The sequence below is a fragment of the Oryctolagus cuniculus genome, chromosome 18 (genome assembly GCF_964237555.1).
Source record: "Oryctolagus cuniculus chromosome 18, mOryCun1.1, whole genome shotgun sequence".
In the NCBI taxonomy this organism is placed as follows: Eukaryota; Metazoa; Chordata; class Mammalia; order Lagomorpha; family Leporidae; genus Oryctolagus; species Oryctolagus cuniculus.
Genome location: NC_091449.1, coordinates 21,469,294 through 21,731,684, shown reverse-complemented (window position 1 = coordinate 21,731,684; position 262,391 = coordinate 21,469,294). Strand labels below are relative to the sequence as shown.

Here is a 262,391-nt window from a genome sequence, read left to right as displayed (position 1 = left end):
TAATAATATCTTGGAGATCGTTTTATGTACTAATTTGTTTTTAATTTAAAAGCCACATAAATAAATAAAGGGTGCCGTGATAATTAGTTAACTGTTTATGAAAAATATTACTTTGGTTTCCTTCCCCATACTATGCACTAATATAAATTCCAAGTAGCGGATTAAAGTGTATTTTTTTAGTAACAAATGAAGGTCTCAGAAATACTGGAAGGCAGTGTGGGTGATGGCCCTCGGATGGCAGAGGCTGGGGCAGGAGCAATCCTGGCAGGCCTGACATAAATGTGGGAACTACAAAATCCAAGACCCCTGACTTGGGTGTGTACCAGCCACGTGGGGCCCCAGGGCATCTTGGGCTGAGTCCCCTGGAAGCAGAGGGCGGGACAGGAGCTTGAGGCTGGTGCTCCCAGGAGACCCCTGTAGAAAGCGAGGAGGCCGACCCACGGCTCAGCTACGGCTGAGGCCACAGCCAGTCCCACAGGTGATTCTGGAGCTGGGACATCCTTCAGAGTTGCCTCCGAGTGGAGGCCAGAGTTGGGTCTTTGGGCAGCACCACCCAGGGGAGGTATAACCTTGGAAGAGGGCTTCCATGCCATTGCCAAGGTCATCCCCAGTGGAGAACACAGCGGTAATCCTAGCCCTGGATCTGGGGCAGCACCGCGGTGTCCACTGTAAGGGGAAAGGCCCCTTGCCCGGGGCTCCTGGCTGCATGCACTCTCCAAGTGCTTTTACAGATCTGAGGCTAGTGGGTGGGCCCAGCCTCTAGGGAGATCACCTCTTCTGGAGCCCTGGGACTGGGAGCAATGGGTGGGCCCCACCCCCACCCTCTGGGTTCTGGGAGCCTGAGTTCCCTGGCAGAGCTGCCTATGGGAGTGATATCAAAGAAGGTGGTCCCAGAAATCTGGCCGAGGGGAGGGTTCAGGGTCAAAGGTGGGCTCTGGGGAGGGGGCTTAGCTTTGTTGGAGAACAGGCGGTGATGATGGGTTGGGGGTGGGGCAGGACTGAACAAGGTGGTTCTGCAGTACACAACCTGCACCTCTCCAGGCTAAGCAGGGAGCTTGGTGCCTGGAGACCTGCAGGGTCCCACAGCCCCACCCTCACTACCTCAGCCACTGCTGGTTTGGAACAAATTGTCCAGAGAGAGAGATGTAGCGACAGCTAGGGAGTCATAGGTCCGTCGGAGGCAGCTGGAAGTACAGTATTACCCCCTACACACACATACCCCTGGCCCCACTCTACAGATGAGTTGACTGAGGCCAAGGAGTATCCTGGGAGCCCAGAGATGCCGTGGTGAAAAACAGCACCCCTGGGTGCCCTGCAGGCCATTGCAGGACAGGGCATGGCTGCTCAGGGAGGGACATGACCCCTCCCGAACCTCAGATCCAGCAGGAGCAGGAGCAGGTGGGCCTTGCGCTGTGGCCATTGCAGTCTCTGGCCAGGGCTGGGCCTGAGAGAGGAGCTCAGGAGGAGTCGCTGTGGGTCTGGTTGCCAGGATACGGCACGGCCATGCCGAAGCATCCTTGGAAAACCCCTTTCTCTGAAACACCCCCGACCAGAGTCGGAGCGGAAGGGCCAAGTCTCATTATGGGCTGAGCAGACGGTTCTTAACAAATTGTCCTCGGCAGGCCCAACAGACAGGGACGTGTGGGCAGCTCAGCGGCAGGAGAGCTGGGGAGGGGCCGGGCACCTGGAGCTGGGTGGGGGAGGGGCGTGCACACCCCTTGGATCAGCAGCAAGTCGAAGGCCCTCACGGTTCTCCCACCACTACCCCTCCAGACATTGTGCCCCCACCCTGACCAGGCACCCCTTCCCCAGCACCCCTCGGAGCTCCTGGGGAGCCAGGTGCTGGGAGCCAGCATTATGGATTACTCCCCAAAGCAGGAAGGACAACTAACAACGGAGAGCGAAGCTCTGTTTACACCGTATTGATTCTGGCCTTGCAGAGACTGGGAGGCCGTGAGAACTACACCTGCTCAGGGCAGGTGGTCCCAGGGCCCACGCAACCTCTCCTTCAGACACTGTGCCTCCCTCTCCCCGCCCTGAGCTGCAAGCATGGCCATGCAGGCGGTCATGGCTGGTGCATTTGGGGTTCAAGTCCAGGTCCCAGGCACAAAGGGTTCCATGGAGCACTCGGGAACTACAGGAGAGGGTTTTCCGGGTGTGGGAGAGAACAGCTCGTTGCATGCAGTTCAGGACGGTGTGAGCGAGCTGCCCAGGGTGCCCAGGGCATGGTCCTGCTGTCTGGCAGGAGGACAAGGGGGGATGGCACCAGCCATGAGCCCCTGGATTCTGGTCATGGCTGCTCCCCTGGTCTGCCCCCAGGAGAAGAGCTGAGGTGCAAGGGCTGTGGGATCACATCCCAGTCATGCTCTGCGCAGCCTGGGGCAGTGGGTCTAGCAGGGAGTCTTGGTGAGGTGGGGCATTGTGGGAGGTGGGAGTGGGGGAGGACTTCCTATGTTCCAGTCTACTTCAGGGCCTCGCTCAGGAACTGGGACAGGCCACTGCCCGGGCAGGAGGGTCAGAGCTTTGGGTGGGGGTGGGCAGGAGCTGGAGGCAGGCCCCCAGATTCAGCGGAGGCATCCCACTGTCGGGGACGTCTTGACTTTGGTCCGCTTTTGTTGGGCTGGGCCGGTCATGTGCTCTGGAGTCCTAAGGGAAGGACTTGTGTCCACGCTGAGGCCAGTGGTCGTTAGCGGTCTAGAAGTAGCCTCCTGGCAGTGCATGGCCCTCCCCCATCCTGGAGATGTGTTCTCACCGGGGAGCCTGGGGCACCTGCCTGCCACCTTCTCCGTGCAGCCCCCGGGGCAGGATAGAGAGGATCATATAAGCATGAGTTGCCTGCGAGTGCAGTCCAAGGGTGACGGGCTGGCTGGGGGCCTGGAGCCCTCTTCCCTGTCCATGGGGAGCCCTGCCAGCAGCACCCACAGAAGAAGAGACACCCGAAGCCTCTCCTTCAGACCAACCAGCCCAAGGATGAAAGGGTGGCCATCTGGGTGCTACCTCTTGGGAACACCTGTGGGGTCGGTGTCACCCCAAGGCTGTGCGGGAAATGGGCTAACACAGCGAAAGTGCTGCTCCCCTTGAGTGTAGAACAAAGTCGGCAGGGACAGGACAGGTTTCTGCAAGCCTGGGCCAGGACGCGACACAGACGCTCCCCAGTGACTGCGAAGGGACCCCACGCCCCGCCTGTCTCAGCGGTCCTGAGCCAGGCACAGTTTACACTGCCCAGCGCCTCTGCAGGGAGTCCTTGGGGACCAGCAGAGCAGCAGTCAGGGCTGACCCCTCAGCTCAGCGCTGAAGGCAGTTAGCAAGGAGCTTGGCTGTGGTCACACCCTTGGACTGCAGTGTGGCGGTCACGGTGCACAGCTGCCATTGTTCCTGCACTCACAGGAATGAGGGAAAATTGCTCCTTAAAACCACCACGCTGGGGCCAGTGCTGAGGCGCAGCAGGTTAAGCCACTGCCTACAACGCCGGCATCCCTTGTGAGTGTCGGTCCGAGGCCCGACTCATCCAGTTCCCTGCTCATGTTCCCAGGAAAGCAGCGGAAGATGGCGCAAGTCCTTGGGCCCCTGCACCCACGTGGGAGACCCGGAGGAAGCTCCTGGCTTCAGCCTGGCCCAGCCCTAGCCATTGCGGTCATTTGGGGAGTAAACCGGCAGATAGAAGATTCTCTCTCTCTCTCTCTCTCTCTGTAACTCTGCCTTTCATATAAAATAAATCTTTAAAAAGAAAAACCGCCACTCTTCTGGGAGACTGGAGCTGAGGAAGAAAGATGATCCTCCTAGGATCTCTGCCGTTCTTCTCAGGGATCTGCTTTTGCTTCTGCCCCCGCTGAGTCTGGGCGTGCGTGCGTGCGTGCGCGTGTGCACGTGTGTGCGCACACAGGAACTGACAGTTGTGGGCTTGGAGCCAGCTGTGGGAGTGAAAGTGGGCCCTGCCAGGGGCACCTGTCTCTGTGATGGACAGCAGCTGGGAGCCCAGGCCTGCTGTGGAGGACAGGGGTGCCCACGGAGCAGCCCCCACCCCCACCCTGCAGAGGCCAGCAGCCGTCTCTTTCCTTGGCTTCTCTGGAGCGGCTGGGGTGGTGGGCTGCACTGAGCAAGCCACAGAGGCCCGAGAAGCTGCCGGGGGTGAGAACGGAGCAGTGGCTGCGGCTGGGCCGGATGCGTCCCAAGAACGCAACCAGCGTGCCTCTGCCGGGCTCGGAGCTGCAGCAGTGCCTGGAGAGGTAACAGACTTGGCACTGCCTGTGAAATATGGTCTCGCTCGTAAGGGGAATCTGGGTTGTGTTGGTTAGGTTTTAATACGGCCGTGTTGGACTTTTAAATGCTGTTAGCAAAGTAATGCATGAGGCCGGCGCCACAGCTCAGTAGGCTAATCCTCCGCCTTGCGGCGCCAGCACACCAGGTTCTAGTACCGGTCGGGGAGCCGGATTCTGTCCCGGTTGCCCCTCTTCCAGGCCAGCTCTCTGCTGTGGCCCAAGAAGGCAGTGGAGGATGGCCCAAGTGCTTGGGCCCTGCACCCCATGGGAGACCAGCAGAAGCACCTGGCTCCTGCCATCGGATCAGTGCAGTGTGCTGGCCATAGTGCGCCGGCCGCGGAGGCCACTGGAGGGTGAACCAACGGCAAAGGAAGACCTTTCTCTCTGTCTCTCTCTCTCGCTGTCCACTCTGCCTGTCAAAAAGAAAAAAAAAAAAGTAATGCAAGGACACAGTTCCCCCAAATCAGACATCAGCCAAGGACCTGGAACAGGAACTCGAGTGCGCTCCCCCACTCACCAGTCTAGCTCCCGGAGACAATGCCTTTTTGGACTCCCGAGGGTCAGGCAAGCTGAGGCTCCCGAATGTCTCACCTCCCAACCTGTGCTCTGTGCGTGCTCCTCTGCCTGGGCCCCCACTCCCGGCAGTGCCCGAGGCTGTTCTTGCAGGGCTGGGCCCCATCATCCGGGGAAGAACCTGCTGGTATTCTAGCCGGGAGTGCGGAGTGTGTGTGACGTGGGCGGGGCGTGTGCTGTTTGGGTGTGGGGGATGGGGCATGAGGGAGGACATCCCATACCCGGCCTGGGGAAGAGGCATAGGAGGGCTCACTCTCAACTCCCCCGCCCCGTCGTGTCTGATGCCCCAAAGTCAACTCTGCCTCAATTTCCCAGCAAGATGAGCGCCAGCCCCTCGTCTCCTGCAGCCAGGGGACAGGCTCTGGGCCTGGGAAGCTACTGATAGATAGCTTTCCTGAGTTTCCATAGTTCAGTATATTGCAGTAACAAACTTTACGGGATTGCACAGGAGACAGACAATACCAAAAGCAAGGATTTGCCTGTGGGACATCTCAGAAAAGTACCATGAAGGATCAGAATCTACTGTGTGATAAAAATGCTACAAATGCCATTGAGTTGCTGTCAGCAAAAATTGCCTCGTTTGTTTAAAAAAAAAAAAAAAAAACTCCAAATGCTGGCATTGTCCAGGAAAATGTAGCAGGTTGCTTTATAACCGTCGCCAAGTTGAACGGCTGAGACTTGTTCACTGAAACATTGTGGTTTGCGTGATTGGGTTACCTCCCCGCATTTATATGAAAAATTAACACACAAATGAAAACGGAAAAGCTGCCAATACCTGTTTGCATCCTCTAGTTTTCCACTCACAAGCATATGCAACGTACCTTTTGACCACATGGGAAAAACATATCTAACATTCAGAGCCACCAATAGCAAGAATAGACTTTTTTTAAAAAGCAAACATTTCCTACTTTTTTTTTCCAAAAAGAGATTTTATCAGATCCAGTTTTATAGCACTGCAAACTTGGCAGCTGACTTTTAAAAACAAATATTTATTTTTAGTGAGAGAGAAAGAGAGAGAGAGAGAGAGAGAGAGAGAGATCTTTCACCTACTGGTTTACTCCTCAAATGCCCACAACAGCCAGGGGCTGAGCCAGGCCAAAGTCAGGAGCCTGGTACTCAATCCTGGTCTCCTACATGGGTGGCAGGGGCCATCACCTGCTTCCTCCCAAAATGTGCGTTAACAGGAAGTAGAATCCCACATGGGGTGCTGGAGTCCCAAGCAGTATCTAAGCCACCGCAGCAAACCCACTCCCACAGTGTCCTAAGCACGTCCTCCCTGGCGGCGGCTGCCAGCTACATGTCTTTTGGCATAGTTGTTATGCAATTGGCATGGATAGCATGTAGGTTGGTGTCTTCCAAAAGGCCACAGAGGCAAAGCACCAAAAGTTGTACTCTGCAAGCACAGATCTGTTTTGAAGTCCCAAGCAATTTCTCTCACCACACTTGGAAGGGGAGCTGGATTTCTGATGGTGTCCAGTTTCAACAGGTGCCACCGTGTCAGGCCTGTAACAGTGGGATTTCTTCGCCCTGCCAGCAGAGGGCGCATTCTTGCGGGCACCTTGTGTGGCCAGTTGCTTCCTGGATGCCTCATCATTGGGCCGGTCTGATTTGGAGGGGCTCTGGTTTAGCCACCTCCTTTCTTACTCCCTTTCTCTTGACGCTGGAGTTCTGTGAGCTGGAGGCTGGTGTTAGAGTGACAGTGGCAGCTAAGGAGTGGAAAGATCTGTTGACAGCACTTTAACTAGTTCTTTGGTTTTTAAAAAAACTTGGTAAAATATGCATAACATAACATGTATCATCTTAATCCTTTTAAAGTGTCCAATTTGATGACATTAAGTACCTGCACGATGTTGGGTGACCGTCACAGCTCTTTCCACCACCAACAGAAACTGTACCCATTCAGCAATAAACATCCCATAATAGCCTACCGCTCTCAGCTTCTGCTTTCAGTCTCTATGGATTTGCCTATTCTAAATATTTCATTTAAACGGAATCATGCAATGTTTACCTATTTTACTTAGCATAAGGTGTTTAAGGTTCATCCATGCATTGCCTGTAGCAGGATTTCAGTCCATTCCATGGAATGGACATACTGCACGCTGTCCATATCTATTCATCTGTTGATGGACCCTTGGGTTGTTTGTGCCTTTTTGGCAATTATGAAAAAGGCTTTTGTAAATATTGGTGCGCCTGTATCTGTTTGGTCCCTCTGTTGAAAGATTTGGGGCATACGCCCAGGAGTGGATCATGTGATAATTCTGTGTACAGCTTTCTGAAGAATTGCCAAACTGTCCAGATGTGAGCTTTGCCAATTTACATTCCTACTAGTAATACACGAAGGGGTCAGTTCCTCCCTATTTCCATCAGTGTTGGTTATTTCCCACTTAAAAGAATAATTATAGCGGTGGGCATTTGGCCTGCTAGGGCAACAGTTTACATGCCCACATCTTAACAATATTAAACCTTCCAGTCTATCAACAAGTGATGTCTCTCCATTTATTTAAGATCTTCTTTAGTTTCTTGTAGCAAAGTTCTGTAGTGTTTCAATGTACAAATCTTTTGTCTCCTTGGTCAAATTTATTCCTAAGTATTTTCTTCTTTTCTTATGTTACTGTAAATAGAATTGTTTTCTTGGTGTCATTTTTAGATTCTTCATTGCAACTCTACAGAAATAATGGTGTCCACCTCCTTTTTATAGCTTGCAACGTTGCTAAATTCATTCATTAGCTCTAACAATTCTGTGTGGGCTTCTTAGGGTATTCTCTGCATAATCATGCATTTGTGAATAGAAATCATTTTGCTTCTTTCTTTCCAATTTTAATGTCTTTTATTCTTTTTCTTATGGCACTGCTCTGGCTAGGACTTCCATACTATTGAATAGAAGTTCAGCAGGAGTGCTGAAAGCAGGCCTCCTTGGCCTTGGCCTTAGGGGCAAAGCATTGCATCTTTCACCACTGGGTAGGATGTCAGCTCTCTGTTTCTAGTATAAGCGTATGGCCTTTACTGTGGTGAAGAAATTCTCTTCTGTTTTTAGTTTATTAAATGTTTTTATCATAGAAGAGTATAGAGTTGAGTTTTGTCAAGTGTTTTTTTTTTTCCTACATCATTTGGGATTATTATGTGTTTTTTAAACCTTCATTAGTGGTATAGTTTTTTGTTTCTTTTTTTTAACAGAGAGAGAAAGGGAGAAAGAAAGAGATAGAAAGAGATCTTCCATCTGCTGATTCACTCCCTAAAATGGTGGTGGCTGGAATTGGGTTAGTCTGAAGCCAGGAGCCAGGAGATTCTTCTGGGTCTCCCCTGTGGGAGCTGGGGCCCAAGGACTTGGGCCATCTTCTGCTGCTTTCCCAAGCCACAGCAGAGAGCTGCATCAGAAGCTGAGCAGCTGGGACTCAAACCCATGTCCATATGGGATGCCGGAGTCACAGGTGGAGTCTTAACCTTCTATACCATGGCACCAGCTCCCATTAGCATGACAAATTATACTGATTGATTTTTTTGTATGTTGAACTACATATTTTTAAAAAGATTTATTTATTTTATTTGAAAGAGTTACACAGAGGGAGGAGAGGGAGAGGGAGAGGGAGAGGGAGAGAGAGAGAGAGAGAGGTCTTCCATCTGCTGGCCCACTCCCCAATTGGCCACAATGGCTGGAGCTGTGCCAATCTGCAGCTGGGAGCCAGGAGCTTATTCCAGGTCTCCTACGCAGGTGCAGGAGCCCAAATACTTGGGCCATCTTCCACTGCTTTCCCAGGCCATAGCAGAGAGCTGGATTGGAAGAGGAGCAGCCAGGACTTGAACCAGCACCCATATGGGATGCTGGCACTGCAGGCGACAGCTTTACCTGCTAGCCACAGCGCCAGTCCATGTTGAACTATTTTTACATTCTGTGAATAAATTCTTCTTGATTGTGACACTGAATCCTTTTCTTGTGCTGTGGAATTCAGTTTGCTAGTATTTGGTTGAGAATTTTTCCATCTATATTTGTTTTTCAATGGCCTGAGTTGGGCCAGGCCAAAGCCAAGAGCCAGGAGCCTCATCCGGGGCTCCCAAATACTGGGCCATCTTCTGCTGCTTTTTCCAGGCCATTAGCAGGGAGCGGGATCAGAAGTGGAGCAGCCAGGACACAAACTGGAGGCCATATGGGACACCAAAGTCATAGGAGTCATAGGCGGTGGCTTTACCCACTGCTCCACACCAGCCTCTCTATCTATCTATCATCTATCTATCTATCTATCTATCTATCTATCTATCTTTTAAAGATGTATTTATTTATTTGAAATGCAGAGTTACAGAGAGGCAGAGGCAGAGAGAGAGAGAGAGAGAGGTCTTCCTTCCGCTGGTTCATGCCCCAAATGGCAGCAATGGCCAGAGCTGTGCCGATCCAAAGCCAGGAGCCAGGAACTTCCTCTGGGTCTCCCACGTGGGTGCAGGGGCCCAAGGACTTGGGCCATCTTCTACTGCTTTCCCAGGCCATAGCAGAGAGCTGGATGGGAAGTGGAGCAGCCAGGACTGGAACTGGTGCCCGTATGGGATGCCAGAACTCCAGGCGGCAGCTTTACTTGCTATGCCATGGTGCTGGCCCCCGCATCTATATTGTAAGGAATATTGGTCAGCAGTTTCCTTGTGGTTCTTTATTTGGCTTTGCTGTCAGTGCAGTACTACATCTGTAGAAAGACTTAAGACATGCTCCTTCCCTTTCGAGTTTTGACGAGTTTAAGAAATAGTGATGATAATTTTAAATGATTGATGAAACTTATTAGTGATGCTTTCTAGTCCTGGGCTTTTCTTTGTTAAGAGATTTTTTTTTTAATGTTGATTTATGTGAGAGGTAGAGAAACAGAGAGGAACAAGCAGAGACTGAGACAGATACAGAGACAAAGACAGACAGAGCTCCCATTCATTGGGTCACTCCCCAAATGCCCATAACGGTTGGAGTTGGGCCCTGGCTAAAATCAGCAGCCAGGAACACTCTCCAAGTCTCCCATGTGCGTGGCAGAAACCCAATCATTTGAGCCACACCGCTGCCTCCCAGAGTCTGGATAAGCAGGAAGCTGGAGTCAGGAGCCAGGGTCGGGGATTGAACCCATGTGCTACTGCCCGGGGCATGGGCATCTTTTTTTTTTTTTTTTTTTTTTTTTTTGGCAGGGAGAGTGGACAGTGAGAGAGAGAGACAGAGAGAAAGGTCTTCCTTTTGCCGTTGGTTCACCCTCCAATGGCTGCCATGGCCAGCGCGCTGCCCTGATCCGATGGCAGGAGCCAGGTGCTTCTCCTGGTCTCCCATGGGGTGCAGGGCCCAAGCACTTGGGCCATCCTCCACTGCACTCCCGGGCCAGAGCAGAGAGCTGGCCTGGAAGAGGGGCAACCGGGACAGAATCCGGCACCCCGACCGGGACTAGAACCCCGTGTGCCGGCGCCGCTAGGTGGAGGATTAGCCTATTGAGCCGCGGCACCGGCCAAATGGGCATCTTAACTAGTGAGCGAAACGCCTGCTCCTGTTGAGAGAATGTTCTATGACTTCTTCAGTCTCCCCCTATTGAGATTCTGTTTCTTTTTGAGTCAGCTGTGGTGGATCGTATGCTTCTAGGAATTTGCTTATGTTATCGTCTTAGTTCAGGTTGCTGTAACTAAAAGGCTGTAGACTGGGCAGATTAAACAACGAATATTCGTTTCTTACAATCCTGCAGGCTGGAAAGCCCAAAATCAAGATGCCAGCAGATCTGGCGTCTGGCCAGGGCCCACTTCCTGGTTGGTGCAGGGCCTCCTTCTCCCTGTGTCCTCGCCCTTTCTGGGGGCCCCAGTCCCATTCAGGAGGTGGCCACCCTTGCAGCCGAATCACCTGCTGATGGCCCAGCTTCCTAGTACCTCGCCCTGGGGGGAGGGGCTCAGTCCCTAACAATCGAGTACAGTATCCTCGTATAGCATTTTTATTTCTGTAAAATCTGTAGTCACGTGCCCACTTTTATTTCTGATTTCAGTAACTTGAGTCTTCTCTCCTCCTGCTTAGTCAGTATGGCTAGTTTTGTCATTCTTTTCCAAGAACCAACTTCTGATTTCATTGACTTTTCTCTATTGGTTTCTGTTCTCTATTTTATTTCTTTTCCCTTTAGCCTCTATTATTTTATTATTTTACTCTTTCTACTTACCTTGGGTTTAGTTTGCTCTCTCTCTCTCTCTCTCTCTCTCTCTCTCTCTTTTTTTAATGTCCCTTGATGTCTGTGGTTAGGCTATTGGTTTAAGATATTTCTTCCTTTTTGATATATGTGTCTGTTTAAGCTTTGGTGTGTTGTATTTTCACTTTCACTAATCTCAAGATATTCCCTAATTTCCCTTGGGATTTATCGTTTGACCCCATTAGTGGTATAAGAATCTGTGGTTTGGGGTCGGTGCTGTGGTGCAGCGGGTTAAATCCCTGGCCTACAGTGCTGGCACCCCATATGGGTGCTGGTTCAAGTCCCAGCTGCTCCACTTACAATCCAGTTCCTTGCTAACGTACCTGGGAAAGCAACAGAAGCTGGCCCAAGTCTTTGGGCCCCCGCACTAGTGTGGGAGAACTGGAAGAAGCTCCTGGCTCCTGGCTTTTGATTGGCCCAGCTCCTGCCGTTGTGGCCATTTGGGGAGTGAATCAATGGGTCGAAGATTTCTCTCTGTCTCTACCTCTCTCTGTAACTCTGTCTTTCAAATAAATAGAAAATTTTAAAAAGTTTAAAAAAAAGAATCTGTGGTTTAATTTTCACATACTTGTGGGTTTTCATTCTGTTGATTTCTGTGTGATTTCAATCTTTTGAAACTTATTGACTTGTTTTGTGGTCTTTGTGTGATCTATCCAGGGGAGTGGCCAATGTGTACTTGAGGAAAACGGAAGAATGTTCATTATGCCGTTGTTGAGTGGAGTGTTCTATCCATGACTCTTAAGTCTAATTGCTTTGTAGAGTTGTCCAAGTCCTCTATTTACTTTGTAATCTTCTGATTTGTTATTCTACCCATTATCTAAAGTGCGTTGTTGAAGTCTCACATTTTTGGTGTAGCATTATTTTTCCCTTCAATTCCATCAATTTTTACTTCAAATATCTTGGGTCTCTGTTGTTAGTTTCCTATATGTTCATAATGGTTGAACTTCTTCCTTTACTGAATCTCTTATACAGTTAGAAGTATAACTTCTAAAAACAAATATGCATCTATCTATCATCTATCTATATCATCAACTTACCTATTGTCTCTCTTTTGGTGAACCATTTTGATTACCTCTCCTTTTCTGGATGTATCTTTAATTATTCTTAGTGGTTACCTTGGGGAGTATATTTAACATTTAAAACTTAAAGCAGGCCGGCGCCGTGGCACACTAGGCTAATCCTCTGCCTTGCGGCACCGGCACACCGGGTTCTAGTCCCATTCGGGGCGCCGGATTCTGTCCTGGTTGCCCCTCTTCCAGGCCAGCTCTCTGCTGTGGCCAGGGAGTGCAGTGGAGGATGGCCCAAGTGCTTGGGCCCTGCACCCCATGGGAGACCAGAAGTACCTGGCTCCTGGCTTCGGATCAGCGCGATGTGCCGGCTGCAGCGCGCCAGCCGCGGCGGCCACTGGAGGGTGAACCAACGGCAAAAGGAAGACCTTTCTCTCTGTCTCTCTCTCTCTCACTGTCCACTCTGCCTGTCAAAAAAAAAAAAAAAACACCTTAGTTTAGTTTCTTTTTTAAAAAAAAGATTTATTTATTTATTTGAAAGTCAGAGTTACACAGAGAGGAGAGGCGGAGAGAGAGAGAGGGAGAGAGAGAGAAAGTCTTCCATCCACTGGTCCACTCCCCAGTTGGCTGCAATGGTTGGAGCTGCGCCAATCTGAAGTCAGGAGCCAGGAGCTTTTTCCGGGCCTCCCATGTGGGTGCAGGGGCCCAAGGACTTGGGCCATCTTCTGCTGCTTTCCCAGGCCATAGCAGAGAGCTGGATTGGAAGTGGAGTGGCCGGGACTGGAACTGGCAACCATATGGGATGCTTGCACTGTAGGCGGCGGCTTTACTTGCTACACCACAGCACCAGCCCCCCAATTTAGTTTCAATAAAATGCAAACGCTCTGCTTCTATATATATATATCTCATCTCTACATTATTACTGTTGCAAATTTCACTTTTGTACACCATTGCCCATTAACAAAGATTTACAATTACTATTTTGTACATTTGTCTTTTAAATAATATAAGAAAAAGGAGAAGGTACAAAGCAAATCAAAATAATATTGACTTTTATATTTACCTATTGAGTACCTATGCAGTTGACTTTTTCAAGTATTTCTTATAATGACTTCAGGTTACTGTCTAGTGTACCTTTATTTCAACCTGAAGGATTCCCTTTAGCATTTCCAGGGAAGGTCTATCGGTAGTGATCTCTTCTAGCTTTTGCTTACTTGAAAATATCTTAAATTCTCCCTCACTATTGAAAGATAGTTTTCCCAGATATAGAATTTTTTAGTTTGGCTTTCTTTCTTTCAAGGCTTTAATATCTTATCCCAATACCTTTTGGCCAGTTAAGTGTTTCACTCTTTTAAAAAAAATTTAGTTATTTACTTGAGAGGCAGGTTACAGACACAGAGAGGGAGAGACAGAGAGAGGTCTTCCATCCAATGGTTCAATCCCTAAATGGCCACAATGGCCAGAGCTGCACTGATCCAACGCCAGGAGCCAGGAGCTTCTTCCTGGTCTCCCATGCGGGTGCAGGGGCCCAAGGACTTGGGCCATCCTTCACTGCTTTCCCAGGCCACAGCAGAGAGCTGGATCGGAAGAGGAGCAGCAGGGACACAACTGGTGCCCATATGGAGTGCTGGTACCACAGGAAGAGGCTTAGCCCACTGTGCCACAGCACCGGCCCCTACTTTAGTGCTGTGTCCATGGTTTTCTTTAGCTCATTGCACATATTTAAGGTGGATGATCTGTCTTTGACTAATAATTGTGTCTGGTATTCCTCAGGGATGGTGTTGTGAACTGTTCCCCTGTGAGCGGGTTATGCTTTCTTGCTTCTTTGTGAGTTGTGTAATGTTTCGTTGAGGCGTGGACACTCTGGGTAGCTGGAGCTCTAACTGTTCTAGCCCTCAGGGATTGCTGACTTTCGTTTGTTGAGTTCTTGGTTCATACATTTGTGACTTTTCTAGATCTTTCTTCAAAGTATGTGTTCCTCATTGCGTGTGGTCATTGTCCCTTTGCTTCCAAAGTCAATAGATGACAAAGACTCCCTTAAATATTTGGCTACCGAAATGGGGGGAGGGGGAGGGAATAGAGGTGGGAAGTACTGTCCCTTTAAATCCCTTCACAGAGTAAAATCTACTTTAACCCATGGAAGACAATGGCCAGCCTGCAGGCCAGCTCCTCAGTGATCAAAAGGAGTGATGTGCAATCAAAACACACAACATTGATTTTTGGAGGACAAGGTCCTTTTCCCACCTTGGCACCAGCAAGGCCAACAAGGAACACAGATCCCCCCAGCTGCCTGCCCGGAAGCTGGTGGGTGGGGCTGGTAGCCACTAGGCAAGTCGGAAAGTGTATCAGAATGTATCAGCCCCGGATACTGCAAGTGTCCAGCTAGGTTGTAGAGTCCTAACACAGCTCATTCAGTTCCTGTTGCTCAGTCATTGGATAGAAGGACGGATTCCTGCGGCTTCCAATTCTGCCACCTTCGGCGACGTCACCAAATCGCCCTGTCTAAGCCTCACTCCTTGCACCAGCTCGCAGAACCCAGCCCCTCTACTGCCGACCAGGGTTCCGTGGTTGACGGGCTGATACTTCTGCCTCCCTCTGAGGCATCTCAGGGGGCCCTTTCTCTGCTCTGCTCTCTCGGACAGCCTCCTGCCACAGTGTTCAGCCTTCCAAAATTTACCCTCGTCTCGCCTGCCTGTTATCTTTCCATCTGTCTTTGTCCTTACTGGTTTATAGCTTTTTTTAGTAAAAGATTTATTTATTTGAAAGCAGAGTTATAGAGAGGCTGAGGCAGAGAGAATGAGATCTTCCATCGCTGCTTCTCCCCCCAAATGGCTGCAATGGCCAGTGCTGGGCCAATTCAAAGTCAGGAGCCTGGAGCTTCTTCCACATGGGTGCAGGGGTCCAAGGATTTGGGCCGTCTTTTGCTGCTTTCTCAGGCACATAAGCAGGAAGCTGGATCAGAAGTAGAGCAGCCGGGGCTTGAACTGGTCTTCCATGTGGGTGCAGGGGCCCAAGGACTTGGGCCATCTTCTACTACTCTCCCAGGCCACAGCAGAGAGCTGGATTGGAAGAGGAGCAGCTGGGACTAGAACCGGCGCACATATGGGATGCCGGCGCCACAGGCGGAGGATTAACCCACTGCCAGGGCACGGGCCCCATGTTCTACTCCTTTCTAATGCCTCATTTCAGCGCAAGGCAGCCCTGTCCCCACTGACTGATCGGCTATCACACTCAGGAAGAAAGAGGGCGGAGCCAGGAGTTTGCGAGGTTTGTGCTAACCTGGGTAGCCAAGTTACGGCTCGAAGGTCACCTGGGCTGCATTTAGGTGAAGATGAGGCAGAGCAAGACACCGTGGGCTCTGCAGAATTGCAGGGCAGCCTGCTATTGTAGCTCTGTTCTAAGGGCAACACCTTGACTTGAATGTGTGACTAACAGGTGCCTCCGAGGCCGGGAGGGTGCAGGAGGAGTGGGTGAGCCTCTCCTTCATCTAATTGCGAACGGGTGTCAATAACTCTCCCAGGCCGAGGGAAGGAGCCTCTTTCTTTCGTTCCTTGGTGGTTAATATTGAGTTTCAGCCCAGCTCATGATCACAGCTGCTGTCAAAGAACCTACAGGAAAATCCATTTTTATTGAAGCTGAAAAGGTCAGTTTTCTTGGGTGTCTCCATGGTGAAAATAATAAATGCGGTACATTCATACCCTCACGGTATTTAGGCGCTCCAACTGGAATTGACCCTTGGGAAAAGGCGCCGGAGATTTTAATTATGTTTCCTGTCTTTCCCGACCACGGTGGCTGCAGGAGAGACTGGTGGCTGGCCATTTCCCTGCCTGGGTCACTAGTTAGCTAGGTGGTCAGAGAATGGTAACCCCCCCCCCAGGTGGCATCTGGTTTAGCCTGGGGGAGCTCCCAGGGGACTCAGTGGCTCAGAAGACAGCAAATCATGGATGTGGCCTCGAATGTGGCCTAACAGTTGTGTGGCTTCTTTTCCATCCTTGGTCTGAATTTCCAAGCAGAAGGCTAGGTCCCTGCCTCTGTCTCCCCAGCTCGCACCTGCAGGCAGAGCCTCACTTCTGGGAGAGCTAGAGGAGCCGAGGCAAAGCTTTTAGGCATTGCCAGCCTCTGGTGCCTCCCACGGGGGCAGCCCAGCAGCCCCAGGGCAGGGCCACTGGACGGACAAGCACATCTCTGCTGGGGTTGCCCGCTGATGTACTCAGAGCTGGCAGAGCGAGGGGTGGTCCAGGAGCCAGAGGAAGAGATGCTGAGAGGGCAGGGCGAGTCCCCGTTCCGAGAGCAGCAGGGTAGGGGTGCGGGGAGAGAAACCAGGGCCAGCCTGGCCTCTGTGTCTGTGCTCATTCTTCATTAATGCAAGAGATGGATGGGGTCATTTCTCCAGCTGTCTTTGGATGTTGGTATTTAGTCTGTATTTTTATTATTATAGCAGAATACCTGAGGCCTGAGAATTTATAAAAAATAGAAGTCTCTTGGGACTGGTGCTGTGGCATAGTGGGTAAAGCCGCTGCCTGCAGTGCCTGCATTCCATATGGGTGCCCATTCGAATCCTGGGTGCTCCACTTCTGATCCAGTGCTCTGCTATGGCCTGGGAAAGCAGTAGAAGATGGCCCAACTGCTTGGGCCCCTGCACCCACATGGGAGACCTGGAAGAAGCTCTTGGCTCCTGGCTTCAGATCCGCACAACTCTGGCTGTTGCAGTCATTTGGGGAGTGAACCAGTGGATGGAAGACCTCTCTCTCTCTCTCTCTCTCTCTCTGCCTCTCTGTAACTCTTTCAAATCAATCAATCAATCTTTTTTTTTTTAAAGTCTTTACAGGCTGGGAAGCCCAAGTGTGTAGGGCTGGAATCCACCTGGTATTTGATGAAGGCTTTCCAATATTTCCAATATTTTTAAGATAGAATTTTAATAGATTTTTAACGTTTATTTTTCATCTACTTGAAGGGCAGAAAGAGAGAAAAAGAGAGTGAACCATCTGCTGGTTCACTCTCTGAATGCCAGGTGTGGCGAGGCTGAAGCCAGGAGCCAGGAATTCCATTCAGTCTCTTACATGGATGGCAGAGACCAAGGTACTTGAGCCTCCCAGGACTCATTAGCAGGGAGCTGGATCAGAACTGAAGTAGCAGGATTTAAACTGGGACTCTGACATGGGCCACCTGTCAGTGCATCATGTCACCAGTGGGCCACACGCCTCCCCGGTGAAGGGGTCCTTGCTGTGTCAGCATCAGAACATGGCAGAGGGCACCCCATGGCAGGTCAGAGCAAGTGTGTGTGTGGTTCAAGTCCCTCTGTTCTTATAAGGACGGTAATGTCACTCCTGGGCCCCACCCTCGCCACCTCAGCGAATCCCAGTTACCTCCCAAAGGCTCCACCTGCAAATGCCATCAACACGGAGTTAGGTTTGCGACATGTGACCTTTTCTTTTTTTTAAAGATTTATTCAAGGGCAGAGTTACACAGAGAGAGAAGGAGAGGCAGAGAGAGAGAGAGGTCTTCCATCCCCTGGTTCACTCCCCAGTCGGCCGCAATAGCCAGAGCTGCACCAATCTGAAGCCAGAAGTCAGGAGCCAGGAGCTTCTTCCAGGTCTCTCACGTGGGTGCAGGGGCCCAAGCAGTTGAGCCATCTTCTACTGCTTTCCCGGGCCATTGCAGAGCACTGGATTGGAAGTGGGGCAGCTGGGACTTGAACCGGCATCCATATGGGATGTGGGCACTGCAGGTGGCAGCTTTACCTGCTACACCACAGCGCTGGCCCCTATGCACGACATTTTGGAGAATACCTGCAGAGCGCACCACGGTTCTTCTTCGCAGTAGACAGGGACCCCTTCAACCTGCGCACTGAGATCTGTCTTCAGTTCAGCAAAGTTGTCTTCTCCCGTATTTTTGAATGTAACACCCCTTATCCTCACCGGGTTTCCAACAACTTCTCTCCTACTAACTTTTCTTGTCTTTGTGTGTGTGTGTGTGCGTGTGGTGTGTGTGCGTATTCTGAAAAAGCGTCTCAAACTTCCGGCTTTGTTGTGTCACAGTTTGTTGTCATGTTTTTTCTGCTCTTGGTTTTCAGAGTCACAGTTTTTAATTAATTTATTTATTATTATTTATTTGACAGATAGAGTTAAACAGTGAGAGAGAGAGACAGAGAGAAAGGTCTTCCTTCCGTTGGTCCACCCCCCAAATGGCTGCTATGGCCAGAGCTGCGCCGATCCAAAGCCAGGAGCCAGGCTCTTTCTCCTGGTCTCCCAAGTGGGTTCAGGGGCCCAAGCACTGCCCTCCTGGGCCACAGCAGAGAGCTGGACTGAAAGAGGAGCAACTGGGACCAGAACCCGATGCCCGTATGGGATGCCGGCGTCGCAGGCGGACGATTAACCAAGTGAGCCACGGCGGCAGCCCCTTTTATTTTTTTTTAATGCATTTTTTGAGAGGCAGAGAAAGACAGACAGACAGACAGGTGTAGCCCCCCGCTGCTTGTCCACTCCCCAAATACCCGCGACTGCTTGGTCTGGCCAGGGTTGATGCTGGGGTCTGGGAGCTCAGTCCAGGCCTCCCACATGGGCGCGAAGAACCCGATTACTTGAGCCATCACCACTGCCTGTCAGGGTGCATGTCAGCAGGAAGCTGGAGTTGGGAGCTGGAGCTGGAACTTGAACCCAGGTACTTGGATGTGGGACAAGGGCATCTAACCGCTTGATCAAACACCTAATTGAAATCAATATTTCTGTCTTGAACAAACCCTACAGCTGTTTCTGAGTAAATATTTTTAGAGCTCTGTTTTCCCTCCTTCCTCAATAATAAGCTGTCCCTTAGTGTACACAGGAGACTGGGTCCAGGATCCCCTTATATGAAGAGAGGCAGCATTCACACACGGTCTGCACACATCCGCAAGTATACTTTCAGTCACCTCTCCTTGCTCACAATACGTGATACAATGTGAACAGCTGTTCGCTTGCATTGTTTAGGGAATAATTACAAGAGAAAGTCTGTACACATTCAGTGCAAATGAAACTCATTCCCGAATATTTTCTGACAGTCGCTCGGTCAACTCCATGGATGCAGAACCTGGGAAGAGGATTTGGGATCTATTCCTCTGCCTGAGTTCGCAGCCAAGTCATAGCCAAATTATAGCAGTAGGACTTCTTGATCTCCCCCACACACCACCCCTTCTTCTCATTACAGGAAGGGAGCTCGGAGGCCGCGGCTTTTCACCACCACTGTCATTTCCACACTATTTTCCATGAGCTGGTTCACCCACCCCCCACAATGGCTGCAACTGCTGGGGTGGGGGGAAGGCTGAAGCCAGGAGCCAGGAGCTTCTTGCAGGTCTTCCATATGGGTACAGGGGCCCAAGCACTTGGGCTACCTTTTGTTGCTTCCTCAGGCGCATTAGCAGGAAGCTAGACTGGAAGTGGAGGAGCTGGGATTGGAACCAGCTCTCCTATGGGATGCTGGCATCTCAGGGGGCAGCTTAACCCATTGCACCACAACATTGGCCCTGCCCTGAATACTTTTTATACACACACCTGTTGCCTAAGGATTTGATGAACAACTTTTCCCAGTGAAACCTTAATAAGGGCCAAAAATAGCTTGTATGTGTGATCAGGTTGATGGCGCGTCGCTAGGGAAGCCGGAGCTGGGGAGCAGCTCAGCCTCTTCACCTGATGGTGGCAAAGTCTCAGCGCCCGCCTCCGTTTCTGCAGCTTAAATCAATTAAGACAGGCAGTCCCTGTGTGGGCCTCAGAACGGCGATCAGTCACTCCACTGAAAACTGCCCCTCTTCCCGTGATAGCTCTCCTTCCTAGGTTAAATTGCTCTGCTATGGCTAAGCCACCTTCTGTATTTATAGTGATAGAAACAGCAAGTCTCCAAAATACAAAAGGCCTAAGATGGGATTAGCCTCTTACTTCACATTCAAGGCCCCGAGTGCTTTTACGGGCATAAGCGCTTCCCAGGTGGAAGGGAGACCTTGTGCTATTTTTATCCTTTAAAACGCATCCCAAGCTTTTCCAGGGACACTACAGAAAATGCATGTGTTTGCGTGGCTGTATAGAGAGTCACGTGTCGCATAACAACCTTGCTGTCTGTCGTGAACTGCATAGGTGCAATGGTGGTCCCCTAAAATTGTAAGGGAAATAGGGGGTCGGTGTTGTGGCACAGCAGGTTACGTCGCTGCCTTCAACACCAGCATCCCACATCAGAGCGCTGGTTGAGTTCCGGCTGCTCCACTTCTGGTCCAGCTCCCTGCTAATGCTCCTGGGAACGCGGTGGAAGTTGGTCCAAGTTCCTGGGCTCCTGGTCAAAACCTTGCTTTTGTGGCCATTTGGGGTGTGAACCAGCAGAAGGAAGATTCTCTCTCTCTCTCTCTCTCTCTCTGTGCACATTTGTCTGTTTCTTCCTCCTGCTGTGGCTCTGCCTTTCAAATACATAAATATATCTTTTTAAAAAAATTATAAGAGATCTGAAAAATTTCCCATCACCTAGTGATGTCGTCTCCATCGAGATGTCCCAGCACCTCACAATACACCATCTGTGTGGCGATGCTCATGTAAACAAGCCTGCTGGGCTGCCAGCGTGCACAGCTTAGCACAGACAGAATGTACTACTCGATCGCGAACGTAAGCGATGGTGCCGGTTGGTGTCTTCACTCGATGTTGACCATGATTTTTGAGTATACGCCTTCTTTGCAAATCCAGTTGATTGGCAAACACCGTTCCAAAGACCAAGGCAGCAGCCTCAGTCTTGTGTTGCTGGGGCTCCTCAGCGCGCTTAGAGACACACAGAGTGAGTGCCCTGTGCCAGCCTGGTACCCCCGGATGTTCACGCAACGATGACAAAAATCTCTCTCTTTTTTAAAGATTTATTTATTTATTTGAGAGGCAGAGTTACAGAGAGAGGGAGAGACAGAGTGAGAGAAGTCTTTCATCCACTGGTTCTCTCCTCAAATGGCCGCAACGGCTGGAGCTGGGCCAACCCAAGACCAGGAGCCAGGAGATTTTTCCAGGTCTCCCATGTGGACGCAGGGCCCTGTGCACTTGGATCATCTTCCACTGCTTTTCCAGGCCATTAACAGGGAACTGGATCAGAAGTGGAGCAGCCAGGACTCAAACTAGTGCCCGTATGAGATGCCAGCACTGCAGATGGAGGCTTAGCCTTCTATACCACAGCACGGGCCCCGACAAAAATCTCTTAATGATGCAATTCTCAGAGAGTCTCCCGCCATTCAACAGCACGTGACTGCAAATGTACATGCGCAGCCGCACGTGCCCAGAAGGGCACACTATTATTGTGTAGCCTGACCTTGCTCACTGAGATTCAGGATTGCCCCATGGGATCCGTCATCTGGGGGTCTTCTCTATGGAGACTCTGAGCCGGGGAAGGCAACCTTGCAGCCCAGAGCTCCTCTGTAAGGACAGGGAAGCTTGGGCATCACCCAGCGTCACTGCTGCCCAGTGTCTGACCCTCAGCTGTGTGCTCTCAGTACCTCAATGTTCCGTGGCTGATGGACAGGCAAGGAGGGCCGCAGGGAGGAGGTGCCACTGTGGGCCCAGGGATCTCAGTGCAGGCTGCAGCTCTGACCAGCAGCCACACAACCTCTTTGTGCTTTGGTTTCTTGGCCTGTGAAATGGGTTCACAACACTGCTCCAGTGTTAAGAGGGCATGCATGGGGAGAGGTGCCGTGCAGAGGGACTGGTTCTGTTGGTTGGGCCCATGAGCTGCGTGCCCATGCAGGACTGTCACTCTCAGCACTGCCCTCCTGAACACCCCTGGGTCCTGTCAATTTGGCTTCGGTGCCCAGCTGTTTACACTGCAGCTGGCAGATTCTACCCACTCAATCGACCCCTAGGCTCCAGCCCCCCTCTGCCCCTGCCAGGCGGGAGGAGGGAACGGCAAGCAGACTTCAACAGACTCAGCTGCACAAGGAAGAGTCTGGCCACCCCATAATGACCCTGTCACTACAGGCTCTGACGTCAGTGAAAGCCCATGTGGGCCCTTAGGAAGGGAGCAGGACCCTGGTGCCAACAATCAATCCTCGCCCCGCTGAGGCTGGCCCAGCGTGCCCCGGGGGACATCCTGCGCCCACGGGGCACTCTCTCCAGCCGTTAGCACAGCGGCATCGGGCTGGGCAGGAACAGAAGGTCTGCTCGGCCCTGTGTCCCCATCGCCACCTTCTAATCTGGGTCAAGAAGAGAGGTGTGCTCACATCAGGGAATACAGGTCACGTGTATGCACACAGGGTAATGGACTTCCGATAGCTTGTGGGAAATGGAGTTAAAATAAGTTTCTTCTGGTGCAAAAATGCTGAAATGCACGTATGGCTTTTTTCTGTCATTCACATTTTCTGTGAACTTATGAACTCTTCCGATACCTTTCGGCACACACACAGATGGGCCTCTGCACATGGACGGAAGTGCACAGCTGTGCACTCACATATATGAACACAAAGAGACCACGCATGCACGCACGCAGAGCTCTCCTGTCTGCAGGGCCCTGAGCCCGCCTTTGGGCCTGGCTGGTGCTCCCGCCCTCTGTCTCTGGTGGGTCCAGGAGGCAGCGCGGCTCTGTTCTCACCATGCACCTTCTTGGTCACTCAGCTCCACCTGCCGTGCCCGTGCTATTTCCCTTTGTTCCCCTCCGTCAGGAGACCTCAGAAACCTGGGCCCTAGGGCAGATGCTGTGATGCAGTGAGTGAAGCTGCCTGCATCCCACACCAGAGTGCCTGAGTTCAAGGCCCAGCTCCTCCACTTCTGATTCGTTTTGTTGCTAATGCATGCTGGGAGGCAGCAGCCATGGCTCAAGTGTTTGGGTCCCCACCACTCACGATGGGAGACCCTGATGGAGTCCCAGACTCCTGGTTTTGGCCTGGCCCAGACCAGGCTATTGTAGGCATTTGAGGAGTGAACCAGCAGATGGAAGATCTCTTTCTCTCTCCCCCCCAACCCCTTCTTGCTGTTTGCTTTTCAAGTAGATGAAATAAATTTTAAAATAAATTTTTAAAGGAAGAAACCTGAGGTGCCCAAGGGTAGGAGCTGTGTGCATTGCTGATCAGGATTTGGTTCAGAATCTGTAGTTGCTGTGTCGGCTCTACATTCCAGGGTGTCAGACTTTATGAAAACATAACCAAACAAAAACAACTCAGTGTCTGCTCCAGACAGGTCCTCGGGTAAGCATGTGCGCGCACACACACACACACATACACTCTTACACAAATTCTGCATCCACACGTGAGTGTGCATTCACACAGGGAGATGCACCCATGCAGACATGTGTGCACATGTTCATGCAGATGTGAGCCCACCGTATGCATTTCACACACATGATCACTCAAACACAGGTGCATGCATGTTATGTACACACAAGCATGTATGCATGTATGCACAATATATGTGCCTGTACAGGGACATGCACACACGTGAACGCATGCATATCTCTATCTCTGCCAAAGTGGCTTGCCCTCTTCTGCAACCTCGTTCTGGGATGGGGTCCTGTGCTGGTGACCTGGTGACACTTGGTTGGCTGATCTCCAAGAGAAGGGAAGCAGAGACACTGAATCCACCCTCAGACTCCCTCCCTGCCGCCGCCACCCACCAGGCACCGAGTCACCTCCAGAATCCTCAGAAAAGAGCATGGACACCCGGCATGCCTGTCGCCCTCTCCCAGACCTATGCACCATGCTGAGCGTCATTGGCCCGTCCCCTCTCTGCTCCAGCGAGTGTGTGCCTGCTCCCGCTCCTGTGCATCCCTCAATGCTGTCTAGCATGGCCCCTTCTTTGAGCTCCCCACACCAGGCACAAGCTGGGGTCCCCTCCTCTGCTGTCCCTGAGCTAACAGCTGCACCTCCGTGCCTGTCCTTGTCACACCTGTCGTGCATGGAGGCTCCATTGTCTCTGACTTGTCGGTCTGGTTGCTGTTGGAGGGCACAGACTACGTCCCCCTCACCTGGATGTACCAGGAGCCTGGATCATAGTGGCCCTCAATAAGTATCTGTTGGCGGGACGAGGGGACAAGTGAACATGCCAGGGGGCTGAGCTGAAGTCAGAGCTGTTGTGTCTGCAGCCGGCGCCCTGGGCCTGTTGGAGAAGGCTGCTCCTGGCGTCAGCTGTGTCCCCAGAGGGAGGGATCTGCAGAGGGAGTTCAGCAAGGGAGATGCCACCTCCCGGCTCCATTAATCAGGAAACGCCCGCCCTCCCGCGGAAGCGCCACTCTCTGAGCAGAAGGGGGACATCAAATCCGATGTTCTGGATTCAAATCTGCATGGATCTCAGCTCATTGAATGGGAACTTTGTATTATCATCCAGCTGTGGCTGAGATGAGATTTCAAGCCACACAGAGCTGGGGAACAGCGCCCTGGTGGGGGAGGCCTGGCGACAGCGGGAGGGGGCATGTCCCCACGGCGGCGGGGTGGGGGGGGTCCAGCAGGAAGATGTCACGTCTCCCTGTCTGTCTCCGTAAGCGGAACCTGTGCTGGGTGGGCTCCCGCAGATGGCGAATCTCACCCCACTTCTGTCATTTGGTCTTATCCTGTACGCCCTGCTGAAACCGGGCTCCCCAACCCCCACTGAGGTCAACTCATTCCGATCTGGGCATGAGGCTTTGGCCTTTCAAAGGCACTTCTGATATTTTTGGTTCTAAGTTTCCAGGTTTATCATTAAAGCAAATTATCAGCGAACAATGCTCTGCTCCCCAAAATAAGACAAGAAGACGGCAGGAGCATATTGGAAGTTATAAATAACGTCCTTTCTCCCTGCTACTTATTTGCGGCGCTCTATAAATCTTAAGGTGTGCAAATTTCATCATTACTAATGTTCTTGAAAATGTAATACAACTTTTCTCATTAAAGGAGCCAGCCAATCAAAATGCGCCCCTCGCAGACCCTCCGCCCTAGACCTGCAGTATTTGCATTGCAGAACAACTGTAATTTTATTCATGGGTTGGCATAGCCTCGGCCCATCAGTAATTAAACAAGGAACAGCTGTCACTCTGCAGCATCCCAGGCAGACTAGATGGAATAATGAGCCTCTATCCATGGCTTGGGAGTAGGGGGCTGGCATGGATGGGAGGCTGGCACGGGGGGGGGGTGCTGGTGCAGGCAGGGGCTGGCATGGACGTGGCATCGCTAGGTGCGGGCTCAGTGCTCTCCCCTGCTCACCCGTCCCAGACTCTCCTGGATTCTGCTGAAAGAGGGGGCAGACGCTGCACGGCCAGAGGAGGAGGGATTCTGGAGGGGGTGGGGAGGTTGGCTTCGGGGTTGGGGGTAATTCCAGCTTCTGCCTTGTGTCGTCCTGCGCTCTTTGAAATTTGTTGACAAATGGGCAGATATTCCTGTTGAGATTCACGAGAGCTGGGGAGATGGCTAAAGAGGAAGAAGACACAGGAGCCACGCTGGGCACCTCCCACCTGGGACCAGAGCCTCAAGTGAGCCAGGTAGGGGCTTGGGCACATAGATCCAAACAAGGCAGAGGTGTGGCCGCTGGTGTCCCCTAGCAGGTGCATGTCCACCCCCTCCCAACTCCCCAGCTCCTTTCTTTTGGGCCGTGCTATGTGGGGAGGATCAACACAGCATTGATGTGGGCACAAAAACGGGCCCCAGCTAAGTGCAGTCATTCGTGTTAGGTGCACACAGCGGGAGCCCTGATGAGCAGGCAAGGGGGTGCTGCCAGCCCCAAAAGCGTCGGGGGAGGGCCTCCTCCTGGGCTGCGAGGTCTCCTCATGGCCTCTTCTGTCTCCTGACAAGCAGTCCCTGCTCCCCGGTGCTCCCAGTGGCAGCCACGGGCACTATTGGTTGAGTGGCTTCTCTGGACCAAGTGCTGGGCTTGGTCCTGTACGCAGGTGCTCTAAGTGCATCAAACAGACAAACCCATGGGAACTCCTCCTCTCTGCCTTCATGGTCAGGGAAGCCGAGGGTGGCGGAAGTCATCCAGTAGAACTCTTTTGGTCACAGTAACCAAAGCCCAGGCTCAAACAGGCTTAAGCCAAAGTGGGTCATGTATCAAAAAAATCAGGGGTGCCTGAGCTCCAGGCACTCGAATGATAACACCAGGGCCTTCTCTCTTCCGTGATTCTCTGCTACCCTCTGCTCCCTGTTGGCACCATTCTCCAGCTCTGTGTGCACGCAAGATGGCAGCCAACGACTCCAGGCCCTCGCCCACCCGGGAGTCAATCCAATCGGAACAGCATGAGCCATTTCATTGGTCCTGTGTTTATCCCTGAGCCAATCACCATGGCTGGGGAGTGCACTGCTCTGATTGGCCCATCCCAAGCCAAAAGAAGAATGGGATGAACAGAAGGTGAATGGGCTGGCGCCGCGGCTCACTAGGCTAATCCTCCGCCTTGCGGCGCCGGCAAAACGGGTTCTAGTCCCGGTCGGGGCGCCGGATTCTGTCCCAGTTGCCCCTCTTCCAGGCCAGCTCTCTGCTGTGGCCAGGGAGTGCAGTGTAGGATGGCCCAAGTGCTTGGGCCCTGCACCCCATGGGAGACCAGGAGAAGTACCTGGCTCCTGCCATCGGATCAGCGCGGTGCGCCGGCCGCGGTGGCCATTGGAGGGTGAACCAATGGCAAAAGGAAGACCTTTCTCTCTGTCTCTCTCTCTCTCACTGTCCACTCTGGCTGTCAAAAAAAAAAAAAAAAAAAAAAAAAGAAGGTGAATGACTCCTTGCTGGTGGCAAATCGCAGACGTCTACTGCAAAGGCCAGAGCAGAGCCAGGGTCTGGGCAGGCTCCAGAAGCCCCTTGCCCCTTCCCCATTCCCTCACTGTGCTCTAGGGTCCCTGGGCTTGCATGGCTGCCCCCAGATCTCTATAACACATCCCTTAGAAGGGCCACCTTCAGTGGGCACCAGACCTTGGGGAAGCCTATATCAGTCAACATCACCCTGCTTGAGATTTGGGGGAGGTAGAGGCTGCTAGAGGCCAGGGCAGGGTGCCCTGGGCTCAGGCCCTGGAGCTGGGGCCCAGGGGAGCCCAACCAAGTTGCCTCTGCAGTTACATAAGTTAAATATACAGGACGCAATTATTTTTGGAAATATACCAATAAAATTGTCTCTGATTATTTTAGTCACAATACAAATAGCCTCAATTAGAGCAGAAATAGGGCACGGGTTGATGGCTCCCATGAACCTCAGCTCTGAGGCGGAAAAGCCTGCAGCTCCCTCCAGGCCCAGGCATGAATCCTGCAGTGAAACGGCCCCAAATCCGGTGCGGAGGCAGCAGCTGGGAGGAGCGAGGACGGGAGCTCCCCGGGCTGTTTGTGCAAGGCCTTGGTTCCGACAGCTGGGCCCAGGCCTGTTGGAAGTGGGGAGGTTTCCAGGCCTACAGGCAGGATGGACGAGGGGTCCACAGTCCCTCGCTGTCACCCGTTTGTGTGTCTGTCCCTCCATAGTGGAGGAGTGACCTGAGACACCAGGGCTTGGGTGAGCCCCACTCTGGACAAGATCTCTCTCTCTCTCTCTCTCTCTCTCTCTCTCTCTCTCTCTGTCTCACCCTCTTTCTCTGTAACTCTGACTTTAAAATAAATGCATTAAAAAAAAACTTTTCACCTGCCAAGAAAGGCAGTCCCTGTTGGAAAGCCTGGAATCCAGCCAACTCCCCAGTTACAAATGGGGAAACTGAGGCATTAGGAGGAAGCACAGTCCAGGCAGGTCACATGGAAAAAGGAGTGGCAGACAGGGGGTACCCAGGATTCTGCCTTCCAGGTCAAGAAGCCTTGGGAAAGAGTCAGGATAGAGATACGGCAGCCACGCTGTGGCCAAGAGGCCAGGCCCTCCCAGTCCTCCTGCCCTGCCCTGCCCTGCCCTGCCCTACCCACCCCTCCACTCCCTTTCTCTTCTGGGCATCTGCAAGGTGCTGAGACCCCTGAAAGCCCACCCAGGCCCTTCTGATCTTGGACTTCCCAGCCTGCAGAACTGTGGTCATGAGCCACTCAGTCTACAGTATCTTGTCATAGTTGTCCCAACACGTGAAAACAGGCCCCAACCCTGGGCCATGGCCATTCTGTGCTGCGTGGGGTGTGGGGTACCCACAGGAGTCTCTTTTCTCTCCATCACAGTGTTGGAACACGTGGCTGGGGACCCCATCTTGGACCACCGATGGGGGGGGGCACAGCACCGTGACCCAGCACAGCACCGGTGCTTGTGGTGGCCCTGTGACTCTGCAAGGAGCACTGACTACTCCGTGGCTGTGGGGCTGGGGCGGGCACACAGCGGTGGGTGATCTGTGAGTGAGGTCCCGAGGCCAGCACACCTGCTCGCTGATGGACGTGAGCTCTCTTCTGTCAAACGTCAACGAAAATGCTGGGAGACTCTTTAAAAACTAGAATCCCAGTCAAAACGCAGGCTCCTCCTGCTCCGTGTTATGCTTACAGAGAGTGTGACTTTATTCCCTCTGCGAAGGAGGCCTTTTCAATGTCACTTTGTGCTCAGCTCTTCGCCTGCGTGGGGAAAACAATGGATCTTTCCCTGTCTTCTGTCAGGCCACCTTTGCAGGTGTTCTTGGGGCTGTAATTGTTTTGAGATGAATTCTCTCGGATTTTCTAGGAAAATATAAACATCTTCTCTGCCAAGGATGATAATGCTGTCCCTGCCTTTCTAACCTTCATGCTGTTTTTCTCTGTGTTTGTTCCTAGTCTTCCTGTGTTAGCCCTTGTGGGATGCAGAAGTCACCTGCAGCTTATTGGTGAGGTTGTGAAGATGGGCCCCAGGAGTCGGACGAGACACCTGCCACGGAGGCCCCCGCCGGGCCCACGGCCCCCGTCTTCGGCACACTCAGGAGATTTTCCTGTTCTTCTCAGATTCCCCGCGTGCCCCCTCTTGAGGGGCTCTGATCCCTGGGTGCTGAGGAGCTGACCACAGGCAGGAAACTATCGCCTGACTTAAGGTCCTACCAATGGCGTCATTGACCCTCCGCCCAGCACGCACTGGATGAGCTGCCATTGTCTGTCCCACCCAGGGCAGCAACGGGGGTGGGGGGTGGAGGTGCAGAGGAGACCGTATGAGCACGAGGCAGCACACAGGGCAGCAAGATCAGCAGGTGCACATAGGGTCGGGACTGGGGGATGGGGTGGGCCTTGGCCGCAGCGGGGAGAAGGAATTCCGAGCAGCAGGTTGGGAATTCCTGGGCCAGGCCAGGCAAACAGCAGCCCAGTGCTGGGGTCCTGCCAGGGCGGGGCTTGAGGCTGGTGACGGATGGGGATTTGGTCCAGGAGGCCCAAGACACAGGATGAGAGTTTCATCGGTAGGGTCTGTGGCTGAGGGTGAGGGGTAGGGTGGGTGGGGGGGCGGCGGTGCTGATGTTCCGGGGTGGAAGGCAGGGAGTTAGAACGGAGGACGCCCTGGGCCAGTCACCCACTACCCCTAGGGGCACGGCATCTTGATTCACCCAGGTAACAGTTGGACGCAAAGCTGATTTGATTCCTCTCCACCCAGGGGAAAGGAGAAGATGGACAACCCACTCCCCAGCCCGCCCCCGTCCCTGTCTGGGCTTTGGCTGTGTCCCAGCCTCCAGGTCAAAGACACACACCAAGGACAAGGTTCGACTCAGATGAAGCGTCACTGTGGAGTTGCATCACGTACTAGCGGCGCTGGCAGAACATTGTGCAATGTCTGATTCGGAGGGGAGAAAGTTCAGGTGGCCTGGGTTGCAGGATGCACCCAGCTCCGCCAGCCCTTCCCCCTCTCGGGAAGCTCTCCGGGGACCTGCCCTGGCCTGGCAGCTGTGCCTGTGCCACAGACCCACCTGGCCAAGTGGATGTTCTCTCTTGGGAACCAGAGATAGTGGAGCCGGGGGCCCTGTTTGCAGCATGGAAGGGCATGGAAGTCCCTGGAACTCCAGCCCCCAGGCCTTCAGCCCCCCACCCCGATTTTGTTCAGCTCACTTCAGTTCAGGAGCCACCTGCATAGTGTACAGTGGTTGGAAGTGGCCCAGCACCCACTTCCGCTTCCTGGGGTGCTGTGGGAATCACTGTCCCCATGTTCTCTGCCCATGTGCTATAGGTGGAACTGCACCCTAGTGGTTGATGTAGGGCCCGTGCCCATCAGAACACCTCTTTCCTGTGGCCACAGCACTTGGCCCTGGGCTGGGCACACAGTCTCCATTACAACTGACATCAGGGGCCGGCGCCGCGGCTCACTAGGCTAATCCTCCGCCTTGCGGCGCCAGCACACCGGGTTCTAGTCCTGGTCGGGGCGTCGGATTCTGTCCCGGTTGCCCCTCTTCCAGGCCAGCTCTCTGCTGTGGCCAGGGAGTGCAGTGTAGGATGGCCCAGGTGCTTGGGCCCTGCACCCCATGGGAGACCAGGAGAAGTACTTGGCTCCTGCCATCGGATCAGCGCAGCGTGCCGGCCGCAGCGGCCATTGGAGGGTGAACCAACGGCAAAGGAAGACCTTTCTCTCTGTCTCTCTCTCTCACTGTCCACTCTGCCTGTCAAAAAAAAAAAAAAAAAAAAAAAAACAACAAAACAAAACAAAACAAAAAACACCAAAACCAAAAACCAAAACCAAAAACAAACAAACAAAAAAACAACTGACATCAGGACTCTGGTCTGAGAAATTTGGAAGAAGCACCTGCCACCTCGCCACCCAGCACAGTCAGCCAGAGCCCAGAGACTAGGGCTCAACCCTCAACCCAGCCCTGCCTGACACCAGCCTGGCCTGCCAGGGCCTGCGTAGCCCAGAGTGGGCTGAGTGTTCTGCCCCTCGTGGCCCAAAGGGCGGCCCCGTGAACAGTAGCCTTCTGGTAAACGCCTCTTCTGGCTTAAGTTATTCTGAAAAGGCTGCCTTGGATTACGTGGGTGCAGACAGGGAGCCGTAGCTCTAGGGTAGCCCTGGAACTGGCCACGGGCACAGGGCTCTGGAGGCGTGGAGACAGGAGACTGGATCTCCTGATGCAGGGACAGGGGTGGGACCTAGGTGTAGGAGGCTCAGAGCAGGGTGCCTTGAGCTGGGTCTTGGCGGCCTTCGGGTGGGTGAGTGGGGGCATATCAATGTGGGAACCCAAGGGATCCCCTGGGCAGGAGGAAGTAGTGGATTCTGAGTCCCGAGACCCGGCCAGCGCAGAGGCAGGCACGGTCTGGCCGGCGGGCTGGGACATCACCTGCCGTATGATTTACTCCGGTTGGGGGACCATGGATTCAGGGTTTCTGACAAGTGCGCTGCTCTGTGGCTTGACGGAGGGGCACATTAAGTCCAGAAGTCCCCATTCGGCGCTGAGGGATCGTGTTCTCTCTGCCTGGTCAGTTCCGCAGCCGAGGTACTTTTGTCCCCTGAAGGGAGTTGGGATGGATTAGAATTAACCAGGAAGTGCGCTGATTGCTATTTTAAAGCCTCGCTCTGCTACCTGGCCTGACAGCGTAACTACCTGCCTGTGATTTATCTCTGGCAGGTTATGAGCGATGGCGGGGTTCAGGGTGATCCTGGAGTGTACCCAGCGCCTCGGCTCCTCTCCAGTTGCTCACGCCTTCCGGGCGGCCTGGCCTGAGACAGGTTTGGAAGGAAAAGGACGTTTTAGAATCTCGCCCTTCTGCGGCCAGCCCCGGGGGTGGGGGCATTGCTCAGCAAACTCCTGGCCTGGCTACTTGTAAGTCATCCCAAGGCTGAGGCTCATGGGCCCACTGCTGAGTTCAACCTCTGCTTGCTTTGTACCACATGGTCGCTGGGCTCCTGCTGTGTGTCCAGCAGGGCTCCGGGGATGCATCAATGGACAAGGCAGGAGCTGGAAGGGAGGGTGTCTGTAGACACATCAGGCAATAGATGAAAAAGGCCACTTCAGCAACACACACACACACACACACACACACAGGCCTTTCCCAGGCTGAAGCCAGAAGCCTGGAACTCAGTCTGGTGTCCCATGTGGGTGGCAGGGACCCGGGTCCTTGAGTCATTACCTACTATCTTCCGGGGTGCACGTTAGCTGGAACCTGGAATTGAGAGCAGAGCTGGGGCTCAAATCAAGGCATTCTGATGTGGAATGAGGTGTCCCAAGGGGCGCTGTAACCCCTGTGCCAAATACCGGCCCCTGCTTGGGATTTCTGATGAACCTCTACTGGCATTGGCGCTTGCACATCCAAGTGGCTTCTCATTACATAGCAAGAGTTTCATGACACCCATAAAGGCAGAAGAGTGACCCTGGGCTGCTTCTGCCTCCCAGGGGCAGGAGGGTGGGCTGAGGCCCTGGTGGACCTGGGCATCGCGTCAGGCCACCCCTGGGGGCAGCTGTGTAGTTCTGTCGGAGGGTGAGGGGGACTGACTCACAGGAGTACACGGCGTCTCTGCAGCTGAAACTCGGGCAGCTCCGGGGCCTGACGCCAGAGGGCCCCAGAGTCGGACTCGCCCTTGCCAGCCTGGCTCTGCTGCACTGCTGGGTGGCTGGGTCAAGTCACCGTCGGCTGCTGGGAGGGAAAGGAAAGAACCACCGGTAGCTTTCTGGCTCTGGAGACAGCATGGCTGTTGTACCATCTGTCAAGTTGAAGTGTAAGTTAGAGGGGACAAAATCAGGACCAGGTTGGGACGTTGCACGCAGTGCAGCAGCCCAGGTTCCTGCTCAGCCTGCCTGCCCCTGCCTCTTCTTCTCACCTATCTTTAAGGAGGAAAAAAATGTACTGTGTGGCAGCAGCTGACTCCTCCCCTAGCTTTAGGGGTGGGACTTGACTCAGATCTGGCCAATGAGAAGACCTCTTTCCCTTGATTGATTCAGTAATAGGCACATGACCCAAGCCAACCAATCAGAGTCCTCCCTGGGTCTTTGGAAGGATTAGGTGCTCTCTTCCCTTTAGGATTACAAGTTGGTACGCGAAGTAACTTTGGAAGTGATATGTGGCTATCTGAGTGGTCATAGGAAGTCAGAGAATTAAGCCGACAAAATAAGAAAGCAGAGCCGGGGTGGGGGTGGGGAGGCAGTGGGGAACGACCCCTGGATCCAGCTATACCTAAAACAAGACCTTCCTTTGGACTTCTCCTCGCTTTTCACCCAACAAATGCTCTCTGAGGGCTTAGTAAAATGCCCAGTGCTTTCTCGGGCACTGTGGAAATTACAGGAGTGACAGTAGACACAGCTGAGCATCTCGGGAGCTCGCAGCCTGATCAAGAGAGCATTTCCCCCAGCAACGAATCCAACGGGACTTCGTCAGTTGGATCTTTGCAAGGAACGTGAAGGACACAGCAGATGGTGTCCGTGAGTGCAGTTTGATGAGCAATGCAGGGACAATCGACGCGTGCACATTTTGTCTATCGATCCACGGAGGGCACGGTGTTAAGAACTGATTTGGTAAAAACAGCTCTGTGGGAAAGAAGGGACAGGCAGCTCTGGTGTGCAGCTTTCTGGCAACCGGAGCTGAAACAGAAGAAACAAGGCTTGGAGAATCTGCGACTCGTTGGTTTGTCCCCTGCGTAGCTTCTTGTGAATGACAATTTTCCCAGCTGCATTTTTTTAAGGATTTATTTATTTATTTAAAAAGAGAGATGGAGAGGGAAAGAGCTTTTCCAGCCTCATCTTCACTCTCCAAATGGCTACAACAGAGGGGGCTGGGCCAGGCTGAAGCCAGGAGCTTTATCCAGGTCTCCCAGATGGGTGGCAGAGGCCCAGATACTTGGGCCATCTTCCTCCGCTTTCCCAGGTGCACTAGCAGGGAGCTGGATCAGAGGAAGAGCTTCTGGGACTCGAACTGGTTCTGATATGGGATGCCGGCTTCCCAAGTGGTTTCCCCTGCTGTGCCACAGTGCTGGCCCCTCCGGGCCATATTCGTGACAAAAACAACTTGGGAGATAGTTTTTAGATATTTATCTTTTTAACAATAAAGATAATATAGGCGCACTAACAAGCATTTGGGAAACAGAGAATTACATGTTATAATCCCACAACCTTAATACAACCATTGATAAAAATATCACTCTGCAAACACAGTGACAGTCTTCACTGGGATCCGTGAGCATGGGTGACGTGTCCGTTATTCGATTCTCAGCTCACCAAGAGCCTCAGCCTGGCCTCGGGGCGAGGATGAGATGGGAAAGAGAAACCTGACTCAGGCAGACCACGTTGGAATTCGGTCCTCTTCACCGAAGAGCTGTATGATCTTGGGCAAGTTACCCAGTGTCTCTGAGTCTCGGTTTCTTTATCTATAAATGGAGGAGGTAATGGTTCCCATTTCCTTGTGTGTTACGAGATTGAGATGAGAGGGAGCTGAGCAAATACTGTTCCTCTCCTCACCCTCCCACCTCAGCCACTGCCTGAGCACCCTCGACCCTTGACCTGGCTGGTCCTCATGGCCCGAATCCTCCAGTGACCCAGCACAGCTGGCCCGATTCTGAACCATCAGTGGCACACTGGCAGGAGGCACCGCTTCCGCATAGAAAAGTCCCCGTGGCTTGAAATGGGGCCGTGTAGCACGTGTGCTCTCTCTGTGCACCTGACGATGGGCTTCACATCAATGCCAGTGTCTGCAGACCACGCCTCTGTTTCCTCCTGGGTCCTCTCCTCCTGATGTTACTCAGCCGCACAGCGTCTGAAGATGCCTGGTCACCATGTGTCCACATCCATTGTCTGCAGAGAGCTGGACTGCTGCTTGAATAAATGATTTGCATACAGCCAAGGTGGGATAAGATCCCCAGGAAAGCCGGGGGCTTCCCAAGCCCCATGCCACAGCTTGTTCAGGCCATCCATTCCCAGGCACGCCGGCTGCTTCTCAAGTACTTGGACACTCGGCGCTGTCCCACGCTGTGACACATGGGATGCCAGGCTCTCTGAGATGTGGACACACAGCTCCTGCTCTCAGCTCATACTCAGAGTCCCAGAGCCAGGGCTGCAGGCGGGGTCAGGGCATCCCCTCTGCCCCACAGGGGGAACCTGCTTGCCAGAGGTCACACTTTGAGTCAGGGGGTGGAGCCAGACCTTGAACCCAGGCCTCCTGCTTCCCAGGGAGTATTGGTCTTTGGGGGAGGCGTTGGCAGAGGCCAGGAGGGTGGGTGTGCCCGATGCGGGGGTCTCAGGTGCTCCATCCCAGCCCCTCTGCATTCTGAGACCTTCCTCCGCCATGGATCTGATGCCGGCAGGAAGGAAGAGTGAAGCCCACGCTCTGGGCACGGCTGATAGAATGGGTTAACAGGGGTCCCCAGAAGATGCATCTGCCTGGAGCTTCGAGTGTGACTTTGTTTGGAATTAGAGTCTTTGCAGGTGTAATGAGTTAAGTGCAGGACCTCGCCATGAAGGTCATGCTGGATTAGGGTGGGATTAAATCCAGCGATGAGTGTTCTTATAGGTGACAGAAAAGTAGGGGACACTGGCACGGGAAGGAGGGATGCCCAGGGACAGGCAGCAAGCAAGCTCCAGAGGCTCGGCGAGCAATGCGGAACAGCCCCTCTCCATGTCTCCAAAAGGAACTGGCACTGCTGACCTCTCGCCTCCTAACCTCCAAAACTGGGAGAGGATGAGCATTTGCTGTTTAAGCCCCCAGCATGTGGTGCTTGGTCACAGTGGCCCTAGGAAGTCAGCGCACCTGGGGCAGGGGTCTCGGCCAGGGATGCTCGGCCCCCTCCTGTGGGTCTCAGTCAAGTGCAGCACGGCGGGGCCTCAGATCCTCCTGTGGGAGGTGGGATGGAGACCACGCACATCCTGCCTGTCACTCAAGCTTTCAGTCACTATCAGGGGAAGTCAGAGACACAAAGCCGGATTTTAGTTCAAGGCGGTGGAGACAGATCTCATCCAGTCACTACTGCAGTGGGAGAAAGAGACTTGGAGAGAGACTTGAACTGGACTCTGATCCAGGCAGAGGTGCTGTCTTTTAAAGGGAGAATGGGGCGGGTGGAACCCGGAGGGTCTGAGCAGAGCTAGGGAAGGGAAATGGGGCTCAGCCCTCAGCAAAGTTGGGCTCCTATTATCCCAGTGGGACTGGGAGGCGGCGGCTCTGTACTCAGGAGTTGGTTGGAATAAAGAACGTATTGTTTATGTATGTGACAGCCTTGAGCATCCGCAGGCAAGAAACTAAGGTGCTTATCATCCCAAGGACGTGGCCTTGAGCTCGGGGAAACCGCACTAGGGTTTGTTCAAGTGTGGCGGATGGGAGTGCTCGCGCTGAGTCTGCAGGGCGCACAGGCCAAGGCTGAAGCCTGGCGGAGAAGGGAGTTCAGAGCAGGCTATGAGTCCCAGGGGTGATCTTGGTCCAGGCGAGCCTGCTCGGGGCAGGGAGGCAGAGGCAGGGCTGGGGCAGGCCTGCCTGCAGCTTTGTGCTGGTGGGGAAGGCAGACAGCTCCCTGGAGAGTGAGGGGTGATGGGACAGGACAGGGGATGGTGAGCCTTCAGGGCAGGTTCATGTAGCAGACAGGAGGCGCAGCAGGGCGGTGGGGGGTGGTAGGGAAGGGAAGGGAGAAAGCATCCGCTCTCTTAGTCAAAGGATCACTGGGCAGAAGCCAAGAGAGCCCTGCTGAAGGGTCTAGTAATAACCTAGGGTGGATAAAGAGGGAGCGGGTCCAAGGCAGTGGGCCCAGGATGGAGAGGGGAGGGAGGCCAGAGCACTGGCCTAGTCAGGTGACAGATGGGATATGCCTGGGAAAATGAGGTGGCACCCAGATTTCTGGTGTGGATGTGAAATGGGTTGCCTGTATTTTAAAATTATTAATTATTTAAATATTAATATCTGGAGGGTGCTTGCCATCTGTGTAGATAAGAATTCTAAATATCAGCTCAAATATAACAGGCAACAGTTTAGTATATATTTAGTGAGTGAGTGAGATACACGGGAAAGCGAGGGCTTTATGAAAGAGAGAAGTGGTCTAGAAAAGAGAGCAGGGGAGTCCCTACAAGGCAAAGGGTAGGCCAGGAGCCCCGTGCCCAAAGTCCACAGGCTGGAGCCACTGGAGCAAAGCATGCGATTAGGAGTAACCACAGGTAGGGTAGCCTGCAGGCAGAAACGCAGGGTGAGAGGCAGCCAGAACAAGGTGGGGGGGGGGGGCGGGCAGCGAGCTCCACTCTTTATTCACTACCAACAGGGGAGTGGTTTTTACTTAGTCTAATCAACAGGTGGGCATATACAGGCGAGATCACTCACGAACAGGGCAGGGGCGTGGTTTCCCAGCTCATGAATCTGATTAATTTAATCCTATGTGCCTGCCCATATCAGAAGGCCAGCTGGCTGCACGGTCACAGGGCTGGGGGGTGGGTGACCAATAGTGCCTGTTTAAGACTCTGCCTGGTGATACCTGTGAGGGGCCGTTGGGTGAAATAGAAGAGGAGCCAAGGGAAGAACCGGACCCAGACACCAACCTGCTGGAGTCGCCTGCATCTGACCAGGGGTGGGAGGATGCAGGCTCTGCCTCTGAGCCCTGGGAGGGCCCCGGAGGGGAGGGCTGGGCTGAGTCTCAGCAGCGGGGGGACTGGACGGGGGGCCGGAGGAGAGGCAGGCAGTGCGGAGGCCAAGTAAGAAAGGGTCTCCACAGCAGAGGGGGCACCCTCCGCCCTAAGGTGGCAGGAGGCCAGCAGGACAAAGCAGAGAGCTGCCCAGGAGATCCTGAGGGACGAGGAGCCCGGGGCCAAGTGCAGCTCCTCCTGTCCCTGCCTTCCAGCCCCAGGGAGGACATAGCCCAGGGGTGAGGTGAAAGAAGCTTTTTCTTGACAAAAAGCATTGTGTATGTATTTATCACAGAGAGAGACCGAGGGCTCTCATTCCAAATGCCCCCAACTGCCAGAGATGAGCTGGGCCGGAGCTGGGAGCCAGGAAGGCCATCTGGGTCTCCCACGCAGGTGGGCAGGAACCCAGCCACTGGTGCCTTCCCCTGATGCCCCCCGGGGTCTGTGCGAGCAGGAAACAAACCCAGGCACTCCTTATGGAACGAGAGTATCTTCACTGCTGGGCCAAACGCCCCGAACACCGGCTCCCTAAGGACGATGCTGGGGCGAACTTCGCCCCCTCCACCCCCCAGGATGCCCCTGTTCCTCTGGCTTTCAAACGGAGCCTCACAGTTCTGGTTGCTTTCGCCTCTCCTCCTTAGCAAGGGAGAAAGCAGATGTCCCCTGCTGTTCCCTTCACCCTCGAGGGCAGTTCCATTGCGGTTTTCAGGGGCACGGCACGTGAGCTCGCACTGAGAAGTGTGCGCGCCGTAAGCGTTCCACTCTATGCATTTCACACACTGAAGACACCCGGGTGGCCACCCAGATGAGTTAAAGCCACCACGACCTGCCACCAGGGGCCACTCGTGCCCGCCTCTGACCACTGCTCACCACCGGGAGCCGTTGTTCTGATGTCTAACAGCTGCAATTACTTTTTCCAGCATTCTTTTCTAAAAATTACTTATTGGAGAGACAGGAAGAGAGGAAGAACTCCCACCTGCTGGTTCACTCCCCAAATGTTCTATCCCACAGTTGGGCCCGGGCCAGGCCAAAGCCAGGTGTCCCATGTGGGTGGCAGGGAGCCATGACCGCTGCCTCCCAGGGTCTGCACTAGCAGGAAGCCGGAGTAGGAGCCAGGACTGGGAATTGAACCCAAGCACTCTGCTACGGGACGCGGCGTCCTCACTGCTGGCCCAATGCCTGCCCCTGAAACCACACAACCCGTGCTCTGGCGTCCGGCATTTCGCTTCCCTGCCGGTCTGGCGTGGATCCCAGTCTACGGAAACCCCGCCCTGTGTGTCCAGTCTACACTGATGGGCATTTGGGTGGTTTCCCGCTGTGGGCTCCCTGGAGCCATGCAGCTCTGAGCCATCTTGCCCAAGTCTACGTTTGCATTCCTGCTGGGTGTTTATCAGGCAGTGACCCGGGGCACGGGCGAGCACTCTCGTTCAAGGTTGCAAACAAATGCTTTCCTTTCCAGATTCCTCGAGTCCTGTGAAGGCTGAGACCGGCTTTGGAGTGAGTGGCGAAGGAACGGAGCGGCTGAGGGGCGGGGACAGGAGGCTGGAGCGGAGAGAAGGGATAGGGACGCAAACAGGGGACCGGCCATGAAGTTGGTCAGAAGAGAGGGAGCCTGCCTGGCACCCCCCTCCCCGCCTTCCCTCCTCGGCCACCAGACCCCACAACCCCTGTGGACAGCAGTGGCCATGACTCTGTCTCAAAGCTTTCTTGGTGCTGGCTTCTAGGAGATTCAACCACGGAGTTTTCAAAAGTCCCAGTGTTCCATCTCCAATGCTAGGAATTCTGAAAAATCCTGATTCAGTCAGGGAGCAGTGGTCCCTGGGATCCCAGTTGGATCCACCACCCCAGCCCCCACCCCCAGCGGCAAGGCTCTCAAGCGCAAACAGTAACTTGGATTTAGCCAAGGTATTCTGTCGAGGATCCCATCGGCAGGATGGCAGGCAGCTCTCAGAACCTGCTGAGACCCCGGCTGGGGAAGAAACCCAGAAAAGGAACTCAGTCAAGGCCGACCACCCCCTGGGTACTAGCTCTGCCTCGCAACCTGCCCCTGTCTCTGACTCTGCTTCTGCTACAGCCCCCGTGAGGCTGGTGCTGGGTGGGTTAGGTCTGTACTCCAAAGAAAAAGGGTGTTGGGGTGCTGGGGAGCCAGAGCATGCCCCAGGGACCCTGGCAGAGTGGGAGAGGGTGTGACACTCCCAGCTGGCCCCTGTTCTGGAAGGTGCTCATCCGGGCAGGATGGGTGCCCCTGGGTGGACCACGGTTACCTGTCTCACCTTCTCTCCAGTGGCGCAGATTTGCAGCCAGTGTTGCCTTGATCCCCTGAAACACAGGGCCCAAGTGGGCTGTGGGCAGGCTGGCAACTGGCCCAATGCGGTTCTCCTCAGGGTCCAGCAATTATCAGAACCCAGCACTTGAGTTCTGGGCCAGGTCTCAGACCGGTCGAGGAGAGGGACCGAGTCAGGACCTGGAACAGCTCTACTCACCAATAACACGACCCCTACCTGCTGTGCCCCTCGTGCTGTGCTGGCCTGCCCTGGCTGGGGGTGACAGTCCCTCAGAGAGCCCCGCAACCCCCAGAGGGAGGCACATCAGGTCCCTAGAGCCCCCCACCCCCAGGGGGAGGCACATCAGGCCCCTAGGAGTCCCCAGCAAGCCCCCCAGAATCCGCAGTGTCTGGGACAGACTGGCTTGTTGGGCAGGGCCTGCACTGTGGCAGCTTCTCTTCCCCTCCCCCACAGCTGGCTGTGCCACTCCCCTGGTTCCCTGCCCCCTCCCCTTCCTTCAGGGCTCAGGTGCTGGGCTCAAATCTGAATCCATGGAAACCACGGAGGAGGCTGGAAACCAGGCAGGAGGAGTGGGGCTGTGGGAAGCCCGGAGAGGGGGAGGGGGCCAGTCCCTTCCTGGATGAGTAAAAGCCTAAAATACCATTCTCTCTCCGGGCAGGCTGCCACCCCACCAAAGGATTAGTCCCCATTTGTCTCCAGGGCTGTGAACATGAGTTGGAAGGAGGTCTGTGAGTCCAGGAGGAGCTGGCAGGGCCCAGGCTGGGGAGCACGGGTTAGGGCAGGGGGACAGGAAGGTTTGGGGGACTGAAGATCAGGGTCGCGGCTGTGTGGTGGGGGTGGGGGTCAGTCGTGGAGAGAGGTGGTGTTTGGGAGGCACCCGGGCTCTGGAGTCTGTCAGCCGGGGTCCCCCCTCCATCGGGCTCCCACTGTCCGCTGGGTACGAGCCCTGGAGAACCCTTTGATCCTAATAAACAAGGGCCAGACCTTCCCCTTGAAGCACAAACTGACCAGCCTTCTGTCCATCTGGGTCCGGGAGCAGAGCTGGACACGTGACCCTGGGGCCAGGAGCTGGGAGACAGGCAGAGTGTGGGAGGGAACCAGAGGCAGCTCCTATGGATTCCGGAGCCCACAGGGTACAAGTGAGATCCACAGTGTGTGTGCAAAGGGAGCTCTTGGGGCTGAGATGTTTTCTTGTTTTGCAGTTGTTTTGTTGCTTTCTAACTATGCAAATGCATGAATCTATTCTCCTTAAAAAAATCAGTCCATCATCCAGTGACATTTCAGCCCCCTCCAAGCTCCCTCACAGCACCCTTCCTCTACCTCCAAAGACAACTATTTTGGTTTATTTTCTTCCAGGCCTTTCCAGGGCTTTCACACACAGGAACACGTGTCCACGAGGACTCAGAGAACGGTCTCTTGTTTGAAGGGTTTTGGCAACACGAGCTATGTCACACAGTCTGCACCCATTAGCTGCTTGCCCACAGTGAGCTGCTGAGCTGCCTCCACACTGTCACCTGTGGGTCTAGAATGTTCTTTTGAACTTGTCTCATGGTGCTCAGGCATGTCAGTGGACAAGAGTTCAGTTCACGTGGCTTCCAATTTCTCACTTTCGCAAACAAAGCTGTGGCAAATGTCCTGGTCTCTGTCACCCTGAGCTTGTGTGGCAGAGTTTGCTAGGATAGATAAGGAGAATTGCAAATGTGATGACAAGGTCTGAAGACTCAGTTTTCAGTTTTTAAAAAAATTTATTATTATGTGAAAGGCAGAGAGCAAAACAGACACAGAGAGATCTTCCGTTCTCTGCTTCACTCCCCCAAAAGCCTGCCACAGTTGGGACTGGTTCAGGCCAAAGCCAGAGGCCTGGAATCTGATCAGGGGCTCCCCACAGGGGTGACAGGGACCCAACTGCTTGCGCTGTCACCTGCTACCTCCCAGAATGCACACCAGGAGGAAGCTGGAGTCAGGCGTGGAGCTGGGACTGAAACCCAGGCACTTTGATTTGAGTTGCGCATTTCCCGTGCGGCATTGTGGCTCCTGTGCCCAATGTGCACCCCTCTTTTGTTTTGGTTTTAGTGGTTTTTTTCCAAAGTGCCCTCCAAAGGAGCTGTTGCAATTTATTTCCCTAAGGCCACACAATGTTTGTTATCAGCAAGATTTCACGCCTGTCTGGCCAGAGGGGCCGGGGCCTTCCTCCTCCATGGACCAAGGGGAGGGCAGAAGGTGTGGCAGCTGAGGGCTTTGGCATGCAGGGCCCTGCCTTGGGGAAGGGAGGGAATCAGCCAGGTAATGAGCTCGGGATTGATGCCCAGAGCCCCTGCTTCGCTTGGGAGGGGCAGGCAGCCCACAGGGCTGGCTCAGTAATGTGTATGATTCAAGGCATGAGGCAGGCTGTTTCCTTAGGTGGCTGCCCAGACAATGAGCCCCAAACCTGGCCACAGCCACAGGAAGCCGGAGTGTGGGTTAGAAACCCAGGTGTCTGGCCATGTGGGAGACCTGGACGGAGTTCCAGGCTTCTGGCTTTGGCCTGTGTTAGCCCCTGCCGTTGGGGGGTGAGCCAGTAGACTGGAGAACTCTCATTCTGAATCCTGCTCTATCACTCTGCCTTTCAAATAAAGAACATAAATCTGAAAGAGAGAGAGAGAGAGAGAGAGAGAGAGAGAGAGAGATCCATGTGTCTGGGTCATACTCAAGCCCACCACATCAGGATCTCCAGGGTGGGGGTGAGTGGCTGCACACATCTCCCCCCCTCCCCAGCCACACCCATGGGCTTGTCCCTCTGCTGTGTGGACCCTGCCCAGGGAAAAAACGAGCCCCACATCTTCACATAAGAAGTGTCCCCAGTGCCAGAGGGAGCAGGAACAAAGTCTCTGCCCTTGGTGCTGCTTCCAAATCTAAAAATGGTTTTCTGGGCCGTGGACTCCGCAGCCTGGAGTTCGAGGAGCACCCGCAGAGATCCGGCGAGCTCTGCTCAGCCCAGCCTCTCCCTTCAAGCAGAGGGGGCACTCGGTGGGAAGTCAGGTCCCTTCTGCTCCCAGACCCCTAGGACAAAAGGCCTCACTGCCCACCTCGCCCGGAGAGGGAGGCTGAGAGAGGCCCCGTGCTGGGCGGACAGCTGGCCCTGCGGGCGGATTTGCTGTCTGGCGGCCGAGATGAGACACCTCTTTGGAGGAGCCGCCTGTGCAAAAGCGCCTGCCTCTGGCGCTACCACTGTGAGATGATTTTTCAGTCCAGTTTTCCCTCAAGCTCTAAATGCAGAGTGTGATATTGATCTTTGAGATCTGGAAATAAAGTTGTGATTTTTTCCCAAAGGCTGTTTGACCTGCGCGTCCAGAAAGGATGTGGGAGACAACAAGAGTGCCGTCGGCTCATCACGCTACCAGCGAGCCTGGCATCCGACTCAGAGACAGGGGTACTGTCAGAATGAGGCCTGGCTGTGGCGGCTTCCTGGGCAATCTGCTCATCTCCTTCCGAGATACTGAGTCTGTAATGGGCCGGCGCTCGGAAGTGAGGGCAGATGGTCAGCGTCGGCAGCCTGAGCCCTGGCCTTGGGCAGTGTCTTCCACGAGACGAGCCGGGGTGCCTTTGTTCTATGCTCAGCTGTTTAGTCGAGCTAACTGGGGTATGAGCTCCCTGCTGATTATCACCTCTAAGTTCCCCATCCAGGCCACAATGCTCTCCTCTCTGCTCTGTGCACCCGACACTGGTGACAGCGCAGGTGCAGTTACCCAGCTCATGGACACGTGACAGGAGGGTCCATAGACAAAATGACTCAGTTTTAACTGGTTCCAGCCTCGTCTGCATTAAAGTGGCTCTCGTGTCCCCTTTCAAGTCTCTATGAGTTATTCCTGGAGGGGATGTGTGTCCCTGGAGGGTTCTTACAGAAGTTCAAGGGGTCCTCCATCTTCTGTTCTTCCCCTACCAGGAGTAACACTTCTACCGATGTCCACGGGGGAGTGCTGCCTGCTGGGGTCTCCAAAGAAGCCCCTCCACACAGCACCCAAAGAGAACTAGGGCCCCTGCAGCCTCTTCTGCACCAGCGCCAACAGGTGCTCCAGGTGGGTGAGAGGCAAAGGCCACACTTTGTCCCCAGAGCCCTGCAGCCGTGCACTTCCTGGAGCTCCTTGTGCAAAGAGCCCCTGCAGCCTCTCCCAGCTTCCTCTCCAGGGCAGTGGTCCCAGGGTCTCCTCCTTCTACCCCGTGTGTCAGTTACGACTGTGCTGTCACAGTCATGATGTCATGGCTCAAAACTGCCAGCGACTCAGCTCAGGACTGTGGCACCAGCTCAGATGCTGACAACTCTACTCATTCCACAATGGGCTGGAGGGGTGGGGATTGAGGCTGGCCTCGCCTGTGTGTGGGCTACTTGGCAGGTGAGGTGTCTCATCCCTGGTCAGCCATCCAGGGCATCATCCCACGGTGGAGGTGGCAAGGCTCCCAAGAACGGCAAGAGGGGAAGCCTGGTGGGTGAGCACTCCCCAAGGCCTCTGCTTTGGCTGAAGTCTCATGATCATGTCTCAAAGTCGGTCGCATGGCCGCCCCCACTCCAGGGCTGGTGCGACAGACACCACTTCTGGGTGACAGGGGCTGTAGCATCATGGTACACAGGCATAGAAGAAGAATCTGAGGTCAGGGTTTCAAACTCCTGCAATTCTGCCAGCAGAAATTCACACCTGCCAGCAACGCCCTGCAGGCTGAAGCCCCAGGCTGGGCTGGAGACCCTGTGCACAGCAGCCCTCTCTCCACAGCCTTCCCTACACACTCCCAGGGGCCTGCATCCCTTCGGCATCTCCGTGTCTGACGGCACTGCAGCCCCTGTGGTGGGACAGCCCCAGGCCCCAGCCTTGAAGGGGCTGAGCACTGGCTGCCTTCACTTGGGGTCACAGAAGCACCCATTGGGGGTAAGGTTGTAGTGCAGGTGGACAGAACTGGAGCAACTTCATAGGGCGTTCACTCACCTTCACATCACAGGAATAAGGGTGCTGGTCCTTTCTCTTTTTTAAAAATGTTTATTTTATTTATTTGAAAGGCAGAGCAACAAATAGCGAGTGAGAGAGAGACAGAAAGAGATCTTGTATCCATTGGTTCACTCTCCAAATGTCCGCAACAGTCGGGGCTGAGCTAAGCCACAGCCAGGAGCCAGGAACTCCATGCACGTCTCCCATGTGGGTGGCAGGGACTCAAACACCCAAGCCACCTTCTGCTTTCCCAGAAGCATTAGCAGGGAGCTGGATCAGAAGCGGAGCAGCGGGGACTTGAGTTGGTGCTCCAGTACGGGGTGCTGGCATTGCAGGTGTCGGCTAAACCTGCCGCCCCATGGTGCTGGCCCCAGTCCTTACCAGTCGCCTCCACTTCTCACATGACCACTGAAATAAGTATTGGTTCCATCATGAGCCAGGGGCTGAGCCAAGTGTCTCCTGGGACTGCCTCATCAAACCTCCTTAACCATCCTGGGTGGGACATATCAACGGCTTGAACCAATAAGCCCCAAGATGATCCATTACTGGGTGTCGTCATGTGTGTCTACCAGCACCTTAGCTCCTTCTGTTTGGAAAACTAAACTTGGTGAGATTGGGGCCGCTGGTGTGGTGCACTGGGTTAAGATTTATTGAGATTTACTTGAGATGCCAGCATCCTGTATGAGCCAAGTCCTGACTGCTCCACTTCTGATCCAGCTCCTTGCTAATGCGCCTGCGAAAGCAGCAGAAGGTGCCCTGAGCGCTTGGGCCCCTGTCACCCACATGCGAGACCTGGATGGAGTTCCTGGCTCCTGGCTTCAGCCTGGCCCAGCCCCGGCCATTGCAGTCATTTGGGGAGTGAACCAGTGAATGGAAGACCTCTCTCTGCAATTCTGCCTTTCAAATAAATACACAAATCTTCACAACAAAACAAAACTAGTGAGATGCTACATACTACCTTTCCCACCTCCCCACCCCCCAGCAGAAGCCAAAAGGGATAAGACAGTAGGGAGTGGCCAGGAGGCTTGGGATCTGCAGTTGGCTGCACTGCTCATCAAAGACTTTGGCCTTGCAGGAAGTGGCCAGGAGGCTGGGTCATTCCGAGCTTACGCTCGGGGCAGAGCTGGTGGCAAGGGTCTGGGAAGCAGTGGCGGCTACCAGGCCTCCTAGGGGGTGGCCTGGTGCTGTGCTCTGTCACCTGCTTCCAGGCTCCTGCCTGTTTTCTGACCCTGTGTCTCCTTCCACTGTGTCACATCCCTCTTCTGCAAGAGGTAGCTGGCCTCGGGGCTGTTTGCCATAGAAAACTGTGATGAGCGTGGGGGCCCAGAATGGGACGAGGATGTGGGCAAACACTCAGGTAGCCAGGGGCCTTGGAGATGGAATGGAGCAGCCAAAAGAGGGACAAGGAGGAAGGGTGGACAGGCAGGTGGGGGGAGGGGAGGCCAGAAGCAGTGGCAGTAGAAAAAGAGGGAGTAGGCATTGGTGACCCAGTTTTTTTTTTTTTAGATTTATTTATTTATTTGAAAGAGAGAAGAGAGAGGAGACAAAGAGAGAGAGAGAGCGAGCGAGCGTCCATCTGCTTGATTCACTCCTTGAAATGGCAGCAACAGCTGGAGCAGGTCCAAGCCAAAGCCAGGAGCCTGGAGCTCCATCTGGGTCTCCCACATGAGCGGCAGGGGCCCAAGCATAGGGCCATCTCTACTGTCTTCCCAGATGCATTAGTAGGGAGCTGGATGGGAAGTGGAGCAGCCAGGGCTCTCGAACCAGTGCCCGGATAGGAGAGGCTGGTAGTGCAGGTGGCAGCTTAGCCCACTGTGCCACAATGCTGGCCTCGGGTGACCCAGTCTTGATGATGGCATGGACAGAGGAGAGGAGGCTGCTGGGGACACAGCCTGTGGGTGCTTTCCTGAGAGGCTGAAAGTGCCCTTCTTAAATGGCACCCTGACAGGAGTCCTTGAAAGGGGCAGCTGTGGCCGCCAGTAGCGACCACCATCCTATCAGAGTTGCTCAGGGGCTTGGGGCAGAGGGACAGTCGGTGTCCCCAGGGAACTTCCCTCCAGGACACAAGCTACAGACCCCAGTCCCCCTGCTCTGGGACTTCTGAAATTAGGAACTGCATTCCTCTTTATCAAGATCTGGGAATGGGGTAACAAAGCCACACCCATGAAGAGCCTGGCACAGCGTGGCCGAAGCAATAAAGGCGAAAGCAATAAAAGATGGTGCTGCCAGCCATTCTGCACTGACGCGGCTCATAAGAGATAAAAGTAACAATCACCTGCCCAACCTGGCCGGCCCGCGGCAAACATGCGTGGAAGAAACCCATTCCAGGACTTTATTTCCTATATAGAATGTTGATAATTGGACGTATGCATAAGTCTCGCTGGAGGAAAACAGCTTGCGATTTCAAGATGAGAAAAGAGTCTTCCAAACAGCGAAACCCAATATATCCCGCATCTTCACACACACAAAGATGTTTCCCTCGATGTTGCGAAGATGCTGTTGGGATGGTTTGCCTTTCTGAAGCCACCATTCCACTTCTCATCTTGAGCCGCTGCGTAGACTCTGGCAAGGGGCTCAGCAGGGACCACTTCATCTGAGGCAGCGACAGGGAAGGGGCCTAGGAACCTCGCTGGGAGAGCGAGGATCTGGGGAGGATGCGGTGCGGGGGCTCTGCTGGGCGGCTGTGGGTGACAGCCAGGGCGAGGCCCCGGAGGAAGGAGCAGGCCATGCTGGCCCAGGACTGGAAGAGCTGTGGCTGCTGCTGCTGACATTGTAGGGGCCGGAGGCTGGGATCCGCCAGCAGCACCATGGGGAGACAGGCTCCGGGCTTGGAATACACCACCCTGCCCCCATGTCACCTCCGCACGCCCCCCCCCCCCCCGAGTCTTTCTCTTGGATCCATTTGGAGTTGGTTTTCGAGTCCACTCTCAGCAAGCAATCACACAAAACCCAGACGCCCTCGTGCACGGGGCTTCAGCACCTGAGGCTGATGTCCTCAGGCAGCCGGTATAGATCTGGCTCTTTGCAGTCCGCTCGCCAACCCTGCCAAGCTCCTGCCTGAGACGTGGACTCGGACCCCACCGCCTCCCTGCTCAGAATCCCGAAGCAACACTGCACCAGCAGGGAGGGCCTGGCAGCCCGCAGCCCTGCTCCACCGCTCTCCCACATGGTGGCTCCTCGGGGATTTGTGTGGGCTCCTCCTCCTCCTCTGCCCCAGACCAGAGTCCCCAGGGCAGAGACTGGACCCCGTAGCTCTCAGGGCATGGCCGGTTGCCGAGGGGCATGTGGGCCCCAGCTCAGCAGCCAGGGGCAGAGCCACCTCCAGTGTGGTCCCACCATCTTCCTGCAAACCAGAGCAGAAGAAGGACAAGGCTCATGCCACGGCTCTCCCAGGGGACACCCATGCAAAGTAGCTTCAACATGGGCGTCTGGCTGGGCGGCCCCTGTGGACAGTCAGCCAGCTGCCAGCAGTGTCTATGGACTGCAGGGGAGTGGTGACTGGGGTGGGGGTGGGGACAGAGCAGGGAAACCCAGCAGCAGCCACCAGGCCCCAGGGACAAGGGAGGGGTCTTCCCGGCAAAGGACAAAGCTCCTTTTACAGGGGCTAGGCTGTGGGGGTAGGGGCACCTGTAGAGCTGAGGATGCTCCGGCTGTGGCCCACAGACACCCCCTGCCACCTGTAGGCTGCACAAGAGGAGATGGTTTCGGCCAGAGGCTCATGTCCTGGGAGGAGACGCTGCGGCGCGCTGCCTGGCGCTCTCCCTCCACTGATTTACACACTCCCACTCCGACGCGTGAAAAATCAATCTTCCCCCGACTGCCTCCTGGCTCCAGCAGCGTCCGGGTCTGCCCTGCATGAGTAACTACAGTCCCCCCCCTCCCCCGACCGGAGCTGCTTCTCTGGAGCCCCCACTGGGGCCTCTGATGAGGAGGGAGAGGAGGAGGGGGAGGAGAGAGTGAGGCTGGCCCTGCTGGACCCTGTGATGGGGAGGAGGAGGGTGGGTGTGGCCCTGCTGATAGGGGTGGGGGTGGCGGCGGCCAAGTTTCTGAAATTGCTGGCCTGGCAGGTCCTGCCCAGAGGCCTGGTGTCCAGACAGGGCTGGGTGGGCAGGAGTTGTGGGCAGCACCACTCTGCCAGTTACTGCCCACAGACACGGCTCCACTCAGTTGCTGGGTGGCCCTCCTCTATCGTTTTGTAAACGTTTGGGATAATTAATATGAGTGAGATATTAATAAGCACCCAGAGCTGGCAGCTGGATGAGTTTTGACTTATCTTTGTCAAGAGCAATGCGGGAGGGTGGCGATCAGCTGGAGGTTGGGTCTGCCTGCTGAAGGCAGCACGCCCCACGCAGAGCTCCCCCTCAGTCCCTTCCGGGGGGGGTAGTCTTCCTTGCAGGCAGAGCCGCTGCCCCCCGGGGGCCAAGTTCTGCAGGACTGGAGGGGCCAGTGGGGTCTGTGCCTCTGGAAGCCGCCGAGAGGTGGACAGACCCTCTCTTGGGGCTTGCCCGAGAAGCACCCATGGGTAGTGGGGAAGAGGGGAAGCCTGGGGGGGGTCTCCTCTTTCATCTGCTCTCCTCTGCCTTAGGTGGGTCGGGGGTGGGAAGGGCTGTGTGGGGGTACCACCTATCCTGACAGCTCTGGTGTCCCCAGCCGTGCCTCAGCTCACAGCTTCTGCAGCAGTGACCGTGAAATCCCAAAGCAGGTGGCTCAGGAGCTCCAAGAGCCATGCCATGTGCCCTTCATCCCCACTGCTCCACTTGCCCTGCATAAAGAGACCACTCCCCTCTCTGGTTTTGGGGGACAAACAACAGCTCCTTCCCAGCCTGAAGACACCCCCCCCCGACTCGTACAGGCCAGCAACAGCGACCCACATCCTCGTCTTGACAAAGAAACAGGAAGCATACACTACCCCCTCGCCCGCACTTCCAGTCTGGGACAGCCAGGAATCCGTGGGCATCTATGGAGCCCTGTCACCCTTGGGTGACTCAGGACCCTGCCAGCCCCGGGCCCTCCTCTCCCTTCAAGGAGGCAGCCTGGGCGACTCCCCAGGGGTGTGACTGCGGGAGCCCGTCTCCTGGGTGAGATCAGGCACATGACCTACTGCTTTGGCCTCAGTTTCCTCATCTGTAAAATGGCATTAGGACAGTGCCTACCTCGGGTGGCGGTGAGGTTTCTGTGGGCTAACACCAGCAAAAGCTTTGGGCCAGCACCTGCAAGTGTTTGAGACCTGCTTCCTGATCCCTTGCCTTCTCCTGACCACGCTGCCCCCAACACCAGTGCCCCCGGCAGCTTCTTCCTCCTGAACCCCTCTTTCTGTGTCCACTGTCCCCTATCTCTGCTCCCTGCAGATCCTTCTCCAGTCTGCAGTTGAGGGAGTTGAACAGGCCTCACCAGACCTGCCTCCTGCCCCCTGCTCAAGGTCCTGTAGAGTCTCACCCTCGCTTACCTCTGCGGCTGCCCGCCTCTCCCTCCACAATGTCTCCGTTCCTCCACTGCCCTGGTCTCCGCTGGGACCTTTTCTTTCTTACGCAACAGCTGTTATCTCTGCCTGGACCCCGACCTGGGACAGGGGCTCTCCCTCCTTCTCTGCCCGGGGCGGGGCCAAAGGGGGAGGGGCAAACGAATGCAGCCCCGCCCCGGCCCCGCCCCTACAATGGAACCTGGCGGGGCTCAGCTGACGCCGCATTTCACGTGACGTTCGTGCCCAGTGAACATGGCGGCCTCCGCCGGGTGAGTGCTACTCCTCTCCTGGCTCTCGTTCCCCGGCGCCGAGAGCGGCCTCGGTTCTCCCGCCTGGACGATGGGGGGAAGCCCGGGCCAGGCCGGGCTCGCGGAGTGGCCGCGGGCAGCGCGCTTCTCCCGGAGGGCGTAGCATGCGAGCGCGGGGCGGCGAGCTACGCGCTCCGGGTCACGGCCAGCGCTGGAGCCCGCAGCTTCTCTGCTGCCCGCGGACCTGTGGCAGCCCCGCGGTGTGTGGCCGAGGCGGGGCTCGGGTCGACACGCGTGTTCACTTTCGGGCGCCAGGTTTCCGCCCAGCTGCTTCCCGGAGGAGGTGGTGTTTGAGACGCGCTGGTCCAGCGGGGCACTTCTTCCCTTCTTTCAGGGTCCACTCCTTCCCCGACCACCTGTGGCACTTTTTTGTAGGCCTTCTCACTCCTGATCGACTAGAGAGTTTGTTTACTTGTGCTTGTTGATCGTTTTCTACCACTTGGGATGCAAGGGCAGGGGCTTTCTCTTGCACGGTAGATGCTCTGTCATTCTGCAGCCCCAGAGGCAGGGTGGGTGGTTCTAGTGGGAGGAAGTGTGGGTGGATGGGCTCGCCCAGGCGTCCGAAGGAATGTCCCGGAGGGTAGACACATCTGAGCAAAGGTGAAGAGACAAAGGTTGAGAGCTGTGAGGATTCGGAGGATTCCGGGCTTAGAGGAGCGCCCATTCCTGGGCTGCAGGGCGTGGTGGTGGCCCAGGTCTCCTCTCCAGACTTCGTCCTTCTGGACTGCAAGGGTTTTAATCAGCTTGGGTCTGCTTTGTATTTATGCTTATTTATTTTTTAAAGATTTGTTTATTTGAGAGGCAGAGTGACTGACAGAGAGAGGGAAAAACAGAGAGAAAGGTCTTTCATCTTCTGGTTCACTCCCCAAACGGCTGCAATGGCTGGAGCTCGGCCAGGCCAAAGCCAGGAGCCAGGAGCTTCTTCTGGGTGTCTCTTGCGGGTGCAGGGGTTCAAGCACTTGGGCCATCTTTGACTGCTTTCCCAGGCCACAGCAGAGAGCTGGATTGGAAAAGAGCTCACTCCCCTGGGCTGTGTGTGAGCTGGGTGGTGCAGGGAGCTGGGAAGGGTATAGGGAAGGGGAGAACGGTGCCACAGGTGCCAGGTGGGGAGCTGAGATCAGCGTGGAGGAGCTGGTATACAGCGTGCACCTGCCATTTGGGGCAGTAGGGAGAATGGCAACAGAAAGCTGCTCAGTTGGCCCTCAAGGTGGGAGAGCTGAGAACACACACATCAAACATTGAGTGTGCACCGGCTGTTATTCCAGGACAAGCACTGGGCTTGCCTGCCCGTAGGTGCTCACAGGCCCCTGGGGCAGACAAGCACGTGGGCTTGTCACCCACCTGTCTGCCTCTGTTCCTGGTGTGTGCCAAGGAAGGGCGTGGGCTCCGAGCTCAGTGGGGTGCGTGTGAGGGCTTTACCCCCTCGATGACCTTTGTGCTACTTCTTAAGCCATGAGACACCCTTTAGGAAGAGAACTGTGCATATGAAGTCCCAAATGGGAAGAAGGAACTAAACCTAGCGTAAGACCTTGTCTTGGCTGACACCGTGGCTCACTAGGCTAATCCTCCGCCTTGCGGTGCCGGCACACCGGGTTCTAGTCCCGGTCGGGGCGCCGGATTCTGTCCTGGTTGCCCCTCTTCCAGGCCAGCTCTCTGCTGTGGCCCAGGAAGGCAGTGGAGGATGGCCCAAGTGCTTGGGCCCTGCACCCCATGGGAGACCAGGAGAAGCACCTGGCTCCTGCCTTCAGATCAGCTGTGCGCCGGCCGCAGCGCGCCGGCGGCGGCGGCCATTGGAGGGTGAATCAACGGCAAAGGAAGACCTTTCTCTCTGTCTCTCTCACTGTCCGCTCTGCCTGCCTGCCAAAAACAAAACCAAACAGACAAACAAAAAAAACCCTTGCCTTACAGAATAGCGTAAGCTGGTGTCCAGCTATGGGTCTGCTCCCTCTCTCTTCTGGGCCAGCCAGGCCGTCACAGGTGGCAGGGGCTGCATTTGGGATGAGGACTCCAAGCTGGTCCGAGGCTTGCTCCTCCTTGAAGGTGTGGAGGCCCGAGCTGGTGACTGGAGGGGAGTGAGCCTGGATCTGGCCACATCCTGAGAGGAGGGCTCTCTTTGGGCCATGGTGCAGAGTGGGTGAGGCGCGGGAATGGTGACAAATGTCTTGGAGACGTGTGCTACTGGCAGGGATACCGGACAGCTGCGGGAAGCGCCGTCCGTGGCGGGATGGGAGCATCTGCAGTACAGCCCCGCTGCTTCCTGAAGGGGAGAGATCCGAGTGTGTCTCCTCCCAGCTGCACTCGCAGGACAGACTCTCAGGCATTGTGAGGGTCACACTATCAGGTCATGGGCACAGGCTCCTTGGGACTTGGGCTTGGTTGTCTGTAGGTCATAGCCTGGGGCAGGGAGGCCTGTGAGACATCCAGGTCATGTAGGATATGCCCCATACGATCTGGGGAGCAGTGGAAGCCCTAACTGGCTTCTCAGTTAGAAACTCAAGGTGCCCTTCTGGGGAGCAGTTCAGGTTGATCCTGCTCTGGAAAGGGGCTTCCGGCTTGAGACAGAGGGGCCCCCAGGCCCCAGAGGGTGTGCTGTGCGGTCAGCCTCCTCCCATGCCCCCATCACGGGCGCCTGGCGAGGCGGAGCCCGGCCTCCTCCTTGAGCTTGGCTTTGTGAGACCTCTCTGCTCCAGCCAGACCTGCCTGCCTCTGTTCCCCGCGTGGCGTTGTGGTTATTCTCTCTTCCCTTAGCCCGCTCACCTGCTGGCTGTGGCGTGCCCTCGTCCTCTAACATGATCACACGATGTTCACGGATGTGCAGGGCCAGCTCAGGCACTTCTGCTGCCTTGGGAAAGGCATCCTGCCCAGGATGCCAGAGAACCCTAGTCTTTTCCGCATCTGCCCGTGGTAGCAGGGCCAGAGGTCGCTCCCTTTCCTGCCTCTTCCAGCGTCTTCCAGCGTCCTTGGGTCTCAGGGACCGGTTCAGTTTGTGTCTGCATGGCCAGCCTGTGGCTGCCCTGTGACTGGAGCTTGGTGCTGCATGAATGAAAGGGGATTTACTCTAGATTAGTCCAGCTCCTTGTCCTACTTGCCTGGGAGATGCAGCGGTTGAGGAAAGGGGTTGTGGTGGGAAGTGGGGCCAGAGTTCAGAGGTGTAGATAAAGAAATGTCTTTAGTTGTTTCTCCAGGGGGGCTCCCAGGAAGCTGTCGCAGAGCCAGCTAGAAGTAGCAGGTGGGGCGCCCCAGGTGTGCACCTGTTGGGTCACACAGCCTGTTGCAGTCAGCCCCTCCTGGAGGAGCCACGTTCAGGGTCAAAAGCCCGTCCCCACCCAGATGTGAACCTTGAGCTCCCGGGCAGAGGCCTCCGGAACAGGTCTGTGGTGGCCCCTGAGTGCCCCTTTGCCCTCCCTGGCTCTTCTCCCCTGGTCCTGATTCCACTCAGCCCTATCTTGGTCCCTCCCTTTGTCCCCTCCTCTCTACCCCCTCAGGAGGGAGGGGCACAGTGTGGGAGGTGTTGATCAGCTACTTTGAGGCCTTCTCCAGCCAGACTGACCCCGTTGGGCTTGCTGATGGTGAGGCAGCCCCGGTGGACTGCCCACACCTGGCCCTGTGCTGGAGGCTGAGGGTGGAGTTGCAGGCCGGTCCTGGCTGGCCTCACCCATTGGGAGCTGAGCAGCATGGCCCTGGCAGGCAGTGGTTCATGTTCTAGTGCACGGAGCTTGTCCTGGTCTGCAGGCATCCCAGATCTTAACCACTGAGCCCCACACTCACTCCAGCATAATGTTTAAAATGCATGAAATAAATATAGAGGATTACCAGAAGAACCAATTATATGGAAATATAGTCATCAAAATATTAATTAAATTTGTGATTGAGCCGTATGTGCTTCTTTATTAATGCATTAAGGAATAAAAGCTGCCTGCATGTCTAACAACCACCTTCATTTTGAAGTAAAAATGAGCGCAGTGGTGTTTTGAGATACTCGCCAGCAATGACGTGATGTGGAGACGCCCGAGGTTTCTGTGGGTGAGAAATTTCATGCATGTTGCTGGTACTGAGTGGTTAGTTGCATTAGTGGGTAATTGAAGGACACGTACATTTGAGTCAGATGTTAGAAAAAATCAATGAGCAGCTTTTTTTTCCATCCAGTGAGCCGAGCCTCTGCAGTCTAGGCGTGACCTCCGGGGCTCTGTAGGCCATAGGTAAGGACACTGCAGCTGGCTGTGGAGAGGTGCTCAGGGCTGCTGTTGGGGCACACACAGGCTGTGTGGGACAGGGGTGGGGACAGGGCAGTGCCATCACACCCTCCCTGCGGGCTGGCTCCCTCTGGTTTTGGCTCTGGGCTGCCTCCTGGGCCCTGATGGTTGTTGGCCAGGGAGAGCTAACCTGCGGAGACCGAAGGCTTCTTCTGTGGGTCGCTTTGAGTCCTGCAGCCTTTGGCTCCTGCTGTTCTTGTGTATCCCCACATGCTTGCAGACATGTGTGCCTGCTTTACCCTGGCACTTGGGCATGGTGTGGCTTTTGCCTTTGAAATAAAAAAAAAAAAAAAAAAAAAGCCGGTGCCACGGCTCACTAGGCTAATCCTCCGCCTTGTGGCACCGGCACACCGGGTTCTAGTCCCGGTCAGGGTGCCGGATTCTGTCCCGGTTGCCCCTCTTCCAGGCCAGCTCTCTGCTGTGGCCCGGGAGTGCAGTGGAGGATGGCCCAAGTGCTTGGGCCCTGCACCCCATGGGAGACCAAGAGAAGCACCTGGCTCCTGCCATCGGATCAGCGCGGTGCGCCAGCCGCAGCGGCCATTGGAGGGTGAACCAACGGCAAAGGAAGACCTTTCTCTTTGTCTCTCTCTCTCACTGTCCATTCTGCCTGTCAAAAAAAAAAAAAAAAAAAAAAAAAATTCTAGGCGCCCGTTAAGCAAAGTTCCAGCAGAGATGAGTTGGAAATGTTTTATGGGTGCTGCTTTTGCTGACTTTGCAGAGGAAGTCACCCGTGTTGGCCCTGGGCCCGACAGTCTCTCTCGGGGTGCGGTGTATGCAGTGAGAAATCAAAGGGCACGTCTCCGCCCACCTGGATTCTGGGGGTGTCGCGCAGTGAGTAATGGCTGCGGTGTAACTCCCTGCCTGCAGCTCGGGCTGAGCGGCAGGCCGCTGTTGGGCCTGCAGCCCAGGACAGACAGGAGATAAGTAGTTCATGTCCAGTGCCCAGGGAAATTGTTCCAGAACCCCCCTCACATTAAGTCCCTGCTAGAAAATGACATATGGTACACACATAGACCTGTGCACATACTTGTGTATGCCTTAATTGTTTATATCTGTTTGAGAGACAGAAACGGACAGGCACACAGAATGGTGAGACAGACAGAACTCCCATCTGCCAGTTCACTCCCCAGATGCCCACAACGGCCAGGAATTGGCTGCGCTAAAGCTGGGAACCTGGTATTCAATCCAGGTGTCACACATGGGCGGCAGGAACCGAACAACTTGAACCATGACCTGCTGTCTTCCAGGGTCTGCGTTGGAGGGAGCTGGAACTGGGCCGAGCTGGAGCTGGAAATCAAATGCAGACACTAGGATGTGGGACGCAGGCATCTTGACTGGTGTCTTCACAGCCAGGCTGGACACTCCCCTTCTCCTGTGTTTTTAAATTACTTATTTATTTGAAAGTCAGAACTACAGAGAGAAAGGGAGAGAGAAAGGGGGAGAGAGAGAGAGAGAGAGAGAGAGTGAGTCCATTTGCTGGTTCACTTTGCGGATGGCCATGGCAGCCAAGGCTAGGCCAGGAGCCAGGAGCTTTATCCGGGTCTCCCATGTGGGAGGCAGGGGCTCAAACAATTGGGCTATCATATTCTGCAGGGAGCTGGATCGGAATTGGAGCAGCCAGGTCTCAAACTAGCACCCATGTGAGATGCTGGCTTTGCAGGTGGTGGCTTTACCTGCTAAGGCCGCAACATCGCCCCCCACCCCCCTCTAAATCTCTCTAGAGAGCTTACAATGTGTGATGCAGTGCCTGTGCCCTGTCTGTGATTATTATACCCTATTGTGTAGGGAAAGATGACAAGGAAAAAGCCTGTACACGTTCAGTACAGATGCGTTCTTTGTTTGTTTGTTTGTTTTCCCCATGGCTGAGTCTATGGATGTAGAACCTGGGTGTAAGGTCTCCTTCACAGTCGCAGCTGACTGCTCAGGGAGAAGGTGGCTTGTCAAGTTTACAGTCTTGCCGGTGCCGCGGCTCACTAGGCTAATCCTCCGCCTTGCGGCGCCGGCAAAACGGGTTCTAGTCCCAGGCGGGGCGCCGGATTCTGTCCCCGTTGCCCCTCTTCCAGGTCAGCTCTCTGCTGTGGCCCAGGAGTGCAGTGGAGGATGGCCCAAGTGTTTGGGCCCTGCACCCCATGGGAGACCGGGATAAGTACCCGGCTCCTGCCATCGGATCAGCGCGGTGCACTGGCCGCAGCGCGCCAGCCGCAGCGGCCATTGGAGGGTGAACCAACGGCAAAGGAAGACCTTTCTCTCTGTCTCTCTCTCTCTCTCACTGTCCACTCTGCCTGTCAAAAAAAAAAAAAAAAAAGTTTACAGTCTTGATGCGTTCCTCCGGACAGGGGACCGGCCCTTCTGAGAGCCCTGCATGTGGGGGCGTGGCTTCAGGCTGGGTGGAGGCTGCACCTGTGGGTAAGGATGAGGGTGATTGCAGATGATGGAGTTGGGGCTGGGCCCCACAGCCTGTGGACAGGACGGAGGAGGTCTGGGGTTGGGCATTTCGGCCAGGGGTGCTGCTGGGGGACAGGCTGAGGCCCCCTGTAGCAGTGCCCGGGTGTCATGCCCCTGTGCTGTTGGGGAACCTGGAGATACAGTCCCCTCAGTGAGAGGAAAGGGTGGGGGAGACCATGGGACCCTGGGGCAGGAGTGCTGGCAGCTACACTTTCACTTCCTGCGAGCAGGACCAGCTGGGAGGCTGTCGCGTTTAAGCGCCGTCACTCAGTTTCCTTGCTGGGAGCTGAGTGAGGCAGAATGGCAGCCCTCGCTCAGGAGCAGCAGAGGTGGGGTGTTCCTGACCCCTCTGCCCTTCCTGGCCAGGCGAGGGCCCAGGGTCCTCTTCCTGCCCCGCTGGTGCTGATGTGGCTGGGAAGCGTGTGGCTGCCTGTGTCAGCTGTGACTTGGTCCACTCAGCAGATATTTCCAGAGTGCCTGTCGCGTGGTAAGCAGGATGCTAGGCGTGGGGACACAGCAGTGATCAGAGCAGACCCAGATCTCAATCCCTTGGTGTCTGTGTTGGTGCAGGTGGGTGGACAGCCAGCAAGCACAAGGTGTCACAGCGGCCACTCTGTCCTGAGGTGGACCAGGCGGTTCAGCCTGGCCGGAGCCCACAGTCTGCTGAGGCTGGCAGGAGAGCCAAGTGCAGGGGCGCCCCACCCCACGGAGCTCTGGGCAAGGGAAAGAAGAGGAGGGAGGCAGCCAGGAACCCAGTGAGGACAAGATAAACCCTAAAAGACAAAGGAAAAACTTGGCTTGGCTGGAGCTGTGGCCCTGGGTGGAGAGAGGCTGCGGCCATTTCCTGTTCCATTCCATGGCCCTGCTAGGGAGGGAGCCAGGGGAGAGGACTCTGCCCTTGACTCTCTTCCTAACCCCATCTCATGTGCCTCCACGTGACAAAGACCCCACGGAAGCCAGCACTGGCTGAACAGGGCTTGTGGGTGGGTTGGGCTCTGGGCAGAGCCTGGTGGGTGTGGGTCTGGAAGACAAGAGGAGGGCAGGGTGGGGGGGAGAGATGCCACCTGCTCCCGTGTCCCTGGTCTGAGAGTCAGGGCCATTGGGGTTCCACAGCACTCCCAGGAAGGTCCTGTCTGCCCTACTTGCACAGCTGCCCAGGTAGAGCCCTCTGTGTGCACCAGCTGCTGGTTGTCCCTGCCCTCCACCTGCTGCCCCTGGCTGGAGAGCCTGTGACGGGGGGCGGGGGGGGGGAGGCTCCCTCCTCCTCCTCCTCCTCCTCCTCCTCCTCCTCTACCCTGTGGGCCCCGCCCTCTACTCACACGCACTTTGGCTTCCAACTCTAGCTATATTGCCCTCCTTCCCTCCATTCATTCCACATCTGCTTTGCCCTTGTCCTCAGGGAGCTTCCATTTTACCTGGGGGGACAGAGAGACTGGGAGAAAACAGGGGACGAGGTTGAGCCTGGGCGGGAGCAAAAGCTGCTCTCAGGGGAGGGTGGCGTTTCTGCAGAGGTGTGCAGGGGCGCCTGTGTGAAGGGCCTTCCTCGCAGGGAACAGCAGCAGCAAAGCCTGCAGGTTCTTGGTGGGAGGGGAAGATGGAGAGTGACTGTGTTGCAGTGGAGGAAGCCAGGGCGCAAAGCGGAGGGTCCTGGACCCCTCATCGCCTTGTAGCTGGGAGTGTTTGTTCCAAGGGCACCACGGAGCTGGTGAGAGGTTGGGTGGTGAGTGCCTTCTGGAATGTGCATACATTTTTTTTTGGATTTATTTTATTTATTTGAAAGGTAGAGTTACAGAGAGAGAGAGAGAGACAGAGAGGTCTTCCATCTGTTGGTTCACTCCCCAAATGGCTGCACCGGCCAGAGCTGAGCCGATCTGAAGCCAGGAGCCTAGAGTTTCTTCTGGGTCTCCCATGTGGGTGTGAGGGTCCGAGCACTTGGGCCATCTTCCACTGCTTTCCCAGGTGCATTAGCAGGGAGCTACTGCAAGGCACCCATATGGAGCGCTGGAGCTGCAGGTGGCAGCTTGCCCTGCTAGGCCCTTGGGGATGTGCATAATTTATAGGGCCCTTCTGGGGTGGGTGCAGACCAGGCTGTGGGGAAATTGGGACCAAGAGGGCAGCAGGGAGTTCCTTGCTGTTGTTCAGGCAGGACATGGGGCTGAACCACTCTGGGCGGTGGCCCTGGGGATGGGAAGAAGGGATCCAGTTCTGGTGTCGGGAGGTGTCCGGAGGCTCCAGTGTGGCGATCAAGCCAGGCGGGGGTGACCGATGATGGTGCACTTGGTGTTGGGCAGAGAGCACAATCCCCAGTGTCCTGGGTGCGAGAGGCAGGTGAGGACTAGCAGTGGGGTCCCCATGGCCTGATGGGGTGGGGAGGGGACACAGTGTGTGGAGATCTAAGTGGGGTGGGCTGAGCAGAGCATGTGGGGGGTGGGGGCTGTGTGGCTCTTGATAGACAGAAATGTTTGCTGCTGGGTGGGGTGTGTGTGTCAAGGGCAGTGTTTTCCTGGGTTTCACCACGTATTTAAGACCGCTGGGCTGGGCTGCGGGTACTGAGGATGGTCCTGAGCAAGTCTGCCACAGGTGTGGGGGTGGGGCAGGCATGCCGTGGCCGGGGAGAAGCCTCAGGGGAGCAGCTGCCTGGAGGGGTCCAGATGGGGAGTTTGGGGAGTGGGTGCTGGGGAAGCCCGCGTGGAGGAGAGGGGCGGGCAGCATTTCCTGCTCTGCAGGGCCGGCAGGATGAGGCTCTGCACCGTCCCTGGCTGGCCTTCACCATGGAACAGGCACTCAGGGATGGCGGACAAGCCCCCTGAGGTCCCCAGGAGGCCCAGGGAGGGCCGTGTCTGGGTCACAGGCAGCTTTGCTGCATGCTGGTTGGGGGAGGGCAGACACGTGTGGGGCACTGACTGTACCCTGTGGGCCTGTGTCTTTGCAGACCTAACTTCTGGCTGGGGAACGAGACCCTGAAGGTGCCACTGGCGCTCTTTGCCCTGAACCGGCGGCGCCTGTGTGAGCGGCTGCGGAAGAACACGGCTGTGCAGGCGGGCTCTGTGGTGGTGCTGCAGGGCGGCGAGGAGACCCAGCGCTACTGCACCGACACCGGGCTGCTCTTCCGCCAGGTGAGCCCCGCTCCGCCCAACCAGGGCCTGCACTGTGCCTCCTGGGGCCTGCCTTCTCCAGCTGCTGCCTGCTGGGTGTCAGCTGGAGAGGCCCGCTGGAGGCAGTGCAGGCCCCGAGAGCCCAGGCAGCCCACAGGCTAGGGGGGAGGGGTCAGTGCCCTCATAGCCATGGCTGCAGGCAGAGCTGGCACCGGTCAGGCTCAGCGCTCTGAGGTCCAAGTACAGAGAGATGATGGCCCTGGGGGAGCAAGCAGGCAAGGCTTCATGGAGGAAGCACCATTTGGTGTGGGCCCCGAAAGTTGGGGTGAATTCGATAGGTAGGGGGACAGTGTGCACAGGTGGGCAAGCTGAAGGTGGGGTGGGCAGCTTTCCACAGCCAGGGAGCAGCAGAGGGGTCAGGTCCAAGTGGGGAGGGCTGAGTTCTGTCTGCAGGGAGGAGGATGGGGTATGTGCACGTGTGTATGTGTGTGTGCGTGTTGTATGTGTGACTGTGTGTATGTATGTATGTGTATATGTGTATATATGTGTGTGAGTATGCACGTGTGTGTGTTGTATGTGTGAGTGTGTGAATATGTGTATGTGTATATATGTGTGTACATGTGTGAGAGTGTGTGTGTGAAAGTGTAAGTGTGTGTGAGTGTGTGTGTGTGTGTGTGAGTGAGTGACAGGGCGGTTCATCTGAGCAGGAGTCCACTCAGCCCATGCTGACCCTGTGACCTACACTGGGCCTCAGTTTCCTCTCCTGGGGAGTGGTGCGTGGGCTCCCTGACGTTCTGCAAGTGACAGGACTCCAGCCTGGAGTGGTGGTGGTGGCCTGGGCTGGGAATCAGCAGCAGCCCCCAGTCTCCGGAAACAGGAACAAAGACCCCTCCCCCCTGCCCTGAGGAATAAGGATGCTTGTCCAGGACACCCGGGAGGCCCTGAGCTGGACCCACTCCTGCTAGGTCTAGCATCACACCCACTTCACAGATGAGGAAACCGAGGTGCAGGAGGGAAATGACTTGCTAAGTGGTGGAGCCGGGATTAGAACCCCATCTTCTGACTTCAAGATCAGTGTTCTGTTCTTCTCACTGCCGTGCCCAGATCTGGGGCCGATGGGAACTCTAGGAACTCCCTGGAGACAGGTGGAGCGCAGGCAGCATGACCGTGTTGTGTCCAGGTCAGGGTGGGGGTGGGGGAATGAGGAGGGGAGCTGAGCCTGGAGAGAGGGCAGCAGGCGTGGCCTCCCCAGCCGGGCACAGATGGGCTGCGACGCTCGAGGCCAAGAGCAAGTGCACAGGGTTTTTCCTGACAGCAGCTCCTGCCCAAGGGTCCCGTACTTCTGTCCCATCTTCGTGGCTGCGCATGCCTGCAGAGCCCTGGCTGCTAGACACACGCAGGTCCAAGTAAGGTTTTTCTGTCACTTCTTGAGGTTCACATATTCTGTGATTTAAAAACCAATTTCCTAAATTCGGCTGTTGGCGCCCCTGCTGATGATATGCAAGGTTAATTTTGGACGAGATCCTCCTCCACCTCGTACCTTTCTATCATTGCTTTAGCTCAGTGTTTATCGCCAAACACTGCAGTCAGCTGCCCTGGGGGTGGGAGAGGGAAGTGAGACCTCCTGAATGGAGGCTGTGCCTTAGTGCAGGCATCCGGCCGGGCTGCAGGAAACACGGGCTGGGGCTGAGCCAGAGCTGCGGTGCTGCTGGGTGTGTGTCCCCAGGGGTCCTGGGGTAGGGGGTCTCTCAGGGGTCTGGCCGAGGAGGTGGGGCTCAGGCGTGCTGGGGCGTAGGTGTAGAGACGCCCTCAGACTGCTGGAAGCTGGACGGGAGGAGCCGCCAGGATGTCCGGATGAGGTGGGGAGCATGCGGCTGGAGCAGGGAGCTGGGTGCTGAGTGCAAGGGCTGCGGGAGGCTGTGGGAAGATGGTGTCCTGTCTGCTAGCGCCCCTCCATGTGCTGCGGGTTTCTGCCCTGCTCCCTGGGTGACCAGACCCCGGTTTCCCCTTGCAGGAGTCTTTCTTTCACTGGGCTTTCGGCGTCACCGAGCCAGGCTGCTATGGCATCATTGATGTTGACAGCGGGAAGTCAACCCTGTTTGTGCCCAGGCTTCCTGCCAGCCACGCCACCTGGATGGGCAAGTAAGGAGCAGTCCGGGCCTGGTCCCTGTGGATCTGAACATGGGCTGGCGGGGCTGGGGAGGGAGTCCAGGGCCCATGGTGAGGGGGACAGAGTAGCAGGAGGGAGGGCTGGTGGTCAGGCCCGTTGGTGGCTGCTCTGAGCCAGAGGCTGGCACCATGCTTGGGAAGGGGCAGCAGAACCGAAGCTGCAGGCTGGTGGGCAGTGTTGGCTTGGAGGTGGGCTTCCTAATCTCAAAATTCTGAATTTCTAGCTTTGGGAAATGCCTGAGGCTTTGGCCCTAGCGGTGCTCACTCCAGCATGGCCTCCGTGGGTGGGGGTGAGGGTGGCACGTGCTGGTTTGGGTCGGGGGAGGAACCGTCTCTGAGGCCCACCCCTGATGGGCAGGGGATGACTTGACGCCTGCCTCTGGCCTCTCTTGGGTCCTCTGTGAGGCCCTGGGGCTGTGCCAGGGAGCAGAGGTCTGGCCGTGGCACCTGGCTGCTCCAGGGCCCCTGTGGAGCCCCTGCTGCCTGCTCACAGGCGCTGAGGCGGAAGCTGTACTTAACCAGGACGTGCGAGGTGATCCGAGGGTCCCGCGAAGCGCTCACTGCCTCCCAGCCTGTCATTTCCGCCTGGAGAGCGATTATTCTGGGCTAATGTATAAATTGCAGCCTTCGCTGCCTGGCGCCCCAGAACGCTCATTACCAGGTAAACTGACATGGCTGCGGCTGATTCGAGTGGCAAGGCGCCTGGCTGCCGCAGTGCTGGGCTCCTTGTGGAGGGCAGGCCCACGCGGGGCTGCCCCACTTCCTCTACCTCATGCCCCATCTCCTCCCTGGCCCCTAGTGCAAGCCTCCCTTGTGGGCCCTGCCATGCAGCTCTTCTGCTGCCTTGTGGCGAGAGGTGCGGGCCCACACACTGGTGACAGTGGTGCTTCGAGGCCACCTGGCAGGATCCCGGCCTGGCCCTGGGCCTTGAACTTGCCTGCAGAGACTCCGCCGGTAGCCGAAGTGGCAGAAGAGAAGCAGGCTGTGTTACTCCCGGGGATGTTTCCCTGGCCTGGCCCTTGGGAGGGAGGGCAGGGAGTGGACACGCCCGATCCAGCTGGGTGTGGTGGCCTTGGCTGAGAATGGGCAGCAGCCCCCAGGGCCCTCCCCTGACCGCCGCCTTCCCATCCTGATGGTTACTGTCCACCTGATTCCATCCCTGGAGAGTCCCGACCTCTGCCCCATTACAAAGGGAGTCAGGCGCAGTGTGGTGATGGGACCTGTGCTTGTCCTGTGGCCTGGTGGCCTTGTGTACTTGTCCCCGGAGCTCCAGTTCCTTCCCTGTGAACAGACAGTGACACTGCTTGTGGGACCCCACTGGCTGCCATTTCCCTGGTGGTCCCTGTGGGGACGGTTGTTACACTTGTGACACCAGGGGAGGCTGTGATGATGTCAGGGGGATGATTGATGAGTCCAGAAATGGCCCCAGCCAGCAGTGTTTCTTGTGGAATGTCTTCTCGCTCCTGTGTGACCCCGGTCATGACAGGTTTGATGCACGGATGACTAAGAGGGCAGACCACAAGGTGCACTCTGCCGTGGGGCACTTGCCCTGGGGACCACACCATGAGGAAGCCCAGAGTCCCCCACGTGGAGAGTCCTGGCTGACTGCCAGCCCTGCCTGTGCACATGAGCCTTCCCAGCGTGGAGTGGAGATTGCCCATTGGGGCCCTGGGAGTTTCCAACCTTCAGAGTCCATTCCCATGATCAGTGGGTTTCCACCGAGTGCCTGGGTTTTGTGCTACCCAATCCCTGACTTCTGGAGCTGGCCTCTGGAAGACAATTCTCCCAGAATCCTCTCTCCACCTGAGGGTAGAGCTGATGTAAGGGGAGCTGTGGCCTCGGCCCTTTCCACAGGGGGCACATCTCAGGAGTAGCATCTTGGGGCCCCTGCGTGGCCAGAGCCCCAGTTCTGTCTGACCTGGCTGCCCTCTCAGTCATCCCCACCCCCGCCGTGGCCCTTCCTCCCAGCTCAGATGCCACGGAGACGTCCCATTGCTTCGAGAGCTGGTGCGGCGGTCAGGGCACTGGCCCCACCTGAGATGCGGGGATGGGCAGTGATGGAAAGACAGCTTCAGGGAGGTCTGGTCAGGGCCCCACCTGAAGTTTCTGCTCCTGGGGTGGGGGGCTCTGAGTGTGCCTCCTGCCTGTCTACTGCTGACCCTTACATGGGTCAGGCGTGGACAGCCTATATAGGCTGTGATGGAGAGCCTGGGTCCTGCCCCAGAGACCCCGCCGTCCAGCGGCTGAATCTGCGTGCATCTCACTGTGCCTCCTGCAGCCTCCATCTGGGGAGCCAAATGGCACTTGACTTGAGGGTTTAAAACCCCAGGATCTGATTGGTCAGGGAACAGCTGTTAGCAGTTGGCTTTTCAGGAGTGTAATCTCCAATAATACAAGAATAATGTCCTGCGCCTTGGCTGCAGCTGGGTTTCCGAGTGGCTGTTAACAGTTTGCCTGTGCTCAGGCCCTGCTGTGCTGAGCCAGCTCCTTGTCTAGCGTGGACAGAGGGCCCTGGGTGACCTTGAGGGTTGCAGGTGGGTGTTCCTGGTGGAAGAGGCTCCGTGTGCAGACAGGGCAGCCTTGGTCCCAAGGGGGATTCTGGCCCCACAGCTTTGAGGTGGATCCTATGTCCTGCAGCTCAGGGTCCTACGGCAGCCACCCCCAGCAGGCTTTTCTCTTCTCTGCTCTGGGCTGACCGTGTCCAAACTCCTCTGTCCCCCAGCCCCTGGAGAGAAGGCACGGTTGTCAGAGGGCAGTAGAGAAGGGTGGGTTGGGTCTGGGGAGTGGCCGGATCTGCTTGCATGTGGCTGCTTGCAGACACTCTTAATCAATAGAGCGCCGGGAGCCAGGCTGATGGGATTACCTGGCCTTTGTGATCAAAACCCGGCAGACTGAGCGTTTGACCTTCAGCTCCTCGGCTTCCTTTGCAGTCTCTATCTGATGGCTTTTGAAAATCCTCCAGGCAGATCCTGCCATTCAGAGTTGCCCTGGGAAACCGCACCCCCGTCTGCAGGCTCTGTCGCTTCCTGGGTCAAGTGTCCGCCTTGCTGTTGGGGTGCAGATGCGCAGGGGCCATGGGTAGTCTGGTGCCAGCCTGTTCTTCTCCCCTGGCCTTTTTTTTGGGGGGGAATCCTCTAACTTGTTTTTATTTGGCATCTTTGCTCATAAAAGCATGGTGCTTTTTGGATAAGTGAGCGTTTCCCATCATTTTCCATCAGAATCAGACTTGGCTAATGGCGGCTTTGGCTGTGGTATCTGGAGGCCTCTGAGTAGGCAGAAAATTGCCTCTGTGACTCAGTGCCCTGGGCAGCTTCAGAGCCCACAGAGGGTGAGCGGCTTTGGGCCAGTTTGGGGACCTCCTGTGCTTCGCAGCTTGGCCTGGCCCACGGGAGGAGCTGCTCGGCCTGCCTGGGGGCCTGTGTGGCAGCAATGAACCTTTCTAGGGCTCTGGGACCGCTCCTTTTGGTCTGGGAGCTGCTGTGGGGTGCACACGTGTATAGTGGATTCATGTGTATGTGTGTGTGTGTGAGATGTGTGTGTGTGTGTGCAGTGATCGTGGTACACGTGTGTTTGTGGTGTGGGGCATGTGTTCTTGTTCATGGCACTGTCCCCTCCCCATATACCTTGCATCACAAGGACCAAGACTTCCTCGGCCTCCCTGGCCTGTGGTCTCCCCTGGCTCCCTCTTTGATTGGGGTGGGGTGTGGGGCCCTCCGAGGGGCACAGACCTGCCTGGGAAAGGGTGTCTCATCCTGGCAGTCTGCCCCAGACACCTGGGCACCAAGGCATTGCGGAGTCCCCAGCCGGGTGCGGCCCGCTGCCAGGGCTGCCGTGGCCTCCTCCTCCCACAGTGCCGTGGCCCTCCCGCTGCTTGGCTGCTCTGGGGCGCCCTCCCTGTCTGGGAGAGCCATGCTTTTCCCTGTGACGACCTGATGAGATCTTGAGATGGTTGCCAACCTGCACTCGAGCCCGCGGCCTCCTCCCGTGTGCTGCGCTGCCCGGAATGAAAGGCAGTGGCATTGTCTGCAGCCGAAGGCAGCTCTGGCCCTGGATGCGGACGGCGCCTGCTGTAATTTGGCCCTATTACTTATTCATTAACCGCGGGCAGGTGGTCAGCTGGCCGCTGAGACCTGCTCTTTGGAATTTCATTTTCTAGAGGGCTCCTTTGCGTCTGCCCTGCGTGCCATTAATTTAACGTCTCCTTCCTGCCAAGGCCCACGCCGGGTGTTGGCGCTCACTGCAGAGTGAGCGGGTGTCAGCTCTGAGCCACGGACCCAGCCGCTGGCAGAGCAGGTCCACACGGCCCACGGTCCCTGGAGGATGAGAGCTCCCTTGAGCAGGGAACGCCTCTCCTTCAAATTCTCCCTTGCACTTGGCAGGCGAATATCCTGGCCCTGGAGCTCCCGGGCCGTGGGGCCTGGTGAGAGCTGCCCAGGACGGTCCCCAGGCTCCAGGTAGGATAGGGTGCAGGCCTGCCCTGTGGCCGTCTCTGGCCCTGGGCAGCCTGGCCACGTGGTGACTTCATCAGCCAGCTGTGCAGGGCACAAGGGGGCTTGCCACTCTGTTTCCCATCAGCTCCCAGATCTCAGCTGTCGGGCCTCTGAAGGCTGTACGATGTGGCACTCTGGCTTCCATATTCCTTAGGGTGACACTTAAGTGAGGTCTACCGTAGTTGGCCTCAAAACATGAAAAATAAGTACCATTCGAACTCTTCGTCCAAGAACAGAACCCACAGAGCCAGGGAGGATGCGCGCAGCTCTTCGGGTCTCATCTGTGGCCTGTAGCTAGGGAGGCATGTCTCGGTCCCAGAGGCCCGGCTTGCACTCCGGCTGGACCGGGTCAGCTGGCTTCGATGAGCAGGGCAAGTGGTGTTTGGTGGGCTGGCACCTGTGCTCACTTCCTCCCAACACTGGGGCAGCAGAGAGCGCGTGGAGCCGTCCCCAGGCCTCCAGTCCCCTAAGTCTCTGATGAGGCTTCAGTGCAGGGAGGGCAGGAGGGGCAGAGACACCATTCCTGGTGGCCTCCCGTGGCAAGGCGGGAGGTGTCAGTCCCCCGCAGGAAGGGGGTGAGAAGGTGAGATGCTCCCACTGATGCCCCTCTGTAGGGAGGCCCTGAGGCTGGCCTCAAAAGCAGGGCCTTTGTACTTCTTGAGAGTCTATGGGAGTTTGCATTCCATACCTATCACAGCTGGAGGTGACGAGGTGGTGGGGCCAGAGGCGGCACTGGGGACTGACCGAGGCGTTGGGGCTGCAGCCGGGTACTCAGATGGACGTGGTGGACGTGCCCAGCAGCGCGTTTGCTGACAGCCCTGCCCCTTGTTTCCGTCCTGACCCTTTTCTGCTTTGTGCGTTTATACCCAGCTACAGGGTCAACTGGGCACTGCTCAGTAGCTGCGGCTGTGCGTGCTGCCTTTGAGCTGGCTGCACATGGGCCAGCCCCACAGCTGAGGCCTCCAGGGCCCAGGCAAGGTTCTTGTCATCAGTTCATGTCCCGGAGCTGCTTGAGGCCGTGCTCCCGGAGGTGTCCGACCTTGGCCGGCTCATCGGAGTCCTGTCCAACATGGCAGCCTGTGTGACTATAGTGAGCACTTGTCATTCATGGCAGGAGCTTGATACCGGCCAAGCACTGCAGAGGCCGAAAGGGAGAAGCAGCGGGGCCGTCCTGGTGGCAGTGACCAGGATCTCCTCGCACTGAACTCTGCTCTCTGCGCGTAGCTCTGAGCCGCACTGCCAGTCTCCGTCACCTCTCCCGCCACCCCATCTGCCCCTGGGCCTGGGGCTGTGCTTCTGCCACCTTAGTGGGCAGAGAGGGACATGGCAGAGGACCAGAGAGAGCCAGGCATTCCGTTTCCTGGGCAGTGCTGCTGGTCTTCTGTGTCACAGTGGCCGAGAGTAGCACGCAGGACACTTATGCAGGGACTCGCCCATCAAGGTGGTCACCTCTGAGTCGCAAGGTGTCGTCCTGCCCTGCTGGATCTGCACCTCCCTCCCCCGGCAGCCCTCTCCCACCCCCTCACCCCTCTTGGGCCCAGGAAGCACAACCCAGATCCATCTGCTGTTTTCCGACTGAGTCTTCCTTCGCTGAGATCACAGCCCGTGTGGGCATGTGGCGAGGATGGGCTGCATCCCCCCGTGATGACGTGCCAGGTTGGGGTGGCATGTGCATGCGTCATTGGACTTGGCTGGCGATGGCCCCCCATGAAATTCACTGTCCTCTGCATGTAGGCTCTGTCTCCCACAGCGGCACTGACTCATCTGCCCACCGAGAGCGTGGGGGGGGCCTGCCCACAGCAGCCACAGCCAGGGGCCCATCACGGGACGGGCAAGGGCCGGCCATCCTTGTCCGCGCCAGGTCTTCTCGCCAGCGAGGAGCGAGCAGTTTTCTCATCACACTGTCAGACCGATGCTGACTTCTTCAGGCTGCTAATACGTTAGCTTTCCTTTGACGAGGCTCTGTCCTGGCCTGGGAGGCAGCTTGGTTCTTGCTCCGAAGGGCGGGCTCTCCCTGGAGAGGAGGAAATGACCAGGGCGCTGTCTGCAGCTGCTGGCTGCAGGTGGCCAGGGTCACAGAGGAGTGAAAGTGAGCTGGGGGGTGGGGGGTAGGTGCTGAGGCAGGTGAGGCTCAGGCGGCACTGCGGCTCAGGACTCTGTCTTTGAGTCTGTGCTGGGCAGACCCACTCCGTGCCAGTGTTTGGATGGGCAGCGTCCTGGGGCTTCACGGCCTGGGTTTGGCGGGCAGGAAGGTGGCTGTGCCGGGCCATTGCCAAGCCCTGACCATGGCATATCCCTGTGTTTGCCTTTGAGGATCCATTCCAAGGAGCACTTCAAAGAGAAATACTCCGTGGACGACGTCCAGTACTCAGACGAGGTGAGTAGCTGACGCCTCTTCTCTCCCAGCTGCTCGGGGCTTCCCAGAGCCTCCTCCCCTTGCCACAGCCTGGCTGGACTTCAGGGACAGCAGCACCCAGCCACCAGCTGCTTCTGGTGGGTGGGAAACGCACAGCCTCAGAGGAAGTCACTTCTCTGCTTGCACAGCGCCCGTGACTTAGTGGAGGGAAGTGTGTGGTGACCTGGCTTGTGGCCACTGAGATGCGCTGGGGAGGAGGCTCGGAGGCCGGTCTGCAGCAGGGGCCCTGGTGTGACCTAAGTCACGCCCTGGCCTGTGCCTGGGTCTTCACACATCAGGAGCCCTCCCCTCAGGCAGAGCTGTCAGCAGAGCTCCAGGCCGTGCAGGTCTGTGCGATAGAGTGCAGTAGGAGGCCCGCTGTCCTGAATCCATTTCCCACGTGGCTGTCCTGTGGGTGTCATGTGGTCTGGGGTTGTGAGTGACTCTCCTCCTGGGGTTTTGAATCTGTCCTGAGTCCAAGCAGGTGAAAGGGGCTGCACTGATAGGGTGGGGCTCGGCAGAGGTTAGAGCGCGCCCAGGAGCCCTGTAGTGTAAGTGACCCAAGTGACAAGGTCCCTAACGCTGCAGCTCCTCTGTGCCTGGGCACCATCACAAGCCCACATTCTGTGCACATCATGCTGGGTGGAATGTGGAACCCGCAGGAGTCAGGGCCTGATACTGGAGGTCCAGCCCTGGCCTGGCAAAGTTCAGTGGACGGGGCACCCATAGCCGAATGTCGCATGTCCCCAGGCAGGTCAAGTGTGTGCACACTCGAGCCAGGGAGGTAGTGAGGTAGTGGCCAGTGGAACCACCAGCTGGGGGCCAAGCCAGTCCCCTTTCCCCTCCCACTTTGCAGGACTCAGCCTATGTCAGGGTGCCAGTACCAGGTGAGAGGCAGGCTCCCATTGACCCTGGCCGGACACGCGGCTCTGTGAGCGATGGTCTGTCCTGGCATCAGGGACCTGGGCCAGCCTGCTCCAGGCAGGCAGCTCACCTTGACCAAGGCAGACACAAGGCTGTGCTGTTCCGGGATGCCATTTCCACCGCGCCCCATCCTTCAGGGCCAGCACCTGCTCAGGTAATCCCTTGCTGACTCTGGTCCACACCGGTGCCCTTCCCCTGAATGCAGTAGACGTTGTGGACACTGGCTGGGTTCTGACCTGTTCCTTTCTGTCTGGCATTTGTCTCAAAGACCTGCTGCAGTTCCTTCCTCTCTGCCCAGGCACAGGGACATGTGGGGCATCAGAGGAGGGTGAGACCAGGGCTGACCTTGGCAGGCCAGGCACAGGAGGGAGTGCGTGGGAGAGCAGCCACTGCCCCAGGACGCCTCGTGAAGGGGCACCCTCGCACCTACGGGCCCGTTTCTCCAATGCCTCTTTCCTGTTTGGATCCTGGAGGGGCCTCTGTGTTGGGAGTTTGGTACCAAGCATTTAAGACTCAGCATCCAGCAGTCTGTTAGTACCCTGTGTTGGGCATAGGATTTGCAGTGGACTGAACACTCACTCGCAGGCCTACATGAGGCCACCGGTCCCTTGGCCTTATTTCTGAGTACGAGAGAGAAAGGGACCTGCTTGCTCTTGATTTTGACTTTGTTTCTGACACTTGCAAGGTATATGAGTATGCATGGATTTCCAAATTTTTTCTGCTGTAAATTAAACTTTTTTTTTTTTTAAAAAAAGATTTATTCATTTATTTGAAAGGCAGAGTGAGAGAGAGGGAGGGAAAGTGCGAGGGGCGGGGGCAACAGGGAAGAGAGATGTTTCATCTGCTGGTTCACTCCCTAAATGGCCACAACAACTGTGGCCGTGCCAGACTGAAGCCAGGAACCAGGAACTCCATTCAGGTCTCCACATGGGTGCAGGGGCCCAAGCATTCAGGTCATCTTCCGCTGCTTTCCCAGGCACATTAGCAGGAAGCTGGATTGGAAATAGAGCAGCTGGGCCTCAATCCAGCACTCATGTGGGATGCCAGTGTCGCAGGTGGAGGCTTAACCTGCTGTACCCCAACACTGGCTTCTCAAAATAAACTTTTTTTAAAATTTATTTGACAGGTAGAGTTATAGACAGTAAGAGAGAGAGAGAGAGACAGAGAGAAAGGTCTTCCATTGGTTCACTCCCCAAATGCCTGCTGTGGCCGGTGCTGCGCCGATCTGAAGCCAGGAGCCAGTTGCCTCCTCCTGGTCTCCCATGGGGTGCAGGGCCCAAGCACTTGGGCCATCCTCCACTGCACTCCCGGGCCACAGCAGAGAGCTGGCCTGGAAGAGGGGCAACTGGGACAGAATCCGGCACCCTGACCGGGACTAGAACCCGGTGTGCCGGCACCGCAGGCAGAGGATTAGCCTAGTGAGCCGTGGCGCCGGCCCGAAATAAACTTTTAATACTAGTTTTCACTGTGTCACTCTGAAGTGCCTTTGTGTCTCCCGCCTCCTTAAACTGCTTCTTGGTGTTGTTTCCCCCTGGGGTTTGGCCCTCCAGGGCTCCTGCCAGCAAGGGGTCCTGCCTCAAGGACTTAGCTGATGGATGAGTCAGGGTCCTTCTGGCCGCTCTCTGGTATTTTGGTTACAGAAGTTACAGAGTTACAGAAGGCAGAGGCAGAGCGGGAGAGATCTGCTGGTTTACTCCCCAAATGGCTGCAATGGTCAGAGCTGGGCTGATCTGACGCCAGGAACCAGGAGCTTCCTCCAGGTCTCCTGTGCACGTGCAGGGGCCCAAGGACTTGGGCCATCTTTCACTACTTTCCCAGGCCATAGCAGAGAGCTGGATTGGAAGTGGGGCAGCCGGGACTCAAACTGGTGCCCATAAGGGATGCCGGTGCTGCAGGCGGGGGCTTTACCTGTACGCCACAGCGCTGGCCCCATTTTTGGTTTTGGATCTAGGGAAGACGCAGCTCTGTTGAGACTGATCTCTGGGGGTGGGGGGTGGGAAGGGGAACTGGGCTGGATATGGCGAAATAGAGGCATCTTCAGTGTGAAGGGCGGCCTTGGTGATGGCAGGGAGTGACAGCCCCTGGCAGGGCACCCGCTCTGCAGGACTGCCGGCCCCCGGTCTGCCAGGCGCTCCGACCGTGGAAGACTGGCTGCGCATCCAGATCAGGACGTTTTCTGGTATCTCCATTTCCAGAACACACTCAGAATTTCAAAGGCCTTGCCGGCTGCCCGTGTGCGCTGCCTGCGGTTTTCCGAGACCGCTCGGGAGCGTGAGTTGTTTTCCAGAGCTTTCTTGCTCGCAGGGGGATGCCCGGCCCTCGGCAGCCTTGTGGGTTTCCTCAACCACGCTGGCCAGGACGCGAGTGTGCCTCTGTCTTTGGATCCGCACCCTGTGAAGAGTGGCCCTGGTTCAGGGGGCGTGGCCAGACTCTGATGGTCCCCAGGGGTGTAGCCACACCACCCAGGCCCAGGCCTCTGATGCTTCCTGCTGGCGCCCACCTAGCCTGACCTGCCCGATGGGCCCAGCTGCCTGGGAAGTCGATGCTGCCCATGTTTGTGGGAGTGGAGGGGTCCCTGTTGGCCAGGCTCTGTGGAAGCGCCATGATAGCGCCATGCAGTGTGGGGGTGGGGTGGGGTGGGGGTGGGGGAGGACTGCGTTTGTGCCAGCGACACACAGCCCCGTTGTGTTCCCTTAGTTTTGAGGCACAGGACCGGGGTGTGCTGAGAGCACAGTGCTGCTGGGTCTTCATGGGAAGGGCGGACGGAGCTGCCAGGCCAGGCAGGGTTCTGCCGCCTCGGAGGTGATGGGGCCCACTCAGGCCATCGTGATCCATCAAAGACGTTGCCCTGCCAGGACTCGCAGCCGCAATCGGCCTGTGTATCAGGTGGCGCGGCGAGGGCCGCCTGCCCCTCCATTATTCCTAAGCAGCACGTCGGAGAGTCGTTGCGGGGAGAAAACCATCAGCTCGCACATTTGTTATCCTGCTCCTCTCTCCCAAGGACAATAGCAGATACAATCCCCAAGTGCCTTTTCACTCTCTGATTCTGCAGCCGTAATTGACGAGCCGTTCCATGCTGATGAATGCAGACCTTCGTGTCTGCGAAACAACACACCCAGGGCCCCCACCGGCGGCTCTGTTTCCCTTAACGGGCCGCCCCCTCCTGCAGGAGGGGCTGAGGGAGAGGCGGGGACTCAGCTGAGCCTTTCTTGGGTGCAGCGCTCAGCCTGTGGGACCGGCTCTGGACCCGCATCCCCGCAGCAGCCACTGAGCGCTGGCTGTTGCACAGCTTGACCTGCTGTGTGGCTTTTGACGTGGCAGTCCAGGTCAGATTTGACCAGTGTGTGTGTGTGTGTGTGTGTGTATGTATAACATTTTTTTAAAAAGATTTATTTATTTATTTGAAAGGCAGGGGGAGAGAGAGAGAGAGGTGTCTTCCATCACTGGTTCACTCCCCAAATGACCACACTAGCCAGAGCTGGCAGATCTGTAGTCAGGAGCCAGGAGCTTCTTCTGGGACTCCCATGTGGGTTCAGGAGCCCAACGACTTGGGCCATCTTCCACTGCTTTCCCAGGCCATCAGCAGGGAACTGGATTGGAAGTGGAGCAGCTGGGACTCGAACTGGTGCTCATATGAGATGCCGGCACTGCAGGCAGTGGTTTTACCAACTACACCACAGCACCGGCCCTGGAAATAACATTTTTTTTAAGAAATTTAATTTTAAGGAAATCAGAAAGTACTTTATGCAGTTTGTGGAAACATGGAATTAAAAGATAGGTTTATTTTGATGCCCCCAATTTTGGAAATGCATATGGAGTTTCTTCATAATACACATTTCTATAAATCTATGAATTTATGTATTTGAGAGGCAGAGAGAAAGTGAGAGACTGCATGCTCCCATCCACTGGTTCACTTCCCATATGCCTGCGATGGCCAGGATCGGGTCCAGCTGAGGCTGGGAGCTCAGAACCCAGTGCAGGTCTCTCCTTGGGTGGCAGAGACGCAGCTGCTGGAGCCATCGCCGCTGCCTCCCCGGGTCCGCGTTAGTAGAAAGCTGGAGTCAGGAGCTGGAGCTGGGAGCCAAACGCAAGCACTCGCATACGGGACACAGGCATCTTAGCCCCCAGGCCCAGCACACGCCCCTCCCAGAACTTGTTGAAAACCTCTCGTGGATCCTGATGTACCAGGATGTTCCTCACAGCATCGTCAACAGTAAGCAATCATTAGAATGAAGTGGCCAGTACAGGAACGCCTGAACACGTTCTCCTGTGCCGGTTAAGAGAGAGGATTGTGCAGCCAGAGGTTCACATCCGGGCTTTTGCCATATTTTCAGTGTGAACCTGGTGGAGTCCGCCGACCCGTAAGCCTTCCTGTTCTGTGATGTGGGTATTCAGCGCAGCATCGTCACGGGTGGATTGGGGACGATGTGTGTACGACACCCGGCACAGGCCGGGATCGGAGATGCGGTGGACAGTTTCTGTCCCCAGTGGTAGTGGCTGCTCAGATTTGTGTTTGAAGAATATTTAATGACAGGAAACAAGTGAAGCATGTAATTCCTATGATCCAAATGTCATTACAGATTTCTGTTTTTATGTGCAGAGATAAAAAGTCTCTGGAGATGGGACTGCAGGTGCATTTTATTTTTATGGTTTTTGGTTTATTCCAGCTTTTCTCTTGAAGCGTCTCTGTATTTTTTTTATTTTAAAAAAAGGTTTATATGCAAACGTCAAAACTTATCAAAATGTTCACTTCAAACGTGCAGTGCAGAGTGTGTTAGTGGTAGCCCAGTCAAGCTGTTAAGACCACACCACGTCTTTTCTCACTCTGCTCCTGTGGTGTCAGAGAGAGAGAGAGAGAATCAGAGTTTAGGGTCGGGGCATGGCGAGGAGACTGTTCCCTGCCCTGGGGGTGGGGGTGTGTGTGGTCTGAGACAGTGGGGTCTGCAGGAGCTGATGGATGGGGGTGGGCAGAGGAAGAAATTGCTCCCAGCAGGGTGGTCGGCTCGCAGGTGTCAAGGCTAATGTGGTGCTTTGCAGGAGGATTGATGAGTGCCGGTGTGGCAGGGCAGAGGGAGGGAGCGAACCTGCCCAGGGGCCTGGGCCTTTCCGTCCTGAGTACAAATGGACAGAGTGGCTAAGACGGGGGAGCTGGGGTTGGGGCCTGGGGGCATGATGCTCGGGCAGGGAGGGCGGCGTCAGCTGGCCTAAGAGGCTGGGGGTTCCCGTCTGTCAGGAAGGGCTTGGCAGGGCCGCAGAGGCAGAGGCCGCTGTTGGAGCCCGGGATCTGCCTGGTGATCTGGAGGCAGGCCGAGTGGCGGGAGGCGTGCCGGGTTGAGTGTGACTCCCTCTGCTCTGTAAGCCTCAGCTCCCTCATCTGTAGTAAATGGAACAGGCCATTCCAAGGACCCGCTGGGCAGATGGGCACCATTGCTGTGGGTGACGGAGGGCGGGCATGGCCTTCGGAGTTCAGGGTTGCTCTCAAGCGGGTTTTCCTATGTGCCCTTTCAGATCGCCAGCATCCTGACATCACGGAACCCTTCCGTCCTCCTCACTTTGGTAAGTGGCTGTGGGCGGGGGGCTGGGCAGGGTTGGCACTGGGGTGGGGGGAGGTTTGGGGAAACCACCTGCCCCTGCCCAGGCTGCAGCTGTACTGGAAGCGAGAGGAATGGTCAGCAGTGATGAGTGGCCACTCCTCCTTGCCGCGTCCAGGGCTGGGTCCTTGTGTGACGAGGTCATGGCAGACAAGACCCCACATCCACTCCAGGGGTTAAAGCTCTGCTTGGAAGATGGGTCTGCATCAGGCTGAGCTGGTTTGCTCCCGCCCCCTTGTCTCCTGTGTGGTGCTAGAATTTGAAAGACACACCCCTGTTGTGTGCCTGCGTGTAGCTGGGCTGTACGGGTTGCAGGGCGGCTTCCTGGCGCTGCGGTGGGCTCAGGGCCGGGGCTCATCTCCGTGAAGCAGCATGCCTGTTGCCCTTCTTTGACCTTGAGAGTTTCGTGTGTGGAGTGTATCCACTATCCTGCTTCTCTCCTCTGTGGATTGATTTCACAGCAATAGTTCTTGTGTGTGTTTTCCCGAGCACTGCTTCTGTCCTATGGCTGTGGTAGATGCTGCGGTCAGAGATGGACCCGTGAGCTCTGTTTGAGTGTGCATTAGATGCTGATCTGCAGTTCTAGAGACAGAAGAAGCGCTGATTTACCACGCCTTGCCTCCCTGGGGTGTTGGTCTCCATTCCATTCCTGTCTGAGTTCCGCTTGGACTCTCCACACAGGAAAAGGGTGGGAGCTTGAGGCCAGCTGTCAGCAATCCTGCCCAAACCGGCTCCACCCCAGTTCCAGGAAGGGCTGGCTTTGACCCCAGTCGTCCCTTGGCACCTGCAAGTGGTTAGTTCCAGAGACCCCCATGGATGCCACTGACCTTGGATGCTCAGGTCCTCTCTGTGAAATGGCGTTGTACCTGCCTGTAACCTCCTGTGTACTTGAAATCACCTCCTGTGTACTTGAAATCACCTGCAGGTTACTTAGGATGCCCAGTGCCACGTAAATGCTACGTAGAAGGTTGTCACACTGTATTGCTTTGAGAATAGTGGCCAGGAACAAAGGGACATGGTCAGCACGGATACGGTTTTTGTCCTGAATGCTTTGCATCTGCAGTTGGTTGAATCGAGGAGCCCGCAGTATGGGGGCTGCTGTTAGTCCAGGGTGTGCGTGTGACGGAGATCACTGGCTGGAGCAGAGCCGTGGTGGCAGTGGCCCACTTCCTGTCTAGTCCCCACCAGTGCCTGAAGGACTTGGCTGGTGTCAGCAAAGTGTCGCCAGATGAGGCCTTGTGCACCTGAGACACTGTGGGGTTTGGTGCCCCCATTTCCTCTCCCTTTCAAGCTGTAGCAGGCTTGTCCCTGTCCTTGTCCTTGTGATTGTTTCAGAATCACCTGGCTGGGAACGGTGGGAGGGACAGTTGTGCCAGGCTGGTGTGGGGGCTGCTTGTTCTTACCCGTCCTGAGCCTGGTTGCAAGAGACAGGCCCTCCTGTGCAGGCTGAGGGACCCCCCATCCCCGCCGTGGCTCCTGAGTGACATGTCTGTGTTCTAACGTCCCCCTCTCTCCCCAGCGCGGCGTCAACACGGACAGCGGCAGCGTGTGCAGGGAGGCCTCCTTCGAGGGCATCAGCAAGTGAGTCCCGGGGCCCCTGGGGACAGTCTTCCTCTGTCGTGTAGCAGCTCGCGTCTCTCCACGGGATGCGAAATACGCAGACAGGAGGATTCTACAGGAGAGTGCGAGGACGTGTTTAGAAAAATGATTTTTTCTTTTTTTTTTCTCCCAGATTTATTTATTTATTTGAAAGGCAGAGGGATGGAGAGGGAGGGAGAGACACAGAGAGAGAAAATGGTCTTCCATTCTCTGGTTCACTCCCTAAATGGTTACAACAGCCAGGACTGAGCCAGGCTGAAGCCAGGAGCTCTGAAGTCCATCAGGATCTCCCATGGGATGGCAGGGGCCCAAGGACTTGGACCGTCTTCCGCTGCCTTCCCAGGCACATTAGCAGGGAGCTGGGTTGGAAGTGCAGCAGCCAGGGTTGGAACCAGCACTCCCAAAAGGGGTGCCAGCATGACAAGCAGCAGCTTAACCTGCCACGCCACAGTGCTGGCCCCTGGAAGAGTAACCTAAAGAGCAGCGTTTCCTGCTTCTCTTCACTTCCGCCCGCTGGCTCCCGAGAGTGCTGCCTGCCGGTGTGCGCGTGACCCCTGGGCTGGCCGGAGACTGGCTCTGGGCAACTTGGGCCTGCGTTGCCGGAATGATGCTGCAGCAGAAGATCCCTCAAGGGGAGACCCCTGCTCCCCCAGTGTGGATGGGGTGGGCGCAGGGGACAGCCTTGGGCCCCAGCCCCTCCCCTGCCACGCCTTCTCCACGATTGCGGCGTCCTCTGTTGTCCTTTGCTGCATGGGGCAGTGACGGAGGAGGAAGTGCTTGATAATTATGTATGAGCTGAGCCAGGGGACTCTGCGCGTGTGATGCAGGGGTGATTAGGGAGGATTACGAGCTCATCACTATGCATCAGCCCGCCCCCCAGCAGGGAGAGCCATGGGGCAGGCGGGCCACTGTCAGCTTGGCGTCTTTTCATTGCACAGATCCCCATGTCCCCTCGGGAGATCCCCCAAGCGATCAGCCCGGCTCGTTGAAATGCTGGCCGTGGAGCCGCCGTCTCTCCCCAGGTCCTGGGAGGGATGTGGGCCCAGCGGCTGCTGCCTGGGCCAGGCCTCCCCGTGTAGCCCAGCCCTGCAGCTGCCGGCTGGCGCTCACCCATCTTGACCGCCACCACAGGATGTCTCTGCGGCCTCTGCTTGGGTCTCTGCCTTGTGGCCCCCTTGCTGACCTGCTCTGTGACCTTGGCAGTTCACTTGCCTTCTGAGTGCACACATCAGACCCTGCTTGGACCTGTTGTGGGGACAAGGAGGCTGTGCTCACCCAGAGCCTGGGTGCTGCGTAGACCAGTACCCGGAAGCCAACCCCATTCAAGTTCCGTTGGCATGCTGGCCTCAGTCTCCCCGTCTGTGCAGTGGGCCAGGTATACTTGAGGATTGCTGATGCCTGGCTGTCAGCGAGCTGTGGGCTTCTCAGCTATGGGGTCTCTGCTCGTCCCCTCCGGGGGTCTCTGCCACAGGGAATACTGAGCTGCCCCCAGGTCTGGGCCCTGTGGGTGGTATGGTGGGTGTGGTTCTGGATGAGAGCTCAATGGCCCTGAAGCAGGGCTGCTGGCTGCCCTATCCAGGTTCCCCAGAGAGGCAGATGGGGACCCCGTCACTGTAGTGTTGGTGGCAAGGAGCAGAGGCCTGGTCCTGCCCCCCTGGAGGACTTCCTGCCATGATCTGGCCTCTGCTCTAGCAAGCAGGTCCCAGCCCCTTGCTCCGCTGAGTCCCTGTGACCCCTGCCAAGAGCCCACAGGAAGGAGCCCGCTGTGCATCCCCCACCCCCACCCACTCGGCTCTGGAGACTGCAGAGAGCCAGGGGCCTGCACGCTGTGGCACCATCTCTCCAGGAGCTTCCCAACCTACAACCCATTGCAGATAGGCCTTGATGAGGGGCGCTTGCCAGGCCCCTCGCCTCGGGAGCTGGGCCGAGGACCGCCCTCCATGTCCAGTGCTGGGTGGCCCTGTTGCTGGCCGAGGCCTCTGACTTGGCTGACATGCTGCAGATGAGAGCTTTGCCTCCGTCTCTCTATTGTGGGGTCCCCTGCCCAGCTCGTGCTCCCTCCCCTCCTCGGTCCCCCCTCGAGGCCCCGTCCCCTTCCTGTCCTCGCACTGTGCCCCCTTTCCACCTTCAGGGGTTCCTCCTCCTGCCTGCCGCCGCCCCGACCTGGGCCCGGGCTCTGCCTCATGTTGCCCCCAGCTGCTCCTTGCGGAAGGCCATGTCTGTGTTCCTGGGATCCAGGTGCAGCTCAAATCCTTGCCTCCCACCCACCCTTCCGGGCTGGCAGCACCTCTGCCCTCCACCTCCTGGCTCCCAGCCGGGCGGGGAGAGGCCTTGTCCTCGAGGGCCACTGCGGCTCGGTGACTGTGCTCGCCCTCCTGCCGAGTGCGTCCCCGGCTGTTGGCTGGAGACAATAATAGCCTGTTTTCTAAGCAAGATGAATCTTGCTGTCGTCCTACTTTCCAGTGCTCGACTCTTCTGTCCCCGGGTGCCTCTCGCTGCCCTGACGAAGCTCCTTACTCCCGGAGCTGTTATTTTTGACCCTTTAAAAGGTCTCTGAGATCCCGCCCGTCTTGGATCTTTGACTGACCTCCCACTTCAACAGAAGTTCATGTTTGGCCTCTGGGTTAGCTCAGGGCGGGGGGCGTCCCAGCCCTGCTTAATCCCTTGGCCTATGGGGAGGAGGGGCTTGTGGTAGAACAGTGGCCTCACCTGGTCACCCATCCCGGACACTTTGGGCCCCGTTCCAGCTGGCCATTTGGCCTGTGACCTTCTCTCTAAACATCATTCCTTGGGTTGTCTCCCTCAAGGGCCATCCCATGTGGGCTCAGCCTTGGCCTCTGACCTCCCTCAGCCTCCCCAGTTCAGGGCCAGACCACCTTCTGCCTACAGCAGGGAGTGCCTGAATCTTGCAGCTGTGGGGCTGCAGGATAGGGACAAAGGGAAGGGGGGGTGTGTGTGTGTGCAGAGATGGGCTGGTGTTGTAGACACATAGGTTGCCTAGGGCCACCGGACTCACCAAGGAGTGAGGCTTAGTGTGGTTGTGTTGGGGAAAAGGGAGCAGGCAGGGGCAGTCTGTGGAAGCCTTGTGCTGAGCGTGGGGCCTGGCTCAGGCTGTGATTGGCATGTGCAAGCCCCGGGAAGAGGGTGGGAGGAGGAAGTCTCACTGCGGGCTTTGGTGGGAGGGTGGGTTACAAGGCGGGGAGCAGGTGCTCATTGTCAGGCCCTGAGAAGCACGAGTCAGGGTGCTGGGCAGGGGCCCGGGGCAGCTGAGGTGGGCAGGGGAGAGGGCAGGCTCTGAGGCTGCCTGGAGCACTCTGCTCCTGCAGGCTGGGAGCAAAGTCAGACATGGCCGGTCTTTTTGCATCTGCAAAAGTAGATTGTAGGACACATTTTCCCCAGACAGGATGATTAACTGTGAATAGGAAGAGCTGGCCACGGGTGGCCACGTGGCCTGACCGGAGGCCCCCTGTCTGTCAAGGATGCAGTGCTGAAAGGGGTGCCCTCCTGGCATGGGACAGGCAGCATCTGTGCCTGGGAGCCCTGGACGGGGACAGTGAGTCGCAGAGGACTCTCTTTCATGCCATTGTCTGCGGGAGAAAGAAGGTCGATATTTTACATCAGCCGGCTATTCAGGAAAAGCATATTTCTTATCTTTTGGCATTGACTTAAATTGCCTTGCATAGTTGAAGACAATTGGTTACAAATTAATTCCATTTAAATAAGCAGTTAAATATGAAATGCTGAATCTGGGGGTTGTTAATGCAGGAATATTAATATTCAAAGATGGGAATTTTAAAGCCCAAGAAGTAGAGGGACATTATTAAAACTTGACAGTTACAGCAAAATGACAATTTGTGGTTTGGGGACCGTGGCTTTCTGGTTACTGTTAGCTTACATATCGAGTTAATATTTAGGATTGACTTTGTAATTGGCCCCTGGAAATCTGCATGAGGGGAGGGACCCTGAAGAGCTGAGAGCCTGACCCAGCCCCCTTGCTGGGGGGCAGAGCTGGGGGTTGGGTACTGCCTCTGTTTATCATGTAAGAAACTCCATGGGGGAAGGCAGAGGCCGGGGGGCAGGGGGTTGGGACCACACTGCTCACTCTTTTTTTAATTGATTTGAAAGGCAGAGCGTGGTGGGGGGGGATTGGTTCACTCCCCAAATGACTAACAGCCAGGTCTGTGCCAGGCCAGTGCAAGCACTTGGGCCTAAGTCCAAGCACTTGGGCCATCCTCCACTGCTTTCCCAAGTACATTAGCAGGGAGCTGGACTGGAAGCAGAACAGCCAGGACCTGAACCAGCACTCCAGAATGGATGCCAGCATCAAAATGGTGGCTTAGCCCACTGTGCCGCCACACCGGTCCTACAGTGCTCTCTCACTCTTTTTTTGCCTGCCTCTCATTTAGGGCCCACCAGGAAATTGTTCTCTGCTTCCAGCATAGCCTCCTACCCTCACAGGCCCTGGTGGGATTTTGTTGTTATTTTTACACAATTAATACATGTTTATTATAGAATACACCAGCCAACGTAGAAGCAACAACACCCAAATTTCACTTACCCAAATCACCCACATTTCACAATACCCAGAATCAAGGCTTTCCACTGTCTTGGAGCCTTCTGTGTGTATCTGTGTGTCTGAGCGTGTTCTTGATCTGAGTGTGTATTTGCATTGGTCTGCACATGCCCGTGTCTCTCTGAGTGTGGATCTTTGTGTATGTCTGAATCTATGCCTCTCTGAACGTGTGTGGGCCTCTGTGTGTACATCTGCAATTGTGTGCCTGTGTGGGGTGCATGTACGGAAGCCCCCTCTTAGCCTCAGTTTCACTGCCTGCAGTTTGCAGCTACCCACGGTCAGTGCTACAGTTTGCATGGGATATGGTTCCTGAACTCTTGCAGAAAATGAAATCCCAAAGTCACACACTGAAGGCGTGAAGAGTGGAAACTTATTGCAGTTATGGTATCAGGAAGGTGGGGCTGGAAGGAGGTCCTGAGGCCACCGGGGGCGTGTGCGCAGAATGTCTCTGTGCAGGGTTGGCTGTGAAAGCCAGGTCGGGCTCTGCATGCTGGCTTGCCCATTCCTCTGCACACACACTGCACTCCACCATTGCCTTGCTCTGCTCTCATCTGACCGGTGAACCAACCAACGGAGGCTTGCCTGATCTTGGACTGTGAACCTCCAAAATTGTGAACCAAAATGACCTTTCTTCCTGAATAGCTTCCTTTAGGTAGTTGTTATAGTACTGAAAAGCCATGGTCTGAAAGCGTCAATGGAAAATTCCAGAAATAAACAATGCGTACATTTTCAATTTGCAGGCCATTCTGACTAGCGTGATGAAATCTGTGGTCCCACCCCTCCCTGCCCAGGGTGTGAATCAGCCCTTTGTCCCCCACGACCACCTGCCAGTCACTTAGCCGTCTCAACTACTGTGCTGTTGCAGTTTTTGGGTGCCAGTGACCCTTAGTCTGCTTACTGATCCTAAGAGCAGCGAAGCACCAGGACACGCATCATGGGAGGACAGGTTGATTCTGTGGCAGTGCTGCAGGGCACAGAGGAAAAGACTCTAGTGGGGTTGCTGGGCCGCTGGGTCCACCTGTGAGTTTCTCAGTGTCTGTGCTGAGTCACTTCCCTGCTACCTGTGTACATTCCCACATTGTGTAAGGCGAAGCTCTGCTGCTGTGTCTGTCGAGTAGATAGGCCGTTGCTCTTCCTAAGGTCGCAGTGACATTTGGCAAAATGGGAGGCTGCATCTGTTGTCGTCTTGATTTATGTTGTCTGCTGCTCTGTGCTTCACCCTAGACCACACTGCTGCGTGGAGTCTCCTGGGTGTTTTACAAGCAGGGCTTTGATTTCTGTCGCATCGTGTTTGACATTGAATCAAGTAGTCCTGTTGGTGTAGTTAGGAATCCCGAAAGTCTCAGAGAGCTGGAATCTTCTGTGTTCTTGTCCCTGCCCTCGTTCGGCTGACTTAGCCAGGAGCATGGCTGCCGGCTTCACGTGATGGTACTAGACAGTTGTTGTCAGATGCCGGAAATGAGGTGGCCATAGGGAGTCCCTTGCGTGTGTGCCTGTCCTGATCTGACGTGGATGAGCGCTGGTATGCAGGGGGTGGGAGGCCTACCAAGGCCTCTCTGCTGAGGCCCACCCTGTGCTGGGCTATGTCTTTCCTTCACTACTTGAGCTCTGGGTCACACGTAGCTCTCTCCTACCAGGGATGTACCCTGACCCAACCTTTTTGTCTTCTGGGGTCACCTTTTCAAGTATGTCATCGTATCTAAGAATAGCTGTTGGCTTTGTGGATTTTTCTTTCTTTCTTTTCTTTTCTTTTTTTTTTTTTTTTGAAGATTTATTTATTTATTTGAAAGGCAGAGTTACAGAGAGGCAGAGAGAGAGAGAGAGAGAGAGAGAGAGAGAGAGAGGTCTTCCATCTGCTGATTCACTCCCCAGATGGCCACAACAGCTGGAGCTGTGCCAATCTGAAGCCAGGAGCTTCCTCCAGGTCTCTCATGTGGGTGCAGGGGCCCAAGGACTTGGGCCATCTTCTGCTTTCCCAGGCCATAGCAGAGAGAGAGATCAGAAGTGGAGCAGCTGGTACTTGGACGAGCGCCCTATGGGATGCCAGCATTGCAGACAGTGGCTTTACCTGCTGCACCACAGCACAGGCCTCGTGGATTTTTCTTAATGTTTGCTTTTTATTTCATTGATTTCTGCCCTTTTACTTTTCCTCCTAATTTTTGTAGGTTTTATTTATTTTTCCTCCATCTTCTTGAGGAAGAAGAAAGTGGCATTCTTGGGATGGCAGCCAGACTGTTGATTTCAGTGTTCTTTCCTACTAGATCAGGTTGAGAGCTAGACATTTTCCTCTAATCTCTGCTTTGGCTTCATTTTGTAGGTAATGTTTCTTTTTCTAAGTTCGTTGTGATTTTTATATTTGGACAGTGGGTCTGCACAGAAGCCTGTTACTTAGTTTCGAAACAGTCTGCTTTTGTAGCTCCTGTTACTGATTGCTAGTTTAATTCTGTTGTGATCAGTGGACAGTCTCTGAATCTGAACACACTGGAATGTGTTGAAACATAAGCGTAGGCTCATTACGTTGCCGGTTTCCTGTACGGTTGAGGAGGGTATACACTCTGCACACGTTGGCTGTCACATTCTGTCTGTCATTTGAGTCAGAGTGGTTACTTGTATTGTTCATATCTTCCACATCTTTCCTGATTTCTGTTTGCTTGTCCTTAGCACTGCAAGAGAGAGGTATGTGCAGATCTCAGACTCTGCGTGTGGTTATCTGTTTCTCTCTGTTCTGTCAATTTTAAGAAATCAGCTTTATTTGACATAAAATTTATATACAGCGAAATTCCTTGTATGTATAGTTCAGTACTTTTTAACAATTGTTTTATTGGGATGTCCTGCACACACCTTACAATTCGCCCGTTTAAAACATGCAGTTAATTGAGTAGTTTCTGTGTATTTACAGAGTGGTGCAGCTGTCACTGCCATCAGTTCTAGGAGACTGGTACTCATTTACACTCGGTCTGCATTCCCCTGATCCCTGCAACTAGCAATCCAGCTGCCGTCTCTGGATTTGTGTGCTCTGACAGTTTATGTAAGTGGAGTCATTCAAGAGGTGGTCTCTTGTCTGGCTTCTTTTACTTAGCATGTTTCTTTCTTTTTTTTTTTTTTTTAAGATTATTTTATTTATTTGAAAGGCAGAGGGAAAAGAAGAGAGAGGGAGAAAGAGACACACACACACACACGCACACACACAGAGAGAGAGAGAGATCGATCTTCTGTCCATTGGTTCACTTCCCAAACGGTTGCAGCAGCCAGGGCTGAGTCAGGCTGAAGCCATGGGCCTTGAACTCCATCTGGGTCTCCCACATGGGTGGCAGGGACCCAAGCATTTGAGCCATTTTCTGGTGCTTTGCCAGGCGCATTAGCTGGGAGCTGGATTGGAAGTGGAGCATCCAGGACTCTAACTGGAGCTCATATGGGCTGCCGATGTCTCGGCTTAACCCCACTGCACCACTGTGCTGGCCCCTACCATGGTGGGTTGTTATTTTTTAAAGATTTTATTTACTTATTTGAGAGGTAGAGTTACAGTCAGAGAGAGGAAGAGACAGAGAGAAAGGTCTTTCATCCAGTGTTTTACTCCCCAAATGGCTGCAACAGGCAGAGCTGGGCAGACTCAAAGCCAGGAGCCAGGGGCTTCTTCCGGGTCTCCCATGTGGGTGCAGGGGCCCAAGGACTTGGGCCATCTACTACTGCTTTCCCAGGCCACAGCAGAGAGCTGGATTGGAAGAGGAGTAGCTGGGACACAAAACAGTACCCATATGGGATGCCAGCACCTTAGGCAGAGGGCTAGTCTACTATGCCAATGCACCGACTCCACTTTTTTTTTTTTTTTAAGATGTATTTATTTATTTGAAATGCAGAGTGACAGAGAGAGGAAGAGACAGAAAGAGAGAGGTCTTCCATATATTGATTCACTCCTGAAATGGCTGCAACAGCTGGGGCTGGACCAGGCCAAAGCCAGGAACCAGGAACTCCATCTGAGTCTCTCCCATGGGTGGCAAGAATCCAAGTGCTTGGGCCGTCATCGGCTGTCCTCCCAGGCACATTACTAGGAAGCTGGACTGGAAGCAGGGAAGCTGGGACTTGAACTGGTACTCTGAAATGGAACACTGGCATCCCCACTGACACCTGCCGTGTCTCAGTGCCAACCCCCTTAGCATGTTTTCAGAGTTCATCCAGGTTATAGCATGAATCAGTGCTTGGCTCATTTTTTTATGGCTGAAATATTCTTTTCTATGTCTATATACCTCATTTTAGTGGGCCCTTCATCAACTGATTGACATTTGAGTTGCTTCCTCCTTTTGGCAGTTACAAATGTTGCTGCTACAAACATTAATGTAGATGTCTTTGTGTGGACAGTTGCTTTCAGTTCTCTTGGGTACACACCTGGGAGTGGAATCCCTGGGTCATGTGGTAACTCTTTAACCTTTTTGAAGAACTGCTAAACTATTCTCAAAAAGTTGCATCTGTACACATTGCCTACAGGTCTAATTCCTCTACATCATCCCCAATACTTGTTATTATCTGCCTGTTTTATTACAGCTATCCAAGTGGCTGTGAAGTAATATCTCATTGTGGTTTTTCTGCTGAAGTCTGATGTTGAGCATCTTTCCCTGTGCTGTTTGGCCAGTGATTATCTTCTTTGGAGAAGTTTCTAGTCAGATCATTTGCCCATTTCCTAATTGGGTTATTAGCCTTTTTATTCTTCAGTTACTAGGTTACATATTTCAGGTACTAGATTTCCGTGACTTACAAAAATTTTCTCCATGTGTGAGTTGTCTTTTTACCTTCTTGATACAGAAAAATCTTTATTTTATTTATTTTTTATTTGAAAGGCAGAGTTACAGAGAGAGAGGGAAAGAGAGAGACTTTCCATCTGCTGGTTCACTCCCCAAATGGCTGCAATGGCCTGAGCTGGGCCAGGCTGAAGCCAGGAGCCAGGAGCTTCTTCCAGGTCTCCCACATGGGTGCAGAGGCCCAAGCACCTAGGCCGTTCTCTGCTGCTTTCCCAGGTGCATTAGCGGGGAGCTGGATCAGAAGTGGAGCAGCTGGGACTCAAACCGGTGCCCATATGGGATGCAGGCACTGAAGGCAGAGGCCTGACCTTCTATACCACAGCACCAGCCCAAGTCTTTAATTTTGATGAAATCTGGCTTACATATTTTTCTTTCATTGCTTGTCTTTAGGTGTCATAGCTAAGAAATCATTGCCTAATCCAAGGCCATAAATATTTATTTTAAAATTTTTATTTATTTGAAAGACAAAGATTTATTGATTTAGTTGAACGAGAGAGCTATCTTCCTTCCACTGGTTCACTCCCCAGATGCCTGCAACAGCCAGGAATGGGCCAGGCTGAAGTCAGGAGCCAGGAACTCAATCCTGGGTCTCTCACATGGGCGCAGGGACCCAAGTACTTGAGCCATCACCTGCTGCCTCCCAGGAGGCGCATTTACAGGAAGCCGAATCAGAAGCAGAGCTGAGACCTGAGCCCATGTACCCATGTATTTTCTTGTGTGATTGCCTTTACTAGCACCCTTTCCCTTCAGGTGGGTGCAGATTAGTTCGCAGAGCCCTTCCTCTCAGTCTGAAGGAGTCCCTGTAGCATTTCTGAGCGTAGGTGTGCTAACAGTGAATTCTCTCAGATTTTACTTATCCACAGCGTTTTAGTTCTCTTTCACTTCTGAAGCATAGCTATACTTCATGTAGAATTCGTGGTCGACCTTATTTTTTACTTCCAGTTTGACTGTGTCCTCCCATTGCATGCTGGTCTCCATTTATTTTTTTTTTCTTTTTTCTTTCTTTTTTTTTTTTTTTTTTTTTTTGACAGGCAGAGTGGATAGTGAGAGAGAGAGACAGAGAGAAAGATCTTCCTTTGCCGTTGGTTCACTCTCAAATGGCCGCCGCGGCCGGTGCGCTGCAGCCGGTGCATCGCGCCTATCCGAAGGCAAGAGCCAGGTGCTTCTCCTGGTCTCCCATGGGGTGCAGGGCCCAAGCACTTGGGCCATCCTCCACTGTACTCCCGGGCCACAGCAGAGAGCTGGCCTGGAAGAGGGGCAACTGGGACAGAATCCGGTGCCCCGCCCGGAACTAGAACCCGGTGTGCCGGCGCTGCAAGGCGGAGGATTAGCCTACTGAGCCTTGGCGCCGGCCTACTGGTCTCCATTTCTGATGAGAAGTCAGCTGTTAATCTTACCGAGGCTCCTTGGCATGTGATGAGTTGTCTTTCTTTTTCTGCTTTTCAAGAGACTCTGTCTCCTGCTTGGAGTTGATTGATTTTTATGTATATGTAGATTAATGATTTTCATCAAATTGGCAATGTTCTGCCCCTTTCTCTCTCTCCTGTCTCTTTGGTACTCCTATTATACCTACGTTGGTATACCTGTCAGAGGGGCTGATGCTGCAGCCCAGCAGTTTGCTGTCCAGCTGGCTGCACCTGTCCTGCTGGCTTCCCCTGGCCAGAAACGTGGTCATGCAGGTGTTCCGACAGGTGTGGTGTCCTGGTGTACTTGGTTTTGTTATGTTACCTCCCTTCTTCCCTTGTTGCGGCCAGAGGACCTTCCCCACTACGCAGCCGGCTTCTGGTCCTGGGCTGTCGGGTCTCCTGAGGGAGGCGAGCAGCACCTTCTGCAGGTCAGGGAGTGGGGGGTGAACGCTTGGGGCCCTCCCGTGGTTCTGCTGTGTGTGTTTGAGTGAGGTGTTTCTTACCGAGGTGGGATAGGCTGGCGAACTGATGTCTTATTCTCTGTCTACAGGTTCAATGTCAACAACACCATTCTTCACCCAGAGATCGTTGAGTGGTGAGTATAGCCTATGGCCACCCAGGCTGTTCGTGGTGCTCAGCTCATTGGGGGGAGGGACTCCCCACTATTCCCACCCAGCCCATCCTAGCATGCCCCAGGAAGACCGTCCACAAGACTTTCCCCCTCAGCCTCTTCTCTTTTGTTTGATTTTTGTTATTGGTTGGTTTTTTCCCCCAAAGAACATGAATTACTCAAATATCAGTTACAGTTCTCTTGCAATTTTCTTGAATCTTTTTAATCAGATGGAAGGTGGATAATGACAAGGGTAAAAGTAAACATCCCACCTGGTCCCCTGGCCAGAAAAGCGGTCTTGCAGGTGTCCCGACAGGTGTGGCATCCTGGTGTACTTGCTTTTGTTGTTGTTGTTGTTACCTCCCTTTTTCCCTTGTTGAGGCTGGAGGGCCTTACCTACTACACAGCCAGCTTCTGTTTGGTAGCTGCAGGGTCAGCCTAACAGGTTGGCTGTGGCCTCTGTGTGCCCTGGACGTGGCCTCCAGCTGCGATGTGGCACCGGTTTTCTTCCCAAGCCATCAAGTTGCTCCTTGATTTCCAGCTGCGCTTCCTGTGGACGTTGAAGAGAGGCAAGGCCCCTTGCCACCGCATGGCAGATGTGCAGACTTCTCCCGCCTGACCCTAAATCCACATGGTCACGTGTCCCCATCCAGCCGGGAGATCCAACTCCCCCAGTCTCAGAGCTTAGGAACGCTGGGACCAAAGGATGAGCGGGAATTGACCAAAGGCAGGGGTGGGGAAAAGGCAAGGGTCGTCCAGTCTGAGGGACCACCCCTCCCTGGAGACAAGGGAAAGGGTGGCCTTGCCTGGCCGCTGCGGAGCCAGGGAAGTGAAGTCTGAGTGCGGTCAGGGGAGGGCAGTGGCTCGGCCAGCCCTGTTTGTCCTGAGAGAACTGGGTCTCCCTTTAGCAGGAAACCCTTGAAAGGTATAAGCAAAAGAAGGGTAAAGATCAAGTTTGCATTTTCAAAACTCATCTGGCCTCAGACTGGAGACTCAGCTGTAGGCGAGTGTGGGAGCGGGTTGCTGTTTGGGAGGCTGCGGCGGGGTCCAGGTGGCGAGGCAGGGGCGGCGGCGTGACGGGTTTGAGAGGTAAAGCTGCAGTCAGGAGAGAAGCCGGGAGGAACCGTCTGGGTTTTTGTCCTGAGCAGCTGGGTGGTGCGGGGCTGACTGGGAGGGGCAGACGCCCTGGCAGATCAGGGGCTTGTTGGGGGTGTGTGGAATTTGAGGCAGGTGCCTGTGGGCGAGAAGGCCGGGCCAGAGGTGGAGATCTGAGGATTGCCAACAGATGTGGGTGCCAACCCTCGGGGCTCCCAGCCCTGGCCCAGCAGCCAGCTCCATTTTGACTTCAAATTCATGACTGCCTCTTCTTGTTTTGCTAAAGTACCAAACGCTGGCCCCTACTGCACCCTCTCTCCCCCAGTCAGCGGAACAGAAAATCCCAGATGTGCAGAATGGCCCACGTCCACCTGGGCTGCTTCACACGTGACTTCCCGTCAGGGCCTCTTGTGGTCTGGGTGTTTTGGAGACCACGGCTGAGTTGTGAGCCCCAGCCTCTCCTGAGAGGGAAGCCATTAGATCATCACTTTGGGAAAGTGCACTTGAATCCCAGTGACATTTCCGAGGTGCCAAGGCGGATTCTGCGTTCATCAGGACACCTGCCGACTTTATTAAAGCGAGCAGCAGAAAGGACTTATCTGGCATTTGATGGCAGTAGGACTACTGTGGAAATGTCACATCGTCCTCACTGCCTCGGGGGTGTGTTTTAATAGCCTGAGATTCCAGCGGAGGATCCGTCACAGTCATGACTGGCGCCCTCTCCAGGTGGCGGAAGGAAGTGCCCAGGGTAGATCTGTGGTGGCAGGTCCCTCACGTCCAGGGGTGGGTGGGCTTTTTCAGGACGTTAAATTCCAGCCCAGGATTGGGTGTTTGGGCCCCCGAGTCCTGAGCGCTTTCACCACCCTCCCTCCCCGGGGCCTCATAGAGGGACGTTGCTGCTGGGAGTAGCGGACACCAGGTGTGAGGCCCCGTGGGGATTCTGGCTGCAGCCCGGCCTCCCCTTGGAAGTCACTGATCTTTCCTGAGCCTCAGCTGCTTCCTCCTGACGATGGAGACGCAGATATGTCCGGCTCGCTGTGTGGACGGGAAGGCGTGCCCACCCTCTCTGCAGTAGTTCGGGTGTGGTTTGAATTTGCTCCCTGAGGGTTCCTGTGTTGGAGGCTCGGTCCTCTGTGTGGTGGTGCTGGGAGGTGTTGGGGCCTGATGGGAAGTCATAAGTCATGGGGACGCTGTCCTTGGAAGGAATCGGTGGAGTTCTCATGGGATTCTGCTTAGTTCTCGCGAGAGCGTTGTTAGGAAACAGCCTGGTGCTGGCTTCCTGTGCTCCAGGTGACGTCTCGCTCCTGCACATGGGCTCCCACTGTTGTGAGTCTCTCTGCTGGAAGGCCCTCTCCAGGGCCACACTGTGCTCTTGGCGCTCCAAAACGGGTGCTAAGTGACCCTATTGGGTATCTGTCACAGCAGTGGGAAGCACACCGATGGGCTCGGTTTCCTTCTCTGCAAAATGGGCAGACGACTCAAGGGTGCAATGAGAGCGGAGTTGAGTGCCAACCCAGCTTGGTGGTGCTGCCGGTTGCCTGCTGCTGAGCCCTTGACACGTGCCACCTTGTTTAAGGAGGTGCTTCATTTGTGTTCTGTTAGCTAGGTGCTGTAGTTAGCCCCATGCTACAGATGAGGAGACTGAGGCACAGGGAGCTTATGACCTGGGCAGTGCCCTTGAAGGAGAGGCCTGCCTGACGCACCCAGGAGCTTGGAGACCCCAGCCTGGGTGTCATGCTGAGGCCGGGGTGGGGAGCAAGGGGTGTGCAGCTTCCTTGGCACACGCACACCCAGCTGGCGGCTGGCGGCCCGGCGGAGGACGTGCGCTTCCGACCAGGAGGCAGCGAGCAGACTCCACCGGCGCGGGCAGCTTTGCTTTCTGATTTTTGTTTGGGCGTCATTCATTTCCTTTGTGTGACTGTTTTATTGTTTTCCATTCTCTCAAGCAGCGCCTTTTTGATTTCCTGTAAATTCCTCTATAATCATACTCTTCCCCGCAAACATGAGATCATAACCGATCGTTTCTTCTCTTGCGCCGGGTATCGTCGTGTGAATGTGAAGGTCAAAAGTTGAAACTTAATAAGAACAGGCGTCTGACTTCCATCATTTAGGCTGCGGCTCTACTTTCCTGTTTGGCAGATGATTAAATTGATCCGAAGGTAGAGTAGGGAATAAAAGGCGATGCTTTCATACCGTCTAATAGCGCGGTGCCTTGGGTTCTGGCTAAGTACCTCTGGAAGCATCACGGAAGAGCAAGTGTGTCGGCAACTGCCACGCGCCTCTCTGGGTTTTAAGTGAGACTGTGTCAAACTGAGTCATCCGCCGGTTATAGAACTGTTAATTACGCATGCATTAACCAAGCCGCGGGTAACGTGTCTATTTCTGCTCCCCTGTTTCTGTGTGCACAGGAGACAGGAAGCATGGATGGCTTAGGGGCAGAAGCCGGGAGCCTGGGTCCTGGGCAGCACGGCCCAAACTGGAGCAGGCATGTGCATGGCGATCGGGGTTCTCCCTGTGTCCGTGCAGAGTGTTCTGGTGGGGTTGCCCATCTCTGTCTCCTAAGGAGTTGGCATTTTACCTAGTGTTCATGAGAAAGCCACGTGGGCAGCGGGAACTTGAGTTCCTCTGCACCAGAGGGCAGGAGCTGGAATGTGGGCGTGTCAGACGCAGAGGGAAGGCCCGGCCGGGCCCTGGTGTGGGTGTGGAGGTGGACACTCAGCTCGCGGCTGGCCTAAGCCATTGGTTTGCCTCGTGGCTCTGGGCCTTTGAGAGGACTTGGTGATAGGACCTCCTGTGCGTGTGTGATCCTAACCCGCACATTGCTTCTGTCTTTCTTGTCGTTCTGGGATTTTATCACTGGGTCCCAGGGTCCCTGTGATATTGAACTCCCCACTCCCGGGCCCAGCCGTCTCCCAGTAAGGGAGGATCCTCGGCCCCTCCTGTGAGTTGTGTTCTGCGCAATGGCGCTTTAGGGTATAGACGCTGACTTTGGAAACCCTTCATTCTGCCTGGTTGTTGTGTTAATCAGCAGAGCGTTCAGACTTCAGCTAATTGATATCTTAATCCTGGGTTTAATGTCCAGAGGCAGTTTTGTGACCCATGAATATTTAAGTGGAAAACAAGAAGATTGCACTCATAACTCTGTGCCCAGTCCAGCTTTTGTCATTTCCAGCCAGTGGCAGGGGACTCTGGCCTGAGTGGGGTGGAAGCCTCAGCTGCGTCAACCTCCCCACACTCATGTTGCCGCCTTTCTGTCAGAGTAGCCACACCTGGTGTGGCGATGCTCACGGGTCCAGCCCCGAGCCTGGGGTCTCTGCGTGAGGCCGGGCTGTGCCCATGTTCTCCTGGCTCACGGCAGGCGCATCCTCATTCTGGCCAAAGAGCTGAATTGCCTTTTGCCCCGTCCTGTTCAGTCCTGAGCCACGGCCCCTGTTGCTTCCTGGAGGAGGCGGCTTTGTCCTCTGGTGGCACTGTCCAGCCTGTCCAGCAGTCTCCCCACACAGCCTCTAGCTGAGCGTGAGCCTCCCTCAGTGCAGGGGCCCGGCGTCCACAGAGGCTGCAGGAGAGACGGCCTCGTCTGATTGGGTGTGGCGAGTTCCTCCCGAGACGGGGAGAAGCCGTGCAGGGTGCTGGAGAGTCTTGTTTTCTGCAGTGATCTCAGGAGCAGCGTCTGGTGCTTGTGTCTTGGAGATAACCGGGCCAGGCGAGGGCGTGTCCTTCTCCACCTGCTGCCCAGGCCAGACTTCAGGTCCAGAGCGCCCGATGGATTGTTGGTTAAACGGACGCTCAGCAGACGTCTACTTAAGCTTGGATTCAACTGGGCCAGGCCAAAGCCCAGCCAGCCACTGCCTTGGTGGGGTAATTTGCCCTGGTTCTCTCTCTCTCTTTTTTTTAATATGACTTAAAAAAAAAATCCATCCTGGATTAATCAGCTAGAAGCCCAGTTCATCACCTTCCCCAAAGTAAAATCAGAAAGGGGATAGGTCCCTGGGCCTCCATGGGTGAAAATGATGATTGGAAATGTCATCAGAGGGAATGTGGCTGGGGTCCGGGGCTCCTCTCTCCCTGGGCCCGTGACAGCCCCTTCCCGCTCATCTCAGGGAGGGTGCTCAGGCTGCTGGGAGTCGGCAGAGCAGGGTGCCTGTGAGTGTGGGCCCCTGGGGGCCCGAGTCCTGGGCTGCCTCTTCCACTGTGGGAGCAACGCTGCTCCGTGCTATGGAGGCCTGGGGAGGCCACTCCCCCACCTCGGCAGCACCACAGGCTGAGCAGCATCCCTCGTCGACCTGGTGGCTGGGGCTGGCTGGGGCTGGGCCGGGCTGGGCTGGGCTGGGCCGGGGCTGGCTGGGGCTGGGCCAGGGCTGGGCTGGGCTGGGCTGCCTGGGGCTGGGGCTGGGCTGGGCCGGGCTGGGCCGGCCTGGAGGAGTCTGCTTTTGCTCCTGAAATGAGGCTATTGGTGGTGCTGTTGGACATGAGATGTCTTCCAACTCTGGGGCGATGCCCAGGGAGTATTGGCTTGCCAGGCGCGGTCCCTGGAGGGCGGGGGCCCATTGCCACTTTTTCTTGTAGAAGGGACTTAAATTGCCAGTGGGATTGCTGTGTGAGGGTTCACAGAGACGCTCCTGGGACACAGAGAAGGGGTTTAGTGGGGGGGCTGGGGGCTGGCGGGAGGTGTGTTCTCCATGGGAACTGGAGGCTGCGTGCCGAGGTGAAAGGGCAGGAGTAGTTTCCAGGCTGCGGAGGGAAGCGGGGGCAGGGGCAGGGGGGCTGGGAGTCTGGGGGCAGTTTTATCTTCCTCCCGAGGACACCTGGAGGCCACTAAAAGGCCCTGGTGAGGGGAGGCCTGCTTGGTGTTTCCTAGAGCTGTGAGTGACGGAGCAACCATGGAAGAGCAGGCGGGGCTGGGGCTGGGCCGGGGCCGGGGCCGGGGCCGGGGGGCTGGGCCGGGCTGGAGAGGGACGAGTCTGGTCTGAGAGGCAGAGGAGGTTGCATGGCGGCCCCAGGCCACAGGCGGGACGTGGAAGGCGATGGACGGAGGAGAAGGAGGTATCCTGGGTGATGCCCGGGTCCTTGTCCTCAGAGCGCTATGGAGAGGGATGAGAGTTCTCTTACCCTGGGCCCCAGGCAGGTGACATGGAGCTCACTGGGCCATCTCTCTGCCTGGAGCACCCTCAGAGCTGCCAAGGCCTGAACCCCATGCGTGGGTGGGCACAGGGAATCTAACCAGTGGGAAGAATGGTGGCTGAGGCCGTGGGCCGGGGTCCCAGGTGGAGGGAGACACCTGCCGAGGAGAAAGTGTGGGTGGCGTCAGGTCAGAGGCCTGGGGCTGGGTGCAGCAGCCTGGTTCCACCTGTGCTGTCACTCAGGGCGGCACAGCCTTTGAGTCTAGAGAGGCCGACTCGTCGTGGAGGGTGGCAGTGGGGACGAGGCCCAGGTGGCTGCTACTTGCTCCTGCAGGGGAGTTTGGACCTCAGGAGCCCGAGTTGTACATTTGAGCCCTGCCGTGGCTCAGACCTCACCCTCCAGGGAACAGGGACCAGCGTTCGGTGCTGGGCGGCAATGGTGACAGATAGCTGGCGGTCCCAGCTGTGTGGCGTCATGGAGACGGTATGAGTCAGTGGCTGGCTGCACCCGTGAAGTCCCTGAGGGCCCGCTGCCTCTGAAGGCCTGCATCCTTGCCTGCCTGGCCGAGGACAGACGGAGGATGAGCCATACCCTCGGGGCCGAGAGGTGGCAGCTGATCTGCCACCAGGCTGCTTGTGGGTGTTCCCTTTGCAGAGGGAAAGTGGGCAGGTGGGAGCCTGGTGAGGGAGGGCCCCGCCCTTAGTAAAGGGAAGCGGGGCTGACCCTGGAGGGGAAGCCCTGAGGGCCTCCCTCTGCAGAGTGGGCACCTCGTGTTCAGGGGTCAGCTGGGGCTGCTCCGCCTTGCTCTCCAGGTCTCAGCGTTACAGGCTCCCGTCCCCACTCGAGCCAGCGCCCCTCCTGGCACCCCCTCCTGGGGCAGCCGTTCTGCCACCTTGCCTCTGTGTCTCTTTCCCGAGTCTCACGATGAAGCACGCGTCCCTTCACTCCACTCTGCCCGGTGTCTGGTGCACGCGATGTGAATGAGCGGGCATTTGCCGTTATGGGCACCAGCGCTTCATGAAGGCTCTCGAAGCAACAGGTGCGTGCGGTTCAAACAGTCCCCTGGGACAGAACGCTCCCGGGAGCCAGATCAGAGTCACACGCCCTCCCGCCCACGCTTCCCAGCCCCACCGCCGCGTTTCTGGTTCTTCATACACTGGATCCCACTTTACCTGCTTGCGCAGTCAGCGTTCTGCACCGTCTTGCTTTCCCACGGGTAAACTGAGGCTGCGAGGCAGGCACAGCCACCGCCCCTTCCACAGCTCATCCCTCCCACTGCCTTCACCTCTGGACTTTCCTCACTGTTTCCTGTCAGGGTTCCTAACATTTCCACCATGTTTATGTGGTCAGTAAATCTGACATATTTGGGGGTGGGGGTTAATTTAATTTTTAAAAAAATATTTATTTGAAAGGCAGAGTTAGACATGAAGAGATAGAGAGAGAGAGATTGTCCATCTGCTGGTTTGCTCCCCAAATGGCTGCAATGGTAGTGACTGAGCCAAGCTGAAGCCAGGAGCCAGGAACTTCATCCGGGTCTCCCACATGGGTGGCAGGGGCCCAGGTACTTGGGCCATTTTTCACTGCTTTCTCAGGTGCATCAGCAGGGAGATGGATCAGAAGTGGAGCAATCAGGACTAGAACTGGTACTCATATGGGAAGCCAGTGTCACAGGTAGCAGCTTCCCCACCCTGCACCAAAATATTGGCCCAACTTAATTCTAAAAGGTTGGGGGTGGGGGGCAGCACTGTGGTGTAGCAGGTAAAGCCGTGCCTACATTGCTGGCATCCCATATGGTTTTTTATTATTATTATTTTTTTTTTTGACAGAGTGGACAGTGAAAGAGAGAGACAGAGAGAAAGGTCTTCCTTTGCCGTTGGTTCACCCTCCAATGGCCGCCGTGGCCAGCGCGCTGCGGCCGGCGCGCTGCGCTGATCCGAAGGCAGGAGTCAGGTGCTTTTCCTGGTCTCCCATGGGGTGCAGAGCCCAAGCACTTGGGCCATCCTCCACTGTACTCCCTGGCCACAGCAGAGAGCTGGCCTGGAAGAGGGGCAACCGGGACAGAATCCGGTGCCCCGATCGGGACTAGAACCTGGTGTGCCGGCGCCGCAAGGTGGAGGATTAGCCTAGTGAGCTGCAGCGCCGGCCCATCCCATATGGTTTGAGTCCCGGTTGCTCCACTTCCAATCTAGCTCTCTACTGTGGTCTGGGAAAGCAATAGAAAATGGCCCAAGTCCTTGGACCCCTGCATCTGTGTGGGAGACCTGGAAGAAGCTCCTGGCTTCAGATCAACCCAGCAGCTCTGGCCATTGCAGCCATTTGGGGAGTGAACAGTGGGTGGAAGACTTCTCTCTCTCACACACATATACTCTCTCTCTCTCTGCCTCTCTATAACTCTGCCTTTCAAATAAATAAATAAATCTTTAAAAAAAAAAAAAAAAAGAAACAGGTTTCTGTTTCTGTAGCTGTGACCATGGTCTCTGCAGAGCTAAGAGAGGTAACCTGGTGGCAGTTGCTTCTCTTTGGAGTTCGATGTCACGGTTTCAGGGGCTCCCTCCAAGGGAAGCTCCTAGCACCAAGAGCCTATAGATATTTTTTTTAAAGAATTACCATCAGTTGTAGAAAATAAATCCATATTTTAGTTTATTCTCTGCTTGAAGTGTGGTATTCTTTTTGTTTTTAATTTAAAAAACTCATTAAAACAAAGACAACGCATGTGCATTGTTGGAAGTTAGAAAATACACAGTAGCAGAAATATCCCCAGTGCTTAGAGCATCCTTGATGTGTCCAGTATGGCTCCCCAGTCTTAGCTGCGTGTGATACTGGGCTTCTCCCTCAATGCTGACTCACTGAGAAACCTGAGCCAGTTACCACGCAGCTCATCCTGCCTTCTGCATTTGTACATGTCTTTGTTCCTTTGGGTGGCGCTTAGCCCATTCTTCTTCTATCCCCACATTCTATCTTCTTTTCTGTTTTATTTTTTTTAAGATTTATTTATTTATTTGAAAGGCAGAATTATAGAGAGGGATAAATCTCCTATCCATTGGTTCACTCCTCAGGTGGCCACAACGGCCAGAGCTGTGCAAGATGGTAGTTGTACTTGGACCATCATCTGTAGCCTTACCAGGTGTGTTAACAGGAAGCTGGATTGGAAACAGAGCATCTGGGACTCAAACTGGCGCTCTGACGTGGGCTGCAGGTGTTACAGGCAATAGCTTAACCTGCTGTACCACAACACCAGCCCCTGAACTTTAGTTTGATTATACTTTTGGACCAACTCCACTTTTTAGAAAGTATCCCATTATCTCATCCTCTCTTTGATTTGTGCGCGCGCTCTCTCTCTCTCTCTTTCTCTCTCTGCCTGGGGTACATCCTTAAGGACTTTCTCCATTTAAGGCCTGTTTTTCCTTTCTTTTATTCATAGGTTGCCTCAGTATGTATTTTTATATTTACATGGAATGCAAAGAAAAGAAGTCTGTGGCTGAGCAGCCATGCAGCCTTTGACGTTACTTTAGCCAAGTCTTAGTTTTCCCATCTGTTAAATAGCTATGATAATTCTCTTTCCAGATTGGGTTCCTGGGGAAGCTGAGCCCCAGAGATAAGTGAGCAGGATGTATCCCAAAGCATCCTCTTGGGGTCAGTGCATGGGATGGAGTGAGGGAGCAGGCTTGGGCTCTGATGCAGCCACGAGGGCAGCTCAGCTGATCCTAGTGGGAGCTCTAGAGCTGGACTGGCCCCAGGGACGTCCCCAGTTGATGCAGGGGAGCTGGGTCTTTGTTCCTTCCGTCAGGTCTTGGAGGCCAGTACAGGGGTGTGGCCATGGGGAGTGCAGTTGCCCAGAGGACTGGCTGGCTGCCCGCACTTCCAGCAGCAGGTGGGACAAGGGCTTTAGTCCTGCAGGCGGCTGTTTGGGCAGTGCAGCCAGCATCCACTGCCACGTACAGGACCTGCGCAGAACAGGCACCAGTAAATGGCAATTGGAGGAGAAGGGAGGCCGTGTGTGGTTCCTGAGATTTGTCTGTTTAGCTTTGTGGGCCTGATATTTGGAAATATGGTCAGGCCTCTATGTTCATAGGTTCTATACATGTTGATGCAGCCAACAGCAGGGGAAAATAGTAACAATTCCAGAAAGTTCCAAAGAGCACCACTGGAATTTGCCATGTGCCCAGCCCTGCCGTGAATCCATGTGGGTGAAGTGCTGTTCTGTGGGTGTGCCCTGCCGAGGGCCTCCTAGCCGTCACAGAGCCTACGTCACCCTCTAGGACTCATTGGCTGAGGGTCTACCTCAGGCTTCCTTGGTGTAGGATGTACTTAGACCTAAGAGGGTTGCATCTGCCCTGAAGGTGGACCCGCTGTTCCCTGAACCATACACTATAACAACTATTTACATGGCATTTGTATTCTGTCAGGTACTGTAAATAATCCAGAGATGACTTAAAGCATACAGGAGAATCTCCGTAGGTGATATGCAAATACTACGCCAGTTTATTTTATTCACTCTCCAATTGGCCACAACATCCAAGTCTGAGCCAGGAGCCCAGAACTCCATGCAGGTCTCCCATGCGGGTGGCAGGGGCCCAAGCACTTAGGCCATCTTCCCCTGCCTCCCCAGGTGCATTAGCGGGGAGCTGGATCGGAAGCCAGAGCAGCTAGCACTCAAACCTGTGCCCCAATATGGGGTGCCGGCATCGCAGGCGGCAACTTAACCCACTGTGCCACAACGCTGCCCCTGTGCCATTTCACAGAGGTACAAGAGCATCTATGGATTGTGGTGTCCATGGGCGGTGGGAAGCAGGGAGCCTACAAGGGACGGCCGAGAGCTGTCTGGCTTCAGTGGGCTCTGTGTTCGCTCTGTTTCCATAACAGACCCTTGTGTAGCACTGGCCATGTGCTAGGAGCTGCCCTCGGCACTCTGAGATGCCAGGTCTCGGTTCTCACAGCAATCCTGATGCGGAAAATACTGGTACTGTCTCCAGTTTACAGATGAGGAACCCGAGGCACCAAGTAAGGTTCCCAGCCACACAGCTGGGAAGGGGTGGGGCTGAGACGGGAGCCCGGGGTCTGTCCCTGAGGCCTGCCCTTGGCGCCTCTGCACACTGCCATCTTTTTTTTTTTTTTGAAAGGCAGAGTGGACAGTGAGAGAGAGAGACAGAGAGAAAGGTCTTCCTTTGCCGTTGGTTCACCCTCCAATGGCCGCCGCGGCTGGTGTGCTGCAGCTGGCGCACCGCGCTGATCCGATGGCAGGAGCCAGGTACTTATCCTGGTCTCCCATGGGGTGCAGGGCCCAAGCACTTGGGCCATCCTCCACCGCACTCCCTGGCCACAGCAGAGAGCTGGCCTGGAAGAGGGGCAACCTGGACAGAATCCGGTGCCCCGACCGGGACTAGAACCCGGTGTGCCGGCGCCACAAGGCGGAGGATTAGCCTAGTGAGCCGCGGCACTGGCGCACACTGCCATCTAAATGCCCTAAGCCTGGAGTTGGTCGTCTGAAACGGACAGAGGAAGAAGATCATTGACTTCGCCCCACGGTGTGCATCTGGCCTGGGGATGAGACTGAGCGCAAGACAGAGCTTGTTGTGAGGACGCTGGGCACCCCCTGGAGGCCGGCTGCTGGAGGCACAGGGTGATGACCCTTCCATTCCCTGGGGGCACAGGGCAAGAGAGGCCCTGCCCCAGTCTCCACCCCACTGGCATCTCAAGGGGGTCCTGGCCCTGCTTCCCCCACCCCACATACACCTGCGTCTCTTTCCCTGCTGCTCCGCCCCTCTTGTCAGCCCTGTGATGCTGAATTACTGAAAAGGCTGAGCCAGTCATGACGCAGGTCATCCTACCTTCCGGATTTGTGCGTGTGTTTGTTCCGGGTCAAGCTCCTCTTGTCGGCCCTTGGTCTCGGCGTCTCTCTGTAGACCAGCTCCTGCCACACCTAGGCCTGTGCACCTGACTCCTTCCTGCCCCATCTCAGGCACGGGCCTGTCATGTGATGTCCCATGAGTCAGGGTGGGACGGGGCGGGAGGTCAAGAAGTCTCTTTAGTGGACATGGCAGGGTGAGGTCCTGAGAGGCAGCACTTGAGATGAAGGTGCAGCACGCTGGCCACGTGGATTTGATTCCCCTTTTGTGGATGAGGAAGCAGAGGCTCGGGGACACAGGGGGTGTGTGGCTCCCATGGCCGGGCTGCTTCTACCACCCGCAGCGGCTTCCCGAGCCTGCTGGCCGGGGCTGGTCTTAGGGCGGGATGGGCAGCTGCTGAGCTCCTGCGCCCAGGGCTTTCCTATGGATGCCTGAGACTTGGGGGCCCTCCTCCCGGCCTGTGCAGCCACTGGCAGGCTCAGACAGTGCCCTGCCCGGGCTGTGCGGGGTATGCTGGGCCCCGAGCGCTCCCCGGAGGGGTCCGCACTGACTTGGCACTCTGTCTCTCTCCTCTCTGCAGCCGAGTGTTTAAGACCGACATGGAGCTGGAGGTCCTGCGCTACACCAACAGGATCTCGAGCGAGGCCCACCGGGAGGTGAGCTGGCCGCCCGCTTGGTTGGGTGGGCGGCACTGACGTGTGTGCGCCGGCTGGGAGTCCCTGAGGGCTGCTGGAGAGGGAGGGAGTTTGCGTGGTGATGGCTGCCTTTGGTATTCCCTGGTGGATGCTGAGGCCCTGCCCAGTCCCCACCCCACATGGGAGTAGTGGACACCAGTCAGGGGGTCCTGCAGCGTAACGTCCTGCCTGCTTCCTGGCGTTCGGCAGTTTAGAGTCTTGGCGTTAACTGTGGTCCAAGCACACTTACTACTGCCCATGTTCCCTGAGAGCATCTTCACTGGTCGTCTTCTAAACTTCGCCACGAGACTCGAGGAACGGGACCCAGAGAGGCCGTGTGTGTGTCTTGAGAGACAGTCAGGGTGGCTGGGAGGGCACAGTGCCCACCACGGGCCAGTCACAGGCTCGCGTTAGGAAACAGGGCAGGGTGACCGGTGGGCAGCATAATCTCCTGTCCAGGGCAGTTGGAGAGGGAGGGAGCTCCCATCTGCTGCTTTACTTCCCGAATGCCTCGCAATGGCCAGGACTGGGCCGTGGCCAAAGCTGGGAGTCAGGGACACAATCCAGTCTCCCACGTGGCAGGCAGGAACCCAAATACTTGAGCTGTCACCACTGCCTCCCAGGGTCTGCATTAGCAGGAAGCTGGAGTCAGGAGTGGGTCTGCAGCCCAGGTTCTCCTGTGTGGGTTGCAGGCGTCTTAAGCTGTGTCTTAGCTGCTGATCTGAATGGCTGCCCCAATTTTCTCTGTTTTATGGATGGGAAGCAAAGGAAAACACTTAGTGTTAGTCATCATGGCTTTCCTGGGATTAAGTATTCACCGCACACACCATAGTTAAATCTTTGCTGTCCTCGGCCCGCGTGCCGCCACTGCGCCATAGCTCGGCACTCAGCGTTTGTCTGCTTCCAAATGCAAGTGCTCCGTGGTGGTTTCAATAAAGCAGAGTGGCTCTGGGAGCCTTAAAAAGTTCCAATTTGTCACATCCTCGCGTCCCTGTGTGTGCCACTCGCTCCTTCTCTTCTTTCCTTTTTGTGAAGAAAGGGGTTCGTTTGAAGAAGCCCTGCATTATTTATAAGGCCGTGTTACTTATCTGCTTAACACAAATGTCTTTGCTTAATATCCATCCTCTAGGTAATGAAGGCGGTGAAAGTGGGAATGAAAGAATATGAGATGGAAAGGTAAGCTGTGTCTCTCTGGGTAAAGATGAAAATGCAGAAAGCAGTGATGTCCGTTCGCTGAGCGAGTAACGGATGATGGTGCCACGGCGATGGCGCAGATCACGTGGGGGTGACAAGTGGACTTCGGGACGGCGGGTGGGCGGGACTGATCTGCCGGTGGCCGCCGCCGGGGCCCTGGCTGAGTGTTGGATGGTGATGGTCGCTGGTTACTTTTCAGCGTGGTCTAGTGCCCCATCATTCCACTCTTGGACTTCGTTTCTGCAATTTGCAGGAAACTTGACCAAATAAATAGCGGCTATTGTAAGCGTGAACGCTGCCGGTAGAGCAGCTTGCCATTTTTATGTGTAAACAGCGCCATTATGGCTGCTGTGCTTGGACCGCTGGGTCAGGGATGCTTAAGTGGCTCGTAAAGTGCTGTGGAGGGCTCCGCTAGCCTTCAGCTCCCATTAGGCCTGCAGGGAGCTGCACGCCTAGGGTGCTTCCTGGGACTGCTCAGCCTCGGCACACTGCTGCCAGGGGGCCAGGGAGCCCTGGGGTCAGACCCAGCCCACCCCATGGCTCCCTTCCCACCCACCATCCGGGGTCTCCTGGCAGCGGCTGTGCTGTAGGCAAGCCTGGGCAGGGGACCTCAAAAAGAGGCTTCTCTGTACCTCACCTTGGACTGGCCTTTGCTACCTGGCCTTGTAAGAGCTTGGCTGCTGCCGCAGAGCCCAAGTTCACTCTCTCCTGTACTCAGGGCCTGCCCTGGGCTAAGCCCCAGCTCTGGGAGTACGGGGACAGGGAAACTGATTGCCTGTTGCACCCCCAGCCCCTCTGGCCTGTCCGCATTGTCAGCGTGGGGTACAGGGCCACAAGGCAGGTGGGATCGGCAATGGGCAGTGAGGACAATCTTTCCCTGTTGCTGTGGCTCGGGGATGGCTGTGTTTATCCAGATCCAAGCCTGAAAGGAGTCAGGAGTGAACCTCTATGCTGGTGCCCTCGTCTTAGCCTGGGGGTCAGAAGTCGAAACAGCCCTACCTGCTGCTGTGTCATCCCAGGCAGGGCATGGAGCAAGGGCCACCAGACACCTGCCTCCATCCCATGAGCCCAGGGGGCAGGGGAGCGGGTGCTGAGCTGTGCACCCTGCAGCAGAACAGCGCCTGTGGTCTGGGATGCCCACATCCCTCCCCCCTGCCCTCCACACCCTGAGGGTGTGAAGTGGGACAAGCACTGTGGGGCTACCTCCAGGATGTGGGTGGGCAGTGGGGCCCTCAGATTGGCACTGCCCTAGAAACTGTTGACTCATGGTGACCCATGGCGGATGCCTCAAATAAAAATAACCAAGAAATTGGAGCAGGAGGAGCTTATCCCGGCGTGGAGCCCTACTGTCCGCTGCAGGCTGGCAGCCTGCACCTGAGAGGGGCCTGAGCCACCCACACCTGGCGGCCCAGGGCCTGGAGCCTGGAGCCTGGAGCCTGGAGGGCGACCCTGCTGTAGCGGGTGCACGGCACGGAGCTGTGCGGGGCCTGGGATGCTTCCCCCAGCTCTCAGCCCCCTCCCCTGGTAATGGAAGGGTTCCTACCCCCCTTTCTTTCTCTGGGAAATTTCAGGTGGAGTAGAATAGTATAATGAACCCTCAAGTCCCCATCAGAGTTGCGGTTTAATTTTGTTCTTTTGTTTTGCTGGAATACTTTAAAACAACCTCAGACAGCATGTCATTTCACCAGTAAACATTTTGATAGGTGTCTCAGTTGATGAAGGTTTTTTTTTTTTTTTTCCTTCCCGTGGTCACCACATCTCTATCACATCAAATTTTCCAGGTTTATGGTACCCCGGGCCCTCCATATCTGTGGATCTCACTCCTGCAGATCCAACCCACCATGGATTGGAAATATTCCAATTAAAAAAGTCATGTCTGCACCACACATGGACAGACTTTTTTTCTTGTCATCATTCCCTACACAATACAGTGTGACATCTGTTTGCACAGTGTTCACGTTGTGTTGGGTATTGCAAGCGATCTAGAGATGAGTTAAAGTGTACAGGAGATTATACACAGGTTTTATGCAAATATTATAGAAGGGACTTGGATATCCTTGGATCTTATTATCCTAGGGGTCCCGGAGCCGCAAGTCCTTTCTGAAGAACAGCTGTGATTCTGTACTGTTACCAACATCTAGTCCATATTGCTGGGAAGCTATCTTATTAGAACTGCTTTGTTGGAGCTGGGCTCCGAGCAACGTGTCCGTGTTGCATTTGGCTGATGTTTGGAGGAGTATCTTGCCAGGCTCAGCTCTGGGGAGAGCTTCCCTTGGTCTACAGACTGCTCAACCTTCTACCTGCACCACCAACCCTAGACAGGCCCATTACTGCCTCCTCTGTGCACCAGGTGGGCTGAAGCTGGGAGTCTCAGCCGAGTGCTAGGGAGCTCATGGCCAGGAGCAGCCCTGCGGAGGGTGCCGCATGGTGTGGATTCAGCAGGACGGGCCAGGTGTGTTCACCGCTGTGCACCTGCTGTGTGCTGCGCCTGTCTGTGGCTGCTCACAAGGAGGGCAATGCCTGTGTCTCAGGCCAGTGGGAAGCCTTGTGACATCTGGGTATCTGAGAGCTTAGGGCAGGGATAGATGGGTATGGGGCTGTGGACCACTCGGTAGAAAAGTGGATGCAGAGATGACAAAAGAGAGATGGAATCTGTTCCAGGAGGACAGACAGGGTTAGGGGTGTCACCCCCTGAAGGTGGTGGCAAGACAGTTGTCCAGGCATGTCATCCCGCCTCAGGGTGTCCCGCAGCCCCTGGGGCACCTGCAGCCATGAGGCCGGCTGACTGTTCTCTCTGCCTTGCGCAGGATTCTCTGTCACTGCCAGGGTTGCTTTGTGGCCTGTCTTGTTGCCTAGAAGGCCATGTCTCATTATCTGCATAGTGTCTTGGTGCCGGGAACTCTGCCTGGGGCTGTTAGATGGATGGATGGGAGAGGAAAGGTCCTGGGCTGTTTTCCTGCATCCCCTACACCACTGAGGACTTCTGAATTTTAGTAACTCCACGGTGGGGAGAAGAATCTGCCAGAGCCCTGGTTGGTGGCTCAGGAGGCAAGGCCCTGTGAACCCCTGGCTGGCTGCCCGGCAAGGCCACGTGGACCGCTGACTCCCAGGGCTGAAGGTGAGCAATTGCACCAGGCCCGTCCAGCGACCCTGAAACCTGCTGGCCCTTGTCCCGGGAGCCGGGCCAGCCCCAGCTTCCCGCAGGGACCCCACGCGAGGAGGGTAGGATGTCCTGTGTGTCAGGGCTGGAAGCCGGGAGAGCTGCTGGCCAGGAGCTCCAGTGCCAAGCCTCATCTTTTTGTTTTGTTATCAAGGATGTGTCATAAAATCTTGAGGGCAATGTTTAAAAAAAAGGAAGCAAGCGGATGGCGTTTACGAAGGCACTGCTTCCTCCGTGCTGTGCCCATGGGCAAGGTTTCAGAGGAAGTGAAAATCGTCTTCCGCCGCTGAGGTGTAGTAGGTTGTGTCAAAGCAAGGAGACATTGATGTAGGGGTAGATGGGGCCCAGGCAGCGGCCCACTGCTGGCCCGAGCAGGCAGGCTGTTTTACCGCCTCATATTATTTAACACAAGTGGTGTAGCCAGCCTGTAGCAGGCTGGCACGGGCTGGCAGCCGAATCAATTACCTGCGAACACTAATTTAGAGCATGCCCAATTGGCTGTGTAAGCAGGGCCCGGTTCACATTTGCCACAAGGAGATTAATAACTTGATGCTTTTGACAGCCTGGGACCGGAATTGGAATTGCAGCCTCTTTTTCTCCTGGCTGTGGGTGGGGGCATTTTGAGCCCTTTGATGACAGCTTCTCTGGGGCTCGTGGGAGTCATTTGAATGGCAGAGGTTCTGTGGGGCCGGTGCAGCTGGTGAAGCCGCCACCTGGGATGCCACGTTCAAGTCCCGGCTGCTCCACTTCCAATCCAGTCCAGCTTCCTACTAATGTATTCAGCGAAGCAGTGGAAGTTGGCCCAAGTGTTTGGGCCCCTGCACCCACGTGGGAGACCCAGATGGAGTTTGAGGTTCTTGACTCTAGCCTGGCCCATCCTGACCAGTGTAGTCATTTAGGGAATGAACCAGTGGATGGAAGATACTCTCTCTCTCTCCCTTTCTGTCTCTCACTCTTCCTTTCAAATAAATAAAATAAATGTTTAAAAAGTAACTAGAGGTAAGGGAGGGACGGGTGGTGGTGTCCTCCCCTAGCTGGGCCTCTTCTGTCTTCGCTGGGCCCAGATTCGAGTTGGGTTAGCAAGACACAGCTTGAGGGTCACACACATACCACACATGCACACACCCCTACACACCACACACTCACACCCACACCCCTATGTACCATATACGCACACCCCTACACACCATACGCCACACGTGTACCACATACCAGTACATACCACATAACCCTACACACCAGACATGGCACCCATCACACACACCACACATCCCCCTGTTACATGCGTCATACCCACCGCACATATGCACACCTGCCCACCACACACATGCCCGCACTGCACACACACGCCACCATGCACATGTACTCCATCCAGCCGGGGGTGCTGGGTCAGGGCATTGCCCTGGGAGCAGGCTGTCCAGCCCTGGCTGGTCTCGTTAAGCAGGCCTCTGTCTTTCTCTTTTTCTGCTTTTCTGGACTGGCGACTTCTGCCGCAGTGATGATGATCAGGGTAGAGTCCGTGGACAGCCCCACACTGCTGCTGAGCCTCGGAGCATGGGTCAGGCAATGAGCACGGGCAGGCTCAGCGGACCCCTGCGCATGTCCCCTGCGCTTGGCGGTGCCCCCTTCCCACAGACGCGGCTTCTCCACCAGGGTTGCGGGGGCTGCATTCCAACTCCCAGGGCCAGGAGCCGCCTCTGACTGGTGCCCTGAGGCTGGCGCTGGACTGTCCCTGCTGGCGTGTGCGGCCTTGCCTGTCTCTGGCCAGCGTCAGGAGCCCTCTCAGGTCACGCCCACGTCTCGATGGTGATGAGATCACCAGGAAGTCCGTGTTTCCTTCCTTCCGAGAGGTTCAGGAGATGCCTGGTTTCCAGTTCCTTGGGCATTGGTCTGACCCGGTCCAGTCCCAGCCTGGGCAAGCCTGGACGTTAGCAACAGCCCTGGAGAGTGCTCCGGTCTGGGGCACAGGTGTGATCCCTCCCATCCTACCATGGGCCTGGTCCCTTCTCCAGGGCAGTGCCTCACCCTGCCTAGCAGATGCAGCCTCCAGCCACCGGCCATGGTGAGGGACGAGAGTGGTGACCCAACCTGTTCATAAAGGACAGCCAGCTGAGATCAGCCTGGGTGTGTGGGCTCCTCCTCGGCCCTGGCGGCTGCTGTGGGTTCCTGCCAGTACTGCCCTGGCTGATGGGCACAGGCCTCTGCCATCTATTTGGTGTACCCCAGGAAGACAGCATGGCCCGCAGCCAAGCCAGCCACACCCTCTTGGAGCAGAGTTTACCTCCTCCTGCGCCACCCTGTACTGGCAGGGCAGGTCCCATGTGCCCACCTGCCCTGCTCTGTCCAATTCACCTGACATCAGGGAAGGGGCCCCTTGTGGATCTCTGTGGCTTGACCATGGAGTGCTTATTTGCCTCTGAGAGGAGCTGAGTAATGGGCAGATTTAGGAAGGACTTCCTGCAAACACATAGCCTGGTCAATGCAGGCCTATCAAAGCTTTGGGGACCAACACCAGCTGAAATGGGCCCTGTTTTGTTTGTTTTTTAAAAGATTTATTTATTTATTTGAAAGGCAGAATTACAGAGAGACAGAGGCAGAGAGAGAGAGAGAGAGAGAGAGAGGTCTGCCATCTGCTGGTTCACTCCCCAGATGATGCAAAAACGAAGCTGTGCCAGTCAAGAGCCAGAAGCTTCCTCCAGGTCTCCCATGTGGGTGCAGGGGTCCAAGGACTTGGGCCATCCTCCACTGCTTTCCCAGGCTGTAGCAGAGAGCTGGATCAGAAGTGGAACAGCCAGGACTTGAACCGGCGCCCATATGGGATACTGGCACTGCTAGTGGCAGCTTTGCCTGCTATGCCACAGTGCCGGCCCTGGTCCCTGTCTTTCCCAGTGCCAGTGGCCTGGCCCCTCGAGGGTCACTTTAAGTTATGTGGTGCCGGTGGGCATCTTGATGGAGTTGTCTCTAGTCTGTCACCACCAAACCCATGCTCGGTGTTGGGTTCAGATAATTATTTATCGTAGGGGTGAGGAAGTAGTGTTTTCTTCCTGGCTGATGAGATTTTATCAGGCAAGGGAGCCCAGTTTATCAGCTGTCTTCTTGGCATCTCCCTTGGCCTCTTGCATGTGTGCGTGTGCGTGTGTGTGCGTGTGCATGTATGTGTTGGGCAGGTAATAACCTTTTAATTTTTTAAAGGTTTATTTATTTGTTTATTTCTTTGAAAGGCAAAGTTACAGGGGGCGTGGGGAGAGAGAGAAAGAAAGATCTTCCATTCACTGGTTCATTCCCCAAATGGCTGCAACAGCTGGAGCTGGGCTGATCTGAAGCCAGGAGCTAGGAGCTTCTTCTGGGTCTCCCACATGACTGCAGGGGCCCAAGCACTTGGACCGTCCTCTGTTGCTTTCCCAGGCCACAGCAGAGAGCTGGATTGGAAGTGGAGCAGCTAGGACTTGAACCGACGCCCATATGGGATGCTGGTGCTGCAGGCAGTGGCTTTACTTGCTGCGCTACAGCACTGGCTCCTGACTTTTTTATTTTAAGTTGGTTTTAGCTCGTGGAAAACTGGAGACTTCCCGTACACGCTGTACCCGCTTTTCCCTGCTGTTAACATCACGGTAGACCGTCGCTTACAGCCCTGAACGCCGCCGCCAGCATCGTCTATGTCCCTGGGTTCTCCCAGGTGCCCCAGCTCGTGCCCAGAGGAGACCAAATTGCATTGGGATGTCCCATCTCTCTTGATGCCCCGCAACTCCCTCGAACTTCCCTTGCTTTCCGTGGTCCTGACGTCACGAGGAGCCCCGTCAGCTCGGTTGAGGTGTGCCTTTCAGTTGTCGTTTTCTCGTGGTCAGACCTGGGTCACAGGGGGAGGTTCCATCAGGTGAAACCCGGGTCCGTGCCGTCGGCACGTCCCAGCCCCGCTGGTGTCGGCCTCGCTCACCTGGCTGGACCCCCTTTCCCTGCTGCGCAGCCCACGCATGGGGGGGGGAGCCAGGCAGGAGCCCCTGCCCGCATGCATTATTCATGACGCACTCATTGTTTATCCAGCCATTTACTCATATTTACTCCGAGCTGTATAGACTCGCGGGTATTTATTTTATACTTTGGGTTATAATCCAGTATTGCATTATTTATCTCGTTGCCCAAGTCACTGCAGCTTTGGGCATGGAGGGTGCTCTCACTGGGCCCCTGTGTCCCTCTGAGACGTCCCCTTCATTCTTTTTTTTGCACTTTCCCGGACATTCTGGCCCTGCAGGGTGCTCTAGGCTTGTCTTGTATGTTCCCTGTGCCGACCCTAGGGTCAACCGTTTGTCCAGGGAGCCCTGGTACCTTTTGTCAAAGAACAGTATTGGAAGCCATGCCTGGGCCGTGAGTTTTCTGTGGATGAATTTGAAGCCTGGATTCCCGGTGCAGTGCAGGTGTGTGACGTCACAGCGCACATGCTGCTTTGCCATGGTGCATAGCTGAAAATAGGCAGTACAGCGTGGTGGTCAGCGCGTGGGCTCTAGGGCTGGTGTCCTTGAGTGGGTCCCAGCTCAGCCACTTCGCAGCTGTGTGACCGTGGGCACACTGATAACATTGCCTCAGTTTCTTCTTCTGGAGAAAGGATTGCTGTCAGCGTTGGGTGGGAAGGTCAGGAGGTTTGACAAATGAATAACATAGGCGTAGTATACAGAGCAGGATTGACATCGGCTGAATGTCAGAATGAGGTTCGTTGTGTTGTTACTCTTTTGCTGCCATTTTATAGGAGATAAGGGGCGGCATTGTGGTGCCGCGGGTGAAGCTGGTGCTTGAGACACCCCATCCTAACTGGGAGTGCTCGGTCCAGCCACTCTGCACTTCTGATTCAGTTCCCTGCTAACGTGGTGGCGGATGCTGACCCAAATGGCTGGGTCCCTGCCACCCTTGTCAGAGTCCTGGATGGAGTCGCTGGCTCCTGGCTTCAGCCTGGGCCAGCCCTGCCTTTTGAGGGATTTGGGGAGTGAGCCAGTGGATGGAAGATTGCTCTTTCTCTCTCCCTCTCTCTGTGACTCTTTCTTTAAATAAATAAATGAATTTATTTTTTAAAAAATAGTAGGTTGAAAGCTATATAATACACATTTTAAACTTTCAGCCACATTTTGAGGGCAGTGTTTTTGAGATCGTGTTTTGGGAAACTCCCCACATTTTTCTGTTTTCTGGAACAATGCAGAAAGCGTCACACCCAGCTGCTCCTGAGAGTATGAAGTCCTTTGCTATCCAAATGTGTCTCTGAGGAGAATTTCTTTGCTAACTCTTCGGGTTTTCTCATGGGGTTGCTTTATTCTGACTTTGTTGCTCTTAGAGTCCATGTACTATGTTTCTCTGGAAAGTTTTTATTTTCAACAGAGATTTTTTTTTTTAAAGATTTATTTATTTGAAAGACAGAGTTACAGAGAGAGGCAGAGACAGAGAGAGAGAGGTCTTCCATCTGCTGGTTCACTCCCCAGATGGCCACAATGCCCAGAGCTGCGCTGATCCGAAGCCAGGAGCCAGGAGCTTCTTCAGGGTCTCCTACAAGGGTGCAGGGGCCCAAGGACTTGGGCCATCTTCTACTGCTTTCCCAGGCCACAGCAGAGAGCTGGATCGGAAGAGGAGCAGCCGGGACTAGAACCGGCACCCAAATGGGATGCTGGCACTGCAGGCCAGGGCGTTAATCCGCTGAGCTACAGCGCCAGCCCCTTCATCAGAGATTTTAAATTGGAACCAAGACACCCAATTTTAGTCTCTTAAAATTTTAAAAACATCCCCTGCATGTCCGCAGCCTCATTTCCCTCACCCCTCACATTGTGTATTCATATGTTTTTTCTATTGATTACCGTGGCCAGATTTTATGTTTTATTGGGCTTTTCATAAAATCAGTTCTTAAATTTATTTTTCAGCTCCACCATTTGTCTCCCTCATTGATTTCCAATTTTATTATTAATTCCCCTCTCTCTTCCCACAACGTGTTTCAAACCTCCATCTTCTAATTTGTCTCCTTGAATCCTTAGTTCATTTTCATTTTTTCTTTAGTAATAAATGTGCTTGGGTTCATCTATTTTTCAGTACTACCTTGGCCATGTGCTGGTACGTTTGATTGATTTGTCTTTTGACCCAAGAAAGGAGCTACGTGTGCTTGTTTTCTTTTTAATTTTTTTTATATTTATATTTTATTTTATTTAATGAACATAAATTTCCAAAGTACAGCTTATGGATTACAATAGCTTTCCCCCCTCCCTGTGTGCTTGTTTTCATCTCCAGTGGATGTCGTTGGGTTTTCCCTGGTTGACTTTATGTTATTAGTTACTGGTTTTGTCATCATTGCAGTTAGAAAACGCAGCCTGTGTGCATTTGTTTTTTTAATTTTGAGGTTTATCTTTATGGCCTATTGAAAAATATTTGGCCGTGTGTTTTATAGAATACTGGAAGGTATGTCGTTCTTATTTAGAGCATATGATTGGATAGACATTAGTCATGTTTTTGTCTCACCCCAGGCATCGACCTCCTCCCTTATTTTTGTATATTTGCTCTAAGAGTGATAGAAATAGTTTTATGAATTCTCCTCCGAGATTCTTTTTCTTTATCTTATTAGTTTGAGAGACAGACATAAATATGGAGAAAAATAACCCACCCACTGGTTTGCTCTCCAAATGCCTGTAACAGCTAAGGCTGGGCCAGGCTGAAGCAGTCAGGAACTTCATCTGGGTCTCCCACGTCGGTAGCAGGGACCCAACTACTTGAGCCATCCCTGTCTTCCTGGTGTATGTTATCAGGAAGGTGAAATCAAGAGAGGGGTCAGTACTTGAACCCAGGCACCTCTTTGAGATTCTGTCTTCCTGTGTGTGTGTGTGTGTGTGTGTGTAAGCTTTACTTATTTGAAAGGCAGAATGACAGAGAGAGATCGATCTACATGCTGGCTCATTCCCCTAATTGTTGCAACAGCTAGGGCTGGGCCAGGCTGAAGCCAGGAGCCAGGAACTCCATCTGGGTCTCCCATGCCAGTGGCAGGGGCTCAAGTACTTGGACCATTTTCCGCTGCCTTCCAAGATACGCCAGCAGGGAGCTGGATCAAAAGCAGAGCAGCCGAGACTCAAACTGCTGCTCCAGAATGGGATGCTGGTGGCTTAACCTGCTGTGCCACAACACTGGCCCTTCCCTTGCGGCTTTTAAGGTTTCTTCTGCCTTTGGAAAGCTGGGAAAGTGTCATTTGTTCTCTTTTATATGCATGTCATTTTTATTATAGAACTACCTTTGTGTTCAGAAATATATATTTCTATTTCCTACCTGTTAGTAAAAAGTTGAAAAGTATCAGCATTTCACTTAAAAAACCTAGACATTTACCATAGTTTAAACAAATGATTTGAAAGACTGAGAGAGAGAGAGAGAGATTGGAAGGCAGGAGAGACAACAGAGAGACCTCCACTCCTTGGCTCACTCCCCAAACGCCCGCGCTGCTGGAGCCAGGCCAGGCCAAAGCCAGGAGCCAAGAGTCTACCGTATGTCCCATGTGGGTGGCAGGAGCCCAAGTGCTTGGGCCATCCCTGCAGCCTCACAAGCACATTGGCAGGAAGCTGGATTGGAAATGGAGGCAGGAAATTCTAGGCACTCAGCGTGGATACAGGCATCCCAAGTAGTGGGTTCCCCTGCTGTGCCACAGCCCCCGCCCCTATTATTTTACTTTTTGATCTCCTTTTACCTTCCCTTCCAGTTTTTCATACATAACTCCTTTCCTGCACCACAGCGCCGGCCTCTTATAATCATTTTAATCACGGTGTTTAGACTGCTGCATCAGCCCGTTTTGTGCCGTATTGTCCATTTCCTCGTACACTTGTTCTGTGCGTTTAAATTCAGTCATTGGAGCACCTCACTTGTGGGAGAGTTCATTTATTGTCTCCCACGTGACTGGTGGCTTCAGTGAGTCTTGAATTTTTGTTTCATGAAACTATCGCTCCCGCGGTTGCTGGAGATCTTAGGCGAATCTTCCTCTTTCTCCTCTCCTAAGAGCTTTGAATTTGCCTGCCCCGATGCCTGTGGGATCCTCTATCCTTGAGAGAGGCGGTATTTCCCGAGACACTGTCAGGGCCGTTCTGAGCCTGGGCTCTGCCTGAGAACTCAGAGCCTGCCAGGTGGCTGGGAGGACCCCTGGTCCCCAGTCCTCGGAAGGGGCTCATGCCGGGGCCATGGTTTCGCCCAGTTCTGCAGCCGGTTGGCATCACGGCTGCACACAGAGAGCCCAGCAGCTCACGTGGCAAGACTCTGGCCATGTGTGCTCTGGCTTAGGCCGACAAAAGGTGCACCAAGGAGCAGTATACACAGTGTGGCCGCAGAACGAGGGACAGCTGGGCCACCAGCCAGGCAGCTCTGTCCCTGGGCCAGCGTCAGGGACTGCCCACACACCCCAAACAGGAGTGTCCCACCCGCTGTGTTTCCTGCCTGTCACCCCGCTGGCCCCTCCCCAGGGGCAAGCACACCTCCCATGAGGTCATATTCTCAAGAGACCTGTGGTGTAATTGGTTTTGTGTCACCCTGGACAGACTCCACTGGGCAGCTCCCTGTGGCTTCCTTCTCAGTTATGGAAGGAAACCTGGCGGCCCACGGGGTCGGAGGCATGCCGGTAGGCCTGGGGAGTGTAGGACCTGCGTCTTTAGCCTGTCTTCACTGCAGGGCCTACCTCGGCCTTCCCGTCCTGCCTGTAGTGGCTCTCCCGGGGTGCCCTGGGCTGCCGTCTTTCTCGCCATTCCTATGTCTGCGCCCAGGGCGCAGTTCTCAAGCTGGTCCTGCCTCCCTGTGGCTCGCCACAGCCCTCACACCTCAGTTGCAGCTCCTTGCATTTTGTGGCTTGGTCCCCTTTCCCACTTGGGTTCATGCCCCGTTGGTGGCTGCGACTGTGCCCCTCAGATGTGCTGTCCTCGTGGGGGTCAGAGGCATCTTCTTGACTGTGGCCTGACCCCTGGAGTTGGCTTTGCTGCACCCCCCGAACTGGCCTTTCTGCTGTGCCCCCGTGAGAGTGGACTGCAGCTCCCGTGGGCCTCCAGAGGCCTCTGTTGGGTCAGGGTATTGGGTGGGGGAAAGAGTAAGGGGTGCCCATGGTACCCCATCTCTCACTCCCCAGAAGGAATTTTCTAGCAAGGCAAAAACCAGAGCTTGGAAATTGTGGCCTCCAGCCTGGACCCAGTGCACAGGTGGTATCAGTTTGGCCCCTACAGTGGGGTGTTTTGTCTGTTTCGGTTAATTTGACTCAGTGATTAAAAATGAGGAATTTGGAGCCAGTGTCGTGGTGCAGTGGGTTAAGTCGCCACACTTGCGGTGCAGGAAGCCCACATCGGAGCTCTGGTTCAAGTCCTGGCTGCTCCACTCCCAATCCAGCTCCTTGCTGATACATCTGGGGTGGCGGCATATGATGGCCAGAGTACTTGGTCCCCGCACCCCTGTGGGAGACCCGGATGGAGTTCCAGGCTCCTGGCTTCAGCCTGACCCAGCCCTGATGGTTGCGGTTGTTTGGGGAGTGACGGAAGATCCATCTCTGTTGGCGCACGAATTCTTGCTCGCTCACTGTCTCCCTACCTCTCATCTCTCTCTCTGTTGTTCTGCCTTTCAAGTAAATGAAAATAAATAAGCCTTTTTAAAAATCAGGGTTCTTTTTGCTTTCTGTTGTCTGTTTTTTACTTTTCCTGGAAAATCAAAACAGCTGGCAACTTGGGCAGAAATCCCCATGGAGCAGCAGCCCGGGGGCTCGCTCTGCAGACCCCACCCCTCCCTGTCGCCTCCCCCAGCACTGAGATTGACCCTTGTCATCACTCTTGTGCCATTGGTTCTCTCCCAGCTGAGAAAGATTTCTCCTATCGGTGTCTCTATCAAAGGAGGGAAAGATAAAAGAGAGTCGCACGTTTCAAGGAAAATGGCAGCGCTCTGGGGAAAAGGCTGCTTTTCATGTTTTGCGTATAAAGACTTGGCCAGCTGCACTCCTGCCGGGGCCCTCAGGCCCCCGAGCTGGTCCTGGCCTCCACAGGCCAGGCCTGCGTTCCTCACCAGCCCTGGAGGGGCACCCAGCAGGCACGGGGCCGGGTTGGGGTTGGCGGGAGGCCCAGAGCCCCAGCTGGTGGGGTGGGGGGTCGCCCCGCTTGGCTCTATCCGTCAGAGAGGGCCACGCCTGGTCTGGGGCACGGTGCACGAGGAATGACCCCGTGGCCGCGGCTTTGGCTCCCGGAGCTGGCAGCAGCTGTGATCACACTGCGAGGTTTGGTGCTAGCTTTCAGACAATTCTCCTGCAGACCTATCACATGCTGCTGCACAAAGGCACTCCCTACGGGAGCAATTATTTTGGGCCGTGAGTTTTTTCCCTCTTAGCTCTGGATCCTGTAGATGTCGTGAAGGGTTTAATCCATGAACTCTGATCGGCATTTCCACATCTGCCAGCAGGCACGTCTGCTCTTGAAACCCAGAGGAAGTGTAGGATCACTCTACCAAGGAGAGCGCCCCGCTTGGAGGCCCCTGGAGCAGGCTCTACATCCCCCGGCAGCACAGGCCTTTTGTGTCGGCACGGACCTCCCGGGCCGGGCTCAGGCGGTGTGTTTTCCTCCCTTGGTCCCGGGGCTGGGAAGGCGGAGGTGTGGGCTGTGGAGCATCCTCCAGTGGTCATCCATGGGTAGTGCCGGCCCTGATCTCAGCCTCCCTGCACGGCTGCCCAAAAGCAGGGTGAAAAAGGGTGCAGGGCTGGGGTAGGCAGCCAGGAGGGCGCCGGCCCAGCTCTGCACGTTTAGCCGCTAGTCTTACAGCCTTCAGGCTGAATACAGGACTCAAACATGGACGCCAGGGGAGCCAGGCTGCCGACAGCTTGAGCAGTGTTGATGATGGTGGCAGCTAGCGTGATCCTGTCCTGTCTGCCATGTCAAGGATCCAGCACCTGCCGGAACCCAGCAGCGGGACAGCCAGCACGGGTCAGGGTCATTACTGTGCTCTCAGGCTCAGCCAGCTGCCTGCATGTGAATCCCCCCAGGCTTTTAAGAAGCCCAGGCTGCAGAGGCAGAGCCCCGAGGTCCATGCCTCTTGGATCCTGCATTTGTGCTAATGTGCACCCCCCTGGGGTCACTCTCCATGAGTGTGGGTGTGGATGTAGGTGTGTGTGTGCGCACCTGCACCCACATGTTCTGGCACCTGCCCATGGATGTACTTGGTTTTTCCCCCCTAAAGGATTCTTTTTTTTTTCCTCCAAAGATTCATTTATTTGAAAGGCAGAGTTACAGAGAGAGAGAGAGGAAGACAAAGAGAGATCTTCACTCCTCACATGGCCAAAGCCAAGAGCCTGGAACTCCATCAGGGGCCCAAACACTGGGCCATCTTCTGCTGTCCTCGCAGGTGCATTAGTAGGCAGCTGGATCAGAAGCAGAGCAGCCAGGACTCAAACTGGTGGCACTGTGATATGGGATGCCTGTGGCTTAACCTGAGGCGCCACGACACCAGCCCTTGTGAACACACTTGGGACAGCTCTGTACGCTCCCTTCCTTTGTTACTGGTGCCTGCCGACCTCTGGGTCTGGGCTGTTCTCAGGTCACACTTTCAGAAGCAGCCCCGTGGCCTGCTCGGGTGCTCTCATAGAAGCCTCAGCTAGGACCAGCGGCACTGGGGTACCTGCAGCCCAGGATGATGGGGCTTGTTGCTGGAGGGCCCCGATGGTCCACCTCAACCCCCGCCACCATGGCAGCGGGGTGGCTGGTGGGGGCTGAGCTTGTCTGGGCTCTGCTTGTGCTGCTTGGCTCCCTTGCTACTCATCAGGCAAGTGCAGGGGCCTCTGACACATTCCTGGAGCCCGCAGATGGCTGTGGGCGTGGCAGCCGGAGGCCCATCTGAAGGCTGAGGTCCCAGGCCTGTGTGTGTGTAGGTGGGAGAAAGCCTTGGCACCTGGGGCAGCAAAAGCTGACGACCGCTAGATGCTTCCCTGCCCAGGTGCTCACCGTGAGCATACCCTTTCTGGGTGTGGGGTTCAGAGTGCTCCCAGCAGCAGGGCTGGGGAGGAGGTTCCTATCAGCTGCACAGTCAGTGTGCAAACAGGCTGCCTGCTCACTCCCACCAGACTCAGCCAGCTGGTGTGAGCCTTGGAGGCCTTCATTGACACTGCTGAGTGACAGGAAGGGCTTGGCCATGGCATGGGCACCTGGTGCTGGCAGAAGCTGGACAGGTGTTACTGTCCCATAGGTGGACAGGCCCCGGAGAGAGCATCCAGGTGCCCAGCTGAGCCTGGGGCTGGCAGCCAGTGCAGCCCAGCCTGTGAGAATGCAGTGGGCACTTGTCCTCCTAGCTTGGGCGATTCAGAACAAGCTTTAAGCAGCCTGTGTGTTTTCAGCCCGAGCTGGAGTCTTTGAATCATTTATCTTGGCAGCTCTTCTTAAAGCCGGAGAAAGGTGGAAATTCATCTAGGTGCTGCGAAAGGAGCCCCGGAGAAAAAAAGTGTGTGGTGGCTGCCGTGATGGGTGGCGTGCCTGCAGATAGTGCTGGTGGCTCGGAGATCAAACAGCTGAGAAATGGTTTCCCAGGAAGAACCCGGGCAATTCTAAGTAGGTAATGAGTAGTGACTTTCTTTTGATTTACGGCAAGACTTAGCAATCAATCTATAATGCTTTGAAGAGGAGAGAACTGAATCTCTAACAGGCTGCAGAGTCAGAATGATGTGGGCCAGCAGCCCTTCCTTGGGGGCAGGGGGTGGGGGGTGCAGTTGCCACTTGCTGCCCTGTCACAAGAACCCAGGCCCCTCCTGGTAGGCGGCAGACTGAGGCTGGAGCTAGCTGGGGCCACAGGCTCCTCATGGCTTGTCCTTCATTCGGACTTCAGGTGGTTTGTGGCTGCCTGCAGCCTCCCGAGTAGGCCTGGGGACCTCTCTGTCACCCCCCAGCCTGGGGCCTGACAAAAGACCAGGGGCCAGGGCGCTTAGACAGCTGACACCGCTGGAGGCTGGAGTTCAAGATCAAGGTGCCAGCAGGCTGGTTTTCTTCTGGGGCCCTGCTCCATGGCTTGTGGACTGCCGAGTCCTCTGAGCGTGGCTCCTCCAAGCACAGCCCTCCCTGGCTGTCCTGTGAGTCCAGATCTCTTGTAATGCTGGGTTAGGCCCCACGCTGACGCGGCCTTAACTGTGCTGCGCTCATTTGAGGGCACAGGAAACACCTTTGCTCTGGAGAAGCCAGGCCTGGCTCACACCTGTAGACCAGCAGCACCTGCTTTCTGAAAGGCTGGGGCTGGACCTGGGCTGGCACGGCCACCAACGTGCAGAGGGAAAGACGGCAGGCAGGGAGAGGGGGTGACCTGTGAGAGGAGCAGAGCAGGGCCAGGAGCCCCACACTCGCCACGTGGGAAGGGCGCTGTGGTGGGGCCTGGCAGGTAAGAGAGGAGTGGATGGCCGGGCCAGGCCCCGGTGAGCTGGCGAGCGGCTGGAGTAGCCCAGACCGTGGCTCAGGGAGGCAGGCCTGTGGGGAGGCTGCTGTAGGGGGCCAGGCTGGGGCCCTGGACAAGGGAGGAGAGGGGCTTGGAGGTGGCACGGGGGAGCACCCCTCCCTCCAGCACTGGATGTCAGGGGCACAGGGAGGAGAGAAATGGCCGTGAGTCCTGGGTTCTGACCTGGCCTCCCATGCTGTTGGGCGCACTGCTGTGTAGACCGAGTTGTGCCTGGCTGGCATCCGTGCACGGCCGGTGCCCCCCAGCGGAGGTCGGTCCGCACAGCCCAGGGGCTGCGTGCTGTCTGCTGACTTCTTTGTCTCCTGCCTCAAGTCAGCTTGTTTCCTGCTGTACGCAGAGGCGCTGCCCTGGGGCTCTGCTTTTATGAGGCCCATGAATTTGGGCGGAAAAGAGATCCCCAGGGCCCTGGCTCTGCACTTTCAGCTGGGGCCTGGCTGTATTTCCTGTCCTGTCCTTGAAAGTGTGTGTGTGTGTCTGTGTGTGTTGTGCAGTCATTACTCATGCTGTTCCCACCAGAGGACACGTGTGTGCCTGTATGTGTGCGTGTGTGTGTGGTATGCACAGTCATTACACATCCTGTGCCCACCTGAGGACGCGTGTGTGCCTGTGTGTGTGTGTGTTGTGCACAGTCATTCCATGTGCCCTCACTTTGCGCCCCTCTTACTCTGAGCAGACCACTCCTCTTTCAGCCCCGTTGCCCAGCAGACACGTATTAAGCACGTGCTGTGCGCCCTGGGGTTCCCGGAGAAGGGCAGGGCCTGCTCTTGGGCTGGGAGGCAGTGGGCAGCCCCGCGACGTTGCCTGAGGCCTCAGCGCTTGCCTGCCTCTGCTCTAGGCCCTCTGCCCTTGCTACCAGGTGTGTCATCCTAGTAAGCCCCTTTCCTGGGTGAGAAAGAGGCTAAGTCCTGTGTCTGAGATGGCGATGTGGACCGGAGAGGAGCCCAGCGTGGGCAGCCTGGCCAAGGGCCCAGGGACAGGTGCCGTGCTTGGCAGTGGCTGCCTCCGCCGGGTGAGAACAGCGCCACCAGCTGTCTTTGCCCCAGAAGGAGCAGTTGACTTTTAGTGAAGGCGTCACTTGCAGACACCTTTTATAGGACGAACAGTGTGACGCCATGAGTCATGATGGCTTGTGAGCCAGGATCGGGGTGGCATCTGGCCAGCTGTGTAGGTGAGAAAGCTGAGAGAGACCACCTAAGAAGGGGCGGGGGGCTCACCTCCACACCCACCTCTGGGTTAAGGTCCTCAGCTGGGAATCCAGGGAGCCGTCCCCCCAGCCCCCAGCGCTGTTCTCTTTGAGACCCTCTGAATGCAACAGGGCCAGAGCAAAGGGCTGAGCTGGTCAGGGCAGGGGTGCAGATGGGGGAGAAGGCAGAGGGGTGGAGGGTGGGCAGAGACCATCCGCAGGGGTGCTCTGGGTCCCACGAGGAGCCTGGTCCCTGCAGGTTCCAGGCTACAGACAGGGCAGTGAGAGAACAGGTGCTGGGGCAGGCCGTGGCACAGGGCAGGCCCTCGGTAAGTGGGTCAGTGTTCTGGAGTGAGGGGGAGGAATAGGGCTGCCTCCTCCTCTGCCGGGCAACGAGGACCTGACAGATTCCTCGCTCAGCACTCGGGGGGCCAGCCTGGCCGGGGCGCACAGTTGCACAGGTCAGAGTGGGGCTGTGGTCACCAGGGCTGCGCCCTCTCCCAGACGGCCATGTTTCCTGGGGATGTGGTCCCTGGCCTTGGCGAGCCCGGTGCCCAGTGGTTATCAAGGAGTCCGGTCCGTGCTGCTGGGCGGGCAGATAAGGGGTGCGTGTTGGTGTTGCAATGAGGTGTGTGTGGCAATCGCTTCCAGGTGGCCACGGGCCGTGTGCAAGGCTGGCCTCCCCGGGAGGATGTCAGACCGAGCGGTTCTGCAGATGCCAGCGAGCCAGGGCTTAATGGCAGCAGCAGGGGCAGGCTCACCGTCCATCCAAGACCAGCATCGCCCCGCGTGGCCACAACCGTCTCGGAATTGCACACGGGGGTATCTGTTGCAGAGAGCTCTGATGTCACTGTCGGGGTTTGCCCAGCGTTCAGCAGAAGCTCTTGACCTTGTGCCCACTCGTGTCCAAGCTGGCAGATGGCCACCATGCGCCGCCTGTCCTTGGCACACAGGTTGCCCGTGGGCCTATCGGGCTGGCCAGTGTTGGCGCATTCGCAGCCTCCCTGTGCCAGGCTGAGGGAGACAGGCGCCGGCACCCTTCCAGGGGAACCTGTCCATAGGCTCTAAAGGGAAGAGCAGCCAGATAATAAAATCCAGGCAGACTTGGTTCACAACTTGGATTTTCTGAACTTTTTTTGAAGACCCCTCACAGGCGTGGATTTCAACATTTCCTGCAGCACAGTAAGCTGCTTTTTCATTCCATCGTCCACGCACGTACTGAACTGCTCTCTCGTGCCCTGTGCTCGGTGGTGGCCGATACCGTGGGGAAAGTAAAAGCGGGAAAGGTAGTGGAGGCAGCATTGGCTTGTAGGGCCTCATGCGGAGGTGACGGTTGAGTGAGACCCTGAGGGGGTGAGGATCAGCGAGGGGACTCGAGGGGACCAGGTTGGGGCGAGAGGCCGCGTAGAGGAGGGCCATGGTCCGATGGCAGCCAGGGGTGCCTGCTGTGATGGGACAAGGAGTGTGCATCAAGGGCAGAGGCAGGGAGCCAGAGAGCGGCTCCTGCAGGGGCCAGAGTGGAGGAGGCGAGACTCAGGCTGTGGGGCCGGGTGTGTTGGTGAGGACAGAGTCAGGACCCCAGGGTTTCCATCCTGAGTGCCTGGAAGGACTCAGGTGCTGTTGGTGAGGGGTAGAGCCCGGGCCACCTGGGCTGGGGACTGGGCTGCTGCGGGGGCAGTAGGAGGTGGAAGGGTTCCTTCCCAGATTGGCCCCCGGGGCCGTCACTTGGGGGTTTTATACTTGTATAGACTTGTAAGATGGGTATTGAAGAGAGTTTCCTGCAGCCTCGGCGCCTGGTTTGACGTATTTGCTCCAGAGGGTGCACAGAAGGTATTCATCAAGACCTAAAGGTAGCTACACCTTTGAGGCTGTGACATGATTTAATCACAGACCCCTGGTAGGGGGCAGGAGGGCAGGGGCCCGGGGAGGAGGCCAGCCCGATGACGATGGTGTGGACTGCGAGACCTATGACTTGATCTCAGCTGGATCATTCTCTCTGCCCTGTACCCTCGCCGACAGAGCTGCTGGAGGGGACTCCGTGCTGGGGGAGACGGGAGACCAGCCTGCCGTGTGCTAGACCCTTGCGTCCGCACCAGCCTTGTGCACAGACTCACCTGTGCCTGAAACCTGGCCCCTCCACAAGAAGGTCTGGAGGGTCTGAGGTTGCTCCCAGGGTTCTGCCGTAAGTCACAGCCACCAACGCTCAGGACCCCTTGGTGTAGGCGCCCAGCCCAGAGTGAGGCAGGGGGCGGGAGGTGCAGAACCAGGCGCTGCAGGTGCAAGCGAGATGTGCCCAGGCTATGGGAGCCCTGGCCATGTCCTGCTTATCCCTGTTGCAGGAGAGAATGAGGAAGGAGCACTCCTCGGTCCCACAGCTGCCCGTGGTCGTCAGTGAGACAGTTCTGGTCCAGGGAGAGTCATCCATGGGGAGAACATCCCCCCCAGAACAGGCGCCCTTGCCAGGGCTGGGCTGTTGTCTGCGGGCAGCACCCTTCTGTCCCCACCTCCTTCACCCAGCGGCCGCTGCAGTCCTGGGCCTGGCCGGCTGGACAGAGGGATCAGGCCACTGGCCCACCTGGTGGGCCTGGTGACCAGTGTCAGCCTTGGCCTTTCAAATAATGGGGCTGGTGCTGGTGAAACCCTTTCGCCTGCTCTGCTCTTGATGGCCTGCAAGCTCCGTCTCCTGGCAACCAGAGGCAGGCCTGCCTGACTCCGGAGAGGAAGCAGCGTGGCCGTGCTGGGCCGGGAGTCGGAGCTGCTGGGTTTGTAGAAGGTGATAGTTCTCAGGCCCAGAGAGCAGAACCCCAGCACCCGGGCCCGCCTTCCTGAGGTCCCTCCTTGGTTCCCAGATGGTCCCCCAGTCTCACTGGTTGGTGACCTTGTTGGGGCTTGAGTCTGGGCAATGGGCCAGCCTGTGGGATCCGGAGGGTCACCTGTGACTTTAGCACCCTGCGGTCTCCCAAGTCATGGTTGCGGCATCGCTGCGTTCCTCCTGCTGTGCTGTTTTCCCTTCTGGCCCTTTCTGTGTGCGGTGACCTGGTGGTTGCTGGGGCCAGCCTGGGTGTGAGACCCTGGGTGTTAGCGAGGGTTTGGGACCTTGCCTCTCCTCGCAGTGAGACGACGTGGCGGGAAGTGTACAAAGTTCGCGAGAAAATAGGCCCCGAGCCGCCTCGGAGGTGTGCGCCCCAGTCTTTACTGACACCAGTCCTCCTGTGTCGCCGCCTGCTTACCTGGATTTATTCCGATGGACTGTGTGCACTTAGCAGTCGAGAAAGAGATTTGTCATTCTGCTACGAAACATCAAACACATGGTGACCTAAACGATTGTGACAGCAGAGAGTTGAGCCACGGTGTACAATGTGAGTGTTATTTATGATGCTCAGCCGTCTGCTGCCTCCAGTATCTCCTTAATCCAGTCTAAATCTGGAGCGCTGTCTCCGGAGCCTGCCCCTGTGTCTCCCTTAGCTGTTAATAACCGCTCCTCCGGGCGCCCCGTTTGCCGACAGAAAATCCATCGGAAGCTTTGGCATCTCATGTGGCTGTTAAAAAGTGACGTCCGCTTATCGATGTACCTGGTTCCTGCCAAATACTTGGGGACAAGTCACAGCGGCTGGGCTCCGGGACGCGTTCATGGCATTGCCAGCCGGCTGATGCTGGTTAAACAGTGTAGTTTAAGAGAAGGTGCTCACTGGAGATGTTTGTACTGAGAGTGCTGTGCTAGGACCACCACTCCTGGGGTCTCTGCTCCAACCTCCCCTGGTTCTGCCTTCCCTACCGCTCCCTGGGCTCTGCCTGGCTGCCTGCCCCCATCTCTTTACCTCTGCAAGTCTCACTTGCTCGTTCCTCTGCCTAAGATGCCGCCTCTTCCAGGAAGTCTTCCCTCAAGCTCCGTCCTGTGGCCCTTGCTCTCCCAGCCCCTGGCTTCTGCCTCTTCTGAGTCAGTCAACATGGTTCATCAGAGGATGCCTGTTTCTCCATGAGCTGGGCCCAGGTCTGCCTTGCCCACCCTGTGACCACAGCAGGTGTGGCTTGGTGTAGCCAGGTTGCTGGGTGCAATGGCTTTCTCCACCAGATTCCCTTCCGGGCCCTCCAGGGACACAAGGTGGGGGCAGGTGGGCACCCCTGGGCACCCTGATCTGGTCCTAGCCTGTCCCCCACACAGTGATTTGAGCAGCAGCAAGTGTGGGTAGGTGGAGCAGGCAGTGGCATTGACTTTCCCATAAAGGCGCAGTTGGTAGTGAGAGAACCTTCCTCAGCTGTCTTCTCGGGGGTGTCCGTGCTCCCCTTGGGGCGGAGGGAAGGGTCTCTCCAGGGGAGCCTCCCTGGTGGCTGTGCCCCAGCAGGGCCCATGTCACTTGGCAGGGCTGTGACCACCTTGGTCTGGCTGGATCCCAGCCCTGGCCATCAGAAGACGCTGAGGAAGGCGGACACTTGCCTCCAGAGCCTGTGGGGAGGCTGCCCACTGAGCCACCAACCCCTCCCCGACTCCCCACTGCTCCCCTACCAGGTCCTGTCCCCCTCCTCTCCCTACCCTTCCTCCAACTCCCTCACCACCCGCCCCTGTCCCTGCTCTCTCCTCTTCCCTCCTCTCCTTCCTCCTGTCCTCCCTGCTCTTCCAGGCCAAAAGCTGCACCCCCCCCCCAAACCAAGGTGGGGGGCAGAGCAGTCAGAGGGAGCCCTGGGCTGTTTAACCTCAGGCCCACCTTCCGCTGCTTGCTTCCCCCTCGCTGCTTCCTGGAGCCCAGCCCTCCCCCTCTGCATTGCCCCCACCCCTCCAGCGTTGGCGGAGTGGGGAGACCTGCTCAGCGCCTGCGCACACCAGCCCAGAATGCCCCATGCCTGTGAGCCGGCTGGGGGCGCTGGGAATGTGGTGTGGACGTGCAGAGGGAGAGCCAAGACAGCCCTGTGGCTGCTGCCCTTGGAGACTCTGACCCCCAGGCTGCTGGATGAGTGACAGCCGAGGGTCACACCAGGAACAGCTGACACCCACACAGCGCTTGGGTGACAATATCCTCAGTAGCCCCCACCCCGTCTTCGTTTCACAGGCAAGGTTACGAAGGACGGGGTGGGTGCAGGGCCCCCTCCACCCAGGCTTCTGGCGTGGCCTTTGTCCCCCAGCCAGACCTGGGCCCTGACTGCTCTTTGTTCCGGGCCGGCCAGCACAAGGGCAGCAGCCGTGTCAGGAGAGGCAGCAGGCTGAGTCGCTGGCCCTGGGGCCTCTGCTCGCCTTCCAGGGCCTGTTTTGCATCCTGTTAATTACATGTATTATTCACAAGCTGCTAAAACTGGCTTCTGGGGCCTGGATTCTCCCAGGCCCCCAGGCTGTCACAGCTGAGGCTCTGCTGTGGCGGGACCTCACTCGGGGTCCCCTGTGGTTTGAGTGGGGATCAGAGGCTGGCACAGCCAAGGGGTCTTCGAGCTTGGAAATGAAAACAAAGGAGTCCCCGGCTTGGTGGCTGCCGGCAGCCCCAGGCGTGCGGCCTGCTGCTCCTCAGCTCTGCCCTGCCTGGACACGCCACAGCGGTCACCTCGCCGTGCCGGGGGCTGCCTGTGCTGCCCACTCCCTCAGCTTCCTGGTCCCGCGGGCGCTTTTGATGTTTCCCGACCTATACTCTGTCCTCGAATTTGTGACAACCCTGAGTACTGTGTCTTGGGTCTGGCTTCCTGCTGTGCCTCCTGGCTCCTTGCTGGCCAGGCTTGCGAGGCCCAGTGACACCTCCAAGGTCGTGACCTTCCCCAACCCCTCGTGGGCAGCCCCTGCCCGTGGCTTTCCCTCCCAGCTGATGGTGTGTGTGTGTGCGCGTGTGTGTATTTTACTTGCTCCCCCTCCCCTATCTGTGATAAAATTTCCATCTGTACAGAGTCTCTGCTTGTAGAAGGTGCTCTGATGCACCCACCCCAAGGCCACCAGCCAGGGTCAGCTGCCTGGCGTCCCCTGGGATACCAGGAGCGGCCCCAGGCACGGGCTGCCACTCTTCATGTCAGCTCCCCAAGAGGCGAACTCTGGTGAAGGCAGAGCGGGGGCGGAGGGAGGGGGCGGCGAGTGAGCCACTGGGAGACCCAAGCGTTCTAGGTCTTGCTCTTGGGGATGCCACGGTGACAGCTCAGCCATCCAGACACCCAAGATATGTGTGCCCCACTGGATGTAATCGGTTGTCTTTCAATAGAGCTGTTTGCAAATACACACACACACACACACACACACAACAGAGCAGGCTGCGCAGGGTGAGAGTCCACACTGCGTCCACACCTCGGGCTTCCGGCTGACTCGGTGACCCTTTGTGTGCTCTCAGAATCCTTCTGGTGGGCGGTGACATAAGGAAAATGAAAAGTTAAGTGCAATTTAGGGACGCGCCGCCCGTGCTGTCTGTTAAGGCCAGGACCTGGATATTGAGTCTATTAGAAGCAATTATAAAAGGGACAGCGCGCCTTAATGCTTCTCGTTTGACAAGAAGGTTTTTAAATATGGGACATTAGTTAATAAAAAGTCCCCAGAAGCCCATTGTAATATATTACCTCATTGCTAACAGTTCATGGCCTCTGGAATAGGTAAAAAGGGGATGTAAAATTAATATATAGTTATTATTAAGATTGCCTTATAAATGAGTTAAATGCCCTAGAGGTGCACGGTGGGTGCCATTATTCTGAGAGCGTCTCAAGGGCTTTGCGGCGCCCTGTGTGCGTGTGCAGTACAGCTGCCCCGCGGCCAGCAGAGAGGCTGCAACCAGCAGCCCGACCGGAAGACACCTCCTGAAGGAGCCTCTTCCCCAGGTACGGTTGTCACTGGGCAGCTCCTGAGCCCAGGCGCACAGGTTGGAATCCGTTAGGGGCGCCCTGCTAGGGTTTGTGGAGCTCCCGGAGCCCTGGGAACCACTGGGTGGTCCCAAGATAATAGAGAAGAAGCAGTTCCCTTCAAGTGTTCCCTGCCTCCCCTGCCCCAGAACACCTGGCATGGGCAGGGCGGGTCTGTGCTGTGCTGAGGGCCAGCAGCCCTGCAGGCGGCTCTGGCTGAGGACCCCCTGTGCCTGTCGTTCGGCCATGTCAGGGCCACCGTCCCCAGGCTGCACATGCTCAGAGCCCCGGAGCCTGGCCAGGCCACCTCGACCGGGCAGCTGTGTGTTGAATCGGAGGCTTCAGGAACTGTGGAGGGAAAACCTTTGGAGTCTGAACTGTTGGCTGAAGCCCAGCACCGCTTCTGCGAAGAGCTGGTGAGTGTCACAGACTCTGCATCCCAGGCCATGTGCCCTGTACCTGCGGACTCCGCCCACAGCGGCAGCTCATTCCCCCAGGGTGATGCGGATGACTGGGGCTTCGCAGGCAACCACAGCAGGGGCAAATTTGCTTGGTGATCGGGCAGTCAGTCCCTCCCTGTCTCCACCCCACCCCCTGCGGGGGAAGCTTGGTGGTTGTTTCCAGGGTGTTCCACGAGGAAACCTCTCCAGCTCCCACTGCGGAGGGGATGCCCCATGGTGTAGACAGAGGTCTTGCCAAAGCTTCAGAAAGAAGAGTGGGCCTTGGAAGCCAGGTTGAGTGGACGTTCTTGGGGCTGATTCTGAAGCGTGCTCACTGTTTGGAATTCCGTACCTCCTGGTGCAGTGGGGGAAGGGATGGGCCCTGTGCCTTGCTGAGGACGGGCCCTACCTGGTTGGCCTCACCAGTTAAGCGACTCCCATGGTTTCTAGGGTGGTGCCAGCCACCTTGGGTGACATCTTTCAGTTGTGATCCTTAAAACAGGAGGCAGGAAGAGTGGTCACATCATAGAGTTGGAGTCCTGTCTTCAGCCCAAACTCTCCCAGTTGGGTGTTAAGGGAGGCTGGGAGGGGAGGGTCTCTGGGTGTGTGGCCGCTCCAGGGAAGAGTTGGTGCCCGTGTGGCAGAATGCAGGGGTGGGAGCTAAGTAATCATCTCAGCAAGAATGGCAAATGCCTGTGTTGGGTGGGACCCTGAAGGGAAAGCTCAGCTCTGTTTTCTGTTGCCTCCTCTCAGAGAAATTCCTGGGGTGCGAGGGACTGTAGGCTCTCAGACTTGGGGTGATCTCGGCCCACTCTGGGGTTTCCTGACCTGGAGCCAGGAAGGAATTGGCTTGGGTTGCTTTTTTTAGCATTTGCCCACACAGGCGTGTAGAAGCCAGAGACGCAACCGTGGTCCCTGAAGCCAGGCTGAGGCTCTGCAAGGTGTTCCATGTGGGTGGCGGCGGTGTGCACTTGCGACCCCTTGTGGCAGCTTCGCAGAGTCGTCCTGGATTGTGGGGCGCTCAGCGGGGCTGTGTCTGCCGGGCACAGGGCGTGGGCCGGCGGGGCGAGGCTGGGCTGAGGGAGCTGGCCTTCGGCAGGAACCTTTCGCTTCTTCCCCAAGATGCTTTCACGGTGAAAATAGCTTTCCTGTGATAAGAAGATAACACCTGCATTATAAATAAGGGGACAAAGCCCTAGGGTGCCCCGGCGCCCCCCACTGCTTCACCAGCCAGCCTCCACATCACTCCAGGGCACAAGCGCACGGACATGGATGGTAGGAGAACTCCGGGCAAGCATGGTTCCCCCTCGGTGTGCAGTGAGCATGTCCTGACAGCGAGCTCGGGCCAGCAGGGCACCACATAATTCACTCAGCCAATCCTCCCCCGGCGGCCAGCTTCCAGGATGAGCCACGCCGTGGCGGTCAGCTCCAGCCAATTGCTGCAGGTGGGGTTGTCAAGCCGCAGGCCCCTCCCCGCCGTGCTGGCCTTCATGTCTGCTGAGCAGGGGCTGTGTGCCTCCTGGGGAGTTTCCTCCTTCAATCCCACGAGGTGGGGCAGCATCCTCTCCACTTCATAGGACTCAGGCCGGGGGGACTTTGAGGAACCAACCCCAGGCCCCACTATGGACAGATGGGGGCTAGGCACCCCCCTCGGGCCTCAGGGTTCATTGTGTCACTCTGCCTTATTCATCTTGCCAGTCTGATAAGGGAGAAGATCCCACCTTAATCTACTTCTTTGATTATGGGAGAGGTTCAGCATCTCTCCCAGGAATTCTTGTGGCTGCTTGTGGAATGCTGGGGGGCTGGCTTGAAAGTCTGCAGTAGCATTTTGTCATCGGGATCTTCTCGTTGCTTTATCTGTCAAAAGCACATTCCCTGTTTGATTTACAGCAATCTGATGCCGTCCAGTGTAGTTTATGTCTGTGTGTTGCCTTTTCTGCTACCTCTGTACCACGCCATTGTGCACATGTTCACGCCCATCTTTCTGATTTTCCTTGAAAACTGCTTTCTATGCAATTAGGAAGTCAATAGCAAGACATACCCCTGTGGCCACACGGTTTCATCTTTCATATTTCACTCTCCATCTAAAATATATTTTCAGAATACAAAAACAAGGATTCTGGTTTTTCTGCTCCCACAAAGTGACTAGTCAACCAGTTGTCTTTGGAATAATATCTTTGCCCCACTGATTTAAAGTTCTACCCTGCCCCTGTTCTGAATTCCCATGTGTATCTGTCAGCAAATGACAGCTTTAGCCGCAGTAACAACCAAACCACAGATTTCAGTGGCTTACCACAGTGAGGCGTATTTCTAGCTCACGTGGCCTCTGAGGCTGGCCCATGCCTCCTCTCCAGCAGTGACCTGGGCCTGCTCCGTCTGCGTGGTTAGAGAAGGTGGGGAGAGCTCACTCTCAAAAGCCACGTCCCAGGGTTGGGCATCGGGCAGCAGGACGCCACCTGGGACGCCTGTGTCCCACGTCAGAGCCTGAGTTTGAATCCCAGCTCCACTCTTGATTCCGACTTCCTGTCGACCCATATCCTGGGAAGCAGCATGTGGTGGCTTAGGTACTTGGGTCCCTGCTGCCCACACGGGAGACCCAGACGGAGTTCTGGGCTCCTGGTTTGGGCCTGGCCCACCCCCAGCTGTTATGGGCATTTGGGGAGTGAACCAGTGAGAGCGAGATCTCTGTGGCCTATCTCTGTCTCTCTGCCTTTCAAATAAATTTATTTTTAAGAGCGCCACGGCCTGGAAGCAGATGGTCACGTGTACTCACATTCCTGCAGGGCGGGGCTGGGGGGTGTCAGTCGTGTGGATCCAGCCACCCGCGGGAAGCTGAGAAAGGTGCCCAGAGAGAAGAAAGGGAGGGGGTACACACAGGGCATCTCCAACTACGGCCACTTCAGGGAGCGTGGGATTGGGCCGGGCATGCATGCGTGCGAGAGTTTTGATCTCAGCCATGCACGTTCCCGCCAGCTTTTCCTGCCCTCTGTTACCTTCATCAGCTGCTCCCTGAGGACCTACTGTGTGCTCATCGCTGGGGATAGGGTGACGAGAGTTTGTCCTGCGGGCCTCCCTTAGGGACTTAGGTAAGGAAAGGGAGTGGTGCCGTTGTCAGTTGAAGGCCAGGCTCAAAGCTCTGCCGTGTGAGAGTCGAAGGGAGGCACCTCCACCAAGGGCTTTTGTTGGGGAGAGGAGGGAAGGACCACCTGGGGGAGCCCAGGAAGGCTCCTTGGAGGGGGCAGCAGGCCTGGCATGTGGTGGGTGCTGGCACGAGCAGGAAGTGAGCTCACTGGCAGGTGCCATGGGCAAGAGGGCTGGGCTAGGGGGGAGGCCTGAGGGCAGGTGAGACGGGGTGGCTCATGGGGGCCTATTTGGTGACTGCTGCAGGGTGTGTGTGGGCCGGAAGTGGAGAAGGCCTGGAGTGGGGGAGGCTCCCTGCTCATGGCTGGGCTGAAGACGGGAGCCCAGACTCTGGTCACGGAGAAGCCACTCCCGTGCTGGGGCATGACTCAGGCCGGCTGCCCTGAGGGCTCTGCCCACAGTGGGTAGAAATCACCAGGACCAGGGTATAGATCGCCACTGGCCCATCACTGAGATGGAATTTGCTACGTGGAGGCACCTGCCAGGTGTCTGCCGGCTTCTGTGAGCACTGTCGGCATCATAAAGAAAGGATTTTTAACTTTGCATCATAAGCAAAGGATAATTAGAATATAATTAAAAGCATGCATTCTTCTAATTATTGGCTTTATATAATGTGTGTTTAAAAACAAGACATCTGCTAAGGCTTCCTCTTGAATCTATCCAGAAACCAAGAGAAGGTGGCGTTTTAATTAAAAATGGATTATTTCAAAAACAGTTTAATCATCCTGTCGTCAAAGGACCTAGACCTTATTAAGTGGCCTTTGGTAAGTAAGTTACCCAACACCGAAGTGCCACGGGGCTCATTTCTGGCATCCCCTGAGGGCCCAGAGTTCTTTGTGGGCCCCCCATCCCCCCACCCCCATCTACAGGATGTTGACAGGAGAAAGGCTCCGGGCGGGTGGGTTACTTGGTTAACCCCCATGCTTACCCTCTGTGGACTTGAGTGGGGTACAGATGGGGAGGGCCTGGGGCTGTCCCCCCTCCCCCTCCTGTGCTCTGTGTCACGAGTGGGTCCCAAGGCGCCTGCCCCCGGACAGGTCCTCAGCACCCAGTTGCAGAACACTCAGCCCATGGCTCCATGCTGGGGGCGTGGCCCTGGCAGTAGCACCTCCTCTTCTCGGGGTGATGGCTCTGTAGGGGCGGCCCGAGTGCAACCCCATTTATCATCTGCAGTGGATAAAGACTTCCAAAGTGATGAATGGCACCGCTGTTGTTCCCGCAGCCGAGTGTGACTAAAATAACGCTTGCTGGGAGGCTCCTGGAAGAGGGGCCTTGGGCCGCTCTCACCTCACGGTCGACATCCTGCTGTCAGTCACAGCTGGGGGTGAGGCAGAGAGGGCCGGGCCCACCCGACCCCCACCCAGACTCTGAAGGGCTTTAGCCGCGTCCTCCTGGCACACCTGGAAGAAGCTTCTCAGAGAGCAGACATTTGTCGTAGGCACCTGCCGTCACGCCTCCTGGCTGAGCATCCAGGGTTCCTGCTCATGCAGGTGGCCCAGGGTCCCGGCCACAGTGCCGCGGCTCCTCCTGGCTCCCTCCAGTCTAGTGGAGACCCAGCCTTCTGCTGTGCCCAGTCCCTCCCTGGGCTGCTGCTCCCTCCTGATGACGGGTCCCTGAATTCAGGGTCCTGTGCTACAGTACTTCTGGTGGGCTGTGCATCCATCAGGGCCTGCCAGGCATGGCACCTGCTGCTCTGTCTCCCCTCTTCACTGGGGGCAGCTGGGGGAAGGGCAGGAGAATGGTGGCCATAGCAGCCAAAGACAGATCAGAGTGGCCCGGGCCCAGCTGCAGGGGTTGCAGGGCAGCTCAGAGCTAGCGCTTGGGCGGGAGAGCCAGACAGCACTTCCCACCACTGCTGTGATAGAAAAACACACTTTCAGGGGGCCAGCACTGTGGTCTAGCAAGTTAAGTTACCACCTGCAGTGCCAGTATCCCACGTGGGTACTGGTTTATGTCCTGGCTGCTCTGCTTTTGATCCAGCCCGTTGCTAATGGCCTGGGGAAGCAGCTGAGGATGGCCCAAGTGCTTGGGCCCCTGCACCCATGTAGGAGACCTGGAAGAAGCTCCTGGCTCCTGGCTTCGCATCAGCTCTGCTCCAGCCATTGCAGCCGTTGGGGAGTGAACCAGTGGATGGAAGACACTCTCTCTCTCTCTCTCTCTTTCTCCCTTCCCTCTCCCCCTCCCTCCCTCTCCCTCTCTCTGCTTCTCCCTCTCTCTCTTTCAAATAAATAAATTTTAAAAATTTTTTGAAAGAAAATGGTGCTTTACAAAGAAAGTTCTGTCTGAAACAGCACATTTGTGAAATAGTTTAAGATTGCAAGGCTGAGAAAGGAATTCTATATTTAGAAAGAAAGTAGGGCCGGACCCTGTGACAAGGAAAACTGGAGCCCCCCCCCACCACCAAGGGGCTGCCGCGGGGACGCCTCCTGTCTGCGTGAGGGTCGCTCAGGGGGAGCTCCTGTTTGGCGGGGCAATTGCACAGTTCCTTTCTCTCACCCAGCGAGGTGCTCATGGGATGTGGGGGAGTCGTGGTTGGGGGTACTCCCAATGTCCTCCAGACGGGGCAGAAACTGCCAGGCAGGAGTAGGGGCAGCGCCCTGAGCCACCGACCCTACGGCGGGAAGGAGGAGGGAAACGCAGCCATGTGGGCGGAGCAGGGCATCTCAAGGGAGCCAGGCACTGCTTGGCCGGGACCCTTAGCGGCTGCCTTTCCTGCAGCGGGCTTTGTTCCCTGAGACCCCCAGGCACCCCCGGGGACTGACAACAGAGGGGCTCCCACCGGCCTGGTGGCCCCGGGCTGCTGGGTTGGGGGTGGGGAGCAGGAGAGAACTCTGCTTCTGTTGGGTTCCTCCTCCCAGCTGCTGTCTGAAGACCTGGGCACCTTCCCGACCAGGATGCCCCCAGCCCAGAACCAAAAACCAGGCTTTTCCTCAAAGAAGCGGCGGAGCAGAATCTCCCAGCTTCGGTCATCCGCCCGACACCCTCGGGAATGCAGCCAGTCCCTGCAGCGTCTCTGTTGTCATCTGTTGGATACTTTTCTTGAAATGGACTCAGATTTTCCTTTAAATACTTACATATTTTAAACGAGAGTTGTGTATCCCTGCCATGAGTGAGACCTTAAGATAGATAGCAAGCATATGCCATCGCCGTGTCCGTCCTGGCGACTTGTACTGTCATCGCGGGGACTGTCAGCCCAGGAAGCCTTTCCCTGCTTCTGCCCCGAGCCACTCCCCCCGAGAATCTGCCTGTGTGTCCTGGGCTCCCTTCCCGGGGAGGGGTGTGGGGTAGGGGACGGGCCGCAGGTGTCCCTGGAGAGAAGATGGCCTCTCTGGGCCGTGTTATTCAAAAGTCAGCGCCATCTGCCACAGGCAGCCTTTTTCTCCTGGGGATGTGGTTTGTGCCTCCCCAGGTGGCTCCCAGGACTGCCTGGTTCTCCAAACAAGAGTTTGTTGTTTAGGGCCGGGAGCGGTGTTTCCGTGGCAGTCAGCATGAGGTGTGAGGTGGGGTCGGGTGTGAGTAGTCTGATCTCAGAATGAGGCCGAGGGCAGGTGCAGCTTGTATGTGGGTTTACGCAGCTCTTCCCAGGCTGCCCCAAGCCGGGCTCCCTCTCTTGCTCCAGGGGGCCAGGCCCCAGATGGGCCCAGAATCCCAGCTCAAGCACTTCCCACTGAGGCCACCGACCGTGGGCTCTGTGCGTCTTCCTCCTTCGTCTTCTGCCCCGGGGCACCCTGCCCCACTCCCTCGCTCTGGGAATCGGCCCTGAAGGTGCTGGAGAGGCTGGACTTGTCCTACAGGCCCCATGAGGATGGACAGACAAGTGGAGCCCCCAGCCACCCCTGCCCTGCCAGGACCCTCTTCCCTCAGCCAGCATGAGGGGGCGTCAGTGCAGGACCGTTAGGTGCGGCTGTGCCTCACAACCTGCATCCCGATAAATTCAGGAGTGACTGATGAAATGTGAACCCCAAAAGCGCAGCAAAGATGATCGAGTTTATATTATCCTAGGGATGGGAAGGGCTTAAATACAACACCAAAGGAAGCAGCCATAAAGAATAAAATGTAACAGATCTGACCGATAAAAATGTAAATTATCTGTCCAGAAACGCTGTAAAGAAAATTAAAGAGCAAAGGGGAAAACTTGTTACACGGATGATTGTCAAAACCGCTGCCTCGTAACCTTCATATACAAATCCCTGAGGGATCAATAAGAAAAAGATGAATATTCGCTTGGATTTTTTTTTTTTTTAGAAAGGAACAAGTCGTTCAGAAAGGAAGAGATATGAGAACAGACAAAGACGCGTGCTCAGACCTGCTTGCTTGTCAAGGAACCAGTGAAATGCATTGTGTCCTGCCCCCGGAGTCCCAGTCCTGGGGGTCGATGGCCTCGGGCACCCTGCGTGGGACCCGGCAAACCCTCGTGAGCCTTCTGGGGTGTGTTCTGCAGAGCACCGGAAACTCACCTGTGCCCAGCGGAAGGGCACGTGCCGTGGTGCCTGTGGAAACAGAGAGGTGGAGGCAGCCTCGCGAAGTTGGTTAAGTAAGCCGTCAGCTCTGGTGCTCCCCATGCAACCACTTACATGTTCCCTCACTCACCAGAAATGCACAGACACCTCCTGCGTGCCAAGCACTGAGCCCGGCAAGTCCCAGACAGCCGTTGGGCCCCACAGTCAAGATGCCTGCGTCCCAAAGGAGAGAACCAGGTTGAGTCTTGGCCGTGGCTCCAGCTTCTTGCTAGCGTGGAACTTGGGAGTCGGTGATGATGGCTCAAGTGGTTGGGCCCCTGCTGCTCGTGTAGGAGACCTGGCTTGTGTTCGCGGCTCCTGGTTTCAGCCTGGTCTATCCCCAGCCATCGTGGGCATTTGGGGAGTGAACTGGCAGATGGGAGTTTCTCTCTCTCTCTCTCTCTCTCTCTCTCAGATCATATCTATCTATCTATCTATCTATCTATATTTATTTCCCTGAACAGATAAAACCCCAGCCTGATGGGAGGCGGAGGGTGGACGGGCAGACAGCTGGGCAAAGGGATAGCATGGGAGTGCTGGTGCGGACTCCAGGGAGAGGGAGGCAGCCCTCAGCAGGGATTCGGGTGCCTCTCCGAGTGGGAGGAAGAGAGCCCTGAAGGAGAGGGGAGGGCCGGCTGTGGCTCTCTGGGGCTGCCAGTGCAGGCGGAGAAAATGCTCTCATCCGGGGCCCTGAGCCAGGAGCTTGTCTGGTGTCCCAGGAGACCGGCTGGAGTGAGAGAAGGTAGGGTGCTGGTGGAAGGCAGGGCTGGGTTTGAGCAGAGGAGGCCTGTGACCCTGGCAGGATACCTTTGGGGGCACACACTCTGCTGGGGACAGGACCTGAAGCAGGGAGGGCCCCCGGACCGATCTCGCCATCCGCGCATCAGGAGAAGAGCGGAGGCAGTGGCAGTGGGGAAAATCGGGAGATTCTGGGCGTGGTGACAGCAATGGAAGTACAGCGAGTGTAGACACGCATCTGTGGACCAGGCACGTGTTCTTGTTATAGCAGCAGTGGACGGCCAGCCCCCGTCTGGGACTGGGTGGGGCTGTTGGTTCTTCCAAACCCATTTCAGTCCAGCTGGGCCCTGTGCCCAGCTGAGTGGTGGAAGGCGTTACGGGACAGTGAATGCATGGACATGACTGCTTGGGCAGACTCCCAGCTCCCGGGCTTTTGCCGCTAAAGCTGAACCCACACGAAATCCCATGATGCAGCATTTCTGCCCTGCGGGTGCACGGGCCCCAAAACACCACACAAGAATTATTCATAGTAGCTGCAATCTGGAAACGAAATCTGAGTGCTCCCCAGCAGAAGGCAGGGTGGGCGGAGGGGGCGGGGCGGGGCTGTGGGCGTGTTTGGTCTGTGCCAGTTCATTGCACTGTGTCCTCAGGATTTGGGCTCTTTCCTGCCTGTGCACTGTCGACAGCAAACTGTTTTTAAAAATCTATGTGCATTAAAACAAGCGGAGTGTTCAGCCAGCTCCTGGGGGAGGTTTTCTCCGGGCGATGAGGTGAGGGGAGGCCTTTGGTTCTCGTCCTCTGGGTGATTTCTAAGAACTTCTCCGGCCAGAGTCTGTGAGACCTTTTCCACATCCGTGTGACGTCCAGTGTGGCCAGGGCTTCAGCAGCTGGGAAAAGAGGTCCATTTGTTCCGGTACCTGGTGCCTAGGCGCTCAGAAACTCAGCTTAATCGGGCATGGCAAGAATAAAGGGGAAGATTTGTTAATTGAATGTCATGTTATGTCCTCAGTTATGCTTAATACAAGATAGGCAATTTAGAATTCCCAATTATCCAATTAAAATGCTAATTATCTCATACCTTGATAAGGCTTCTCCTGGGGAGAGAGAGGGCGAGCCGCTGCTCTAGTTGGCTTTTCGGCGTTTCTCACTGATTCTGCGGCAGCCTTTGCCGCTGCCTTCGCCTGCCTGCAGTCGGTGGGTTCTCCCTTTCTGGGGTCTCTGTGTCCAGGGGCCCCTCCCGGACCACCTGCTCCTGGCCTGGATGGGACCATTTGTCCTTGCAAGGCCCTTTCAGCTCAGCTGAGGCCTCGCACACAAGTGTGAGGTCAGAGCCCTGGAAGGCTTTAAGCTTGGCCTCGTCCGCCCCCCACTGTTGATGGAGCTCGCAGCCTTTCCCTGCGTGGGTCCCCTCAGCTACTGCAGCAACCCTGAGGCAGGTGCACGTCTAGCCCCCAGCTACTCACAGAGCTGAGGCTTAGGGCGTCTAGGGCAAGATCATACACCCTGCGTGGGCTCCACACCCTCCCCCTACTCCCCCCACGGTTCCCTGACTTCCCTCAGGGTGACGGTCAGGGGAGGAGGGAGTGAGGAGGCAAGGGAGCACCAGGCAGCAAAGAAGGCTGCAGGCGATGGTGACGCCCCCATAGCTATGGCCGATCGCCTGGGTCCTCAGCGGTACCGCATCGGGCAGGCTGGGCCGAGCAGCTAAGCAGCTTTCCACTAGCGCCAGTCTGATTCAGAATGTGTTCCTGGTTTTATTGCAAGGCTCTAAGCCAGTCCCTTGTTGGTGACTACTGTGGGAATGCATCGAAAACCCTCAGGGCCTTGGTGGTGGCTTGTCCAGGCTTTGTCTCTGTCTGACCTCACCCTGAGCCCTGGGGGAAGGGAAGCCCAGGACAGCCCGCCCCCCCCATTCTTGTCCCCTAATGAGTTCCAGAGCCTGCCCTGCAGAAGGTGCTTAGAGAACACGGGCCAAGTAGGAGCTGGGGCCCTCTGGGAGTTGGGGCAGAGCCCCTGGCGGCTTACTGGATCCACTGGGGCAGTGGTTATGAGAATGGACGGGGCTCATTTCACCTCCTGATGGCAGCCACTGGTCACTGCAGAAAAAACCGTGCAGCAGTTCCACCCTTCCCCGGGAAGTCGAGAATATCCTGGCGCCAGCCCGGCGGGGGCTTCCAGTCCCAGGGAAGCAAGTCCTTCTGCCTGCTCTGGTGGAGGCAGCTGGGTCTGGCTCTTCATCTCCGTGGCTGCTGCTCCCACTCTGGGAGAGCAAGAAACTCCTGCTGGGCCCCAGGTGCATCTCGGGGCTGCTCTCTGCAGGGCTGGGTTTCTTGCTCTGGAATGGACTTTCCTGTAGTGAGTGGTGGGCGTTTTGGCCTGGCGGTGAGCACTCCAGGTAAGGCACCTGCCTCCCTACCTAGGCTCAATAGCCAGCTCCGGCTCCTTGACTCCAGCTTCCTGCTGGTGCGCACCCTGGGGGGCGGCAGCGATGGCTCAGGTAGTAGCCTTCCTGCTACCCACATGGGAGACCTGGCTGAGTTCCCGGCTCCTGGCACTTGGGGGAGTGACCCACCAGACAGGAGTTCTGTCTCTGCCTCTTTAGAATTAACAAAAAGGGGAAGAGGCCATATCACATTCATTACATAATATAGGAAATAATTGTAGCAATCAAAATACACGTGAATTAAAAGTAACTAGGATGGAGCTGGCGCTGTGGCATGGCTGGTAAAGCCGCTGCCTGCAATGCCGGCATCCCATATGGGTGCCGGTTCTAGTCCCGGCTGCTCCACTTCCAATGCAGTTCTCTGCTGTGGCCTGGGAAAGCAGTGGAAGATGGCTCAAGTCCTTGGGCCCCTGCACCCGCGTGGGAAACCCCAGGGAACCTCCTGGTTCCTAGTTTCAGATCGCTCAGCTCCGGCCATTGCAGCCACTTGGGGAGTAAACCAGTAGATGGAAGACCTCTCTCTCTCTCTCTTTCTCTTTTTCTTTCTTTCTCTTTCCCTCTGCATCTGCCTCTCTGTAACACTGCCTTTTAAATAAATAAATCTTAAAAAAAAAAAAAAAAGTAACTCGTAGCAGAGATCTCGGTACTGAAAGCAGTTGTCTGGCCCCACGTGTCACGAAATGTCCCCTTCCTACTTTATACACCCGAGGGCTTGGTACGGTGCCGAGCAGCGAGACCCCGGGACCAGCCTCTGTGAGGGCAGAGCGGCCATGTGGAGGGCCAGTGTGTCCCCCTGCCAACAGGAAGCCCATGCGTGCGTGTGTCCTGGGAGCCCGAGTGGAGGATGCACCTCTGCACTGTCCCCACAGGCCACCTGGAGGTGTTGCCTGTGCTTTGGCTTGCTCAGGGGAGGTGGGGGACCATGGACTCCCGTGGAGCAATGGAATGTGCTAGAATGTGCCTCAGTGGGTTCTGGGCCATGAAATTTGTGGGGCCTGTTTGGTTTTAAAAGAGCAGCCAAGGGGCTCTTTCTCTCCAGGCCCAGTGTCAGGTGCCCACAACTTCCCGTCCTGCCACCTGTGGGAGAGGCCCCTGTCCTCTGGCTCCCTTCATGGCGCCTGTGGCCAGTGTACCCTGAACACACTATTCCCGGCATGCCATGCACTGTTGTGTGTTCTGCACCAGGACAGAGGAACCATTGTCACCCCCTTTTTACAGTAGGGGAGGCCGTGTAGCCGTAAGTGGCAGAGCTGGGGTTCGGCCTGGGAGTCAGTATTGAGTGGAGCCCCAGGAGGCTGGATTTGTGGGTTCTGAGAAAGGACAGCAGCACAGGGTCCCGGGTGGAGAACTCGCAGCCCATTGTCACCCTCCATCCAGACGGCCCCATCTGATCAGCCCCGTGGGCTCCACCACCCCTGCCTGTCTCCCTCCCACGTCTCTGGTCCCACCACTCCCCACCCTTGGGGTACCCAGAGTCCATTGAGGCCCTGCTTGGTGAGGGGGAGGGCATGGTGCATGCTGCTCCTCACACCACCTCTGCTGCCCTCCTCCCCACTCCTGCCCCAACCCTGCTCAGCTCACACTGACAGCTCGGCTGAGCCTGGCTGCCTGGGACAGCCCTGCTGCTGTTATCATGGGCAGCTCATGCCTCTTAGGGCCTGTGCCTTATCACGCTGTTGGCTGATAAATCTCTGAGGGCAGAGGCTGCCCAGGAACCCCATGGGCAGCTGGCTTTGCGGGCCCCAGGGGAAGGCCGGGCGACACTGTCCCCGGAGCTCCTGCAGGTGTGGGCCTGGCTCCCGCCGCTGCTGCCTCTTCACCACCCTCTGCAGGCCCCTGGCACCGCAGTGACTCCACGCCTCATTACTCATAGCGCCCTGCCCCCAGGTTACTGAAACGTTCTCATTGACTCCGGGATGGGAAGCGCCTTCTCCCCTGGGGAGGAATTTATGGGCCAGGGTGGCGGAGGGACGGCCATTCTTCGGAGAAGCGCTCGGGGGAGCACTGAGCAGCATGGGGGAGCACTGAGTGGCATGGGGGCCGTCCAGGAAACTGGCAGGTGGGATGTGTGCAGACCCTGCTCCTGGGGGAGGTGTGTCCCACCCCGTTCTTCTAGGTGAGCAGGGGCAGGAAGGCCCCGCACCGCCCTTGGGCTGTGTGCTGTGAGAGCCGCAGGTCTGTGGGGAGAGAAGGCGCCAGTGGCCACAGGAGGCAGTGACTCGCCTGCCTGTCTCACCGTGTGCTGCGCTCTGATGGACAAACCGCTCAGTGCTTCAAACTGTCATTCTTGGTGGAATCGGCCTGCTCTTTTTCCATTGGTGCTGGTTATTTTGTTTGTGTTGAAGTCTGATCACTCGGTTACCGGAAGTCCTTGGGGGCCTCAGCCGGCCTCGTGTTGTCCAACAGCTCCCGTGGACTATGAGTTCATCTTGGGGTGGGGGTGTGCGTAGTGTGCTGTCTGTGCTGTGTGGGCATGTGCAATGCGTGCGAGCACGTGCAGAGCCTGGCTGGCCCTGGCTCACGGTGTGGCCGCCCAGTTTGGCATCCTGTTGGCTCCTGCCCAGTGCTGCAGGCCTCACCTTCAGGACCAAGCTTTGTATTCGTTTCCTGGCCTGAGGGTTTCCGGTCACGAGGGTCATTCACGTTTGAATCTGAAACCCATGACGGACAGACCTGAATCCTGAGGGTTGTGTTGGACTGTCACCGGAGCCTGCACACGCCCCTCCTGGCTCCCCGCTCTCTTGCTGTTCAGTGTTTTCCCCAAGTTCACTGCAGGTGCATCAGCTGCCAGCTCCCAGCCTTACATGCAGGTTAGGCTCTGAGTTCCAGTCCCCTGCCTCTCATGGGCCCAAAACACCATCACTATCCCCGGATGGCAGCCAGAGCCAAGCTTTCAGGCCCCTTGCTCCTGTCCTTGCGAAGTCGGCTCAGCTTCCATATTTTGTGCAGCCCCTATGAGTGTTGGAGGTGAGATGGCTTCTGGCTGACAACTCAGCCATCGTCTCTGGCTTGGTGGTTCACGGAGGTGCTGGCTGGCAGCCTGTAGCAACCACTGGCCCGAGACTCGGCTGGGTCAGTGGCGAACCCTCAGCTCCCATGTTTTCCACACAGAGGATGTGCAGTGTCGCTTTGCGACGGTGTGGCGTGTGAGCCGTCAGTGGGAAGTCGAGTGGGCCTGCTCCCACCTCCGCTCACCCTGGTGCACCTGCTGAGCCCCGAGCTGCCATGTAGCAGGCTTGCGTTGCCTCAGCTCAGGCATGTGGCCCCAGCTCGCAGCCCCTGTGGCTCCGTCCCCAACCCTTCAGGATCTGCAACGACCCCATCAACCCGCAGCCCTCTGAGCCGCCGCCTTGCCCCAGAACTTGGACACGAAGTCTGCAGAAAGGCGAGGGCCTGCTGTGACCACGTGGTATTGCCACTGGGTCCTCAGGTCCAGCCAGAAATGATGATGGAAAAGAAAGGCGGGTGTGAGGTTCAGCATGAGTGCCGTCAGACGCCCCGGCCAGAGATGGAGTTTCCTCCCAGGGCGTGTCTCCTGGTCTCCTCCTCTTTTCCGCACTTCTCTTGGGTGCAGACCTGGCTGTTTAGGGGGCAAAAACGGCCAGCATGGGCCTGCCGTTGGCAGGTGAAAACCGGGTCAGCCTTCCTCAGTGGAATCTTTGCTGGGCTATGCCTTTTCCTCGAGGATTACTTGTCCTCTCACCTCTTGGGACCAAAGCAGAAGTCGATGGCAGCCCCGTGGGTGCTGAGCACGAGGATGGCCAAGGCGGGGGCTGTGCACTTCCTGAACCCCCGTGTGCAGGGCTCGTTCCCCGCAGGGACCCAGCAGAGCTGTCCCGGCATCGCAGCCACTTAATGCCCAACCCCGACAGTCACGCGTCCTGCGTATTTACAGCGCCGGGCAGTTAAGCGCCTGCGTGCAGAGTTCTCTAAAAGCCAGCCTGGGCCTGGGCTGCTCTGGCACTGCCGCTGGAGCGCCAGGTGGGCAGGGCAGCCCAAGCCTTGCGAAGGAGATGAGCGCAGCTCCCCACACTGCCCCCTCCCCAGCTGCGTTCTGCAGAGCCTGGGCACCTGCTGTGTCCGGAGGACCAGAGTGGAAACTGGAGCAGCCCAGAGACTCTAGGTGGAGATGAGGCCTTTGAGGTCCTGGGGCACATGGTGGGGTAGAGGCCGGGTCCTACTTGACGAAGCCACTCCAGGATCCACCCCTGGGCAACTGGCATGGATCGCAAACAGCAGCTGGGCCGGCCCAGGGCTCAGCCTGGGGGCCCAACTCCTCCCCTCCAGGCTTGGCTGCTGGCCCTGCTGTTCAGGGTGGGAGTGTGTCCAGAGGGTCCTCTTGGCTTGCTCCTAGTCCTAGTGGAGACTGCCCCACTGTGCTGCATCCGTGGGGGTCCTGCTCTGCCTCCCGTGGTTCCCGATGCACCACAGGGGTCACCCCTCACCCCTGTCCGTGCAGCACTCACTGGCCCTTCCCCTCACCATCACAGGACAGTGCCGGGGCAGTGTGCTCCTCTGCAGGGGGCCAGGACCCTGCGGGCCCCAGTTCCTCCCTCCCTCCTCCTGCACAGCCTCTGTGGTTCTGTGGCCCACGGCTGGTCCTAGACACCAGGTCCCAAGCCTCACAGACTCACACTGAGGAGTTTGGGCCTTGGGTCCGCAGCAGAGGGAGGCAGGGACTGAGGGCTTGCGAGGGGTGGGGGTGGGGAGGTGTGCGGAGGTGTGCCTGGGTGGGACTGCACCCCCTGCAGGGACTCCGCCCTGACACCTCTCTCTCTCCCCCACAGCCTCTTCGAGCACTACTGCTACTCCCGGGGCGGCATGCGTCACAGCTCCTACACCTGCATCTGCGGCAGGTAAGTGCCTCCTGGCTGGCCAGGAGGAGGCTGGGGAGAAGTGCGGGAGCCCACGTGCCAGCACCGGCACCAGCGCCCGCAGCCCGTGCTCTGACATCAGTCTTCTCTCCTAAGGCTCTGGGCCCCGGCTGCCTCTGCCCACCAGGCAAAGGAGGGAGCCCAGCCCGCCCACCACAGGGGAGCCGTCGTGCCCCCTGCTCCCTGCTAGCCGGCTGCAGTAAGGGGGCTGAGCGCAGCGGGACTACCTCTCTGGGGCCTCACCCTTCTACACGGGCACACCCACTCAGCCATGAACATGGGGGCAACTCGTGGGTCTCTGGACGTGCCCCACCGTGTGGCCGCGTGTGTCACTGCAGGTGCCTGCCGCAGGGCACGTCCCAGCCGTGCATGACCCCCCTCGTCTCCCCAGCTCACCCCTGCACCACTCTGCCCTGGGGTCTGGCCCCTGCCCAGCCAGGATGGAGCTGAGCGGCTCTGTTGGCGCGCACAGCCTCGGCATGAATAAAACATGTGAACATCCCAGTCCTTGGAAATGTTCTCCTTTGGTAGATAGAGAGAAAAATCATTATTTCTACTTTTATGATTCCTGAGACTCCCGAACAGGGCCATAAATATTACACCCAGGTGGGGCTTTTTCTTTCCCTCGGACAGACTTAAAAATTGTTTTTTTCTTTCTTAAAGGCATTGCTCATCCATGAAGCTGTCTCGGGCAGAGGTGTTAGAGGCCGCTGCCTGCCTGTCCCCTAGCCATGGCCCAGACCCCAGGGTGGGCCCTTCCCCGAGCCCCTCTCCCTTGAGCCACCAGGAGTGGACAGCTCCCTCGGGTCCTTCCTCCTGGCCCATGAGCTGCTCGCTGTCTTTCCCGTGGCCCTGCCCACAGCCGGACTCCATTCGGCAGCTGCCCAGGTGGCGCTCACAGCTGGCAAGGTGACAGACAGTGCCGCTGTCCGCCGAGGGGCCGGCGCCAGCTGAGTGGCACCAGGGGAGGCAGACGACCCTGTTCCCTGTCCCCTCCACCCCGGGCCTCTGCTGGAAGGTGGTGCTGCCCGTGGGGCAGGGGCCGGGGAGCCGGCCCCGGGCCTGCTGGGTGAGGCTGGGTGCCTGAGCATCTCCCTGCTCTTTGCAGTGGTGAGAACTCTGCCGTGCTGCACTACGGACACGCCGGGGCCCCCAACGACCGCACCATCCAAGATGGAGACATGTGGTAAGTGAGGCTGGCCCCGGCACACCCCAGCCCTGCCTCTGTGTGGGAACAGCCAGGCCAAGGTTGGGCTCAGCATCAGGGTCACCCAGGGGCCTCGCAGTCCGTGGCCTAAGAGGGCCAGCCACGGCGAGGTCTCTGGGCCCGTGCTCAGCGCAGACTCTGTGCTGGGGCTGACAGCCTGCACCATGCCTTCTTAGCCACATGGGCAGTCCCACGCCCGCCACCCCTCTGATGGCCTCTGCCCTGGTGGAGGAGTTGCAGGCCTGCTCCTGGGCCCCGGGGTGTGGAGGGCAGAGCACACTGGGCCACTGCTCTGGGGCCTCGTGGGGAGGGTATGGGCCCCTCCTCACAGTCCCTCAGTGCTGCCTGCCTGTCCCCTCACTGTCCAGAGAGCCTCGCGGTGCTGGGTCCTGGGGCTTGGCCACCCTGGGGTGCCCTGCCTTGGCCTCTGGGCGGTGTGCTCACGACAGACAGGGAGCCCTGCTGCACCCAGATCTTTGGCGTCACTGCACCTGTTGCTGAGCAAGGCTGGCTCAGTGCCACAGCTTCCCCGCCCCGCCGGGCTGTCGGCTTCCTCTTCAGCGCTGCTCATGCACTTGCTTCCCCTGCTGGAGTTCTGGCGACGTGATGGCTGCCCCCTGCCCAGACCTGGCCTCAGCCCTGCCCCCGGGAGTCCCCAGCCCATAGCCACCCGGGGACATGAGTTTCCTTGCATACTCGCAGCGGCTGGGACAGATGCTATGCTCTGAGCCGTCACTGCCCAGCACATGTGGGAACCCACTCCATGCCGGGTGCCCCCTACCACGGGCCTCAGGTGTGCTGTGACTGGCCACAGCGGCTTCTGTCCCAGGGTCTGTCGCTGGCTGGGACGCTCTGACCATGGCCGTTGTTGGCAGGAGCCCAGCCCAGCGGTCCAGACAAGTCAGAGCCCCTCGCCCCCTGCTCTGAGCTCAGTGCCCTTGGACACTCACCGCTGAGGATGGATAAGGGGCACAAATTGAGCACCAAGGTGCTCTCTCCAGGGGCTGGCGCTTCTCCCAGGGGTAGAAGCAGGCAGAGGGTGAGGCCCAAGGTAGATTGGATATGGCCACAGCCTCCCCCCCCCCCGCCCCCCTACCCTGGGTTGCATGCAGCCGCCTGCTGTGCAGGGCTGTGAGCAGTGGGCTCAGGCGGCCATGCAGGGATCTGCCCCTAGCACCTCTCCACTGTTTCCTCACCCAGCGTCCATCCTGATCCCCACCAGGTGGGTGCCTCTTCCCTGGCGTGTGGGCAGAGAGACACCCAGGTGTGCTGCCAGCAGGAGCTGGGAAGGTGTTGGCTGGCTCAGCTGGAGAAGAGAGCAAGAGGGTGCGAGGGGGCGGCCCACCTGCTGTGTCCAGGGACTCTGACCTCCTGAAACTCTTCCTAATGCCTTTTGACCCTAGAGCCCAGTCTGGCTGGGCGGGCAGCGGGAGCGGGGGCGGGGCAGGTCCTAGGAACCGAGTCCCAGGTAGAAAGCAGTGCCCCAGCCACACCAGCGGCTCCCAGTGTCCCAGAGCAGCTCTGGCCAGGGGGAGGCCCCACACCACAGCCGCTGTGTCCATGACCCCATAGCACATGGCTGCTTCTCCTAGGGCCCAGCAGAGCTCCGTGCACTGTCCCCACGGCCCTCCTGGGCCCTGTGTGGCACCTGTGTCTCCAGGTGCAGCTGCAGAGACAGGAGTGGTCTGGGAGATCTCGCCCACGGGTGTGCGTGCCAAGCACAAATTGGTGATTTTGTTTTCCCGGTGCTAACTTTGAAATGTAGCCAGTAGAATAATTATGAGTTTATTATAGTCAATTTATTATGCGGCATTTAGAACAACATGTTTTGTTGATTACTGCTACTGCCAGATTGCTGGCGGCATTTATAATCCATTGTTTTATTGAAATTGATCTGCCGAGTGCCTACCGCGTTCGGTAAATAATAAATCACTCTGTTATCCCAACATAAAAGCCACAATGCTTCATCATAAGGTATGAAACCCAAATAGGAGCAAAATGCAGGGTTTCCCCGAGGCGGAGTGCCTCCCAGAGCAGCGTACGTGTGGCAGGCGGTGTCACACCGGGTGCATGGGTGAACGCCCCAGCGCTATTCCACATCCAGCCGTGGGGCCGTGTGGGGAGAAGCCAGCCCCTCCTGCAGGAAGCGGGTGCCTGCCCCATCTGTCTCTTCGTACTTCCCAATGTGGGCACCCCCCCCCGGGACATGCACACTCAGGGAGCTCAGGGGGTCCCTGCATCAAGCCCCCCCAGCTGAGATGGAGCAATGCAGCACCCAGCTCTGGAGACTGGGAGGAGGGAGGGGGTCAGAAGTGCAAAGTGCTGAGTATGGAACAATGCAGTGCAGCAGGAGGGAGCCCCGGTCACGGCAGGAGTGAGCGCCCGAGTCGCATGCCCTGTCCGTCTGTGTCTCAGCCTCGTCGTTGTCCTGTGCAACACGTGTGCCGGGGAGGGCTTCCTTTTGCAGGGGCCACCTTCAGCTGCCATCGTGGCCTGGAGGGCTCCTGCTCCGGGCAAGCTCATGAGCCGAGCCCCACGCCCAGCGCCCATTTCTTAGGGCTCCAGCCTGCCCCACCTGCTCGGCGAGGCTTCCAGGGCAAGGAGGACTGGGGCTTTGGTGTGGTTTCACTCCCTGGGGCCCTCCCCTGGCTCAGTGTTCGGGGGCCCGGAGGCCTCCTGGGGCCATACAACCCCTCTCCCACTGCCCCTGGGATTCCGCGGGAGCCCCATTGGTCACTGTTCGGAGGAGCCAGGGGCTGTTTTCGTTTTCCTTTATAAAACCAGCAGGAACACCTTTTATTGGAAAAAAATACATATTTTTCTTTTTTTTTAAAAAAGATTTTATTTATTTATTTCAGAGGTAGAGTTACAGTGAGAGGGAGAGACAGAGGGAGAGGTCTTCCATCCACTGGTTCACTCTCTAAATGGCCGCAATGGCCGGAGCTTTGCCGATCCAAAGTCAGGAGCCAGGTGCTTCTTCCTGGTCTCCTATGCGGGTGCAGGGGCCTAAGGACTTGGGCCATCTTCTACTGCTTTCCCAGGCCACAGCAGAGAGCTGGATTGGAAGAGGACTAGAACTGGCGCCCATATGGGAGGCCAGTGCTGCAGGCGGAGGATTAACCTACTATGCCATAGTACCAGCCCCGCCAAAAAACTTACGTTTTCAACTTTTGTTTTAGGGGACGGTGTTGTGGCAGAGCAGGTAAAGCCAGTGTCCAGCTGCCTCTAGTGCGCCTGGGAAAAGCAGCAGAAGTGGCCCACGTGCTTGGGTTCCTGCAGACTCAAAAGAAACTCCTGGCTTCCAGCCTGGCCAGCCCTGGCCCTTGCAGCCATCTGGGGAGTGAACCAGCAGGTGGAGGCTCTCTCTCTGTAGTCCTGACTTTCAAAATTGAAAGAGATACAGAGAGAGAGGGACTTTCTATCCATTGATTTACTCCTCAAAATGACCACAATGGCTGGGGCTGGGCCAGCCAAAGTCAGGAACCTGAGCTCCATCTGTGTCTCCCATGTGGTGGCAGGGGCTCAAGCACTTGGGCCATCTTCTGCTGCTTTTCCCACATGCGTTAGCAGGCAGCTAGATGAGAAGCGGAGCAGCTGGGACTCAGACCAGTGTGCATATGGGATGCAGGTGTCACAGGCAGTGACTTAACCTGCTGCACCACCACAGTGCTGGCCCCAAGGCACCCCTTCTCAAGAGGACTACTGGGTGCACACTTGCCAATGAATCCTCATCGTAGGTCACTGGGGCCCTTCCTAAGTGGGAGGCCCCAAAAGAACCCTCCCCACTGACTTGCCACCCTACTCTGGTGGTACACCGCCCCATTCCCCCACAGCCAGCCTGGGCTCTGGCCAGAGGCACCACATCCCCTCGGAAGCAGGACTGTGCTGGACTCCCAGGGTCCCTAGGCAGGCTGTCCACAGTAGCAGAGGCAGGGAGAGGTCCAGGGCGTGCCTGCCGTGGGCTCTGGTTTGGAAAGCAGCTGCGACATCCTTCCTACCTGCCTCCTCCTGCCAGACCAGGTGGCAGTGGGGGGGGGGGGGGACAGTGGCCCCTCTCAGAACCTTCTAGAGCCAGAACCAAGGGTGCTGGGCCTCTGTGAACCCAGCTATACAGTGTGGCTGGTGTGTCTTTCAGCACTGGCCAGAAGAGGGCAGTGTTGTCTCAGGACCTGTTGTCTTAGGACCTGTGGGCCCAGCCTCATCCCGGCGTGGCCCCTGGGCACGAGAGCTGTGTGGCTGGCTCACCTAGGGAAGAGGGGGGCCTGACTGGTTCCACGCTCAGCAGCTTTCCAGGGTCCTCTCTCCCCCTCCTTCCCTTCCTAGAGCCTTTTTTGGCTTCCTGCCCTGGTAATGACCAGCCCCAAGCCCTGGCCACCAAAACCCGACTTGGCTAATGGTTCCATCCGGGGGGTCACTTGGAGCCACCCCAAGCCGTGGCTACCACATGCCCCCACTCCTGCTGCCTGTGCTGCATTCCCGAGCCGGGGTGCCACCAGCGCCCTCCTCTGCACTTCTGTCTCTAGCACAGCCTCCCCCGCCCCCGCGCGCCCTGCAGGCTGGGGTGCCCATCTCCCAGGACCTCAGGGCCCCCTCGGCATCACTGGCCCCACAGTGATGGTTGACTTGTTCTGAGTCAGCACAGCCCGGCCCCCACTGGGGTGGGTCTATGCCTGGGGGTCCTTCCCCAGCTGCAGGGGGCAGGGTGACTTCTGATCCCCATGCCGGGGGTGCTGTGAAGTACAAGTGCCCCTCAGGGCCTGCTCCCTGTTGCCCTTGACCTCACGACCTTTCAGTTTCCCCCTCCTGACAGCCCCCAAGCAGCCCTATCTTGAGCCCCTTGTGGTCTCCAGGACATGTCCTGGGGTAGGAGCCCGGCAGGCCATCCGTCCAGACTGGCTAGCTGTGGGCTTCCACGTCTCAGGTGGGAACACGGGTCCTCACTCGGGTGGACACACCCTGACTGCCCAGGCGCCCCTGCCACGTGCTTCTGTGTGTCTGGATGCCCGGGGCTGCACCCACTCAGCTGGCGTCAGAGCCCACAGTTGGAAAAGCTCTAGGCCAGGCAGCCTGGGTGCTCAGACATCATGAGGCTCTCGTGGCCAAAACAGTAGACAGAAGCATGTGCCGTGCGCGTGACTCTGCTCCCTCCCCCGCCCGCTGCCCTCCCCCTGGGGGCTGCTGCCCTGAGCCTTGGCCTTGGCCACTGTGCTGGGGGGAGGGGGGGCGGCCTTGGCCACTGGCCCTGGGCGGGGGCGGCGGGTCCCACCACCTCCCAGGCAAGGTGCCACGGCGGCTTCTGGGGTTCTCAGCGGCCCCCTGTCTCTTCCCTATCGTCCAGGAAGTGGGAGAGCCGTTGTCACCAGGCACATGGGAGGCCCGCAGCACAGGGCTGCATTGTCGCCATGTGCACCAGGGACCATCACTCTGGGACCTGGGGACCCAGAGCTGCTGCTGGAGTGGCTGCTCGCACGGCACCTCCTGTCTGCCAGTCCCCCACTCCCAGGAGCCGCTGTCTCCTGGCAGGATTGAGTGGGGCAGAGGTGCCGGCCCGAGAAGCTCGCGGGGAGGGGTCGGCTTGGTGGTTCAGCCCGCGGTGCTGGGGGACCTGCAAGGGATGGCCTTTGCCCCTGCCGGCCACACCTGGAGCTGGCGCTGTAGGAAGACCTGGCCAGGACAGGCAGCCGGCTGTGCACCAGGGGGGCCAGCGCCCTGGCCTGCTCTACAGGGGCGGCGCTGCGGCCGCTGAGCAGAGAAGCAGCCGTGTGCCTGCCTTTGTGTCTCACGCTGAGGTCTGGAGGGAAGCGAGAGTTCCCGCTGTTCAGAAATCCCCTGGCCTGGCCTGGGACACGCACTGGGGCGGATGCACATTGGGGTCTGCAGTCTCCCGCCAACCTGCCTGCACTTTGAGAGGAGCCGTGCCACCACCCAGAGGGTTAAAACGAGGCCACAAACCCAGTACCGAGTGGCCCCGTGTAGACATGGCAGCGTGTCCCCAGAAGGCCTTCCACCCAAGGGCTGGCCGGGCCTGTAGGAAGCCCAGGGAGGCTCTGGGTGGGCCTGTGGTGGCAGGTGGCCCGGGCCTGGAGCGGCCCAGGAAGAGGCAGAGGAAGACAGAGCCTGTCCCCTCGCCAGCAGCAGAGCCACAGGGACACATGGGAGGGTTGGAGGCGCCAGCGTGTTGCTTGGGATGCATCCTGTGTCCCCAGATGTCTCAGATTATCACACAGATTCACTCGGCCAGAGATGCTCGTGTCCCTGGTGGGTGTCCCCAGGCAGCCAGGAAGGAGGGATCCTGCCTTCCGGACGGCGCCAAGTATGAGCGAATGGGCCGTCGTCAGCCCGCACGGAGCGGACCCCGAGGGGGCGGCCAGGGATGATTTATACGGGGCATGGCTTCGCTCCCTGGATTCCAGAGCAGCTTGAGTCGGCAGCGCTTCTGCGTGCAGAAGCTCTGAGGGGGATTTAACAAAACACACACACACACAAAGACAGAAAAAGATAGGGAAGTGAGAACGCGAAAATAGACCTCAGCCCGGTGCCCGGGCACCGCTGGGCAGCCTGGCGCTGGCCGGCTGGGTGTACACTTCCTTCTCCAGAAAGCGGGTGATCTGAAGACATTAAGAAACACAGTTGAGGGCTTCTAGAATCTGGAAGACACAGCCCAGCCGGCTGAGCAAACGCGGGCGCCCGCCATCCCACGCGCTCTGGGCTTGCGTGCGCTGTTTTAGATAATTCCAGCATTCATTGCGTTCCTGTGAGCTTCCTGGTTTTTTAGGTAGTTCAATTTCTGGGTTTTATTTTTTAATTTTTTTTTCCTTTTAGATCAGCACCATGCAGTAGACCTTTCTGCCCCCAGAGGGGTCACTCTGCTCCAGGTCACCCCCGCCCCCGTATGGCCCCTCCCAGGAGTCTGGGTTCCCTGCACTCCTGGCTCTGGCCCGCCTGCCCAGGCCATTCTTGGATGTTCTAAACCAGCAAACCACAAACCGTCTTCCTCTCTCGACTCTGTGGAGCCCAAGTGAAAATGCTCTGTGTTCCCTGGGCAGAGCTGGGCTGCGGCCCCACGCGGATCCACTCCCCACTGCCACTGCCGCCTGCCTGATGGCCCCATGGGGACTTAGACCCATGCGGGGTAACATCCCCGTTTTATTTTGTTTATTGTGTTAAACTTGGAGTTCTTCGTTTGAGAGAGAGAGAGATCCCATCCCTTCCTTCATTTGGCCCGTGACGGCCAAGGCTGGACTGAGGCCAGAGCCAGGATGTAGCTGGGAGCTCACTCCAGGTCTCCCACATGGGTGACAGGAAGCCAGCCCCCTGAGCCATCGTGGCTGCCTCCCGGGGTCGCCCTGGCAGGAAGCTGGAGTCAGGAGCTGGAGCTAGAGCCAGGCACTGCAGTACCGGATGCAGGGGTCTTAGCCGGCCTCTCAGCCACTAAGCCGAATGCACACCCTGTGGCCATTTTAGGGATGGAAAAACTGAGGCTCTGAGGACTGAGGGCCAGCATGAGAGCAGGAGGGCTCATCCCTGGGCTCGGAGTGGACGCCCCCACCCCCGCCTCTATCTCCCCCACAGTGTGGCGCTCAGATGGGCCCCACCCTCCTGGCCCAGCCTGGGGAGCGGGCGCCATGCGGAAGTAAGCCGCCGCTGCAGCTGCTGGCCCCACCCCCACCATGCAGCCGGGGCCTCCCAGGGAGCAGATGCAGGGTGTGGCCGCCAGGGCCTCCCTGTGTCATCCTCGGAGCACAACTGGGGTGGGTCACCCCCTGCTTCAGCTGGGGTCCCGCAGAGCCTGCACCCTGGCCCCCCGTGCCGCGGGCGGGCGGGCGGGCAGGCGGCCCCCACCCGCTGGGGATCACCTGAGGGGTTATCAGGTGCTGTCTGCACTGTGCACTGTTTATGGTGTTTTGCAATCAGAAGAGACCAGAGATTAAAAAGCGCCCTGCTGGGGACTTTGGATTCCAGCGAAGGTCCCGGGACCCTGAGCTGTCAGGGTTTCCCTTTAGAGATCTGTTTCTGTGAGGGCAGCTTGTGCTGTCAGGCAGGCCGGACTCCTTGTCCCACGCCCTGCTCTGCCCCTTGGAATAGCGCCCCCCCCCCCCCCGCCCCCTGCCCCTCCAGGCAAGCACACAGGCGGCTTCTGGAATGTTTGAGCGGTTGTGGTTACCCGCGAGCTGGATCTGGGTGAGAGGCCCTCGCGGAGGAAGCCGCGGCTGTGCCCCTGGGCCCAGCTCTGGCAGGCTCTGTGCAGCTGCGCACGGACCCCCACGGGCAGCCCAGCACAGAGCCAGACTCCGAGCGAGGCCCAGCCCCTGCAGGTCCAAGAGGGCGGCTCCCCACATCCCTAGCCCTCCCCCAACTTCCCACCCCCCACAGCCGCGGCAGGACCCTAGGCCTGGGTTGAGACCTGACCATGACCATGAGCAGGTGAGGGCTCCGTGGGTCCCAGCTCCAAGTCTGAGGGGCTAGTGCACTGGGTGAGAGGGGCAGGGGGTGCTCCTCCTATGTACCTGGTCCCACCCTGGCCTACTTGGGTGACCCCTCCCAGGGGGCTGCCTCCTGGAAGCCAGGCCTGGACCCAGCAGCCCTCACACGTCCTGAGGGTGCATAGCCAGGGCTCTGATCTGCCCTTGAGCACAGAAGACAGCACAGGGGCCCCTCCCGGGGCGCCTGGGGGCAGGCTCAGCCACTGTCCTGACTCAGCTACCTGCCCTGCTGTCCTCACCTCCGCCCCCACCCGCCTCTGCTGGCTCAGAGCTCCTGGGTCCCTGGCCTCTCCTTCCCTCCTGCATCTCCTGTGCTACACCCCATCAGCGCCCTGCTGGCCCCCTCTCTGCCACCTGGGGGTGTAGGATGGCAGCACTGGCAGACAGGGCGCCTGGAAAGCCCTGCTGGGCCCAGGCTGTCCTCTGGCACCCCCTCCTGGCCCTCCCCTCAGGCAGCAGTTGCCGCCTACCGAGGTCGCACCCCAACACTGCCAGAAGCAGGGATGGCTGGCGGTGCAGCTGCTCTGCTGGGCAGTGCCAGTGCGTCCATCACGCCTGTCCGTAGGCCCCTGGCTGGCCTCTCCCTCTCTCTCCCATGAGCCTCAGCCTGTGCAGGACGCAGGAGGGTCTTGGGATACTTCTGTGTTGGCCAGGGGCTTGGGACGTGTCTGTCTCCCCATTTGCCAAGTGAGGCCTTGGAGGGCGGCCCCCACCCCCATGGTCACACCCAGAGATGGGGTGACCTCAGCACCCTGCTGCACCCAGGGCCTAGGGTTAGGGGGACAGCGGGGCCCCCGAGGCCCGCCAGCCCCACGCCTGCCTCTCTCTGCAGCCTGTTCGACATGGGTGGCGAGTATTACTGCTTCGCTTCTGACATCACCTGCTCGTTTCCCGCCAATGGCAAGTTCACCCCAGACCAGAAGGCGGTTTACGAGGCCGTGCTGCGCAGCTGCCGCGCCGTGATGAGTGCCATGAAACCAGGTGAGGGCAGGGGGTGGGGCCAGGAGGGGAGGAAGGGCAGCTGTGTGGCCGGAGCCTGCAGGAAGCAGGTCCTGCCCTCCGTGACTTAAATCTGCCGCCCCAACCCCTGCTTGGCCAGCAAGACTGCTGATGTCACCAGGTCCCCAGGGTCACTCTTAGGAAGGGGACCGGCCACCAGGCAGGGACAGCCAAGGGTCGGGGAGCTCGGCCCAAGATCATCCCACCTGTGTCCCCTGCCCGTGAGGGGGCCAGGACCCCGAGGCACCTGTGCACGGACGCCATGACTGGAGGTCGGTGTGGGAGCATGTCGAGGGGGCTGGCCTGTCAGCAGGCCACAGTTAGAGAACTGTACACTTCATGTATTTGAGAGGTGGGGAGGGGGTAGACAAGCAGCTGCCACCCACTGGCTTCTTCCCCACCCACCCAGAGCCGGGAGCCAGAACTCAGTTGGGGTCTCCCATGTCGGTAGTGGGGACCCAAGTCCTGGAGCTGGGAATTGAACCCAGGTTCTCTGCAGATGTGGGACATGGGCATCTTTACAGTGAGGCTCAACACACACCCCAAGGCTGGGGATCGTCTGGAGGCGGGGCAGGAGGGCTGGGCCACCGAGGGGGAGGTGGGTATTGAAAAAAATATGTCATCTCCCCCTGGGAGCTCCAGGCCGCCTGCTCACATGGGACAGCCAAGCCCCGGCCGCAGGGAGGCCTGCTGGTGGCACCTGCAGCCGGCCCAGCGCCCCCACTCACACTTAGTCTGAGCCCACAGGCCAGTCCCCAGGACCCCGTGTTGCACTGAGAAGAGCCAGCACCCACCTGGTCCCCTGTCCTGTGCGGGCTGCCTGGAAATGCTGATTACTGGGGCAGCCACATCGCCTCTGGCTTGGCCGCTGAGCTGGGCCCTGCAGACTGCGAGGCAGGCCCCCCCCCCCAAGGCCTGCCTCCGGGCTGGGCTGCACAGGGTAACCTGTGCACGGGTCTGGAGGATCCCTTGTGGAGGGCGTGCAGCCGAGGCCCCAGCAGCACCCTTAGCCCGAACTGCAAGACTGGACGGTGAGGGTTCCCCGGGGAAGAGTCGGACTCCATCGGGGTCACATGGGGCTGCTGTGCTGATGGGGGCAGGTCACCTCCCCCATCGCATCCCGGAGGCCATGGCCAGGTCAGCCCCCTGCCGCATCCCAGTGGAAAAGCCCCTGGTTTGTGGGTTCAGCCCCTGGGCCAAGACAAATACCTCAGTGAGACTGCTGGGCTGCTTCCCGTGACCTTCCGGGGAAGAGTAAATAAAGACGAGCAGGAAATCCCACAACGATGCCCAGAGGAGAGGCAGAAATTAATGATCAGAATACACCCGGCTCCTGGCGGATAGCCCCCTGGGGATCTGAGGAACGCAGACCTTGTACCCCATCCTGGGGCCAGAGGAGGAGCCGTCCTCACTGCCTCTCAGCGGGGTGGGGGGCGCAGCAGACCGGGAGCACCTGGAAGATTGCATGGCTGGGGGGATCCAAGGTCTCTGTGGCTTCTGAGTCGGGGCAAGCTGCCGCCCTGTGTCGCTGGGTGCCTGGGATGGCTGAAGGGGGGAGGGGTTGCTGTGGAGGAGGAGTGACTCAAGCCAGGTGTCTGAGCTGGCCACAGCCACAGGCTGCCCCTGTCCTCCCAGCTCCTGGTCCCTGCTGCCTGCAAGCACCCACACCTCTTGCAGCCCCGCCTCCCACTTCCCAGCACCCTCCTTGCTAACCTGCCAACGCCCGCCTCTATGCGGCCCCTCCCTTCTGTGCCTCTGGAGTCCGCTCTTACCACCGTCCGTGTCACAGGCCACATGAGTGATGCTTCCATGCATAACTCCTGTAGTTGTGTGCACTGCACCTCACTCCCGGCTCTGGCCCCAGCCTCAGGTCCTGGCCACTTTTGAGGGGGAGAGAGGACTCCCAGAGGAAGCCAGAGGAGCGGCTCCAGTGGCAGGGAGCGCCCCCGCCCCCAGAATGGGCAAGGGAGGAGCACAAAGCTGCGGGTTGTGCCCCTGTGCAGGTAGAGAGGGACGCCCGCGTGTCTCCTGGGGACCTGCGGTCAGGGGCCCCTTGGCCAGCTTTGCCACCTCCTGAATGGGCAGTGGTCAAGTAGCTGGACTTCCCATCAGGCCTCCTCCTTAGAGATGACACAGGATGCTGGGGGGCGGGCAGAGATGCAGGGACCATGTGTCCTCCCAGCCCTGAGCCCCTCTGCAGCAGGGGCCAGGACAGGCAGGGCTGTCTTTGATGGGGGCTCCGTGTCCATCCCTGCTACTGGCTGTGGGCCCTCCCTGCTCTGTGTACCACCCCCTGCCCCACCCCCACCGGGCAGTCTGCTTCCATGGGGACCTTGAGTGAGCCCGGGGCGGCCAGGCTTGCTCGGCTTGGGCAGATGCTGCCCCTTGCCCTGGTGCAGGGCGAGCGGGTCTCCGAGCTCCTGGGAACAGACCGGGGACCCCCCCACGCAGGGCCTCAGCCCTGTGCCAGCTCTGTTTGCCAGGCAGCTCGCTGCAGCCCACGGGGCCTGCCCTGGGACCCAAGCCCCTAGCCTTCTCTCCGGCACCCCCAGGGTCTGGCTCACACAGCCTCCTTCCCCCCAGGGCCACTGTCCGCAAATGAAGTGAGCTCTTTGTCTGGAAGTGGCGCTGAGGACAGCAGCACGTGGGGCCCTCCACTGCCTTCCAGGCTTGGCTCCGGCTGGGAGCCCCCCGGGGCTGTCACGCTCCGGGCAGGAAGCCTCGAAGCTGTGATGGATGCCATGAGCCCCAGGCCCAGCAGGAGAGGGCCCTGCCTGGGGGCGGCCAGGTGGGCACAGAGGACCTGCCAAGACCCTGGCCGCCCTGCACTCACCCTGGGGCCTTGGACCTCTGAGCCTGAGGGTTTCATGAGGCATGCAGTGGGCACTGACCCAGAGGCTACCCTGGCCACCCTGGGTCTGAACACAAATCGGGTGGGGAGCACATGTGGGTCCTGGGCCCCCGAGAGCTACAAGGGAGGTTGGGGCTACCACCCCTGCCCACGCCAGGCACAGAGTAGGACTCAGGCCCCACCCTCTCAGGGCCCAGAGGCCATAACCAGGGCCCCAGCTGTGCCCGTATGCTGGGCTGTGCTGGGGTGGTGGAGCTCTGGCTGCACAGGAAGGGCCAGAGAGGGCCCACAGGAGGGGGTGGGGTGGGGTGGGGGGGAGTCCTACCTAAGGGGACCACTAGCAGGAAGCACCAGGGTAGCTCTCAGGCCCCTTGGCCAGATCTGGCTGCCCCAGCCAGGAATGGCTGAGGGACCTGGGCTCTGTCCTGGCCCAGGAAGAGCCAGTGTGCCCCGTGGACTAAAGAGGTGACGGAGGTGTCCAAGCAGATGCAGGCGACAGTGGACAAGAGGAGACAGCAGGGCCCTGGCCGAAGTGAGGGGCCGGGTCCAGGAGATGTTTCGGGGGGAGCCAAGACAAGCGTTGGTGCTGGCTGCTGGGCTGTGCCGGTGACTCCTGCTGTGGCGTCCCGGGTACGGGCAGGCGTGGGGCCATGGGTGTGACTGGCTTGGATCAGGGGGCTCTGGGGTGGGCGGGGCCTGGGCCGGCAGGGAGGCCCCCACGCTTATGCCCAGCCCATAGACAGTAACCTTCACACACTTCAGGGGCCCCGCCCCGGCCCCGGGTGTCGTAACCACCATCCGGGCCAGACGCTGGGGCCAAGTTGCTGGAGGTTTAATCACTGTCACAACCCTAACCACACACAGGCAGAAACTCCCCACTGCCGGCCAAGAGAGCTGTGTGCAAGGCCTTCCCTGAGGGCGCGCAGGCCGGGACGACCAGAGGCGCCGCGGGGCCGCCTGGGCCTGCACGTCCGGGCAGGCGCCGGGCCGGCCCCAGGAGGGGCCCCCACGGACCATGATTTATACCTGATTCCCACCCTCGCCGGGGCCGGGCCAAGACCACAGCCCGCTGCCGAGGCCGGCCGGGTTGGAAGGCTGCGCTTCTCGGGGAGATGCGGGTGGGGAGTGGGGTAGAGGTGCCGGCGCCCCAGAGGAGGCCCTTGCCCCACCGGGAGCTGAGTCCTCGGCAGGAACAGACCTGGAGCTCCCTCTGCCAAGGCGGGGGCTGGCGGGCCCCGCCCTCGGGAAGCTGCTTTTCCCGGGGCTGGGGGTGGGGTGCAGAAGCAAGCACGCAGATGTGTGCAGGGGACAGTTTGCCGTCGATGGCACAAGGAGGGAAGTGAGCAGGACCCTGGGGGAGGCTCTCGGGGAGACAGTGGCTTTTGTGCTGAGACCCCATACATGGGCAAGGCCAGCCCAGCAAGGTGCTTCGGGAACAGAAAGGTGCCCTGGCCTCCGGGGGGTGCTGGGTGGCGAGGGGACGGGAGGAGAGCGGTCTGGGCACTGGGACAGGCTGGACTTGTGCCCCAGGACACTGGAAAGTGTGAAACCCGGGCCTGGCCAGCCAGAGTGACAGATGGATAGAGGCTGCTGTCCGGGGGTGCTGCCCTCGGCCCCGGTAGATACCAGAGGCTGCAGCCGGCTTCCTAGGGCCCGCGTGGCGACGTCTGGCACGGGCACCATCGAGGCTCAGAGAGGTCACACAGGAAAGCCAGCCACCAGGGAGCACTCCCAGCCCTCAGGGGTGCTGACCGGGCCAGCCGAGGTGTCATTTAGGCACTCAAAATGGCAACCCCGACTCTGCTCCTCCCGGCAGTGGGGAGGAGCGACGGGGCTGGCCGCTGGGAGCTGGACTCCCGAGGCTCCCTCTCCCCTCTCCCTCGGGGCATTTGCGAGCAGAGCTCTGGGCCTCTCCGCTGCCTTGGACCACGGGTCAGGCCCAGCCCAGCTGAACCGGCCAGACCACAGCTCCACCACCTGCTGAAGCCCTCACCTCCAGCCGGCCGAGACCCCTGCCGGGGAGCAGCCCCACCGTGGGGGCCTCCTTTCCTGCCCAGCCCTCCTGGGTGCAGGACCCCTCAGGATGCAGCCTCTCCCTTCCCCCCACATTCCCCTGGGGTGGGCCTTTGCCAGCAGGCTGCCCTCTCTGGCCAGAGCCCCGCCCACCTGGCCCAGCTAATCCTGGGCCCTGGCCCGCGCTCAGCCCCCGTGGGGTCAGGACAGGAGGCTTCACTGGCCTGAGTCCAGAGGTGGGGCTGAAGCGGACGGGAGCCCTCCCCAAGTGCCCTATGGCACAAGCGCCTCCTTCCCAGGGGCCCAGGTAGGGCCAAGGACTGTGCTCCGGAGGCTCTCACAGTGACCTTTGCCCCAGAAACCCTGGGGCAAAGATTCATTTGATTGGCAGCCTGGGCTGGGCTGCAGACCCCCTGCTAGCCAGCAGTGAGGCTGGGTTAGCCCCACCTTCACCCCGAAAACCTTTGCTCCCCACAGGGCCTGCAAGGGTGAGTCAGCCCCACTCGGGGTTGTGCAGGGCACCCCCTCCTGCAGCCTCTGGCTTTCCCCTTGCCCCACAAGAGCAAAGCCCAGGCCTGAAGTGCCGAGGCAGCGTTTCAGCCAGAGCCTCGGGCCCAGGGCCCACGGAGGCCGCCCTGTGGCCGCGCAGGGGAGGGGCATGCCTTCTGCCTCCTGGTGCCCAGGCCCCAGGCGATGCTGTGACATGGGCTGGAGGATAAGCCTGGGCTGGCCCCTGTGTGTGTGGATGGCAAGAGCCTGCCCTTGGGATGAGAAGGGAGCGACAGAGAGGTCCCAAGGTCCAGAGCTTTGTGTGGAAAAGCCCAGCTCAGAGGGAACCATCCCCACCCCCACCCCTGAGCCTGCGCAGCCCTCGCCCTGTGCAGCCCAGGCTCACTGCCTTCCCCCTCTGAGCCGCAGGCGTCTGGTGGCCTGACATGCACCGCCTGGCCGACCGAATCCACCTGGAGGAGCTGAGCCGCATGGGCATCCTGTGTGGCTCTGTGGACGCCATGGTCCAGGCCCACCTGGGGGCTGTGTTCATGCCACACGGGCTCGGCCACTTCCTGGGCATTGACGTGCACGACGTGGGAGGCTACCCTGAGGTCAGTGTGCTGTGGGGGCGGAGTGGCCTGCCCTGGGAGGCTGTCCCAGGGAGGGGTGGGGCAGGAGACAGGGAGAGGAGGAGGGCAGGAATCGGGGTCCTGGCATGACCCCCGTGGAGGCAGGGTGGGTCTATGGGTATTCCTCCTGTGGCTGCCTCCACGCAACCCTGGACGCTGAGTGTAGATGGTCAGTTCAGAGCTGCACTGCACCCCTCCGGTCCTCCAGCCTGTGGCTCCATGAAGACACACCCCCACCCCACTTCCTGGCTGGCACCCGCGGCCTCCTCACGCCCAGGCACCCCTGGGAGGCTCGTGAGGGCCACAGACAGGGTTTCTCCGCCCACCCCTGCCAGCAACCCTCCCAGGACCACCCAAAGGGAGGCCCTCACAGGCAGGTGGCTGCGGCCTCTCTGGGGGGGTGGGCCTGTCCCTGCTGCCTGGCCCGGTGCCCACGGCGCAGGGCTGGTTATGCAATCGATGCACGCCCTGGGGCCCACCAGCCAGGGAGCCAAGACCAGGCTTGGCCTGGTGGCTACAGGGTATTTTGAAAGCAGCAAGAATGAATTTTTTTTTTGGGGGGGGGTGTTGAGATTGCTCAAGAGAAGCATTATTATTCAATTATTTTTTTCCTCAAGTGTAAACAGTTAAATTTGGAGAAACAGAATCAGTTTTAATTTCCTAATTTCTCCCCGTCCCATTGTGTGCGGGGAGCCAAGAGCAGGGCCTTCCAGACATTGTTAGCCGAGGTTCGTTATTCATTAGTCGCCAGAGCACTTTTTTTTTTCCACCAGAGAAAACTGGCAGCAACCAGTTTTCATCTTTTCCAGTAAGCAGCCCTTTGTGCTCAGAGTCTATTCTTCTGACAGATAAACACTGTGGAAAAATACGGCTTTTCCTATAAAAGTCATTTGTTTTATTTCAGGCCTACAGACACATCTGGGGCTCCTCTGCTCGGAGCCCAGTCAAGGTTGAAGCCTTGTGAGCCGTCTACCCAGAGGCAGAGGCGGGCACAGGCCCCTGGGGTGCCGGCCCCATGTACTCCCAGCAAGGCGGGCACCCTGGGCCACTGGGGCTCACCCTTGCCCCTGCGCAGGAGGCCTGGGCTCAGCCCAGCCCTTCCTGCTTCTTGGCCGGCCTCCCAGGCACGCCCAGGCCTGTGCCCTGTCCTTGGTAGACCCCCAAGCCGCCCTCGGAAGAGGCAGCTGCAGTCAGTGGGCTGGGGATCCCAGACCTTTGCCCCTACCCAAGCCGGGGTGGGGTGTCCTTCCACCCTCCCAACCCCCAGCTGAAGAGGGGCTGGAGGGAAGCATGTCTCCCTTGCCTCTCCACCGAGCCCCATGCAGCAGCTCGGCCTGGGCCTCCAGGGAGGGCGGGGCAATTGGAGGAGACGTGACCTTGTTGGGCCTCTGCCTTCACCAGGCCTGGCTTCCTCAGCCATGGGGTAGAGCAGGGGACAGGCACTCGGGTGTAAAGGAAGGCGCTGGGGGATACGGCAGGGGAGTGGTGCCAGGGGCCAGGCACTGGCTTCAGGCGGCAGAAGCAGGAAAATGCTGGAGCAGAGACCCCCAGACCCTCAGCTGCGACAGGGCCCCCCGCCAGCCGAGGAGGACCCTGCTGCCTCCCAGCATCCCCCAGCCTCCAGGTCAGCGGCCCAGAGGAGGGTACTGTGGGGCCGGGGGCCACGGCAGCAGGCTCGGTGCCCAGAGCATGACCCAGCCAGCCTCGCGGTGCCTGGGTGTCCCCTCATGGCCCAGCCTGCTCGCTGCTGGTCACAGCGGCTGTCCCCACCCTAACAGAATCGCAGTGACAGCCTTCCCTGCTGTGCCCTGCCTTGGAGGCTGGGCCAGCCTGGTTCTGGTTACCTTACGTGAACCACTAATTGAAGTCTGATGTTCTTGGCCCCCAAACAGTCAGAAATGACAGCTCCATCTCCAGCAGCTGGGCTTCCTGGGGGGAGCCGCAAGCGGGGCCGGCTCAGATCCTGACCAAAAGCTCGCTGGCTGCCCACTCGCTCAGAGGCCCTGGCCACAGGCCAGCTGGTTGCCCCAGGGATCTGAGGAAGGCAAGGATACTTCTGCCAGTGTCCTGGGCACCACCTGCCCCAGGCCCAGGCTGCAGCCCTGTCCACTTCGCCTGTGTGTGAGTGGACAGGCCCAGTGCTGGGTGTGCACTGGGGCTAGGGATGGGGCACGGGGGCAGGAACAAAGTCTCTGCAGGGAGTGGCTGCCACTGTTCCTCCAGGCCAGGCACAGGGAGGTGCATGTGCACCCAGCATCCCATCCTGCTGACAGCTCCAGCCCCTCTTCCTGGATGGTCACAGGGCAGACCTGGGACTTGGCCTAGGGGAGCCAGGACCAGCTCTTTTGGGGCCAGTTTCCACTTGAGCTGCCTGGAAGGGGAGATGCGGCCCCCCCGGAGGCTTCACAGCCTCCTTAAGAGCTTTTTTGGCCTCCCTGGTTTGGCTGCTACCCTTCCCCTGGCCAGGAGGGGGGCCTGAATGACGGAAGCCGGACACCCAGCCAGCTCCATGGGCCCACCCTGGCAGCTTGTCCTGGCTGTATGCACATGGTGGGTGTCCCTGGGCTCTTGAAGGTAATTCTGAGGGTGTCCAGGGCCAGGGACACGCAAACTCTAGGGTCACGGCAGAGGGAAAGGTCAGCAGAAGTGAATCTCGGCTGGAGACCCTGCCTTGGTCAGAGAGCCCCGATGAGACAGTGGCCAGCCTGCAGCTGTGGGTTGGGTCCTCCTCGCGTGTCCTGTCTCCACAGGGCGTGGAGCGCATCGACGAGCCGGGCCTGCGCAGCCTGCGCACTGCACGGCACCTGGCGCCAGGCATGGTGCTCACGGTGGAGCCAGGCATCTACTTCATCGACCACCTCCTGGACGAGGCCCTGGCTGACCCGGCCCGTGCCTGCTTCTTTAACCGCGAGGTCCTGCAGCGCTTCCGCGGGTTTGGTGGGGTGAGTGCCCATGGGCTCTGCATTCCTGCCCCTGGCATGTCCACTGCCCCACTGCAGCTGCTTGTCCCAGGACAACTTCCTCACTTGGGAAGGGCCCAGACAGGTGCCGCACTCCTGAGTGGGAAGGTGCCTCCCCAGGAACTCCAGTGCCCCTGACAAGGACAGGATGAGGAGGTGCCATGAGCGGCTGGCCTGCAGTCTTGGAGGCCAGCCCCTTCCATCCCGGGCCCTCAGAGCGCCCAGGCAGCAGCGGGCTCAGCCTGACGCAGGTCGGCGCTCTCACCGGCTCCAGTCACGAGCCTCTGTCCGTCTGACCCAGGTCCGTATCGAGGAGGATGTCGCGGTGACTGACACGGGCATGGAGCTGCTCACCTGCGTGCCGCGCACCGTGGAGGAAATCGAAGCTTGCATGTCAGGCTCAGACAAGGCCTTTACCCCCTTCTCTAGCCCCAAGTAGAGCCCGCCCGGCATGCCCAGCGGGACTGGGGCCTGGCCATGGCTCTGCGCGGCGGGGAGCCTGCTGATTAGCCCCCCAGCAGGCGAGATGGTGCTCTGATGTCCCACACGGATATCTGATCCTATCAAATAGTGATTGCTGATTCCTGGGCAAGCAAACCTTTCATACTAACCTTCTGCAAGACGATAGGCACTTCGCTTCAAGACGGGGACGTAAGTGCTGCCTGATAATCATCCTGTTCTGCAGTAGCAGCTGAAATCTGTCTCGCTGCCGTCTGCGCTCCGTTTCTCAGGAAAGATGCCTTTCCGGGGTTTCCTCTTAAAAATCACTGTGCAGAATGGAATTTGCAATAAAATGTATCCCAGCATGGTCCTCTGTGCATGTTGCCGTCTTTGCTGTCAGCCCTTTGCACTCAAGTACCCGGGGCCCGTGGCCTCCGAGCACTAGTGGTGGCGGCACAGGCCCTTGCACCTGTTTCTGCCTTGGACCGGCCTGGCTGCTCCAGGAGCCTCTCTGAGTCCCGGGGTCTCTGCCGGGCTGCAGTGTCACTCTGTCACTTCTTGCAAGACTTCCCAAGCCTCACATGCACCAGAAGCACAGAGCCCTAGGTCAGATTCCCAGAGCCCATGTGCAGTCAGGGCTTCCGAATCGCAGTCACTAGGGGTGATGCCGGGGCTGTTAATTTAACAGGCATCTCCCTGCCCTCCCCCGGGGGTGGGGGCAGGGCTCCTAAGGTTCAGGTTTTGCGAACTACCCTCACGTACCAAGCTTCAACCTCTCAGTAGCAGGGCAGACGGGTGTGGGGTGGAGACCCTGGGCCCTCAGTGGATCCAGCTGATGGACTTCGCCCACACCATGCCTCTGCACAGGCCCAAAGGCAGCGTGGTAACGTAAAAAGGCCTTTGATGTGGGTGCTGCCACAAAGAGAGATTAAGGGGCAGAATTACACAGCACTGATGTCCCGTGCACAGAGGATGTACTGCAAAGCCAACACCTGCCGGAGACCCTGCTGCCTGCCACAGCGCCATAGCCAAGGACAGCCTGCTCGTTCCCTGGTGTGCTGAGGTGCCCACGCGGGGCCCACTGTGCCTGGTCCTCCGACAGCGGCGTACCTGCCCTTACCTTCCCACAGAACTGCCCCATCTGGGAGCCGGCTCCCAGAATTCCGTACCCCCTTCCAGGTCTGTCTTCACAGTGCCCTGAGCCTGGGTGAAGTGCGAGAGGACGTACATCAGGCGGAACCACGATGGGGTGGGGAACTCCCGACGCTAAGCCTGACTGAGACCGAGGAGCTCAGTAGATGGCTCTCTTCCTGTGCCAGTAACGTCAGCGTGCCACGGCCTTGCTTCCAGATCACCATTTACCTTGGCTGCTTCTTAAATGTATAACATTCATTCTAGAAGGTTTTTCTGCCTCGGTCACCCACCTCTGACACTGAGCAGTGTGGCAACAGCCCTTCCGACTGTCAGAAAAGTGAGTTCCCCAAGCCCTCGCCCGCCCCCACTGCCCTGTGACAGACATGTTCCCGCGTAGGGGGGTTTCAGTTCCCCCACCTCCAGGACAGAACCAGTGGCAGTGAGCATGGAACTCTTGGCAGTTTTTGTAACTAAGACACAGTTTTTGTAACTAAGACACATAGCTGAAGGCATCTTGCATCTTTCTCCCTCTTCCCCATCAGACATACCCAAACCAATCGGTCCATTCCACACAGACCAAACACAGCAACTGGAAATCTCAGTAAACTCTGTCCAGGGGAGACACTGGGGACAAAGACGCAGCTCATTTAGCCCAGCCCAGTGGGCCAAAGGGTGTTTTCTCTGACAGCGCGGTTCCCAGATGCCTGGCCATAGCTACCTACTCTACTCTGCATTCCTGAGGATGAAAACAAGTCTCCTCCAATATCTGCAGAAATTTCTACAGCTTCAAAAATTGATGAGAGACCCTTCCAGAAAGCTGTATAGAGCTTTCCACCTCTGGAGGCCAGAGAGTAACTGAGTGCCTACTCCGTGCCAGTGCAGGATGAAAACCTGGCCCCTGCTCTCAGAGGTCCCCAAGGAGACCTCAGCTTCAATAAACACCCACAAAAGTGTTCCGTCGGGAACAGCATGAGAAGCACCATGAAGAAAGTAACGCGAGCTGCGGGGCTGGGAGAGGAAGGGTGGTGAGTGGGAAGCAAGCGATGCACATCCCAGACAGCTGTCTCAGGAAGGAGGTACGTTCATGAAAGCTTGGGAAAGCCCTGGGGCCACAGCAACGCAGGAGGGGACGGGATGGAGAGGAAAGGCAGCCACATCCTGAGGAGACTGGTCTCACCCTGGGCGCAGTGGGCAGCACGCAGCTAGCCAACCACCACTCGGGCCAGGGGAGGGTGGGAGGCCCCACAGAGGCCGGGGCCAGGGGAGGTGAGGCAGGCTCAACCCTGGTGACGACACGGAGAGGCATCCTGCTCTAACAGGACCTGGTGCAAGGCGTGACTGCCTTGTCCAGAGCCAGTGGTACAGCCCCAGAGCTCCCGGTGCCTCTGGGAGGCCTGAGGATGCTGTGGCAGCAGGACAGCCTCCAGGGAGTGGCCTTCTTCTGTGAAGTGTACGTAAGATGCTGATGAGTGCTACAGATATGCCCAGGACCCAGACGGGCACAGCCTAAGAGTGCTGTACTTAAAAAGACCTGGCACCTTCACAAAGAAAGCATCTCTATAAAATTCCTCAAGACAAGTTACTGGATTCTGAATTGCAATTAACTTATAAAAATGACACGGGACATCCTACCCATAGAAATAATTACTGTACTATGATTTTCATTGAGATGCAACAAGTAGAAATTTATTTCCCAAGACATAAAAATAATTGAAAGGTCATGGAAGAAGTCTCCAAATGGCAACTTCCCTTGAAACATTCAATTCCAGTCGTCGGCAAATTCATCCCCAGACGCTGTATGGCATCAGGTAAATAAAGGTGATATATATTCTATAGAACTGTGTCGGGAGGGGAAAGGCCTTACTTTACTTTCTTGACTGCCTGCCTGGAAACATTAACAACCTCCTCCCTCTCTGTAAATGGAAACCACGTAAGACATGAGGTGATCAAACAGGAAATCGTTTTATTACTCGCTAGGATACAGTTTTAGGTTAGACCAAATGTCTAAAAATACAACTAAAGATGCATTCATGTCAAAGAAAACCATTCCCCTGCCTACTACAGAAAATCCAGACTGCGACAGGAGCAGCTCAGCTCCTCCCCTCACTGCCCGCCCCGCCACACCCCTCCCCCAGGCTGGTCTCACTGTGCCTTTCTGGTATCCAATAAAAAGAAACCCACAATGAAATGCAGTCGTCCTTCCAAAGTTGTTTTTTATTTTAAATTCATTGAAAGAAATAAAATTATATTTTAAAAAAATAGAGTAATCTCACAAACTGAGGAAAGCCAGGAACAAAAAGAACAAGTTAGTGACTTCTTCCTGAGAGGCAGATCTCACTGCTGCAGAACGGCTTCTCCCTCCTGGCTTTCGCCACAGTTTTCCTCCTACTTCTAAGGCAACAAAAAGCACTGAGTGCTAGGTGGGCTTTCCAGATTCCGAGTTTCAAGCCCTCTAATGGGGATTTAGAAACATCAAAAGCTGCTACAATTTCCTTCTTTTTAATATTAAGTGTTAAATTTACACATACTTCTACATTTTTATGTAAGCTGCAGAATTTCACACTCATGACCTGAATTCCTGGTCCTAGTTTATTAAAGTCTTAGTACTTCTCAGTAAGAATGTCCAAAGTATCTGAGCTGGCGTCCCAGTGAGTGAGAAGAGGCCAGGCAGCAAGAGGGGCTGCCCGGATCCCACCCTCTGCAGCCAACGCCAGTCAGAAAGCACCCATCCTTGCAGACTCAGAGGCAGCCATAAATCCATACCAAAGCCTAGTTTCTAAACCACCAGATCCGTCCACGAGGCAGATCACATCTTTAATGGTTCGTAGGGAACACACAGAATAAAAGTTACAAAAGTCACTTTACAGTTCCAGAGCTCTACACTCACTCCCCATACTTGGCTTCCTTGCATTTAAACCATCAACAGAAAACATTTGCTCTCGACCACTTAGGTAAGACACTGAAGACAGTGGTTAGCATGTCTGTCCCAGGCATGGTCGTCACTGTTTGCTTATGCTACAGTTCGGACCTGCAGTTGACAGGAAAGCTTGAATAGCCTTTTCCCGAAGCTTCTTTCTTCAGGACAGCTAATCCGTGTAACTGGTGACCAAACTCCATGGGGACATCAATTTCTGAAAGTTTTGTTTGTTTGTTTGTTTTAGTAAGTAAAGAATTAAAATACCTGTTAGAGGTGCTTAAAGATTCAAGTGCCCCAACTGCATCTCCAATTAAATTCATTATAAACATCAATCAGCTAAAGATTCAGAAGGACTCCATATGTCTTAGTTTTTCACATCAACCTTTCTACAAGGTTAAAATTCCAAAGTAAAGGTGTTGGACCCTAACAAGAACCCCCATTCTGTTTTCTGGCTCCGTAGGGAATGAACAGCCCTCCTGGACGGCAGTCACAGGACAGTGGGCTCCTGTCTGTGCAGAAGGGCCTCGTGCTTCTGCCCTAAGCGTCAGGGCGCTATGGTGTCTTCTCCTGCCCAGGAAACAGCAGAGGTCAGCACCCTTCCGCCAACCAGGGGTGCAACCTGGGTTCAGTTCTGGTCACACTATCCCAAGTCCTACTAGGAAACAGCAGTGTGGCCAGAAGCGACCATGTTCAAAGGAGATACCTGGTAACATAAACTTTCTAAGATCAGATATGACACATGTCTCTCATCATCAGCTAGGCACAAAGAACTATGCAAAAGCCAACAAATTCTAACTAGAATTGTGCTAAAAAAAGAAAGAAAAAGAAACAGAACATTAACAAAGACGATCTAAACAAGCAACAATGATATGTCAGATTCTAGAAATGCCCTACTTTACTGATTGCCATTTTTTAGTCAACAAAAATGTGAATATCCTGAGTTTTATCGGCATTTTCTTTCTAAAATAACTTATGAGACATGAAAGTATACCAATGAATAAACCAGAGCAGTGATACATAAAGTCTGGAAAAGCAGCCCACTAATTAGAGAAAGAAATGTCACAAAAATAATATAAAAAGATGTATTTATGTGAAATAAATTAAAGGTCAAAACATTACATTTTCAAGTTTTCTTAGACTACAATTTTGGGAAGTGGCATGGAGTTGATATATTTTTCTCATCATCACTTAGTTAAGATCAAATACCAAAACAACCCTTCACAAGCAATTTAGACTTTAGAGATCGCGGTTGTGGCAGCTGGTTTGCACGCGGGACAAACCACCTGTGGATTATTCCAAACTGTAATCAGCAGTGTGCGTCACCTGCTGGGCATCGTGTTTACTAACTTGGCTGTCAAAATCCCCTCCTCCAAAATGCTTACTTTTACTAGCATCTGTGGAAACTAACATTTTGATAACACAAACTTCTCTAAAGCCACTTGGTTCTTTAAGGACGCAAAATAATGCCAATCCAATAACCCAAAAGTATTCCAAAAGCACAATTCTAACATGTTTAAATTTTACTTTTTCTCAAATCAATTTGCTTCCTAAATGTTACTTGTACTTAGAAACCAATTAGTTGCATATTGCCTTTAAGATGTGACAGGTTTCTTTACTTAACCTGTCATCACTATTCAAACACTTGTGCTTACTGGGGAAAACACTACTAATTATGCTAAAACAAGATTTATGTGATTCCTAAAATTGATCCAAATTACACAGTGATTGGTTTCTGGAACTGCGGATTTCTAATACACAACTAGGAATAAAATCACAGATTAACATGGATGGCATTCAACTTTTCTTCATCCAATTCACCATTTCCATGAAAACCAAGACCCTTCTGCGTGACCTGCCAGCGTCCCATTCCTTCTGTCAACCTAAAAAAGAAGCATTTCCTAGGAAGTCAGGATTTATTAACAACATCAAGGTTCAAGTTTTGTTTTTTTTTTGTTTTTTTTTTTTTACCATATACCTTACAAATGTTTGGCTTTTAATCCCCACAAAAATTCATATCATTTAAAACCAGATATTCTAATTACATGGCTACCTTTTTTTTTTTCCTGTTTTGTTTTTTTGCTAATCAACTCTTCAGTGCCGATTCAAGAAAATAAGCTCCAATGGATCTCTGACGAATGGAACAAGACAACGTTCAGCCACTGACATGAGTGGTGCAGGCAGTCACACTCTGACATTCAGCCACAGTTGTGAGGTCTGGAAAGGACGGGCTCTACTGTCCTGCGTTGTCAGAATTCGTTGTTGTGCTTTCAGTGCTAATGGGCTGCACGTTGTCTGCAAGGTTGTGCGCATGCTCAAGGAACAAATCTTTGAGTACACTTAATTCCTTAGTCAGCAATTTAATTTTTGCTTCCAATCGTTCATTCTCCTCTTTGAGCTGATTCACTCGCTGCAGTGTGTCTTGTGCCTTCTGCTTGCTTTTCAAGCGGCTCTTTTTCACAGCCATGTTATTCCTCTCTCTGCGCTGACGATACTCGTCACTATTTCGATCCATGGGTGAGCTCTTTTTGCTCTGCTTGCTGGGAGGCACAGCCTTGCCTCCTCCCCCAGGGCCAGCAGGCACCAGCTGAGGAACCTGCTGCACACCGCTGGCATGTGCCTGTGTGTGGATAACACTTATTCCGTTCACTCCCGGAGCACTGTTCTGCTGCGAAATCTTGCTCATTTGGCCACTCTCCCTTGCCAACACAGAACAAGCAGAAAGGAGGGCAAGGTGATCAGAGGTTTCCACAACAAACTGCCAAAAAATCTTCACATGTACCTACTGAAGAAAACAAACTGCATTAAAATATTTTCCATGACAGCATCAAATGAGATTAAACTTGCATGTTCCCCATACAGCAGGACAGTAATGGAGTGAGCTGAGAAAAGGCTACAGCAGCTGCCAACCGTGGCAGTTCTTCAGGGGCCTGAATCATTTAACTCAGAAACAGGCACGAGAGGCTAAACCCAGCCTTTCTGAATCTCCAAGGGTCCTGCCCATCTGTGATTGCTATCAAAATGGGAGGGAAACCACCAATTAGGTGACACACATGAACTGACAGCACCCGGAATGATATGCCAGGGAGAATGTAAGATATTCGGGTTAAACGTGGAAAAGCTCAATTATGGTGGCTGAGACACCACGACAGAACAGGGCAGAAGTCTCGACTGTTGGCTCGTGCCAGAAGAGAATGCTGGCAGGGAGGGCCCCTCCCCAGCATCCCCGAGGGCTGTGATGCTGTCCCCTGCGTGTTCCTTCTTCGATCAGGTAGACGGGGAGTCACAAAAGACTTTGCCTTTCTCCCAACGCCATCTCTATGGGTTATTTTGAAAAGGGGGGTGTTTGTGTGTGTGTTTTCTTTTGCTTGTTTTTTTTTCCAGTGCTCTCAAAAGTTTTCCAAAACGTACTGTTAGTTTCTTGGATTTAGAAGCAATGAGACACCAAATGTGCTCCCCCACCCCACTATGCTTGTAGTAGTGGTTTATCGTTCTTAATATAATTAACAAAACATCTACACACACCTGAACTGAAACCACAGGAAAGAAACAGAAGTCAATGACGCAACCAGGGAAGTGCACATACTGGGACTCAAGCTGGACAGCACAGAGCAGCCAGCACTGCACCCCCATAGCACTGCCAGATGTGCCCACAGGACATGCCGGTGCTGCGGCACTGCTATGATGCTGCCCAGAGAAATTCAAAACTACTCCTGTCCGCACTGCTGTGAATCCAGCTGAGTCCCTCTAGCCGCCTGAAGAGGTGTGAAAGCAAAACCACCCGAGTCATGAGGCCACTTCAAGACACACTGACTAAGCTGAGCTGCCTCCACCAGGAACTCCACTGACTCCTGGAAATCTAAAGCAGGATTATCAACCACAAAACTAGCTGGCTCTCTCCTCACAGAACTGCTACAACTCCATCAGTGGAAAAAATGTGGTCAGAATTATGAAATGCTCCAAATGAGGACACCCCACAGTGTACCTTCCCCCAAACCTTGAGCCAGCCATTTCTCTGTAACACTGTCTTTGCTTCCAGTCTTTGCTTTACAAAGTCTGTATATCATCACTTTTCATTATTTTAAAAGCCACACAGCCAGCCCTGAGCAAGCAGACACCTGTTCTCACTCCAGTACCAAGAGACAGAAAGCTTCCTTCTAAACCACGATGGAGATCCACTCCAAGTCAACCTTCAGTAATGAATATTGCACAATTTCCCTTGATAATTTTTATGTTGCCCAATTTATCTTCCAAAGTGGCTGTTCAGTATTAATTTGAGTTACCCTTATTGCTATCTGACACATATTCTACCCAATTTTCAAGAACCGGCTGGGGGCCAGCACTGTGGAATAGGTTAAGCCTCAGGTTGGACCAGCATCCCATATGGGCGCCAATTCATGTCTTGGCTGCTCTATTTCCAACCCAGCTCCCTGCTGATGGCCTGGGAAAGCAGTGTAAGATGACCCAAGTGCTTGGGCCCTGCACCCATGTGGGAGGCCCGGAAGCAGCTCATTGCTCCTGGCTTCGGATCAGCCCAGCTCCAGCCGTTGCGGCCAACTGGGGAGTAAACCAGAGGATGGAAGACCGCTCCCAGTCCCTCTCTTCCTATGTCTGTAACTCTGCCTCTCAAATAAATAAATCTTAAAGAAAAAAAACCCTGCTGAACTCAACACCTCTCTTGTGACTGTTACCATTCACGAATGTGTTCACCTTATTTATCTACTTTAAACTTCCATACACCATTTACAGTTTTTGATCTTTAAAACTAATCTCTACAGTCAACGTGGCCCAGCTGAGACAGCAGCACAGAGTAAGAACCAGGTCGATTCTCGTCTTAGCTCTGGCTCCAGTTCCTTCTGTGGGCTGTGCCTCCGCATCTGCAAATGAGAGATGAGGAATGGGTAGCCGCCTGCTGCCTGGCTGTGCATCGTGAATTTCAGTCACTCAGAACTCCCACCCGTTCCAGGCCCCAGATTCAGATGTCCATGCCCCTTCTGTACTCACACATCTAGGGATGGGAAGGGCTTACCTCAGTCTGACTCATCTCGCAAGGCTGAACAACACAGTAGGTGAGGTTTTGAAAGTAAACCGTTTGGGGGCCGGCGCTGCAGCACCAGCAATCCATATGGGCACTGGTTTAGACCCGGCTGCTCCACTTCTGCTAACAGCCTGGGAAAGCAGTGGAGGATGGTCCAAGTACTTGGGCCCCCGCACCCATGTGGAGACCCAAATGGAGTTTCAGCCTCCTGGCTTTGTCCTGGCCCAAACGGCTATTGCTGTTGCAGCCATGTGGGGAGTGAACCAGTGAATGGAAGATCGATATTCTCTCTCCCTCTCTCTGCCTCTCCCTCTAACTCTTGCCTTTCAAATAAATATTTTTTTAAAAAAAGGGGGGGGGGGGACAAAAAGAAGGTAAACCCTTTGGAAAAACAAAAGTATTCATTGACCCTGCAAATTGATAAAAATGTAAGAAAAATTGCAGATAATAAAAACATTTCCAACAATGCTTTAGAAGTTCAACTTGAAAAACAAGTCAAGCTTCATAAAGATTACGCATTTCTTTTTATGATGAACAACGTCAATGTAAAGTCATTTACGCTTCTGTTCCTTCCTCAAGCATTCACTGAGCACCTATAACAGGCAAAAAATGTACTCCAAACCTGGACACTCAACCCTAAATGCAAGCGTGGCTCCTCTGTGGACAAACCCAATTCCAAAGTTCAGGGGAAGCAGGGTGGCGCCTTGCTTCCTGCTAATGAGTCACTCCAGGAGGAAGCAGCAGCAGGGAAGCTCAGGAGCAGCAGGTCGCAAAGCCGGACCACCACCACCACCACCACCACCACCACCACCACCACCATCACCACCACCACCACCACCATCATCATCACCACCACCACCACCACCATCATCATCATCATCGGTTAGGAACTTCTCAGAAACGCGCCTTCTCAGGTGTCCTGATCTATGGCTCAGGCGTTCGGGAACGGGGCTGCACCACCATTTTTCCAGGGACTGCCAAATGACTTTGGTGATGCTGACACTGAGCCCCTGGTGTCATTACTGATGGATCTTTAAGGTTGGCTTTTTAATGCGAATCTCTTGAGTATTGTTCTTTCAAATCAGTAACACACGGAAAATCAACAATGTTAGAATGAGTAAAATGAAATTTTTCTCAAGTTTCACTTGGGAAAATAAACCTGTCAAGAATTTTCCTGGATGGACGACCTTTCTGTCTCTCCTTCTCGCTGTCTATACCTCTCAAATAAATAATAAGATCTTTAAAAAAAAAGAATTTTCCCAAAAACCCTCTGTCCCACACCCCCCCCCTACAGTTAGAATGATGTTTCTCCGCTGGCTCCTTAAAACAAACTTTTCACTCCATTTCCCAGTGAAGGCCAACGCTTCAAAGTATTCCTGAATGCTTCTCCCTTCTCCAACTCAGCTCAAATCACTAAACCTGACAATTCTACCTAAAAACAAACAAACAAACACAGTAACAACAAGAATCTCCTACCCTCATTCTCCTCCATCCCAGTGCCACCTAAATTACGTCAGCCTGACATCATCTCTCAGGCTTAGCTCCCCCAACTGCGGTGGCGAGAGCAACCTAGCAATCAAACCTGAGTGTGTCACACCCTCCTCCTCCAGTCCGCAGGTCCGACCCCAGGTCCCGAGCCCCTCTCCAGCCCTGGCTCCCTTCCACGGCACGTCTCGGCAGCACTAGACCACCACTGGCTCCTGAACACTGCCCACCTTCTCTTATCGCAGCGCTTCTGTCCAGTTTGCTCCCCCGCTTCTTGTCAATCCCAGCTCCACAGGGTGCACCACTGCAGACAAAGCTAAAGGCAGGCCCAGCACCGGCTGCAGGGGCCCTGAGGGAGGGACAGCCCCCTCTTCAGGGAGTACACCAGAAGGAGAACTCGTGTTTGTTTTGTCTTTTTAAACGTCACCTTTCCCATCCACGTTTGGTCTGATTTACAACACACAAAACAAACTGTTTGTAAATACACATCTACTACAGTGTGTGTTCAGTTTTTGCTTCTTCTTTTACTGACAGAGCTAGAAAGCCAAAAAGGCAGGAGACCACTGTCACCTCTCCGTGTTTGGACCACCCTCCCGGAACACTGCCAGACGACAAGCCTGGAGTTGTGGCTACCTGTGCTTCCCACTGGTTCTGTGACAGGGTCAGGCAATCCGGGACCACCAGACCAAACCCAAGCGCCGGGAGTGCGAGCTGCGGCTCCCAGAGGCTTCCCAGGTGCCGCCTAAGGCCCCCGGGAGGAGACCACCGCCCCCCTCCCCCATCACAGAGCTGACAGTCTGGATGGGCTCCTGAGATTCAGAGATGGGCTCTTGAAGACATGAAGTCCTGTTTCCCCCTATTTGTTTAAGACAGGTAGTAAAAATAATTGAACCAGCCACGCATGCCCACCGGAAACGGGGAATCAAAAAACTGGAATATCCCCTAGTATCCTGGAATTATTCAGCCTTGGTTTTCAGGTTTTCCAGAAACAACCCGAGGAACAGCCTACCCCAAACACCACTGACCGGATCCTAAACCATCAAGAACTTTCAGACACCGAAAGCAAGTCCTTACAGGATCGGGTTTCAAACTTTTCTTTGGGAGTCACCTTTCTCGGGAGAGGCAGCTCTGCTCCGAATGATGACCCACTCGAAGAACGCCGCTGAGAGCGAGCGGCTCCCAGGTGCGGAGCTGTTACACCCCTTCCAAAACCGACGCCGGGCAAGACACGGCCTCCTCGGAAGGGCAGAGCCCCCGGCCCCTCGCACCCTCCCCGGACGACACGCACCTCGGCGGGCTGCTGGCCCGGGGCTCCCTGCGGCCGCGCTAACCTTGCCCTGCTCCTCCAAGCCTCATCCAACCGGCAAGTGCAGGCCGACATGCCCGTGCACCGGCAAACCACCTTTCCGTGCAGTTACGCATTTAAAAGCCAGCTGTCTTCCCTACTTCCCCACTCCAGGAACTTCTCCAACACTTGTCCACCGCCACCCCGGCCCGAGCCGATTACAGGGCAGCAAACATCCTATGCGGAACGCAGGCAGGACACGGTCCGCCTTCCGCCGCTGCGGGAACACCCCGCATCCCCAGGGGCCAATGCGCGCCGGGCTGGTCTCACACACACACACTCAGCGCGGTTCACAAACAGGGCCCGGTCCGGGAGGGGGCACACCGCGTCCCCCATCCCTCTCCGGCCGCGCCGGGAGCGCGGGGGTCGGCGGGCGGCGCCGCGGCGCTGGGCCGCCGCCAGGGATGAGCTCAGCGCCCCCGCCGGGTGTTGCCGGCAGGTTGCATCAGACGCCGCACGGGGCCGCCGCCCGCGCCTGGAGCCGCGCTGGGCCTTCCCGGCCGCCCGCCCGCCTCGGGTCTCCTCGGGCCGGGCCCTGCGCAGACGCGAGCCGCCGGCGCCGCCGCGGCCTCCACCTCCGCCTCTCGGCGCGCCCGCCCGACCTCCAGTCCGCGGCCTCCTTACCTGCGCCTCCAGCCCGCCCGCCCCCAGGCGGCCTCCACTACGAGCGGCCCCGCGCGGCCCGACCCGACCCGACCCAGGCCTAGCTGCCCGCGAGTCAACGAGGAGGAGCGACGGTTACGAAACCGGCTGCCTCCGCCCGTTCCGCCGCCGCGGCCACCGGCTTCCCCTCCTCGCCGGCACCGCGCGCGTGGCCGCCGCCGCCACGACCAATGGGAACGCCGGCCCGGCGGTGACGCACCCTCCTCTCGTGACGGACAGCGGCATCAGCCAGTCACGAGCCGGGTGGCTCCGGGAGGCGGGCCGCGGCGGAGGCGTTGGCCACGGCGCGGCGCGGCGCGGCGCGGCCGGCGGGCGTGGCGGGTGTGGTGGGAGCCGGCAGTGGCTCGTTGCGCCGCCTGCGGCTCCTCAGCCGCCCGCGGGAGGCGGCGGCGGCGGCAGGTCCCTCGCCGTGGGATACGTGTAGAGAGAAAAGTCGTGTCCCAGCCGGAGGCTAGAGGCAGCCTCGCCTTGTGAAGGCCACACCTGCTTTTGGGAAACAACATTCCTGGGGTGGTTTTTTTGAATCACGCCCCAGAGTTTCCTGGAGCGCCCCCAGGGACCCGCCGCCTCGCCCACCGGCCTGAGCCCGCCGGGGGGATGCAGCCTTAGCAGGGGTGGAAGAGGGGAAGGAAGAGCCCAGAACCCTCAGCGGTCCTCAAGGCGATTGCAAACTTTTGTGTTTTGAAGACGAATGAAGCAGAGCTTGCCAGCATAGGATTAGTATTGTTGTCACATTCGTGGGAACTGCAGGCGGGGGTTCTTGGTGACGGTGAAATACACTGGAAATACACTGGATTTCCGAAATCCTTGCCTTGTGGAGTCTCCCAGGAGAGAGGTGATCGCTGGGAAAAGGATGGCTCCGAAGCCTGACTCCTGTAAGAGCCTGCACAGGAGGGCCCGAGAGCAGCGCCCTGGGTGCTTCCTCTTAGCAATTCTGAGCGTTCCAAGAGGCCCAGGTGCTGGGGCCGGCTTCGGCATAGACTGTTCTTAGGAATCAGCGAGAGATGCCAAGCCACTTGCAAAGAAGAAAAGGAAGGGGCTGCAGCTGAGAGTGAGGTGTAGAGGCTGGGCGGGCAGCAAGGCACCCTGTGTACCACACCAGTGTGCTTCTCTGGCGCTCGGTGCTCGCAGCCGAGATCGGTCTGATCCATTGTGATTTGAGCACCATTAAAAATGGGTTATGTTTTGTTGCTCATAAAAATCATAATTTTACCCTAAACATTTCCTTATCCTTTAAAAATTGTAGGAAAAGAAAAAAAAAAACACAGTGTATGTAGGTATATGAAGTTCTGCCCTGGCTTGCTAACCGCCTTGCCAGGCTGTTGCAGCTTTCTCTGTCTGAGCAGGCCCTCCACACCCAGCAGGTCTAGTCCACGCCCAGAGACTTGGGTGTTTGTTTCCTCTAAAGCTGGTAGCTATAATTCTTCTACGCAGTTTACAAATATTTACTTGGTGTTAACTGTGAGCTAAGTGCTGGGGATTCAGCAGTGAACAAAACCCACACAAGTCCCTGCTGCCTTAGAGCCAGGGAGACAGACGGCCCAGGAATGACAGACTTTTTCCACTGCCCTTTTCACATAGCTAGAAGTACCAGATGCTGTGAGAGATTACACGAAGAGAGCCAGACCCGGGTGACGGGCTAGGGAAGTGCTGGAAGACGAGTAGGGTTTGGCCAGGTGGCTCGGATGAAGTGGATGTGCCCATCGGGAGGAGTATCCTGTCTAAAGGCCCTGTGGCAGGAGAAATTTAAGACCAAAGTGGTCGAAGCATTGAGCCTCAGTGGAGACTAGCGAGACAGGCAAGGCCCTGTGGGTTCTAGTTTTTTACCAGAAGAGAAGGGAAGCCTAAGAAAGATGAGTCGTGACCATCAGGAAGCGAGGCCTGCTGGAGTCTCGATTCTCTAGAGTGAGGAGATCCACCATGTGGCCGCCTTACGAGTCCCAGGACCCAAGCCAGCACACAGAAAACTTTCCTGCACATATGAGTGTCTCTGCCTCAGCCATAACCACCCATCCCCACTCCACAAACCCAGAGAATTTGTAAACAGGTAGTATATCCAAGTCCCCTCTGAAAAACATGGGAAGTAGGATGTTGTATTCAATATTCTAATTACCTGACAGCTACTATGATTAACTACATTAGTTACTTGAGAGGTATGTTTTGTTTACCTGAGAGGCAGAGAGAAAGAGCAATCTCCCATCCCCTGGTTCACTCCCTAGAAAGCCTGTGATGGCCTGAACTGAGCGCAAGAGAAAGCTGGGGGCCTGGAGCTCAGTGCAGGTCTCGCATGGGAGACAGGAACCCAATTCCCTGAGCCTCACTGCTGCCTCCCAGGGTCAGCAGTAGCAGGAATGCGGGACTCAAAGCCAGAGGTGGGTGACAAGCATTTCAGTACTGGACACAAGTATCTTAATTTGTTTTGTTTTCCCCAGAAACCTTTTAACACAAGCATCTTAATTCCACCCCCCCCCCACACACAACTGCCTTTCAAATCTTAAAAAAAAAAATTAATGTCTGGCACATAGGAAGCACAAAATAAGTGTTTATTCATTTGCCCATCCAAAAATAATTTGCTACCTATGAGCCAGTTCTTGGTTTTTAATACCGTTCTCCAATAAAGGCAGCCAGGCTCATTGGAGGAATGGCTGATTCTAGGACTGGGCAGGAAATAACAGGAGATGAGCCTCAAGCTTCTGGTAGTGCCAGCAAGTCAAGGGTCCTAAAAAGGCAAAACTGTGGGAGACGTATGTCTCAGCTCAGGCTTCGGTAATAAAATATCATATAGATGAGGTGGCTTAACCCAAATTTGTTTCTCACAGTCCAGGGGCTGGGAAGTCCAAGATGAGGGTGCTGAGCAGGTGTGTTTCATTCTGAGACCTCTCCTTTTGGTTTGTAGGTTACTCAATCTCCATGTGCTCTTATGACCTCTATTATCTTAAAAAAGATTTATTATTTATTTATTTGAAAGAGTTACAGAGAGAGAGAGACAGAAAGGTCTTCCATCCACTGGTTCACGCTGGTGTCCCATGTGGAGTCCCAACTTGGAGGCCCAAGTGCCTGGGCTCCTGCCACCTTTGTGGGAAACTGGGAAGAAGATCCGGGCTCCTGGCTTTGGTCTGCCCTAGCCCTGGTCATTGCAGCCATTTGGGGAATAAACCAACAGATGGCAGATCTCTCTGTGTGTCCCTCCTCCTCTCTCTCTGTAACTCTGCCTTTCAAATAGATAAAATATAAATCTTCCAAAAGTAAAAGTAAATTTTAAAAAATTCTTATTTCACACTCAGGTGGGGGAGCATAACTGTCCCCTTCCTAAGTGTGGCCTCCACCCAGTGCCTTCCTTCCAGAGAGGCCGGCATGAGAGGGGGAGAGAGAGAGCTCTGCGGTGGAGAAACCGGACAAAGGCCACTGCAGCCAGGTGGTCCGCGTCAACAGCCATAGCCATGTGGATATGGTGAGATGAAGTTGGCACTTCACCTCTTAGGGCTTGCTCCCAAGTCCTCATGACCCCAGCCAAACCATGAGAAAAACGCCAGGCAAATTCCAATAGAGAGGCGTCCTACAACTGCTCCTCCAAGCAGCCGAGGTCATCCAGACAAGGAAAGTCAGAAGAGCTGTCGCAGTCTAGAAGAGACACAACGGTTACGTGGCATGTGGCATCCTAGGTGGGAACCCGGACCAGAAAAAGGGTAGTAGGTAAAAACTAAGGAAATCCAAAAGCAAGAATAATTCCAAAAGGTGGTGGAAAATGAAATTAAAAGATAATTTTGGTGCAAAAAAATGAAATCTATGCATAGTTTTTCATAATATGCATTTCCCCTTAACTTTTTGAAGTACCCTCATAAATTATGGACTGTAGTTAATGATAATATATCAAAGTATGTCTGTTAATTATGAAAATATACTATCGCTAGAAGTCAACAATGGGAAAACTGGGTGCAGGGTATTTGAGAAAGCTGTGCTATGTTCTCAATTTATAAAAAATAAACATTATTCTTAAAATATTTTGTGTTTATTATTAAAGATTTATTTATCTGAAAGGCAGAGTAACAGAGAAAGGGTTAAGAGAGAGGCCTTCCATCTGCTGGTTCACTCCCCAAATGGCCACAACATCCAGGGCTCGGCGTGGTTGAAGCCTGGAGCCTGGAACTCCATCTAGGTCTCCCATGCAGGTGGCAGGAACCCAAGTACTTAGGTCTCCTCTACTAATTCCCAGGCGCATTACCAGGGAGCTGGATTTGAACCAGCACTCATGGGATGCCAGCATTACAGGTGGCTATGTAATCTTCCATGCCACAGTGCCAGCCCCTGTAAAATATTTTTTAAAGTATGTGAAGTATATAATGGTGTTAACCTAAAACTGGACACCTTCAACGCACCAGAAAACCAGAGTAAGCTGACTTTAGCCAAATAGAAGTTGAACTCAGAAGAAGAGCCTTGAGCCCCACTTCCTATCTGATCCTATGTTCCTAACTATGCTTCTGCTCCAGGAAGGGACAATTGTGGAAGGAAAGGACGGCGAGTGGAGGGTGACCACTCGGGCTGCAGGACAATGAGGACGCCCAGACAGCCGTCCCTGGGCCAACTGGGCCCCCTCACCTGCAGGTGCAGAAGCCAGCTCAAGGCCTGAGATGAGGCGACGAGAAGCTTCCCAGCCGGAGGGAGACAGCTGTCCCATTTGCCCAAATCCTACTCTACATCATGCACAGTCCCAGTGCTGAGAGTCCTACAAGACTCTAGCGCTGAGGCCCAACACCTGACAGCAAGGCCCCGGGGACACAGCCAGGCTGGGGCAGTTTGTGGGTTCCACTTGCCTGGCTTACAGTGAGGACTGAGGAGTCTGGGTCTGCGTCTAGGCCTTTGTCATTGTTTCTTCCTTTATTTTCCTTTTAGATTCCTACAGTAATAATTCCCGTGGGAGCCTACCCGGGGATCTAGATTCTCTTGGATTTCACGAGCTGAGCCCCCAGAGTTTATTTGCATAAACGTTGGGTTTCTGTCTGGAAGAGGAAGGTGGGGTTTGATGTTTCCTTTTTCTTTGAGAAGATTTCTAGGGGGGAACTGAGATAGGGAAGAAGCTGGGATTTGGAAAGAGACAAGTGCGACATTTCCCCCACCTCCGGGAACAGCCCCCTGCGGCTTCAGCCCAGGGGGAACTGGGGTGCAAGTAGAACCGTTCTGACTGGTGCAGACTCCAGCCACCAGCCCACTGCTCGGCACACGGGCTTCAGCTTTGTGAAGAAACCGGACTAGAGTCCGTACCCAGCGCCCTGTCCTCTGGAGAGGTTGAGAGCCGTGGGTATCGATGGTGCAAGTACACCGTGGCAGGTGCCCAGGAGTAGGCTAAGGTAAGGTGTCCTCCAGGAAACACTTGGTGTCAGAGGCTGGAGCGTTCGTTCTGCTGCTGTTACAGAGGCCCAGCTGCACCCAAAGGCGGGAAGGCCTAGGAAGACTTGAAAGCCAAAACAGAAAATGTCTTGCCAGGGTGGCATCGTGGTGCAGTGGGTTAAGCTTCTGTTGCAACATTGGCATCCCATATCAAGGCACCAGTTTGACTCCTGGCTGCTCTGATCCCAATTCAGCTCCCTGCTAGTGCACCTGAGAAAGAGCAGAAGATGGCCCAAGTGCTTGGACGCCTGCTACTCATGTGGGAGACCCAGATGGAGTTCCTGGCTCCTGCCTTCAACCCAGCCCAACTCTGGCTATTATAGCCACTTGGGGAATGAAACAATGGATGAAAGACCAACCTCTCCCCCCACGCCCACCATTTGCCCTGGTTATTCTGCCTTTCAAATAAATAAATACATCTTTTTAAAATTTTTTGTTACAAAGATTTTTTAGCTTTATTTTGGCTAAACTGTGGATGAAACCAGAGGTTGCAGCAGCCAGAGCCGCCTGTGAGATCAGAATGTGTCCAGGGCAGAGAGAGAAGTGAAGGAATTTTAGAGTGGCTGAAATGCCAATCCAACTCTGGTGTGCCACACGGCTGGCCAATTCTATGGGAACAAACCCTTCACATGTCCACAACCTTAACCCAGGTCTCAGCTCCTGGGCTCTCCTGACCATTCGAGTCCTCACAGATCTTACTCTTTTTTTTTTTTTTTAAGATTATTTATTTGAAAGGCAGAGTTAGAGAGAGAGAGAGAGAGAGAGAGAGAGGTTTTCCATCTGCTGATTCACTCCCCAGATGGCCACAACGGCTAGGAGCCAGGCCGATCTGAAGCCAGGAGCCGGGAGCTTCCTCCAGGTCTCCCATGTAGGTGCAAAGACCCAAGGACTTGGGCCATCCTCTACTGCTTTCCCAGGGCACAGCAGAAAGCTGGATCGGAAATACAGCAGCCAGGACTCAAACCGGCGCCCATACAGGATGCTGGCACTGCAGGCGGCAGCTTTACCTGCTATACCACAGTGTCGGCCTCTCTTTTTCTCTTAGTAGCACACAGTCTAATATTGAAATACACATCGTCGTGCCTTTTGCTATTGTTTCATCTTTTATTCTCTGCTCTCATCTATTAGAAAGGTAAGGCTCTAGGGCTGGTATTGCGGCACAGAGGTTAAGCTACTGCTTGTGACGAGCATGAGTTTGAGTTCCAACTGTTCCACTTCTGATCCAGCTCTGCCCTCCACGTGGGAGACCAGTGGAGTTCCAGACTCCTGGCTTCAGCCTGGACCAGCCCTGGCCATTGCAGCCATTAGCAGAGTGAATCAGCAGATGGGAGATCTCTGTCTCTATCTCTCCCTTTCTCTCTGACATTCTGCCTCTCAAATAAAGAAAATAAATCTTTAAAAGATAAATACAAAGAGGTGCTGGTGCTGTGGTATAGCAGGTAAAGCCACTGCCTGCAGCACCCACATCACATGTGGGTGCTGGTTCGAGTCCCAGCTTCCTCACTTCTGATCCAGCTCTCTGCCATGGCCTGGGAAAGCAGTGGAAGATGACCCAGGTCGTTGGGCTCCTGTACCCACGTGAGAGATCCAGAGGAGGCTCCTGGCTCCTGGCTTCGGATCAGCACAGCTCTGGCCATTGCTGCCATCTGGGGAGTGAACCAGTGGATGGAAGACCTCTCTCTCTCTGCCTCTGCATCTCAAGTAAATAAAAGATTCTTTTATAAAAAATACAAACAAGGCCGCACCGCGGCTCACTAGGCTAATCCTCCACCTAGCGGCTCCAGCACACCGGGTTCTAGTCCCGGTCGGGGTGCCGGATTCTGTCCTGGTTGCCCCTCTTCCAGGCCAGCTCTCTGCTGTGGCCAGGGAGTGCAGTGGAGGATGGCCCAGGTCCTTGGGCCCTGCACCCCATGGGAGACCAGGAAAAGCACCTGGCTCCTGGCTCCTGCCATCGGATCAGCGCGGTGCGCCGGCCGCAGCGCGCTGGCCGCGGCGGCCATTGGAGGGTGAACCAACGGCAAAGGAAGACCTTTCTCTCTGTCTCTCTCTCTCTCTCACTGTCCACTCTGCCTGTCAAAAAAAAAAAAAAAAAAAAAAAAAAAAAGAAAGAAAGAAAAGAAAAAGAAAGGTGAGGTTCTGCTCCATTGCTGGGCCATGCACCCATGAGACTTCAGGAAACACACATTGGGGAATGGATGTCTGGATGTCTCTATCCTGGGTGGGGGCCCTGGAGGATGCATCATGACACCCACTGTATCCCCATGCTTGAATCCCACACGTTATGGGAAGAGAATCCTATCTGTAAACACTTTGCCCAGGGTTCTGCATGGTCCGTTCCTGGAGAAAGTTGTAAGAGGAGAACTAGTAGGATGAACTCCAGCCCCTCTGCTACAGCTGGCCTCAAAGTTACAACTGATACCCCTCATCTGCCTCCCCTGCCACCCGTGCCAGTGTCCCCTCTCCCGTCGCTAGCAGCTCTTCTGTTGGGGTGACTAGCACCTTCATCTCTGAGAAACCCCGAGGCTTAGTTGCCACTTCTCAGGCCTTGGCTGCTGCACACGCTATCCACTTTGCACGCAAAAGAAAGAGAAGGTAAACAATGCAGAAACGGGTGAGATTGATCACTACAAGAGACGGAGGGGAGTGGAATGGAGAGAATGGAGTAGCTACATGGTAGTAGGAGTGAAAGGGCGAGCAATATGTCTGTGAAGGTGCCTTCCACACATCCCAATTAATAAATAACTAACACTAGCCAGCATATGGGGAGAACCCAAAATGAAACAAAAGCAAGAACCAATGAGCCTCACTATATTACAGAGGAACAACATAGCCATGCCATGGGAGAGAGAAAAACAAATCTGGAGGGCTTGAAAAAACAGCATTTAGATGTATAGTGTAAAGTTAAACACCAAAGGAACTGCACACCCACAGTATGCTTTGTTACTAAGTTTTTCACAGGGGCGTGGGTCAGCAGGTGTCAGAGTTTTTTATGTGTATGCCAAGACTGAACAAATACGTAAATCCATTTTGGAGAATGAGAGTGAGTTTTTCACCACTAGTGGAAAGGTGTTTCAAATGGAAACACCCGTGGCGTTAGGTTAGAATCAGAGGTTATCAGAAGGAATTAAAAATCTGTGATGTCAGCCAGCGCCGCGGCTCACTAGGCTAATCCTCCGCCTTGCAGCGCTGGCACACAGGGTTCTAGTTCTGGTCGGGGCGCCGGATTCTGTCCCGGTTGCCCCTCTTCCAGGCCAGCTCTCTGCTGTGGCCAGGGAGTGCAGTGGAGGATGGCCCAAGTGCTTGGGCCCTGCACCCCATGGGAGACCAGGAAAAGCACCTGGCTCCTGGCTCCTGCCATTGGATCAGCGCGGTGCGCCGGCCGCAGCGCGCCGGCCGCAGCGGCCATTGGAGGGTGAACCAACGGCAAGGAAGACCTTTCTCTCTGTCTCTCTCTCTCACTGTCCACTCTGCCTGTCAAAAAAAAAAAAATCTGTGATGTCTACACATATTGATGGATATAAGAAATAAATATAGTGTGTGACAATAAATAAATACATACATGTATATGTATGTGTGTGTATATACACGTATTGGGGATTAAAAGATAATGTGCATTTTCCTTTGGCTATCTAGCCCTCTATCTATAGCCACACATGTGTTCCCTAGTTTTGTCCATCTGAGGAACTAAAGGCAGTAACATTCCATTGGTAATGATCTTACCCAGAGACCAAACCATGGTTTCTAAATACCTAGGAGTCTGCACTGAAATAAATGAATAAATAAATACATGGGAAAATGAGAAAGGCTCTTCTTTATAGTGGATTCCACTGAATACACATAGAAAGAACCATTGAAATAACAAATCACCATCAGACAGACACCACAACACTGCTTGCTGCAGGCATGGATCACCAACAAATGTTAAAATCAACAGGTGAAAATCTAATGAGACATCAGATTTGTGTATATCCACGGAGGTTTCCCCACAAGACACTAATTTCAATGGAGCAAAGATAAGCTGATGGTACAGAAACCTGGGACATAACACCTTAATCAAACTACCAAAATTAGCATCCATAATATGCACACAGAGCCCTTGACCCTCCTGGAATGAGACACTGAGAAGGAGCATCCCTCTCACGGTGTGCTTGCCAAAATGTCCTACCTCAATGGAATCCTGAGGGAGTATCAGAGTCATTCAGATGGAGGGGTGTTCTGTACACTGATTAGCCAGCTCCTAAGAAGTGGCAAGATGAAAGAAAGCTGAGAAACTCTTCCAGATTGGAGGAGAGTAAGTGGATCTGACTACAAAGACGATGTGGCATCCTGGACCAGGATAAAGACATTGATGGGATAAGTGGAGAAGACTGAATTGGGCCTTAGGTTTGTTCATAGCATTATATCTTATGGGGCCCCTAGTTTTGATCATCGTTCCATGGCCAGATCAGCTTTTGCTGGGCATGGAGAGGTGGACACAGCCGTTGTGCTGAAGAGCCAGGGCACCCGTCCCTCATCTCCATCTCTCCCTCTCTGCGTTACTAGGCGAGGTCATCTATACCACTGGTTACCAGGGCCAAAGAGGAGCAACGGCCAGCAGGGCTCCCGTTCTCACAAGATAGTAAGAAAAATTTCCTAATTGACACTCAACCTTGCGCCCGAAGTTCTCACAGAGGTTAGCAGGTTGCTCCCCTAAGGAATAGGAACCTGCCATATACGGGTGACTTAAACTTGACTTCAAAATAAAAAAAATAGACAAAACAATTGATAGAGTTGATCACATAAACATTAAACACCTTTGGATATGAAAATATATCATAAATAAAAAATGTAGAAACATAAGCAACGTATAGCAATAACAGTATTGTATAATATTATTATTGTATAATAAGCTCTTAAAATCAATAAAGACAAAGGACATGAACAAGCATTTCCTAAAGAAATGTGAGTGACCTGAGACATGAAAAAATACATTCTGGTTATCAAATGCAAATTAAATTAGTAAAGATACCATATTTTACCTATCTGATTATAAACCGTGAGAAAGAATGTGGGGTGTGTGGGAAGTCAAGGGGATTGGCGCTTTCATATATGGCCAGTGGGGAAGTAATCTGGTAAAACCTTTCCAGATTTCCAAACCTGGCAGTTGGAAATAAAAACGCTAGACGTATACATACGACCTTGACCCAGCCATTGCAGTTCAGTCACTCATTCCAACAAAATCCTTATGTGAAAATGCACACGTACGGAAACACAGAAGCAAATACGTAATTATTTACAACACCAAAGGAAGAGAATCTCTCTAAATGTCCATTTCAAAAACCAACAGGAAGGAATGAAATGCTGCTTGGAAGAAAAGCTTTGCCTAACATGAGTAATTGCCTTAAAGCAAAGGATTATGCCCAAGTCTATTATTGGGTTTTTGTCACCTTTCTTTCTTTTGTCTTCTTATCCCTCGAGATCTGCTTGACAGATTGCACTGTAATGTGACCATTAGTGCTTGGATCTCTCTTCATCCCCACCTGGTCTCAGGTGTTGATGAAAAATGTTCTCCTCCAGGTTGTCTGCTGTTTGAACAAAGCCAAGATTAATTATCTGCGTTCCTTCTTTCAAAAAAGAGATGCACATTTAGCATTGAAAGACACATACAGATATTTTTAGTTACAGGCTCTTAAACAAGTAATCCTTAAGAATGTCATAAGTCTAGGTTAAAAGAGCGATCTTACAAAGACCAAAAAGCATGTATAGGAGCAGGTCCACGCCAAGTGCCTGTGTCTGATTGTCTGCTCCGGTTTCTGACTCCAGCTTCTTGCTATTGCAGACCCTGGGAAGCAGCAGCAAGGATGACTCAAGTAATAGGGTCCCTGCCACCCGCATGGGATAACTGGGTCCCAGGTCCTGGCTTTGGCCTGGTCCAGCCCCTGCTGTTGAGAACATTTGGGGGAGTGAAGCAATTGATGGGAGTCCTCTCTCTCTCTCTCTTTCTCTCTCTCTCTCTCTCTCAATGCATGCATGTGGGTCTGTCTCTTAAATAATCAAACCTAATTTAAAATTATTTATTGGAATATATGTTAAAATTTATACTTTTAATCACAAGAGCTATTTATTAGAAAAATATGAGCACTTTAAAAAGTAGTAAGTCTGTATTTATAGAAAGCATATGTTTGCATGTAATATTTTTTAAAAGATTTATTTATTTATTTGAAAGTCAGATTTACACAGAGAGAAGAAGAGGCAGAGAGAGAAAGAGAGAGAGAGAGGTCTTCCATCTGTTGGTTCACTCCCCAACTGGCCACAACGGCCGGAGCTGCGTTGATCTGAAGCCAGGAGCCAGAAGACTCCTCCGGGTCTCCCATGCAGGTGCAGGGGCCCAAGGACTTGGGCCATCTTCTACTGCTTTCCCAGGCCATAGCAGAGAGCTTGATTGGAAGTGGAGTAGCCAGGACTCGAACCAGCTCCCATATGGGATGCCAGCACTGAAGGTGGTTGCCTTACCCGCTACGCCACAGCTCCGGCCCCTGCATGTAATATTCCTAATGCTATATTTCAATGTTGTAAAATCAGAAGCTTGTAAAACACCATAATTACAAGTACCATAGAAAGTCTTCACAAAAAGTCACAGGTGGGTGGAAGCAACCCAAGTGTTTATGGATAGTCACAAATGAATGGATAAACCAAATGTAGTAGGTACCCCTAGACACAGTGGAATACGACACAGCCTTCCAAAGAAAGAGAACCGTGATCCACACTTCGACACAGATGAACCTTGAAGGGTTAACCTAAGCAAAATATGCCAGGTACAAAGGAGCATGCGCTGAAGGGTCCCGTCATAGGAGGAGTGGGTACTACAAGATGCAGTCAATGGCAGCTGTAGAAAGTACAGTGGTGCTCCCAGGGCTGGGGCAGGCAGGAGAGATGGGGAACTGTGCAGAATTTCATTCTGCAAGATGAAGAGGTGCTGGAGACTTGACGCTACGGAACTGGATGCTTACACGTGGTCCAGATGGCAAATGTTCTGATATGTGGTTTAAGATAATTTTTTAAAAAAAATTTAAGATGGAGAGATAAAGAGAGAATGTTCACATCTGCTGATTCACTCCCCAAATGACTGCAATAGTAGGGACTGGGCTAGGCCAAAGCCAGGAGCCAGGAACTCAATCCAGGTCTGTGTAGTTGGCAGGGACCCAGGGACTCAAGCCCAGGGTCTGCATTATCAGGAAGATGCAATCAGGAAACAGAGTCAGGACCTGAGCCAGGCACTCAGTATGGGACGTGAGTGTCTTTATTGGTGTCTTCACCACTAGGCCAAATGCCCACCCTACGACGTGCAGGTTTTCCCGCAATGAAACAAGGAATGAATGAATGAATACAACAAGCGAACGGCTTCCTCCAGGTAGGAAGGGTCACAGGGGCTGGCTGGATCTCAGCTAACAGAGGAGCTATCGATTCATTCCTTCCAGCTGTGTGGAGCCCACCTGCTCTGTGCTCGGCTCAGTGGGAAATGCTGGGGTTAGGCAGTGATTAAGGAATGACCCTGTTCTCAAAGTGGTTTTAGTTTACAAGAGAGACAGAGAGAGCACTTCCATTCCCTGGTTCACTTCCCAAATGGTTGTAAAGGGCAGGTCAGGGCCAAGCTAAAGCCAGAAGCCCGGAACTCCATCCGAGTCTCCCATATGAGTGGCAGGAGCCCAAGCATTAAATACTTTGGTCTTCTTCCACTGCCCTCCCAGGCACATCAGCAAGGGGCTGGATCAGAAGCGAAGCAGCCAGGACTAGAACCAAGGCTCCCATATGGGAAAGTGAGCATCTCAGGGGGCAGGTTATCCTACTGTGCTACAACGTCAGGAATCTGGATCTTGTCCCTAGATCCACAATAAGTTATGAAAGCTTGTTAAGGAGGGGGACGATGTGTCCAAATCTGCATCTTCAAAGGATTATCCTGGCTGTTACAGTGAGAAACAGACTGGGGGAGACCGAGACTGGAGGCAGGAACATTAGGCAAGCTGACACAGTAAAGAAGTGACAGGTGGCCTTGGGAGTGGGTGGACAATGAATGCGAGGAAAGAAATGGTGGGGTTGGACAAACTTCTAAAAGCCTGGCTTTGAACAAGAAGAGGCAGCAAGACTGCTGGAGGGGTAGTTAAGAGCCGAAGATGTGCGTGTGTGCATGGCATCGCGTGTGCACTGTGTGTGTGTATGTGTGTGTGTGTGCCAGCGTGCTACAGTGGGAGGGGCAGGCCGGCTCAAACGCAGAGGGCCAAGGGAAGCTATTCCCTAAGGGCGTGGGAGGGGATGAAACCAGATCTCTCTTAACAGAATTGACGTTAGCTCAGGAAGCAAGTAGAGAGCAGGGCCCTAGTTCCATTTAACAGAAGAGAAAGAGCAAAGGGTGAGTTTCAATGCAAGTTTGTAGGAAGGATTTCAGAAAGCCTCATGGAGGGGCTGGTGGTGTGGCGCAGGGGGTTGTGCCACCACTTAGTGAGGCCCATATTGCATATCAGAGTGTTGGTTCAAGTCCTATCTGCTCCATTTCTGATCCAGCTCCTTGCTAATGCACCTGAGATGGCAGCAGAAGATGGTCCAAATACTTGGGCCCCTGCCCCTCATGTGGGAGACCCAGATGGAGTTCCTGGATCCCAGTTTTGGCCCGGTCTAGCCCTGCCTGCTGCAGTCATTTGGGGTATGAATCAGCAGAAGGAAGATCTCTCTCACTCTCTGTCTCTGTCTCTCTCTGTTGCTCTGCCTTTCAAATGAATACACACATCTTAAAAAAAAAAAAAAGAAAAAAAGAAAAGAAAAAGAGGGGGCTGGCTCTGTGGCTCAGCGGGTTAAAGCCCTGGCCTGAGGCCCTGGCATCCTATATGGGTGCTGGTTCTAGCCCCGGCAGCTCTGCTTCTGATCCAACTCTTTGCTGTGGCCTGGGAAAGCAGTAGAAGAAGGCCCAAAACCTGGGCCCTTGCACCCGTGTGGGAGACCAGGAAGAAGCTCCTGGCTCCTGCCTTTGGATCGGCACAGCTCTGGCCATTGAGGCCATCTGCGGAGTGAACCAGCGGATGGGAGACCTCTCTTTCTCTGTCTACCCCTCTCTGTAACTGTCTTTCAAATAAATAAAATAAATCTTAAAAAAAAGAAAATTGAATAAAAAAGTAAGTGCTCTTTGGTGCAAAAATATCTAAAATTCAGGCAATTTCTTCAAATACAATTTTTTTTTGAAAGGTAGAGCCACAGAGAGGCAGAGAGAGAAAGAGAGAGGACTTCCATCTGCTGATTCACTCCCCAAATGGCCACAATGGCCAGAGCTATGCCGATCGAAGCCAGGAGCCAAGAGCTTTTTCCAGGTCTCCTATACAGGTGCAGGGGCCCAATTACTTGGGCCATCTTCTACTGATTTCTCAGGCCATAGCAGAGAGTTGGATCAGAAGTGGAGCAGCCGGGACTCGAACCAGAGCCCATAGGGGATGCTGGCATGGCAGGCATTAGCTTTACCTGCTATGCCACAGACCCAGCCCCCTCCATATAGTTTTGCACTAAAATAAACATTTCATTCCATTTCTGTGAACTTTTAGAAACATCCTCAAATTGATTTGCCACTAGAATATTGAGGGGTTGGTTTCCTGAGGACAATTGTCTCTGCACAATAGAAGGAAAGGTCATCTGGAGGAGGGAGTGGAGAGATGGAGATTTGCAGAGAGTTAAATGTGAAACTGGAGCTAAGAAAAGTAGGAGAAGATGCAACTCTGGAAAAGTGAGGCTTCTGGGGAGCACCGGACCCCGTGGGGGCTGAAGTCACAAATCTATCGGGTGCATTTTTGTGGCTGTTTCTGTGAATCCTAGTATCAGAGGGGTTTCTTAGAGTCTGACCTGTGTCCTTAGCTGGCTTCGGCCTGCACATCACAGACCAGTGCATTCAGGCTCCAGAGGCCTCAACAAGACCTTCTGAATTCACTATAGGCTTGGGGAAAAATATGAAAAGATGCTTGTCCCACCACACATCGAATACACTAGAGAGCTGTAACTATTAGGACAATGTGACATGCCCAGAACTGACCGCAGACCAGTGGAACAAAACAGACAGCCCCAAAGCACAGACAATTGTACGTGAAAATGTAGAAGATGGAAAACATGGCCTTTTAAATCCAGGAGAAATATGCCAATAAGTGGGAAAGCTTGGCTGCTTGTTAGATGCCTACGGCATACTACAGGTCTTCACCAGAATTCCATGGGAATTGAAGATATATGTATTAAAAAAATTGTGGGGGCAGGTGCCGTGGCTCACTTGGTTAATCCTCCACCTGTGGCGCCAGCATCCCATATGGGTGCCAGGTTCTAGTCACAGTTGCCCCTCTTCCAATCCAGCTCTCTACTGTGGCCCAGGAGGACAGCGGAGGATGGCCCAAGTACTTGGGCCCCTGCACCCGCGTGGGAGACCAGGAGGAAGCACCTGCCTCCTGGCTTCTGATCGGCATAGCTCCAGCCAAAGCGGCCATTTTGGGGGTGAACCAACAGAAGGAAGACCTTTCTCTCTGTCTCTCTCTCTCTCACTGTCTGTAACTCTACCTGTCAAATAAAAAATTGTAAATCATTAGAGGAAAATATTTTTAAATTATGTACTTATTTATTTGAAAGGCGTACTAACAGAAGGTGAGAAAGAGGGAGATGGAGAAGGAAAGAGAGAGAGGGGAAGGGAGAATCTTCCAACCACTGATTTAATCTTCAGAAGGTTGCTACGGCCAAAGCCAGGAGCCTGGTACTCCATCCGGGTATCCCACATGGGTGCAGGGGCCCAAGCACTTGGACCATCCTCCACTGCATCCCCGGTGCTTTAGCAGGGAGCTGGATCAAAAGCAGAGCAGCCAGGACTCAAATTGGTGCTGCAATACACGACATTGACTTTGTAGGACTCAGCTTACCCCACCGCTCCGTGACACCAGCCCTTGAAAATATTTTTATACACTCTGATTGCAGAAGATTCTGCTAAATAATTCACACGACCTAGAATTCAAAAAGAAAATAAAACATATTTGGCTGCATGCAAATTAAAAGAGAAAAAAAACCTCTATATGATCAAAAATAGAAAAGTTAAGTTAAAGGGTTAGAGAATAAGCTATAAACTGGAAAACAACACTTGTAATGTAGATTGTACACATAGAGTTACTATTAATAAGAACTTTCTTTTTGCTTTAAAGGTTTTATTTACTTATCTGACAGGTAGAGTTGCAGAGAGAGGGAGAATGAGATAAGAGAGAAAGGTCTTCACTCCCTAGATGGCCACAATGGCCGAGCTGAGCTGATCTGAACCCAGGAACTTTTTCTGGATCTCCCATGTGGGTACAGGGGCCCAAGGACTTGAGCCATCTTCCACCGCTTTCCCAGGCCATAGCAGAGAGCTGGATGGGAAGTGGAGCAGCCAGGACTTGAACTGGTGCCCATATGGGATGATGGCACTGCAGGCGGTGGCTTTACCTGCTATACCACAGCGCTAGCCCCTGCAGGCAGAGGCTTAACCTTCCACGCCCCAGCGCTAGCCCATGATTTTTTTTTTACACATATAGAGACATAATATGTGTAACAATGAAAGCATAAAAGGGGTGAAATGGAAATATTTGGGAGTAGAATTTATGCATGTCACTGAAACTGAGTCAGTATAAATCTGTAGGTTCTGACAAGTTAGGCTAAGGTTGGAATACAGGGATTGTCACACAATCCTGTGTATATACTGAAAAGCATTGAATTGCATACCATAAATCAGTGAGTTGCATAATATAATAATCATATCTCAATACATCTGCTTTTTAAAAAAGACAAGGAAGATATTAGCAGCAACACATAACTGTGATTTAATAGATAAAACATATGAATGCTATATTTGTCCATGAACATGCATTATTTTCAAATACCCATGGGACATTATAAAAAAAAGAGATTTTACATTAGACAATACAGGAAATGTGAATATATTGCCAAAAAAGTAGAACTTCTGTTGTCTACAGTGCAAAAAAATAAGGTATTAAATTTAAAAGATCAATAAAATAATCAAATAGCTTCATCAATTTAAAAAAACGTTTGGGTATAGTAAATATTTTGGATATAATAAAATGGGAATTTCAGTTATATTTAGGAAATAATGATAAGGACAGGATGTATATTATATTGGGGGACATGGCCAGAGTTTATTTACATGACCCAATAGGGGAGCCATTTGCCCATCCCGTGACCAGTTTGAGGGGTCAGGATCTTCCGGCAATGGAGCAGGACCCGAGGCAGGAGGGATCTGCAGCAGGTGAAACTGCAAACCAGGCCAGTCCCCACGCGGGCTGTGAGAGTCGACCGACAGCTTCTGTCACAAGTGATGTCATCAGGAGAGGTGAATGAGACGAGAGGCAGGCAGGCTAACTGCAGAAGGGAAATCAATGGATACAGGGCGCCGCCTTGCAAGAGAATGGGTTGAATAGCAAAGGATTAGCCGGGCTCTGGGGAAAATTGATCTAGCGACCTCTTGGTGACCGTGTAGCGCCAGTCCAGAGGAAGGCTGCAGATTCTCATCACACAAGTTGATTGGAGCTTCCCCTTAACACAGGCCGACCTGAGCTTCGCTTATTGTGAGAACTGTGCATAATGTCAATCAAAGCTTAAGTTCTTTGAAACGTAAAGCTGGCTCTTTGTAACGCTTGTTTGATATTCAAGGCAAAGCCCCAATTACATTTTTTTCACTGTATATGAAATTGAGATTCCTGCCTTTTTAAAAAGATGTGCTTTATGTTATTGATTTGAAAAGCAGAGAAAGAGAGAGAGGGAGAGACTGAGGGAGAAGGAGGTCTTTCACCCACTGGTTCACTCCTCAAGTGGCCACAATAGTCTGGGTTATATCAGGCAGAAGCCAGGAGCCAGGAACTCCATCCGGGTCTCCCACGTGGGTGGCAGGGGCCCAAGAGCTAGGGCCATCCTTTGCTGCTTCCCCAGTCATTAGCAAGGAACTGGGTGGGAAGTGGAGCAGCTGGGACTCAGACCGGCACTCATATGGGATGCTGGGTTCTCAGGCGGTGGCTTAACCCGTTATGCCACAGTGCCACCACCGGTTCCTGTTTAAAGTAAATTAAAGCCAATTCTTTTTCTGTGTTATTTTTCCGAGCATAATCAGGACCTCTTGTAGATTAATCTCTCCTCAACAGTCAGTTCCTTAACGTGAATTGCTTTCTGATTGCTGAAGGTGAGGGCAAAACGCTGGGAGTCTCCGGCTAGTGGAGCCACTTGGCACTGCAGGGAGAGGCTGCCCCACCCCCATCAGAAGGGCTGCAGAGAACAAGATGGGACACACACCGCCCACCTCAGTGTTACCTGGCCCTTCCTGGACTGGAAATCAGATCAGCCGTGGCCAGGTCTGAGGCCTTGGTGACACTACTGCACCCTCTCTCTCCCTGCGCAACTTTTTGCTGAGTCAGCAGGAACAATTGGGTCCGTTTTCTATTGCTGCAAGGCAATGCTACAGATAATCTGTAATAGATAATAGATAATCTGTAATGGATAATCTGTAGGGAAGGGAGGCTGGCAAGTCCGAGAGCATGGCTTCTGAATCAGCTCTGCTTCTGGTGCGGGCCTCGTGCTGTGTCACCAGGAACGGAAGGGAAGGGGGCCAGTGCTGTGGTGTAGCTGGTAAAGTGGCCACCTGCCCACCCGAGATGGGCATCCCTTTGAGTCCCAGCTGCTCTAATGTGCCTGGGAAGGCAGCAGAAGATGGCCCAAGTCCTTGGACCCTCGGACCCACATGAGAGACCCAGAAGAAGCTCCTGGCTCCTGGTTTTGAACCAGAATGGCCCAGCTCCAGCACTGTGGCCATTTGGGGAGCGAATCAGTGGATGGAAGACCTCTCTGTCTTTCTGTCTCTCCCTCTCTCCCACCCAAGTACTGACCAGGCCCTACCCTGCTTAGCTTCCAATATCAGACGAGATAGGGCGCATTCAGGGTGGTAGGGTGGTAAACACCTCTCCTTCCCTCTGTGTGTAGTTCTGCCAATAAATAAGTGAATCTTAGAAGAAGAAGAAGAAGAAGAAGAAGGAGGAGGAGGAGGAGGAGGAGGAGGAGGAGGAGGGATTCATCTGTCACAACCTGTTCTTGGGGGAGGGAACCCCCTCCCTTGAAGACTAAGTCACTCCTGAGAAAGTGGCACTAATCCCTTCCAGAGGGAACAGCGCCTGTGGCCCCAGAACCTCTTTTTTTATTTTAGAGGCAGCGTTACAGACACAGAGAGGGAGAAACAGAGAGAAAGCCTGTTCATCTGCTGGTTCACGCCCCAAATGGTCACAACAGCTGGAGCTGGGCCAGTCTGAAACCAAGAACCAAGAGCTTCTTCTGGGTCTCCCACGTGGGGGCAGGGGCCCAAGGACTTGGGCCATCTTCTACTGCTTTCACGGGCCGTAGCAGAGAGCTGGAATGGAAGAGGGGCAGCCGGGACATGTGGGATGCTGGTGCCACAGGTGGAGGCTTAGCCTACTACACCTCAGCGCCGACCCCCAGCACCTCTTAAAAGCCCCCCCCCCTCCCGGCTTTTGGACGGCAGTTTTCAGCCTAAGTTTTGGAGGGGAACCACGTGAGGTAGACGTCAATCTGCTGCCAGCTGTGGTCCGGCTTTTCTGTTGATGTGTTCTCTCTTACCTCTCACACAGGACATCTTCCTCCAGAGGAACCAGATTCCACTTATTTTATTTTGAAAGGTTGGGGAGGGGAGGCGCGGGGATAAATCTTCTACACAATGGTTCATTTCCCAAATGCCCGCAGCAGTCAGAACTGGGCCAGGCTGAAACTAGGAATAGGAGCACAAAAATCCACGCTTGCCACACGGATGGCAGAGAGCCAGGTGCCTGAGCCACCACTGCCACCTCTCAGTGTGCACTTAGCAGGAAACTGGAAGCGGGGGCAGAGCCGGGACTCGACCCGGGGTCTTCAATGTGGGTCGGAGGCGTCTCAAGCAGCGTCCGAACTTCCAGGCCAAGTGCCCACCCTGTAAGAACCCCAATTCTCTTGACCACAGCTGAGCTCTGTGGGAACAGGGCTGCAAGAGGCATGCCTGGTAACCGGACATATGCCTCCCAGGCACGGCTCTCCTGCCTTTTAGAAACTGCTTAAGTCACACATGAAAATCATCGCTGAGCTGGCCACCAGGATCCATGTCCAAGGTTTAGATTGTCAAGCTCCCTTGGGGAGCCCAAGTTCCCTTGGGGCTGTGAATTCCAAATGCCTGTGCCAGAGAAAAGATGCATTGGATGGTGCCCATGGCATGTCACAGCCCCTTCAAATGCTTATTTTTGTATTTGTACTCCAGATCTACAGACCACAACTCAACTGGGACTCTGATAAAGCTACAGCATTTTTTTAAAAAGATTTATTTATTTATGACCAGTGCCGCGGCTCACTAGGCTAATCCTCCACTTAGCGGCGACGGCACACCGGGTTCTAGTCCCGGTCGGGGCACTGGATTCTGTCCTGGTTGCCCCTCTTCCAGGCCAGCTCTCTGCTGTGGCCAGGGAGTGCAGTGGAGGATGGCCCAAGTGCTTGGGCCCTGCACCCCATGGGAGACCAGGATAAGTACCTGGCTCCTGCCATCAGATCAGCGCGGTGCGCTGGCCGCAGCGCGCCGGCCGTGGCGGCCATTGGAGGGTGAACCAACGGCAAAGGAAGACCTTTCTCTCTGTCTCTCTCTCTCACTGTCCACTCTGCCTGTCAAAAATAAATAAATAAATAAATAAATATTTTTTTAAAAGATTTATTTATTTATTTTAAAGTCAGAGTTACACAGAGAGAGAGGAGAGGCAGAGAGAGAGAGAGAGAGAGAGAGGCCTTCCATCCGCTGGTTCACTCCCCAGTTTGCCGCAATGGCTGGAGCTGCGCCAATCTGAAGCCAGGAGCCAGGAGCTTCTTTTGGGTCTCTCATGCGGGTGCAGGGGGCCAAGGACTTGGTCCATCTTCTACTGCTTTCCCAGGCCATAGCAGAGAGCTGGATTGGAAGTGGAGCAGCCAGGACTTGAACCGGTGCCCATATGGGATGTGGCACTGCAGGCGGCAGCTCTACCCACTACTCCACAGTGCCAGCCCCAGCATTTTTTCAAATCCGGTGTAATGTGTCTGAACCAAGTGACTAGAAAGAACTGGACTCTCAACAATAGCTGACGTGTGGCTGCTGTATCCCTTCCTTTGGCTTACTACAGGTGACCTAAATAACTTCCAAAAGGGGTTTCAGTGTCAAGTATTTCTCCTCCTATTTTTAAAGTTTACCAATGCATGGGAAAACAAAGCTTTTCTTCAAAGCTAAATGATGTTTGAATCAAATTCTGTGCTCATTCAAGCATTTTTTAAAATTACTTTATTTTCATTTATTTGAAATGCAGAGACACAGACATTCCATCCGTGAATTCACTCCCCAAATACCCACAACAACCAGAGCTGGGCCAGTCCAAAACTGAGAGTCAAGAACTCCATCTGGGCCGCCCACATGGGTGGCAGGGACCCAAGTCCTTGAGCCATCATCTGCCTACTGGGGTGTGCATTAGCAGGAATGCCCGATCAGAATCAGAGTAACCAGGCCTTAGTCCAACAAAGAATGCGGACATCCCAGGAAGTAGTTCGACTGCTGTGCTACCTGCCTGTCCCTCTGTGCTCATTTTTAAAACAAGTTTATTTATTTATTTAAAAGGCAGAGTAACTGAGAAAAAGAAGGAGAGTCAGAAAGAGAGATCTTCCATCCACAGGTTCACTCCCCAATTGGCCACAATGGCTGGGGCCAGGCTAAAACCAGGAACCAAGAGCTTTATCAGGGTCTCCCGTGTGGGTGCAGGGCCCAAGCACTTGGTCCATCCTCTGCTGCTTTCCCAGGGCATCAGCGGGGAGCTGGATCGGAAGAAGAGCAGCCGGGACTTGAACACCAGCGTCCAGATGGGATGCCGGCGCTGCAGGCCATCACCTTGACCCACTGTGGCACAGCGACTGCTCATGTTTTGATGCACTTTCTCATGCAGTAACTCAGCTCCAGGTGAATGGGATTGGCACGGGTGCATCCTCCAATGGCTGGGGCTGACTGGCCCGCAGCTCCCTGCTGATCACCAAGTGGAATAAATCCCCCATCCAACCTCGTCGGGTTGGCTCACCCATAGTTTTCTGGGGTTTCCTGGGGTCTTCCCAACATGGCTTTTCACAGCTGTGAGATTTCTAATCTAATTTTTGGCTCCAAAATATCAACCCAATTGGTTGATGCAACTTGTGTGTTTTTACTACTGGGTGCCATCTCGGGATTTTAATATTGAATATTTAATGCATGACTTCATTGATGAATCACTAACAAACAAACAAAACTTGATTTCCATCTGGGGGTGTGCCTTCAGCTCTTCTAATTCGCCCTGTTCATATATCTGTCATGGCCCCAAAGGGTGTGTACAATTATTTCAGTGTGGGAGAATCTCAAGTGATTAGCTACAACCTCAACGTTTTGAAGGTGTGACTGTTGTGGGCACAGTCAGAGAATTAATTAGATTTAAGCAGCCTGTGTGCCCAATGTCTGTCCTTGAAATGAATTGAAGTCCTTCCAAGACAGAGAGAGAGAGAATGAAAGAGAGAAGGATTACTTATGTCCTTTAGAACATTAGTCAAAAAACTTTAAAATGCTTCAGTAATTCTTAAAATGTCAGTAATTGTCCTAGTTCCCTGTGTTTAAAGGGATTTATTGAGAGCTATTTTCCCATGACAATTTAACATGAAAAACTCTGAGCTGAAAAAAAGAAACTAGAATAATTGGCTTTGATGAATTCAAGTTACTGTGCTACACTGGAGCTGTGGGTGCAGTGGGCTCAAAGGGAAGACGTGCTCTGGAAACACAGTCAGGGAATTCACGCATGCCCCGTGGAATCTAACCCACAGGCTGGTGCTGTATGGTGTTTACGTGGTAACTGGGTCAGCCCCAGCTTAGTCGGCTCTTGGTTTCAGGGCTAGGCACAGGACTGTGGTTTTGCAGATAAGATCTCATGCAGGAGCGGCTCCCTATGCATCAGTCTCACAGAGCAAACCCAGCAGGGTGCCTGGGCCCTGGCACCACCCTCCCCAATACTTCAGCCAGAGCCCCAGCCCAGCCCGGAGGACCTGGGGTCTCCCATAGCAAATAACCACATGAGCATGCTCTTGCTCTCTCTCTCTCTCTCGCTCTCTTTTTTTTTTTTTTTTTTTTTTTTTTTTTTACAGGCAGAGTGGACAGTGAGAGAGAGACAGACAGAGAGAAAGGTCTTCCTTTGCCATTGGTTCACCCTCCAATGGCCGCCACGGCCGGCGCGCTGCGGCCGGTGCACTGCGCTGATCCGAAGGGCCATCCTCCACTGCACTCCCTGGCCACAGCAGAGAGCTGGCCTGGAAGGGGGGCAACCGGGACAGAATCCGGCGCCCCGACCGGGACTAGAACCTGGTGTGCCGTTGCCGCTAAGTGGAGGATTAGCCTAGTGAGCCACAGCGCGGGCCGAGCATGCTCTCTTGATCTGGTGACTGCTTGCATGATTTCCAAGCTTCAGGTGGTTTCAGGGGAATGAAGACAACACTGACATTCCCCAGCTTGGTTCAGTAAGAATGGCACCGTCTTCAACTTGGGAAGAAGGTGTCAGAGTCAGAAAAACAATTCTGGGAGGCTGGCATTGTGGCACAGTGGTTAAAGCAATTGCCTGCAATGCTGGCAGCCATACGGGCTCCAGTTCAAGACCTGGCTGCTCCACTTGCAATCCAGCTCCCTGCTAATGCGCCTGGGAAAGCAGCAGAAGATAGCACAAGTGCTTGGGTCCCTGCATATGGGAGACCTGGAGGAAGTTCCTGATTCCTGGCTCCTAGCTTTGCTCGGGCCCAGCCCTAACCATTGAGACCATTTAGGGAGTGAACCAGCAGATGGAAGATCTCTTTTCTTTTTCTCCTTCCCTCTCTTTCTGTAACTGTGCCTTTAAGACAAATAAAAATAAATTTTTTAAAAATCAAGAAACAAAAATTTCTTTTTTTTTTTTAAGATTTATTTTATTTATTTGAAAGACAGAATCACAGAGAGAGGTAGAGACAGAGAGAGAGGTCTTCCATCCTCTGGTTCACTCCCCAGATGGCCACAACGGCCAGAGCTGTGTCGATCTGAAGCCAGGAGCCAGGAGCCTCCTCTGGGTCTCTCACATGGGTGCAGGGGCCCAAGTGCTTGGGCCATCTTGTACTGCTTTCCCAGGTCATAGCAGAGAGCTGGATTGGAAGAGGAGCAGCCGGGACTAGAACCGGTGCCCATGGCTCCCTCAATTTCTTAAATTGTAGATTTCACCTTCTGATTCTATGATCACCCTCAGAATGTTTGTTCATGAACCACATCTGATGGTGTTAAGTTTAGGATAAAGCGTAAAGGCTGAGACACCCTCTTCCAGGAAAGCCCAAACCTTAGAGTTCAGATTGTATCGGCGACAGAGGGGTGGATGGGAAGCAGTCAAGGGCTCACGGGGGCTGGGAGGTGAGCTTGCACACAGGAAATTGACCACAGTCCTCCCAGGAACAGCCCGGTCAAGATGTGGCACCTTCACTTTTGGTCTCTGCCCACCGCGGGCATTATTGGCTGCAGACGTCCCAATACCCTGTGTCATTCACTCAAGATCCAGAGTGGGGAGTGGGCCTGTGCTGTCCCCAGTCTGTGCCTCGCAACCAACATGTTGAGAGGCGGGAAGATGTCTAAGAAGTAGGTGAGATGGAGGGAGCTCCACCCGAAGGAAGGGATTAAAGTGCTCCATCCTGCGTGAGAAGGGATTAGGTCCCCAGACAGCAGGCTGCTGTAAAGGGAACCCCAGTCTCCGCCACAGGTCCCTGCTCCCCCTCTCACAGACGCTCTCGCCACGCAGTGCCATCTGCATGCTAGGACGCAGCTTGAGGCCCTCGCCAGAGGCACCACCCACCACAGCCTGAACTTCCCTGCTTCCAGAATCCGAGCTACTAGGCCTCTTTCCCTTATGCGTTACCCAGCCAGGTATTCTGTTACAGCATCAGAAAACAGCCGAAGCCTGCCACAGGCCTCCCTCGACTTCCCAGCATCCACGAGAGGAAGGGTTTGCCTCTCCAGCTTCCGCCGAGGCTGGGAGGCAGTGGGAGGCGTCGACCTGGAATTGCCCCTTTGCTGAGACCACACAGTAAGGGAAAGACCACTGCTCTGTGTTTGAGGGAGCACTGTGGGTGGAGACAGGAGCTGGGCAGCCAAGCTCATCCAGTGGTCCCCGCCCATCTGAGAAGGCAAAGGGGTACTGAGAACCCTACGAGGGCTTCTCCCTCTTCAGAGACCCCACAGCATCTACGGCAGACCCCACCCGCCAGCCGCACAGTGTGGCCTGCCTGGGGGCCGCCAGTACCTCCCAGCGAGACATCCAGCTTCCTACAGCGATCTCCAAGGAAGCCTGCACAGTGCGCGGAACATGACAATGACTCAAAACATATGTGTCGACCGAGAACATGAAACCAACGGCACATGTGAAAGTGCACTGCACTGCGTTCTGGAAGACTGGCACGGTGTCTGGGGAGAAGACCTGGGGTTGAGTCCATCTCGTCTCTCATCTGCCATCTGGGTCATCCTGGGCTGGTGTTTCCTCCTCTCCAAGCCACAGTGTCTCCCTGTGTGGAGGTGGATGATGATATCAGCCCTGAAGGGTTGTAGGGCGCATTAGACGCTGGCACGTGGCGGGCCCCCAGCACACAGATTAATAACGATTGGACATGCACGTTTGCTATGGTGCTTCTCAGACAGACACTTCACGCCGTGATTAAAGACAAATGTGTCACATCTCTAAGTTCCTCTTAGAGAATCTGTAGTTAACCCCAACTTTGCTTCGCAGTCATGATGTTTTTGAATTTCCAGAGTCCTGACATTTTATATTAGAGGGTGAACGTTTATTAACAAATTGTTTTCAATGACAGTAGAGATAGGAGGGGTACAAACTGATCTGGCCTCTGGAAAAATCTATTTTGTCATTTTTCAGATAACCACAAAGGCTTTTTTATCTTCTAGATTGATTAAAAGATGGAGCCCCCGAGCACGTGGCTAATGAAGGCATTGAATATTCAAATTGCCAATAAGTATTTATTGAGTGTTCATATACAACGAACAATTTGCAAGGCCTGGTTCTCATCACTTAGTGTGCTCCAAGGGCAGGAGACGAGGGGCAGGCAGACAACTAAGGTGAATTGGATCACGGTGCTAGAAGGTGCTAAGCACTAAGGGGGAAAGGAAGGGGTCTGGGAAGGAAGGTTGGGGATAAAGCCCATTTTAAGTAGAAGAGGCCGGGCAGGCAGAGGGAGGAACCCCGTGGGAGCAAAGACTTGTAGAGACCGATGCAGAGAAGCGAAGTCCCCGGATATGCCGCAAGGCCCGAGTGTCTAGAGTGGGTTTCTACACGGCTCTGAAAACTGCCCAGTTCATTTCCCCTAGTCCCTGCTCTCGTAGAGAGAATCAGTGACTCTTTGAGGGAAATGCCTGCCCCCTTCCTCCCGCCTGCCCTTCAAGGATTATATATGGGCTGTGTGCTCAAGGAGGCAGCCAGACTCCTGCTAAGGAAAAGAGTAAGTTCCTTTCTCGTAATAAGCAATGTGTTCCTGCAGGGCTTATTTGCTTTTTAATTTGAAGCCTATGAAAAACTCACCCAAGCTACACACTCAGTGAATTATTTTCCTAAAGGGGCCTATTGATCCCAAACACGTCCAAACAAGAGCCAACGCGATACACCTGGGAATAGGATGCGTCCTCTTGTACGTGGTGGTTTAGTAACCAACCACACCTAGTTCCAAAAAATCCCATGAGATCTGCCAGGATTTCGCTCTCCTTAGGTGGAAGAGGACGAGTCCCAGCACTGTGCCAAGGAGTCACCCTCGACCTGTGGTTCCCGAGAGATTCGCAAAACTGAGATTGTCAGGGAGAGCAACCAGCACCCCCCGCTGTAGATGTCGAGTTCCAGAATCACATGAGGTACACAGATGCCAAGTCTTATCCAGAGTTCCAAGGGTAAATCTCCAGTTCGCTCAGCTTTTTTTTTTTTTTTCCCCTCTCTTCCTGTTTCATCCCAAGCTGCAGCTCTTGACTGCTCAGCTCTGCCCCATGGGATAGAGAAGAGAAGGGAAAGGGTTGTTTTTGATTACTGGTTTCCATGGCAACCGGGAAGCGAGGGGTTTGGGATTGGCAACGGCAGGCTCAGCTAGCTTGGGGACACCTCATGCCCAGATTCGATGGAATAATCAGCTGGGGATCAGGAAGGCGCATCCTTCAGGGGGAACCTGTGCTGGAAATTAGTTTTGGATTCCTGCGGGATCAAGACCACATCTGGGTCCGTTTGTTGGGTCTATTCTCGTCTTGCGTACCCACGTTGCTTTCTCTCCCGAGTCCTCTCTCCTTGACGCCGTAATCAAAGGCAGGCTTGTACCTGAGCCCCTCTTTCTCAGAACAGTCGGCCTCCTATTCCTCTGATTGTGGGAAGCGCGGGGCTTTGGGGGAGGTTTCCTGAACTGTGCAGGGGAGGTGGATTTGAAATGCCGGCCACAGCCTGGAGAGAAGGTCTCTGATTGGACCTCTCGGTCTCCCGCCTGGCGTGGAGAGGACCACAGGACGTGTGCAAAGGTGGTTTTCGTTTCTGCTTTTTTGTTTTAATTTGAGAGACAGAGCTCCCATCCACTGGTTCACTCCCCCACATGCCCACGATGGCCAAGATGGGCCAGGAACTCAATCCAGGTCTCCTGCACCGATGACAGGGACCCTTAGTGCCCAGGCCGTCAGCACTGTCTCCCTGGATGTGGGGCTGGGATGAGAGTTATAACTGCCAGGCCAAATGGCGACCCCAGCATCTTAGCGACTAATCAGTTGCAAATCACCACCAATCTGATCTGAGTGTTCTGCTTTGTTTTTAATGAACTGACATGCCGAGGAACATGGCACAAAATGTAAAGTACACAACTGTGAAATGGTACTATGATCAAAGGACAGAAGACCCTTGTGGCCTCACCCCCCACACACACCCCTACTCCAGGCACTGCCCTGCTTCCTCCTCACATGTCCTGAAGCAGTTTTGCCTGTTTTTGACCTTGGTGTAAACGCGATTCTATAGAATGCACGCAGGGTACTCTCCTTTCATTCGTCTACATTGAAGTAGCCAAAGATAGCTCATTTTTATTACTCTATGGAATTTTCTTGTATGAATTTGCCAAAATGTATCTATTTATCTTTGCAGACATTTGGTTTGTTTCCAGTTTGGGGCTATTCTGAATATGTTCCATGAATGTGCTTGTACATGTCTTTTTTTAAAAAAAAATTTATTTATTTGAGAGGTAGGGTTACAGACAGAGGGACAGAAAGAGAGAGAGGTCTTCCATCCACTGGTTCACTCCTTAAATGGCCACGACAGCTCAAGCTGGGACTATCTGAAGCCAGGAGCCAGGAGTTTCTTCTGGGTCTCCCATGTGGGTGCAAGGGCTGAAGCACTTGGGCCACCTTCCATTGCTTTCCCAAGTGCATTAGCAGGGAGCTGGATAGGAAGAGGAGCAGCTGGGACTCAAACTGGCACCCTTATGAGATGCTAACACTGCAGGCAGAGGCTTAGCCCACTATACCACAGCACTGGCCCCTGTACATGTCTTCTGCAGGGACCCCTAGGAATGGAAACTCTGGGTAGCAGGATGTGGGGTGTTGCCCAGCTGTTTCCTAAAGGAGTTCTTTCAACTTGCACTCAGAGTATACGAGACATCCAATTGCTCCAAGTTCTGGGCTGAATCGTGCCCCCCAAAATTTGTGTGTTGCAGTCCTAACCCCAGTACCCCAAAATATGAGATCCTCTCCTTGGAGACAGGACCTCGAAGGGTATTCATGAAAGTGAATGAGTGGACAGAAGGGGCTGTGACCAGTATGCCCGGTGTTCTTCTGAGATGAGAAGACAAGCAAACGGACACACAGGTGAAGGCTGCATGGAGACACGGGAGGCAGACAGATGTCTACCAAGCCCAGGAGGAGGCCCTCGGGAGAGATAGACCCCATCCACCCCTGGGTCTTGGACTTCAGCCTCCAGAGCTGTGAAGAAAGTTCTGTGGTTGAAGCCTACTAATCGTGGATAGTTTGCTTTGGTGCCTTACGTTACGGCCCAGCAACTAATACATTCCATAGGTCTTTCTCTCTTTCTAGGTTTATTTGTTTATTTGAAAGACAGAGTTACAACAGTGAGGGAAAAGGGAGAGGGCTCTTCCATCCTCTGGTTCACTCCCCAGATGGCCACCATGGCTGGGGCTGCGCCAGGCTGAAGTCAGGAGCCAGGAGCTCCATCTGGGTCTCCCACGTGGGTGGCAGGGACCCAAGCGCTTGGGCCATCTTTGCTGCTTTCCCAGGTGCATGAGCAGGGAGCAGTGGAGCAGCTGAGACTTGAATCGGTGCCTATTTGGGATGCTGGTGCTGCAGGTGGCGGCTTTAACTCACCAAGCCACAGCAGTGACCGCCTCGCCAGCGGTTTCGATTTCAGCCATTCTGGTGGGGGCTGGGGGAGTATTTCATTGTTCACATTCACATTTCCCCAATAACTGCTGAAATAGAACACATGTTTCTACATTTATTAGCCATCTGGACACCCTCTTTGGTGAACTACCTATTCAGTTCTTTTTCTATTGGGAGCTCTTTTCATTATTGGTTTGTAGGAGTTCTCTATACGGTCTGCATGCAAGCCCTCTACCAGAAAATATCTTTGCCCTCTGTGGCTTGCCTATGACTTTTTGCATAGTGACTTTTGATGAGCAGAAGTTCCTCATTTTTTCTTTTTTTTTTTTTTAATATTTGTTTGAAAGGAGAGACAGAGAGAAAAATCTCCCATTACTAATTTATTCCCCAAATTCCTGCAACAGCCAAGGCTGGACCACACCAAATTCTGGAGCTGAAAGCTCCATCCGGGTCTCCCATGTGGGTGGCAGGGGCCTAAGTACTTGGCCATCATCCACTGCCTTCCCAGACACATTAGCAGGAAGCTGGGTTAGAAGCAGAGTAACCAAGACTCAAAGCAGCACTCCAATATGGGATGCAGGTATCTCAAACAGTGGCTTAACCCTCTGCACCACAACGCCCACCTCTGAAATTCATAACTTTAATATAGCCCAATTCATCAGTGTTTTTTGGTTATGTTTTATATTTTGTGTATTAAGGAAACTTCACCTACTCCATGCAAATATATATCTTCTTTTATTACATTTTTTTCCAAAAGCATTATTATTTAAACTGCCACATTTTGATCATCTACATGACAGGACTGATTTCTGGGTATAACCTGAGGTGGCGGTTAAGATTTATTTTTTTCCCTAATAAGGATATCCACTTAATGTAGCACCGTTTATCGAAAAACACGTCTTTTCCCTATTGCACTGTATTTGTCACCTTTACCATAAATTATGTATTCATATATGCATGGATTTATTTCCAGACTCTAGTTGTAGTGCATTGGTCTGTCTCTCCTGTGCCAACATTGCATTGTCACATGATTATAAAGCTATAATAAATCTCAGTATCTATAGTATAAACCCTCCAAATTCATTCATTCGTGTCCAAGCCTGTCTCTGTTATTTTAGGTACTTCACATTATATAACTTTGCAGTCAGTTTGCCAATTTCCCTAAACACTTACTAGAATTTTTATTTGGATTGCATGGAACTCAGAGAGAAAAGACATTTACAAAGTTAAGTTTTTCATGTCATGAACGTGGTATAGCTCTGCATTTGTTTGAGCCATCGTCCATTGATCCCAACAGTGGTTTTCAATTGTCACTGTAGAGGTCTTGTATATATTTCATTAGATATATACCTAATTATTTGCTATTATATACTGTTCTAAGTATGTTTCTCTTACAGTTTAATTTTCTAATTGTCTGTGACTGACACATAGATGTATAATTGATTCTTGTTGTATCCCATGACTGTCACTTTTACTTATTAAATGCAATAGTTTGCCTGTGATTCCTTGGGTTCCCTAGGTATACAGTCATTCCATAACTAACATCAGTTTTATGTCTCCTTTTCAATGCTTGTATTTTTTGTTTTCTTTTCTCTCCTTATTGTATTGCCTAGGCTCTCTCGCACAATGCTGAACAGAAGTGATGATAACCAATGTACTATGACCTGTGTTCTATAATGTTTGTACTACCAAAGCAAGTTTCGTTTCATTCTTAGTTTGCTTTGAATTTTTACTAGGAAGAGGTGCTGAAGTTTATTATATGATTTTGCATCTACGGATGCAATCACATGACTTCCCCCTTTTTCTTATGGGAGATAATATCAATTTATTTAGAATACTAAAGCAAGTTTTTATTTCTTCATCATGACATAGTATCCTATTTTTTTAACTTTTATTTAATGAATATAAATTTCCAAAGTACAGCTTATGGATTACAATGGCTCCCCCCCCCATAGTATCCTATTTGTATATTGCTGAATTTAGTTTCATAATATTTTGTTTAGGAATTTAAATCTATTGTTCATGGGATCAATAGGCTTACGATTTTTTTCCTACAATCTTCTTCTTGGTTTGAGCAGGTTATTCTGTCCCCTCTCTTTCAATAGTCCCCAGAAAAATAGTATTTATTCTCTTCGAATGGTTAGCAGAATTCACCAGTGAAGACTTCTGGACTTTGAATTTTCTTCGTGGGAATATTTTTAATCATGCATTCAATTTATCCAGGAGGTACAAAATTATTCAGATTTTTCTATTTCCTCTTCTGTCACTTTTGGTAGGGTATTTTTTTCTAAATTCCTTCTGAATTTCCAAATTCATCAGTATAAAGAGACATATATCATATCCTCTTTTTAATTATTGGTTACTTAATTATTTATTTTTTATTGATTTAAAAGGCAGAGAGGGCCGGCGCCGCGGCTCACTAGGCTAATCCTCCGTCTGCGGCACCGGCACACAGGGTTCTAGTCCCGGTCGGGGCACCGGATTCTGTCCCGGTTGCCCCTCTTCCAGGCCAGCTCTCTGCTGTGGCCCGGGAGGGCAGTAGAGGATGGCCCAAGTGCTTGGGCCCTGCACCTGCATGGGAGACCAGGAGGAAGCACCTGGCTCCTGGCTTTGGATCAGCGCAGAACGCCGGCCTTAGCAGCCATTTGGGGAGTGAACCAAAGGAAGAAAGACCTTTCTCTCTCTCTCTCTCTGTCTGTCTGTCTCTCTCTCTCTCTCACTGTCTAACTCTGCCTGTCAAAAAAAAAAAAAAAAAAGGCAGAGAGACAGAGACAAACAGAGATAGATCATCTATCCACTGCGTCATTCCTCTAATGCTCATAGCAGCCAGGGGCAAAGTCAGGAGCAGAAACTTAACCCCGGCTTCCCACATGGGTGGCAGGGACTCAAGTACTTGAGCCATTACCTGCTGCCTCCCAGGGTGTGCACTGGTAGGAACCTTGGATTGGAATCAGAGCTGGGACTCAAACCCAGGAATTCAGGGGATGCAGGTATCCCAAGCAGCATCGTAACCGCTGCACGAAACACCCACTCCTTATATATATATAGACAGGCAGAGTGGACAGTGAGAGAGAGAGAGACAGAGAGAACGGTCTTCCTTTGCTGTTGGTTCACCCTCCAATGGCCACCGTGGCCGGCGCACTGCGGCCAGCGCACCACGCTGATCCGATGGCAGGAGCCAGGTACTTCTCCTGGTCTCCCATGGGGTGCAGGGCCCAAGCACCTGGGCCATCCTCCACTGCACTCCTGGGCCACAGCAGAGAGCTGGCCTGGAAGGGGGGCAACCGGGACAGAATCCAGCGCCCTGACCGGGACTAGAACCCGGTGTGCCGGCGCCGCAAGACGGAGGATTAGCCTAGTGAGCCGCGGCGCCAGCCCACTCCTTATATTTTTAATGTCTGAACATCTGCTGTGCTGGACTCTTTGCCAGTCACGTGCTAGTTATTTGTGACTCTTCCTTTCTTTTCTTAATCGGTTTCACCACGAGCTCATAGATTTTAGAATTCTTTTCAGAGCCTGCATTGTGGTGTAGCTGGCAAAGCTCCCACCTGTGACACCAGCATCCCATGTGGATGCCAGTTCGAGACTCAGCTGCTCCACGTTGATCCGGCTCCTTGCTGATGTGACTGGGAAAGCATTAGAAGATGGCCCAGGTGCTTGAGACCCTGCATCCCGAGGGAGTCCCTGATGAAGCTCCTGACTCCTGGCTTTGTATTGGCCCAGCTCCGGCCACTATGGCCATGTGGGGAGGGACCAGCAAATGGAAGAACTTCCTCTCTCTGTCTCTTCCTCTCTCTGTGGCTCTGTCTTTCAAATAAATAGAATAAATCTTTAAAATTTCTCTTCAAAGGACCAATTTTTGTCTTTGCTTCTTTAATGTACATTTGTTCTTAATTTCATTGGCTTCTATCTAATCTTTATTATTTCCCTTCTACTTTCTTTGGTTCCAGCTGCTGTTCTTTTTCTAACTTTCTAAATGGATACCTATACCATTGATTTTCTTTGTGGCACAAGCATTTATGGCTGTGAGAAAGCTTTATCTGCATCCCATCATTTCATTATATTATCTTTTTATAATAGGTTAGTCATAGTATTTTCTGATTTCATTTTAATTTTTCTTTGACTCATCAGATTTTTTGAAAGGTTTTTCAATTTTCAACATTCTGGGACTTTGGATTATCTTTTTATTACTGACTTCTAGCTTCATTCCATTATAGTAAGAAACAGATGCTGTAGGATTTCACTCCTTTAAAATGTGTTCAGACTTGCTTTATGTCTCTTGTAAGCAGTGTGCAATTGGCTTGTGTTTTATTTTTCAGTCGGATGATCTTTGTCTTTTTTTATACTTAAATTAAAATTTCAATGAATTTTTAATTATTTGCCATATTTTAATATTCATTTCATCATATCAGATGTAAGGCAATTAGTGATATGTCAAGCTGAAAATCTAGGGGTGGGCTTTGTTGCATAGTGGGCTAAGATGCCAGTGGGACACTGAACTCATATCAGAGTTCCAGCTTGAGTCCTGGTACTACTCCTTCCAATCCAGCTTCCTGCTAATGTGCCTGGAAAGGCAGCAGAGGATGGCCCAGGTCCCTGATACCCACATGGGAGACCCAGATGGAGTTCCTGACTCCTGGTGGCAGCCTGGCCCAGGCCTGGCCATGTGGGTATTTGGCGAGTGAGCCATGAATGGAAGTGCTCTATGTTCATTTTTCTGTCTTGCCTTATTTTTGATTAACCAAGTCATTCCTTTTTTTTTTTTTAAAGATTTATTTATTTATTTGAGAGGCAGAGTTACAGAGAAAGGGAGAGACAGAGAGAGAGGTCTTCCATCTGCTGGTTCATCCCCCAAATGGCCCCAACGGCTGGAGCTGAGCCAATCCAAAGTCAGGAGCCAGGAGCTTCCTCCGGGTCTCCCAAGTGGGTGCAGGAACCCAAGGACTTGAGCCATCTTCCCCTGCTTTCCCAGGCCATAGCAGGGAGCTGGATCAGAAGTGGAGCAGCTGGGACTTGAACCAGTGGCCATATGGGATGCCGGCACCTCAGGTGGAGGCTTAGCCCACTATGCCACAGCACCAGCCCCTAACCACATCATTCTTATCAAGCCACTTCATCCTCCTAACTTGTAAAATGCATGTTATTTCGCTCTTGAAAATCCAGGAATTACAATATGCATCCTCTATTTATTAGGGTCACTATAAACCAGTACATTTGGTTCTTCCGGGATACGCAGAAGAAAGTCTAGAACGTTTAACTTCATCTCTCCCTGCAGTGGATGCCTGGTGTGCCTGCCTGCCTCCCCTGGGCACTTACTATCCCCGTCAGGTTGGCTTAATTTACAGCTCCCAGCACCTGAGGGCTCTGTGGCTGGGCACGCTGCTGGAAAGACTGGGAAGTGAGGACGTCCCTGACCACAGGCTCTGGGTAAATGTCCCAGCGTCTGCTCCCCGCAGGTGGGGTTACCCTGTGGCGTGCATTCTGCTCCAGCTCCCTACACCTGCTGACAGGATTAGGCTGCGAGGATGCAGATGGTGGGTGCACCCCAGTCTGCACCTCCTGTCCCTGCCTCATTCCCCAGCCTCTTACTGATAGGACCTGGGTTAGTTTCTGAAATAAATGGCTGCAACCCAGATCTTTGGGGATCTGCACCTGGTAATGTCCCTCCCTAGTTTGTACATTTTGAGTCTATATAAAAATCCCATACACCATAATTACTTGTGTTTAATGCAGCCAGGATTCATTTGTATTTACCCATCCTGGGTTTTTTTGTTGTTGTTGTTGTTGTTGTTGTTTTGTTTTGTTTTGTTTTGTTTTACAGGCAGAGTTAGACAGTGAGAGAGAGAGAGAGAGAGAGAGGAAGGTCTTCTTTCCATTGGTTCACCCCTCATTGGCCGCTATAGCCAGTGCACTGCGCCGATCCGAAGCCAAGAGCCAGGAGCCAGGAGCCAGGTGCTTCCTCCTGGTCTCCCATGGAGTGCAGGGCCCAAGCACTTAGGCCATCCTCCACTGCCTTCCTGGGCCACAGCAGAGAGCTGGCCTGGAAGAGGGGCAACCGGGACAGAATCCGGCGCCCTGACCGGGACTAGAACCCGGTGTGCCGGCGCCACAAGGCGGAGGATTAGCCTAGCGAGCCGCAGCACCGGCCCCTTCCTGTTTTTTTTTTTTTTTAATCACGATAGTTACTTCCTGAATTTCCATCCTTAACCCTGGAATTATTTTCAAGTGCTCGGAATATTCCTTCTGGCCTGTTTTCTAGTGTGGGTATAGAAATAACAAATTCCCTCACTGATTTTTTTGTTTGGTTCTGAAGCACATTTTAGCTGCTTTAGGAGTTCTAATTTGCAAACTGTTTTCTCTCAACACGTCACAAATATTCTCGTTTTGGGCCTCTGATGGCATTAATGTTTCCTGTACTCTCCCACCTTTTCTAGCTGTTCTCAGTGGTTGGGGTGGTCAGAAAACTTTGCAGGTACAAGTAACTAAAATGATTGGTTTTTGATCACATGCTCAATACACTTCCTTTAAATAGGGAGCAACAGCATACAGTACAAAGTGAAATGGTCACACGTCCACAAACCCAAACAAGCTTTCAAATTATCTCTATTACCAAAAGGGCACATACCTATGCAAGTAGTTATATGACATAGAAACGTAAAAAGTTCTATATCTTTATCCTAACCACTGAATTCATTTAGGGTGTGTGTATGTGTGTGCGTGTGTCCACATTTGCACATGTATGCTTTCACATTTAAACACGATAACATACTATTCTGCCATGGCCTTTCTCCTTGGTTAACAACGTGTGGTGGACACTCTTTCATGTCGTTGAATTTAGATCGACTTCATTTCTTTTTTTTAATAGTGTTTTTAAAGAGCCTAAGTATTTATTTAAAAGGCAGAGTGACAGAGTGAGAGACAAAGAGATCTTCCATCTACTGGTTCACTCTAAATGGCTGCAGGGCTCGACCAGACCAAAACCAGGAGCCAGAAACTCCATCTGGGATCCGACTCTTTCCTGCGGCAAGCACTCGGTGCTTGAGCCATCATTGGCTGCTCCCAGGAGCTGGATCAGAAGCGGGGTAGCCAAGACTGAAACGGAACCAGTGCTCTGACGTGGGATGCAGGCGTTGCAAACAGTGGGTTAAACCGCCGCACCACATTTATTCTAATAACTTCACAGTATTTTGTGGTAAAGAAGGTATCCTAGCACTTAGAGCACTTATTCATGGAAGTTTACACAATTCCCAACCTGTGCTTTCACAAGCAGTGATCAGTGATCACCCTTGAACACGTACAGTTGCTGCATTTGGACAGGTAATGGCAAACTTGCCCTGTAAAAGTCACACTATCTTTTATATGCCATTTGGTTGCTCGTCATGATGAGATTTTACCAGGTCCCTGGGCCACAGAAAGGGGTACAGATTCTGCTCCTTTAGAAGCAATGGCCTAAGGCCTGTGAGTTAAAAATAGCTTCAGCTTGTTCCATGAATGGCCTGAACTTAGGATGATGTTTGCATTTTTGAAAATCAAAGAAGAACACACAACAGAGATTGCATATGGCCCACAAAGACTACATTTGTTGGATGGCCCATTATAGAAGAGTTTACTGACCAGTGATCTAGAATATTCTTTTCTTTTTTTTTTTTTTTTTTTTTTTTTTGAGAGAACACAAGCTCCCACCTGCTGGTTCATGTCCCATATGCCCTTAAAGTCAGGGCTGGATCAGTCATAAGCCAGGAGCCAGGAATTCAATCCAGGTCTCCCACATGGGTGACAAGGATGCAACTGATTGAGCCATCACCTCCTAGGTATGCCTTAGCGGGAAGCTGGAATGTGGAGTTAGAGCCAGCATTCAAACCCAGGTTTTCCAGTGTGGGACATGGGCAGCTTAACCTAAGGCCAAATGGCCACCCCTGCAGCACCTTTTTTTTTTTTTTTTTTTTTTTTTTTTTGACAGGCAGAGTTAGACACTGAGAGAGAGAGAGAGAAAGGTCTTCTCCCATTGGTTCACCCCCAAAATGGCCACTACGGCCGGCACACTGCACTGATCCGAAGCCAGGAGCCAGGTGCTTCCTCCTGGTCTCCCATGCAGGTGCAGGGCCCTGCAGCACCCTTTTTAAATGCTAATGGGCACCTGAATCCTGGGAATCCACATCCAGAGATCTAGAGTAGGGCTTGGGATTCCACACCCCTAACAAGGTGCCAGGTGGTGTCATTGCCGCTGGTCCTTGGTGGGTACTTGGCGTAGCAAAGCTCTACAGTTTCACTCTCCAATAGCAGCCCTTGAGATGTGGCAAATACAACTGAGCAACAGAACTGTGAATTTTATTTTATTTCCATTAATTTATATTTAAATTTGAAACTGTATTCAGTGATTGGAAATTTTTTAAGTATGTTGGTTATGTGAGTTTTAGATTTATTTGTGGGGTAAAGTGTGAGGGAACAGAGGTGGTGGGAAGGAGAGAGAGAGAGAGGTTTTGTATCTGCTGGTACACTCCCCAGATTGCCACAAGAGCCAGCACTGGGTCAGTTCGAAGCCAAAGCCAGGAGCCAGGAGCTTCTTCCAGGTCTCCCACATGGGTAGCAGGGCCCAAATGCATGGGCCGTCTTCTGCTGCTTTCCCAGGCACATGAGCAGGGAGCTGGATCGAGCAGAACAGCTGAGACTTGAACCAGCGCTCTGGTACAGGATGCTGGCGTTGCGTGTAGTAGTTCAGCTCACTGTGCTGCCCCTGGCCACTGAATCTACTTTTCATATTAGTCATTTTTCCAAATTGAGACATGCTGAACAGGTAAAATGTGTGCCTCTTTCAAAGATTTTGCATAAAAACATTGTAGAGTTTCTCAGCAGTACTTTTTATACTGACTATATGATTTTTTTTTAAAAAAAGTATTTATTTATTTGAAAGTCAAAGCTACACAGAGAGAGGAGGAGAGGCAGAGAGAGGGAAAGAGAGGTCTTCCATTCGCTGGTTCACTCCCCAGTTGGCTGCAGCAGTTGGATCTGCGCCGATCCGAAACCAGTAGCCAGGAGCTTCTTCCAGGTCTCCCATGTGGGTGCAGGGGCCCAAGGACTTGGACCATCTTCTACTGCTTTGCCAGGCCATGCAGAGAGCTGGATCAGAAGAGGAGCAGCCGGGACTTGAACCGGCCCCCATATGGGACACTGCACTGCAGGCAGCGACTTACCTGCTGCGCCACAGCACCGGCCCCAATGAAATAATTTTTAATACACCAAGTTCTTTTAAAATTAATTTTAGCTGCTTCTTTTTACTTTTTTAATGTAGCTATTAGGAAAATTTAAGATACTTTCATAGCTCATGTTCTGTTTCTGTTGGACCGCACTGAGGCAGCGTGGTCCCGGGCTGTGCCTGAATGTTCTCAGCTGTGAAAGGCTCTGAGTCTATCAGGCAGGTGTAGGTGGCACAGTGAGGGAAGCAAGTTTGCGGAAGGTGTTGTAAAGAATAAAATAATTAATGGATGAAAATTAGCCATTTGTCTAGGAAGTCTTAGGTCAGTAAGGAACTCTGCATCTCATCCCCTTAAAATCCATATTTCTCTCCAAAGGCATGGTATTTTTTTTTAAGGAGTCCTAGAGAGAGAAACAGAGACAGAGAGACAAAGAGTTGCATCCACTGGTTCAGTCCCCAGACGGCCACAACAGCCAGGGTTGGACCAAGCCCAATCCAGGAGCCAAGAACTCCATCCCGGTCTCCCATGTGGATGACAGGGACCCAAGTATTCAGGCCATCAGCGGCTGTTTTCCAGGCACATCAACGGGGAGCTGGATCGGAAGAGGAGCAGCCAGGACTCAAACAGGTGCTGCAATCATGGGACGGCGGCATCGCAAGCAGCAGCTTTAACCTGCTGCACCAGAGCGCCAGCCCTGAAATGGGCGTTGACGCATCGCGCCGAGAAATCCACTTTGCCCAGGTTCTTCCCTTAGAGCTTTCCGGTTTCAGCTCCTGCGATGAGGGCATAGATCCCTTGTGAGCTCATCTTGATCTTGATCTTGGCACGTTTGTAGAGATGGAGCCCTGGACTATGCATGATGTGTGGTTTATTTCCAGGCTGTCTCTTCTATCAGTCTATAAGTAGGGTCTTCACTAAATCTCAGAAAATCCATAGGAGAAGAAAACTATGTGTGGATTTAAAAAATATTTTTACGCCAAAATCAAGTTAGCTTTTAATTACATTTTCCCACAAGCTTTAAGGCATCTCAGCAGGATCACAATGTTTGATTACTGCTGCTTTGTAGTAAGCACTCAACTTTGTTTTTTTTTTTTTAATATTTATCCATTTTATTTTAAAGGCAGAGTTACAGAGAGAGAGGGGCACACAGAGAGAGAGAGAGGCCCTCCATCGCTGGTTCTCCTCAAAAGGCTGCAACGGCCAGAGCTGGGCCAGGTTGAAGCCAGGACCAGGAGCCAGGAGCTTCCTCTGGGTCTCCCACGAGGCTGGCAGAGCCCAAGCACCTGGGCCATCTTTCTGCCTCTTTCCCAGGCGCATCAGCAGGGAGCCGCACTGGAAGTGGAGCACCTGAATACTGAACTGACACCCATATGGGAAGCCGGTGTTGCAGGCAGTGGCTTAACCTAATGCCACAGCAAGGGCCTCGTTGATCTTTTTCAAGATTGGTTTTGCTATTTGGGATTCCTTGCACCTCCATATGGATTTGGAAGATGTTTTTTGCTATTTCTGAAAAAAAAAAAAGTCACTGAGATTTTTATAGGAATTGAGTTGAATCTGTAGGCTGCTTTGGGTAGTACTGAGATCTTCACAGCATTAAGTTTTCCAGTTTCTGAACACGGGATATCTGTGCTTCACTGATATTTTCTTTCTTTCAGAACTGTTTTGTGCATTTCATTGTACAAACCTTTTACCTCCGTAGTTAACTCCTATGTATTTTCATTTTTTTATTCCACCCTAAATAGAATTCTCATGATTTCCTTTTCAGATTGTTCATTGTTAATATATAGAAATACAACTGATCCTTGTGTGTTGTATAATGCTATTTTACTGAATATATTTATTAGCTATAAAAAGAGAGAAAATCCCATTGGTTACGTATTAAAAATGAGGATGACAAAACTTTGATATGTAAAAGTTAATAGGAGGCCGGCACTGCGGCTCACTAGGCTAATCCTCCACCTTGCGGCGCCAGCACACCAGGTTCTAGTCCCGGTCAGGGCGCCGGATTCTGTCCTGGTTGCCCCTCTTCCAGGCCAGCTCTCTGCTGTAGCCAGGGAAGGCAGTGGAGGATGGCCCAAGTGCTTGGGCCCTGCACCCCATGGGAGACCAGGAGAAGCACCTGGCTCCTGCCATCAGATCAGCGCGGTGCCAGGCTGCAGTGCGCCGGCCGCGGCAGCCATTGGAGGGTGAACCAACGGCAAAGGAAGACCTTTCTCTCTGTCTCTCTCTCTCACTGTCCACTCTGCCTGTCAAAAAAAAAAAAAAAAAGTTAATAGGAGAGGCTGGTGCTGTGATGTAGCAGGTAAATCCGCTGCCTGCAGTGCTCCTCTTCCAATCCAGCTCCCTGTGATGGCCTGGGAAAGCAGTGGAAGATGGCCCAAGTCCTTGGGCCCCTGTACCCATGTGGGAGACCCAGATGGAGTTTCAGGCTCCTGGCTTTCGCCTGGCCCAGCCCCGGCTGTTGTGGCCATTTGGGGATGAACTAGCAGATGGAAGATTCTCTCTTTCTGTTACTCTGCCTTTCAAGAAATAAAGGAATCTCTTTTAGAAAATGGAGCCAGGGGACCATGAAGGAGGGGCCCTGGTGGACACATGCCTTGGCATAACCGTTAGAACTCTGTGAATCGGCGATATCCCAAGGTAAGTTGCTTGCACAAGGATACTTGCTTCGTGGATGTCTATTTCCACTGCTGAGCTGACGCCAACGCCTGCCACAAACCCTTAAAGCCAAAGGTCCTTGTTTCAGTTCAGCTCATGTGGACTTCTCCCTTTGACCTCTTAAAAGCTTCCCCTTGGCACAGTCTCTTTGGATGAGCCCCCATCCACGACAGCGCGTGTGCCCGAGATTACGATCCTCTGCTGTTTCTGAATAAACTCTTTGTTTTGGAGAACTGATCTCTCTATTGCTCAATGTAAGCTGACAGGGGACAGAGAGGCAGTATCCCTGCGGTGACAGTATTTTAGGGATTAGTGAAAAATTATTGAACGTCTTAAAAATTAAAGCCATATCTGAGGTTATGCGTAAGCCAAATGAAATTCAGAAGACATCGAGCTGGCAGGGACTGCCAAGGAGAAGCACTGATGGGGCCTGGGGGTGGACTCTGCTCCTCCTTGCTGTCCCTTGTTTGTTCTCTTGCTGATAATACAAAACTCTGCTTTGGGGAAGCAGCCTGGCCCGGCCAAGTCAGAGTGCTAGTGATTGGTTCAGGGGAGGCCCGGGCACATGATCAGGCTAAGGCCATCAGAGAGTCCTCCTGGGGACACGGATGATGACAGCCGGGACGAAGACTGAGAGCGGTTGCAGCTGACTCATCTCAACAGGAACAGCGCCGTAGCAGCTCGGCAGCGAGCTCCTGGAGCCCTGTGCAAGGGTGCTCTGTCTGTTCTTGGATTCTGGGAGCTTCTCTGCTTTTATCCCCCATAGATCATTTGGTTTACTTGATTTCGTTTGCCTGTGAGTCAGCGCGTTCCATAAGTAAGACTGATGAATTCTGGACTTGACCAGTGAGAGAACACAGGAAAAGGTCCTTCAGCCCATCGCCCGTTGCCATTAGTGGTCTCAGAAGGACACAATCTGGCCTGGCCGTGCAGACGCAGTGGGTCCCCCAGCGTCACCTATTAAGAAACTGCACGTCCCTACCAAGTTTTTCCTTAGATCAGATTTAAAATGTTCATTATTTGGACCGTATCCATCTGATGCTATTATCTCACATAATATTTCATACATATTGAGATACTTATTAAATGCCCATTAAGAGACAAGGATGCCAAAACATTGTTGCAGAGTGATGGGTCCATAGGCATTCATTATCCTAGTTTCTTAATTTTTATGAAGTTTGAAAATTTCCATAATAAATAATTTTTTAAAAGATTTATTTATTTATTTGAAAGGCAGAGTTACGGAGAGGCAGAGGCAGAGAGAGAGAGAGAGATCTTCCATCTGCTGGTTCACTCCCCAGATGGCCATAACAGCCAAAGCTGAGCTGATCCAAAGCCAGGAGCCATGAGCTTCTTTTGGGTCTCCCACGTGGGTGCAGGGGCCCAAGGACTTGAGCCATCTTCTACTGCTTTCCCAGGCCTTGGCAGAGAGCTCGATAAGAAGTGGAGCAGCCAGGACTCAAACTTGCACCCATATGGGATGCCAGCACTGCAGGCAGTGGCCTCACCTGCTAAACCACAGTGCTGGCCCCCTTAAATAATTTTTTTAAAAAATCTGTCCTGTGTATGATATGATGACAATCATGTGAGAAGCACAAGACGAGACCCTTCCTTCGAAAAGGGTAGAAGGCCGGCGCCACGGCTCACTAGGCTAATCCTCTGCCTGCGGCACCGGTACCCCGGGTTCTAGTCCTGGTCGGGGCGCCGGATTCTGTCTTGATTGCTCCTCTTCCAGTCCAGCTCTGCTGTGGCCCGGGAAGGCAGTGGAGGATGGCCCAGGTCCTTGGGCCCTGCACCCGCATGCGAGACCAGGAGAAGCACTTGGCTTCTGGCTCCGGATCAGCGCAGCGCGCTGGCCGTAGCGACCATTTTGGGGGTGAACCAACGGAAGGAAGACCTTTCTGCCTGTCAAAAAAAAAAAAAAAATGGGTGTAAGTCCAAGGAAAAGAAAAACAGCACTTACAGTCCATGCAGACAAGCTTGTATGAGCACCAGCAAGGAACGAGGTTCTCTTGACTACAGAGACCTTGGAAGAACGTGCACTTGACCTGAGGGAGCTGGAAGGGCTCACAGATAATAAGCTGTGCGAATGGTGTGGTGGGCACCGGGGCTGCTGTGACACACTCGCTGGACCTGTGACTTCTCCTGAGCCTGATTGAGGTGGTGGCCCAGCCTGCTGACTGCAAGAGGACCAGTGAAGACAGAGATAGGGGGCTTCCAGACCCTGGCTTGGCAGGGGTGGGGCAGGGCATGTCCTCCGAACGCATGAGGGAGCCATCCACTGAGTTGCTGCTTGGGTGGGGGGTGAGAACCCATGGAGCCATGCTTTGGCCAGGGTGTGTGACACACGAGTTGCCTTCTAAGGAGTGAATCCCGTTACCTGCAGAACTAGCAAAGCTTAGTGTTAAGAGTGGGCACTGACATCTGATGCTGTAGATTTAGAATCTAGCTCCACTATTTCAGTTGTTAATTTAAAAAAAAATTCAATTGTGGTAAAAAATATAGATAATATAAAATCTACCATCTTACCAGGGTTCAAAGGTGTCAAGCACATTGCACATGGTTGTACAGCAATCTCCAGAATTCTCCTTCGTCTTGCCAAACTGAAACTGTGACTGTCCCCTCTCTCCTTCCCCCAGCCCCTGGCCACTGTCATCCTACCATCTGTCTCCAAGAATCAGATTCCTTTAGGGGCCTCATGTAAGTAGAATAATGGAGTGTTTTCCCTCTGTGACTGGCTTATCTGACTTAGCTTACTGTCCTCAGTGTTCATCCACGGCACAGCGCGTGTCAGAATTTCCTGCCTGGGACTCGCACTGTGGCCTAGGGAGTTAAGCTACTGCCCGGGACGCTGGCATCCTATGTGAGCGCCTGTTCAAGGCCCAGCTGCGGCACTTCCCATCCAGCTCCCTGCTAATGTGCCAGGGAAAGCGGCAGAAGACGGCCTGTGTGCTTGCGACCCTGCCACCCAGGTGGGCAACCCACGTGGGTGGAGTTCTAGGCTTTTGGCTTCAGCCTGGCCCAGTGCCAGCTGCTGAGGCCATTTGGGGAGTGAAACAGCAGACAAAAGATCTCCCCCCCCCCCACCTTGTAATCTGCCTTTCAAATAAACAAGCAAATCTTTAAAACAGGTTCCTTCCTTTTAAAGGCTGAATAACGTTCCAGCGTAAGGACATACACATCCTTCTCTCTGTGGGATTTTGGGTTGCTTCCAACCTACAATGCTGCTGTGAGAGTATACAGGCACCTTTTACAAATCTTTGTTTATTTGAAAGGCAGAGAGAGAGAGAGCAAGCGAGCGAGCTCCCATCTGCTGGTTCACTCCCCAAACACCTGCAATGGTCAGGACTGGACCCATGCTGGGAGCCAGGAGCTCAGTCTAGGTGGCTCCCACATGGGTGGTGGAACCTGGTAGCTCGAGCCATCACTGCTGTCTCCCAGGGTCATCACGAGCAGGAAGCTGGAGTCAGGAGCAGCAGCTGGGCCTCTCACTGGGGTACCCCTAAATGGGACGCGGCCCCCCCAAGAGCTGAGCAGGTGCCCCATAGGCCACACTGTTCTACACTCCCACCTGCAATGTGTGAATGGTCCAACTGGCCCGTGTTCTGGGCAACCCTTGTCATTTCCTGTTTTAAATTATGATCGGCTTTCTTGTAGGTGAGGTTGGCTACTTCAACCCACATGGGGTTTGGAGAGTGTAGACCTCCACACGTCCGTCCCGGTAGCAAAAGGACACGGAGGGGCGCCATGATCGATGGACGCAAAGGCACGGAAGAGGACCCTGTGGGAGAAAGTCGCGGACCAGCCAGTGCCAGAGACCCGAAAGACTCCGCGGCAGAAGCCCGGGCTGCACGGGTGGGGGAAGTGCAGCGGGGCCACACCCAGAAAGCTGCGCAGGGCCGGGCCGCTTTCCCCCGCGAGGACACGGAGAAGAGGCTGGCAGAGGGCAGAGAGGAAGCACAGCTATGAAAAGAAGAGATGAATCGGTCCACAGCGAAAAACCCAACCCGCCGAGGGCCAGCTCGGGTCGTCCGTGCCCGCCGCTTACACATACACCCGGGCGAAACCAGCAGGCGGATGATTCCCAAAGACAGCAGACATCAGGCAAATAAACCAGCCATAGAGCCAGGACGTTCGGAGAGCGGGATCCGGGCTAGTACTAGACCGGAGATACCAACGTCAAGCTATACAGAATGAGGGACAGTTTTACCGGACAGTGAGGAAGTACTATTTTTGGAAATCCTTACTGAAAGTAGTTTGTTTCCTGGGAGGGAAAGCTCAGGCCTCCCCCGGATCAGTCGAGTAACTCAACGAGGTTCGGTCTCTGGCTTCTTTGATTTTTTTTCTTTTTTCCTTTTTTCAGTCAAAGTGAACATTTCCTGATTCCCAACGGAAAAACCATCAAACGCAAACTCAGCATGTCTGAAAACAAGCACATCCTTTTAAAGGATTTATTTATTTATTTGTTTTTAATTTATTTATTTACTTGAAAGGCAGAGAAGGGGCAGAGAGAGATCTTCCATCCACTGGCTCACTCCCTCAATAGCCACAGCAGCAGGATCTTGGTCAGGTTGAAGTCAGGAGCCAAGAACTCCTTCCTCGTCTCCCACGGGGGTGTCAGAGGCCCGAGCACTTGGGCCAGCTTCCCTTGCCTTCCCCAAGCACATTAGCAGGGAGCTACGTAGAAAGTGGAGCAGCCGGGACTGGAACAGTGGCTTTATCCACTGTGCTACATCAGCCCCACAAACTCATCTTCCTCCTTTTCCACTCAGACTCTTAAGAAAATCCCTATGACTGGCAATTTGGCACAACTGGCTAAGACACCGCTTACAATGACGATGGCATCCCATATCCGAGCACTGCTCCACTTATCATCCAGCTCCCTGCTAAGGCACCTGGGAAGGCAGTGGAAGATGGCCCAAGTATTTGTGACCCTGTCGCCCACCTGGGAGACTGGGATGGAGCTCCAGGCTTCTGACCCAGCCCCAGCGGTTGTGGCCATTTGGGGAGTGAGCCAGCAGACAGAAGATATCACTCTTTCTCGCCCTCTCTCTCCTCTCCCATCACACTGTTTTTCAAATAAATAAATCTGGGGCCCGTGCTGTGGTGCAGGAGGTTAATCCTCCACCTGTGGCATTGGCATCCCATGTGGGTGCTGGTTCTAGTCCCAGCTGCTCCTCTTCCAATCCAGCTCTCTGCTATGGCCTGGGAAAGCAGTAAAAGATAGCCCAAAACCTTGGGCCCCTGCACCCATGTGGGAGACCAGGAAGAAGCTCCTGGCTCCTGGCTTCAGATCAGTGCAGCTCCGACCATCACCGCCATTTGGGGGGTGAACCAGTGGATGGGAAGGCCTCTCTCTCTGTCTCTCCCTCTCACTGTCTGTAACTCTACCTCTCTTATAAATAAAATAAGATCTTTAAAAAGAAATAAAATAGCTGTAGGGAAATAGTCCCCAGCATTCAAAATTTAAAATAAATAAATAAATAAATAAATAAATCTTGGCAAAAAATTAGATTCCAGGGACCCCCACGGCCATTGGTGTCACCTACACTTCTCGTCACTCCCTCTGAGGCTCTTTCTGAAGCTGCCTCCCCCTGTGTCCCCTGCTGCCCCAGTCTGTCCTCCCTCCAGCCTTCTCGCCGCGGGGACTCACCTCTCAGCTCCTCCTCACTCCCTCCACCTCCGAGCCCCTTCTCCAGGAAGGTAGGCTCCCCTTCATCCACAGGGATTCATTCCAAGACATGGCACAGATTCCTGAAACCATGGGCAGTGCTGGGCCCCAGATGCTACGCATGCACCTGTGAGGGTTTCATCATTACACTGGCATAGTGGGGTAGGCGTTCAGTCTAGCAGTTAAGGTGTCCACGTCCCGCATTGGAGTATCCGGATTCTGTTCCCAACTCCAGCCCCTGACATTAGCCCGTTGCCAGTGCAGACCCTAGGAGGTGGCAGTGGTGAGTTCCTGCCTCCCACATGGGAAACAGGGATTGAGTTCCCAGATCCTAGCTCTGTCCCCAGCCCAGCCCCAGCCATTGTAGGCATTTAGATAGTGAACCAACAAGTGGGAGCTGTGTGCGTGTGTGTGTGTGTGCGCGTGCACACACATGCTTCCCAAATAAGAAAATATATTCTTAAAACAATTTTAACTAAATTAATCATACTAACAGACTACCACGAATAATAAAAGTGGAATAATAACAACAATATATTGTAATAAAAATTATTTAGGATTTACAAATTGCTTATTTCTGGAATTTTTCATTTAATATTTTTGGACTATGGTTCACCAAAGGTAATTGAAACTGCAAAGGTCAAAACTGTGGGTTAAGGGGGACACCACCCCCTCTGCTCCACAGCTGGTCTGGGCCTAGATCTGTGCACAGCTCCCAGACTTATGAAGAGTGGCCCGTACCCTTTAGAATGAAGCTCTGAGCAAATTTACCCACAGCCCATAGGTAAGTGCTGCTTCTGGGACTTTCACCCTATTTTTAAAAAGTTAGATCAGCAAAACAATATTAAAATAGCAACAAAAATTCGAGGCAAAAATTGGCCACAATTGCATCAGCCACGTGAACCGGGATTTCTCGATGGCCACAGTGGCCTCTTGTCGACGTGCTCTGTCAGTCTGTACAGATTTGCACAGTGCTGTGCCTTCCTACCTGACTTACCGCGATCTCGTGAGTGTAAGTTTCCATTTTGTTACATTTGCTTTCTAATTTCCCCTCTGGCTTTGGCCGTGGCCATTGGTGCTAACGACACGTACACCTGGACATTTTTTCTAGCTATAAACTAGATCCCCAGTTGTGTCACCCCAGAGGCAGGGGGCAGGTGTATTTTGGTTCAACAGCCATTGTTAGATGTTTGTTTCCCCAAAGTATTGCCACAGTTCATGTTTCTGCCGACAATGGTAGGAGAGTTGATCTCCTGTATTGACTGGCGCTATCATTTTTGCCAGTTTGAAGAGTTTTTGTTTTTGTTTTTGTTTTTGTTTTCAGAAAATGTGCCTCAGGGGCCAGCGTTACAGCATAATGGGTAAAGCCGCCCCCTGAGACGCTGACATCCCATATAGGCACTGGCTCCTGTCCTGGCTGCTCCACTTCCACTCCAGCTCGCTGCTAACATTCTGGGAAAAGACGTAGAAGATGGCTCAACTGCTCGGGCCTCCGCTACCCACATGGATAAAGCTTCGGCCTGGCCCAGCCTTGGCTGTTGTGGCTGTGGGGCGAGTGAACCAGCAGATGGAAGAATTCTGACTTTCAAATAAATAAATAAGTAATTCTAAAAAAAAGAGCTTTTTTTTCTTCAATTTGCATATCCCTGGTTACTAACAAAACTGATCTTTTCATCATTTTATTGCTCTTGGAACTTCTCTTTCAGTGAGAAGCCTATTAAAGCCTTTTCCTATTTTTCTGTCCAGTTGTTTGTGTGGTCTTTCCCAAGTCCAGGCTCTTCATGTAGAGGGGGCATTAACCCTTCACCTGCCATGCACATTGCAGGAGATTTGCCCTTTGGTTCTGAGTGCACCTGATCGGCTGCCTCCCATCATTCTCCTTCTCCGCTGGTGAATTCCCTTCCAAATGGAGTGAGGCTTAAGCATCTCTGGGGAATGAACGGCTGGGAGTAAAAGACCTGAGTTCTAGAATGAAGGGAAGGGCCGGGCAGAGAATGGCCCAAGACGTGTTCAGAGAGAAAAGCAGGAGCTGGATCGTGCGGGAGCCTTGTCAGGTTTAAGTGCAAAGCAAAGATCTGAGTTGGGCTCTGCCTCCAGACGCTACACGGAAAATGCATTGCAAGGGAGCAGGACTGGAAGCCAGGAGGCTGTCACCGTTGACCTGGTGAGAGACACTGGGGCCTGGATTCCTAGGGAGGGAGTGGGTGGTGAGTATATGCAGAGGCTGATGGATATATTTTGTGCCATCATGAAAGTTAATATGGGCTGGTGCCGCAGCTCACTAGGCTAATCCTCCGCCTTGCGGTGCCGGCACACCGGGTTCTAGTCCCGGTCAGGGCGCCGGATTCTGTCCCAGTTGCCCCTCTTCCAGGCCAGCTCTCTGCTGTGGCCAGGGAGTGCAGTGGAGGATGGCCCAAGTGCTTGAGCCCTGCACCCCATGGGAGACCAGGAGAAGCACCTGGCTCCTGCCATCGGATCAGTGCGGTGTGCTGGCCGCAGCGCGCCAGCCGTGGCGGCCATTGGAGGGTGAACCAACGGCAAAGGAAGACCTTTCTCTCTGTCTCTCTCTCTCTCACTGTCCACTCTGCCTGTTAAAAAAAAAAAAGTTAATACAAGAGTACTTTGAGGGCTGTACCCACGTGGGAGACCCAGAAGAAGCTCCTGGCTCCTGGCTTCAGATTGACGCAGCTCCAGCCATTACAACCATTTAGGGAGTGAACCAGTGGATGAAGCCCCCCCCCCCCACCCGCCGCCTCTGCTCTCTGTAACTCTGCTTTCAAATAAAATAATCTTAAAAAAAAAAAAGAAAAAGAAAAAAGCTAAGCATGGATTTCAAAAGTTCTTTCATCAAAATCCTTTTTCATTCCATTTTGGGGGCTTTTTGAAGTCACCTCCAAGACTTGTATTTAAAGCCAGCATAGGGCCCAGAGCCGAGGCTCACTTGGTTAATCCTCCACCTGCGGCACTGGCATCCCATATGGGCGCCAGGTTCTAGTCCCGGTTGCTTCTCTTCCAGCCCAGCTCTCTGCTGTGGCCCAGGAAGGCAGTGGAGGATGGCCCAAGTGCTTGGGCCCTGCACCCGCATGGGAGACCAGGAGGAAGCACCTGGCTCCTGGTTTCTGATCAGCGCAGCGCCAGCCCTGGCAGCCATTTGGGGAGTGAACCAACAGAAGGAAGACCTTTCTCTCTGTCTCTCTCTCTCACTCTCTTTAACTTTACCGGTCTAATAAATAAATAAACAGTCTTTAAAAAAATAAAGCCAGCATAGAGGAGCAGATTCCTGGGGCGATGGGAAGGGATATAGAGATGGAGGAGACCACCACGCCCAGAACCTGGGAGAGGAGCAGCAGATAAGTGCTACTGGGCAGAATCGTGTGGAAGCCAAGGGAAAGTGTTTCAACAAGGGGAGAGTGGTGTAGACCGCAGTGAGAAGGAATGTGGGATGAGGACCGAGAGCTGGGAGCTCGGGGGGCGCCTGACCAAAGGTGGTTTGAGTCAAGGGTCTGGGGCCTGGGAAGTAGATTGGACTAAGGGGGAAACAAATGGCAGGTGAATAAGCAGCCACAGGACATGGCGACGACTTGGCTGTGGCTGAGTCGGGAGGTGGGCAGAAAGGGGCAGATTGGAGAGAGTTTTGTTTGCATACGGGAGCAGTCAGTGCTGGCTGGCTGGTGCTGGCCTGGGAGAAAGGGCTTGACCTGGGGTAGGAGGAGCCACCTCCCTGATGAAGATGAGGATGAGTGAAGGCTGATGAAGGGATGAAGGGGGAAGAAGAGTGAAGAAAAAGCCCAGCTCAGAAATTCCAGAATACCAACGATCCGGAGTGGATCTGAACACAGAGCTGGAGAGAGCCCGAGGACTCACGGAGGGATGGAGTGCTGTGCTGGCAGTGCGCCTGTTGTGGCCAACAGCTCGGGGGCAGTGGAGCAGCCCCAGGAGTGCGCTTCAGCAAGTTTGCAGGGAAACGGCGTTGAAGGGCAAGTTTAGGGCAGGCATTTGGCCAGGCAGTTACGACACCGCTTGGGACGGCTGCACCCTGCCTCGAAGTGCAGTTGCAAATCTCCGCTCCGCTTTTCTGACCCAGCTTCCTGCTTCCCTGAGAAGCAACGGATGATCGCGCAAGTACTGGGTTCCTGCCACCCCCAGGAGAGACGCAGGCTGGATTCTGAGCCTCTGGGTTTGGCCTGGCCCAGCCCTGACTACTTTGAGCATGGAGGGAGTGAATCAGTAGATGGAAGATCTCTCTCTCTCTCTCTCTCTCACACACACACTTGCTGTACCTTTCAAGTAGATATAAATGGATAAAACTTGTTTTAAAAGAAAGATTTATTTTATTTGAAAGTCAGAGTTACAGAGAGAGAGGGAGAGACGGAGAAAAATCTTCCATGCGCTGGTTCACTCTTCCAAATGACCACAATGGACAGGATTCATTTGGGCCAAAGCCAGGAGCCAGGAGCTTCTTCCAGGTCTCCCATGCGGGTGCAGGGGCCCAAGCACTTGGGCCATGTTCTGCTGCTTTCTCACTGGCATTATCAAGGAGCTGGTCGGAAGTGAAGCAACCGGGACCTGAACGGACGCCCATATGGGATGCTGGCATCACAGATGACTACTTAACCCACTGCTCCACAACGCCAGCCCTCAAAACTCTTTTCTTTAAAAAAGCATAAGTTTGGGGCCAGTGCTGTGTCGTAGCGGGTAAAACTAATACCTGCCGTGCCAGCATCCCATATGGGTGCAGGTTTGAGTCCCGGCTGCTCCACTTCTGATCCGGCTCTCTGCTATGGCCTGGGAAAGCAGTAGAGGATGGCCCAAGTCCTTGCATCCCTGCACCTGCATGGGAGACCCGGAAGTAACTCCTGACTCCTGGCTTTGGATCAGCACAGATCCGGCAGTTTTGGCCATCTGGGGAGTGACCATCTGATGGAAGACCTCTCTCTCTCTCTCTCTCCTTCTCTCTGTGTGTAACTTTGACTTTCAAATAAATAAAGAAATCTTTTTTTTAAAAAAAGTATAAGTTTAATTTGGTACAAAGATTTTTGAAATTCATACTTTTTTTCATAATACACATTCCCATGAATTTTTGAAGACCCTCCCCCAGGCAGTTCTGAAAAAAATTTATTTTTTAAAAAGATTTATTTTACTTATTTGAAAGGCAGAGTCACACAGAGAGAGGGAGAGACACACACACAGAGAGAGAGAGAGAGAGAGATCTTCCATCTGCTAGTTCACTCCCCAAATGGTCACAATGGCTGGGGCTGGGCCAGGCCTAAGCCAGGAGCCAGGAACTCCATCAGGGTCTCCCACAAGGGTGGCAGGGGCCCAACTACTTGGTCCATTTTCAGCTGTTTTCCCAGGCACATTAGCAGGGAGTTGGATCAAAAGTGGAGCAGTACCTAAATGAAAGATCTCTGCGAGTGAGATCCCAGTGGAAAGAACGGGGCCATCAAAGAAGGAGGTACCTTTCTCTGAAGGGAGGAGAGAACTTCCACTTTGACTATGACCCTGTCGGAATAAGATCGAAGTCGGCGAACCCAAAAGGCTTCCATAGCCTTGGCAACTCATGACTAGAGCCTAGGGAGATTACTGACGCCATAAACAGGAGTGTCAAATTGTTAAATCAACAACAGGAGTCACTGTGTACTTACTTCTCATGTGGGATCTGTCCTTAATGTGTTGTCCAATGTGAAGTAATGCTATAACTAGTACTGAAACAGTATTTTTACACTTTGTGTTTCTGTGTGGGTGCAAACTGATGAAATCTTTACAACAACAACAAAAAAAAGTGGAGCAGTGAGGACTGGAACCGGAATTCATATGGGATGTGGGCATTTCAGGCAGCAGCTTAACCCACTGCTAGAACTAACTAGAACACTGGCTCCAAGAAATTCATTTTTATCCCAGAGTTCAATATCAAATCAAACTGGCATTCGAATGGAAAACGCGAAATGAAGACACTTCCAGTCATACAAACATTCATAAAGTTTATATTGACAGACATCCCTGAGAAATTCACCAGAAACTGAATTACAGCAAGTCAGAAAATGACAAGTAACTCTAAGAGAGAAATAGTGTGTGTGTGTGTGTGTGTGCGCACCTACAGTTACATAGTTCAGGTGACATAAATGTGGGTGATGGCGGGAAGAAAGGGACGAGGAGACAGAGCGCCTCCACACAGCATCAGAAAAACGTGGCTGAAAGGGTCCCGGGGCCAGCTGCTAGGAATGCCTGCGGCCTGTCATCGAAGTCATCTTTGGAGTGTCGACTCCACTTCTGATCCAGCTTCCTGCTGGTGTGCACCCTGGGAGGCAGCAGGTGACCGCCCAAGTGCTTGGCAGGTCTCACGTGGGAGACCTGGATTGAGTTCCAAACTCTTGGCTTTGGCCTGGTCCAGCCCTGGTTGTTGTGGGCATTTGGGGAGTGAACCAGCAGATGGAAGGTGGTTACCGCTGTCTTTCTCTCTGTCCCTTTGCCTTTCAAATAAATAAATAGTTTAAAAATTTTAAATATAATTGAAATCTTATAAGAATAGAAGATGTACACATTCTATATATTCTAATTCCTGGAGAAGAAAGAATGGGATAAATAAAATCCTATTTATTCAAAGTAAAAAAAAATATTGGGGCTGGTGTTGTGGTGTAGCAGGTAAAGCATCCCATATGGGTGCCTGTTCGAGTCTCAGCTGCTCCACTTCCAATCCAGCTCCCTGCCGATGCACATGGGAAAGCAGTGGAGGGCGACCCAAGTGCTTGGACCCCTGCACCCACATGGGAGACCCAGAAGAAGCTCCTGGCTCCTGGCTTTGGCCTGGCCCAGCCCTGGCTGTTGTAACCATTTGGGGAATGAACCAATGGATGGAAGATTCTCTCTGTAATTCTGACTTTAAAATAAAAAAAGTAACAAATTCTTAAACTGAAAACAATAAAGGAAAAGAAAATATCCCTATTCATAAAGAAAAACAGAAAACCTGACATAAGATGGCATGGGTAGCTCCAAACACTATGAGTTACAAGTGTGAGTTCCTGAAACACAGAAGAATGTAAGGACATTTGTCTCTCTTGTTCACCTCAGTTAGGGAACACCTCTAAAGTCTCTTTATTAATGCATAGACTGGTTGTCATAGCTACATGGTGGAATATTCCAGAACAGTGGCAGAAAGCAGCCACTCATGCTGCTCGTGGATCCTGTGGCTCTGGGAGTCCGAGGGGGCACTGTGCAGAAGACCTGGTTCTGCCTCCTGTGCGTGATCTCAGTTGGAAAACTCCAGAGCCGGACACTGGAGCCATCTGAGGGTTTGCTCCTTGCTGTGTCTGCAAAGCAGTGCTGGCTGTTGGCTGGAGTCCTCATTTCCTTCCCGTGTGGGCTGCGGCTGGGCCTCTCCAAGTGGCCGGGGTGTCATCACGACATGGTGGCCAACATCCCGACAGGACAGGAACCGGGGGAAGCCTGAAGCCACATGGCGTGGGAGTCGCCGTGTCGTGTTCGTGGGAAGTGAGTCACTGAGTCCAGCTCATCTTCGAGGGGGAGAGGGGATCAGACTCCTTCTACCAGGGAGGTAGCAAAGAATTTGTGGGCACGTCTTAAAATCATCGTAACAAGCACGTGGAAAGCTTTGTGATAAACAGAGAAAGTACTGCATAAACAGACTGAAAACTAATGCTATAGTGAAACATGGTCATACATCAAGCTAACATAATGTACAGCTATACAGACTGACATGCAAACGATATCGACCCACAGTGATTTCTCATGAACCAACTCTGTTGAGTTTTTCCGGCTGTCTGATGGGATAAATGTAAAAGAAATACCATCAAGAAAATTAGCTACTTGCTGTTGATAAGAGACAAGGGTGGAAAAAATAAAAATAAAATAAAAGGATGTGAAAAATATGCCAGGTATTCTAAGAAAAATAATTTGGGTGAAAACAATAGGGAATTTCATATTAACGAAAGAGTCAACCAGGAAAAGGGAAGTTAAAACAATGACGAGACACCAACCAACATTTAGAAGTAATGATGTCATTGTTTGCATGGGTGTAGGGAAAGGTACCAGAGGGTACTTTTTAAAAGTTCATGGAAAAAGGAAATTAAAAGTACAAATTTATTTGGGGATAAAACATATTTGAAATTGATGCAGTTTTTAAAATAATATACATTTTCATTCACTTTTTAAAAATCCATTCCATGTATTAGGAAAGATTTTTCTGCACCAAAAAGTTTTTTTGGTGGCAAAATAAACTCATACTTCTAATTCTGTTTTCCCCTGAACTTTTGGATGTACTCTTATGTATTCGCTTTTGGTGGGCAGGTGAAGTTGTGTGGCCTTTCTGGAGAACAATTTGCAGCATTGGTTAAATTTTAAACCCCACACCCTTTGACCCCTAAATTCCACTACTGAGCATTCAGACTGGGTACATCTTTGCTAGAGAATGGTGGGCAGTGTTTTTTATTCTATTTTATTTTAAAATACATTTAAACTTATGGAATATTAGTTTCTTTTTTTTTAAAAAAAGATTTATTTATTTATTTATTTGAAAGTCAGAGTTACAGAGAGAGAAAGAGAGGCAGAGAGAGGGAAGGATCTTACATCCTCTGGTTCACTCCCCAATTGGTCATTCCACGCGGTGCAGGAGCCCAAGCCCTTGGTTTTTTAAGTTAGCAAACTAAATAATATATCTACCTCTTGTTTAGTTATTTCATACATGTACAGATACAAAAAAAAAAAAAAAAACTGGTGAAGACAGATGACAGAGACAGTGGCTTCCTCCAAGGGCCACAGTGGGATTTAAAGTTTAAGAGCAAGGTGCAACTTTTTAATGTTTTTCTTTGCACCATGTTATACTTCGAATTTCCTAAACATAGAATACACTTATATATTAACTATATAATTTAAAAATTAAATTAACTTTTTTCTTGTTTTGTAATCTTTTGGGTAACTTCTTTATTGAGAGGTCACTTGCCTATTTTAAAGTGCACAGTGTAATGACTTTTAGTATATGCGTAGAGTTGTGCAATCCCAATCACAAGCAATTCTTCCTCTCACTGTACCCCATCATCTGTCTGCCACCCCTCCCCCATCTGCCCATCCTCCTATCCACAGGCAGCCACTAATCCACTTCCTGTCCCTGTAGAGCTGCCTTCTCAGGCATGCAAATAGAGACATATAGTAAGTCATCTCGTGTAACCATCTTCTTTCAGTTTGGGTAATCTTTTTAAGGTTCATCTGTAGCATCAGCATTTTATGGCTTTCTGTGGCCAAATAATGTTCCGTTGTATGGTGTGCCACCTTTGTGTATTCATTCAGCGATTGTCAGCACTGAGGTTGGTCCCCCTTTCTGGCAATGGTAAGTAGCGCTACTAGAAACATCTGGACATATATTTTCATCTCTCTGGAGAACATACTAAGCATGGAATGACTGGGTCAAATGGTAGCTCTGTTTAAGTTTTTGGGGACTGTTTTCCAAAGTGGTTTCCCTGTCAGCATTGTAGGAGGGTTCCAGTGTCTTCACACCCTCACCAACGCTTAAGACCTGTCTTTTCTTTTTATGTGATTATAATCATTCCAGGAGGTGTGCAGTGAGTATCTAATACTCTGATTTGTAGCTCCATGATGGTTAATGATATAGAGCATATTTTCATTGCTGGCCATTTGGACAAATGTTTGTGCAGATCCTTGTCATTTTAATTGAGTTAATTTGTTAGGAGTCGTTAGACTTCCTTCTCTATCCTAGATACGAATCCTTTGTCAGGTACACGGGTTGCACAGATGTCCCCTGTTATGAGAGATGCTTCACTTTCTTGACAGTGTCACTTGAAGCACAAAAGTCTTTCATTGTGATGAAGTCCATCTTATTTTTTATTTTGCTGCTTGTGCACTTGATGTCATATCTAAGAAACCATTTTGCATATCCAGTGTCAGGAAGAGTTAGCCTTATGCTCTTACAGTTAGGTCTTTGATCCATTTTGAGTGACTCTTGCATACAGTGTGAGGTAGGGGTCCAACCTTATTCTTCTGCTTGTACAGATCCAGTTGTCCCAGCACCATTTGCCGAAGAGACATTGAATGGCCTTGATATTCCTGTTGAAAAATCAATTTATCATAGATAGATGGGTTTATTTCCAGACTCTCAATTCTGTTCCATTGATGGATCTATAGGTCTAACCCTATGCCAGTAACACACTGTCTTGATTAATTTTGCTTTGCAGCAAGTTTTGAAATCAGGAAGTTGTAAGACCTCCAAACATTGTTCTTCTGTTCAAGATTGTTTTGGCTGTTCCAAGTCCCTCGAGTTTCATGTGAAGTTTTGGATCAGAAGTGTGTCAATTTCTGCAAAGAAGCCAGCTGAGAGTCTAATAAGAATTACACCAAATAAAATGAACTTTAAATGCTATTATTTAAAATTAATGTTAAGTCATTATTATTTTACGGGAAATGAGAATAAAGCATAATTTCACCAAGGGGTTCAATAGACCCAACTTGCAGGAGTTAATAGATGTCAGTATCTGTCATCATCAAGATCCAGAATCTCATTCATTTGCTTCCTTTATACCTTTCTCTTTTTGTGAAGCTTTATTTTATTTATCTGAAAGATGGAGTTACAGAGAGAGGGAAAGGCCTTCCATCCACTGGTTCACTCCCCAAATGGCTGCATCAGCCCTGGCTGGGCCAGCATGAAGCTAGTAGCCAGGAGCTCCATCCAGGTCTCCCATGTGGGTGCAGGGGCCTAAGCACTTAGGGCGTCTCCCACTGCTTTCCCAGGCACATCAGCAGAGAGCTGGATTGGAAGCAGAGCAGCCGGGACTCAAACTCGTGCCTGCATGGGATGCCAGCGCTGCAGGTGGCAGTTTAACCCGCCACACCACAGTGCCGGCCCCTCCTTTACACCTTTCAAAACTGTATTCTCCCTCCGTCTCTGCTCTTTCTGGTTCAGGCCCTTAGTTGTTGTTGGTTTTGTGGTTTTTGTTTGTTTGTTTGTTTGTTTGTTTTGTTTTTTTGACAGGCAGAGTGGACAGTGAGAGAGAGAGAGAGAGAGAAAGGTCTTTCTTTGCCGTTGGTTCACCCTCCAATGGCCGCCGCGGCCGGCGCGCTGCGACCGCCGCACCGCGCTGATCCGAAGGCAGGAGCCAGGTGCTTCTCCTGGTCTCCCATGGGGTGCAGGGCCCAAGCACTTGGGCCATCCTCCACTGCACTCCCTGGTCACAGCAGAGAGCTGGCCTGGAAGAGGGGCAACCGGGACAGAATCCGGCGCCCCGGCTGGGACTAGAACCCGGTGTGCCGGCGCCGCAAGGCGGAGGATTAGCCTAGTGAGCCGCGGCGCCGGCCTGGCCCTTAGCGTTTCTAACATTCACAACTGAAACACCTCCCAGAAGTCACCCTGGCTTCATCGTGATCTCTTAACCATCCACTGATCCCGTCTCCTCCCTTGGCTATCACTCTGCCGACGCTCCGCGGCCACCACGCCGCAGGTCAGATTGTCTACTGGCCCGGCCCTGGTACGCCGGGCTTCTACCTGCCTGCTGCTCATCTCCCGACCGTCCTCAGCACTAACTGTACCCTCCATTTCGGGGGGGGGGGAGGGGCAAAAATTGTGGTCCCAGAACACAGCACGCACTCGTTACAGAGGGAGAGACGAGAGAGTGCTTCCATCCATTATTCACTCCCCACATGGCTGCAATGGCCGGGGCTGGGCCAGGCTGAAACCAGAAGCCTGGAACTCCATCCGGGTCTCCCGCATGGGTGGCAGGGGCCCAGGTTCTTGGACCATCTTCTGCTGCCTTCCCAGGCACGTTTGCAGGGAGCTGGGTGGAGAGCAGCTGGGACTCGAACCAGACTCATATGCGACATGGGCGTTGCAGGCGGTGACCTAACCCACTGCACCATAGCCCCGGCCCCACGCCAGGCTCACGTGTGGAAAACCCTCAGTGATCTTTCTAGACTCGTCTCAAACAGCATTTCCACTTTTGATGATGATGATGACAGAACAGGTATTTGACATCAACATTTAAACCATAAGGAATACAAAATGGAAATTTAAAAGCAATCTCGTATGCTCAACCCCTGGCCACACCATTTTCTCTCTCTCTGTTAATAGGTATGTACTTGTTTATGATACTATCTTTTTTAAAAATTTATTTATATGATACTATCTTTATAATGAGTTGACCTCTTAGCATTAGAAAGTATCCCTTTTTATGATAATACTCTGTCTAAAGACTATTTTACTGATATTTTTATTGCCACATCAGCCTTCTTATGATGTATCTTTTCCCATTGACTGATTTTCAGTATTTTTGTATCATTATATTTAAAGTAGGTTGCCTATAGATACCATATACTTGGGCCTTGATGATTTATTCATTCTGACAACCTCTTCTTTCCTATTAGAATGCTAGTCCTTTTTATTCATATAATTATCAACATAGTTAGATTTAAGATTATAATTGTACTTTTTGTTTTCTATTAGTCTCTTCATTTTTAAAAAGTGTATTTGAAAGATAGTTACAGAGGGAGAGACAGTGAGAGGTCTTCCATCTGCTGGTTCACTCCCCAAATGGCCACAATGGCCTGGGCTGGGCAAAGCCAGGAGCCAGGAGCATGTGGGTGCAGGGGCATGTGGGTGCAGGGGCCCAAGCACTTGGACCGTCCCCACTGCATTCCCAGGCGTGGTACCAGGGAGCTGCATCAGAAGCAGAGAGCTAGGATGCGAACCCGCACCCATACAGGAGGCCAGCTCTGCCTGCTGTGCTACCACTCTGGCCCCTGGTCTGTTCCATTTTTTGTTCTTTTGTTGCACTTCCTTCCTTTTGACTAACTGAATTTTTTCTTTTAGATTTCCACTTAAACTTTGCCATTGGTTTTGCAACTATACCTCTTGGCTTTATTTGTTCATTGATGGATACCTTTAACTTTTCCCAGTCTGCTAAGAGTTGATTTTACACCACTTCAAATACAATGTATAAAGCTTTCAACCATAAAGGTCCATTTACATTCCCTGTTTTTCATGTTGTAGTTGTCATAATTATTACATTTACAAGCATTATAAGTCCCTCAATACAACATCATACTTTTGTTTTAAATAATTATTTTTGTTTTAAAGAAACTAAGAGAACAAAATTTTTTTATATTTATCCATGTAATTAGCATTTCCAACCACCTTCACTCCATCCTGTGGATCTGAATTTCCATCTGATTTCATTTCCCTTCAGCCTGAAGAACCTCCTTTAGCTTTTCTTTAAAAAAACAAAAACAAACAAAAAAAAAAACAAAAACAAAAAACAAAATTTATTTATTTGAAAGAGTTACAGAGAGGCAGAGGCAGAGAGAGAGGACTTCCATTCTGCTGGCTCTCTCCCTGAATGGCTTCAGTGGTTGGAGCTGGGCTGATCCAAAGTCAGGAATCAGGAGCTTCTTCCAGGTCTCCCTTGTGGGTGCGGGGAGTGGAGCAGCCAGGACTCGAACCAGTGCCCACATGGGATGCCAGCACTGCAGGCAGCAGCTTCACCCACTATGCCACAGCGCCGGCTCCATCCTTTAGCTTTTCTTGAAGTGTGACTACTGGTGACAAATTCTCTTCGTTTTTTACTTTTATTTTTAATCTCAAAATGGTTTTTATTTCACCTTCATTCTCCAAGGATAGGCTCAGTAGACAGAATTCTGGAGAGACAAACTCTTTTTGCGTTTTCTTTAAAGGTTTTGTTCCACTGTCTTCCGTCCGCATGAATACTCCGTGTCCCTGTGTGCAACGTGTAGTGTTCTGTGGTCATGTCCGAGGTTTCATTTTTCTCGACTTTCAGCAGTTTGATGAGAAAATATCCCCAGGTGTGCTGCTGTTGCTCAAATCCCACTTAGGAATTTCCCAAGCCTTCTGAATCTATAAATTTATGCATTAACCAAATGTACACATAATTTCTTAAAATGTTTTGCCTCTTTTTTTCCCTCCTCTCCTGCTGGAACTCTGATTAGATCTTCTTATGTCATCCAAGAGATCCCTGAGGTGCTGTTAATTTTTTTAGTCTTTTTTTAAATGTGCATATTCTTAAACATAGATAATTTCTATCGATTTATTACCAATGTCACTGCCTCCTCTGTCATCTCCCTTCTGGTCCTCGGACTACCCAGAGGCTTTTTTATTTCTCATTGAAATTTTAATTTAATTTTTATAGTTTCTGTTCTGAGATATTCCAGTTATTAATTTATAGTAAACATATTTCCTTTATATTATTTTTTAAGATGTATTTTTATTTATTTGAAAAGCAGAGTTACAGAGAGGCAAAGAGAGAGAGAGGTCTTCCATCTGCTCTAATCCACTCCCCTAATAGCCACAACAGCTGGAGCTGTGCCAATCCGAAGTCAGGAGCCAGGAGCTTCTTCCGGGTCTCCCATGCTGCTGCAGGGGCCCAAGGTCTTGAGCCATCTTCCACTGCTTTCCCAGGCCACAGCAGAGGGCTGGATTGGAAGCAGAGCAGCCGGGACTAGAACCGGCATCCATATGGGATGCTGGATCTTCAGGCCAATGCTTTAACCTGCTGTGCCACAGCGTCAGCTCCATCCTTTACATTCTTGAGAATAGTAATAGCAGCCTCTTTAAAATGCTGTTCACCGATTCCAGTATCTGAATCATCTTCGAGTTGCTCTCCACTGGCTGTCCTTTACCTCGGAATGCGTCATGTTTTCTTGTTTAGTATGCCAGGAAATTTGGTTTATATTTTGGACATTGTGAATGATTCATTGTAGAGGCATTGGATTCTGTTACATTCCCCGTGGAGAATACTGATTTAATTTTTAGCTTACAGTTAACTTGGCTCAACTCTGTCTCCTCTGTGGTGAGTGGCAGCTCCAATTTAAGTTCAGTTCTTTTGAGGGCCGGCACTATGGCTTAGTGGGGTAAAGCCTCCGCCTACAGCACCGACGTCCCCTATGGGTGCCCGTTCGAGTCCCAGCTGCTCCACTCCCAATCCAGCTCTCTGCTATAGCCTGGGAAAGTAGTAGAAGATGATCTAGGTATTTGGACCCCTGTGCCTGTGTGGGAGACCCGGAAGAAGCTCCTGGCTCCTGGATTCAGATCAGCACAGCTCTGGCCTCTGTGGTCATTTGGGGAGTGAACCAGAGAATGGAAGACCTCTCTCTCTGTCTCTCCCTCTCATGGTCTATAAATCTACCTCTCAAATAAATAAATAAAATAAATAAAAATATTTTATTTATTTATTTATTTGAAAGGCAGAGTTACCCAGAGAGGAGAGGCAGAGAGAGAGAGAGAGAGAGAGAGATCTTCCATGCGCTGGCTCGCTCCCCAATTGGTTGCAATAGCCGGAGCTGTGCTGATCTGAAGCCAGGAGCCAGGAGCTTCTCCCAGGCCTCCCATGGGTGCAGGGGCCCAAGCACTAGGGCCATCTTCTACTGCTTTCCCAGGCCATAGCAGAGAGCTGGATCGGGAGTGGAGCAGCCAGGACTCGAACCGGCACCCATATGAGATGCTGGCACCTCAGGAGGCAACTTTACCCACTACACCACAGCCCCAGCCCCATAAAATCTTAAAAAAAAAAAAAAAAAAAAAAAAGTTGGGTCCTTTTAGCCTCAACTGACTGCTTGGTGTCTGCTTTGTTGGGGGTGGGGTTGGTTACAGACACAGAAAAAGAATGATATTCCATCCTCTGGTTCACTCTCCAGATGGCTGCAACAGCAGGTGCTGGGCCAGTCTGAAGCCAGGAGCCAGGAACTCCATCTAGCACTTGAGCCATCCTCTGCTGCTTTCCCAGGAACCTTAGCAGGAAGCTGGATGCAAAGCAGAGCAGCAAGCCATGGCTTAACCTGCTGCGCCACAGTGCCGGCTCCTGAATGCTTCTTAAAGAGAAAGACACTTGGGGCCGGCACTGTGGCGCAGTGATAATCCTCCACCTGCATCGGCGACATTCCATACAGGCGCTGGTTCTAGTCCCGACTGCTCCTCTTCCGATCCAGCTCTCTGCTATGTCTTTGGGCCCCTGCACCCACATGGGAGCCCCAGAAGAAGCTCCTGGCTCCTGACTTCAGCTCAGTGCAGCTCCAGCCATCCCCACCATTTGGGGGTAAACCAGCAGATGGAAGACCTTTCTTTCTGTCTCTCCCTCTCACTGTCTGTAACTCTACCTCTCAAATAAATAAATTTAAAAAAAAAAAAAGAAAAGACACCCTGCGCCTGCATAAATTCCCTGTTACCATCAGGGAGCTGATTTGGAGACTTTTTTTTTTTTTTTCATAGTTTCAAGTTGGATACTTCCTTGGATTTTTTTGTTGATTGAATCTAAAGGGATCTGTGGCCAAGAGAGAACAGCGAAGAGCCCCTCACCTTATGGCTGTGAAAGCAATTTTTGTTTTGATCCCATTTAAAGTTCACAGGTCTTTTTTTGTTTCCTCCCTGGGAGAGCAAACCCTCAACATCCAGCCACGAGCTACCCATGTGTTACTGAATCCTCACAACGACTGCACTGAGACGATGGGTGTTTTATCCCCATTTTATAGATGAGGAAACTGAGCGAGAGAGGCTGAGCCCCTGGCCAGTGTCACAGTGCATTTGTGGGGCGCTCAGACTGGCCATTGCCTCCACAGATCATTCTCCTTCCTAACCTGCCTGTGAGAAATGGCTTTTTTTAAAAAAAAGACTTATTTTATTTATTTGAAAGGCAGTTAGAGAGGGACAGAGAGATCTTCCATCCCTTGGGTCACTCCCCAAATGGCCACAATGGCCAGAGCTGGGCTGATTCAAAGCCAGGAGCCAGGAGCTTCTTCCAGGTCTCCCACATGAGTGCAGGGACCCAAACACTTAGGCCATCCCCCACTGCTTTCCCAAGCCATAGCAGGGAGCTGGATTGGAAATGGAGCAGCCAGGGCTTGAACCAGCACCCATCTGGGATGCTTGTGCTGCAGGCGGTGGCTTAACCAACTATGGCACAGTGCCAGCCTGGAGAAATGGCTTGTAATGATAGCGAAGTGTCAGGACCCAGGCCATAGCTGGAGGGACAAAGCAGAAAGAGTCATCTGCTGCTTTGAACTTGGCCAAGTCCTTGGTAGCATCCACGTCAGAGGCTTATACCAGCTGGGCGTAACCGACAGAAGCCACTCCAATGATGGAGGGTTTAGGAAGTGCGCAGCCTCTGAGGGGACACCAGAGACTTCGTGATCAATTATCACAGCAGACACGAGGCTGCCTCGCCAGGGTAGAATCCAAGGACCCCCTGTTCTTTCACACCTCTTACGTGCGCCCGGATGGTTCTCACGAGCGTGTGTGTTGGCAGCTCTTCCTGCCATGCCTCATCCCAGCGGTGACGGGGGCCATGTGAGAGCCTCCCTGTCTTCCTCGTGGGGAGGGGAGCCTCCTACAGTGCAAGGATGGTCAGATGCGCTGGTGGGAAACCAAAAAGCTCCACCAGTGTCCCAGCAGCATGCGTGGTCCGTGTCACTGAGCCATCAAGCAGATTCCTGGAAACCTGCTTGTCTTGCAATAACTCCCCCCAGAAAGGGAAGAAGGCAGGGCAACCCTTTTCTAGGCTAACTGGCTGTGCGCTTCCCTGGCTCAGAGAAGGGTTGAACTGCAGACAGTTTTATAGGAGCGTGACTCAGACTGGTTTTCGTTGAACTGTTATTGCACCTTGATTGAGATAAAAATGCAGGCATTTGGAACGTAACGCTAATCACTTCTGATAAAATTGGATTCTAAAGATATCCTCAAAAACTCAAAGTTGTTCAGGTTTCCTCCACTTGGTGGCCAAGTAGATAGATCTATAATGGTGCTCCCGGTCGCGGGCCGTGAAAGGGAGTGTCTGGCCAGGGTGGTGGGTTAAGTGCTTTCCAAGTGACCTTTGGAATTTTGGCTGAAAGCGGTAGAGATGAGACCAATCGGAGAAGCGGGATGGAATGGTCTTGCCCCACCCACGATCTCTGAACTGCTAAACCAACCCAGACAGGAAGCTCAGCTCCAGGTTTGGGGGAAGTGGGCTGCAGGAACAGACCTTACCGTAACTGACTGCTTTATAGATGTTCTCCAGGCTGCCAATGAAAATAAAGTGCTGCTTAGGTTTTTATGGGCCATTTAGTTCTGTTCAAGGCTATAAAAGCTAAATGGTGGCCCCTCCTCGCTATGCCGAGTGTGCTCAGGGTCTACACAGCCATCGTTTGCGTTGGAGTCTTTGACGCAATTCCAACTTACTTTAATTTTTGTCTAATTCCTTGATATAGTTTAGGGCCCAAAAAAAGTCTCACCCATTTGCGAGCTCCTCGTCTTGTAGTTCACCTGCTCCTGGTCTTTCCTGAGACAGTCAGGACATACAGAAGCAGACTGTAGTGCCTCTCCCTTCTTTTTACGTAAATGGAAACATATTGTACACTTTCTCTGCACAGTGCAAGCATATATGTGTGTATGTCCGTATCTGCTTATTTTCTCTCTGTATATCCAGCATTCTTTGGGATCGCGGTGCCTTTCCATACTGATCTGTATACATTTTAAAATATAGAAAGAAATGAAATCTATTCTTTTTTTTTTTTTTTTTGACAGGCAGAGTGGACAGTGAGAGAGAGAGACAGAGAGAAAGGTCTTCCTTTTTGCCGTTGGTTCACCCTCCAATGGCCACCGTGGCTGGCGCGCTGGGGTCGGCGCACCGCACTGATCCGAAGCCAGGAGCCAGGTGCTTCTCCTGGTCTCCCATGCGGGTGCAGGGCCCAAGTACTTGGGCCATCCTCCACTGCACTCCCTGGCCACAGCAGAGAGCTGGACTGGAAGAGGGGCAACCGGGACAGAATCCGGTGCCCCGACCGGGACTAGAACCCGGTGTGCCGGCGCCGCAGTCGGAGGATTAGCCTAGTGAGCCGCGGCGCCGGCGAAATCTACTCTTTTAAAAGAAAGATGTCCCATCAAAAATAGAGTTAAATGCAATTCAGTTTTTATTACGGAGGGTGATTTGTCACATGAGAAAATTCGCAAAGCAGCAAACAATTCATTCTTAGAGTATGTTTCCAGAACTGTACCTATGAAGATATTTCAACACGTTTGCGGAAAATGTGTAGTGTGAAAAACTGCATGGATTTCAAAATTTTTACACCAAAATATACATCTTTTCATTTCGTTTTTCTATGAAATGTTTGAAGTACCCTCATACATATGCATGTGCATGATACAAGTATATATACATATATGAATGATGAATGAACTTATCTGAGATCCTTCCATACTCCTCCCCACCTTTAAAAACGTATTTATGTGTGTACATATGTATTTGAGAGGTGGAGAGACAGAGAGAGACCAAAAGAAGGAACTCACATCTACTGGTTCATCCCACAAAGGCCCCCAACAGCCAGGGAGCAGAGGCTGGGAGCCAGAACTCAACCCAGGTCTTCTACGTGGGTGGCAGGGACCCAACCGCCTGAGCCATCACTAACCCTCCCAGAGTCCGCATTAGCAGGAAGCTGGAGTCAGAGCTGGAGCTGGAAACCAAGTCCATGTGCTCTGATGTGGGACCTGGGCGTTCTAACCAGCATTGTAACCTCTAGAACCAGCATCGAAACCTCTAGAACCAACATCGTAACCTCTAGGCTAAACGCCCACCCCTCCCCTGCCGCCTCTTGACAGAGACACAGCAGAGTGTTAACCAGCTATTCCATAGCTATGTAACCAATTGTCTATTAATAGACAGACATTCCGTGGCCTCCAGTCTTTTGCTATTATAAACAAGGCATGGCCAATATCCTTGTACATAAATCTGTGTATACACAAGTTTATGGGATTAAACTTCTAGAAGTGGAATTGCTAAGTGAAAGGAAAATGACCCTTTAAAATTAGATAGATGTCACTAAGTTGTCCTCCGAAAGGTTTTCCGATAGATCATCCTGCCTGTTTTCCCCACTTCTTTATCAGAACAATGCGTCATCAAACACTTTCACCTTGATCCGTCCAATTTTACTATAGTTTTAATTTGTGTATCTCATATTCAAATTATTAGCACTCTTTTTTTTTTTTTTTTTTTTTTTACAGGCAGAGTGGACAGTGAGAGAGAGACAGAGAGAAAGGTCCTCCTTTTGCCGTTGGTTCACCCTCCAATGGCCGCTGCGGCCGGCGCACCGCGCTGATCCGATGGCAGGAGCCAGGTACTTCTCCTGGTCTCCCATGGGGTGCAGGGCCCAAGCACTTGGGCCATCCTCCACTGCACTCCCTGGCTACAGCAGAGAGCTGGCCTGGAAGAGGGGCAACCGGGACAGAATCCGGCGCCCTGACCGGGACTAGAACCTGCTGTGCCGGCGCCGCTAGGCGGAGGATTAGCCTAGTGAGCCACGGCACTGGCCAAATTATTAGCACTCTTAAACATTTTTAAAAATTACTTATTTATTTGAAAGGCAAAGTGACACAGTGAGAGATCTTTCATCCTCTTGTTCATTCCCCAGTTGGCTGCTACAGCCAGTGCTGGGCCAGGCCAAAGCTATGATCCCGGAACTCCATCCTGGTCTCTCATGTGGGTGATAGGGGCCCAGATACTTGGGTCATCATCTGCTGCCTTCCCAGGTGCAATAGCAGGAAGCTGGGTCAGAAGCGGAGCAGCCAAGATTCAAACCGGACACTCCAATACAGAATGCCAGCATTGCAGGTGGAGGTTTAGCCCGCTATACCACAATGCTGGCCTCTAAACATGTTGAAAATCCACTTAGGTTTGCTATCTTTTTGACAAACTCTCAGATTATTCTATTTTTCTTTTGGATTGTAATTTCCTTTCGTGCTGATTTGTAGAAGTTGCTTATGTAAAAATAAATGAGCTTTTTTTCTTTTAAAATAAAGATGACCTGCTAAATGTATAATTAACTGTAATTTAGTATCTATGATTGTGTATGATTATTCATAGAAGAAAACTCACAAAGCAGTAAACAACCCATTCTTAAAGCAGGTTTCCAGGTTTTTTATTTGGAAAATATATTCACTGAAAAAGCATTTAGAAGTTATGACAAAACTATACAATCCATTGCGGCATTATATATTTATAGAGTAAATTAAAATGATTTAAAACATTTAACAGTTTATAAAACTGTAAAGAACTATAAAACTATAACTTAGGTTAGCTAAGATACTTTACAGTTTATAAAAATATAAAAGTAGGGGCTGGCACTGTGGCATAGCAGGTAGAGCTTCTGCCTGCGATGCTGGCGTCCCACGTGAGCACCAGTTCCAGCCTGGCTGCTCCACTTCGGATCCAGCTCTCTGCTAATGCAGCTGGGAAAAGTAGCAGAAGATGATCCAAGAGTCTGGGCCCCTGCCTCCCTTGCAGAAGACCTGGATGAAGCCCCAGGCTTTGACCCGGCCCAGCACTGGCTCTTACGGCCATCAGGGGAGTGAACCAGTGGATGAAAGATCTCTCTTTCCATGTCTCTCCTTCTCTCTCTGCAACTCTGACTTTCAAATATATAAATAAATAAATCTTTAAATATATATATATATATATAAAGTAATAAATGCATAATCATCTGTTTGAAAAGTCCAATATATGTGAGTATATGAACTTAAAAGTGCAAGTTATTGGGACTGGTGTTGTGACACAGCAGGTTAAGCCATTCCCTGCAATGCCAGGATACCATATGGGCGCAGGTTCGAGTCCCAGCTGCTCCAGTTTCATTCCAGCTTCCTGTTAACGGCCTGGGAAAAGCAAAGGATGACCCACGTGTTGGGTGCCTGCCACTCATACGGGAGACCTGGATGGAGTTGCAGGCTTCGGGCTTCGGGCTGCCCAGCCCTGGCTGTGGTAGACATCTGGGGAGTGAGCCAGCAGATGGATGATCTCTTTCTATCTCTCTCTGTGTGTCTCTCCCTCTCTCTGTAATTCTGCCTTTCAAATAAATAATCTTCAATAAAAGGTGCACGTTATCCCCCTTCCTACCACGGACAGACCAGTGTTACGGTTAACAGAGTCTTTCCACACACCTACAAATGTGCATTTACAGAGTTTTTCCCCCAGCAAAGTCAAGCTTCCTGCTCACCCACAACTTGCTTTGTTTCAGTTGAGGATTTATCCCAGATATCGAGAATAGTAACTTCTGCAGTTCGTTTTAGTTCTGCAAATTGACAATTGCCACTGACCACAGTGGCCCTGACACTGGCTTCCTTTGGGAAAAAATTCGAGCCCCCTCGAGTGCACTTGGAACAGAGGTGACCTTTGCAAATACCTGGAGCCCTCAGAAAGTTTACGGAAAATGTGGGTTATGGAAAAACTATTCATGAACTTCCAAAAACTTTTTGCACCATAATCGATTCTTAATTCCATTTGCCCAGGAGTTTTTTGCAGAGTCCCCACTGTGAGCAGCTCGCTTGGTTTCTCTCTCGGCTTCAAGTCTGTACCTAGAGGCCTGTGCGGTGAAGCAGCAGGTTAAGTCGTGGCTCATGATAGCGGCATCCCACAGCAGAGCGCCAACTCAAGTCTCGGCTGCTCTGCTTCTGGTCCAGCTCCCTGCTAATGTGCCTGGGAAGGCCGCAGAAGACGGCCCATGTACTTGGGTCCCTGCCACCTACTTGGGAGATCTGGGTGAAGTTCCAGGCTCCCAGTTTCGGCCTGTTCCAGCCCAACCATGGTGGCCAATTGGGGATGGAGACTCTTTCTCTGTCTCCCTCTCTTTCTCTGTAACTCTGCCTTTCAAAGAAATAAATAAAAATATTTTTAAAAATTATGTATTTAGGGGCCAGCACTGTGGCGCAGCAGGTTAACGCCCTGGCCTGAAGCACCGGCATCCCATATGGGCATCAGTTCTAGTCCTGGATGCTCCACTTCCGATCCAGCTCTCTGCTATGGCCTGGGAAAGCAGTAGAAGATGGCCCAAGCCTTTGGGCCCCTGCAACCCCATGGGAGACCTGGAAGAAGCCCCTGGCTCCTGGCTTCGGATCAGCACAGCTCCAGCCATTGCGGCCAACTGGGAAGTGAACCATTGGATGGAAGACCTCTCTCTCTCTCTCTCTCTCTCTCTGCCTCTCCTCTCTCTGTGTAACTCTTTCAAATAAATAAATAAATCTTTAAAAAAGATGTATTTAGGGAATGATTTTTAAGATTTATTTATTTGAAAGGCAGAGTTACAGAGAGGGAGAGACAGAGACAGAGAAAGATCTTCCATTTGCCGGTTCACTCCCCAGTTGGCGACAATAGTTGGGGCTGGGTAAGGCCAAAGACTGAAGCCAGAAATTCCATCCTGGTCTCCTACATAGTGGCAGGAGCTTAAGCACATGGACCATCTTCTGCTGCTTTCCCCGACACGTTAGCCAGGAGCTGGATCAGCAGTGGAGCAGCTGGGACTGAAACCAGCATCCATATGAGATGTCTGCATTGCAGGTGGCGGCTTAACCCATGGTACCACAACACTGGCCTAAGGTCATCTTCCACACAGGGCTGAGGGCCTGAGACCTGGGGGTGCTGAATATAATCACCCGGTAGGAGGGGGAGAACTGGGGCCTTCCTGTAGCCAGCACCTACAGTTTCTTAATTTGATTTTTCACAAGATGTGTCTTCTCATCTCACCTGGGATTTCTTTAACAAGCAGCAGCTTTGCTGGATGTTGGTTGCAGGGGTTAAGATGCTGCCTGGGGTGCCACATCTCATATCTGAGTGCCTGGCTCCAAGTCCAGGTTCTGCCCCAGATTCCAGCCTCGTGCTAGTGCGCACCCTGGCAGGCGGGAGGCAGCAGACCATGACTCAGGTGCTTGGGCCCCTGCCATATCCGTGGGAAACCCAGATTGCGTTTCCAACTCCCAGGTCCAGCTCTGGCTGTTGTGGGCATTTGGATAATGAACCAACAGATGGGAGATTCTCTCTTCTCTCTCTCTCTCTCTGTCTCCTTTCAAATCAATAAAATAATTTTTCTTTTAAGAAAGGAGGCGCAGCTTGAAGCGCCTATCCTTGGAATCGCCAAGAGGAAAGATGGGGTCAGAAAGGCCTGGGCGCGGGGGTGGGCTCCATGGCCTCGTGCTGGAGCAGCAGCACCTGCCTCCCAGCAGGCGCACGTGGGCTGGGAGGGCCAGCTGTCCCACGTGGGCTCTCCTGGGGAACCTTCCAGTGGCGCCCTACAGACGGGAGCCAAGACAGGGGGCTCCAGAGGGGAGCCGAGGCAGAGGGGGTGGCTCAGGGCCCAGCCCAGGAGGTCTGCACTCCCCAAGCCGGATGCCCGGGCTGCACTACATCTTCCCAGAGAGAGGGACCCCTTTCCTTCCCGCAAAGGCACGTTTTGCTCAGCCAAGCTCCTGGGGGCTGCAGCTGCCTCAGGGGAGCCTCTTTCAAGCTGGCCCCAAGGTGCTGTGCTGTCTTCCAAGCCCTGCCAGTCACGCCTGCAGCAGCTGCAGGAGGCCCTGGCCAGGTCTGCCCAAGGCAGGGTCGGGTCTTCCCCAGCATCCAACAGGACGCCGCCTGGAGCTGCCCTCCCAAGGGAGTAGGGGCTGGGGACAAACCCAATTCTAAGAGAGTGGATGGGTAGCCATTTTCTTCAATAGAATCCATTCTGTGTTCATTCAACAAATATTTGAGGCTCTCCCGTATGCCAAAGCCTGTTCCAGTTCTGGAAATAGGTAGAACAGGACAGGCAAGCTCCCTGCGTCTGTGGATCCGGCATTCTAGTGGGGGAAGCCAGATAAGGAACAAGTAAAATAAGTAAACAAGACCATTCTTTCAGAGAGAGCGAGGAGGGAAATAAAACACACAAGGGCCTAAGGAGCGAGGGGGGAGGGGTGCTGTCCTGAGCCAGTGAGACTCAAAGGACAGGAAGGAAGGAGTGGTGCCAACCTGGAAGAACATTCAGGGAGCCAGGAGAGCTAGGGCAAGCTCCCAAAGCCCCGGGCCACGTTCTGCTTGGCAAGGAGGGCACGGGGGCCGAGGCGAGGGGAGAGGGCAGGGCCAGTTTAGGCAGGGCTCTTGGCCAGTGGACCCCTCTGGGCTTCCTTGTAGGTGCGGTGATCTGAAAGAAGCCGCAGGCTACCTGCTGGGAAGAACTGCAAGGCCAGGAGGCGGCGGGGGAGACACAGACGAAGACAGGAGAAAGACCAAGCATGAGAGAGAATTCGCTTCCACGGGGAGCCAAATGGCCTGCAATAGCAGGGCTGGGCTGGGCAGGGCTGAAGCTGGGAGCTGGCAACTCAACCCAGATCTCCCACGCGGGTGGCTGGAACTCAGCAGCTTGAGTCGTCACCACTGCCTCCCAGGACGCACGTTAACAGGAAGCTGAATCGGGAGCTGGAGGCAGGCGCTGAGCCCAAGCACTGTGGTGTGGGATGTGCGGATCCTAACCAGCGGCTTAGCCACCGGGCCAGACGCCCACCCTCAGGTTTGGGATTAGTGCTGGCTGTGTCCTGCCCACAGAAGGAGGACTGCGCACCTGAGTCCAGCAGATCACTGCTCTCCAGCTCACACTGAGTCACTGATGGCCTCCTGGGGCTCTGGGGCTCTGCCTGCTGTACCCCGGCCTCAGGCACCAGGGCCTCCACAGTGGGGGCCCCACTCATGTCTTCTCCTGGCTGCTCCCTTCCACTGGGCCAGAGAATTTCCTGCCAAGCCACTGCCTGGGCCTGCGTGGACCTCTCCAGCAGGCACTTGCTAACAAACCCACCCCAAGGCCCAAGGGGTGCTGGAGGGAGGGGTGGTGATTTTCCTGGTGGGGGGCGGCATCTGAGACCTTGCTGGGAAGATACACCTGCCTAACTAAGGACCTCAGGATCTTTCTGGCAGCGGTTGGGACAGGGGATGAGGAGCGAAAGGGGGTGGCTGTCCCCGGCTGGCGCCGCGGCTCACTAGGCTAATCCTCCGCCTGCGGCTCCGGCACACCAGGTTCTAGTCCCGGTCGGGGCGCCGGATTCTGTCCCAGTTGCCCCTCTTCCAGGCCAGCTCTCTGCTGTGGCCAGGGAGTGCAGTGGAGGATGACCCAAGTGCTTGAGTCCTGCACCGCATGGGAGACTAGGAGAAGTGCCTGGCTCCTGCTTTCGGATCAGCGGCCATTGGAGGGTGAACCAACGGCAAAGGAAGACCTTTCTCTTCTGTCTCTCTCTCTCTCTCACTGTCCACTCTGCCTGTCAAAGAAAGAAAGAAAGAAAGAAAGGGGGTGGCTGTCCCCACACCCCTGTCAGATTCTGGATTTAAATCTGTCTTCCAGGACCCCTCTGAAGATACAGCTGTTAGGTGTGGAGGTAGACCATGCTTTATCTAATGGTGTCTGTCTGATTGGCAACTGTTGCTATTTAAACAGATGGGAGGGGGCTGCCATTTGTGCTCTTGCCTGGCTCCCACAGAAGCCTGGTGTGGGCCTGCCACAGCCACTGCCTGCCTGCTGCAGCTCTCCCCCAGTGCAGCATGGGCTGTAGGGGGCCCGTGAGAAACCCCTAAACGTGTTTACCCACAAAGCAGGAAAAGGGCTTTTCCCAGTTAAATAAAATGAAGATGATGGAGAGGATCTTCTGAATTTTAAATTATGGCTTGATTTTCTTTTTCTAAGACTTATTTTATTTGAAAGGCAGAGCAACAAAGTTGGGGGGGGTTCCACCCACTGCTTCACTCCTCAAATCGCTACTCCAGCCAGATCTGGGCCAGGCTGAAGCCAGGAGCTGCAACTCCATCGTGGTCTCCCAGGCAGGGACCTTGGGCCATCACCTGCTGCTCCCCAGGAGCATTAGCAGGGAGACGGAGTTGAATCAGCACTGATATGGGGTGCTGGCTTTGCAAGTAGTGGCTTAACCTGCTGCATCACAACGCTGGCCCCTTATTTTCTTTTTCTAGAAGCTTCATTGCTTGCTGCTGCTTATCTGCTACCTGTTGCAACTCATTAAAATAACCAAGAAAAGCCTGGCCACTGTAGCATAGTGGGCTAAGCCTCCACCTGTGGTGCTGGCATCCTGTACGGGCACCAGTTCTAGTCCCAGCTGCTCCCCTTCCAATCCAGCTGTCTGCTAATGGCCTGGGAAAGCAATGGAAGATGGCCCAAGTGCTTGGGCCCCGACCCTGCATGGAGACCTGGAAGAAGCTCCTGGCTCATGGTTTGGGATCAGTTCAGCTCTGGCTGTTGTGGCCATCTAGAGAGTGAACCAGCAGATGGAAGACCCCCCTCTTTGTCTCTCCCTCTCTGTAACTCTACCTCTCAAATAAATAATCTTAAAAAAAAAAAAACAAGAATACAACAAAAGAAATCATGCACATATATGGTAGATGAAGACTAAGATGAAACTAGAAACAGCTGATTCTCACGACAATGTGAATTTTTTATAAAATAGACCTTATTAATTCGTGGTTGTGCCTGTATTATTTATTTATTTGAAAGACAAAGAAATAGATCTCCCACTCACAGGTTCATTCCCCCAAATGCCCAAAACAACCAGGATGGGGCAGGCTGAGGCTAGGAGCCGGGAATTTAATCAATCGGAGTCTCCTATGGGGGTGGCAGGGATGGAATACTTGCACCGTCACCACCGCCTCCCGGGGTGCACAGAACAGGAAACTGGAACTGGGATGCGGGCTTTCCCAAGCCATGTCCATCCACTACATAGAACACCTGCTCCTGTGGCTGAGAGTTTAGTATTGACATAATATAGCTGTATTTCCTAACAATTTAGTGCATGATCACAGAACTGACTATACCTTGCAATGTTCTGCAGAGAGTACCAACTGCCAGGTGCTTCGCCCTAGAATACTCTGAGAACGCTGGCCTGAGGCCCTGCCAGCCCTGGGTAATTATGTGCTGAAACAAGTTGTTTGACATTCCAAGTTTCTGGGGAAAAGAGAACTTCAAAATTGGAATTTTGGAGGATGGCGGATAATACAAGTTCTTACGGATCAAGCGAGCACCTTTGGCGTGCCGGGAGCTGGCCTTGGCACCTGGATGCTCTCCAATCCTTCCACCAGCCCAGTTCACAGAAATGAAAACAGCCTTAGAGAAATTCGGGAACTGGCCCACCGTCCCCCAGTAAATGGTAAATGATGAGGCAGGTGTTACTGTGTCTGGGAACCTCCACCCCACTGGACCTCTTGGTAAGAGAGGCTGCACCATGTGATGAGTGACAGGTCAGAAGGGTTCTCCAGCAGTGGGCAAGCTGTTGAGAAGCCCTAGGTTTTGACTGATGATCCCCTGGGTTCATATGCTTTGTCTGTCTGTACCTAAGGCATAAACAACCACTGTGGAAGACTCATGTGCCAACGTGCATGGGCAATCAATAGTAACTCCTGTTTTTATTTTGCTTTGCTTTTGTCAAAGTTTCAGGAAGGTCTTCGATAAAACTTTTTGAATGATGGAAACACTATTACACACACACACACACACACACACACATTCGTTTCTTATGTCGCCCAGCCAGGGCTTAGCTGTGCCTGACAAATTGCCGTCCTGGTCTTTTATCTCATTTGGTCCAGCTTCACGATGACCAAGCATACATCTGTACTTTCCTTAGCTTTAGGTAAAGTTACAGGACCGAGTCAGCAGGGTCAGTTTCATTTCCACCTGTCAGGGGGCCCTCACGCCAATGTTCGCCTTGTATGCATTGCTTTAGAAGAACTAAGCCAAAGCTTAATGTTCTCGTGTTGGTTGTTGTACACAGTGGATTGAGTGGCTGCTTGAGGTGCCCACATCCCATATCAGGATGCCTGGGATGGAGTCCCACGTCCGCCTCCCATTCAGCTTCCTGCTAACACACACCCTGAGGTGGCAGGTGATGGCTCTAGTACTTGGGTCTTCACCACCCACGTGGGAGACCTGGATGGAGTCAGCTTTGATAGAGCCTGGTTTGGCTTAGTCTGGCTGTTGCAGGCATTTGGGGAGTAAACAAGCAGATGAAACCTCTCTCTCTCTCTCTCTCTCTCTCACTCTCTCTCTCTCTCTCTCTCTCACTTCTCTCCTGCAGGAGCTGCCAGCTCCCTGCCCCATGGCTCCAGCTGCCAGCTGAGCACACTGAGGCTGCATGGATTTGAGCCCCACGCCCATCTCGCTTCAGGAGCTGCCAAAGTGCCATCATTGCAGCAGGAAGATCTTAAAGGGGCCAGACAAAGGATTGACAAGCTCCTCTTATCACCGCTTTGTCTCCACTGAGTGTGAGCCACAGAGCCGTGTCTCCCACGTGACTCTCCCGTGGTTCCTCCTTCTCCAGCCAGGTGGGGTGTCTTATCAGGCCTTCCCTCCCTGATCCCTGGGAACCCTCCAGTGCAAGGCAGCTCCACCAGCCCAGGGAGGCTCACCCAGGTTCTCCAGCCACTTCCCGCTTCGAGGCTTCAACCGCCCCTGGCCACCTGCTTGCTGCTGAACATCCGGCCAGCTCACACAGGTACTTCCACACCACTTGTGCCTCATCCTCTTAGACCACAAAGAAAAACTGCAACATGGCAGGCAGGTGGATCTTAGCCGCTGCTCCAGGATCCTCTCCTCCAGAGCCACAAAGCCACAGGTGAATCCTGTGGCTTCCCAAGGGCCTCCAGAGGGACCCCATTTCCTCGGGCGTGATACACATCAGGGATAGCAACCCCAGCCAGAAGCCAGGCATCCAGACGCCAAGTCCCAGCATCTTGCCCAATCTGTTCTTCCCACTGTCCCCACCCTGGGGTCACTTCACACCTCCTCTGCCTCTCTTCTGCTCCACACACACCACTCCTTTTATAGGGTAGCTGCTCTAGAACCCAGATGGGACAACACAGCTCCCCTGCTAGGCTCTGGCGGACAAAAGCCTGTAAGATAAGGGTTTGCTGTTCACCTGGAGTGGCCTTGGCCATCAACCCAGCCCCGTCTGTGGGTCCAGGCTTATCTAGGCGCCTCCCCTGCTCGCTTACCCTGGAGGGGCCATGCATCTTGTCCTTTGTAACCAGAACTCGCTCTGCACTCCCAGCTTCTCCACCTTTGCACCTGCCATTCCCTCCATCTGGAAGGGCCTTCCTCCCTCATTCTTCTGGCAAATTCTGGCTCCCCTCTCAAGTCACAGCTCAAAGGTCCCCTACAGCACAAGGCCCTCTCTCACCTCCCGCCTTAGTTCAGACTGCTGGAAGGGACAGAACACCACAAACTGGGCGGCTTATTAAAAAAAATTATATTTTCACAGCTCTGAGGCTGGGCATCTGAGAGCAAGGCTCTGGCATAGTCAGCTTCTGGTGTGGGGTCTCCTCCTGGCCACATGGTCTTCCTCTGCTTCCAAGGCCTCCAATCTTATCGGATTCGGACCCCACCTTATGACCTCATTTAACCTTAATTGCTCCCTAATAGTCTTATCTCCAAATTCCAGGCTACTTCACAAAGTTCATGGAAAATGGAATTCATAGGTAAGTTTCTTTTGGTGCAAAAAAAAATTTTTTTGGAAATTCATGGATATGAGGGGTCTTTGAAAAGTTTATGAAAAATGTTGACTATGGAAAATCAATGCACAGATTTCAATTTTTTGCAGCAAAATAAGCTTATCTTTTAATTCTACTTTCCATGTGCTTTTTGAAGTATGCTTCTACATTTGAAGGGACGGGTACCCAATTCAGTCCGCAGCATCTCCCGGGGCACATGAAGTCCCTTTGCCACAGCACCCCCACCCTGGCTGCCCAGCGGTGTCTCCTAGCACATCTGGGGAATTAGTGAAGTCCATGCCCTACTCCTGCTCCTGCTGCGGCTCCTCCTTTGCCAGCTCTTTCTTCCAGCAGATCCAGTGAAGACCCTGACTGGGCTCTGAGCTACAAGGGGCGGGGAGCCGCTGCTCCCTCCTCTCTGGACACCTTATGCAGAGCAGGCGGCCTGAGAGCCCCGCGCACCACCTCTGTCACCCCCACACCCTCCTGCGTCCCTTCTCGGAGGAGGTATTTGCCCCCTGCTTCTGTTTCCTCCAACCCAAAGAGAAGCAGCCCGGCTCCGGAAGCTCTGGGCGTGAGGCTGGGGTCTCCCCGGCTCCCGCATCTGTGCGGGAACAGGACCCTATCCGGAGCCCTTTCTTTGTTCCTGTGCTAGGGAAACAGAGAAAATGACAATCCCTGTGGGTGTTTCTGGGTGTCCCTCCGGGTCTCCCAGCACAGGTGCACCGTGCATTCACGGGTCTCGCACAGGCCGGGAAAGGGCTCTGCAGCCCGCATCAGGTGACTGGCTTACGGTATCTGCTTTTACCCTCCCAGTCCAAGAACGCAAAGCTAAAAATATCTTGTTTATGAGCTCCGGTCCGAACACGGAGCAGGCGGGCCGTTCATCATTGGGGATCTGTTGAATAAGACCTTGATTAAAGCGCGGAATGCGCTCCCCAGACGGGATCGCTTCTTGGCTGCGGACCACAGTGGAAGCCTGGGCCTCCCCGGCCGCGTTTCCCGCGGTGCCTCCTTGGACGCTCCCAGGCGGACCGTGGCGGGCGCCTGGCCAGGCTGAGCGCGGCCGGGGCGCTGGGGTCTTGCCCTGCGCAGCCCGGCGAGGCACCCACAGGGCGTCCGGCCTCCACGCAAGAAGTCACGAGAGAAGGCGTGGGTGGAGGCGGGAGGCACTCACTGGCGGGCCCACGAGGCCCCTGGCTGCTGCGCTCCGCAGCTGCGATCCGCGTTACGGAAGGCGCCGGACGCCACGTGGCGGGGGAGCCTCTGCCGAAACCTCCTCCCCACCCGCGGCAGTGAGCGCGGAGGCGGCGCTGCGCCCCAGAGGCCCCGGGCCTGACCGCCTCGGCGCCTACGATCCCAGCTGGCGGAGCTCTCCGGGGCAGTGCGTGCTCGCACCCGGAGGCCTCCGCTCCTACGACATCCCCGCCCCCGCCTGGACGCTCACCTGAACGGGGAGTGCGGGATGGGGAGGGGAAGGAGGGAAAGAAGTGGCTGTGGGGCTCGTGGGCTGCGAGTCCCCTTCGCGGTCTTGGTCCTGGACCTGGAGTCAAGTTCACCTTCTCCCTCCGCGGCTACCCCCGGCCCCGCGCTCGCGCAGTGGCCAGCTCGGCTCGTCCAGGGAGCACTCGCGCTCCGCCCGCAGGCCAACACTTGGCAGCTCCGCGCCAGGTAGCTGCGCCAGCCCGCGCGCCTAGCAACCCTGCGCTCCGGCCTGGAGAAGTTATTAAAAAGAAAGTTTTCTAGCCTGGGCGAATCGACCGGTTGGGTCCACCAGGCTCCCGGGCCGCGGCGCCGCGGCGCCTCTGCTCCCCCGCGGGGTCCTAGCGCCCTGCTCGCCACGCCCGTGGGAGCCTGCAGTAGTAGGGGCGTCAGGGTTGGGGATAGAGGTGCTGCTACACGGAATCAGTGGGGGTCACCTGGAGATGGGACACGAATGACCTCGGGACCCCGCGCCCCGGGCCTTGGCGCACAGAGATGTGAGCAGTGCGGAGCGTCCGAATCAGTCCGCAGCGTCCGAATCAGTCCGCGGCCGGCCCCCTGCCCTGCCCCTCAGCGCCACGGATTCCCAGGGACCCGGGTCCGGCACCACAGGCGAGGCTCTAGTTTCCAATGCAAGCGTGAGCTGCGACCGCGCAAGTCCAAAACTCCCCCTTTCCACCGAGCCCCCCGCGCGGCCTCTGGTGGATGCTCCCGGGCCCCCGATCGGCCCTGGGCTGGAAGCCGCCGGTGCCTTGGGGAGACCAGAGGAGGAGGTTCCGCTACCGACCACGTGTGCACGGGGACGCCAGCCGCTGGCTCGCGGCGCAGAAAGCAGCGGGCGCCGCGCCACCGCCTCTGTCTTTGGGCGTCGCGCTCGGGCTCGGCTCACCGCCCCCTTCCGCAAGGCCGGCGCTAAGACCCGGAGGCGCCGCCCGTCGCGACGGCCGTCCGAGGCCGGCTTGGACAGTAGGGGGCGACGGCCGCCCCGGTATAAATGCGCGGCCGGCGCAGGCCTGGCCATTCGCGACCCGGAGCAGCGCGGGCGCGGGCGAGCAGGGACTCCGGGCGGGCGGGCGGCGGCAGCGGCGCCCCGCGCAGGCTGGAGGCCGCCGAGGCTCGCCATGCCGGGAGAACTCTAGCTCCCCCATGGAGTCGGCCGACTTCTACGAGGCGGAGCCGCGGCCCCTGATGAGCAGTCACCTCCAGAGCCCCCCGCACGCGCCCAGCAGCGCCGCCTTCGGCTTTCCCCGGGGCGCGGGCCCCACGCAGCCCCCAGCCCCACCTGCCGCCCCGGAGCCCCTGGGCGGCATCTGCGAACACGAGACGTCCATCGACATCAGCGCCTACATCGACCCGGCCGCCTTCAACGACGAGTTCCTGGCCGACCTGTTCCAGCACAGCCGGCAGCAGGAGAAGGCCAAGGCGGCCGCGGCCGCGGCCGCGGCCCCGGCGGGCGGCGGCGGCGACTTTGACTACCCGGGCGCCCCCGTGGGCCCCGGCGGCGCCGTCATGCCCGGGGGCGCGCACGGCCCGCCCGCCGGCTACGGCTGCGCGGCGGCCGGCTACCTGGACGGCAGACTGGAGCCTCTGTACGAGCGCGTCGGGGCGCCGACGCTGCGGCCGCTGGTGATCAAGCAGGAGCCCCGGGAGGAGGACGAAGCGAAGCAGCTGGCGCTGGCCGGCCTCTTCCCCTACCAACCGCCGCCGCCGCCGCCGCCGGCGCACCCGCACCCGCCCCCCGCGCACCTGGCCGCCCCGCACCTGCAGTTCCAGATCGCGCACTGCGGCCAGACCACCATGCACCTGCAGCCCGGCCACCCCACGCCACCGCCTACGCCCGTGCCCAGCCCACACCCGGCCCCCGCGCTCGGCGCTGCGGGCCTGCCGGGTCCAGGCGGCGCGCTCAAGGGGCTGGCGGCTGGGCACCCCGATCCCCGCGCGGGCGGCGGCAGCGGCTCGGGTAAGGCCAAGAAGTCGGTGGACAAGAACAGCAACGAGTACCGGGTGCGGCGGGAACGCAACAACATCGCGGTGCGCAAGAGCCGCGACAAGGCCAAGCAGCGCAACGTGGAGACGCAGCAGAAGGTGCTGGAGCTGACCAGTGACAATGACCGCCTGCGCAAGCGGGTGGAACAGCTGAGCCGCGAACTGGACACCCTGCGGGGCATCTTCCGCCAGCTTCCGGAGAGCTCCTTGGTCAAGGCCATGGGCAACTGCGCGTGAGGCGCGCGCGGAGGCGGGACTGCCCTGGGCCGGCTCTTGGCTGGGGGCTTGGGGTGCACCTGGGGAGTGATTTCGGGTCCCCAGGTCTCCAGGCCGCCGCCCTCCCCTCACCGGGCCGTGCAAGCCAGGACTAGGAGATTCCGGTGCCGACCAAAAGCCCGGCCCGCTGGACGCCTCCCCCTCCCTCCGCGCCGGACTTGGTGCGTGTTGAGACGAGGGGACCCGGCAGTGGTTTCTTCCCGCGGGAGAGGAAGAGTTCTCCGGGGGCTGAGCTGGAGCCCGGCAAACTCCGGTATTCAGGAGTAACCGTGTGCCTTGGAAATGCAAACTCGCTGCTCCAGTTCCTACCGAGTAGGGGGAGCAAATACGTGCCTTGTCATTTTACTTGGAGGGTTTCTGCCGCCCCTGGGACAGCAGCGGCCCCCGTGAGAGGGGGCAGGCCCGGGACGGGAGGAGTGTACAGGGAGCAACCAGTCCTAGCCAGACCTCAGCGTCGGCCCTCAGAGGGGAGCAAACATGGGGACTTGGGGCTCTGAGCCTAAGGTGGTTCCCCTAGTTATAATGAAGTTGAAGGGTCCCTAGTTCCTCACCTACCCCTCCCATAGCCTGCAGCAGGCTTGGCTTCCCGGAGCAGCGCTTACTGAGACGGGGGTCATCAGGTTTCAAGGAGCCCCTCCAACCCCATTCAGACCACCCAGCCAGGACGGGTGTTGGAGGGAGTGGTGGCTTGGCGGAAGAACCTGGAGATCTGGTAGTGGGGTGCGGTGCGGGGTGCAGGGACCGGGGGCCCAGCCTTGTCTGTACCGTGCGGACATGAAGTGCAGTCAGCCCATCCCAGAGGGACCCGGGCCATGACAAACTTTCCAAATATTCTGCTTTATCAGCCGATATCTTGTATCTAGCCTCTCTCCGTCCCGGCGCTGCCTTGTGCAGTGTCCGTGTGCACGTCTACGCTCCACCACCATTGTATTTGGTTTTTGTTTTGGTTTGGTTTTGCTCAGATACTTGCCAAAATGAGACTCTTGGTTGGCCGCTGGGGGAAGGCTCTGAGGTCCTCTTTCCTTCTGGTTTGGGGGTTGCTTTTGCTCCCGGGGACCAATGAGGTGAGGTGGGCGTCCCCTCCCCCCTTCCCCGGGTTCTCCCTGGCTGCAGCTGTGAGCCCCAGCCCTGAGGCCCGGGGCTCCTGGTCTGGAAGGGCAGTGGCCTCTGGCCAGGGCGTGCACGTCGCTGGGGCCGGCAGCACAGCAGGAAGACTTGGTTCTCTTCCTCTGGGGAGAACATGAGTTTCATGCTAGAAGTTTTATGTATTATGTCTATAATATAAACGTATCAAAGTCAATCTTGGTGTCTCTTTAAAAGCAGGAGGAAGCTGCCTGCAAGCTTTGCTTCGGGCCAGGTCACATTGGCAAATACTCACAGCGCTGTCCCTGGCCGGTGCCCTGGCTTCCATTAGTACCCCGTCCATCCTGAACCCCTATTTCCCTTAGGAGGGTGACTGACTTCCCCCAACCCAGACAAATAAACAGGCTCCAAGCTGAGAATGCCCAGAGCCAAAGACAGTCTCCTGGGGTGGGAGTGGGAGGCTTGTGGGGGGGTGGGGGTGGGGGGTACAGGGCAGAGGCCTCACCGTGGCCCCTCATTTGCCCCTGGGAGAAGAAAAGGGACTCTGGGAGCCCTCTTCCCTGGGTGCAGGCCCAGCCAGCAGCTCCAGGCTCCAGGGGCCCTCTGGGGATGCTCATTTCCAAATCACTCCCAGTACTCAGAGCAGCCCTGCTCTCACTCAGCGTTGCCCCAGGCTCCCCGCAGAGCGAGGGGCTGGCTGAAAGAAGCCTTGTCTGGTAGGACCCTCCTCCGCTCCCCCTGGACCAAGTGCCTGGACCCTCCAACTGTCTCCGGACCACGAGACTGCAACCTGTCCCCACGATGCCGAAAAGGGCACCCGGAAAGCTGAGCTCCTGCCATCCAGCCCAGCCCCCTTTGCTGGGCCCCAGGCTCTTAGGTAGGCATAGCGGGGCAGGGACACAGCATGCCTGCAGGGGTGTCCAGCATCCAGTCTCCCTGTCACCCCACAAGCAAGAGGCTGAGTCCTGGTGAGCATCTCACTCCGAGCACAAGCCACCAGCACCACCTTGTAGCAGTGGCAGCAGACGAAGAGGGGCAGCCCCTGGTACCTGAGTTAACAGGGCTCAGGAGGCTGGCAGGGGCTTTAAGGTGTTGTTTTCTTGGAGGGGAGAAGGAAAAACACTTTTTAGCTCATCTTCCCGTGAGAGTGTTCACATGATTGGATTGTACAATACCAGTAGCACGGCACTTCAAAAAGTCTGTGGGAAAATGGGATTAAAAAGATAAATTTGTTTTGGTGCAACAAATATTTTGAAATCCATGCATACTTTTTTTTCATAATGTGCCTCTTCCACAGACTTTTTTTTTTTTAATTCAGGAGACAGAGAATGAGAGAGACACTGACAGATAGCTTCCATCCACTGTTTCACTGCCCAAATGCCCACAACAGCTGGGACTGGACCCAGCCAAAGCCAGGGACCAGGGACTGGGCCCAAGTTGCGAGCTGGCCAAAGCCAGGAACCTGGAACTCAGTCTGGGTCTCCCACATGGATGGCAGGGACCCAAGTACTTGAGCCACCACCTGCTACCTCCCAGGGTTTGCATTAGCAGGAAGCTGCAATTGGGAGCAGAGCCAGGACTCGAACCCAGGCCTTCTGATATGGGACTTGGGCCTGTTCATCTCTGGACCACATGCCCACTCCTCCACAAGCTTTTCGAAGACCCTTCACACGCGCCAATGTAGACTGGGGTACTTTCAAGAAACCGAGCATTTTTTTAAAATCCTGCACGGCTAACTTGTCCCCCCTCCTAACTCTCCCCACTCTCTGCATCCTGAGCTTTGCTACCTCCTCACCCATGGCAGCCCTTGGCAGAGGAAGGCCGTGAGGAGGCGGCAGCCTGCACCACCCTGGGAACCAAGGAGGCAGAGCCTCACCGGCTGCCTGGAGGCCTGGGGCAGGCCACGGCTTGCTAGCCCCAGCAAACCCTCTCTGAGTTCAGTGCTAATTCCAGTTTTTCTTGTTTGAGGGGGGCTGAGCCTTGGCTTCCCCCTTTGCCCCCAGAACAGGTCCCAGGATGAGCAGGGGGAGGGGCTGCCCTCCTGCCCTCCCTCGGCCCCACCCTTCCTGCTGGGCCATCCCTGGGGGAGGGGGTGTGAGGGGCACCCCTCCCAGTGCAGGTGCTGAGGGCCAGGGTGAGCTGTGTTGGGAACAAGAAGGAGTCAATCACATCCAAACCCCACTGTGGCCCACAGAAGATGGGCAGCCTGCTGGGGCCGGGGAGAGCCCATGGGGCAGTGTAGGTGAACCTGCCCAGCCTGGAGTGGGAGTGGATTGTCCTGAGGAGACCCACGCTTGGACTCCACTGCTTCCTGTTGGGGGGGAGGGAGGGCTCCGTTCCCCTCCTAACTGCAGCTTCCCTGAAGAACTACTCCAGACCTTGACATTGAATGCACCCTGAGAGTGTTTATTGGAGGCCTGTTGTATGCTGAGGCTTGAGCCATAGATGGAGCCCTCAGCTGGGGACCAGCAGACACGGCTTCTGTTCTCAGGAAGCTCACAGCCTCATGGCCCCAAGCTACGGCTGCAGGGTGACAGGTGCAATAAGGGGGAGACAATGCCTGGATAGTTCCTGGAGCCAGCAGTTTTGACCCAACACCTGCTGAGAGCAGCCCTACCTGGACCTGGTCCCAAGACACCTGGATGCTCACACCTTGCCTCTCTCTCCCTGCAGATGATCGCGTGGCCCTCATCCCCTGGCTGGGTTGCCCCTGAGCCGTGGGTCCCCTGACAGCACCATGCAGGGGAGGAGGCACACAGGTAAAGGGAGAAAGGGAGGTGGCTCTTTTGCCACCAGATACCTGCTGGTGGTTCAGGCTGTCACAGATGTCACCCTTATCGCCTCATCTCCTGGGAGTCACTTGGCCCTGACACCTGCGGATGAGCCACAGACAGTGAGGAGTGTCGGCCCCTCCCAGGCCTTCCACCCCCTCCTTCCCAGGCGGGAACCTGCCAGGCCTCCTTCGAAGGGAGCTGCTGATTTCATTGGAGGGGAGGGGTCGGCTCACAGGGCAGGTCAAAGGGAAGCAGAAGGCACCTGCAGGCCTTCTGTGGACGTGGGGGCAGAGTCCCTGCCCCGCCCCCCCCCCCCCCCCCCCGCTCAGCTCGCTCTTTCCAATGCTAGTGAGCGGGGGAAGCTGCCTCTCTCCCGTTCTTTTCTCCAAGGAGATCTAAACCACCAGTACCTTCAAAGGATCTTGATTCTGTGAAAAGCCACTCTCTCCTCTCCACACCCCCCACACTCAGCCCCGCCCCACCCCCTCAATGTGGACGGAGCCTTTGACGTAAGCCAAGACACAGGAAAGATACCAATTCACTATCAAAGCATCCTAGCCCCATCCCAGAGCAATTAAAAAGCCAGATGGAATCTCTGGGAAACCGGCATTAATAACGCGAACAATCTGTGTAGGCCGGCAGAAACCCAGCAGCCCTAGGCGGGGGTGGAGCCTGGTGGGAGGGGAGGGGGAGTTGGGGGAGGGTGCTGGAGCCAGAGAGCTCACAGCCACATCTCAGCCATGTGGTGGCCCGCCAGGGAGGGGGCCCATCGCGAAGGTATGCTAAGTCTGACCACAGCTGGGCTGTCCCCTCCAGCCCTTGCGAGATCCGTGGTGCAGCCCGGACCCTGGCGGCTACAGACAGAGCCAGACAAATGTGGGACCCATTAGAGAGACAGCCACAGCCACGGCCAGCCCCGTTCTGGCACCCAAGAGCTTCGCTTCCCTTCACTTTTGTTTTTATTTATTATTTTCTAGTCTCAGGCCCCACCCACTGGGAAGAGGCTCCCCCTGGGTGTACGGCTTTCAAAGACGCTTTTCTCCTCTTTTGGTTGTGCCCGCGTCCACTGCCTGTGCCTGGACATCTGGCAACAGCAGGAGCTGGTGTCGGGGGGGGGGGGGGCCCCAGGGTGGGGCAGGGCCCTGGCCTCCAGGAGCTCCCC

General features: G+C 54.3%; 3 protein-coding genes across 5 annotated transcripts; 2 read left to right on the top strand and 1 right to left on the bottom strand.

Annotated features, from left to right (window-relative positions):
- The first annotated feature begins 50,207 nt into the window (after positions 1–50,207).
- PEPD (peptidase D) lies at positions 50,208–163,765 on the top strand. The gene is made up of 15 exons (XM_051846721.2): positions 50,208–50,306; positions 59,976–60,159; positions 62,153–62,280; positions 69,111–69,174; positions 75,625–75,672; positions 77,227–77,288; positions 88,629–88,673; positions 101,331–101,406; positions 102,554–102,600; positions 143,239–143,307; positions 144,434–144,511; positions 153,848–153,996; positions 159,797–159,981; positions 162,750–162,941; positions 163,261–163,765. Exons 1-15 carry the CDS (start codon positions 50,290–50,292, stop codon positions 163,396–163,398), a joined length of 1,482 nt encoding a protein of 493 aa, XP_051702681.1. The 5' UTR covers positions 50,208–50,289; the 3' UTR covers positions 163,399–163,765.
- Positions 163,766–166,730: 2,965 nt separating this feature from the next.
- Positions 166,731–176,080, bottom strand: CEBPG (CCAAT enhancer binding protein gamma). 3 transcript variants are annotated; one of them, XM_017342216.3, is made up of 2 exons: positions 175,941–176,080; positions 166,731–170,233 (listed from the first exon to the last, which is right to left on the bottom strand). In XM_017342216.3, exon 2 carries the CDS (start codon positions 170,132–170,134, stop codon positions 169,682–169,684), a length of 453 nt encoding a protein of 150 aa, XP_017197705.1. In that variant the 5' UTR covers positions 170,135–170,233; positions 175,941–176,080; the 3' UTR covers positions 166,731–169,681. The 3 variants fall into 3 exon arrangements, with proteins under 3 accessions (XP_017197705.1, XP_069919319.1, XP_051702684.1); XM_070063218.1 differs by lacking the exon at positions 175,941–176,080 and adding an exon at positions 175,303–175,413; XM_051846724.2 differs by lacking the exon at positions 175,941–176,080 and adding an exon at positions 172,478–172,501.
- An 80,035-nt stretch (positions 176,081–256,115) lies between these two features.
- Positions 256,116–258,672, top strand: CEBPA (CCAAT enhancer binding protein alpha). Its single transcript, XM_008257272.4, has one exon. The coding sequence runs from the start codon at positions 256,257–256,259 to the stop codon at positions 257,331–257,333; it is 1,077 nt and encodes a 358-aa protein (XP_008255494.3). The 5' UTR covers positions 256,116–256,256; the 3' UTR covers positions 257,334–258,672.
- The last annotated feature ends 3,719 nt before the right edge of the window (positions 258,673–262,391 follow it).

Excerpts from the sequence above, each read along its gene's own strand:
- PEPD (XM_051846721.2), top strand. Across the intron at positions 60,160-62,152 it reads CCGGGCTGCTCTTCCGCCAG|GAGTCTTTCTTTCACTGGGC; the intron begins GTGAGCCCCGCT and ends TTCCCCTTGCAG. Across the intron at positions 159,982-162,749 it reads ACGTGGGAGGCTACCCTGAG|GGCGTGGAGCGCATCGACGA; the intron begins GTCAGTGTGCTG and ends CTGTCTCCACAG.
- CEBPG (XM_017342216.3), bottom strand. The coding sequence starts at position 170,134 with ATGAGCAAGATTTCGCAGCAGAACAGTGCTCCGGGAGTGAACGGAATA.
- CEBPA (XM_008257272.4), top strand. The coding sequence starts at position 256,257 with ATGGAGTCGGCCGACTTCTACGAGGCGGAGCCGCGGCCCCTGATGAGC.